Genomic DNA, 288,358 nt, shown 5'->3' on the forward strand with positions numbered 1-288,358 from the left:
TTTCAATGCAGCATATGATCAAGTTTTGGTTCCTTACTACCTTGATAATGTGAAAAACGGCATTTCATTGTAAATTAGTGAGTGTTTCTCTTTTCATGAGTGAGGTTTTATATCTTTCACATGTTTAAAAGCCACGTACATTCCCTTTTCTGTGAACCGAACTCTTCATTTTCAACTGGCTATCAATCTTTTCCTTATTGATTGGTGTGAGTCCTTTAAATATTAAAGGAAATGGATCTACATTATATAATAGGGTTAAGATCATTCAATAGATAAATTCAGCTGCTAAAACCAAAGTTTGAAAATCACTGCCTATGCTGCTTTTTAACATGGCCTTGCTAATAAAAACCTTCCCCTCATTCCCTTGGGAATCTTTGTCAGTTAGAGTCCCATCCAGTACCACTTGCCCTGTGGTTGAAACTCTAGGACAGACTTTCTCAACTGTGGCACTGCTGATGTTTTGGCTGGAAAATTCTTTGTTAGGGGCTGCCCTCTGCATCGCAGAATGTTGAGAAGTATGACTGGCCTCTATCTGCTGAATGTCAGTTGTACCTACCCTACGTCCCCCACTAAAAAATGTCTTCAGGGGTGCCTGGGTGGCTCGATTGGTTAGGCATCTGACTCTTGATTTCTGCTCAGGTCATAATCTCACGGTTCATGCATCTGGCTGCATCTGGCTCTGCACTGGCAGTGAGAAGCCTGCTTGGGTTTCTCTCTCTCCATTTCTCTCTGCTCCTTCCCAGCTCGTGCACACGTACTCACTCTCTCGCTCTCTCTTTTTCAAATAAATAAACAAGAAAAAAATGTCAAAAATCCTCTGGAGGGTAGGGGAGCAAAATTGCCCCAGTTGAGAACCACTGGTCTAGGACTTTATATAGCTGGTGGAAGGCAGGCCACATTATCAGCCTATCTATTTGCTTTAGTTTGGACATCCCACACATCTCCCCAAATGGTGTTTGATAATATGTAGAATACTAAGTTCTGTATGGAAGTACAACACTTGTATTATAAACTGATCAAAAAGACTAAATAATATACATGAAACCATAAAAGAATAACATCTGCTAAACTTGTGGTTATACCTTGGAAATTTAAAAAGAAGTAGTTTAAGACAGGCAAATCAGCTACCACCTAAGCCTCATAGGGTTGGAGGGGCTTGAGGAGACCCCAGAATCCAGATTCTAGCCCTCAGACTGTAGTTTCAAAAAATGGATCCTCTTTTCCTTTATGTATATATATGTGTATATATGTATATGTATGTATATATGTATATATATATATATATATACACACACACATATATATTCTCATTTTAATATATGAAATTTTAGCAAGAAACATTTATTGACGTGTCCCTAACCCTTGTATCTATGCCTACCTCCTCTATCAGGGATATTAAAATGTTAACATTTTGACATTAACTTTCCATACTTTTTCCAAGTCTCTACAGCCATATCTGTATAGAGGTTTGTATATACGTATTTAGGGGTCTTATTTTTTATTTATTTATTTTTTTAAGTAGCCTCCATGCCCAGCACAGAGCCCAAAATGGAACTTGAACTCATGACCCTAAGATCAAGACTTGAGCTGAGATCAAGAGTCAGATGCTTTACTGACTGAGCTACCCTGGCACCCCCTATAGGGATTTTAAAAATAATAAAAAAGTGGGTATTTGTTAAATAATAGAAAAGGTCATAGTATACACATTTTTGTGCAACTTGCTTTGTCACAGTACATCATAAACATTTTTTGAGATCAATTATAGATCATTTTAATGGCTGAATAATATGCCATAGTAAGTGTATAGCATAATTTGATCAACAGGTTTCCTACTGAAGACATCTGGATTGTTTCTTTTTTTTTCTTTTCCTTCAACATCAATACCATAATAAACATTCTTGCATTCATGGCCTTACATATTCATACTTTTATTTTGTTAAGATAAATGGAATTTTGGATTGAAAGGTATGTATATATTTATAGTTTTAATAAATATTCCAGATTACTTTCCAACACTATAATAGCAATGTATGAGAGTATTAGTTCCCCCATATCCTGGTAAGCAATAGATGGCAATAATAAAATTTGTTTTGTGTTTGCCTATGTAAGAAATGAAAAATGGGTACCTCATTGTTTTACTTGCATATCTGTGACTACTAATAAATTTGAGCATATTTTAAATTTTTATGTAGTCAAATATGCATTTTATTTTTTAACTTAATTTTTTTATTTAATTTAATTTTTTTGGTGGAGCATATGGGGAAATACAGATTTTATATGGCTCCTGTCCTGGGGTGCCTGGGTGGCTCAGTTGGTGAAGCATCTGACTTTTGATTTTGGCTCAGGTCATGATCTCACAGTTTGTGAGTTCAAGCCCCGCATCAAGCTCTGTGCTGACAGTGCACAGTGTGCTTGGGATTCTCTGTCTCCCTCTCCTCCTCACCCCCAGACCCCCCCAAAAATAAAGTTTTAAGACAAACAAACAAATAAATAAATGGCTCCTGTCCTAGTTAAGTTCTTTCTTCATACAGAATTATATGATATTCTTATTGTATTTTTTAATTTAGATCCTTGGCCCACTTAGAATTTATTTTTTTATCTACTTTGAGGTAGGAATCTATATTTTTCCACATTAGTAACTAGTTTTGTCAATACCATTTTTTTAAGAACACAAAGAGTTGGTACTAACTCCTCTAATAAATTGTAGTCATATGAGACTGATATTAAAGCTATAAAGTCAGTTTATTTGTTTATATAAATAGAACTGCAAAGTCAGCCAGAATATAAATGTTGACTCTTCAAACATTGTCTCCCCAATGGGAAATTCTATATGGAAACCAAATTACTGTTGAAGACTGCTTAGGGGACTTAGTACTAAAAAGCAAGTAAAAAATCTTAGTGACTAGTATCAGAAGTCTATGACAGGCTTTGATATAGTAAAAAATATTTTGTCTTTCTCCTCAGTTCCTGACACAGAACTCTGTAAAACCTTGGAATTTCCTGAGTGATAAGAGTGTTTTTTGGTTATTCATAATGAGCCCCTTTCCATCACTTCTGAGTTCATGCTAATGATGTAGTTCTTGAGTTGGGACCCTCAGATAGCCTCAAGATGGGGCTGGTCCCCAGAAAGATAAAGTGATTAGAGGGTGGGAACTTTCAGCCCACTCTAGACCTCCAAATACAGGGGCTGGGGTGTGCTGGAGATTGAGCTCTATGAAAACTCTTGAAGGGATGCCCATGTGGCTCACTCGGGTAAGCATCCAACTCTTGATTTTGGCTCAGGTCATGATCTCAGGTCATGGTTTGTGGGTTTGATCCCCGAGTCAGGTTCTGCTCTGACAGAGTGGAGCCTGCTTGGGATTCTCTCTCTCTCTCCTGTCTCTCTCTGCCCCTCCCCACCTTCTCAAAATAAGTAAATAAACTTAAAAAAAAAAAAAAAAAAACTCTTGAACAATAGAGAGATCTTCCAAATTGGTGAGCACACCCACATCCTGAGAGGGTGGTGCACTTCAACTCCATAGGGACAGAAGCTACTATGCTCAGGACCTTTCTGCACCCTGCCCTCAGTACCTCTTTTTTTATCTGGCTCTTCATTTGTATCCTTTGTAAGGATACAGAAGATATGTTTACTTTGTAAATGTAAGTAATGTGTCTTCCTGACTTCTGTGAGCTATTCTAGGAAATGATTGAATTTTAGGAGGGTATCATGGGAACACCCATTTTATAGATAGTCAGAAGTACAGGAGTTCTAGGACTTGTGACTGGCATCTGAACTAGGGGCAGTCCTGTAAGACTGAGCCCTTAAGCTGTAAGGTCTTTACTAACTCTGGGTAGTTAGTGTCAGGACTGAGTTGAATTATTGAACACCCATTTGGTGTCTGAAGAATCAGAGAACTGAAAAACACCTCATAGGTCAGTACACCTATGTTCATCTTGTCAAACAAGGTACCACCAATCTCATGTCATGTTTCACAGACTTTCTCACCTGAACTGTGCTGGGGACAAACTGAATTTCTTCCCTTGCTTCTTGCCTTTTTTCTTTTCTTTTTTAGACCCACACTGCCCATCATCCTTCATTCAATAATTCTTTTCCTATGTGGAAATATTAATTTAAATTCTTCATTTATTCTTTCATTCAATAAATATATGTGCCAGTTACTCTAATAAAAAGCTGATGATGGGGCACTTGGGTGGCTCAGTAGGTTGAGCGTCTGACTTCAGTTCTGTTCATGATCTCACTGTTTGTAGAGTTCAAGCCCTATTTCGGGCTCTGTGCTGACAGCTCAGAGCCTGAAGCCTACTTCGGATTCTGTGTCTCCCTCTCTCTCTGCCCCTTCTCCTCTCTCTCTCTCTTTCTCTCAAAAATAAACATTTAAAAAAAATTTTTAAAAAGGTAATGATACAGAGCTGAACCAGATGGACAAAATTCCTGCTCAAGTTGGAGGAGACCATCAATAAAACATAGAGAAAAATAAACTAACAAATAAGTAGGGGATAATGTATTGAATAAGGAATAGAGAAGATTGTTTTAGGGAAGGAGGCACAGGCAAAAAAGTATGACAAATATATGGCAGACATGTATGTGTTTAAGTGCTTTCAGAGTTATTTCCTACATATGTAAGCAAATACATATATATGGTCTCCCTTCCACACTCCTCCTTCTATTTTTTCACAAATAGCATTATATTATACACACTGTTCTACATCGTACACTGTGCAGCTTAGAGATCATCCCATATGAAAACTTAAAGAGCTTCCTCATTTAAAAAAAAATGGCCTCCTAAAATGATAAATTCAAGTTAAAGCATACTAATGCTAAAAATATTTATAAGAAGGTGAAGGCCAGATTCAGGTAACATTTGAAAAACTGAATGCAAACTTGCAAACTTTAAGGACTATGACTTGAATTTCAGGCAAGTAGTTCTCAACTACTGGTAGGCCAGAAGTCTAGTTGAAAGGGTTTTGTTTTGTTTTTAATACCACTTGTGTCTCATTTATCCTACCTGTCATGTATGCTGCTTTCTGATTTTTCAGCATAGTGGCAACCATATTGATCACATAGCATTTCATAAATATCAGCAAGTGTCTTTGATGTACAATATACATAAATGAATGATTGAATTAATAGGTAATGGATGTCCATAAGCTTACAAATGACTTTCTCACAAAAAGCTGACAATTTTCTCTCAAAACTTTTAATTTTTTTCATGTTTATCTATTTATTTTGAGAGAGAGAGGGAGAGCATGCACAGGGGAGGGTCAGAGAGAGGGAGAGAGAGAATTCCAAGCAGGCTCTACACTGTCAGTACAGAGCCAACACCAGGCTTGATCTCACAAACCATGAGATCATGCATGACCTGAGCTGAAATCAAGAGTTGGACACTTAACCGACTGAGCCACCCAGGTGCCCCTCAATTTTTAAAAAAATGTTTTTTAATGTTTGTTCATTTTTTTTGAGAGAGAGAGACAGAGTGTGAGTGGGAACGGGGCAGAGAGAGAGGGAGATAGAGAATCTGAAGCAGGCTCCAGGCTCTGGGTTGTCAGCACAGAGCCTGATGTGGAGCTCAAACTCTTAAATTCAAGAAGCTCGAGATCATGACCTGAGCCAGTCAGATGCTTAACCAACTGAGCCACCCAGGTGCCCCTCAAATTTTTTAAAAAGATAAACTGTTTTCCTTATTTTGTAGGTGTTTTTGTTTTGTTTTTAAGTGATCTCTACACCCAACGTAGGGCTAGAACTCACATCCCTGAGATTAAGAGTCACATGCTCTACTGACTGAGCCAGCCAGGCACCCCAATCTTTCTCTCAATTTTGATGGGATACTGACTCTCAACATTTCATATACTACATCTCAGCAGTGTGGTTGAGAATCAATTTATGAACTATTTTGCAGGTTAAGATGGAGAAAGTAGGGAGAGAGCAGGACCAAGAATGTCAGCCAGGAAGGGTGAGGTGCCTATGTAGTTAGGAATTGGAGAGAGTGTAGGAGGGAAGGGAAGGACAACAGGATTTGGTCACCGATTGGTTAGAGGGCATCAGTCTAAAGGAACACATCAAATATGATTCCTAGGCTTTAAGGACAAAAGAGATTACTTTCAGAAATGAAAAGTCAGTAGTTGTAGACAAAGTTTCTCAGTTTAATTTGAAGTGCAATGGCTTTTGGATTTAGATGGGGCCTTAGTGATACACTTACAACATTCTAATTTTTTTTTTTAAGGTTGAAGAAACAACTTAGGTTGTTTGCCTAAATAATTGGCCCAGTATAGGTAGGCCCCCATGGTAAACTTCAGGTATGATTTACTATAAACTTGGAGCAGTCCTTTAAGCAGTTCTAATGCCATACTGCAGGGGCAGATGCCCTACCAACTATTGGCTCCAGATCTGCCATGTATTATAGGAGTCATTAGTTAAGGCTAGATATGGAGGGACAGGCTCCTGGAATTTCAGGGAAGGTGGAAAGTAGAGGGGCTTCTTGTATGCAAAGAGCTACATTATTTGTTTGTGTAAGGAACTAATATTTTTGAGCCACTAGGTACTCCTCACTTTACATCTATCTTGTTCAATTCTCATAATCCTGCGAATCAGAAATTACCATACTAAAGATGAGAATATTGCGTTTACAAAGGCTAAATTGCTGAAGCTAGTAGGCAAGAATCGCAAATTCCAACCCAAATTCAGAAGTGTATGCGGGCCCAACTCATGCTCATTCTGCTCTTTCAATACGGCCCACTGGGCTTAATACACTCAGAGAAGGTAATTCACACTTTTGGAGCCAAGCTGGGGTCAGAAAGCAGACATGCTAACCTCCAACCCCCCCACCCCAAGTCAGAGGTTTTTCATGGGGGACATATGCCTTTAAGTATTTGACAATCTACACCACCGTATACTCGCGATGAAGAGAAGGGGGGAAGCAGTCAGCTAAACATTCTGTGTTTAGGAAGAAAAAGGAGTTAAGAGCAGCTATCGGAAGGGTGTGAAGAAAGTGCGGAGTGAACTGCGTCTTTTTCCCTCTACTTAACGCTGGTTAAAGAGACTATCCAGTGTAATTCACGAAGCCAAGCCTTGGCCAGCTTCATTCCTTATCGCCTCTCAGGAACGAAGTTTTAAACCTTTAGCTTAAATATAGAAAGACTAAGGCAAACAAGGTGTGCACTTCAGACTTAAGTGGAAACGCACAGGGTGAACCAAAACTAGGGCCACCCTTGATGCAGTGATTTGAGGACAGTTTTGAAAATAAGTTGGGAAACGGGAGAGTTTGGCTGCGAGAAGCGCTTGCCGCAGAGGGGTGGGGCCGAGTTTCCTCCCAGCCCACGCCGCCTCCGCCCGCCACGTGACCCGCCGTGTTGTGGTCCGGCCCGCGTGGGTGGCGGGAGCGGCGGGAGGGCGGGGGCGAAGAGGGCCGGGTCACGTGACGGGGTTTAAATCTCCCGCAGCCCGAGCCGCGGGGGCGCCAGTGCCGCGAGTCGAGCGGGAGCAGAGGAGGCGAGGGAGGAGGGCCAGAGAGGCAGTTGGAAGATGGCGGACGAGGCGGCGCTCGCCCTTCAGCCCGGCGGCTCCCCCTCGGCGGTGGTGGCCGAGAGGGAGGCCGCGTCGCCGCCCGCCGGAGAGCCACTCCGCAAGAGGCCGCGGAGAGACTGTCCAGGCCTGGGGCGGAGCCCGGGCGAGCCCGGTGGGGCGGCCCCCGAGCGTGAAGTGCCGGCGGCGACCGGGGGCTGCCCCGCGGCGGCCGCGGCGCTGTGGCGGGAGGCGGCAGCGGCGGGCGAGGAGCGGGAGGCCCAGGCGGCGACGGCCGGAGAAGGAGACAATGGGCCGGGCCTACAGGGCCTAACCCGGGAGCCGCCGCCGGCCGACGACTTCTACGACGACGACGACGACGACGACGACGAGGGCGAAGAGGAGGAAGAGGCGGCGGCGGCGGCGGCGGCGATTGGGTACCGAGGTGCGCAGGGCGCGGGCGGCTGGGACTGCGCATCCCCTCCTCCCTCTCTTGGGGCCCCTTCGGGTGTGGGGTGAGGAGGTTCTCTGGAGCGGGCCGGGGGCTCAGGGCTGGTTTTGCGGCGTCCCGCTCCCCATCGCGGGCCTCCTTAGCTGCGCGCCTTGGGGGCTGCTGGCCCGGCTGCGGGAGCGGCCCGAGTACTCCCCCCTCCTCTCCCTCTTTCCTTCCCTGCACGGCCCGCCTGGGCGGCCTTGCGCTTTGCGCAGCCGCCGGGCCGCCCAGCTCCCGCAGTTGGTTTTAAAGTAAGTTTCTCTATCCTCTTAACTCTTTTAGCATATTGCCTTTGTTAAACATCGTTCGCTTTTTCACACCCCTTCTCTCCACACTTAAATCTGCAACTTTTGTCTGTCCCTTGCATCGACCTTTTGCAGTTGTGTTTGCAAACTGACACACCTGTGCAGTTGGTAACTTTTTTTTTCCCTTGAAGGTTTTTATTTTTAAACTTGTTTTAAATTTTCAGGAGCAAAGCTTTTTTCTAAAGCCATAGCCTGCAAAATTTGAAAAGCAAAGGCTATTCTAAAGACATTACCATTCTGTGGTGCAATTAATGCTGGGTATGGAAGCATTATAGTACCTTGAGTACTTAACATAAATAGTACTTTTTTTCTGATTATGTGCTCATGTTTTTTAGAGTAGGTGTAATTGCGTGTGTGTGTGCGCGCGCGCGCGTATCTAACCCTGAAACACGAATTGACATTTTTCTGGCATGCTAAAGCAGATAGATGTGTTAGTTTTGTATGTCATGTCATCTTTGAGGGTTTCATTTTTTTGATCGGAGTTGTTTATGTCTTGGATGGATGTTTGTCTTTATCAATAAATCTTACCAGTGGACCATTTGGCCATACCTGAGCATTAAGGTCTGCATTAATAAAACGACCCCTGGGGGCGCCTGGGTGGCGCAGTCGGTTAAGCGTCCGACTTCAGCCAGGTCACGATCTCGCGGTCTGTGAGTTCGAGCCCCGCGTCAGGCTCTGGGCTGATGGCTCGGAGCCTGGAGCCTGTTTCCGATTCTGTGTCTCCCTCTCTCTCTGCCCCTCCCCCGTTCATGCTCTGTCTCTCTCTGTCCCAAAAATAAATAAAAAATAAAAAAAAAAATTTTTTAAAAAAATAAAAAAATAAAAAATAAAATAAAACGACCCCTGATTTCAGTAAATACAGTTCAATATGGGAAACTAATAATGATGCAAAGAAATCTTTGTGTCTGGTATTATATAAGAGAAGGGAAAATTATTGTGATTATATTTGAATCACTTGTTAAATTTTTGACAAGTTTCATGCATTCCCATTATTTGTGATCAATCAATTCAGTCCAACTAGATTGCTACTTTTTGTGTTTTGATTAAGTATAATTAACTTATTTCTAGATTTTGATGAACTGAAAGTTGTAGATAATGGGCAGAATCCCTAAAGATGAAGACATACTGTTCCTGTGAATGGTGCAAGCTGACCCAGTAGGCATTTTTTTTTTTTTTTTACATAGTCAGTATGAATGAATGTTCAGTGGTTTATTCAGTGAAAATCTTTACATAATAACTGTTACAGATCTGCATACATTTTAGATTCAGATTGTTTCAGCAGCCTTGCGTTACTTTGGTTTCTTTTGCAGATAACCTTCTGTTTGGTGATGAAATAATCACCAATGGTTTTCATTCCTGTGAAAGTGATGAAGATGATAGAGCCTCACATGCAAGTTCTAGCGACTGGACTCCAAGGCCACGTATAGGTATGATTTCAGATCTTTAATGAATAGTGTCTTTTTCTTTGTATATCTTTTTGTGCCAACTGAAAATATAGTTTTCTATACCCTTATAACCTAGTGATGAGGTTCTTAGGTGTTTTCTGAGATTTAGTATCAGCTTATGTTTTTAGGGAAAGTCTAGTGCTTTGTTTTTGTTTTTAAGCCTCTCAAGCCCATGGAAGCTGGCCTCTGGTGTTTTTCAATCAGGTCCTTCTCACACCTTCAATCCTTTTCACTTGTACCCCTCTGTGTGGAGTACTTTTTCTCCAGTTAGAGTATCTTGCTCTCCCTCAAGTCAAATCTGTCCTTTTTTTTTTTTTCTTCCCCCTCCTTAACACTTACCACTTCTTAACAAAGTCTGTATCTAACTTCTTTATTGTGTTAGTTGCTGTGCTAGAATATAAGCCCCATGGGGGCAGGGATTTTGACTGTTTGGTATAGTGTTTTGTCAGTGCCTAGCACACAGTTTGTGCTTAACAAATATTAAATATGTGGATGAAATGGGAAAGTAATCTGAAATAGAGAACACTATCAGATTTTTATACCAAAGTTATGAGCATCCTGAAAATCTTTCTCTTACTGTGCTCTCATTCTTTCAAAAGTGCCTTGTCTCTTTAAACTAGTGGTGATTAGTTCCTGTTTAGTGTCTGTAATGTTTACTCAAACTAGGAAACTGATGTAAGAAATTTCACAGTAAAAATTATGAATGGTCAAAATATCAATAATGTATGTATCATTTAAAAGATAGTAATTATATATAGATTTCCTGTGGGCTTTAGGGGCTGGTACCTTTACTTTATTGATTTTTAGAACTCTTTTGTACATAACTTCTGTTAATTACCGTGTATTTTTCTAGATCTTAGCTATAGAAATTTGATTTTGGTAGTTTTTTTTTTCTTTTTTGTTCTTACTGCTTTTATTCAGTTTTATCATGGAGGTTCTGGCTACTACAATAGACAAAAATAAAAGGAATCTACATTAGGAAGGCAGTTGGAAACCTGTTATTATTTGCAGAAGACATCATATTATCTAAGTAGAAATTTTATGGAAACGTCAAAAACTACTAGAGTTAAATGATTAGAAGAAAGTTGTAGGATATGTCATCATTATTAAAACTCAACTGTATCCCTATATATTAGCAACAGACAATCAGAATTTGAAACTTAGACCTTGATATCATTTGTTGGGGCGCCTGGGTGGCTCAGTCATTTGGGCTTCCACCTTCAGCTAAGGTCATGATCTCATGGTTCGTGGATTCTTTAGTTCCAGGTTCTTGCAGACCCTGCCTCAGATCCACTGTCTCCCTCTCTCTTGGCCCCTCCCCCACCACCTGCTGTCCCTCTCTCTCGAAAACAAAACATTAAAAAAAAAAAAAGTGGATATAATTTGTAATAGCATTAAAAATTGGTAGTTAATTAACTCCTAAAATACATACTTAGTATTTTATAGTTCAAGGGGATAACCTAACTCTTTTCTATTTATTCATAACTTAACATTTATCTTTCCTTTGGTTTTCATCAAATGATGGTGTTCAAAATGATTAAAAAGCATGAAAGAAATTGCAGAAGTAGAAACAATTGCTTTGGAAACTTATAAAGTTACTTAGAACATGAAATTTGGCATGCAGCTCTGGGTGTGCATTCTGGCTTTGCAACTTACTAAGTGGGTAATTTTGGGCAAACTATTTTACCTCTCACAGTGTTTGTTTTCTTTTTTTATTTTTAAATTTAAATTATTTTAAAAATTTATATCCAAGGTAGCATATAATGCAACAATGATTTCAGGAATAGATTCCTTAATGCTCCTTACCTATTTAACCCATCCCCCCCCTTCCTACAACCCCTCTGGTAACCCTCTGTCTGTTCTCCATATTTAAGAGTCTCATGTTTTGTCCCCTTCCCTGTTTTTATATTATTTTGCTTCCCTTCCCTTATGGTCATCTGTTTTGTATCTCAAAGTCCTCATGTGAGTGAAGTCATATGATATTTGTCTTTTTCTGAGTGACTAATTTAACTTAGCATAATGTCCTCTAGTTTCATTCACGTAGTTAAGAATGGCAAGATTTCATTCTTTTTGATTGCCAAGTAATACTCCATTGTGTATATATACCACATCTTTATCCATTCATCCATCCATGGACATTTGGGCTCTTTCCATACTTTGGCTATTGTTGATAGTGCTGCTATAAACATGGGGGTGCATGTGTCTCTTAGAAACAGCATACCTGTATCCCTTGGATAAATACCTAAATACCATTGCAGTTGTGATTTGTATTTCCCTGATGATGAGTGATGTTGAGCATTTTTTCATGTGTCGGTTGGCTATCTGAATATCTTTGGAGAAGTGTCTGTTCATGTCTTTTGCCCATTTCTTCACTGGATTATTTGTTGTTGGGTGTTGAGTTTGATAAGTTCTTCATAAATTTTGGACACTAACCCTTTGTCTGATATGTTGTTTGCAAATATCTTCTCCCATTCTGTCTGTTGCCTCTTAGTTTTGCTGATTGTTTCCTTCGCTGTGCAGAAGCTTTTTATTTTGATGAGGTCCCAATAGTTCATTTTTGCTTTTGTTTCCCTTGCCTTCAGAGACGTGTTGAGTAAGAAGTTGCTGTGGCCCAGGTCAAAGAGGTTTCTGCCTCAGTGTTTGTTTTCTTATCTGTTAAACCTCTTTCAGGGAAGATTTATGTGAATTAATAACTGACTGTTCTGACATTAAATACATATTCAGTAAATGAAGGTGATTATTATCAGCAGTTGAATAATTAATGTTGGTAGTCTTTTGATCCAGATCAAATTAACGTAGTAAATTTTTTTTTTTTAAGTCTAACATGACAAATATTTTTTTGAAAGAAAAAGTACTAAATGATCTGAAGAGTGAATTTTGGTTTTATTCTTAGAAACAGGAGAGATGAGGCTGGATTCAGGAACTCCAGGGGCAGGCCCAACTCTGGATTTGATCTCCCTGAGCACTAGCTCTAAAGAATGAAATACCTTTATATTGCATTTTCTGACTTTGCAAAAAAAACTTCAAAGTTTGATAATTCATTACTTGAAAATAAATGAGATTTTGAATTACTTGGAAGTGGATTAGATCTAATTCTTTTTTCTCTTGATACAGGTCCATATACTTTTGTTCAGCAGCATCTCATGATTGGCACAGATCCTCGAACAATTCTTAAAGATTTATTACCAGAAACAATTCCTCCACCTGAATTGGATGATATGACACTGTGGCAGATTGTTATTAATATCCTTTCAGAACCACCAAAAAGGAAAAAAAGAAAAGATATTAATACAATTGAAGATGCTGTGAAATTATTACAAGAGTGCAAAAAAATAATAGTTCTAACTGGAGCTGGGGTATGTAAGATGTATATAACATTGGTTAAAGGGGGAGGTGGTGTATGATACTTCTTAATTAAGTCTTTTCTAATTAAGAAACATTTTTCTTGTGTAGAAGAATTTATCCTGACATGATAATGGGCATTTGTGTTTGAAAACTACTAAAAAGGTGCAGTAGCAGTTGTTAAATTGGTTTAGTTCTTTAAAAACCTCTCTAACAACCTTAAATAAGATTTGTTTCTGTTTGTTAACCTCGTAACTAAGTGGAGTTAAGGCAACATTTTTCCTTACATTATACTACAGCTCCTAAAGGAGATGCAGGGAAGTCTATTTGCATAAAATGTGTCAGAGTTTGATGGAAAAATTGGGTATTTGTTCCATCTTTATGGGGAAACTGGGAACCTAATTGGTATTCACAAGTAAAATTACAGTGTTGGGAAGGCAACAGGTTCCTACCTCCCTTCCATTTTAGTTTAAGGTGATGTGATTGTGGTGGCTTGGCATTTTTCATTTGCCCTACTTTGGGTTCACACTTAACTAGCTACCTAAGGCTCTTATTGTGTGTTGAATACAGAATATGTTACAAGTAGTGACCTAGGGCAACTGTTGGAGTAAAATTCAGTCCTGCTTTTTGCCATTTTGAGTTAAGGCAGAGTGCTAGTTAATCATAAATGATTATCAAGTATCGTATTGCTTTGTTCCCAGATGTGATTTAGACTAGTTAGTTTTACTTTGAGGTCAAAATGGAGTCAACTCTGATAAAATTGTGAAACAAGAAGTTAACTTCTGAAATCCTTGTTTGAAGTGTCCGTTAAGAATTAAAATACTGAAGGGGCGCCTGTGTAGCTCAGTCAGTTTAAGTGTCCACTTCGGTTCGGGTCACGGTCTTGCGGTTTGTGAGTTGGAGCCTGCTTCAGATTCTGTGTCTCCCTCTCTCTCTCTCTGCCCCTCTCTCTCTGCCCCTCTCTCTCTCTCTGCCCCTTCCCCGTTTGTGCTCTGTCTCTCTCAAAAATAAACAAACATTTGGGGAGGGGCAGAGAGAAAGAGAGAATCTCAAGCAGGCTCCACACTAAGTGAGTAGCCTGACATGGGGCTTGATCCCATGACCCTAGAATCAGGACCTGTGCTGAAATCAAGAGTTGGATGCTCAACTGAACTATCCAGGTTCCCCTATGATAAGAGTTTTTAAAGAAAATACAGTAATTTAATATTCTTGAAGTAGAACCCTGACCAGATGACAGTTTTTTGGTTTTTGTTTTTGGAAATACTTGACTGTGATAGAAAATCTTGCCTGCTTTCTAGTTAAAATAATTTGAAATGGTTTACTCTGTTCTCAAATTGCAGTTGCTTTAATTTGTTGGTTAAATGCTTAAAGGTTTGAAATTAGCCTGAAAAGAAAAATAGCCTGACTTAAAATTCCTTACTCCACTATGAATGGAAAATGTGGTGGATTTTCATTATACTGGTTGTTTTGTTTTTATTTGAATTTGAAATTAGAGTAGGACAGTATTTTTGTTCCCCAAAACAAATTTTTTTTAATGTTGTAGAGAGAGAGTGTGTGGAGGGCAGGGGCAGAGGGAGAGAGAGAGAGAGAGCATGGAGCCCAGTGCAGGGCTCAATCCCAAGACCCTGGGATCATGACCTGAGCCAAAAACAAGTCGCATGCTTAACTGACTGAGCCACCCAGGCACCCCTCCCCCAAAATAAATTTTAAAGTAAAATATTTTTCAGTTCTTCCCTACTTATGTGATGAAAGAATTAGTAATTATAAATATAGAGGTAAAAGATTTAATTGTACAAATTATGCCATGCATATTTCAGGTTTCTGTTTCTTGTGGAATACCTGACTTCAGGTCAAGAGATGGTATTTATGCTCGCCTTGCAATAGACTTCCCAGACCTTCCAGACCCTCAAGCAATGTTTGATATTGAATATTTCAGAAAAGATCCAAGACCTTTCTTCAAGTTTGCAAAGGTACTATGAAGTCTTCTAGCTGTTCTTTGGTCTTTTTTTGTGAAAACAGATTTTATTCACATTTAGTGTTCTTAAGTTTATCATTCATTGTCTGCTATTTGGGCACTAGGACTGTGGTAGGATAAGATCACTGAAATAAAGTTATTTCAGTCAGAATTTCCTTCTTCCCAGAACGGGCTATCATTTAATTTTCATTTTAGGACTGGGCTTATGTTTAAAGAAGAAATTATTTCATATTTTTCAAATCTGCACTTTAGTAATGGCCTTTACATTACTCAGACTGTTTTAGAGTTAGTAAACCATATGAAAGTAACATCACTGTTTTGATTTTTAATATTTTTTATGGGTCATAAGCATTGTAATCTCTGTTTAGGTGTGTTTTATAGTAGTCAGGTTTTAACACATGAGGATTTGCCTAAAAAAATTGTGATTAGGGGTGAAGATTCTTAGGTTGCATTTTAGTCATTTGCTTTATTTTGCTCTAGAGTCTCTAGGGCTGCAATGTCTAGTTGAGAAGCCACTAGCCACAAATGGCTCTTGGTACTTAAGTGTATTGAAATGTGATGTAAGTGTGGAAGACATACCAGATTTTGGAAACGTAGTATGGAAAAAATAGAAAATATATCATAACAAATATTATGTGTGGAAGTAATCTTTTGATATATTGTGTCAAAAATTATAATTTCATGCTTTTTAATGTGATTACTAGAAAATTTTGAATTGTGTACATGGCTCACATATTTCTGTTGGGCAGTCCTCTTGTAGAGTATAAAGTTTGATAATTACATTATACCATGCCCAGGAGATTTGAGTCATTAAAAAACTTTTATTTTTTTATTCTATAGTCTTATGGAAAGAAATTGTAAAATTGTTAATCGCTAAACTTCATTATATTTGGTTAGGGTCTTCTGTATTATTGACTAGTTTTTCATAAATCTAGAAGTTAAAGGAACCTGTAGTTTAATTAAAGAGTGCTACTTTCAAACCATATGGTCTATTTATTATAACTTGGAAAAGCTCTCATGTTCCAGTGCTAGTGGTACTACTGCATGATTTTGAAGAACAATGAAATATCACTTAATTATAGGTTTCTTGAATTGGACCTAGGACACTCACGTTCTAATAGCTCTAGTTGGCAGAAATCAACACTTAGAGGGCCAGCAAGTAACTAGAAATTACTTTGATCTTATATTTGATGATAAAAGTTGATTCACTACTGCATTTATATAATGTTCACTAGACTTTAGCTTTAAATTCTATTCTGAGAGAAAACATGTTGCCCAAACTAACTGGTCAGCTTTTTTCCCTATCTTAAGTATATATTAAGTTGCCTAGTAAAGTAGTAACCTGACACATGGAAAATGTGGTAACTGAGAATAGAAATAGCAAGGGTAAGAAACCTTTGTTGTCTCATATACAGACTGGGTACTCAGTTGTAGCTTAAATTAGCTTTGATATATAAGAATCTGTAGAAATAATTAAGAATTACTCTGATAAAGATACATGGTAGGGACTTTCAAAAATACACTTAATAGAAATTTAGACCATGCATAAGAGAAAATAAGTGAGTTACAGTAAAAATGGCACACTGTTAATGTGTTATAATGTTTCTGTGTACATCTTTTGTGCCACCTGGGAGAAAGGTGTGGAGAGGCAGCATTTTTCACTTCTATAAAAGTTTTGAGAATTTGTGTGTATTAGTTAATACAGTGGAAAAAAAGCAATTGATGTAATGGTAAAAGACTGAGTTAATTTGGGTCTAAAAAATGAATAGGAAAAAGCTTAAGGGGAAATAAGTAGGGACAAAGAATGAAAAACATAAAAATGTGGGTGGGGAGGGTATGTAAATATTGCACAGTATTTTACTAGATTCTTAAAATACTACATAAATACTCTTAACATAAAATTGTTTACCAGTTTTTCTAACTTGGCAGAAAGTTCATAAAATCAGCTTATGATTTTTGTCAGTTATGAGAAAGTGAATTTAATATGAAGCCATGAAGAGAGGAAATATTACTGGTGAAATTTAGACATTGTGGAAGGAAAGAATTTCTACACATGTATGGAGGCATTGGTTGTATATAATTATTGAGAAGAAACATAGATTTCTTTTAGACAAGAAATTCCAAGTAAAAGAGAAGTGTGTTAAAGAGGTTACTGGCCCATTAGAGCAGTTTCTCAACTTATTGACATTTTGGGGTGGGTAATTCTTTGCTGTCAGCTTTCCTATGTATTGTAGGATATGGAGCATCATTCCTGGCCTCCTCCCACTAAATGCTATTAATAACACTCTCACTCCCAGTCTTGACAATCAAATGCCTCCAGACATTGCCAAATACCCCCTGTATAATTGCTCTGTGTTTGAGCACAGCTGTATTACAGTGTGTCTGTCTACCTGTGGTTATCTCTTTGAATTCTTGTATATAGGAATAATTAAGCCCAACGTTAAAGCTGTATAGCTATGTTCTGAACCATTACCCTCCTGCATAGTAAGGGTTTGGAATGATAATGAGTTGTCAAGGTTCTCAGGAGTCTAAAATAATTCACTGGTATGGTCAAAATGAATGGTTATATTAAGATTTAAGGTGAAACTGAGGATATGTAAATAACTTTTTGTTGCTAAAAAGGACTGTGTTCAGAGAGTATAGATGCTATCCTATATTGAATTCAGTGAATATTCTTTACCCTAAAGCACTTAAAAATCAAGAAAAAGTAGAGAAATATGAACTGAATTTTTATGAACTTAATTCCAAACTTGTGTCTTTATATTTATTCAATAAATTATCACTTTATTGATAATGTGCAAACATAAGAGATTCTGTAGTTATAAAGTTAAGGAATCTTAAAACTAGCTCATTATCTAAAAATAATAAAATGCAACCCCCCCAAAAAAAAGCCACAGCCCCATTTATCTGAAGACAATTTTAATACCTATGTGTATGTGGGTTGCCTGTGTATAAATGTAAATATAGTTTTATAGCTGAAATATATATTATATTTTTATTATAAAAATGGGTTATTTTATCCTTATATTTTCTATTTAATAAACTTTTTATCTATTAAACTGATATAATGGTCATAACGTTCATCAAGTGATGTACTGTAATTCCACAAGAGTACATTTTGAATCCTTCCTGCTTACTTTTGTTGTAAACAATGTTGCTCTGATTGCCCTTTTTGGTATGTTTCCAATGTTCTTAAGGATAAATTCCCGAACGTGAAATTGCTAAGGGTCTTGATATGTTTTGTCTCACTGCTACCTGGAAAGGTGGAATAAGATACACTCCTATCAGAAGGGTATTAGAAGGCTGATTTAGGGGGCACCTGGGTGGCTCAGTCGGTTAAACATCCGACCTTGGCTCAGGTCGTGATCTCACATTTTATGAGTTCAAGCCCTGCATCAGGCCCTGTGCTGACAGCTCAGAGCCTAGAACCTGCTTCAGATTCTGTGTCTCATTCTCTCTCTGCCCCTCCCCCACTTATGCTCTGTCTCTCAAAAATAAATAAATGTAAAAAAAAATTTTTTTTTTAAATAAAAAATAAAAAGGCTGATTTAAGCATGCCCCTGCTCCCTACCCACCCAAAAATCCTCCACGATACTTCATTAGCATTAAAATACTTTTCAAAAAGTGTGTGTGGGGGTGTGGGTTTGTTGTATTTAGGGTTTAAAAATTGCTTCTAACAGTAAAACACATATTTTAGTTGGCTTCCCCCTTCAGTCCTCTCTACCTCTCGTTCTTCAAAGGTTACCACCATCATAAGATGTATTCTTGGGTATCTTTCTAGGAAGAAGAATGAGTAAACTTGTTTTTATATATAGGAGAAGGGCATTATTGTAATTTTCCAACATTTTAAAAATAATTACCAACAGTCATGCACCCTTTTCTCTACCTTGCTTTTGTTTGTACTACTTAATATTGGAAATAGTTTCACAAAGGCACTTAACAGATATACCTCATTTTTAAGAAAAGTCTGCATAGTATTAATAGTTGTACCACAATATATTTAATTAGTTCTATTAGTCGTTATCTAGAGTTGTTTTTAAGGCATTTTAAACTATCTAATAGATAAAAATTAGCATCTTCTTATATTAATGTTTTGTTTTTGTTTATTAGTGTGGATAAATACTTTTTTTAAATTTTTTTTCATGTTCATTTATTTTTGAGAGAAAGCATGAGTGGGGGAGAGGTAGAGAGAGAGGGAGATACAGAATCTGAAGCAGGCTCCAGGCTCTGAGTTGTCAGCACAGAGCCTGATGTGGGGCTCGAACTCAAAAACTGTGAGATCATGGCCTGGGCAGAAGTTGGAAGCTTAACTAATTGAGCCACCCAGGCGCCCCTGGATGAATGCTTTTCACTACTGACCACGTGTATATCTTTGAATTGCCTGTTTGTTCTTAGCTGTTTTTTCCGATTGGGCTGCTTTTCTGCACTGGTTTGTGGAGAGATCATGGATTCTTGAAGAGTGTTTTTAAGTTAGAAGGTGATTGGAATTCCAGCTTGCTGTAATCCCAAAGTTGTGCAAAATGAAGTGTGTTTTTTTAATGTTTTTTTTATTTTTGAGAGAGTGGGGGAGGGGCAGAGAGGGAGACAGAGGGTCTGAAGCTGGCTCTGTGCTGACAGCAGCGAGCGCAATGTGGGGCTCAAATTCACGAATTGTGAGACCATGACCTGAACCGAAGTCAGATGCTCAACTGACTGAGCTGCCCAGGCACCCCGAAGTATATATACTTTCTAGGTTTATTTTTGAGACAGAGAGGGAGTGCATACACGCAGGGGAGGGGCAGAGAGAGAGGGAGAGACAGAATCCCAAGTAAGCTTGGCACTGTCAGCCCAGAGCCCAATGTAGGTCTCAAACTAATGAACTGTTAGATCATGACCTGAGCAGAAATCAAGAGTTGGACGCCTGACTGAGCCAACCAGGCACCCCAAATTGTATTTACTATTCTTACTAGACTAGCTTGGAATACCTAATAGCAGTGGTGCATATTAGCTTAAAAGAAGTAGGAAACGTGATGTCAAGAGATTGAAAATTAAAAAGGCAGTATGCATTATTGGTTAAGAGCCACACTTAGGTGTCAAAATTGGGTTTGAATGATAGCTCTGCTACGTACTGCCTCTTGTGACATTTGGCAAGTTATTTCTGTGCTTTAGATTTTTCATATGCAAAATGGGGATGTATATGTCTACAGTAGAGTCCACAAACCTATTCAGTATATGGCTGAGTAGTAAATGTGATTTTCTTTGTGGATGATACAGGAATGCTGTCATTTTTGGTTACCTTTCCAACCCATTAAAATGTAAAAACCCAGTCTTCAGCCTGGTCTGCAGCATTATAATAAATAGTGTGGAGCCTGCTTTAAAAAATAGAGGGAATAGGGGATGATAAGGCACAGGAAAGGTCAATCCAGGAAGGTCGAGTCTTAGTACTCTTGTTCCCCAGCATGTGCTGGAGGTAGTCATTTGTTTATATCATGAGTTTGGCATGCTGTTCTCACTGTCATTATTTTAGAGCCTATTTTGTTTGTAGCCTAGCATATTGTAGGATTTGTTGTAAAAACCTTTTTTTTTGTACAAATACTTTTAACAGCCATTTCCAGAGAGAGCTTAGTAAGCCACTATGATGTTTAATCCTTTAAATGTACTAAAACAAGGCATCATGGGGAGAAAACAGTGGTTAGTATAGCACAGTCCAGTGGTTCAAAGCATAATGTAGCTTTCGATTTTCTATGAAACATGGCTTTAATAAGCCCTTCACTTGATACTTCTTTCTATATGCATTGTCTGTTTCTTACATTGAAAAATTGTCCCTGAAATTCATGAGAAAATTTTGAATGCGAGGCAAAGTTTTTGGATTTTGTATAGTATTTTCAGTTGCTTATGGACATGTACATGGTAGTTTTTGTAATGAGATTTGCTTATTATTTTTATGTAAAAGGTATCCCTGTAGATGTTTTATTTGAAATGTTAAGTAGATTAACATTTAAAAAGTTCTTAAACTTTTGTATAATGTCAGAAGTTGAAAGTTTCCCCACCTCTATTTATAGCTTGTTTGTATTTTTCTTGATGTTTATATGAGCATATACATGTGCATATAAATACCGTTTTTGCTTAATAACAAAACAACAAAAACAAAACTATACACACTGGTGACTAACTTGCTTTTTTTCACATGTCATAGGACCATTTTCCAGGTCAGTACATCTAGACCTCTCACATTCATTTTAATGGCTGCATACTCCACTATTATGGATGTACTATATTTCTACAACCGGTCCCCTATTGACGGACATACGGTTGTGTCTGATTTTTTGCTAGCATTGTAATACGTTGGAGGCTGTAATGAATGGTAAGGAAGTAGGTAGCATTACTACTTTAAAGAAAAAAGTAGAGAAGAAACTTCCTTTGCCATAGTCACTTACTAAATGAAATTTAATAAAAACACTGTCAAAAGTTGAGAGGACCAAAATTGATACTTTTTCTCTGATCTTTTTGCCATGTGTATATCTGAATTCTTTGTTTTTAAAGAAGAAACAGCATTGAAGCATTATTTGGGGGGAAAAACACACACACAAAATCCAGCAACTCAGCATTCATGAGCAACTCTATACTATACCAGTATGTGCCTGTGCAGTGGAAGGAAAACAATTTTGGTAAGGAATTAAAACTTTAGCTTTAAACTTCCAACAGGTTGATATTTATAATGAATGATGAATAAACAACTTTTAATATTGTGTTGACAGTGCCTTTTTTAGTTTTTAAAAGAAGTCACCATACCTTTGATAACTTTAATTTCAACTTAAACTTTTCTTTTTCCTTAAAAAGAGGAAACAACAAAAAACAAACCTGAATTTGCAGCCAACAAAATTTAGATATATTCTCAGGTGTATATTTCTTCTTTTATTAAAATATCTATTAACATTTATTAGAGATGCTTATGGTTGACTTTTTCCTTCAAGGGGCCAAGTTCACTAATTGCTGAGTTTTATACATATTACAGCAGCAATCCTTTTATAGGTGTGTGTAGCAACCATCTAGATGCTTTGAGATGCTCATGTACTGTTTTTTAATTTATTTATACATGGGGGCTATCATGGTAGTTTTTGGTTAAACCTAAATGTGACATGTGTGTTATACTTATTTCTTTAATGTAATATTTTTTCTACCTTTTGCATTATGTAGGAAATATATCCTGGACAGTTCCAACCATCTCTCTGTCACAAATTCATAGCCTTGTCAGATAAGGAAGGAAAACTGCTTCGGAACTATACTCAGAACATAGATACACTGGAACAGGTTGCAGGAATCCAAAGGATAATTCAGTGTCATGGTTCGTAAACTTCAGAATTGCTTTCTGTTATTTAGTTAGTCTTAGAGGAAAAAATAGGATTAGAAAGTAGGCTACCATCCAGGAATGGAGATTTATTTAGTCATGTTAACTGATCAATAGTAGATAAATTTTAAAAAGTAGAATGCAAAAAAATGAAACCAGAAGTATTGGCCTTGATACTTAATTGTACAAAATACCAGATCAGTGTTCTATTGTGTTTCAAAAGGAGTAGCCGTTGTATTCCATTAAATTCTTCTAAATAACCATTTTTGGTTACAAAGTAATACTAGCTATGTAAGGAAAATATGACATCTTTAGGGTATGAAACTATAGGAACAGGGTAGTTAAGCTGTATAGAATTTTGAAATTTAGAAGACTTTTAAAACAAGTAGGAACAGACCATTTTCTTACAAATCTAAACTTTTTTTTTTTTTAATGTGTTTATTCTGAGAGAGAGGGAGAGAGAAAATCCCAAGCAGGCCCTGCACTGCCGGGGCAGAGCCCAACCTGGGGCAGAGCCCAACCTGGGGCGCAGTCCCATGAATCAGATCATGACCTGAGCCGAAATCCAAGAGTCAGACATGGGGCGCCTGGGTGACTCCGTCAGTCCGACTCTTGATTTCCGCTCAGGTCATGATCTTGCAGTTTGTGAGTTTGAGCCCTGCATCTGGCTCAGTGCTGACAGCTCGGATCCTGGAGTCTGCTTCAGATTCTGTGTCTCACTCTCTCTCTGCCCCTCCCCTGCTCATGCTCTGCCTCTCTCTGTCTGAAAAATAAATAAAACATTAAAAAAAAAAAAAAAAAAGTCAGACGTGTAACTTACTGAGCCACCCAGGTGCCCCTGAACTGTTTTTAATGTACAGCTATTCGGCTAAGGTCACATAATTGTCATCTTTCAATTCTGCAGAGTTTTAGTTCTGGGGGAGTTGGTTTATTTTATTAAAAAGAACAACTTTGGGGTGCTTGCCTGGCTCAGTAGAATGTGTAACTCTTGATCTTGGGGTTCTGAGTTTGAGCCCCATGTTGTGGCTAGAATTCACTTAAAACAACAAAAAAAAGAATAGCTTTAGGAAGTGTCACTATATCAACATCTCGATAATTGAGGATTGGATTCTGTCTGTATTTAATATATAAGTATTTTAATTATCCCTGAGATTCCCCTGTGGAGTCTTAATTCTCTTTTATACCTTTGTGGTATGTTTTAAGAAATGGAAATATTCCTTTAATAAAGCATGTGTGTATTGGTTGTTTTAGGTTCCTTTGCAACAGCCTCTTGCTTGATTTGTAAATACAAAGTAGACTGTGAAGCTGTACGAGGAGATATTTTTAATCAGGTAATTCATCACCTATACTTGAGGAATTGTGCTTGTTTTTGATCTGTTTCTTCTTTTGCCTCCAAATTCTTTTTTTTCTGAAAGTATCTGGGACAGAAAGATCCAGAAAGAGTGTTAACCACTGGGAATTCTGATGTGGAAATATACAAGAAACTTTTAGTCCCTTAAGTTGGAAACATTGCTCTATAATGTCTCTAAAATGATGAAATAGGCTCCTTAATATCTAAGTTAAAATAAAATATCTAAGTTAAAATAAAAATGCAAATCGTAAGTGGAGTCTTGCTCTATTAGAGTTTATCCTTACTCTTCCTTTTTAAAAGTGCCTGTTGGATTTTGAATTTTAAATTCTTGGTAATTCTTTAAAACATTAAAAAATTTATTGTAAAAGATGTTTCATGTATGATCACTGCCAAAAAAATGCAAGAAAATAATGGCAGAGAATAAAAACCATCCAGATATAAATTCTGTGTACTTAGCTGCATATATAGTTAATCATACATAGTGAGGGTATCATGTTATAATGTTATAATGGAATCATTTCTTACATTTTTTAAAGGATTAAGTTGTGTGTGTGTACATATATACAGATGCTGGTTTCTCTTAATCTGCAGTGGACTCTTAAATATCAAATGTAGGTCCACATGGATACTATAATACCTACATACACCAATAACAACACCATCTTATTTCACTGTATGTTAATAAAGTAATCGACAGTTGACATTGCCATTGAGGTTGTATCCAGTTTTCCCTACTATTTATCCACGGCTTTTCTGTTTTATTTGATTATTTTTTTTTCCCTCAGGACTTCTAGCATGTAGCTCTTTCCACAGGTTTCTATACTTCAGTTTGAAATTTTTTTTTTTTATGTGGGAATTCTAATTCTTTTTTTTTTTTTTTTAATTAACTTTGCTTTTAATTTTAATTCTGGTATAGTTAACATGTAGTGTTCTGTTAGTTTCAGGTGTACAACATAGTGATTCAACTTATCATTTTGAAATGCATTCTTAGTGTGTAAATGTTGACTATTTCTAACTTCAGCTTTCTTTTTTCCTCCCTATCTTAACCAAAATTTGGAACATGTAGGTGGTTCCTCGTTGTCCTAGGTGCCCAGCTGATGAACCACTTGCTATCATGAAACCAGAGATTGTCTTTTTTGGTGAAAATTTACCAGAGCAGTTTCATAGAGCCATGAAGTATGACAAAGATGAAGTTGATCTCCTTATTGTTATTGGGTCTTCCCTGAAAGTAAGACCAGTAGCACTAATTCCAAGTAAGTTGGTGATGATTTTTAGAGAATACTTCTATATATATTGCCATGGTTTGTGGGGTCTGTACATTGGATCCCAATGATCTTACTCTCTTCCTGGCTAAAGAGTGGTAGAGAGCCAGTTTTATTTTTTAGGTGACATTTTTGTTCACAAAGATTGGTTAATCTGATGCTTTGGTGCAGGGGTTGGGTGGAAGAGTTGTCAAAACAGAAGTAATGTCAAATTCCAACCAGGGAAACAGTTCAACTTTTCAGTGGAATGTGTTCTTAATATGACAAGAGTTAGCTTCAGCTGATTTACATATGTTCAGGAAACGTGTGATCTTAATCTGTGTGTTTTTAGTCTTAATTTGATTATAGTTGTCCATCTTTCAAATTTAGTTGATTTCAGGTACAGTAAGTTCAAATGTATATATAGCTAGATACAAGTGTAATATACTCACATTAGAGAATTTATTATGATTGGTCTGTTTTTATAAGAATAAGAGTCATGCCTTAGGATTACTATCCTGTGTGGATCAGCTTTGCCCATAAGGGTGTTTGTGTGTATGAAAATGCTCAAATATAATTTAAGTCCCTTTAACCCTCAGGAGTATTTAACATGTGCTCTCATACTATCTCTTTCCTCCCTCTAGCGAGGAAGCAAAAGGGAGAGGAAGATAGAGGGACTAATTCAGTAGCATCAGGTGTGCCCTAAAAGGCGAGGGAGAAAGAGAATATCAAACTCTTTAACCAGATAATTAAATTAGACCCTACTTCAGCAGTCATATAGTCACCCAGAGCAAACAGTTGGAAGAAACAAGAGTTCAGCTCTACAACTTTCTGCATCTTTTTCCTACTTAAATGTGGTGGCTTTAACTCAAATAGCTGTCAAAGTCTTTGAAAGCAGAATATAGGATAATTTGTAATGAAAACATGAAATTTAATGAATAAGTTCCTTTATTTTTGAGTTATTTTTTTCTCTTTAAAGATAAGGCAGAGAAATTCTTAAAAGCTTTCTGTGGGGCAGTATAATAGTGTATTGGTGATAGGCAAAGGTAATTTTTTAAAAATGTAACACACAGGTATATAATGGTGGAAAATTGAATTTTCACACTATACCAGGAGCTATTTCAGTAGAATAACTATCACTATATGCCAAAAACCCTTCTATGCATTTGACTTATATTCTCACTACAACCTTGTGAAAAAGTATTATTATCCCCGTTATATATAGACAAGGAAATTGAGGTACAAAGTAGAAAACTCTGAAAAGATTGCTCAGAGGTAATCAGGTGATGGGAAACAGGACCTGAAATTTTAAAAAGATGCTTAAATGCTCATCTGTTTATTTGACATCTTAATGAATGTGATGGGTTGGTTTAGTAGTGGTGGTGGGTTTCTTTTTTGGTATTGGGAGCATGTTAGATTTTTGCATTGCACATTTGTTGTGGCTTTAGTAACTTAGTGCCTTTCCCTTTTTCTAATGCATTTTTCACTTATTTTTAGGTTCCATACCCCATGAAGTGCCTCAGATACTAATAAATAGAGAACCTTTGCCTCATCTGCATTTTGATGTAGAGCTTCTTGGAGACTGTGATGTCATAATTAATGAATTATGTCATAGGTTAGGTGGTGAATATGCCAAACTTTGCTGCAACCCTGTAAAGCTTTCAGAAATTACTGAAAAACCTCCACGAACACAAAAAGAGTTGGCTCATTTGTCAGAGTTGCCACCCACACCTCTTAATATTTCAGAAGACTCAAGTTCACCAGAAAGAACTTCACCACCAGATTCTTCAGTGATTGTTACACTTTTAGACCAAGCAACTAAGAGCAATGTTAATGATTCTGAGGTGTCTGAACCAAGAGATCATATGGAAGAAAAATCACAGGAAGGACAGAATTCTAGGAACATTGGCAGTGTTACTGAACAGCTGGGAAGTCCGGATTCGAAGAATGTTGACTCTAATACTGGGGAAAAAAATGAAAGAACTTCAATTGCTGAAACAGTGAGGAAGTGCTGGCCAGCTAGACTTGCAAAGGAGCAGATTAGCAAACGGCTTGATGGTAAGGAAGCACTGTTGAACCGTTTTGAAGGTATAATTATTTTAACAAAATATTTGCAAGAAGTAAGCAATTTTGGCAGGTTAGGTGATAGTGTATAGCTTTATGTAACAGATGATTGTGTTTAGAGAAAATGTAAGGTTGAGAATTTAAGCCAGAGAAAGGATAAACAGTAGTATCTTACATACACTAGGGGAAGAAATAGTGTGTTTAAAGTATTCTCTGTACATCATTTTTCTCCAGGAAATGAGAAGGTAAGCATTGAATTGGTAAGAAAACTGAGAAATATATTGTGCTCTGCCATTGTCTGGTGAGCTTTAGCTGGTAGAAATGATGACAGATTTGGGTGGTTACTGTAGGGTAGCTGCTTTATTTATATACATTATCTGATTTTAATCTCATGAGGTAGGGACTATTACTACTTGTCTCCTGCTGGTGGGGAAACTGTGAGGCCCATAGAGGTTAAGTACCCTGTGTGAGGTTGATAATTAGGACATGGAAGAGCCAAATTGGATTCCAGGTCTATCCTCAGAGCATGTCCTCTTAACCAGTAGGCTGTGTTGTCTCAGAACGGGAAACATCTCTGATCCTTCTCCACAGAATATTAGGAATAGCATCTACCCTGTTTTTTGTTTTCATTGAAATATAGTTGGCACAGTATTAGTTTCAGGTGTACCACATAGTGATTATATACCTTATGAAATGCTTACCATGAGAAGTGTAGTACTGTCTGTCACCATACAAAGTTATTACAACACCCCACCCTCCCTTCCCTTCTGGCAATCACCAGTTGTTTTTATGAGTCTGTTTTGTTTTGTTTTTCAGATTCCATATATAAGTGAAACCATATGGTATTTGTTTTTCTCTTACTTTACTTTGCATAATACCCACTAGGTCCATTTGTGTTGCAAATGGCAAGATTTTATTCTTTTTTGTGGCGGAGTAATACTCCTTTGTACATATACAGAACAACGTTATCCTTTCATGTATAGATGGACATTTAGGTTGCTTCCATATCTTACTGTAAATAAATACTGCAGTGAACACAGGGGTACACATACCTTTTCAAATAGGTGTTTATGCTTTCTTAAGGAAGATACCCAGAAGTAGAATTGCCAGATTTATTTTTATTTCTGATTTTTCTATTTCTCACTTTTTGAGAAACCTCCATACTGTTTTCCATAGTGGCTGCACCAGTTTACATTCCTACCAGCACTTCATGAGGGTACTCTTTTCTCCAAATTTGTGGCAACACTTGTTATTTCTTGTCTTTTTGATAATTAGCCATTCTGACAGGTGTTAAGTGATCTCAGTGAAGTTTCAGTTTGCAGTTCTCTGGTTAGTGATGTTTAGCGTCTTCATGTGTCTGTTGGCCATCTGTATATCGTCTTTTGGAAAATGTCTATTTGGGGCCTATGCCCATATTTTTAAGATTTTATTTTTTAACTAATATCTACACCCAGTGTGGGGCTGAAACTCACAACCCTGAGATCAAGAGTTGCATGCTCCACTGACTGAACCAGCTAGGTGCCCCTATTCGTGGCCTCTGCCCATTTTTTAATTGGGTTGGGTGTTTTTGTTGTTGAGCTGTATGTTCTTTATATAATCTGGATATTAACCCCTTATTGGATACATCATTTGCAAGGATCTTCTCCCACTCAGGTTGCCTTTTTGTTTTGTTTCCTTTACTGTGCAAATTAATTTTTTTAGTTTGATGTAGTCCCAGTTCATTTTTAGATCTATAATCAGTTGTGTTTATTTTTGTATGTGGTATGAGAAAGTGGTGGAGTTTCATTCTTTTGCATGTAGCTGTCTTGTTTTCTTAACACCATTGATTGGCTAAACTTTTTCCCCATTGCATATTCTTGCCTTCTTTGTTATACATTAATTGGCCATTTAAGTCTGAGTTGATTTCTGGGCTCTCTATTCTATTCATAGATTTGTGTGTCTTATTTTTGTGGTAATACCATACTCTTCTGATTACTATAGCTCTGTAGTATACTTTGAAATCAGGGAGCATGATCCCCCTTCCAGTTTTTGTTCTTTCTTGAGATTGCTTTAGCTATTCAGGGTCTTTGTGGTTCCACACACATTTTACGATTATTTGTTCCAGTTCTGTGAAAAAGTGCTATTGGTATTTTGATAGGGATTGTATTGAATCTGTAGATTCTTATTGATAATATGGACATTTTAACAATATTAATTCCAATCCATTAACGTAGGAGGTCTTTAAATTTGTCTTCAGTTTCTTTTCATCAGTGTCTTCCAGTTTTCAGAGTACAGGTCTTTCACCTCCTTGGTTGAACTTATTTCTTAGTCGTTTAGTCTTTGACGCAGTTGTAAATGGGATTACTTAATTTCCCTTTCTGTTACTTCATTGTTAGCAAATAGTGTATAGAAATACCCTGTTTTGACTCATGGGAACTCTTTACCAAGTAGTAGGGTGAAACATCCTAATTTAATAAATGTAAATATACACACACACACACACTAACTTAGATGTAACAATCTTGTACAACTTAAAACATTAAGTCCCATGGGGTAAACTGACATTTTAGGCCAATGTATTGTGAGTTATAATCATTTACCATAAGTGAATTTTAGTTCAGTTGAATAGTAAGCCTTTGTACCTTTTCCATACCAGGCACACTGTAGTAAGTTCTGAATATCCAGTGATCAATGTATTGATGTTTGTGTATAATTATAAAAATAGCTGATTAAACAAAAGTAGGTGATATTAGGAAACATAGATGCTACTTGGAAGGAATTAGGTTATAGAAGGCTTTGCAAAAAACCTAATTTCTGACTTTGGTCTTGAATGGTATGTGGAGAGTTAAAAGTAAAGGACATATGCCAAGAGAAATTAGAAAAAGCATACAAGAATGCTTGTATTTACAAATGTGGCAAGAATCAGAAGTAGAAAAATTGTTCTGTTTAGTCAGGTAAATACTGGTATCATATACAAAGTCTGCTTATGTACTGGAAGACTTTTGCACTGGGGATTTTGAGTTTTTTTTTTTTTTTTTTTTTTTTTTTTTGAGAGCATGCACGAGACTGGGAGGAGGGAGAGACTCCCAAGCAGGCTCCACACTGTCAGCTCAGAGTTCTACACGGGGCTCGATCTCATGAACCCATCAGATCTGACCTGAGCCAAAATCAAGAGTTGGACACTTAATGTACTGAGCCACCCAGGCACCCCTTCTTTGAGTATCTTTTTGACAGATGGGTCAAATACAGAAAACTCTCTGCCCCAGGAAACAAAAATTAAACCTGGAGCAGTCTCTAGATTTTTCCCTACCAATTTAGGCCTTAAAAGGTACAGGCTTTGGTATCAGACCCAGTTGTCTCAGATTCACTGTGGGCAAAGTTATTTAACCTGTTTTTTTTCATTTGTAAAATAGGAATAAAATAGCATGCACGTTAACATTGTGAGGATTAAAAAAGATAACTGGTGTAGAGTGCAGCTGTTAAATTGCAGCTGTTAAAAAACAAATGACCACGCTAGTTTTTTTTTTTTAATTTATTTTATTTTGAGAGAGACAGCAAGCGGAGCAGGGGCAGAGGAAGAGGGAGGGAGAGAATCCCAAGCAGGCTCCGTGCTATCAGTGCAGAGCCCTATGCAGGGCTGGAGCTCATGAGATCATGACCTGAGCCAAAACCAAGAGTTGGGCTCCCATACCACACTAGAGTTAATTTATTTTTGTTTACCATGATTTCTGTTGGTGAGGTCAGATTGAAAAGGAGAAAGGAGGAGCATGTATGAAGCAAACTGAGTCTGTCTTGATGGTTCCCAAGAATAACAAAAACAGGTATAGGATTCTTGGGTTCAGAAATAATAGATTATTCTGTTCATCATGGGGGATAGAGCAGAATGAAACATTTTTAGAAGCATGGGCCAAAACTATGCACACCCTCGGGACCCCTTAGAAGACATATTAAGTGCCAAATGGGCTTTTCTGTTAGCTAGAATAAAGGTACTCCCTCCTCCAATCATGGAAATTAATACTAGTGGCTTAGAAAACTGACAAATACTTTCTCCCAAAACAGAGGGAAATAATTGGTTTTCACACTGCCAATTTGTGATGTTAGTGGACTGTGAAGTCAGTTTTGTGGGTTCAGATCAGAATTCTTATACACATACTAGGTTGTTTCAAAGTGAGAACTTGGGTCATGATGGGGTATAAAGTTTGAAAGCTGTTTTGAAGACAAACCTGGGTATGCTTGGCAGATGACATGTCACTTCAGCTATGTTAGTAGCCAGGTTTTTGTGAATTAGTCTGGGATGTGGTGCATTAAATAAATGACATTTATCATGTGTAGAAACAGACTTAAGTTCGAAGTTACTTGTTGTGAATTTAGTGGTAGAAAACATTTCATCATTAATGTTTAAGGTTCCCACCAAGAGGTGCTCTTAACCTGGGACCTATAGTAGGAAAAGGGAGGGAATTCTCCTTACCATCACAGGTCACAGCTTGTACTGTGAATGCAAATTTGGGAGGGAGTTGGAGAAGAAAGGTTAATGTCCAGTGCTAGATCAGCGTTTCTCATAATGTGTCTAGGACTCTGGTAAAAATAAATACTGGTTCAGTAGGTGAGTGGTGGGGCCTGAGAATTGAACTTCTAATAAACTCTAAGGTGATGCCATTGCCTGCAGACTACACTTTTGAATAGATGGTGAAGCTATTACTGAATTAAAACGTTTAATTTTAGGTTCATAATCTAAAGTTAAATGAAAATAATGCAAGTGCCTTGAAGGCATACATGCGTGCTTTAGAGAAGTTATATTCGGTGAACATGAATTGAGTAATGTAGGCTGGCCTGGATATTTAATATCATGAGATCTGTTCAAAGGAGTTTGATTAAGCTTTATTGAACATCGTCCTCTAAATTTATTCATACTTAGCTGATAGTGTTGTGAAAATCGCTTAATTTTCTAGATAAGGAAATTGAGGCATAGGCACAGAACTGCCTGAGTTCACAAAAGTGGTGGGTGGCAGAACTAAGATTTGCAGTTAAGACTGAGCTCTTAGCTTGTTTTTAAAGACCACTATTGTAGTAGCCTCTAGTAATGATACTCAGGTAAAGGCAGGGCTTGAACGTACAATCAGACCAAGTTAGTGTTAGAAAACTTGGAATCATTTATCATTTCTCTTTTATTACTATATTTCAGGTAATCAGTATCTGTTTTTACCACCAAATCGTTATATTTTCCATGGCGCTGAGGTATATTCAGACTCTGAAGATGACGTGTTATCCTCTAGTTCTTGTGGCAGTAACAGTGATAGTGGAACATGCCAGAGTCCAAGTTTAGAAGAACACTTGGAGGATGAAAGTGAGATTGAAGAATTTTACAACGGTTTGGAAGACGATGCTGATGTTAATGAGAGAGCTGGAGGAACTGGATTTGGAGTTGATGGAGGTGATCAAGAGGCAGTTAATGAAGCTATATCCATGAAACAGGAAGCAACAGACATTAACTATCCATCAAACAAATCATAATGTAATAGTTGTCCAGGTACAGGAATTGTTCCACCAGCATTAGGAACTTTTAGCATGTCAAAAGGAATGTTTACTTGTGAATTCAACAGAGCAAGGAAACCAGAAAGGTGTAATATTTATAGACTGGTAAAATAAGATTTTTTCTTCATGGGTAATTTTTAACTTCTTATTTCTGTACTTGTACACGCAACACTAACTTTTTTTAAAAGAAGGGTACTAAGTATCTTTAATCACCTGTTGGTCAAGACTTTTCTTTTAAAAGTTCATTTGTATGATACATCCGTTATGTATATATAATTTTGTTCTTGCCTAGTGAGTTTCAACATTTTAAAGTTTTCAAAAAGCCATTGGAATGTTAAATTAATGTAAAGGGAACAGCTTATCTAGACCAAAGAATGGTATTTTCACACTTTTATTTGTAACATTGAATAGTCTGAACTCCTCAAATGTCTGTTCTGCTAAACTTTTGATTCTTTATTAGCACAATTACCTATTTTTAAACACTGGCATTTTCCAAAACTTGTGGCAGCTAACTTTTTAAAAATCTCATAACATGCAGTGTGTGTAGAAGGAAGTCAACAATATGTGGGAGAGCACTCGGTTGTCTTTGCTTTTTAAAGTAAGACTTGGTGCTAAGAATTTCAGGAATATTGTATTGTTGAAATGAAGATGGCTTTTGTACTTCCTGTGGACATGTAGTAATGTCTATATTGGCTCCTAAAACTAATCTGAAAAACAAATAAATGCTTTGGAAATGTTTCAATTGCTTTAGAGACAATAGTGCCTGCCTGGGTACCCTTAGTTTCAAGAATATTTGCCATTGTTGTTTAAATACGTATCACTGTGGTAGAGCTTACATTGATTCTTTCCCACAAGTATTAAACTGCCAAGATGTGAATATGCAGAGCCCTTATGAATCTATAATAATGGTACTTCAACTGGGAAGAGTGTAATATTTTGGACTGCTGCTTTTCTTTTCCACTAATGAGAGCAACAGGCCCCTGATTACAGTTCCAAAGTACTAAGATGTTAATTATAACTCAGCCAGTAAGTACATGTCTCCTGTTGGGAGGATTTGGTGTAATAGACACCAAACTGCTAGCCTAGTATTATGAAGATGAACATGATGTAACTTGTAATAGCAGAATAGTTAATGAAGTTAGTTCCTGTAACATCTTTATTTAAAAGCTTAGCCTGCCTTAAAACTAGAGATCAAACTTTTCTCAGCTGCAGAAGCTTCTAGCCTTTCAAAAAATTCATACTTTATAAAATTGCACAGAGCAATTTATTTTCCAGACCTTCCCCCCCACATTATTCCCAAATATAAAGTATTCCTATGTTGCTTTAGTATTTATTACAGTTTTAAAAAAGGGTTTGAAATATAGCTGTTCTTTAAGCATAAAATACCCAGCTAGGACCATTACTGCCAGAGAGAGAAATTTTATTGAATGGCCATTTCCCTACCTAAAAGATGTTTCAGTCTGAATTTATTTGGCTACACTAAAGAATGCAGTATATTTAGTTTTCCATTTGCATGATGTGTGTTTGTGCTATAGATGATATTTTAAATTGAAAATTTTGTTTTAAATTATTTTTACAGTGAAGACTGTTTTCAGCTCTTTTTATATTGTACATAGTCTTTTATGTAATCTACTGGCATATGTTTTGTAGACTGTTGAATGACTGGATATCTTCCTCCAACTTTTGAAATACAAAACCAGTGTTTTATACTTGTACACTGTTTTAAAGTCTATTAAAATTGTCATTTGACTTTTTCCTGTTAACTTACATTGTTCAAGATATAAAGTTTGAAAATCTTACGGAGTTTGTATAGTTTTGAGGGCCATGTTAAGATGCTTTCTTATTTCTTCATTCAACTTACAAGAGTCTAACCAGAACGATACTGAAGCAAACACTGGTAGTGCTGGTTGTAGCAGCTGGTGCATCACCAACAAAAGTTTCACAACTAATATTTCAATTCTAGGCCCAGTAGCCTTTGTTAGGTCAAAGGTGGGAGAGAGGCAAGGCAGGGCCTAAGAAGAACTTGACCTATGATGAAAGACTTGACATAGGCTCAGGACTTTGGGATAGGGGGACAGCAGAGAATAGTGGAAATGTAGTGAACTCAAGAGTGTATGTGCTATAAAAGCCAGGTTTTCTGTGAAGCACAGGTAACACAAGTCTTAACATAGGAATGTGTGCACCAAAAATGACTGGAGACTAGTCCATTCAAGTTCTTGAGGGAAAAAGTACTAGTCAAGCCAGGAACATGCCTCCTAGAAAAATGTGATGAGTAAAGTCTTGACAGGCAGTTTCCTCCTCTCAGGTCTCCTGCCTTCCTCACCAGCAAACTTTCAAAGTGAATTTTAAAATAGTACTCTTCCCTGGATATGTCCTGTTTGCACTAGAAAAATTACCTGTAAAATCTCCTCAGATGTTATAAAAATATGGAAACAGCAACTTGATTCTACATATGCACAAAATGGGAAGGTAGTTCAGACCTTAAAAGGTGGTTGTGTGGTCATTTCAAGTACTTAAGCTAAGTGCAAGCTAATTTTAAGCCTTGTATTCAATAGTCTCCTTGGTTAATGTGGTATATATTTCACTGGTTGTAATACCCTAATTGACACATGATGGTTTAATTAGCATTGTTCTTCATGGTATCCGAAATAATGGTGTGCCTTCAATCAATGGTGTTTTATATCATCCACCTACTAAGCATTATTTGGGAAGTTTTATTTGAAAGCAGTCTTTAAGACTTGTAACCAGAAGGGGAGTGTGTGTATGCACACCATAACCTTTTCTCTCCTCAGAAATGAACAAAGTCTATAAATATTTAAGCTAGGATGCTAGCAGAAATAGGGAGAAATGGTCAAATGGCCTTTTAAGACACACACACACGTAACCTAACCTGGGCATCAGCTCTTAGAACATTTAATTGGCATAAGGAGACCTGTGTGCATAGTGTTATTTTTAAAAAGTACCCCCAGGTAGGGGCGCCTGGGTGGCGCAGTCGGTTAAGCGTCCGACTTCAGCCAGGTCACGATCTCGCGGTCCGTGAGTTCGAGCCCCGCGTCAGGCTCTGGGCTGATGGCTCGGAGCCTGGAGCCTGTTTCCGATTCTGTGTCTCCCTCTCTCTCTGCCCCTCCCCCGTTCATGCTCTGTCTCTCTCTGTCCCAAAAAAAAAAAAAAAAAAAAAAGTTGGAAAAAAAAAGTACCCCCAGGTAATTCAACAGTATAGCAAGGCTTGAGAAAGGAAAAATAGGGAAGTTCCCTTTTGCATGTAACACTCCATTCCAGGGGGGCTGGCCTCACAGGGAAGCAGGTAGACTTCTATGAAACAAGCAGACTATTCTCAATTTCTCTGGAGAGAGAGTTCACCAATTAGCAAATACTGGCAAGGATAAGGAGCTAATGAAATAGGGTGAATTCCTTAGTAAAGGAAACTACCATAAGGAACATGGATGGCTAAAGCGCCCAAGAGGCTGGGCAGTTGGGAACTGGCTGAGAACAGGAACATCTGCCCTTGCGCTCAACTAGCCACACACACTTCAGGGGAAGACTGCTCTGTTACACTTTGAGGACTTTTTGTTAAACTAAATGCAGTAAAAACCAACTGTAAGAAAGCCCAAAAGTGTGTTAGTAGAAATTAACCCTAATGAGTGGTTTTTACGAGCGGACCCTAAGAGAGTGCCAGGACTTAACTGAAGTCTCCAATTTCAAAAACTGCATTCTGGTTTTATTTCATGCATTGTGTGTCTCAGTTCTACTACCTCAGTCAGTCTGAACAATGGCGATTGGTTAAAATCACTATTGAATCCAGACAGGAGCTACAAACAATTGCTCTTACAAATAGATCTGTACGGAGGCCAAATATTTTCAAGTTTAGTCAACTCCATAATTATAATCCTTATAATTTAGTGAACTCAGTATTGGCCCACTTTCTAATCTACAAAGCTCATATTTTTTTAAAGGCAAATAGCAATTTGAAAAATTTTAAGTGGTACTTTAATTTTCTACCATTAATCTCCTTGCTGTTAATGCTATTTATGTCTGCAGCAACACAGGAAGGAAAAGAGTATCAGACTTACCCGAATTAAGCCTTGTACTGTTGTGCAGGTGCCTAGATAAGATGACAGCCAGGTCCTTATTAAAATATTGTTCAATGAAATCCATCCGTATTAGTCCAAAGTGGCCACTATTTCACAGATCAGCTACATAGCATAAAGGTTACTGAAGAAAAAAAATCACCTGACACATTTAGGTGTGTTCAATGTGAACACTCACTACCCACAAGAAATGGATGCACATTGGGGGTGGCCGGGTGGCTCAGTTAAGCACCTGACTTCGGTTCATGTCATTATCTCATGGTTTGTGAGTTCAAGCCCCCCCATCAGGATCTCTGCCGAAACCACTTTGGATCCTCTGTCCCCCTGTAGCTCTGCCCCTCCCTGGCTCACATTCTCTCTCTCAAAATAAATAAGAAAAAATAGAAATGGATGCCCAGGGAAATGGAAGAGTTTTCACAGGGAAGAGTGCTACTTTGAGCTAAATTATCATGTATGAGAATGCTGTTCAAGGGCTTCCATCTGTAAAAAGACACCTATGGCTCAACAGTAGACGTTTTTAAGTTAAACTGAAAAGTACAGGTCCACAATCCCTTCTCCAAAACCCTTGGACTCATTTGCATTTTGGAATTATGAATGTTAAAGAATTTTTTAAAGCACTCCACAGGGTCTGAGGCAGTACCTAACATCAAACACATTAAAATCAAACCTATTAACATCACCATAGTAAAATATACAGTCTCATTTAATACCATAAATAATAGCCTCAACAATTCAAATCCAGTTTTGCTGCAAAATGAGATATGTAATTTTTTTTCAGAGTTGTTTTGGGTTTTGGAGTTACAGCTAAGAAAATTGGAGACCTCTGTGAAATAGACAATTTTGTATGGGTATGGTAACAATCCAAAATTTAAGACTCTTCCCTGAGACATTTTGAATGTTATGAGAACCACTGAAAGGTTAAATATTAAACCAATAAATCTTTATTACTTAAACAATTTTCACGGCATTTTTTAAAATAAATTTAAAAAATAAATATTTGCATTAGAGCAGAAAGTCACATGTGTTGTTGCATCAACTCACTGTTACAGTTAATCACAGGAGATAACTAAGCATCAGCACCATAAAACTGTGTTAAGATCTGCTTCTAAAAATTCAAGGAGAGTTCTAAAGCACTGAAAATTCTGACTAAATACCAACCTGTAGCATCAAAAGTTCTGCAAGCTATAAGCCGGTGGTTGGTTCTCAAAGTAGCCAGGTTCTATTCCTGGCAACTGCAGGACAAAGTTCCTCCAATACTAAATACTTATTAAACTTCCTGATTAAGCTGCCCTTTATCAGTAGCATCTCCAGATTCACAAAAGGAAAGAACTACAAGTTATTTAGATAACTCCTATCTGTAATTTAGTTTTGCACAAGGACATTTATTCTAGTTAAAAAGCAAAGATTGTATTTCATCATGCTAATTTTTTGCTTTTATAGATCATCAGAATAAGATTTAATCATAATTGTTAATCCTTTTAAAAGTCAGCTCAGTTCAATTACAACCATAGAAACTGTACTGGTATCAGAACATAACTATTTTATTACAAAACTTAACATTATTTACAAAATGAAAAAATAATTGAATGACTATTGCAGGCCAAAGGTAAAGGTTTTTCACTCAGTGATTGAAGAAAAATTAAGCAACATACCCATGCACTCACACACCAGATCATTTGTGAAATATGCAAACCCTTAAAATTCATGTTAGTAAAACTTTGATGTATTCACAATACTTGTATGTTTATTGGAAGATGGCAAAAAAAAATCCATGGTTCTGTACAATAAGCTTAATATTAACAGTTTGTTCATATTCCTTTTAATATTTTTTTGGCTTTCATGAATACTCATAGCACTGAACATTTTGCAAGTAAGAATTATAATAGTACCTCTTGTCACCTTGTTGAACTCATCACCACAAGAAAAACACAAATAGTTTAATGCTTTTGCAATAAACTGATCAGTTCTATTTCCAAAGTTATATTAAACTGAAGCCTTCATTATGATCAATTGCTTGAATCAGTTTAGAGCGTAGAGTTTCCTTTTCTGTATATTTTGGAAGATCCAGAAGATTAAAACAGGTATGGGAAACTGGGAGATATTCCTCACCACCTCCTGTTGACTGGATGACTAGTTTTAGACTCTTCATACCAAGAATAGGAATGCGATCACTACCTGTCAAAAATACTACCAAGAAAAAAATCATTCAGCCAACCACTTTTATCAAAACTATAATATAGAGTACTAAGTTATTTGGTACAGTCACCATGCCAAACCTTTACATTAATTAACATTTGCTCTAACGTAGAAGCCTATCTCCAGAATTTATGATAGCATGATTTTTGAGACCTACGTATTACATATCCATACAATATTTTTTCTTTAAAAATGTAATCTTGGGGCACCTGGGTGGTGCAGTTAAGCATCTGACTTTGGCTCAGATCATGATCTCACGGTTCATCACTTTGAACCCCACGTCAGGTTCTCCGCTGTCAGTGCAGAGCCTGCTTTGGATCCTCTATCCCCCCCCCCCCCCCCCATCCCCGCTTGTGCATGCTCTCAAAAATAAATATTTTAAGAAAGAGTGTAATCTTGGGGCACCCTGGGTGGCTCAGTTGGTTAAGCGTCCTACTCTCGGTTTTGGCTCAGGTCAGGATCTCACGGTTTGTGAGTTCAAGCCCTGCATCATGCTTGGGATTCTCTCTCTCTCCCTCACTCTTTGTTCCTCCCCAACTTGTGTTCTCTCTAAATAAATAAACTTGAAACTCAAGTCACTTGAGAACAGCCTGTCATCCTTAAAATATACAAAATAATTTTACCAAGATTCTCATTACAACTATCAAAAAAGAGATTGACAAAATATTCCTGGCAATAGCAGGAGTATCAAAGGGAATACAAATTTCAATTAGAATAGAAATTTAACACATGTAAGACAGAGCTTAGGTATTAAAAAGTACTACATCCTGGCAAAGTTCTATTTTCTACAGAATTTCCAAAGTTTTGACGCATAAGCAAAAAAAAAAAGACTGAATGAAAAAAAAAAAGCTATCCTCTAGAAACCTTTTAGAAATTCTAAAAGGAATTACAGCCCCAGTTTACTGTAATTATTTATAGTTTTTTCATTTGAAAGAACTAATTCTATTTTGGAGGCAAACTGAATGTAGCTTTCAAAATAAGAAAAGACATGTAATGAAGAATGCAGGTCAAAAATTTACTCTAATTGAAAATTAAAAGCAGTACCCTGCAATACTACTAAAAGGAAAAACTTTATCCAACAAAGTCAATCAGTTAATCTATGAAAATGTTTGTGAATTCTATTTCCTATAAAACATAGGACTAGTTAGAAATACTTACACAGAAATTGTTTTTTCTTTTCCAACGGCAATTCATGAAATACTTCCCAAAATATTTTTATCGTTGGATGTTCTGCCCAATACTCCCCTTTGTATTCTGTATTCTAAAAACAACATAATCGTTCATTAATATTAAAGGATGTTAGTTTTGTCTTGAATCTAACAGACTGGCCTTCTTATTAGCACAAAAGCTAACACTGTCCAGGATTTTGAAACTCATGCAATTCAGCTGATTACCTACTATTTCCCGGGCATTTTGCAATTTGGAACTGTTAGTTTTAGGGAAAGGCAAGAAAATGTTCCAATCAGCAGAAATGTCTCCCCACCACTTCAAAGAATACAACAGGGTTGTATTATCTTCAAAAGTAAATATCTAAAGGATAAACTAGAATTACTAAAATGTTAATGCATTAAAGTTCAACAAAGAATTAGTTATCTGTGATAATTATAAAATTCTCTTCCTATATTCATGAACAGAAATCACTTACTTTACATTCTATCTTTACTTAAAAAAAAAAAAAAAAGTACTAAGGACAATAATTTTCTGTGGTAGTCAGTTTCCACGATGGCTCCCAATGATCTCTGTGCCTCCTGTTCTTCATGCGCTTGTGCAGTCCCCTCTCACAGTGTATGGGCCTGACTGTATAATCATTAGGATACTGCAGGTATGAGAAATACATGCCTTCTGAGGCTGGATCATAAACTCTGTGGCTGCAATCTCTGTTTGATCATTCACTGTGGGGAGAGCCAGGTGTCATGAGGATACTCAAAGAGCACCATGGAATGGTCTTCAGGGTGAGACACTAGGCTTTTAGCCAATGGTCTTATGAGTGCACCATCTTGGAAGGGAAACTATCCTTAATCAAGCCTTCAGATGACTAAAGCACCAATCAGTATCTTAACTGCATGAAAACCTCATGAGAGATGCCTAAGCTAAAACTATCTAGTTAAAGCCATTCTGAATTCCTGACCCACTGAAAATATGTGAGAAAATAAATGTTCACTGTTACTTTTAAGCCACTGAATTTTGGGGTCATTTGTACCAACAGAGCTAATACACTTCTCCTTAAAAAAAAATACTAGCACTGGAAACTCTGGGTGGCTTAAAGGACTGAGTGTCTGACTCTTGATTTAGACTCAGGTCATGATCTCACAGTTCATGGGATCAAGCCCTTCATCAGGCTCTGCAACTGACAAAGCAGAGCCTGCTTGGGACTCTCTCTTTTTCCCTCTCCCTCTGCCCCTCCCCTGCTAGTGTTTTCTATCTCTCTTTCACTCTCTCTCTCAAAAAAAAAAAAAAAAAAAAAAAAATACTAGCACTAACAGAAAAGGGGGTAGGGAGGGGAGAGGGAATATTACACTGTAAAGTGTTCTTTAAAATTCAGCCACAATTGGCCTTAACTTTTAGTTCTTAACAAGAATCTTCCAGCATCAGGGCCTTTGGACACACTGTTCCCTCAGCCTAGACCACTTAGACACATCCTCCTTTTTTTATTTGTTCATCAGGCTAATTTCTATTTATCCTTTAGGACTCAGATTAAATGTCACCAAATTCACTCAGTGATTCATTCAACATATAGAGAGAGTTTCAGTCAAAATTTGGAGTCTTGGGGAAACTGCAGTGAACCAAGTCCTTACTTACCTTGTAGAGTACCTTACTACCATCTACTGAGATGCTTTCCCAGATTTGTACAGCCTAGGTTAAGTTCCTCTTTATATACCATTCACTGAACTCTCTTCCTTAGTATTCAACAAAGTTAATGTCCACTTTCCTTATTATAGGGCAAAGACCATGTCTCAACCTTATTTACTGATATCTCCCTAATCTCTTGCATAGTATTAGGTATCCATAGGGGCTCAACAAGTATTTACTAATGGTCTTCTTAAATTTTGGGCTCTATTTGTAGCCATGGTTATCTCAATGACTGAACTCTTGACATCTACACAATACTTTCTATTTACTTATAAACAGGTCTGGAAAAAATGGCTGAAATTCTAGCAATCAATTAATGGATTGAGTATGAATTATAGACTATGAGCATGTTAGTGGGGAATGAAAGGAACATGGTTAAAGTTTTTTATCTTTCTTTTTAATTAAAAAACCTCTAAATGGTTCTGGGGAGCGTGTACACAGTCCTGATGAAGAAAGAGCATTTAAAGTCACAAATCCTAGTCACTGAAATTATAATGAATCAGGTATACAATGGAAGAAACCAAGCATATTAAGTACACTAAAATATACTAAAAAAAAAAAAAAAAAAAGCCATCTTACTAAATGATTATTTCTATCAATTATATCTTCAGACATGGTTTTAAGTATTTACTGAGTGCTCTTCTAGGCTCTGGGAATATAGCAGTGAAGAGAGAAACAAAAACCCTGCCTTCATGGTGCTTACATTGTTGTGGGGGAAAACAGCAACAGACAGTAAAGACCATTAAGGAAAATTTATATTGTCAAATTCAAAGAGAAAATAAAGCAGGGAAGGGTGACAGGGTGTGGGAGTGGGGGTGTGTGTGCACATATCCAATTTTAGGTAAGTTAGCCAGTAAAAGTCTCTGAGAAGGTATAAAGACATAAAGGAAGTAAGAGCAAGAAGCATTTGGAATGATCAAGGTGAAAAAGAGTTCCAGGCACAGGGAATAGCTAAATAGAAAGCCCTCAAGACTGGTTCAGCAAAGAGGCCATAAAAACTGAAGCAATGTGAGTGAGAGGAAGAACCATAGGAGATGGGCAAAAAGGACAAACTGTGTGGGATGCTAAGTGTGACTGGAGGCCATTACATCATTTTTATTTTAGGATGACTGGAGGTGGAGTTCATTTCTACTGGGGTCTCCTTAAAATCAGTACAGCTTTCTTCTCTTTAGCAGACCAATTTACCCCAAAAAATAAATTTTTTTTTAATTTTTTTTTTTAATGTTTATTTATTTTTGAGACAGAGAGAGACAGAGCATGAACGGGGGAGGGTCAGAGAGAGGGAGACACAGAATCTGAAATAGGCACCAGGCTCTGAGCTGTCAGCACAGAGCCCGACGCGGGGCTCGAACTCACAGACCGTGAGATCATGACCTGAGCCGAAGTTGGCCGCTTAACCGACTGAGCCACCCAGGAGCCCCAAAAAATAAATTTTTAATCTCTTTCCTGGAGGATATAAACTTGCCTACCAACTTTCCTCAGTTCCACCTGGTTTCCCAGATTCTGTGGTCTTCTCTAGACTTGTCTCCTGGGTAGGATAGAGAAGCTGAGGGGTCTACAATTCTTTAACTTAGCTTTGAAGTAACTCTATTGCTTTTAGCCTAACCACACAATCCGCCACTACAGCAAGACCATGTACCAATTCCTGAGCCTTTTAAAATTTCTATGGTGTGAAATGAGTTGTCTCTTAAAACCTCTGTCCCTCAGGAGGCTTACAATTCAAATTTCTTTGCTCTAGTCACTCATCAACTCATCCACATATTTTCCATCTTCCAAAATTATTTTCTCTTGTTCATGGTACTTTTATATTTTTTTCTGTCTGTGTATTCCTATTTTTATTCCTTTATTATTATTCTAGTGAGATTTTGGAAAGGAGCAAACGTGTTTACTGTAGTATGTTCAACCAGAAGTCCTAATTATTCTTTAAATTAAAAAATTTATTCCCTAAATTAATACACAGTAAAATTGACTTTTTTCCAGTGTGGATATAGTTCTATGGATAGACTTGTGTACCTACTGCCACAATCAGGATACTGAACACTTCCGTCACCCCAAGAACTCTCCTGCGCTACTCTCTACAGTCATATATCCAGTTCACTATAGTTTTGCCTTTTCAAAAATGTCACATGCATGGAATCATATGGTATGTAATCCTTGAGACTGGCTTCTTCACTCTGCATAAGGATCTAAGAGTCATCCCAGTTGTTGCACGTATCAGTAGTGCATCCCTTTTTATTGTTCAGTAGTACCCTACTGTATGGATGTACTCCAGGTTGCTTTATTCATTCACCCACTGAAGGACATCTGGGCTGTTTCTAGTTTTTGACATGTTTGCAGAGTTTTAAAAACATAATTAAACAAAATTGTGGTCAAATACCTATAAGAAAGTTTACCATCTTAACCCATTTTAAGTGCACAGTTTGGTGGTACTAAGTTCATTCATACGGCTACCCAACCATCACCACCATGCATCTCCAGAACTGTTCATTTTGCTAAGCTGAAACTCTGTACTCATTAAACAATTACATCCCATACCCTCTTATTTACAGATTTTGTGTGAATGTAACTTAATACCTTAGGGTAGAACTGCTAGGTGATGTAGTAAGTGCATATTTAACCCTGCAAGAAAATGCCAAACTCTTTCCAAAGTAGCTATACAATCTGTATTCCTACCAGCAATGCATGAAAGTTACCAATGCTTTGTATCCTTGTTAGACTTGTTAGCTAACTTAATGGGTACACAGTATTAAACTATTAATGCAAAAAACTGTATCAGAGTTGGATTACAAAGACGGAAAATTTTATAGGTCAAACTTGAATACATCTTTCTCAAAGCTGATCTAACCTAGCACTTTTTATTCAATGTTTATCTGAAGAAATATCTGAGAATGATTGGTATAGAGAAAGAAAAGAAAAAAGTTGTTTAAAAATTCCCAATCTTCTCCCCAAAGATCCCTTTATTGGCTAACACTAATAATGGAAATCATAAATATTATTTATTCTCTGCTAAAAAAATTTAGCATTGAGAGTAAGCAGGAAAAAAAATAAACAAAGGTGTTAAGTAATGTGAATGTTTTTCATAATGGTTTTATGATTGGGCAGAATGAAAACTCAGTTTTAGCTGGGACTTCTATCTGACCTCTGTCATAAATGACATTTTTCCATAAGAAAACTACCAATACCACAAATACAAAAATGGTATCTAATTTATATACAACTAAATTCATTCATTGTGGAATAGGATGTATATAGTACTTTCCTATAAATATGACTAATAAATAGTGTAAAATGGAAAACAATAAACAAGAGGGCAATTTTTCTATCAATAAACCACATTTTCCTTTTGCCTTTCCATTGAGACAATTTCATTGATTTGTTTTCCCTTACCTTTTCCAGTTCCTTCCAATCATAATTTGTATTTCCAATAACCATTGCTTGTAGTTCATTTGGCTGGAAGAGCTGAAGGACCTTTCCTCCACAGACCTTGTGAAAGCCCGCGTGAAAAGCATCAAACAAGGAAGCCACTGATTTATTGAATATGTAATCCACATAAGCATCAACAAACTCTTGCCTAGAAATGAAAAGGCACACATGGCACAGAATATAAAAATAATTTTTTATGGAGAACAGATATGCAGTCTTATTAAAAGTTTGATCTCGTGTACTTTTTGCTACTTAGCTATAAAACTGAGAAAGTATGAGCAGGATTCTAAGTGGACAAAGCCTTTTTTTTTTTTAATGTTTATTTTTGAGAGAGAGCGAGAGAGAGAGAGAGAGCGAGTGAGCGAGAGCATGAGCGGGGGAGGGGCAGAAAGCAAGAGGGAGACACAGAATCTGAAATCTGAAACAGATTCCAGGCTCGGAGCTGTCAGCATAGAGCCTGACACGGGGCTCAAACCCACGAACTACAAGATCATGACCTGAGCCGAAGTTGGACATTTAACCGACTGAGCCACCCAGGCACCCCTAAGTGGACAAAGTCTTTATAGAAAAATTTATTATTCTTTCTGTATAAAAATCCACTATTATCTAGGAGGCATGCAGACTTCATCTATCATTCATAGCCTAATTAGGTAGGCTATTCCAAGGTGAAATGTCATTTCCTAAAGGGACACAAATGTCTATCAAAATAATTTTTAAATATTCACAGATTATTGAGATTTATATGCACCACTTCAAATGCATCCCTAAAAAGAGTCATCTGTTAAAAATACCAGGTGATGAAAAAATGAGAGCTTTGAGATACAGACTATTTGACAGACAACAGTCTACCTGTTTTTCGTTGGGTTTCAAGGAATCTGAAAACACATTTTTATTTTTTTTTAAGTAGGCTCTATACCCAAAGTGGGGCTTGAACTCACAACTTTAAGATTAAGAGTCACATGGTCTACTGATGAAGCCAGCCAGGCACCCCAACAAAATTTATTTTAAAAACTAAGTATCTCAGGGACTCCTGGTGGCTCAGTCAGTGACTCTAGATTTTGGCTCAGGTCATGAGATCGGCTCTGCACTGGGCATGGAGCTTGGTTAAGATCCTCTCTCCCTCTGCCTCTCCCCCTGCTCACTGCATGCTCTCTCTCTTAGAAATAAATGAATGAATAAATACCTCAAAGGGTTATTAAGCACTTCATTAAAAGATTACAAGTGCCATTTCTGTTCAGAAGTATGTGCATATACATATAAGTACACACACATATATATAACAAACACTTCTGATGTCTTTTCCTGCCTGTTATGATACTAAAGTAAACTATAAACAAACAAACAAAAGTCCCTTTACCCAGGAATTAGCACTATAGTTTTATTCAATTTGTTCTGTTAGCCACAATTATTTTATGCAACTATTATCTGGTCAAACAAATTATGAGAATGGGTACCAGGGGTATTTCAATATTTTATATTCCAGTCCTCCAAATTCAAAAGGATAATTCTGGGATACTGGCAAATTTAGTTATCTATAGATAATCTTCTTAGCAATTATAAAATAATTTCAAAGTGAATTTATAAACAGAAAAAAGAAGGTTACAGGGGTCAATATAAAATTGGGTGGGCCTAAGGAAAAATCAGTAACATATGCTATTAGGTTCTGATGAAAAGAGGCAGATAATTTTGTAATGCATAATTTTATAATTCGTCTAATTAGAAAGTGAAATTTATCTGTATTAGAAATTTATCTGCTTTAAGCACAAAAGGCTAAATTGCTTTATGTGCTAATATTTTTATCTTCAACACTTTATCTAGCATTGGTAGTACAAAGATAAAAATTCTTTAAATTATTAACTAAATTAAAAAACTTAACATAATACTTTAATAGTAGGCTAAAAACCTTTCTAAATCACAGTTTTCAAAACCAAGATTTTTTTAAAGAAAGGATAATTATAAAGACCTAAATATTTTCACATTATTTTAAAAAAACAGTTTATTTTTATCAAAGTAAGACATACACACAGTTTTAAATGTCAAATAGTAATAATCCTAACAGCCAACATTTACTGAGCACGTACATGTGCTAGGCACTATTTTAAGCATCTTAAAATTATTGCCTCATTTAATCCTCAAAATAACTCCAAGAAATAGGTACAATCTATCATCCCATTTTACAGAAAAGGAGACTGAGGCATGGAGACATTGACTAATTTACCTACAGTTACACAGTTACTAAGTAGCAGAACCAGAATTAGAACCATTTGAATAAAGCTCCTGGCAACAGCCAATAAGCTAGCTTTGTCTAAAGAATTGTAACACCAAAGAAGAGAACAAAGCAGTTCTCTGTTTTGTTCCTTTCCATTAGAAATTCCTGATATCTGAAGGCAAATAAACTTAACTTTTCGCTATTACTTCTGATATTTACCTTCAAATTTCAACAACACAGTTATGTTATTCCTCAATTTTCAATTTTAAATATAATCTAATGAACTGAATACCTATTGTGGAAGGTGAGGATTTACCTTATTTTTAATTGCCCCTCTCTCACTTTGTTTCCCCTAAAGCTCCCATTATAACAATTTTTGGCTCACTGTTCACTGTTGACATTTTTATGATCATAAATATCGCTCACAATTAAGTTGGAATATTTTATTACCTGCCTTTCCTTAAAAAGAACTTTTGTTTGGGGCACCTGGGTGGCTCAGTCGGTTAAGCGTCTGACTTCGGCTCAGGTCATGATCTCATGGGTCCGTGGTTCAAGCCCCGCGTCAGACTCTGTGCTGACAGCTTAGAACCTGGAGCCTGTTTTTGCTTCTGTGTCTCCCTCTCTCTCTCTGCTCCCTCCCTCTTGCCTGTGTTTCTCTCTCTCAAATATAAACAAACATTAAAAAATTAAAAAAACAAACAAACCACAACTTTTGCTTCCCTTAATTTGCTACTTCATCCCTCACTTTAACAGAAATGTCAATCTCTTTAGATTCATTCAACTATGTAAGGGAGCAAAAGCTGCATTTTTCTCCTGGAGACAGCCCTCCTGGAGCCTCCATCCTCTTGATCTAACCCACATCGGCTGCTTTTTCCTAAACCTTCTGCACACTGCTGTTCCTGCAGAAGAAATCCTCTGCCTCTCTTCTAGATTGGATTGTATTTTTTTTTTGATCCCGTGTCTTTCTCTTTCTTGGTTTAATTCTTTGTTTTGGTAGAACACATCCTCCTGTAACTTCCTGAGAAAAATGCACTGGAAGTAGATTCTCTGAGACTCTGGATGCCTGGAGATGTTTTTATATACATGCACATATTTGACAGTTCTGATACAAAATTCTAAGTTAAAAAATCATCTTTCCCCAGAATTTTGATCTCCCAGCTTCAGTGTCATTCTTTAGAAAAGTTCGAGGTTATTCTGGTTCTTTTTTGTATATGGTCAGTATATTTTTTTTTCCTGGAAGGTTTTAGGAATCTTTATTCTCCTAGGATTTTGAAAATTCTCTTTTGCCTTAGTATGTCTTTTTTTTTTTTTTTTTTAAACTTTCCATGCTTTCAATTTTTAAAGGCATGTCTTTTAAGAAAGCATGTCATTCTGTTCTGGCAAGTTTTTTGGTACCATTTATTTGACAAATGTCTTTCAGTGATTTTTTTTTCAATTTTTAATTCAACTTTTTTGAATTTTAAGTCAGTGATTTTTAATCTATATCATTTTAAGAATACTGATTTCATTTTCTTTTGAAGTTTTCTTCTTCATCCTGCATTGTTTCTGTTTCCTTGGCATTCGACGGTTTTGGTTTTTCCTTAAACGTCCATCGATCTTTGGCTATCTATCTACTCATACTTAAAAGTGAGGCAGTTTACCCAAAGAATCCTCCAGCACACAGTGCCAAAGAGGGGGAACTGCAGACTCAATCTACTTGTTTTCAGCATGCCTCTTACCCTTGGTTGTGCCTAACTGTACTCAAATCTAAAGTATCCCTTTCCCCCAGCGCCTCCCCCGCCCTTCAAAATATCCAAAGTCCCTTTAGTTCAATCTCTCCAGAAGGTAAATTTCCAATCTTCTGCCTAGACCAGAAAGGGAAGTTGCCAGGCTATTGTAGTGCTAATGAAAATGGGTAAATGGGTTTTTAACTGCTTTTTATAACAGCAATCTTTCTATTTCCAGCATTCCCCTAAGCCCAATATACTTTCTAACATTTTTATTCTCAATGCCTGAGCCGCAGTTAAGCAATATAAAAACTGGCTGCCTTCTTGACTCCTTCCTATGTTGCAACTTTCTCTGGTTGACCAGTTAGTTAGTTACTCCTGTTCTCTAGCTTCCAAAAATGGGTTTCTGTTGTCTCCTTTCCCTTCTCTTTGTTTTGGTTATGATCTTTTATCTCTTTATTAATGTCTTAAAGAGATTTCAGGAACAAAAGGCAGTTACTTCCTTACTAACCATTCAAAAAGTAAGTTTTACCTGAGTAAAAACTTAAGACTGTGACAGGTTTCTATATACAGAAGAAAATGCCTACGGAAAGTTATTACTACCACTGATGCTGCTATAATTCACTTACCGATTTTGTTTGTTAACAGCTGTGTCTGCACCATTTAGAACCAGCTCTTTCACTTCTGTTGCACCAAAGTTTTCAACTGTGATCTATTAATTTAAATTTTTAAAAAAAGTCAATGTCAGACTCAAAACTTATTAGATTTTAATAACCTATTATTATAGTCTACCTTTCTCTCATTAAATATAAGAATAAAGCTGAGGTAAAATTCTGTGACTACCATAAGCTTATTTGTGAATTCTAAATAAAGCCACACTAGAAGTTTTCATCCTCCGTAGTAGTGTGAAATCCTACTGTGACTAACTACAAATTACCAAATGTTTGGTTAGTTAAGAACAGGAAATGGAGTATTTATTATGTGTAAGACTTTAGAACAATCACTACAGGAGTAAAATATCAGAAAGGATGTTTTCCTTGCACATATAACAGAATACAGGTGGTCCAGATGTATGCAGCCTAGACCTGCCATGCATTCTTCTCACTTGACAGCTCCTACTCTTATATTCCTGTCTTGTTTGCATTCTTGATCATACATGGTTTTTCCAGTATGCATGATTTGGTTTATAAAGATAGCTGGTTATTTTGAAACTTTTTATTTGCTTTACTAGTCTGCTAATTTTCCTATAAGTATTACCATTCCCACCTTTGTATCTTTTCTCCTTCTATTCCCTCTTTTTGGATTATCCTCTTCTATGAAAACATTTTTTTTTTAGTACCTGCTATCTATAAAACATTACGGTGGGGTTGAGATGATAAGAGATGAATAAATCCCTGCTGTGGAATTTACTATCTAGTTAAGGAGGAGAAATGTGTTATATAAGCAACTTCTTAAAATAAATGCTGAATAGAGACATGAACAAAATGCTATCGAACCACAGAGGAAAGAACACTCTCTAACTGGAGGAAGTATGAAAGACCTTGAGGAAGAAATATCCTTTGAAAAGCACCTAGAAGGATGAGTAGGGCCCTCAAAGATTGAGAGGGGATGGAATTTCTGACTGAGCATAGAGACTGGACAGGATACATATGACAGTAAATATCAAATTCTGAAAACATATGGCCCTAAAAAACAGGACGATAAGGTACATGAGAGAATACTGTGTGACATGATAAAACTTGCTATTAATGGAGGAATATAGTGTAAGTTACAAAGAAAGCCAGATTACAAATAAGACTCTGAAGCCCATTCTAAAGCTATTATTATGCAAGCAATAAAGACTCACTGAAAATTTCTGGAAAAAAAATGGCAGTGGGAAGTAATGTTTAAATTACCATAGTTCTTGAATATACTAAAGCATTCACAAACTTGGCATTGATAAATTAGAAATTATATTGCTTGGAACCCGAAGTTTCAGTCCATTGAGATAATCAAAAAAATTCAAAGATAATTGATTCTCTTATAAATGAAATTGAATTAAAGAATCAAACCACTTGGAAACCAACCATTCAACCATTATTTATTAAAATAAATTCACTTATTTCATTTTAGCCAAATTTTCTTAAAATTGTACTATGTGCCAATTCTTAAAATGATCAAGAAATGGGTAAACTTTTTTGACCGGGGCATATCATTTTTTTGGAAAATTGTGGGATAGGAGAATATAGTATCTGTCAGATTTGACCACAAGATCATAAAGGGGACTATTTGGGGGAAAAACAAATACACAAAGTTTTTAAAAACAAAAAGAAAGAAGACCAAAGGCTTTACCATTTTCACAAGAGTCTAATTAACAACACTTAAACCATTCCATTCTGGAGTGCTTTCTCACAATCCTTGCTGATTTTCTCATCTTTAATTGTCAACTGGTCTACTTCTGCCAGATCCTTGTTTGTCAAGGGCTTTGCATGTGGATGGATAAGTTATTCAACATCCCTTTCACTAAATTAACAAAATTCTGTATCTTTGGTAAGATTTGCAATTTCTTTTTCTAAATATCATTCCAACGTATTTGCATTTGCACTGTGGTATGTCATTCAACAGTAAGGTAAATAGGCAAGGACAAATATTAATGTAAGCAGAAAGGGATGTCTGAGTAGGAATTAATCTTTTAAGTGGTAAGTTCATTACTGAATTTTCTAATGTACAGTAACTTTTGCTTCTCTAAAGATTCTTGTAATTAACTGCAGACTCAAAAATGAATACTTGAATAAAGAGGTCTTCTTGTATTTGTAAAGATCTTTAACATAATGATAAAACACTAGGCTCTGAAGTCACAGACCTGGGTATAAATATTATTTCTGACATGTAATGACTGTTTTCAGTTTTCTTCATCCGTAAAATAAGGATAATAATACCAATCTCATAGGACTGTTATGAGGATTAAATGAAATAATGTATGTACTATGACTAGCAAACAGTCAATGCTCAATAAATGTTAGCTAAAGGGTTAAGAATTCCACTCGTCAACATAAAAAAACCAAAAACCATAAGGCAGGGATGAAGAATAATCAGGTTATTCTAGGTCTTTCCATCTTACCGTAAAATTAAGACAAAATGTTTCCTCGACATCATCTTCTGGATAATCCAGTAATTGTTGCATGCTTCTGCAAAACAATATACATTTTTCTTTGAGGTAAAACATTACTGAGTATTTTGACTATTTTGCTTATGGATAAATATATATTTCTCATTCATTCTTGATAAAATCCTTTTATGAATCTGTACTCTTGTATTTGTTTCAGAATGGTAGATGTGTAATGGCAAGCTAATGAACAATTTTGAAGGAACAAATAAATCACTCTAAGGTTTTTATCTCTTCTAAATACAAAGGCCATGTGTCCATTTTTAACATTTGTTCTTATTCATATACAATTTTTATTCCATTTTATGTAATAAATAAGAAACTTTACGTATTCCAGCTAGGAATGAAAGTAATCAGAAGTCCAAGTAAATCATTTAACTATTCTCAGGAAACATTGCCTTCCTAAGTTTATTATCTGATATTTGTAAAATATTGTTAAATTACTAAAAATTTAGGGAATGGTTTTATACACAGAAGTCTTTCAGTAGAAAATTTTGATCTGGGTAACACAATGAGTTCTCCAATATGAGAAGGGTTTTTGTTTATTTTGGAAATTCAACAAGCACAAAATACAATTATTCTTAAAAGGAAAGCTTTCTGTACATTTCTCATTCTCTATTACCTACACTCCATCCTTGTCACTTTTTACAACTAACCTCCCAACATCAGGCACTAGTTCCTTCAAATCATCCAAGGATGGCTTCTTTTTCAGCAGTTTCTTATACAAAGCCAAAGGAAAATGGAGGTCCACAATAGTAAAATTATAAATTGCTAATCCACAGATAACACCAATCAAATGGAACAAATCACTATCTTCAAATGTCTAAAAATAAAAGAAAAAAAAAGTAAAGACTATTTTCCAAGTTAAAATATTACATTATTTCTGATGACAAAAACATACACTCGTAGTAGAAAATTTTGAAGACACAGTGTAATGAGTAACAAGAAAAAGCTTATTCTCAAGCATATCTCCCTGGGATAATATCAGTGTTAGTATTTCTACATTATTTCCATCAATATATTTTCTAAGACAAAATTAAGACCTTGCTAAAATCACAAGTGGCTTTTTCTCCCAGAAATATGAGCATTTCTACATCATTAAATTAATAAATGAAATGATTACTAGAACACTTAATCTGACTTAAATAATTATACATATTCAAAATTTCAAAGATTTAAAAGGCAAAAAGAAAATAAATGCATGTAATCCAATCATTCACAATGATTAAAAAAATTTTTTTACATATTTTCATCAACTGTAAATTCAAAAAAATAATTTAAAAACATTATACTTAAGGTCTTCTCATTCTTCTAATTACAAGTATTTTATCATTAAATATTCTTCTAAAACATGATTTTTAATGGCTGCATATCACTCATATAAAAGTACCACGGTCTGCAAAGTTAGCTATTTTACTACAGTTGGATTTTATATTATTAAAACATCAAAAACAATGCTTATTTCCCCTCATCTTTAGAGAAGCAACATATAGTAGCAGAAAATTCTGTGAGCATGACAGTTAAAGAGAAAAACATTTTTTATCAGATTTGGGGCTCCACACCTGTTCATTCACTATCTGGCCTCAATGTTTTCAAAGACAAAAACAGTATTTATCTCATAAGGTTGTTGTGAGGATGAGATTAATGTATGTAAAATACTTGTAGCCCGGTTCCTGTAGCACACAGTAAAGGCACTATCAGTGTTAGTTATTCCAACTAGTTAGTGATATTCCAAATATGATGTGTATCATCTGCACAGTTTGGAATGTTTGTTTAGGAGAAATTCTAATTTGTAAGAAGAATTTCAAACTCAAATGATACTTAAGCATAACCCCAAACTGTTTTCCTCCATACCTATTCCAATTTACACTGACATTTGTAGTCCAAGAAAATGGCTATCTTTTCCCATTTTCATCTGTACACACACACAGACACATATTTCTATAGGAGTTAAAAAATGCAAACTTGTTTAGTATGTATTTTTGTCTACTAGTGATACTGAAAATTAGGGATTTGTGTGTGTTTGTGAAATGCCTCTTTGTATACTTGGCCCATTTACCTTTTGGAGCTAGTGTTTTCTTATATATTTGTATTTGAATTCTTCATATACTATGAGTATTATCCTATGTCATATCTGTTATATATATATCCCAGTCTGCTATATACTTCTTAATAATCGTTTTTATTATACATAAATGTCACAGTTTTTTCCAGTGGTCAAATCAGCCTTTTTCCTTTGTGATGTCCTATTCCGTGTTTAAGTTCAGAAAGTCCTTTTAGAACAGGACAGACTGAATAACATGTTAATATCTCTTCCTCCTGAAATCCCTCTAAACGTGAATAAAGGATTAAAATGGGCATAAACCCACAAGATAAAAGAGAATAGAAAAAACAGGGGAGGGTTTTAATATCACTAAAGAGATGATAATATTTCAAAATATGAAAAGTAGATGGTTAACTGTAGGCTGGTTAGTAGTAGGGTGGTTAACTGATTGAGGAAGCTTAAACTGAAACAGGAGCTTAAGAGAAAAGCCAATGAAAAACAAGCTAATTTGTGCTTCAGACTCAGGGAATGGAAGTAGCAAAAATACCTTTAAAGTCAAGTAGCCCTGCTAGCTCAGTTAGTAAAACATAAGACTCTGAAAGTCAGAGGTACTAACTACAGTAGTTGAAAACAGGATATGTGGTGAAAAGTCCCTTACCTTTCTGGAGACAATGAGCCAAAGTGGCTCTGGAATCTGAGACAGATGGTGCATTAAAAACAAAGGGATCAAAGGGTTCAAGGGGGTTAAGAGGTACAATCCTCCAATTATAAAATAAATAAGTCACACGGATATAAAGTAGAGCACAGGGAATGTAGTCAATAGTATTTTAACAGCTTTGTATGGTGACAGATGGTAACTACACTTTGAGCACTGTACATACACTATGTACACTATGTGTACTAATGAATCACTATGTTACACACCTGAAACTAATATATATTATATTGAATGTCAACTATACTTCAACTAAAAATGTAATTTAAAAAGTTAAAACAGGGGCTCCTGGGTGGCTCAGTTGGTTAAGCCTCTGACTTCAGCTCTGGTCATGATCTTGCAGTTCATGGGTTCAAGCCCTGCATTGGGCTCTGTGCTGACAGCTCAGAGCCTGCAGCCTGCTTCAGATTCTGTGTCTCCCTTTCTCTCTGCCCTTCCCCTGCTCATGCTCTGTTTCTAAGATAAGTAAACATTAAAAAAATTAAAAAACAAAACATAGAATACACATACAAAGAAACAAGTGGATCAAATGAAGGTATGCATAGTTAACAATGAGAAATCCCAGCTTCCATTTCCAGTGTTCAGAACACTACTAGAACACTGGCAGCCAAATTGTATATGTTGACAATTGATGGTTCTCTTTGAAACACCTCTACCTAATCACTCTATGAATGGTGACTGTAAATCATAAATGTATATACTCAAACTAGGTAGCTTTTCAGTGTCACATTCTTAAATGTGAATAAAAAGCCAAGGATCACAAGAAAAAGACAAAAGAAATAATTGTCTGGTATTCAAAAGTGTCCAGTATTCAACAAAAATTTATGAGACATGCAAAAAAAGAATATGGCCCATTCATAAGAAAAAAAAATTAAATATAAATTGTTGAGAAACACCCAGACACTGGATTTACTAGACGAAGACTTTTTAAATCAACTGTCTTAAATATGCTCAAATAGCTAAAGGAAACCATGGGGGGTGGGAAGTGGGGGGAGAGAACAGAAGAACAATGTCTCCTCAAATAGACAGTATCAGTAAAGAAAGAGAAATTATGGAAAAGAACTAAAAATTCTGGAGCTGAAAAGTGTAATAACTGAAACAAAAAATGCACTGCAGGGGTACAAGAGATTTGAGCAGGCAGAAAAAAGAATCCATGAACTTGAAGATAGGCCAATTGAGATTATCTACTTTGTGGAACAGCAGCAAGAAAAAGAATGAAGAAGTATGAACAGAGTCTAACAGATCTGTGGGATTCCATCAAGTGTACCATCATATAAACAGGAGAGTCCCACAAGGAAAGGAGAGAGTGGGGCAGAAAGAATATATGAAGAAATGGTTAAAAATTTCTTAAATTTGATAAAAGTCATAAATCTAACATCCAAGCAGCTCAACAAACTCAAAATCCACATCCAGACATATTTTAATCTAAGTGTTGAAAGTCAATTACAAAAACAGTGTTGAAAGCAGCAAAAGAGAAGCAACTCATCACAGCAGGGCTCCTCAATAAGATTAATAGCTGATTTCTAATCAGAAACCATGCATGTCAAAGACAGTGGAATGACACATTTAAAGAGCTGAAAGAAAAAACTGTCAAGCAAGAATTCTACATCCAGGAAATCTCAGATAAAGAAAAACTGAGGGAGTTTGTTGCTACTAGACCTTCCTTACAAGAAATGCTAAAGTTCAGTAGGCTGAAAGAAAAGGATGCCAGACAGTAACTCAAAGCCATACAAAGAAAAGAACTCTGTTAAAGGTAGCTACACAAGTACATATAAAAGTTAAAATTATTATATTTTTGACTCGCAACTCCCTTTTTTTCTATATATGGTTTAAAACTCAAACGTGTAAAGTAAGTATAAATCTACATTAATGGGCATACAACATATAAAGCTGGAGGGTGTGACAATAACAAAGAGGAAGGGACAGAGCTGTTTCAGGAGCAGAGTTTCTGCATAGTATGGAAGTTGGTATTAATTCAAACAAGACTGTTATAAATTTAAGGTGTTAATTGTAATCCTCAGAGCAACTACTCAGGGAAAGAAAATATGTATATATATATATATATATATATATATATAGAGAGAGAGAGAGAGAGAGAGAGAAAGGGAAATGAGAAAAGAATAAAAAAAACACACTAGACAAAACAATCAATTAAATTTTTAAAAAAGACAGTAATGGAGGCACTGAAGAGTAAGAGAGATATGACTTATAGGAAACAAACAGTAAAATGGCAGAAGTGCTTATCAGTAACAGCTTTAAATGTAAATGAATTAAATTCTGCAATCAAAAGGCAGAAACTAGCAGAACAGATTTTAAAAAACCATTATTCAACTGTAGCCAGTCCCTACTTTACAATGGTTCGACTTCCGATTTTTTTATTTTACAGTGGTGCAAAAGTGATACTCCACCAGTAGAAACCATTCTTCACATTTTAGATTTTGATCTTTTCCTGGGATAGCAATATGCACTATGTGCTGATCAGCGACAGTAAGCCACAGTTCCCAGTTAGCCATGCAATCATGAGGGTAAATGACCAATACACTTAAAACCATTGTGCCCATACAACCAGCCTATTTTTCATTTTCAGTTTACGATTCAATAAATTACGTGTGATATTCAATATTTGGTTATGAAAGAGGCTTAAGATGATTTTGCCCAACTATAGGCTGTTCTGAGCATGTTTAGTATAGGCTAGGCTAAACTCTAATGTTTGGTAGGTTAGGTGTAGTCAATGCATGTTTAACTTACAAAATTTCCAGTTTACAGTTTATTGAAACATAACTCCATAGTAAGTCTAGGAAGATGCTGTACATGCTGTCTACAAGCCTCACTTTAAATTCAAAGACACTAGATGGTGAAAGTTTGAGGGGTCCCCAGGTGGCTCAGCTGGCTGAGCATCAGACTTCAGCTTAGGTCATGATCGCGAGTTCGAGCCTCACATCAGGCTTGCTGTTGTCAGTGCAGAGCCTGCTTCAGATTCTCTGTCCCCCACTCTCTGCCCCTCCCTCGTTTGTACTCTCTCAAAAAAAAAAAAAAAAAAAAAAAAGTGAGAGTTTGAAAAAAATGATATGTCATGTAACTAGTAACCAAGAGAGAGATGAGTGGCTATACCAGTATCAGACAAAATAAACTTTAAATTAAAAATTATTACAAAAGATGAAGACATATTCTGATAAGCATCAATCCAAGAAGATGTAACATTTGTAAATATATACATACCTAACAATACAGCTTCAAAATACACACAAAACTGACACAATTGACAGGAGAAATGTGGTTCTAAAATAATAGTTGGAGGCTTAATATCCCAATATTCAATATATCAATAATGGATATAACAATCAGAAGATCAATAAGGAAATAGAGGACCTGAACAACACTACAGAATGACCAGACTGAACAGACAGCTTGGAACATTCCATTTAATAACAAGAGAATACATTATTCTCAAACGCAAATAGGATATTTTCCAGGAAAGACCATATGTTAGGTCAAAAATTAAGCCTCCAAAAATTTTAAGTTTATTCATTTATTTTTTAGGGGGGGGGGCAGGGAGGGAGGGAGACAGAAAATCCCAAGTAGGCTCCACACTGTTAGTGCAGAGTCTGATACAGGGTTTGAACCCACGTGAGATCATGACTTGAGATGCTTAAACGACTAAGCCACCCAGGCTCCCCTCCTTCTGCCTTGTTTTTTTTTAATAGATTTATTTTTAAGTAATCTATATACCCAAGTGGGGCTTGAACCCGGAGATCAAGAGTTGCAGCTCCACTGGACTGAGCCAGCCATGGACCCTCTATATTTCCTTCTGTTGTTGATTTCCAGTTTCATTCCACAGTAGTCAGAAAATTAATTTTTTATGATTTTAGTCTTTTTCAATTTATAGAGGCAATTTATAATTCCCAATCCGTAGGTAAATTTGTAGTTACAAACATATATATTAAAAAAGAAAATGGGTGGGGGGATGGGCTAAATGGGTAAAGGGCATTAAGGAAGACACTTGCTGGGAGTTATACATAGGGAATGAATCACTGGAATCTACTACTGAAATCACTACTGCACTATATGGTAACTAACTTGGATGTAAATTAAAAAATAAATTAAAAAAAAAAAGAAAAAATATCTCAAATCAATAATCAAACTTCATACCCTAAGGAACTATAAAAAGAAGAGCAAACTAAACCTGAAGCTAGTAGAGGGAGATAACAATAAAGATGAAAGTGGAGATAAATAAAATATAGGAGAGAAAAATACATAGAAGCAAAGTTGATTCTTTTAAAAAAGCAACAAAACTGACAAACCTTTAGTTAGAATGACCAAGAAAAAAAAAAGACTCACATTACTAAAATCAGGATTGAAAGTGGGGACATTACTATCATCCTTACAGAAATAAAAAGGATTGTAAGATAATACTATGAACAACCGTGTAACAAAATAGATAATCTAGATGAAATGGGCAAATTCCTAGGAACATACAAACAACCAAACTGACACCAGAAGAAAAAGAAAAAGAAACACAACCTGTAACAAGAAACTGAATCACTAATCAAAAACCTTCCAACAGGGGCACCTGGGTGGCTCAGTGGGTTAAGTGTCTGACTTTGGCTCAAGTTGTGGTCTCAGCGTTCTTGAGTTTGAGCCTCTGCCAGAGCCTAATTCTTGTTCTCTGTCTCCCTCTCTCTGACCCTCTCCTGTGTTTGCACTCTCTCACTCTCAAAAAATAAACATTAAATAAACAAAAAAACCTTCCAACAAAGAAAAGCCTATGACCAGATTCTACCAAACATTTAAAGAATAATTAACACCAATTTTTCCTCTTCCAAGAAATGGAAGAGGGAACATTTTCTAACTCATCTGTGAGGTCAAATACCATGACACCAAATACCGACAAAGGCATCACAAACACCAAAAAGAAATCTATAGACCAGTATTCTTAATAAATAAGGATAGAAAAATCATCAACAGAATATTAGCAAACTGAATCCAGCAGCATATTAAAGTATTATACACCATGACCAAGTGGGCTTTATCTCAAGAACACAAGGTGGTTCAACATAGGAAAACGCACCAATGTAATACATCACATTAAAGGAATGAAGGAAGGAAACCACATGATCATCTGGATGCACAAAAGCATCTGACAAAATACCGCTCTCTTTCATGATAAATATACTCAACAAACTAGGCATAAAAGAGAACTTCCTTAACGTTAAAAAGGAATTTATGAAAAATCTAACATCCCACCAGATCAGGAAAAACAAAAGCATGTGCACTCTTACCAACTTGTATTTGACAGTATACTGGAAGTTCTAGCCAGGGCAATTAGATGCAAAAAAAAGAAATAAAGGTATCTAAATTGGAAGGAAAGAAGTAAAATTAAATCTATTGCATTTGTGGATGCCATGATCTCGTATAAAGAAAATCCATCCACAAAACAATCTATTAGAGCTGATAAATGAATTTAGCAAAGTTGCATAATACAAGATTAAAACACAAAAAGTAGTTGTACTTCTTTTAGTATCTGTGCTGCCAAAGCGAGCATAATCAGTTGTATTTCTATACCTAGCAGTGAACAAACCAAATATAAAATTTATACAAAGCTACAGTAAACAAATAGTGCTGTACTGACATAAGGATGGATAGATAGATAGATAGATAGATAGATATATCTCACTAGAATAAAAAACTAAGAGTCCAGAAATAAATCCATATTTTTGTAGTCAATTAAATTTCAACAAGGGTACCAAAACCATTCAGTAAGGAAAGAACAGCCTTTTTAACAAATAATAGTAGGACAACTAGTTATTCACATGCAGAGAATGAAGCTGAACTCTTACCTCACACCATAGCCAAAAATTAACTCAAAATAGACCAAAGACCTATAACAGCTAAAACTGTAAAACTCTTAGAAGAAAATTCACAGGTTAATCTTCATGACTTTGCAATAGTCCATGGGTTCTTAGTTATGACACCAAAAGCACATGCAACAAAAGAAAAAAATAGATAAATAAGACTCCAACAAAATTTAAAACTTTTGTGTGCAAAAAGATATTATCAAGAAAGTGAAAAGGCAACCATAAAATGGGAGAGAATATTTGCAAATCACATATCTGATGAGTCCAGTATCCAGAATATACAAAGAACTCTTCAAACTCAACAAAATGACAATCTAATTTTAAAATGAGCAGAGGGCTTAAAAGACATTTTGCTAAAGAATGTGACAAATCAGGGGCGCCTGGGTGGCGCAGTCGGTTAAGCGTCCGACTTCAGCCAGGTCACGATCTCACGGTCCGTGAGTTCGAGCTCCGCGTCAGGCTCTGGGCTGATGGCTCGGAGCCTGGAGCCTGTTTCCGATTCTGTGTCTCCCTCTCTCTCTGCCCCTCCCCCGTTCATGCTCTGTCTCTCTCTGTCCCAAAAATAAATAAAAAACGTTGAAAAAAAAAAAAATTAAAAAAAAAAAAAAAAAGAATGTGACAAATCAAACACATCAACTAGCCATTAAGGAAATGCAATTTAGTACCCCAGCACTTCATACCCACTATACTAATAAGAAATATATATAAATAAAAAACATTTTTGAAATATAGAATTTAAAAAAAAGGAAAATAGCAAATGTTGCCCACGAAGTAGAGAAATTGGAATCCTCACATACTGCTGATGGGGAGGTAAACAGTTTGGTGGTTCCTTAAAAAGTCAAACTGAATTATAATATGACCTAGCAATTCCACTCCTAGGAATACACCCAAACTAATTGCAGTGTGCAAACAAAAACTTGCACATAAATGTTCATAGCAGCATTATTCAGAGCATTTTACCAAAAGAGGTAAATAGCCCAAATGTCTATTGACTGATGGATAAACAAAATGAGGTATATTCATACAAATGAATATTATTCAGTTAAATGGAACGAAGTACTGATATGTGGTACAGCATGGATGAACCTTAGAAGCATGCTAAGTGAAAGAAGCCAGCCACAAAACGCCACATATTGTACAACTTCATTTATAGCAAATATCAAGAAAAGACAAATCCACAGAGACAAACAATAGAGTAGTGGTTATCAGGGGCTGGAGGGAGAAGGAAATGAGGAATAACCGCTTAATATGTACAGGTTTCCTGTTGAGGTGATGAAATGTTCTGGAACTAGAAAGTGGTGCTGGTTGCACAACACTGTGAATATACTAAATGCCACTGAATTGTACATTAAAAAAACTCCTAAAATGGTGAATTTTGTTATGAATTTTACTTCATTAAAAAAAGTTTTTAAAAGAACATATAGCCTTCTGCCTTCTCCCTCTCCTGGTCAGGACTGAGGTTTAGGGTAATACACTTACTCTGAGGTAGTGGTCCAGTATGTCTAGGGCTGAGCTTTCAGCCAGTGTAGCAAGAAGAGCGACTACATACAGGGTAGATTAAGTAAGTATCTTGAAGATGATAGCTATGAAGTTTCTCACTGGTGATTTAAGTCACATAAAATGGACAAGAAGGCTAGAGTAAACTCTATGGTGTTTGCATAGTATAGAGATATCAGTATGATCTCACAGTTAGAAACCATACATATGTTGGAAATCATGAGATGTGTGCATATGTGTGTGCATACACTTAGTTCCTAACTCTGTCTGCTGAGAATCTGAAAGCAATGACTATCTGGTAGCAGTTGAGTACACTTAGCATTCAGAGCACGATTTCTGAATACTATTTCCATCTGAAGAAGCGAGGGCTTTTAAGGAAAAAAGGCTAATGCTAGAGCTGGGGTAAACACAAGAAGAGCCTGTAACATTTATTGTACCAAATGTAAAGAATAATTAAGGAAAAATTGGGACACATCAAAAGTACACAAAAGAGGAACCAGTTCAACAGGGCTCCCATTGGTGAAATCAAGATAAACTGAAAAGATCTCACAGAGATCCACAATAAAGCTTGTTAAGACTGCCCCACCCCTGGTCTCAAAACATTACCTCTCTGCAGAACTGAATGAAGTCCCACAGAACTCTCTGTGTTCCTAGCAGGACAGGCCTCCACCCCATATACCCTCTTAAATTCTATCTACCATACCATTAACAAACTACCCCACAAGACCAAGCCAAGAAGGAGACTGTAATTCAATCAGATTATCCACCTACCTCAAAGGTCATCAGGACTACTCCACCATGTCTTACATGTCTGTTTCTCAACATAGGAAGCCTCAAAATCACAGGTTATCCCTAATCCCATCTTATGTGGCACCATACAGGCCCTAAAATCTGACACAATCTTACAACTATCTTTGCTCCACTAAACGCTTTCACTGTTTGCCCTGGAACTCACAATCTATCATTTGGAAAATTGCCCATATCCTAAAATTCTATCCAAATTTTCCTTCCTCTTTTGTAAATGAAGAAGACTGTGTTCTGAGGACACTATTTCCCCTGTAGCTCTCATAAATGGTGTCTGTTTTCTCTTCCAACACTTCATACGATTCGGCATAGAAGTTAAGTCTCCTGGTCTTCACTCCTTCTAGGTCTCCTTCCATTTGCCTTCTTAAAACCCCCAGCTCCTCTAAAAAACAGGGCAACTGCATATAACCCTGCTAGTGCACTGCTCTCTATTATTTGTACAGCTCTCCTGGGAGTATACTCAAAGGACAAAAAAAAAAAAAAACAACAAAAAAACCCTGCAAAAACAAGTTAAAAAAAAAAAAAGAAACAACTATTTTCAGCTTTTATCATGATACTGGTGGTAATGTTGGTACTGTTAGGCAGCAAATGTAGAGTTTTGGAGTATTTTTTCATACCAAGTACACCAGATAGTAAGGAAGCTACGAAAGAGTAATAAAGTTGTATCAAAAGAACTCAGATGCCAACTTGCAGAGCTCTCCCTAGACAAAGATAATATGAGCATCAATAAAGATAATAATAACTATGATGGACTAAAAACATCAAATATGTTTAAATCCATGAAAAAAAAACTGAAAAAATAAATTGTCATCACTGGAATATGCCAATGAACAGATTTATTCTTTTGAAAAATTGTTAACTACAGAGAGAGAATCCATTCCCATATGAATTGTACTACTAAGGAACCAAATACTACATAGAGGGAAATTTCTCTGTATAGAAGTACCCAAGCCAATAAAATGAAAAAGAAATGTTAGAGTAGCACCATTTTGCAACCCCTAATAAATTAATGAGGCACTGATCATCAATGACTGCTAATATCACAAAGGATAGTCAGCCTCCTGAAATATGAATAAATAACACATCAAGGTTTTTAGAACCAATAGTAAAATATTCTATTCAAAATTCTTTCAACTCATTCTACAAACTGAACCATCCGTCATTTATACTCTCTAAATCAAGGGGCAGTGAACTTTCTGTAAGGGAAAAGATGGTAAATATTTCAGGCTTTGCTGATAATACAGTCTTTGTCTTAACTACTCAACTCTGCCTCTCCCAGCTGTAGCTAGAAAGCAGCCATGAACATGAGCAGGTAACAAAGTGGGCATGACTTTATTTACAAGAACATGTGCTGGAAAGAACTTAGTTTATGGACTGTAATTTGCTGCGTAGTTACCTCTGCCCTAAACGATAAGTTAGAAAAATCAATGATTGCTACTGATAAATTAATTCTTCCCAAAAGAGAAGTTAATCTGGTAATAATTATTCAATCCTAAATCTAAATCAGCGGAAAGAAAGGTCATCATTCTCAGGCTGACCATTCCTTTATTTTGCTAACTGGAAATGTGTGGGAAGCATTAATGTGTTCTGACGACTTTGAGTCCAAAAGTTTATAATTTTTCAAATTGTGGTAAAGCAGATCTCTGAATAAAATGTTAGGAATTCAGTAATAACTCTTATTTACTGAGTTAACTTGACACATGTAGGTATACATACATAGGTATATACATAGAAATAATTTAGATGGTTGGACTTCACCTTATCAGAAAACCAAATGAGCCTGGAATCTTCATAATACCTAAACATGCCATATTTAGGATCCAATAATTCCCTCATGATGAGCAAGAAAAATTCTTTGCGTACTCCTCCTGCATCAACAGCATCTTCTCCAACAAATATAACCTAAAATAGCATAATGCAAACACTGAATGTAAAGAAATGGAAGTATATTCTGGAGAGCCCATAACGTGTAATTTATCACAATAAATGCTCAGCAATTAACAGTTTAAAAAATTTTTTTAGGTTTTATATAGTTTTATTTATTAAGTTTCAAAGATACATTAAAAACAGAAAAACTTTAAACGTATTTTCTGAATAAAGTCCCAATTATATAATAGAAAATGTCAAATTACCTTGAGTGGCTTTTTGTAGTCTATATTCTTTGTTTTCCTAAGGACTTCCATTGCATCTCCTACAATATTTTCTCTGCGTACAACTAGAATTAAGCAGGGATTCACAGATTCAATCACCGGGAGAAAAAGAGAGGAGACATTCTGTCTATGGGCCTGGTCAATAGCCATCTAGAAAACAAAAGATTAAAATTTTAATACAATGCTATAAAGAAACTATAAAGGTGACTGGGTAAGCTAACTTCTACCTATTAATTATAATCCTATATTTATAATTCCTATAATAGTTCCTATGCTACTTAATTCACATAACACCTCACACAGTATCTAATAGAGCATAAGAGCTTAATAAACTGTATTCTCAGCATAATGAGTGTCCTATTGAATGTTTTTTTTTAATGTTTTAATTTTAGAGAGAGGGAGACAAAGAGAGAGGGACAGAGGATCAGAAGTGAACTTTGTGCTGACAGCAGAGAGCCCAATGCAGGGCTCGAATTCATGAACCGTGAGATCACGACCTGAGCCAAAGTCAGACGCTTAACCTACTGAGCCACCCAGGCGCCCCTTGAATACTTTTATACTAATGTATAGCTAATGATACCATTATGCAAGCATGGAACTATAATAATATGGTAAATCTAAACACTGCTATTTCTCAAAAGATAAGCGGGATGAAGAGTGAGGAGAAAAAAGAAAACAGCATTAAAACAACCTCAAATGAGAATAAGGAACAGCCTGGCTGAGGAGTTATAGAAATTCATTTAGTAGGGGCGCCAATGTGGCTCAGTCTGTTAAGCATCTGGCTTTTGATTTCGGCTCAGGTCATGATCTCACAGTTCGTGAGTTTGTGGGATGGAGCCCTGTGTCAGGGTCTGCACTGCCAGTACAGACCTTGCTTGGGATCTCTTCCTCTCCCTCTGCCCCTCCCCCCAGCTCGTTCTGTTCTCTCTCTCTCTCACAAATAAACATTAAAATAAATAAATAAATAAACATAAAAAAAAAAAAAGAAAGGAATTCATCTAGAAGAGTGATCACCATGTTCACAAACCAAGCATTTGGCTTTCACCATTTAAAGCCTTTGTTCATTTCTTATGGTTTTCCCAGTGTTCTTATCCTAAAATGGAATGTACTATGTATTAAAAGCATGTGGTGATTATTGTTTTAAGAAAGACCATCAAAAACTAGTTCACCAGTTGTTAGTATAAACCCTACAAAAATATTTCTCCTGGATATGCCTGGATAGCTCAGTCAGTTGAGAGACCAACTTTTTTTTTTTTCCTAATGTTTATTCATTTTTGAGAGAGAGACATAGCACGTGTGGGGGGGGGGGAGGGAGGGGGGCTGGTGTAGGGCAGAGAGAGGGGGAGACAGAATCCAAAGCAGGCTCCAAGATCTGAGCTATCAGCACAGAGCCCGATGTGGGGCTTGAACCCACAAACTGTGAGATCATGAACTGAGATGAAGTCAGATACCCAACCAACTGAGCCACCCAGGCGCCCCAGGAGACCAACTCTTGATTTCAGGTCAGGTCATTAAACCAGGGTGGTAGGATCAAGCCCTGCATTGGGATCCACACTGAGTGGTGAGCCTGCTTAAGATTCTCCCTCTTGGGGCATTTCTCAGTTTCAGCTCAGGTCACCATCTCACATTTCGTGAGTCTGAGCCCCAATCGGGCTCTAAGCTGACAGCACGGAGCCTGCTTGGGTTTCTCTCTCCCTCTCTCTGCCCCTCCCCCACTTGTGCTGTCTCTGTCTCTCTCAAAATAAGTAAATAAACTTAAAAAAAATTTATAAAAATTTTTTTAAAAATTAGCCTTAAAAAAGAAAAAAGATTCTCGCTCTCTCTCCCTTTGCCCCTCTTCCCTGCCTGCGTATACACGTGCTTACTCTCTCTAAAAATAAAATGTGTATTATTTCCTCTAATGATGAAAATGGATATAAGCACATATGTAAAATTCCCCCTAGTGTTTATTATTTAAATATCTAGAGGCATTTAAAATACCAAAGGCATTTATTTTAAAGGAATGAAAACAGCTATCAAAATTGTGGTGGGGTGCTGATAATTTTTTAAAGCATTTTTAGATTTTAAGAGCTCAAGCTTTCTTCTTACCCTTTTCTTAATCCTTAGCCTCTATAGTCTGATATTCTATACTAGAAAATAAAACTCAAAACCTTTTTAAATTTACAGGTTCAAAAGATACAGCACATCTACTATAGTTCTTAAAATGATAATGTAAGTTAGTTAAAAAAAAAAAACCCTCATTATAAATGAAAAAATGTTCAACATAAAACAGAGCAGAGGAGAAAGGAGATGGAAGAGCAGGAGACGACCAACCTCAGGAAAATGTCTTACTTATTACTAACACTTTCTTCAAGGAAACTTCATATCCTCCCCCTAACACGTGATCAAATACCTCTTACTTTAACATCACATCACCTCTGGTTACTTCCATCTTTTACCAAGTATATAAATATGGAATATATAATGAAGCAAGATTTGAAACAAACCCAAGTTTATCAAGTAAGCTAATAAAACTGTTTATAAAGATTACATATTTCTACAATGAAAGATGTTTATACCATTTTTTAGATATAAATGATTAAAAGCTAAACTATTCTATTTTCATTTAAATATATATAAGCCTTCGTAACAGTACACTTGTCACATGCAATTATAAGGTACCTTTGCAAAGGTACAGAATGTTCCCAAAGATTACAGATTATAGGCAAACTTCAAATATTTACTTTTTTTAAAAAAATGTTTTATTTATTTTTGAGAGAGAGAGAGAGAGAGAGAGAGAGAGAGAAAACGAGGGGGGAAGGGGCAAAGAGAGAGGGAGACACAGAATCCAAAGCAGGCTTCAGGCTCTGAGCTGTCAGCACAGAGTCTGATGTGGGGCTTGAACCCACAAAGTGCAAAATCATGACCTGAACAGAAGTCAGATGCTTAACCAACTGAGCCAACCAGGTGCCCCAACAAATATTTACTTTTTAAAAACATTACAGAAACAATTCCAAAACCATTCTCAAGTCAGTTAGTATTAAACTATATCTTACCTGCATCTGTAAGACTGCATCTGTTTGTAACAGAGTAGTTTTTGCTTGGGCATCAAATACAAATGGATATGTGCAGATTGTAACAGGAATATCTGCCAACTGGAAATAAAATTAACTTATTAGAACAAACTGATTTGTGATATATTTTTTGTAGGTACTGTCATTTCTTTTAAAGCTGATCATATTCTTGGTTTATTCACCTGTATGTTATCCAGGAATTATAAATATTGTGCTTCCTTTCAAATATGGAATTTTTACTGATTATCAGATGAGGCACTGGAATAACCCCCATTCTCAATAACCTCAATTTTAGGAAGGAATTATATACTTGAAAGTACATACAATTGTAAATTACAAGGATCTTTTGCTTAACATGTATTAACTTCAAGATTCAGTAAATTAGGAGGCAAATATATCTTAAAGTTGGGGGCTCCTATGTTAAATACATTACCCAGTTCTAGAGTACCCAAGGCTACTCTAGCAACCGAGGCCAATGATAAGCAATCTGCTTATTCATTCATTTAACAGTTATATACTGCATGCCGTTAGGGTACCAACACTATTGTAAGTCAACAATCTTTCATTCATTTAACCTACAAAATAAGTACCATGAAGTACCATTATTTCCTGTCAATCTTTAAAGCTGAGAAACCGGATTATTACCATTATCACACATTACCCACCTTACAGACAATTATTTAACCTAGCAAGTAATACAGTGATTGATTGCTAAGTATTTTAACAATGCAGAAAAATACAAAGATCTATGAACTTCTAGTCACAGATTCTTGCAGTCAAAGGAGGCCGTATTCCTACCATCTACCCAACAAGGCAATGTTTTTGTGTCAGCCCTGAAACGGAGACCCTGCTGTAAGGTTTCTAGTGAAGACTTTCAATACACCATGAAAAAATCCACTTCTTATGTGCTTAGGAAGTTCTTCTTATTAAGTCTGAATCTACATTTATAAACATCATTATGCATTACTTTGTTTTGTATTGCAATCTTCATTGCAGGGAAGCCTATATGGTTTAAAATATTTCAAGTGCCCATGCTCTCTCTAAATTGTCTTTTTTCCATAGTAAACATTCCCAGTTTTTCCAGCCATTCTGACAATACTATGGTTTCCAGCCCTTCTCCATCTCGACTGCCTTCTTTTAAATGTATTTTAATTTATATAAGTCTCTCTTAAAAACAAACAAAATAATCTAATAGGGCCCAATCAGTACAGTATACAATGAGACTATCAACTCTTTGTTGACAACATGTAAGACAGCATCGTGGGTTATATTAACCTTACAGTAAATTATCATTTTTCATTATTTTTCATATGACAATTTTTACCTTGATCCTGTATTTGTGTCACTACCTACTGATGGTAGAATGTCATTTCACAATTCTGAAATTTAAAACTACCAAAATGATTTCTCAGGTCCCTTTTGGTTTCAAAAGTCTATGATTTCATAATTTTATGTGCTATTTCTATGTGAAGATAAGGAAGCAAACAATATTAGGCCTATAATATAAAGTTAATTCTAAATGCTTCACTGGTTCAAGTCCTGGGAAAAATGCAAAACAAAACAAGAAAACCTGAAGTCTATAATGAAAGTATAAAAGAAGTATTAGAACAATTCCAAGTATTAAAAAGGTTATTCAGGTTTGTTGATAATATAAACCAAAGTGCTAAAACTTTATATGCTAAGACAGTATATTATACAAAGTGAGGAAGATGACCATACTGAGTTTATTTAACTTTATGATGATCATTTTGAGTATTAATTATTAGCTTAAAAATTGAAGATCATTTTAGTTCTATAAAATATTTTTTGCCTTACTGGGTAAGCATTTGTCAGATTTTAAAACTTTGCTTTTTTATATTACAAAGGACACGTGTTAATTTTATACTGGAAGACTTTAGGAGGGTAGACATTATTTTAAAGCAAATATTGTTGGGGTGCCTGGCTGGCTCAGTCAGTACAATATGCGACTCTTGATCTCAGGGTTGTGAGTTTGAGTCCCACATAGGGTGGAGAAAATAAAATCTTAATTAAAAATTATTTTTTTATTTTTAAAATAGAAATCTTTTTTTTTTTTTTTTTTTTTTTAAGAGAGAGAGAGAGTGGGGGAGAGGGGCAGAGGGAGACAGAGGGAAAGAATCCTAAGCAGGCTCCATGCTCAGAGCGGAGCCTGATGTGGGCCTCAATCCCACAACCCAGGGATCATGACCTGCACTGAAACCAAGAGTCAGACATTCAACCAACTGAGCCATCCAGGCAGCCCCAAAATAAAATTAAAAAATAATAATAAAGCAAATATTGTTGAAAGGCATCATACAAGTGTAATGATAACTAAAACAGAGGTTTTAATTTTCTTCAAAAAACTCCTTTGAAATGTTATATAGGACAACTCCTATATAGTCATTAAAAAATTTTATATATATGGATAGATAGCTATATCTACCTATCTATATATAAATTTATCAAACTAAATAGGAAACTTGCTCTCCTATTACTTAAGATAAAACAGAGTATATCTTACTCTGAACATGAGACTTTATTACACCAAACTTACCTCAGTTAATCCATGGTTGACATCCTAAGACAGCAGTGCAGAACGTAACAGTAATGAGGAAAGAGCAATGTTAGTGTCCAAATTTAACTATTTCTATTCAAAGTAGCATTTCATATATTTTGCTACAGAATACTGAATTAATGAAGTAGACCAAAATATACCTACAACAAAACTTACCCTTTTCATGTGCATCTTATATATCTATACCTATAAAACTAAGACCTTTCTTTCATGTATCTTGTGGTCATAAAATTATCAAGGCTTGAACATAATGAAATTTGACTTTAGCAACTAAGCACCCCAATTGTAGAATTCAGGTAAAATGTGGAAACTAATCCTAAGTCCTAAGCTTGGTCTTGAAGAAGTCATTTTATGTCTTAGTTTCTCCACCTGGAAAATGGAGAAAATATTCCCCAACTTCTCCCCAAGGACTTGGTTAAATCTTGACAAAATGCTTGAAAAGTATTTAGCATATTAAAATACTATATGAAAACAAAGTGAAGAAAATAAGCCATTAAATGTTTTTACTTGTCAGAAATAACGAACGAAAACTTAGGATATCTTACATTAAGGATTCTTTAACACTGAATTAGCTTAAAACTGAAAGTACAAAGGGGCGCCTGGGTGGCTCAGTCAGTTAAGCATCTGACTTCTGCTGAGGTCATGATCTCGCAGTCCATGAGTAGAGCCCTCCATCGGACTCTGGGCTAACAGCTCAGCTCAGAGCCCGGAGCCTGCTTCAGATTCTGTGTCTCCCTCTCTCATGCTCCTCCCCTGCGTGCACTGTCTCTCCCTCTCTCAAAAAATAAATCAACATTTAAAAAAAAAAATTTTGTTTTTAATTGAAAGTATATGACAGGGTTTAGGAGTTGGTAAACAGAAAGAAAAAATGAGGAGAGAAAGAGAGATTTACGAAGGGAATAATAATGGATATTATAATGAAAGCTTACTACTTCACTCAACGGAAAGATACACTTTCTTGCAGAATGCTTCTACATATACTCAGGGTACAGACTCATATAAAGTGTTAGAATTTCCAAAAACACGTCACTAAATTTGCAGATGGTACTTAGCATAATGAGGAATTAATCTTACCCAAAGAGAGGTCTGCTTTTGCCCTAAGCTGCTGGGGGTGATCTATGGGCAGCTGGAATGTCAAGCCTCATAGGAGTGTCTTTGTCTGAGAGCTCTGGACCATTTGGTTATCATTTCTGCCTTCAGAAGAAGTGGACGCTAAAGGTTATCGGCATAGGCAGTATGTAATCAAGCCTCAATAAAAACTCTGGGCCTCAAGGATCTGGTGAGCTTCTGTGGTTGCCAATATTCTGTGAGTATCACCACACAGAGATGCTAGGAAAGTAACTCATCCCTGACTCCACAGGGAGAAGAAAATAGAAGCTGTGCCTTTGGTACCTCTTCCAGAGTCCATTCTATGTGCTTTTCCCCCTAATTTCAATCTGTATGCTTTCCATACAATAAACTGTTAACATCACTGTAACAGTTTCCAGTGAGTTCTGTGAGAACTTGTAGCAAATTATTGAACCTCAGTGTGGTGTGAGGAACCCCTCAAACTTGGAATTCGCACCAGAAGTGAGTGCAGTCTTGTGCTGTCTATTCCTTATAAATTCATAGCTTGCTAAATGCTCGCACACTTTGGGGGTACCTTTGGAGACTTTAAGATCTGAGCAAAGATCTAGGGTTCTCTCGTTGTGCTAAACAAAGCCAAAGCAGTATAAAAATAAGCAAAATAAGACTCTATACAAATCCTACTTGGAGAAAGGTTATTTATTGATAGTAGTTTCTTCCAAAAAATTCAGAGTACCAAGTTATCACTACATCAGTGCCCCTACTAACAATGTTAACAAGAACATATTTAGAAGCTGTACTGCTGAAATGCCTTTTAGATTACACCAGTTTAATTTGAAACCAACTTCACAGGCACATGTGACATTCTTTTACAGTATATCTTGTGGGGACATTTTAAAAATGCTATTACTATCATGAAAGCTTGAATAAGCAAAGAAATACCTTTCAATATTTTCTGACTACCTATATAGCCTGCTTGACAACTATACTAGATACCAATATAGTTTATATCATGGGAGATTAAATTTATTCTTAAATAAATAATAAAATATATATGCACTATTTTTATTGCTACATGTAAACAGATAAAGGTGCTATGCATATCGTTATGCATTGGAGAAATCAATAAGATTGTTGGAATTTATAGTATGACTAAACCATACTAAAGCAGAACCTATTTGACTGTAGGATGATGTAAGCTGAAAGGAATATAGGAAATAATGGGATTTGTGGAAAGCTTGAGAAGCTTTTAGATATCAAGTGAAACTATTATCTAGGAGAGAGGCATCCAAGGGTGAAACAGATTAAGATCATTATTAGAAATTTCAACTTAAAGGTTAAGGATCTTAGACAAAAGCTCAAACATTTAAAACAATTTTTTAATGTTTATTTATTTATTTCTGAGAGGGAAAGAGAATGCAAGCTGGGGAGGGGCAGAGAGAGACAGAGAGAGAGAGAGACAGAGAGAGAGAGACAGAGAGAGAGAGACAGGGGCACAGAATCTGAAGGAGGCTCCAGGCTCCAGGCTGTCAGCACAGAGCCCAATGCGGGGCTTGAACTCACAAACCGTGAGATCATGACCTGAGCAGAAGTCAGATGCTTATAAACTGACTGAGCTACTCAGGCACCCCAAGAGCTCAAACATTTTTAAAAAGGTAAATGCAAAAAGGAAAAAAGGTAAATGCTTAAAAGAGCATGGATGAACTCTAGAGTTGCAATGTACTTGTTATATTATTTGCAAATCTGATTCAGTCAAAGTAGTATTTCCAAGGGAAATTTAAAAGGAAAACAAAGTCATGAGGGTTGGAGACAGGCTCTATCATAAAACATGTGAGGTTACTTAAAGGTTTATTGCTAAAAATTCAACATATCACTCAATGTGTGACCTACTATTGGCTCCAAATCCACATACTCAAGTAATAGTTGTTGGCTGTTTTTAGAGTGGAAGTCCTGAAACTGGGTCAAGGCATGCCTAATTTTAGTTGCTCAATGTCCCAGAAGCTGGAGTGAGAAAGGCTTTAAGGAATGTTCCAAAAGTCAGGTTCTCATGGTCTAAAGCAGACTTCACTAAAGATGCTTTTAACACCAATGGTTAATGATGGTTCCAGTTGGTTATAGACAAAAAGATGGAGCTCATTGGCACATTTTAGTTTCAACTAATTACTTATGGCAAAGCACTATACCACTGCTGGTGTCATTTTGACTTAATGATGTAACACAGGATTATTCTAAGGGGATACTCAAGTTAATGAAGTGATTCCAGTAAATATGAAAGGTCTTGGCGATTAAATGAAAATAAAAAGACAGCATCTAAAACATGAAGGAAATGGAAATACACAAATATAATTTGGTAATCCAATACATAATCAGTCTAAGAGTTTAGTCTGTAAAATATTAACGCCATTAAAAATGATTAGGGAGCTTTACAAAGCAAGGATGAACTTTTCTAGGAAATATTACAGCTGCAAAGGAGCACAAATGTACTTTAATTTCTTCTTTTTATTAAATGAAAACAAAACTCAAACCCAGAAAGTACTGGGGGATATTTCCAAGCTGGTCTCCCCAACTGTTATATCAGTCTATCCTTCTAGTTTGCTGGTGAACATGTCATGCTGCTAGCTCAGCACTGTTAAAGTGCAACTTAACTCCATAGAACAAAGATAGTGATGATTTATATACATAGCACAATTAATATCAAATAAATATGACTTACGACTTTAAAAAACATGTATGTAATACAACATGAAAGACTAAAAATTTCACCAATTTACCAAGTATCTTCATTAGTATCTACTTATATATGACATGCCTTCCATAGGTATACAGTTCTTGAAATAAATTGTATTTCAAGATATGTATTTTTTAAATTATATAATAAGAACCTTATAGTAATACAAACAAGCGGACCCAGCATAGACCATTCTATACTTCATTCTAAATTAGTCCATTTTTACTAAGTAAATATTGACGATATGTAGGATAGTAACTAAAAGTATAAGAGAAGGAAGAAAAAACAACAAAGTTTAGTAGCAACCACTAAAGTATTTTCAACTTAAATGCAAAGTTAAAAGAAGGTAAGGAAATATACAACTAAGAACAGTACTTAGAAAATGGAGAAAAATCAAATATCAGAAGAGAAAAAGAACCCATGTGCCATTTTATTTTGCCTAGAGATTACTGTGGAGGGAGAAAAACAGATAAAAAGCTGAAAAATCCAACTGAAAAAAGTTTCATACACCAAGATCAGAGTCTTGACGGGTGCCTGGCTGGTTCACTTGGTAGAGTGTGTGACTCCTGATTTCATGGTTGGGAGTTTGAGCCCCATGTTGGGTGTAGAGATTATATATATACATACTTATAACCAATCTTTAAAATGATCAGAGTCCTGATAAACAAAAAAACAGAGAAGCTTACAGTAACCAGCAAGAGTAGGAGGATCAAGCAAAACACTTTACAGAGTTAGGTTAAAAAGGATAGGAAAATGAAAGGGGATGAGGTGAAAAGTTAGAAGTCTCAGCAGTACAAAAAAGGATATTATAAGAAAAGCAAAGAACTTCACAGAATTAGTTTTTAATGTTTAGAGATCAGGGAAGTATATACGTGCTGGATTCTTAAAATCCTTGACTGGGAAAGAAAAGAAATGGAGGAAAAAAATTTTTAACAGATTATAGCATAAAGCAAATATAATAAAGGTAAACAATTTCCTTACAGTATTGAGAACAAGGTAAAGTTACATATATATGAATACATGTGTATATAAGTAAAACTTAAAGATGTATATTTCTTATAATTCATAGTAATTATGTTTTATCAAAGAATATTGTAAGCTTGCAATATTGTGAAGCAATGGAACTACTTTAAGATTATAACTTATTCAATAGTGTTACGTATGTGTATATATACACATATATATGCATTTACATACATGTATATACATATGTTAATGTGTATACAAACATACATACACCTCTGTATCATCACAAAACAGCATGTAAGTATATTTAGAATAGATTTTTTTAAATCTTAGAGTGTTAATGTGATGTTCAGCCTAGCATTAAGACTAGCAATACAAGCATGAATTTTATTAAAAAGCCTCAGGAAAAGAGTCTTTAGAGTTATGTGTAAACGTGAAATGTGGAATAAGCGCTTTTAACTCTCTCAAAGAAGGGAGCTTTGTGAAATCAAATGTCATAATATAAATTAATGAACTATATAAATAAGAGGTACACAAAGACCTTCAAAGTAAATGCCAGCTTTCTTTTCCCAGAGGTAGATTAGAAGAACCCAAATCACAGGTTCTGCATTCTGATTTCTAAGATTTGATATTAGGGGCACCCGATGGCTCAGTCGGTTAACTGTCCAACTTCAGCTCCGGTCATGCTCTCAGTTCAGTTAGTGGGTTTGAGCCCCGCGTCGGGCTCTGTGCAGACAGTTCAGAGCCTGGAGCCTGCTTCCAATTCTGTCTCCCCCTCTCCCTCTGCCCTTCCCCCATTTGTATTTTGACTCTCAAAGTAAGTAAACATAAAAAAAAAAAATTTAAGATTTGATATTAAACCCACTATCCAATTAAATAAAGAACAAGCTTTCACTGCTGCAGCCACCTATTCAATATCACTCTGTCTACAAATAAAGAGAAAGGAAAACCTTGAGGCACAAAGAGTAATGGAGGGCAATTATCAAGTATAATAAAGATATAATCTGGACAGAATGAGAAAGAGAAAAAACCTAGAAATAGGAAGGTAGTCCTCTATGGCTTCCCTGTCAACAGAAAACAGTAGCACTGAGATAGCAGCTCCTAAGGAAATTCAATTTGGTATCACCTCAGCTATATACCAAGAGGAGTCTGGATACAGGCCTGCCAAACTTAAAAGTAAACATTCAAACCATAGCTTTTCCACAAAGATTACTACAAACTAAAAAATTCTATGGGACTGGCATTTGTGTTACTTGTTATGAATACAAGTAGTTTATGACCTACATACTAGATACAAATTCATATCAAAGGGTACCTAATCTAATTCATAGTAATACAGGAAGATATGACTCTAAGATAATGTTTCTCAAACTAGGCTTACATCTCTGAGAAATATATTTATTTTTAAGGGTCTATGAGTGCTCTGGGAGAATTTATTTTAGTGTTTTTATACCAGAATTTTAAAAAATGACTTAAAAATCTAAAATTAGGATAATCCATTAATAAATCCAGTATCACCATGAAATTCCAAGAGTTGCAATGGTTGTGATTGTAATCAAACTGGCACCAAATAGGAAGGATCTCTATGTTTAGGATTTCGTACATAAATGATGTGCTTGATGAGTGAAGGCCAAATTACTATGACATCTCATTCTAAAAGGAAATGTTTCATTGTAGTTCAAATAGAGAAAGGTGAGAAAGGCAGCAAGATAACAGTGTTATTAGACACCTCAGAATAGAGGCTACTGCCAAACTTTAAAGCCTGTGTATAGGCAGTCAGCAATAATAACATCATTTTACCAAGACTTAACTATGTGCCAAGAACTGCCCTAAGCACTTTAGATGTATCATACCAATTAATCTCAATAACTATATAAGATAGGTACTATTATCCCTAATTTACAGAAAAAGAATTAAGTAATTTCCCCAATGACAGAGAGTGAGTAAATGCTGAGCTCAGATTTGAACCGAGATGCTTTTATGCTACCCTACTTTCTTATCATATTTAGGCTAGGAGGTAAGATTCCTGATCATCAAAACACAATTATCTTCCATACTAAATAGTAACTTGATTTTTGAATTTGTAGTGTTATTTATAATTAATTTATAAATTTGTTATGGTTTTAGAGTTCTTTAAAAATGTAAGTTTAGAACTTGTTTTAGTGTTTGTATATATTTAAATAATATAGTCAAAAATAATGTCAGTGAACACTGGACTTAAGAAATTGTTTTACTTTAAAAGGGGTCTATATATCAGTCCAATTTCAAAAACACTGCTCAAAAACCAGGATACCCTACGTGGTTGTGTCAAGTTTATATGCAGACTTAGGATTCCAACCTTCTAATGGCTTATCATAACACTTCAGATAAAATCCAAGTTCTTGATCCTAATTTATTAAACCCTCCATGATCTGGTGTCTATCCATTTCTCTGAACTCTCCACAATGCCATATTTTAGCCTTCCTGGCCTCTTCCTATCCTTCAATCATGTCAAGCTTGTTCTCACCTAAGGTCTTTTACTGGATGTTCATTTTTCTTGAACAGCCCATACTTCATCAGATAAGCTTTTTCTGATTATCCAATTGTAAGAAACCATCCAGTCTCTATTATATTCTCTTATTTTAATTCTCTATACTGTGTATATTATTAGCTAATTTTTTTTTGCTTTACTGGATTATTGTCCACCTTGCCCACTGGATTATAAGCTGTGTAAGAACATGGCTCTTATCTGTCTGGTTCATCACTATATTTGCAATACCTAAACTGATGCCAGTCACAGGAGTTTCTCAATATTCTCATTATTTGTTGAATGAGCAAATGAGTAGATCTAAGTCTGCAAAGCAGCTATAAATTTGACTGAAACTCCCAATGATTCTTGGGGGGAAAAAATGAACAAATCTCTCTCTTAACCAAATGCACATACCAGGGAAGGAAAAGATGTTCTAGAAGTGACCTGATTCCTACAGAAGAGACTATTTTAAAATTAGCATGCACTAAATCACAGTGACATTCAAAAACTACTGTATGTGTTTACTGCCACTACACATATGCCAGATACTATTAGAGGTGCTGGTGAATAAACTTATAGAGTGTGTATCCACCACAAAGAGTTTGCACCTGGTACCTAGCAAGCTCCTTATGGACAGGTTACTTAACCTTTCTACAACTGCTACATACATACTGCTTAAATTACCTACTTCGGGGGTAAAATAATTGGCCTCAAGTATCCTACAATGATTAGCAAGTAAGAGTTTTAAACCTGTTTTAGATCTGCTTACCCATTTCTATATTAAAATTTTGTGTGTCGAAATAAAGCTTTAGAAGACTGCTATTATTTTAATGGGGCATTAAGTGTCTAGTTACTAGAGACTTAGCCACATGGGAAGTATATACACATGTAGATGTATGTCAAAAATCTGAAATAAAAAGGGGGGAAAATGGAATTAATGGTCCTAGGACTCTCTTTTTATAATTCTGGGGCACTAATCTCACAATAGTACTATATTCTTAGAGTTCTACCAAGGACTCCAATATTCTCAACATAGAAGAATTAAAAGACAACCTCATGGAAAATAAGTGAGAGTTAAAAGTCCATGTCACATTTGCATTTTTCTTTAGTTTGGTTTGGCTTTGGTATAAGAGTGGAGTGTTTTCTTACAAATACTGCATAATAAGTAGCTGCTTCTTCCCAATGTGCTTTTATTTCAAAATAAGCTTTGAATAAAAGTTCTGAAAAAACCTTGGTGTTTCAAAAACAAGCAACAGTTTCTTTTCTGTGAGAATAAATGATACATAGAAATGAAATGATAAAATGCAAAAGGAAACATACCATTCCATAGGCCTGTTGTTGGACCCAGTTGATATAATCATTCCTTATGTCTATCAATTCTTGTACTTCATGTATATAAAATTTATCATATTGTATAATCTGTCCTGTTTTCTCATTTACCTACAAAAACAAATAAATGTGTAATTAACATTAGGTTTAACCCATACCTAATACAGAGATTGAAAAATGTTTAAACAGAAAAAGTTCTGAAATTTCTTAGCTAATTTTCTCTATTAAAAAAAATTTACTGAATGCCTACTATTTGCAAAATGCTAGTTAAGTGCTATGTGAAACACAAAAATATCTAAGATGGAATATCTGCATTCAGTACCTCAAAATCTAGTAAAAAAGAAAAATATTTCTATAACCACCACATAGTAAGAGATATGTACCATTAAAGTATATACAGTATATAAAAACTAGAATCTATAAGAACTTCTGTTTGGGGAATAGGAATTAAATAAGAATAGCTAATGCTTGTTAAGTGTCACTCTGTACTGGCATCTGAATAAAATGAAGAAGTGACATTTGGGTAGGACACAAAAAATGAAGAGAGTGCAAATTATCACCCTAGGAAGTACTTACTAATTACAAAGGTAAAAAATCTCTCCAGTGGAGAACACTAACTTAACTGAGTTATCAAACCAATCACCACCAATACAGAGACAAATATTATGTTCCTGGTAACGCAACAGGAAGTATAAGCATCATCTATGAAGCAGAAAAATGTTTAGCTTGAATCTAATCAAGTCTCTTGATCTAAATTCAAGTTTGTAGGAAATACAAGGGATAGAGAAAAAGTAAACATCACCGTAAGGAAAATAACAAATATTCTGATTGTTAGGATTTGCATAAGAAGACCGGCCAGGAGTCTCCAAACAGTTAAGGTAATGGGATAAAAAAGTGGGGGCTATTCTTTTTATTTTTTGATTTTTTTAATGTTTATTTTTGAGAGAGACAGTGAGTGAGCAGGGGAGGGGCAGAGAGAGAGGGAGACACAGAATCCAAAGCAGGCTCCAGGCTCTGAGTTGTCAGCATAGAGCCCGATGCAGGGCTCAAACTCATGGACTGCAAGACGTGAGCCAAAGTCGGATGCTTAATCAACTAAGCCACCCAGGCACCCTCCAAAACAGTGGGGCTATTCTAAATCAATAGAGACACAGAGGTGTTCTGGTATGGGATATAGCAGAGCTCCTTGCGTCAGACTAGCCTCCTGACAAAAACAATTATAAACTCTGGACAGTATATAAAAAAACTCAACAATTTGAAAACACTGGAGATCAACCCAAAGCAAGCAAGCAGAAACAAGAATGAACACAATCTTTGAAAGAAGAAAGCACGGGTGTGATACACATTTTTGCCCAAGGAAGTGCTTCCAAATCAGCATATGTAAGAGCTCAAGCACAAAGCAGCAGTTTTACCAGAAGAGTAAAAGACTCTTTACGGAAGAGTCATAGGTCACAAAGTAAGACAGCCAATGTGGCAGTGAGGAAGTAAAACTTCCAGAAAGGAATCTAGAGGGTGAAGCCACAAAACCAGTCAGCAAATTCCCCACACATCATTGGCTAACCTTTTTTTTTTTTTTTGAGGGGGGCGGGGCAGAGAAAAAGAAAGGATGCGAGTGAGGGGCAGAGAGAAAGAGAGAATCCCCTGAGAGGCAGACAGAAGGAGAAGTGAGGCTCACCTAGGCCTCATGCTCACTGACGCAGCGCATGAGCTCATCTGATGTGGGAATGGAACTCACAAACTGTGAGATCATGACCTGAGCCAAAGTGAGATGCTTAATGACTGAGCCACCCAGGTGCCCTGCTGGCTAACTTTTAAACCATTAGTGTATAGAGTGAGACACTGGGGGAAAAAAACACCCCAGCAGAAAGCAGCACCTGGGAGGTTCCTCTTAAGGTAGACTTCAAGACAAGTATTTCTGGAGAAAAAAGGACACATTTGGTAGGCATGATGATAAAAGGATTAATTTATCAAGAAGTTGTAACAATTCCAAATAACAATGCTTTGAAATATGCAAAGGGGGAATTGATAGAATTTGATGGAATTTTTAACACCCCTCTCTTGGTAACTGATAAAAAATTGACAAAAATAGCAAGAAAAGAACATGTGGACAATTTCAACTAACTTGAACTCACTATAATAGAACATACCACCCAATAATTGTATATAGAGTGTTCACTAAAATAAAATATCCTGGACCACAAAACAAGTCTTACTAAATACATTTAAAAGAATCCAAAGTACACCCAGTATGTTCTCTGACCACAATGGAAGTAAAGAGTTAGTAACTAAAAGACATTTGGAAAATCCTAGAACATTGTAATCATTTTAAATAAAACCCTTTTTTTTAGTTTATTTACTTTGAGAGAGAGTATGCATGTGCATGTGTGGGAGAGGAAGAGAGAGGAGGAGAAAAAGAAACCCAAGCAGGTTCTGTGCTGTTAGCATCTCAGGAACCATGAGATCAAGACCTGAGCAGAAATCAAAAGTCTGACGCTTAACTGACTGAACCACACAGGCACCCCTGAACAAAACACTTCCAAATTACCCAAAACTTCTCTTGAATCCATCAGAGAGCTAAAGCCATAAGATAACCAAGGAGCCTGAATCCCAAGGATCGACAGATACTTCCAAACAGAAACAGAATGCCAGAAATGGGTCACCTGTGGCAAAGCAAGAGGGAAGATACCACTGTCACACAAGCAGGGAAGAGGAAATCAGCTAAAATTTTAAGAAATTGCTTAAGACTGAGTATGGGATAACCTGACAGGGTTTTATAACCCCTAGGTGCCCCAGACAGTTTGCACTCACTCAGACTCTCTTCCACAGACCTCCACTGGGTGGTCTCTGGGATGACTGGAAACAGCAAAAGATCACAAGTCTCTCTCAGTGGTGCAAGGAATTGGCTTCCACTGTGAGAAAAAAAGAAGGCCTGCCATCCTGCCCATATCCTTTGCTTATACAGAGAGAGCAAAAGCCTTAAACTTACACTGAGAACGGTAAAGCAAATTCTATGCATTGTTGCTGGAGGAGGGGGAAACACCCTCACTTCAATAGCTGGGAGGAATGGGGGACAACAGTCCTGAGCCCAGAATCTTATATCAGTAGGACCAGAGGATCCCTAATGCTGATGGAGGGAATAGAAACTCTGAGTAAGTCCCACCCTGAGATCCAGGCATACATAATCACCTAAGACTAAGGCTAAGACAATAACATCAAAGAAAATTTTCTGTGTCCTCTCCTCTATTAATCCTGGAAAACACTGAGTAACAAGCAAGACCAGTTTACCACTGAGGAGGGGCAAGAGTGAGAAGGAAAAACCCTCTATCAAGCAGGCATACAAAGCAGAACACAGTGAGAAAAAAAACTTTTGACATTTCACTTCTGTCCAAAGCATCAGGCAACACTAAAGGAATCTGAGGCCTCTGGTATAAAGCCAATTCAGATAGTGGAGCAAGAAGAGGCTTTAGGAAAATATTGAATAAAAATTAAAAGTGTATCAAAATTTGAGGGATCCTACTCAAACAGAGAAAAGAAAAAGAAAACTCAGCATTAAATGATATTAGAAAAAAAGGTTTAAAATCAATGATCTAAGCCTCTGTTTTAAGGACCGAGAAAGAGATGACCAAATTAAGGACAAATCAAGTAGAGAAAAGGATATAAAGAGCAGATATTTCTGAAAGAGAAAACACTAGAGAAAAATCAAGAAAGCAAATGTGTTTTACGAAAATATTAGTAAAGTTGATAAGCCTCTGAGGAAAAGGGAGAAGACAAAGTACCACTAACGGGAATGAAAAAGGTGGCATCACCACACAGACACAGACATAAATATCACCACACAGACCTACCAAAATTGACTCAAGAAGAAACAGAAAATATAAACTACACTGTACTTACAGTAAAACTTTGGATTGTGAGTAATCTGTTCTGCAAGGGTTCTCCGTAAGACAAGCAAACATTTCTGATAAATTTTAACTTGATAAACGAGTGACATCTTGCAATACGAGCAGTATGTGGCACCGAACATCACATGATCACAAGTGAGCCAATGGTTCTTTAAATTCGCTTTGATTTGCAAGCACTTTGGATTATAAGCGTGTTCCCGGAATAAACTGTGCTCGCAAACCAAGGTTTTACTGTATTTATAAAATTTAATAGGAAATTTTAAATTTCCTAGAAGAAAACTACAGGCCAAGACGGTTTCACTGGTGAATTCTATCAAACATTTAGGGAAGAAATGAAATAATATCAATCTTAACTCAGAAAATAGAGAAAGAGGAATTATTTCTTAAAAAAAGTTGGTGACAATATGAGAAACAAAAATTATCAGATCAATATTCCTTATATAAGCATAAAACCTTCAATAAAATATTAGCAAATTAAACCCAATAATATATATAAAGTATAATACATAATGCCCAAGAAGAATTTATCCCAGGAATGCAAGGCTGGTGTAACATTCAAGTGTCAATGCATTTCAGTACATTTCAGAAAAAAAGGCAGGAAAAAAAAGGTTTGTTCATCTCTACAGATGCACAGAAAAGCATCTAACAAAATTCAACACCTCTTCATAAAAAACACTCTAAGCAAAATAGGAATACAAGGGGACTTCTTCAAAGAGATAAAGCCCATTTTACTGCAAGTCCATAAGAGTAGAAAATAACATGCTGTGTATATATATAAAAAAAAAAAACCCAAATGAATCTATAAGAGAATTACTGAAACTGATAAATTAATTTATCAAGGTCACAGGGTGCAAGATCAATACACAAAACACAACTAAATTTCTCCATACTAGCAACAAACAACTGGAAAAAAAAAACCTAAATTTCATTTACAATAGCAACAAAACCAAATATTTAGCAATATATTTAACAAAAGATGTATAAGGGGCGCCTGGGTGGCTCAGTCGGTTAAGCGTCCGACTTCGGCTCAGGTCACAATCTCGCGGTATGTGAGTTTGAGCCCCACGTCGGGCTCTGTGCTGACTGCTCAGAGCCTGGAGCCTGTTTCAGATTCTGTGTCTCTTTCTCTCTCTGACCCTCCCCCGTTCATGCTCTGTCTCTCTCTGTCTCAAAAATAAATAAACGTTAAAAAATAAAAAAAATTAAAAAAAAAAAGATGTATAAGACTTCAGAACTACAGGGGCACCTGGGTGGCTCAGTCGATTAAGCTGCCAACTCTTGATTTCGGTTCAGGTCATCATCTCACAAATGTGAGATTGAGCCTCAAGTCTGGTCTCCATGCTGGGTGTGGAGCCTGCTTGAGATCCTCTCTTTCCCTCTCTTTCTGCCCCTCCCCTACTTGTGCATACACATGCGTGCACTCTCACACGCTCTCTCTCTCTCAGAGGAAAAAAAAAGAAAAACAATAGTATTACTGTTAGGTAGGAAAATGCCCAAGAAGAGGAATGCTGAGGTAGTATCAGAATTTACTTTCAAATGACAAGAAAAAAATACATACATATATGTAAAAGCCAATGTGACAGCATGTTAACAATTACTAAATCTAGAATGGGAGGCATGTACATATCTACTTTGGGGCACGTAGCTGGCTCAGTTGGTAGAGCATGACTCTTGATCTCAAAGTTGTAAGTTCGAGCCCCATGTTGGGCACAGAGACTACTTAAAAATAATATAAAATCTTTAAAAAAAAATAGGGATTTATCTTTCAATGTTTCTGTATATGTGAAGATATTCAAAATAAAAACCAAAGAATAAAGTGAAAGAAAAGGACTTCAAAAAGAAAAGTCTGAGGAAGAAAAGTCTAGACAAAGATAAGGAGAATAGCATGAGCTAAAGGAGAAAAATTTCATAGGGAAATTGGGTTTTGAGAGTCAACAAATGATAGAATCAGAGTGATATTTTATGAAAGTTATTCTGGTGACAGTGTGAAGTATACTAAAAGTTAGTACAGAGGCTAGGAGTAGGGAAATAAATCAAGATATTAAAGATTGAAGATTCCTAGAAAATAAAAAAGAATGCAGAGCCTGTGGTAGCTAACTGATACAGAAAAGAGTCAGACCTAACTTCAAAATTTCAAGCAAGAGTAACTGGAAAACAAATGCTGGCAACACAAAGACATATGAGTCAAGAAAAGATGAGTTTTGATGGGAGAGGATGAGAGCTGGGAAGGATGAGAAATTTGGTATTAAATCTTTTTTAAATTTTAAAATGATGGCAAGACTGTCAAGTAGCTCAAGAGAAAGGCCTGCCTAAAACACATTAATTGAGAACATTTTCCTTAAAGGAGACAACTAAAGCTGTGACAGGAGGTGAGACAGTAGAAAGTAAAACAGAAAGGACAAAGTGCAGACCACTAAGAAATATGCCACATTTAGGAGAAGAAAATAAGCCATCGAAAGAAACAAATTCGATCTAACATACAAACTAAATAAAACTAGCTAAATTTCCTGTAAAAATAACAAAAATAATTGTTTATAATTTTCAAAAATCACTAAACCAACTAAGCAGCATTTGAAAAGGAACAAATGAAATCACCTAGTAGATGCATAAATCTATCAGACAGGTGCTTATGTCCAAACAGGTACTCTACGCCATGAGATGAATGAATGGGCAAAATGAGTAACACACACACACACACACACACACACACACACACACACACACAGTTCATGCTTCTAATGGCACTTTACATTTTCACTGAAATACAGATTTTACCTTAAAATTCACTCAGATGTTATGTTCCACTGATGAAATAATAGTAACTATCATTATGGACCAATTACTAAGTACATGTCATGTACATTATTTCATTTAATCTTTAAATCAACCCTATGAAATAGATACCATTGTTACCATCATATGGACAAATATACTAAGATATAGAGTTCAAGAAACTTAACTAAAGTCACACAGCTAACAGAGCCAGAAATCTTAACTCACTATATGGCCATCTACTTTTTGTTCCTTGATATATGTTCATATATATATGAGTATTTGCATAAAAGTATACAACACATAGTTAGAATGCTACTATATTTAGAACATATATACACATTTTTTTCTTTTTATGAACATGTAAAATTGCCATCAAAGGACACCTGGCTGGCTCAGTCAGAAGAGCATGCGACTCTTGATCTCAGGGTTTTAAATTTGAGCCCCATGTTGAGTGCAGAGATAACTTAAAAATAAATAAATAAGCCTAAAAAAATTTTTTTTAAATAAATAAAACCAATCACATACAGCCAATGTTTAATCTTGGGGCCCACTCTTAAGGGAATAAATAACCCAGTTTAAGAAGCGCATGTTAATCACACCGCTTTCATTTTCAAAGTTGACACTTTTAATCCCTCTATACACTGACACAAAGCACTATGAGCTCTTTTTTTTCCCACTGTTTGATTAATTTATATCAGTGGTCAGGATACACATTTAGGAAGAACTGACCAGAGTAAAACTGCTATTCCTGGCTTTCAAACAAAACTAAGATATCTAGTTTATATATCGAGATCAAAACCTTCATCCTAGAGCAAGGTCAATAAACTACAACCTGTCAGCAAAATCCTGCATACAGACTATTTTTGCAAATAAAGTTTTATTGGAAAACATCCATGCCCATCTGTTTACACACTGTCTGCAGTAAAGTTGAGAGTTGTGGGTTTTTTGTTTTGTTTTGTTTTTTTGAGTGCTGTTTCCATAGAAACCACACGGCTTGCAAAGTGTAAACTACTACCTGGTCTTTTACAGGTAAAGTGTGCAAACTCTTGCCCTAGTCTTGTCCAAACTCTTTCTATTAAAAAAGAAAACATACACAATAATTACACAAAAATCTCTTTGGCTTTTCCGTCTCCAATATTTATGTTTATAAATATACACACCAACCTTTTTTTAATATTTATTTTTGAGAGATAAAGCATAGGTGAGCAAGATGGGGGGCATGCAGAAAGAGGGGGAAGAGAGGATCTGAAGCTGGCTCCATGCTGACAGCAGAGAGCCAGATGCAGGGCTTGAACTCATGAACCCTGAGATCTTGACCTGAGCGGAAGTCGGATGCTTAACCAAATCACCCAGAAGCCGCTACACACCAACTTTTAATCATGAATGTACTCTAAAATTTAGCAAGTTCCATACGAAATGATTCACATCTCACTGACCTCTGAAATTTTTTTTTAAATATTTTATTTTTATTTTATTTTAAATATTTTAGATTTCATTTAAAAGAAAATGTTTTTTAATGTTTATTTTTGAGAGAGGGAAAGAGACAGAGTACAAGCAGGGGAGGGGCAAAGAGAGAAGGAAACACAGAATCCGAAGCAGGCTCCAGGCTCTAAGCTGTCAGCACAGAGCCCGACGTGGGGCTCAAACCAAGTATTTTAAAAGGTAAACTGCAGTTTCCTTCACCAACAGCAACCAATGTTTGCAGTTTGTATATCCTGCAATACATGTTTGTGAAAAGAAGTGCTATGTTAGAATAAAAATTAACAATTCAAAAACCAGGTTTGGTTTAGAAACAAATTTCAGTCAAATTTATACTTAGGAGGAAATTATGGTGGATAGTTAATTAGTCACAATGATTTAACAACTAAAGAGAAAATCAGTTAATACTGTTTTTAAAAACAGGGAAAGTAGACACTGAACAAGGAAGACTGATCCAAAAGACCTGCATATATATTAATGACTTACATATAAAATCAACAGTTTAAAAAATACATATAAAGATACAGGGACACCTGGGTGGCTCAGTCGGTTAAGAGTCCAACTCTTGATTTCAGCTCAAGTCATGAGCTCATAATTCAGGAGATCAAGCCCCATGCTGGGCTCCACACTAACAGCATGGAGTCTGCTTGGGATTTTGTCTGTCCCTTCCTTGCTTGCGCTCTTTCTTTCTCTCTCAAAGTAAGTAAACGTTAAAAGAAAAAAAAATACACACACACACACACACACACACACACACACGCACACACACACACACACACACACACATTTGTATGGTAGATAAGATGGACATTATTTTCTCCAGGAAACCTTCCTTAATTCTTCAGTATTACAAGCCCTCTTATGTGTTCTCATAGCACCCTTGATTTTCCTTAATCTAACACTTACCATGCTGTATCACAAATGTTTATTTACTGGTATGTATATAACTGTTCTACATTTAAAATCTAAACAAGGGCAGAAATCACATCTTTTCCTTATCATTGCATCCCTAATGTCTAATACAATGATAAGCACACAGTAGGCACTCAGTAAATATTCGCGAAATGAATACAAAAGAAAAAATCACATGGTAGAAGTTCAAAACCTATACATTCAGTATTATTGCCTTAAATATACAAAATAAAATCTAGATATGTTTGATCATAACATTTTTATTTCACATTTTCATTACAGTTTAGTATTCTGGTTTATAAGTCTCAGTCCAGAGGTGGTATATGTTAAGTATATACGTGTACCTTATCTGATTTAAGGGTTCCTTATTAAAAAAAGTTTGAAAATCACTGATCAGAAGATTAGCATGATATGTAGCAATTAGGCTAGAGAGAACAAGTCGGTCTCCGCTTTAGGCATATCAGTAGCTCTACATGTACTGTGTCAAAACCCAAAAACTACTAAATAACCAAATTACTTGCCAATAAACTCATTTATCTGGGAATATATGCACTTCTGACAGCAGGTACCAAAGCCATCTTTCTTATAATACCATTTGGAATACTGGGAATGATTTTTAACTTAAAAGTTTTTCAAAGGACATGACATAAGGGAGGAAAAAGTCATCCATATATCCTGAAATGATTAGTAAACACATAGTCCAGTTCTCTTCCTAATCCTGGTCCACTGTAGGTCAAGAAGGCAACCATTTGAGGAAACTTCTAATTCGCAACCGTGGAACAGAGAGCAGAGAAATATACAGTTGTCACACAGAAGGTGTCTTTGAAAAAACAAGTTTCTGATAAGTAATTTGGGTTTCACTAAAGATGAAAATGAATCATCCCTGACAGTTAATATCCACAAGGATCTATTTATGGCAGATTAAGACCAAGGAAAGTTTTCTCCAAAGTAAGGAGTAAAAGAAGGATAAGTGACTGCCCTAAGGATGCCCACTAAGAGATGCTTAAGACATTAATACCATTACCACCCTGGTTTTGAGTCTGTAAATAACTTCAAACAACCCAGTTTCCACATAACCCAATAAGTCAAATTGAAAGTAGCTGTTTCCCATCCAAAATTTGGTAGTGATAATAACAAAATCATTGCCTTATGAATGCAGATTTCATTATATATTGTATAATTTGAACAGTATATTCATCCTGGGAAACTACAGGCCAGTATTTTAATCCTTATTTTATAGAGAATTCTCCATTTGCATTATGATGAAGACAAAAGACCTGTTCAAAATCACACTGATAGGAAGCAGCAAAAATGGTCTCTTCATAACACAATGCTATCTGCAATTATAGAAGTATGAACCTCTAGATCTAGGGGCATAAAATAAAAGCAAGGGGCGCCTGGGTGGCTCAGTCAGTTGGGCATCTGACTTTGGCTCAGGTCATGATCTCACTGCTCATGAGTTTGAGCCCTGTGTCAGACTCTGTGCTGATGGCTCGGAGCCTGGAGCCTGCTTCAGATTCTGTCTCCATCTCTCTGCCCCTCCCCTGCTTGTGCTCGCTCTGTCTCTGTCTCTCAAATATAAAAAATAAAACATAAAAAAAATTTTTTAAATAAAAACAAACCCCTTCCAAATATATTACTATACCTGCTGATAGAGTAGTACATTAGAAACAGCAGGGAAAGAAAAACAGAAAGAAATAGGGAGGGAAAGAAAGAAATAAAAAGAAAAAGAAGAGAGAAGAGAGAAGACAGAAGACAGAAGAGAGAAGAGAGAAGGAAGAGAAGAGAAGAGAAGAGAAGAGAAAAGGAAAGAAAAGAAAAGAAAAGAAAAAAGAAAAGAAAGCAGAGACTTTGGAAGTAGATTTGGATTTGTATTTCAACTCTGCTACTTACTGGTTTATGATCTTTGACATTTAGGTTAAGGGGCAAAACATAAACTATACAGAGTTTAAAAAATTAAATGAAGAATATAGTAAAGTGTTCACATGAATTAACATACAAGGGAGGTTCTAATTCTAGCCACTGTTAAAATTATTTTCCCTTCCCTTTTAGCTGGCAAGAATGTAAGATCCTAGTATCTAGCATGGTTCCATCAAAAAGGTCTCTGGAGCCACCTAGGTGGCTCAGTTGGTTAAGCATCCAACTTCGGCTCAGGTCATCATCTCATGGTTTGTGGGTTTGAGCCCCGTGCCAACTCTGTGCCGACAGCTCAGAGTCTCAAGCCTGTTTTGGATTCTGTGTCTCCCTCTCTCTCATGGCCCTCCCCTGTTTCTCTCTCTCAAAAATAAATAAACATTAAAAAAAATTTAATTCAAAAAGGCCTTTGGAGATGGAGCCCTATAGTGTTCCTCCTCAGTACAAGTTGAGGACTCTGATCTAGGCAAAGAACTTAAGTTACTTGTGGGGCCTCCTGGGTGGTTCAGTTGGTTAAGCATCCAACTTCAGGTCAGGTCATGATCCTGGGGTTAGTGGGTTCGAGCCCCACTTCGGGCTCTGTGCTGACAGCTCAGAGTCTGGAGCCTGCTTTAGATTCTGTGTTTCCCTCTCTCTCTGCCCCTCCCCTGCTTGTGCTTTGTTTCTGTCTCTCAAAAATAAACGTAAAAAAAAAAAAATTTTTTTTTTAAAAGAACTTAAGTTACGTGCTTAAGTTCTGTCTTTATTTGCAAAAAACAAAAAGTTATATTTCGTCTCCTTCTTCCACCCTCCCTTTAACTTGTGGTAACAGACACAGCTAAGGAAAAAAATTATTTTTTGAAGAGGCAATAAAGATAAGCAGATAAAGACTGGAGACAGTGAATAACTATTTGGGAATAGGGTCCAGCTGATGGACAAAGGATGGTTCACTGAAGTAATAGGAAAAAGAAAAATCTAATTAATCTCTTAAATCCTAGACAAAAGACATACAGAAAAAGTATATTTATCCCATGAAGACAAAGGATCTTCTTTAATAGCAGTTTACTGCAGAATCCAATTAACCCTAAAATGTTAGAAGAAAGCCTTCTTCTGGGAAAGGCAAATGTAAGAATGACTTTCCCATGGAAAGAAATGACAATTATCTCTTCAACTATAATAAAAGACATGACTACTTTACTAGGAATCTTGAATGAACATACTAAATACAAAAGAAAAGAGTAAGTTCAAGAAGTTTAGCTGACGAAATACCCAGAACTTCACTAAAAGAATAAGGAAGAAAAGCAAATGGTCTACACAAGTTCTTTCTTACAGAGAACAGAAGGACTATCTCTTTTATCCCTTAACATTTACCTTAGTGCTAGGCAAGAGTTTGAAAATGCTACAGAAGAAAAAGAAACTAAAGATTAAAGTTCTTAAGGGTTTTTCAGTCATTTTAGAGATAAGAAATATGCTTCTCCCCTTAGGTCATGTCTCCCAAAACAGCTCCTCAAGAATACCAAATGGTGTAACAAAGATATACCTACCAGCTGTCAGGGATGTCTCAAATCCATCTTTAATGAAACAGCTGAGACTCTACTTCTTCATATAACTTTGAACTGCTACAAGTGTAAAGGGTACTATTTCTTACATTGGGAAGAAGGGCAGGAAAGAACAATAAGCAAATTAATGAATTATAGGTGGTTCCAATTTCAAGTTAGTCATTTATTTCAAAAGGAAATACTTTGATTGAAGCCATTAGTATCTAATAGCAAAAAACTTGAGTTTAAATGTTCATAATCATAACTAGGATGCAGTCTCATATGATAACCACCTATAAATAACAAAAATCATATTTAAACTAACAAATTATGTTCTTCACAAGAAAAGGTAAGAAGAATTCTAATTCATTAGTATGCTATTGTTCTGCCCAACTACAGAAAAAGCTATCTACAAATGCCTAACAAAGTCAAGTAAGACCAAAGCTCCAAAGTATGTATTAAAGAAACATTTAGGTAACTTTTCTAAATTTCTGTAATATACATCTCTTAGGCTAACCTAAATTTGTAATATTAATGTTAAAATAAATATCGATCTGTCAGTAGCAATGAGAAAAGAGGGGAAAAAAGGAACTGCTGAACATACCCTATGCAATATTTCTAAAACCTTTAATGCAGTATGAAGAAAACTGTTGAAAATTCTTCTTTCAGAAGGGGGAATGCCGATCTTGTAGAGTTTCAAAAGATGTACCACAACTTCCTTAAAAAGTTCTACAATCTTGAGGAACAGTGGAGGCTCAAGTACTGACCACCAGTTTTCTGTTAAAGGGTGAACACAAAAATAAAATGAATTTTTTAAAAAAATCACAGTTTTCAAAGGAATCATATGGGACTTTTCTTCTAAAAGCAGTGGCTCTTAGCCCTTTGAAAATCTCAGGAAGATTCATATAACAGTATTTTATTCTAGGATTTGGAGATACCATCCTACTCTTAAGTTAAAGAATACTGTTCTAAAAAGCTCTCAAAAGCAAAAATAAAGTAAGAATGGTTACTGAATTTATTTCTTGGCTTCCTAGATACTAAAAACTCATTACGATACCTAATATTAAAATCAGTTATTAAATAGTACTTTGGGTGGGGTTGGGGGGTGCTGGCTGGCTCAGTCAGAAAAGCATGCGACTCTTTCAGGATCATGAGTTCCAGCCCTATACTGGGTATAGAGATTACTAAAAAAATAAATACATAAACTTAAAAAAAAAAAAACCCACTAAACTTTTTTTTTTAAAAAGTGCTTTGTTAGAATTTTGATTTTTAAACATTCTAAAATCCCAACACTTTGGGATCTTTCCAAGTTTTATTTTTTAACTTAACAAAGTTGAAATACTGTGAAGCACCACCTTTAAAATGCAAGGTACTCCTGAAAATCAGATACTGAGAACAATGTAAAGTATAACATGTCTGTCCTTCACCACATTCACTATTTGCAGTTATTAACTACAAATACCATAATCCTATAAAGCAGACAGAAAGAATACAAACACTTTTGACAACATGGAAGCAATACTCTTGTGAGTCCCTGCTTCACTCTTATTCATGAATTCTCTCGGAATTCAGGATTCTACTCCTTGCTTGCTACTTTCTCTGCTCACTCTCAGCCTAAAACCTCTTGTATTGATTTTATTAGTTCTATATATCTCAGCTTCACAAACCGACAAATACTATCAGGAAGGAGAGTATCGGATTAAATGTAGCAAGCAAACTTTAATGGTCAGGAACAGAGATGAAATTTATACAATATGAAAAGTTAAGGTGAGAAAAGTTTAGGCCAAAAAACTAGAGTCTAGAGACAGAAAAATAAGATCAGATGAGCAGTAGAATCTCATCTACATGCAGAGAAATAAAATCAAACATGGGGAAATTACCAAGTAAGAGAAATGTAAGGCGAAGAGTTAACAGAGTTCAAAGAGGATTTACTAACCCATGTTTGTTCAGTTTTAATTGTTCCTCCTCCTTTACTTCTTTAATAGTTAAGACTGAGGGGATGAGAGAGGGGAATATGGAAAACAGTTTTTATCTTTCCTGATACTGTCTTTGCTGTGTTTGATTAAAATTTTAATATTTAACATGCTTTGCCTCTAAAAACTAGTGGACTAGTTTTTCAGAGGACTAAAAAAAGCAATAAAAGGAAAAATAGGTTTATTTTTCACTAAGTGTCAAATAAGCAGGACAGCAAAATTTCAGACAGCAAAAAAATTAAAAACTTATGAGGATTTTCATTTAAAGCGAAAAAATTACAAAAGGAAAAAATACTAAAATTCTTACCAAGTACTTTCAGTGGTGCCTTTTCTAGGTTCACAAGAGCTGTACCAAAGGGAATTGCTATTGTTGTGAAATTGTTGGAATCACTCATCAGGGGGCATTCTGGTAGAGTAAGATAAAACCTCAATGCTTCAACATCAGGTAAGGAGCTAGTCAGCTTAGGGATAAGATTCTTTTCCAAACTAGCTGCCACCTATATTTTGACAAAAAGTAAAACCTCCTTTATTTAAAATAAATGTACTTTCCAAAAAGAAGAAGAAAAATCTTACAATACAGCAAACATGAAATGGTATTTTACAAAAATGTAGCTTACAATTAATCACTGAATGTACTTTGAAGCACAATGAAAATTAATGCCTAAGAGCACTGCTAAGAAAATTTTAAAAATCTTGTGTGCAAGTCTAAAGACTTAACCAACAGCGTAATGTTAAGTAATTAAAGGTCCACTCAAACATCTGGAAAGCTTTACAAATACTTGATAAAATTGCAAATTTTTCAATTTACTTTGATAAATTTACTTGATAAATTAGAAATGTTTTAAAATAAAACCCTATTAATTCTTATATTAGTTTATATAATAAAATCACAGACAACACTTCATAATGAAGCATTTGAAACTGTAAAGTTAATTAGGCTATATACAAAGTAACATGGATTATAAAGTTCAACAGACTACATAACACAAATATAAAATACTTTAAGAACAAACCTGCTGAGATATTTGAGGATGATCAGGTTGTATAAGTTTGTGGAATAAAAGCCTAGCAGCATTCATATCAACTCCTGAAAATTTGGTGCCTGTTCTATAGTGATCATCATTGCTATAAAAGAAAAAACAAAAATAAAAGAGAGAGAAAGAAGGAAAATAATAAAACTGTAAAGTTATTTCACTTCTTTAATATATTACTTAATACAATAAATTTGAAAAATTCCACATACCAAAGAACTACCACTTACCTAACAGCCAGAAAACTTCCATTTAGACAACCAGAGGAAGAAAATGTTCCATCTATTTCGCTAGAAAGAAAGTTAAAAATCCACAAATCACAAAATGAGAAATGTACATGTTTTCCTTTTTTAAAAAAAATGTTTATTTTTATTTATTTTGAGAGAGAAAGAGAGTGAGCATGACTGGGGGAGGGACAGAGAAAGAGAGAGAATTCCAAGAATGCTCCACAAGGCTGTCAACACAGAGGCCAATGCACGGTTCAAACTCACCAACTGTTGAGATCATGACCTGAGCCAAGATCAAAAGTAGGATGCTTAACTGACTGAGCCACCCAGGCACCCCACTTTTTTCTTTTTTTTCTGAGAGAGACAGAGTGCGAGCAAGAGGGGCAGAGAGAGAAGGAGACACAGAATTGGAAGTAGGTTCCAGGCTCTGAGCTGTCAGCACAGAGCCTGATGGGGCTTGAACTCCCGAGCCATGAGATCATGACCTGAGCTGAAGTCGGATGCTTAAATGACTGAACCACCCAGGTGTACCCCACCCCTGCTTTTTTATTAATAACAATATTTAATTTAATATTTAATGCCACAGAGTACACCTCTAACCAATACTCAATTAGAAGTAGTTAGAGTTTTATAAATTACTAAAGATTAATTAATACTTGATAAAGGTTTACTGTTTACCCTAATCTCATCCTCTGATTCTTCAAACAAATCTGATGGTCTTATTTTGTTTTTTTGCTTGTTTGCTTGTTTGTTTGTTTTAGGCCTACTGTACCTGGCTATTCGCAGGAGGTCTCCTATCCAAGTACTAACCAGGCCCAACCTTACTTAGCTTCTGAAATCAAATTAAGATCAGGCACAGTCAGGGTGGTTATGACCATAGACTAAAAAACTGAAGTTCTTTAAAAAAATTTTTTTTTACATAAACATACACATTTAATTTTCTTAATTACACATGGTATTAAATCTAATCTGGGATGCTATATTTCTGAACTTCACTCTTTGGGCTTTTAAGAAAAATTTTAATTTGGGAAAACAATCTAGAATTCAAAAAAGATTATCAGATATAGCCCCATATCCCAAAACCCAATACCACCTGCAAAAAAACAAAAAAACTGTAAGTACTAAAACAAGTTCATCTATAAGCAAAATATTCAAGAAAGAAGTAATACTCAAATCTTTTATGGAATACAAAAGTTAAAAGACAGTGATCCTAGGATGCTAGAAGTAACATTATTTTAAACCCAATCCTAAAGTGGGTAAGTTTAGTACTTTAAGTTATCATTTAACATTACATACATGAAAGAATTACAACTTATATATAAATGACATCTCTTAAAATATCCATTATTATAGAAATTCTAGACATTTAAACTTATGTACATAAACCATTTGTGAAATACTTAAATAAAAACTTCTAAATACAGGATGCACTACCATGGAGGTAAGAGGTCATGTTTGTGTTTGTTTTGTGTCGGTAAAATGTTTTTCTTACTTGGCTATCTCCACAGGAAATCTTCCGGAGGGGTAGCTCAGCCATTTTTGAATTAGAGCTTCGTTCACAGTCCAGATCTGCTTTGAAGGATCCGGACATCTAAAGTCATCTGGTGGCCCACAGTTCTAAATTTAAAAAATAAGTAGATTAGTCAGAGGAAACAAATATATAACTTAAACCAAGACACGTTTCCACTATGCATATATCTCTACTGAGCACCTGAAACAATACTTACCAACTGGATCAGAAAAGTTTTATAGACTTGAGGGCAAAAAAATTTAAGGCAATTACTTTGTAACATACAAAGAACATTAATAATTACTAATTAATTAGTAATTTAGCTTCATAATTAGCTTCATAATTATTTATATGACTACTGTTACCTGAGGATTAGAGTAATGTGAAAAGCTTTGATCTCCACCTGAGAAAATTCTTTTCACACAGAAATATTCTTCAGAATCTGTAATAAAAATAAAATGCAAAGAAATTCAAGATTTACATGAAATTTTTCAGAGCATCAACTATGCTATTGGATTTTCTCTTAATCATCTAATTTAATTAGACCTACCATTCAGCATTCAATGATATAAAATGACTTGAAATATTCTTAGTAATTACTACGGAAATGAGATGGACCATCGAACAATTCCACAAGCATAAGCAGCACCTCAGAAGTTGGTAAGTTTTTCTTCTGCACAAAAAAGTGGTGTTATCTAGTCTGTATCTTTTTTATCCCAATATACTTTAGTTTAAACTGAAGATAATGTAAAAACTGAATGAAAGGTATAAAAGACAGCTCAGAAGAAATTAAAATTAAGAATATTCATTTTTTAAAAGAATGTCAACAAACAAGTAAATATTAAAACTTCTTCATACGTGGAATTTGAGAAACTTAACAGAAGACCATAGGGGAAGGGAAGGGGGAAAAAACAAACAAAAAGCAAAAAAACCCAACTTGTTACAGACAGGGAGGCAGACCAGAACAAACTGAGGGCTGGTGGGGGTAGGGTGTCAGGGGGACAGGAAAAATGGGTGATGGGCATTAAGGAGGGCACTTGTTGGGATGGGCGCTGGGTGTTGTACATAAGCAATGAATCACCGGAATCTATTCCCAAAAGCCAAGAGTACACTGTATACACACATGTATGTTAGCTAATTTGACAATCGATTATATTTTTTTAAAAAAGCTTCTTGAACAAACACTTGATAATGCAAAATTATTTTCTCTCAATATAGCTGTATAAAAGTAAGCTGACACAGCTCTTCATTGGCAACTGTTTGTCAATAAACCCAAATCCAGTCAAAAAAAATTAAAAATTAATAAGCAAATTTAGAAGCGAAGACAATAAAGTTCTTTTTCAAAAAGAGATTAAAAGGGGTGTGGGGTGTGGGGTGGGGGAAGGTGCCTCACTGACTCAGTCAGTAGAGCACATGACTCTTAATCTCAAGGTTGTGAATCCAAACCCCACATTGGGTGTGAAGCCTATTTAAAAAAAAAAAAAAAAAAAGATATTCAGGGGCGCCTGGGTGGCTCAGTCGGTTAAGCGTCTGCCTTCAGCTCAGGTCATGATCTCACAGTTCCTGAGTTCGAGGCCCATACTGGGCTCTCTGCTGTCAGTGTGGAGCCTGCTTCAGATCCTCTGTCTGCCAATCTCTCTGTCCCTGCCCTGCTTGCTGGCACACCTTCTCTCTCTCTCAAAAATAAACTTAAAAAAAAAAAAAAGACATTCAAAGTTCCTTCCTTTCTTCTCTTCTACTTCTCAAAATGGAAAGAGTATTATCAAAAGTACTACTGGGGGAAAAAAGTATTGCTGGGATAGTACTTAGGGTATTACATACCAAAACACCAAAGCTCAGTACTGTTAACTTAAGGCTAATTATTTCCAAATATAATACATTTCTGTCATCCTGCTGACCCCCACCACCCCTTAGATGACTAATTCTTCATTTTGTATTATTTTGACCGTGGCTGCTACAGAATTAAAAATGCTTAAGGAAGGAACCACATCTTAATTTCCTTATTCCCTACTACCAAGCATAATGTTTTATTTGCAAAAGAACTCGCTAGATATTTGTTAACATGAATATATAAAGTAATATTTATCTAGCTTAGAACATACTAATAGTAAGAAGTTCAGAGTTCAGAACATCAATATGACTAAATTTTCCACAAGTACCAAGAATGTTCTAAGGTCAAAACAACTTTTAAAAATAGATTAAAAGGGTAAATCTAAAATATTAAATAAATCAGTGATTCAACATAAAATCTTTTCTCTATATCATTTTAATAAATCTACATGAAATCCTTCGCTTTCTCAAAAGATTTAGCAAGATGTTATTCATTTATCCCCAAAATGTGATTTTGCTCTCTATAAATAATCAAGAAGTATAGTACATGAATGGGTTTCTGGGGGGTATGAGGAAGATGCCAAAAATTATTTTTCTTAATTTCCTTTTAATTACTACTCCAAAAAATTTATAAAACCTAGTCATTTGTGTTATACAGCTTCTTGCAGACTGAATTTTGCTGATGGTACCCCCAAAGTTTCTCTTCACATTTTTCTTGGTCTTTTGTACTTCCTGTAAATTGGTAGTTAGATCTAGACAGGCTTTAATTAAATAAGTTTGTTTGCTTCAACAAACAAAACTACTAGAAGGTGATACTGGGAATCATTCATCCATCAGGAAGCACATAATGTATGGTTGGATTCCTTTTTGCAATGTTAGGAACTACCGACGCTCAGTGCTAAGACTATTCACTGTGGGTTGAAAAATAATGATATGCTAACACTACTTCCTCATCTTGTAGCTGGCCCATTAGCTTCCTCCCATCTATACATAGTTTGTTACACTGAAATAGGAAAATACCAACTCTTGATCTTTTCCATTTACTTACTCTTCTCTTGCTTTTTGAATATGCATTTCTTCAATACTAAAGAGGGTAATAATTTTTGCATGGGTTTTTAGTAACACAAATTTCCTCTTTGGGAATTTTTATTAATTCCCTTTATTAAGCATCTTTTTTTGTTTGTTAATCTTTATTTTTGAGAGAGACAGAGAGAGAGACAGAGAGAGAGAGAGAAAACGTGCACACATGCAAGCGGGGGAGGGGCAGGCAGGAAAAGAGAGAATTCCAAGCATGCTCCATGCTGTCAGTGCAGAGCCCCAAGTGGGGCTCAATCTCACAAAATGTGAGATCAAGACTTGAGTTGAAATCAACAGTCGGACGCTTAGCCAAATGAGCCACCCAGGTGCCCCTATTTATTCTTATTAATGTTTGTCTTATTTATTTATTAGGTACCTTACTGTTTTCTTCACCAATATGTATAAACACTTTGGCTATTCAGGTTAATTAATCTTAGGGTGTATTTGCTACAGCCATTTTTCTTATTTAATTTTGACTCACAGATTTCTTTTTCCATTTAATCAAATGTATTTAAATCTCATCCTTTATGAAGACTTTCACTGCCATATGCTGAGAAAGCCTTCCCCATGTTCATGTGTTTTGTCTTTTTAAGTAATCTCTACACCCAACCTGGGATTTGAACTTACAACACCGATATCAAGAGTCACATGTTCTTCCAACTGAGGCAGCCAGGAGTCCCAAAGCTTTCCCATGTTCAAATCAGAGAATTATTTTCTTAAGAACTTTTAAACATTTAATTCTTGAATCCTTTTATGACTTATTTTAGTGGATACTCTTAGGATCTAAACTGACTTTTTCTCTCCAATTTTCATGTGTTGAGTAATTTTTCCCTCTTCATAGATTAGTGATGCCTTGTTTTAAAGTTGTGAAAAGGCACTGCCTCTTCCACCTACACCACAACTCTAAGCAATACTGACACTATTCTCTATCCCAAAAGTGTTCTCAAAGTCCTTCTCAGTATGTACCTCCAAGCACCAATACCAAGCAACCAGAGTTTGAAGTTGAAATAAAACCTATATACAATACCTATATGGGAATTTCTGCCACTCCCCCCGCCCCCGGACTTTCCATTAAGTAATAATGGAATGCCTGTATATACCAATAATCTGATCTGTTACAGTTTTACATAGCACATGTTATCATATCTAGGAGGGCTAGTTCATATTCTCCTTACTGTTTACAAAAGACTTTTTACATTGTCAGAGAAAATTGAGAAGACTTTGAAATAGGGCCCCCTGTCTCCCCCTACCCTTACACTAAGTCCTGATTAAAGCACCCTTCAGGAATATCTCCACCTAAAAGGAATCACTGAGCTACTTACAGTTCTATAAACTGTACTTCTATTTAGGAGCAGTACTGACAGAGATACAGCTATGCACATGCTTTTGACTTACAAGGAAAAGGAGTAGTTTTTGATATTCTCTGAACTCCTTTATACTTTTAGGACACTCAGGACCCTAAACAACTTCTCAGTACTTAAGGGGTTAAAAGCAGAGATTTTTAGTGGAGTAGAGTTTAAAATTAAGAAATATTTAAAATACTGATTCATTTAAAAATGAGCAATAAGAATGCACTACATCTTAGCAAAGATAACATCTTAGTATTAATATGAAAGTCATTTTGATTTCATGGACCCTCTTAAGACAACACGACCTATTCTGAAGCAAGTCAGTTTGTTCCAGAATACGAAAGAGCATAACCAAAGACAATGTGACAAGTGAATTTTATTTGCCTTGCTTACTCTGAAAGAAGCTATAAAATGTGTTAATGTCTTAGCAAATTGCACTCAATTTTAAAGTGTGTGCTCCCATGGTTTACTGATTGTCTTCCTTCACCTATAATATAAAATGTTATTCTTTACTTTTTGTGAATCTGCTAGACAGCAAAAATTCTTTGTCTTATTAGAATAGTTTGCAAGCACTGGGTGTTGTATGGAAACCAATTTAACAATAAATTTCATATACTGGAAAAAAAAAGAATAGTTTTCAATACTTTATGTTGCTTTTATTGTCTTTCATTATTTAAGGGGGAAAAAAATGTTCCTCAGTTTTGGAAGAGCTAATAAACATTTCCAATTTCATTACCCCCCCACAATTTACTCTGAAATCTTTGTCACTTTGAGTAACCAAGTATTGTTTCTAATATCAATAATTATATCTTAATAAAGTGTTCAAGTCCTCTCACAATTTCTTTGATTTTTGCCTTCTGTTATGGGTTCAATTATTTCCCTCAAAGTTCATATGTTGAAGTCCCAACCCTCAGTAACTCAGATATAGCTGTATTCAGAGAAAGGGTCTTTGAAGAAATGATCAAGGTAAAATGAGGCTGTTAGGGAAGGACCCTAATCCAATATATCTGAAGTCCTCAAAATAAAAAGAAGAGACATCAGTGATGCACACACACAGAGAAAAGGCCATTAAGGACACAGCAAAAAGGCAGACTTTGCTAGCCAAGGAGAGAGGCCTCAGAAGAAACCCAAAGTGCTGACATGATACCTTGATCATGGACTTCTAGCCTCCAAAACTGTTGAGAAAATAAATTTGTTGTCTAAGCCATCCAGTCTGTAGTATTTTTTATGGCAGCTCTTGCAAACTAATTCACAAAATCACATCCTCAACATAGAAAACTAAAACTTGCAAGATAACTTTTACATATTAGTGAAAATAACTTTGAGAATTCCCAGAGAGGCCTTGGAGAATCACAAAAGTTTGTTCTTTTATATAGAAGAGATGCTAGAAATAATTAGGTTTCTTTAAAGTGTTACTATTTAAGAAATTAGAAAAGACACCCAATCTTCCCTAAGTTAAATTTATATGGTAAGATGTAATTAAATATAAATATTTCAAAAGTTGTTTGTCTTATAAGAAGTCCCTGGAGATTTGTCAGTATCTTTGTTTTCCATATGTTTACATGGAAATATGTTTATATATGAAGGGCATCTGGGTGGTTCAGTCGGTTAAGCATCCAACTTCGGCTCAGGTCATGACCTCGTGGTTCAGGAATCCAAGCCATGAGTTGGGCTCTGTGTTGACAGCTCAGAGCCTAGAGCCCACTTCAGATTCTGTGTCTTTCTCTCTCTCTGCCCCTCCCCTGCTCACACTCTGTCTCTCTCTCTCAAAAATAAACATTAAAAACAAACAAACAAAAAAAAAACCCACAGATGTTTAAATATGAAGTAAAACACTATTCAAAACTCTTTTGAAATTGTTCCAGCTTTCCTGTATTTATCAAAGTTCAGGTGGTAAATCCTAATTTCAGTTATTATTTAACTGTTATTTTAAGTGTTTCATGGTATATTCTTACTGCTTTAATTCATATCTAGTATCATCTTGTTTGCAAATGGGATGTATTTCACTTATGCACAAATTTTACAAAATATACTGATGTCTAATCTTGATTCCTGACTTACTGAATCTCTTCACTTGACATTCTTTGTTATTCCTGGTAATTAGGTCTTAGGATTATCATGTTATATCTCAACATTTTTTTTTGAAAGAGAGAGTGCTTGAGGGCACATGTGCACTATTGGCAGAGGGGCAGAGAGAAGAGGGAGAGATAATGACCTTAGTCTAAATCAAGTTGGACACTTAACTGACTGAAGCACCCACCCAGACGCCCCTCAACATTTTTCTTCTGTAAGAAATTATAGTCTTCCACATTTATGAATCAGATGTTAAAGGAGTCACTGACTTCTTTGAGAACAAGCTTAATCGTCACCTTTAGAAACATTTTATTTAAAAAACTTCTTGGAATAATGTGTTTTGCATGTCACAGAAACAACCAAATATCCCTGTCAGCTATCTTATTCTTATAATGAACCCTCATCAGATCTTTCCATTTGACAACTATCAGCAATAAATTAGCAACACACATTTTAAGCTTCAGTCATCTATTGATAGTTTTTGTTTTACTCCGATGCTTGCCTGAAGTTTCTCCTATAAACTCTGACACGGCCAGAGTTTGTGTTTTCAAAAAAAGGACATCTCAGATACATGCGAAAAGAACTGTACCAGCTAGATGAAAGCACTTATATTTCAAAGAATAGACATTTAGATACAGGCTTCTGAGGAGACAGTTAACTTCACAACATACCAGCGGACTGTATTAGAATTACTCCTTTTTTTAAAAGTCTATAAGCAGTTTTATGAAACTGCAAATCCAAAATCCAACAGAACAAGAACACCTCTGGAAGGAGGAACTGATGAAGGAATGAACTGATGAAAAATTTATTGTGGTTATTTGTTTAGAATAATGTTTAATTTTGTTTTAATGTTCTGGGGTTTTTTTGATATATAAGGGAACTATTTGTCTTCCTAAAGTTATCTAATTCACAAGAATTTTGTAAATTGTGCTTTGTTAAGCTGAAATGAAACATTAAAAATGGTATTTCCTTCTGCCTCACTTCAGCTTGCCAGTATCTCCCAGAAAGGAGCTTGCATCCTCATGTGGTATCTCAGTTTTTGTGGCTGCAGCCCAGGGAACACCTCTCCGTCACCTGGCTCATGGGTCTCACAGGACTGTAATCAACACAGAAAGAGTTCTTAATCAGCTACCACCCCTAGGGCATAGCAAGAGGCAACAGATGGAGACTTCCAATCTTTCTGCAAGAGTCCTATTAGCTTATCTTTGTAGCTGTAGTCTGAGAGGCAGGCTTCTAATTAAGCATAAGTCTCAAGATTCTACTTGTAAGGATACTCTCCAGAGACCTCAGAGGGAAGGCCTTACCTCTGTGCTCTCCCTCTGCCACACTCCAGAGCACCAGTATCTCCCAGAGGGGAGCTATATACACATCAGTTGCTCTGATTTTTGTGGCTGCCGCCTAGTGGATGACCCTTGATTGTCTGGTTCTGGTTGATAGCGGGACTTGCATTCCTGGGAGAGGAGGTCCCATGGGCTGTAACAATCAAGAGACAGTTCTGGGCTGGCAACCCCCCCACTACCACCACCACCAGTGCACAGCACAAATAGCAGACTGAAATATATCTGTCTTTCTGTGAAGAAGGCTTATTTGCATGTCCTGGAGCTTCAACCTTAGGGGTAGGCTTCTGGTTTAGCATACATCTAGTGACCTACTGAGGTGACTGATCTCTGGGGACTGAGGCTAGTGGATGCCATCTTTGCCCTGTACCTCTGCATTACTTCAAGTCACTGTTCTTTCCTGGGAAGGAGCTTGTACCACTGTCTGGTGCCCTGATTTTCATGGTTGCTGCCCAGGGCGTCCCTCTAGGATCTAGTGGCTAGTGGGACTTACGCTTGTGATCCCCAAAGAATATACGTATTTGCATACTTTAAAGTCTGCTACCTGAAAGTCTGGTTTCCAATCAGCTTGAATCTAAGTGCTGACTGAGATCCTCCCATTTGGAACACCCACTGGCCTTCACACACCCTCAATTACTGGGAGCGATTAAAAATTAAAGACTGCTTGGACAATCACAAAGGTTTGAGAGACAACCAAGAGCTAGGCAGGGTTGAACTATTTTTACAAAGCTATCATAATCAAAACAGTATGGTATTAGCATAGAAACAGATACATAGATCAATGGAATAGTATAGAGAAGCCAGAAATAAATCCACACATATATGGTCAATTCATTTATGATAAAGGAGCCAAGAATATACAATGGGGAAAGGACAATCCTTCAATAAATGGTGTTGGAAAAACTGGACAGCCACATGCAAAAGAATGAAATTGGACAACTATCTTATACCATACACAAATACTAACTCAAAATGGATTAAAGACTTGAATAGAAGACCTGAAATCATAAAACTCCTGGAAGAAAACATAGGCAGTAGGCCCCTTGACATCAGTCTTAGAGATGATTTTTTGGGTTTGACACCAAAAGCAAAGACAATAAAAGCAAAAATAAACAAGTGAGACTACATCAAACCAAAAGCTTCTGCACAGCAAAGGAAACCATGAACAAAATGAAAAGGCAACCTATGGAAAGAAAATATTTGCAAATCACATATTTGATAAGGGGTTAATATCCAAAATGAATAAAGAACTCATAATCAATAGCTAAAAGACAAATAATCTGATTAAAAAATAAGCAGAGGATATGAACAGATTATTTCTCCAAGGAAGACAGATGACCAAAAAGTAAACAAAAAGGTGCTTGAATCACTAATCATCAGACAAAAGCAAATCAAAACCACACTGAGATATCACCTCATACCTGTTAGACTGGCTACTATCAAAAACATAAGAAATAACAAGCACTGGTGAGAATGTGGAGTAAAGGGAACCTTTGGGCACTGTTGGTTGGAATGTAAATTAGTGCAACCACTATAAAAAAAACTTTATGAAGGTCTCTCGAAAAAGTAGAAAATAGAGGGGTGCCTGGCTGGCTCAGTCAGCCTCGACTCTTGATCCCAAAGTCATGAGTTCAAGTCCCACAGTGGGTGCAGAGCCTACTTAAACAAACAAACAACTCAAAAAGTTAAAAATAGAACTACCATACGATCCAGTGTGGGGAAATAGGTTCAAGACTTCCTTCTGACATAAATGGGTCAGAAAAAAGCTTTGGGCGGAAAGCTGCCACCATGGGGCAAAACACCCAAAGTTAGCCAGTGAGATATTATAATGGGGTCACGAGTAACTTGTTATATCACCTCAGGAAATTAATTTCCATCTGGCACTAATATACTATTGTGCTTTGATCACAAACCCCACTTGCCCCCCAGATCCTTTGCTTCTTACACACACGTTAACAATTACCATCTGATTGTTTTCTTCATGTTCACCACGTGTGTAAGATCTTGAGAGCTCAATAAAAGAGACAAAACCCCTGCTTGGGGCTCTGGTCTCCTCCTGGACATTAGCCTCTCTCATATCCAATTCTGCATCTGCTCTCTTGCTGGACAAGAGAGAACTCCAGACTCATAGTCTGTGACAATCCAGCAATTCCAATTCTGTGTATTTATCCAAAGAAATGAAAAAACGAACTTGAGAAGATACATATGCCCCCATGTTCACTGCATTATTATTTATAATAGCCAAGACATGGAAGCAACCTAACTGCCCACTGATAGATGAATGAAGAAAATGTCTTTCTTTTTCTTTCTTCTTTCTTTCTTTCTTTCTTCCTTCCTTCCTTCCTTCCTTCCTTCCTTTCTCTCCCCCCCCACCCCACACACACAATGGAATATTATTCAGTCATAAAAAAGAAGGAAATCTTGACATTTGTTACAACAAGGATGAACCTTGAGGGTATTAGGCTAAGTGAAATAAGTCAGAGAAAGGCAAACACCCTATGATCTCACTTACTTCTATGTGGAGTCTTAAAAAAACAAAAAAGCTCATATATATAGGGAACAGATTGGTGGCTGCCAGAAGTAAGGGGGGTGGGAGGGTGGACAAAATGGGTGAAGTGCATCAAAAGATACAAATTTCCAGATATAAAATAAATAAGTCATGGAGATGTAATGTACAGCATGGTGACTATAATTAATAATAATCTATTACATATTTGAAAGTTGTTAAGAGAGTAAATCTTACAAGTTCTGATCATAAGGAAAATAATTTTGTAGCTATGGTGAGATTTTAATTACATTTTGCAATGTATACAATACTAAATCGTTATGTTTTATACCTGAAATTAATATATGTCAATTAAAAAAATTATTATCTGATTCTTGGGGTGCCTGGGTGGCTCAGGTGGTTAAATGTTCATGAGTTCAAGTCCTGCATCAGACTCCATGCTAACAGCACGGAGCATGTTTGGGATTCTCTCTCCCCCATTCTCTCTCTGCCCCTCCCCACTAGTGCACTCTCGCTTTCTCTCAAAATAAGATATATATATATAAATACATATATATATATAAATACATATATATTATATAAATATATATACATATAAATACATATTTATACATTTATATATATAAATATAAATACATATAAATACATATTTATTATATAAATACATATATAATGCATAAATATATAAATACATATATAATATACATGTATTTATTAAATTTTATATATTTTTAATATATACATATTATATAAATACATATATAATACATATAATACATACATATATATATGTATTTATACACACACACACACACACACACACACACACACACACACACTGACCCCCAGAATTCAATGAGAATTCAAACTCTTACTAGTTCTCCTTTGTTTTAATAGTAATAGGGCGTCCAGGTAGCTCAGTCGGTTAAGCATCTGACTTTGGCTCAGGTCATGATCTCACAGTTTATGAGTCAAGCCCTGCGTCCAGCTCTTTGCTGACAGCTCAGAGTCTGGAGCCTGCTTCGGAATCTGTGTCTCCCTCTATCTATGTCCCTCCCCTGATCATGCTCTCTCTCTCTCAAAAATAAAATAAACAGTAATACAGTTATTTATATAGGTTCGGTAAGAATCTGTTCCCCTTCTTATAGTTTGTACCTCTTTCATAATTGATTGAACAAATCAACTATGCAACCAAGTACTTATCTGAAGAACATATCTGAGAACTGGATTTTAGGTATGACAACTCATTTTAAGGAACAAAGGCTGGCTGCAGTTATGGAACCAAAGCCTATAATAAAGCCAGTGAAGTAAAAGATTAAAACTTCTCAGGTTTGGGATATTGTCATGGGTTGAATTTGTCTCCTCAAAATTCACGTTGAAGTCCTAAACCGATGCACCTCAGGATGTGACTTGTTCAGAAACAGGATCACTGCAGATGTAACAAGCTAAGTCAAGGTCATTCTATGTATGGTGAGCCCCTACTACAAAATGACTGATGTCCTTATAAAAGGGGAAAATTTGGACACAGATCCACATGGAGAGAGAACGCCATGTGAAGATGAAGGCAGGTATCTACTACTAGCCAAGAAATGCCAAAGATTGCAGCAAACCACCAGAAGTCAGGAGAGACACATGGAACACAGTCTCCTTCACAGCACTCAGAAGAAATTAACCCTGACAACATGTTTATCTTGGACTTCTAGCCTCCAGAACTGAGTCAATAAATTTTTGCTCAAGATATCCAGTTTGTGATATTTTGTTACAGCAGTCCTAGGAAACTAATGTAGTTGTCCAAACTATATACATTCTAAAGAAAGATCTTCCCTGGCCTATACCAAGTTCCAAGTCTGGAATATTCTGTTAACAATGTTGTTGTTTACCTGTGATCTTAAGGTCCCATTAGATAGTTTATGCTAACAATGTGATTTAGGTGGGGGCCATGGGCTTCACCTCTGGAGGGGCTGAGAAAATTAAATTCACATTTAACTAGTTTTTATCCTACACAACTTTAGTACATTACAAAATAATTATCAACCATTATATATATTATATACAATACATACATATAATTTGTGATAAAATGTACATCAAATTTACCATTTTAACTGTTTAAAATGTACAATTCAGTGGCATTAAATACATTCAAAAAGTGTAACTATCACCATTATTCATTTCCATAAAGTTTTTATCAACCCAAACAGGAACACTGCACTCATTAAACAACTCCTTGTTCTCCCCTCCCCCCAGTCCCTGGTAACCAGAATTCTACTTTCTATCTCTATACCTTTGACTGTTGTTGTAGGTACCTCATTTAAGAGGAGTCACTTGATATATTGTCCTTCTGTGTCTGGCTCTTTTGAGTGAGCATAATATTTGCAAGACTCTTCCATGTTGTAGCATGTATCAAAATTCCATTCCTTTTCATGGCTAATATTCAATTATATACATATACCACATTTTTTTCATCCATTCATCTGTTGATGGGACACCTGAGCTCTTTGTACCTTTTGTCTACGGTCAATCAACAATGTTTTGATGAAACGAAGTTGCAGCAAAACAAGTAATTTTAAAATTCCATTTCCTTTCCCATTTGAACGCAAATAATCTCAAGGTACACAGTTTCAAAGATAACAAAATGCATCCATAAGTGACTAAGCTTTACAAATACATGATTTCCTTACAATATCCATGCTGTTTTAAATTATATAATCTCTTTATTATGTTATTAACAGTGCCTTTTGGGTAAGAAACTGATATAATAAAACTAACATGCCACTAAGGACACAAGAACAGTATTACTAAAATAAATGTACGTCCTAAACCTAAGAGTAACTGGAAGAAAATGAAGCCATATACTAAATACAAAATCAAACAAAAACAAGAAAAAATAGTATGATATCCTGACCTTTGCTAAATGATAAAGTGTAACTGATAGTTACTTTACCTTTTAGTTACTAAAAAATAAATAAATAAAAAAGAATCTTTAAGGCCATTCATAAAAAGTTATGGACCTTTTCAAATATCAACCTTTATAGTATGCTCATCGCTGAATAAAATATTGAGAGACACAAGTCTTACAACTCTAAGAAAAATCCCAAAGAAAATCAGACACAGATAAAATGAACAGGAACAAAATTCTGAGAAACAGTTTAGGATAGTAAAGGAAATGTATCTATTTTAAAAAAGCACATTTTACGGGCACCTGGGTGGCTCAGTCGGTTAAGCATCCGACTTCAGCTCAGGTCATGATCTCGCAGTTCATGAGTTCCAGCCCCGCATCAGGCTCTGTGCTGACAGCTCAGAGCCTAGAGCCTGCTTCGAATTCTGTGTCTCCCTCTCTCTCTGTCCCTCCCTTGCTTGTGCTCGGTCTCTGTCTCTCTCTCTCTCTCAAAAATAAACATTAAAAAAAATTAATTCAAATATTTCAAACTCTTTAGCAAATAAATTAACACCAATGAAAAAATAACTAGGTCCACTAAAAAAATAATAGAAAATAAAAATAAATCAAAGACTTGGTTAAAGCCATAGGGATACAGAAGCAAATTTAAAAATCTTATATATATATTTTTTAACATTTATTCATTTTTGAGAGACAAGAGTGTGAGTGGGCGAGGGGCAGAGGGAGAGGGAGGCACAGAATGTGATGCAGGCTCCAGGCTCTGAGCTGTCAGCAACAGAACCCAACACAGGGCTTGAACTCACAGACCGCAAGATCATGACTTGAGCTGAAGACAGACATTTAACTGACTGAGACACCCAGGCACCCTGCAAATTTAAAAATTTTAATACTCTGAATAGGTAATATATTCATATGATCCAAATTTCAAAAAAACAGGAAATATTATATATTTTAAAGTCCAAAATAAATTGAAAGCAGAATCTTCAAGAGATATTTGTACACCCATGTTTACAGTGGCATGATTCACAATAGTAACAAAAGGCAGAAATAATCCAAGTGTCTATCAACAGATGAACAGATAAACAAAATGTGGTATATATGTACAATAAAATGTTATTCAGCCTTAAAAAGGAAGGAAATTCTGACACATGCTACAACATGGATAAACTTTAATGACATTATGCTAAGTTTATGAAATAGCCAGCCACAAAAAGACAAATAGTGTGATTCCACTTACATGATGTACCCAGAGTCAAGTCAAATACACAGAGACAAAATGCAGAACAGTGTCTGCCAGCTATCGGGGGGAGTAAATGCAGACTTGCTGTTTAATGAATACAGAGTTCTAATTTTGCAAGATGAAAAGAGTTCTGGAGATCGGTTGCACAACAATGTCAATGTACTGAACACTACTGAACTGTACATCTTAAATGGCTAAGTTCATAAATTTTGAATAATGTCTATTTTGCCACAATTAAAAATAAAAAAACACCCCTTCCCACCGGCATCTAGCCACCACCCAATTCCCATGTGCCTAGCCCTCTGAAACCACTTTTACTAATTTACCATGAGTTTCCTTATGCATACATAAGCAAGCATAAACAAACTAAGCAAATATGTGCACTGTTCTACATCTTGCTATTTTCATTAAACAATGTATCTTACAATTCTTTCATTCAAATGTAGAAAACTTCATCATTTAAGAGCAGCATTTTAACAAATAACTTTAATGTGTATAGCAAAGCTTTAAAATAACAGAACTTACCAATATCTGGTGGACACTGCCCATTATAAGGGAACCAATTTCCTTTCACAGTGAAAGGACTCTTCCTGTTGCTTGTTGAACCAGTTCCTAGCTGCCCGTTACCACCAAGTCCAAAAGAATAGATTCGTCCTGATGAAGGAACAAAAGCAGAAGTGTGCTGCCTAGAGTAAAATGATAGAAAATCTCAGACTTAATGTTACCTTCCAAACAATTTACATTTAGAAAAGCTTAACAAATATTAACTGATGATTTTTCTTTTTAAAAATACATTAACAAAACTATTATACTTCTTAAATTATCTGTACATAATATTAAAAGTCTTACTGTATATTCAATGAATTCTGTGCCACACATGTAGGCTGCATTAACATGACCCAGAAAATTTCCACAAATGTCCAAATTTAAAAAGGCCCAGATCTATACTAGAATCCCTTATAAAAGATGATTCAGCACAAGAGGTAGCATCTAACTAGGATGTCCAAGTTAAGTTCTCCCCTTCCCTTCCCTGTAACATTCTAGCCTGAAGCTTTTCTATGAGGGTCCACTACCAGGGCACCAATCAAAAATTTTACAATAAGAAACAGGCAAGTAATCCACTACCAATCTTCTGATTGGTGTGTGTGTGTCTGTGTGTGTGTCTGTGTGTGTGTCTGTGTAATAAAATAATAAAACAAAGTTTCCTTTCTCTTCTAAAGAAAGTGACCTTACATACATATGCACCCAGACTCCTTTGGAAGTGGCAGAGGGGAAGCAAACCTTGGAAACTGAAGATCTGATGCTGAAGAAAACCCACTACTCAGTGAACCTGATGTTTCACCACTGTGTATTAAGGAATGGGTTAAAGAGGATAATCCAGCTCAGGCCTTGTGTTCCTCAACTTGTTTTATGGCTTCCATCATTTCTGGCAAATTCTTAAGTATCTTTTCTATAAATATTGTTTGTCTCACATTTATTCAATTATTTTCTCCTTGATAGTGTTACATAAATGTTGCACCTTCCCAATATATCCTACCAGTCTCTTAATCTCTCTTTTATATCCATGCCCCTTGTGAGTAATTTCTCTGGATCTGTTTTTCAAATCTCTACTTTTCTCTTTAGCAGTGTGTCCAACCTGTTGTTTTAATTACTCACTGAATTTTAAGTTTCAATGACTACGTCTTATCTCATTTCTGAAGTTCCTTCCCCCTCCCAAATCTGCCAGCCTCTTATTTCACTTAAAAACTGTTATACATTGTGAAACTTAATACCTACACACCAACCCAGGACTACTTTGACAAGCCCCAAACCCACCTTATGGCAACCCTGTGATAACAAATTCTCAGAGGAGATTCAAATCAGAAATGAGACCAAGGACAGAAAAGTCTCCTTATGAGCAAGGGAATATTTCATTGTGAATTCTTTCCATGATGTGGTTTTATTGGGAGGACATGGTTTCTCAGGCCTCACTAAGGCCTCACTAATGCTTCTATCAGCTCTTAGGCCTCATCTCCTGTCCCAAACTCCTTTGCCCTCTATGGTATACTGTTTATCAAAAAAGCCGAAAGTATTCCTCTCCCTATACCCATTATGCTTATAATATGACTTCTGTGGCTATTCCCACCAAGATGGGGAATCTATTTCTCCATGTCTTAAATCTGTTATTATGCCTTACAAGTGGCTTTGAATTCTTTCTCCCTCTCTCTTTAGGAACCCTGTTCTACTATCAGGAGACTAACCCAAAATAAGTGTTTGAAGAATCACATACAACCTGGGGCAGAAACAAGCTGTCCCAGCTAAGGCCATGCCAACTACCCAAACCCTAGCCAGATAACCAGCTGATGAACTGAGTCCAGCTAAGATGAGAACTGGCCAGCTGAGCCTAACTGAAATTACTGAACCAAAGAACTATTAGCAAAATAAAAAACTGTTTTAAGCCACTGAGTTTTGGGGTGTTTTTTTTTTTTTTAGCAATATAAGCTAATTAATAATTACCTACATTTGCAAATTCTTTCAGGGCACCTCCAAAGTCAGTTCAAACAAACAGCTATGGTTTCTAGATTTGTTTTTGCCCTGTGGCATTCCCTTTAGTTCCTGGCAAACTAATCTATGTTATTTAAAAGGTTTTTTGATTCGAAAGGGCTTTCAAGTTATCTAGTCTATCATATTACTGAAAAACTAAGTAGAATCTAACAACCATTTTACCTTTGAGGCAAGGGCAATCAAAATTTTTTAATCAAGGATACTCTTTTAACAAATGAAATGTTAAATGGAATCCTAGCATATAAAATAGATTAACTGCTCCGGTCAAAGGGTTTCACATTGCCCAGTCTGCCTCTTTTAGGACTGTGACATCTCAAAAGAACATACAGCTTAAAAATTACTGCAATCCTGGTTCATTAAAGTCCTCCTCAAAATGGTCTACTAAAGTAGTGGTTCTTAAACCTAGCTGCATAATGGAATCACCTAGGGATTACGCTAGGCAACAATATACATTTCTTTCGGGGGGGGGGGGGGGAAAAGGGGGAAAGGGGGGCAGAGAGAGAGGGAGGGAGAGGGAGAGCGAGAGAAAATATCCCATGAGGGGCGGAGAGGGGGGTGGTTAGGAGAGAGAGAGAGAAGTGGGGCTTGAACTCAAGAACCATGAGATAGTAACCTGAGCTGAAGTCAGATGCTTACCCAACTGAGCCATCCAGGTGCCCCAACAATATACATTTCTAAAAACTCTCCAAAAGATAACAGCATGAAGTCAGAATTGAGAGTTACTAAATAAACATAATAATCCTAAATTCTAGATTTGATATAATAGCTCAAAAACATTATAATATTATACCACTGGAATTTGAACCTTTTGTTTTTGGATCATCTCCTTGATGGATTCACGTTTCTTATGTTTCTCATCTGCTTCCTTCAGGAGGCTTTTGACAATTATTCGATAAGGAAATTAATACATCTTATTGTACCAACTACCTGGAAGTCAAACTGGTCAGGATACCATATGCCTACCTACATTCCCCACATAGGTAAGTCTTTGTATCTCAATCAATATATAACTGAAAATTCTTCCCCAACACAATAAACATATTAAATTTCTAGAAAGAACTAAGTTCACAAAACTAAAAGTAACTATTCAAATAATCTTACCTGTTAACAATTACAAAATTAGATAACATTATTTTAAAATATTGTTTTATAGTCTTTTAATGGATTATGCATGAAGATAAACAAGAAGAGATGAACTCTCTAAACTTCAGGCAACATATATTCATGTGTAACTTCAGCAGTACAAATAAGGTTTGATAATAAGCACTCCTGGCTCATATATATGTTGAGTTTTGATTTACTTTTTATGATAAAGTCTAATTCATACATTGGAAAAGGAAAGGAAGGCTTTATCAAATCATTCCCATAATTTTTCAAATACATAACCAAGCACACAAAACTGGGCATACAAAGAAACAGGGCACCATGAACAAAATTTAACAGAAAAAAGAAACAGAAATAGATCCCAAAGATTTCAGACGTTGGAATTATCAAACACAAGAATCTAGAACAACCATGTTTAATAATTTTTTAGTGTCCAAGAAATAAAAGCCAAACTTGAAAACGGACAACTGGAAACACTAAAGAAAAAAAAATTCAGATTTTAAAAAGAACCTGTAAGAACTACTAGAACTAAAAAATCCAAAATAACTGAAATCAAGATCTTGAACGACAGATTTAATGAAAAATAGATACAGCATAAGAATGGGCTGAAATATAAATAATAAAAACAATCAGGAAAGCAGCAAAGAGGGTCAAAAATGTGGAAAATAAAGAATGAAGCTACAAGGCAGAGTATGAAGATTCAATATACATCCAATCAGAGTTCCATGAAGAAAGGAGAAGCTATGTCTAAACAGATAATAGCTTTGAATCCCCCATAATTGATCAAAGGTATTATTCCAGACTCAAGAAGCCCCATAGGAAAATGAGGAAATCAGACCCTGAAAAATGAAAGCAAAACTGGAAAAAGATTTAAAAAGAAACACAACAGGGGCTCCTGGGCGGCTCAGTTGGTTAAGCGTCCGACTTTGGCTCAGGTCATGATCTCACAGTTCATGAGTTCGAGCCCCGCATTGGGCTCTGTGCTGACAGCTCAGAGACTGGAGCCTGCTTTGGATTCTGTGTCTTCCTCTTTCTCTGCCCCTCCCCTACTCATGCTGTCTCTCCATCTCTCAAAAATAAATAAACATTTAAAATAAAAAAAAAAAAAGAAACATAATACCTTCAAAGGAGCAACATACTAATAGCTGGCTTCTCAATAAGCAAAGCCAAAAGACAATAGAATGTTATCTTCAAAGCACTGAAAGTAATTACCAAGCTAGAATTCCATCATAGCCAACATCATTAAAGAATTAAAGTGAAATATGGGAGGCCTGGGTGGCTCAGTCGGTTGAGTGTCTGACTTCGGCTCCAGTCATGATCTCACAGTTTGTGAGTTCAAGCCCTGCATTGGGCTCTGTGCTAACAGCTTGGAGACTGGAGCCTGCTTCAGATTCTGTGTCTCCCTCTCTCTCTGCCCCTCTCCCACTCACACTCTGTCTCTCTCTCTCTCTCTCTCAAAAATAAACAAACATTAAAAATAAAAAAATAAAAAGAATTAAAGTGAAATAAAACATTTTTAGATAGATAAAAGAGTGTGCAGATCTATTCAAAGAAAATTCCAGAGGATGTTCAGACCAAAGGAATTGGAAAATATGAAGAGCAGAAAAAAAAGGTAGTAAATATATAGGCATTTCTAAATGTACACTGACTATATGAAACAATGTTTTTGTGAAGTTTAAAATATAGAGAATGAAAACTTGGGAAAGGTAAATGAGAGGTCCTCATAATGCCAGAAAAAGAAAAAGTTATTTATTAATATAAATTAAAGATAAATGTTGTTTCCATTTATGTTTAAAGTAACAACTAAAAAAGAAGGTATAGTTTCCAAATAAGAAAAGGGAATTACACACACTTAAAAAACTATCAATCCAAAGAAAAGAAAATTAGAGAAGAAAAAAATAAAATATTTAAAGATAGATAGTAGGGCACATGAGTGGCTCAATTGGTTGAGTGTCCAACTCCTGATTTCAGCTAAGGTTATGATCCCAGGGTGGTGGGATTGAGTCCAGCACTGAGCTCCACATGGAGTGTGAAGCCTGTTTAGGATTCTCTCTCTCTCTCTCTCTCTCTCCCTCTGCCCCTCTCCCCTAATCATGAGCATTTGCTCTAATAATAAAACAAAACAAAAATAAATACAATACAACACATTATACAATAGATGACAAAGACAACATAAAATATTATGGCAGGATTAAATACAAATGTATTCGTAATTACAAAACTGACAAAATGGTCAATTTAAAGACAAAGATTGCCAGAGTGGATTCTTTTATTTAATTTGAATACAATTAACATTCAGTGTTATACTGAATGAGAAAATCCCAGGCAGGCTCTGTGCTGTCAGCACAGAGCCCAATGCAGGCCTCAATCCCATGAACAGTGAGATCATGACCTGAGCCAAAATCAGGAGTTGGGACACTTAACCAACTGAGCCACCCAGGCACCCCTTTTGTTTCTTAACATATGAGTGCAATCATATAATATTTGTTTTTCTCTGACTTATTTTACTTAGCATTATACCCTCTAGATCCATTCATGTTGTCGCAAATGGCAAAACTACCATACTAAATTTTTAAAGATCTAACTTAATGCTGTTTACATGATAGTCATCCAAAACCCGCAGAAAGACAAGGTAAAAGATTATGTATAAATGAAAAATATGTAAAGAATGAATATAACATACAATATAGGAAAAAAATATATAAGTAGGAGTAGCCCTATTAACATCAGATAAAAAGAGACCCAGGGGTGCCTGGGTGGCTCAGTCTGTTAAGCAACCTACTCTTGATATCTGCTCAAGTCATGATCAGGCCCCACGATGGGCTCAGAGCTAAGCATAGAGCTTACTTTGGATTCTCTCTCCTTCTCGAACTGCCCCTCCCCAACTTCTATCTATGTGCACTCTCTCTCAAAATAAATTTTAAAAAGTATCATTAAAAAGTGGTCTAGAGGTCACAATCACAATGATAAAAATTTCAATTCACCAAGAAGAGATAAAATTGGAATTTTATGCACTTAAGATGGACTCAAAAGCAAAAACTGTCAAACTTACAAGAAAAAATTAAAAACAGTCAAACAGTATAGAACACTGTAATATTTCTTCTTCAGTGACTAATTAAAAAATGGTCAAGCAAAACAAGCCAACAAACAAAAATGCCACACAGAAGATCTGAACATTGTTAGAAAAACTTTACATAATTGAGGCACCTGAGTGGTTCAGTCGGTTAAGCATCTGACTCTTGATTTCAGCTCAGGTCATGATCTCTCAGTTCATGAGTTCAAGCCCAGCGTCAGGCTCTGTACTGACAGAGCAGAGCCCACTTGGGATTCTCTCTCTCTCCCTCTCTTTCTGCCCCTCCCCTGCTCGCTCACTCTCTCTCAAAAATAAAAATTTTAAAAACTAAAAATAAAAACTATATAATGGGCATATACAGAACACTGCATCTCACCACTGAATGAACTAAAGACTGAAATGTATGAAATGAAAAATATACACAAAATATGGATCGTAAAGAAAAAAAGTGGGTTCTGTGAAAAGATTAATAAATTGATAAACCTCTAGAAATGGAGGTTTAAAAAAAAAGATCAGGAAAGAAAGGAAAATTTACCAACATCAAAACAGGAAAAAAACAAGAGATCACTATAGATCATACAAACATAAAAAAAATTTTTTAAGATAATACTGTAGTCTACTGAAAATATAATTCCACCTCTTTACTATCCTGTAGTATTAAACATGCACAGTCTTGTTACAACCTGATGGTAGATAAGCACCATGCATTCCCCCTACCTTAACCTTACTCTTGGTCATGTAATTTGTTTTTGGTCAACAGGATTTCTGAAGCAGAAGCTTGAGAAGTACACGTACAGGTGCTACTCCCAAAAAAAATAAAATACCCAGAGGTAGCCACTGTTCTCTGGCCTGAAATGAGACCCGTAACAAAGCCATCCCTGCTCAGCTGCAGACTGAGCGAAGTCTCCCTAATGGTCATACATCTTGAAACAGCTGTCCCAACTTGCAGCAAAAATAAGAGCCACTCCAGGTGACCCATAGCCTGAGAAAGAACCATCTCAGATGATCCATAGAGTAACAAATAAACATTTATTTTTATAGGTCACTGGCATGTTGTTTGTATAGCAATAGGCTAATATAGATACTGAAATTTTACATTCACATGTTTACAATTTAAACAAAAATGGAAAAATTCATAGAAAAATCTAAATTACAAATAATGGACAAGAAAAAATTTTAAAGCTACCTTATAAAGAAACTGAAGAATGTTTTTAAAATTCCAGAAAAGAAAATACCAAGCCCAGATGGCTTTAAATGACAAGGTCTACTAACTTCTAAAGTGGTTCTCTTTCAAATAAAGAGAAAACAAGGGTATAATCCCCAATATATATTATTAGACTAGCATAACCTTAATAATAAAACCTGGCAAAAATAACAACAAACGTGAACTACTGGGACTTCATCAAGATAAAAAGCTTCTGCACAGCAAACAATCAACAAAACTAAAAGGCAGCCTATGGAATGGGGGAAGATATTTACAAATGACATATTGGATAAAGGGTTAGTATTCAAAATCTATAAAGAACTTATCAAACTAAACAGCCAAAAACCAAATAGCCCAGTTAAGAAATGGGCAGAAGACATGAATAGATACTTTTCCAAAGAAGACATCCAGTTGACTAACACACATGAAAAGATGCTCAACACCATTCATCATCAGGAAAATAACAAAGTAAAACCACAATGAGATACCACATTGCACCTGTCAGAATGGCTAAAATTAACAACATGAGAAACAACAGGTGTTGGCGAGGATGCAGAGAAAAGAGAAACGTTCCTTTTGCACTGTTGGTGGGAATGAGAACTGGTGCAGCCACTCTGGAGAACAGTATGGAGGTTCCTCAAAACACTGAAAACAGAACTACCCTAAGATCTAGCAATTACACTATTCAGTATTTACCCCGAGGTACAAAAACACAAATTCAAAGGGATACATACACCCTGATATTTACAGCAGCATTATCAACAATAGCCAAACTGTGGAGAGAGCCCAAATGTCCATCAACTGATGAAAGGATAAAAAAGTTGTATATATACACAATGGAATATTACTCAGCCATCAAAAAGAATGAAATCTTGCCATTTGCAATGACATCAATGGAGCTAGAATGTATTATGCCAAGCAAAATAAGTCAGAGAAAGACAAATACCATATAATTTCATTCATATGTGGCATTTAAGAAACAGATAAACATATGAAAAGGGGGAGGGAAAAGGAGAGAGGGAAATAAACCACAAGAGACTCTTAACAATAGAGAACAAATTGAGGGTTGATAGAGGGAAGTGGGTGAGAGATGGGCTAGATGGGTGATGGGTATTAAGGAGGGCACTTGTGATGAGCACTGGGTATTGTATCTAAGTGATGAATCACTGAATTCTACTCCTGAAACCAATACTGCACCCTATGTTAACTAAATTAAAAAAAAAAAAAAAACCCACAAAACAAAAAATAACAGAAAATTACAAACCAAGCTCAGGGATAAACATAAATACAAGTAATATTTTTAAAATATTAGTAAACCAAATGCAGCACTATACAAAATGGTAACATAGATGATTAAACTGGAGCTACTACAGAAAAGTAAAGCTGTTTTTATTTACTAAAATCCATTCATATAGTTCACCAAATTAACAGATTAAAGGAGAAAAATCATAAATCATTTCAATAGATCCAGAAAGACCAACATCAAATACTTAACAGCCACTCATTAAAAATAAATAAATAATCCTTCTACACTACAAAAAAAGAAAAATTCCTTAATGTGATATAGGTTATCTACAGTAAACTTATGGCAAACATGATACTTAATTGTGAAATATTGAAGGTTTGCTCACAGACAGAACATAGGACAACATGCCTTGATCTTTAGCACTTCTAGTGAACATCAACCTGGTGTCCCAGACAGGACACTAGGACAAGAGATATGTTAAGCATAAGTATTAGAAATGAAGAAATAAAGCTAAACTGATTCACAGATGGTATGACTGTGACACACAGTATAAATAAGTTATGTTGTGAAATCAATAACTGAAAGGGGGTGGCAGTAGAGCCATACAGGAACAGAGTTTTTGTATGTTGTTGAAGTTAACCCAGTATCAATGTGAATTAGTGTTATAACTCCAGGATCTTAAATGTAATCACCATGGTAACCACAAAGAAAGTAGCTATAGAATATACAGAAAAGGACATGAGAAGAGAATTAAAACATTTCACTAAAACAACAACAACAACAAAAGAGACAGTAAATCCAGGAAATGAAGAACAAAAAAGTATAAGACATACAGAAAGAAAATAACAAAATGACAGAAGTCCCTACATCTCATAATTACCTTTAAATGTAAATGGGTTAAGTTGTGCACTCAAAACACAGAGACTGGCAGAATGGTATTAAAAAAAAAAAAAAAAAAAAAGACCAAAAAGTGAAAAGATGAAAAAAGATATTCCATGCCAATAACCAAAAGAGAGCAAAATGGCCATACAATTAGCAGACAAAACAGACTTTAAATCAAAAAGGGTTACAAGAGACAAAGGACATTATATTTCAACAAAAGGTTCAATACAGCAAAAGTAACAATTAAAATCATTTACACATCTAATAAAAGACCATCAAAATATATAAAACAAAAACTGAAAGAACTGAAGGGAGAAATTATTCTGCAATAATGGTTAGAGACTTTAATAACCTTACTCTCAAAAACAGAATAACCACACAGAAGTAAAGAAAAAGAGAATTTGAACAACACAGTAAGTCAACTAGATCTAATAGGGCACACTATTCAACAACAATAATAAACACATTCTTCTCAAATGACATGGACACTATCCACATTAGACCATATGGTAGGCCAGAAAGTAAGTCTCAATAGATTTTAAAAGACACCATATAAAGTATCTTCTCTGAACACAATGGGATAACATTAGAAATCAGTAACATTAGGAAATTACAAAATTCACAAATTTGTGGAAATTCAACAACACACTTTTAAATGACCTATGAATCAAAGAAATCACAGACAAATCAGAAAGACGTAAGAGATAAATGAAAATGAAAACACAATATATCAAAACAAGAAATGAAGGGAAAGTAGTGATAAGGGGGAAATTTACATTCAAAAACAAGAAAGATCTCATGTGAACAACCCAACTTTACAACTCTAAACACAAAGCTAGCAGAAGAAAAATTAGAGCTGAGATAAATGAAATAGAGAATACAAAAATAGCAAAAGTCAGTGGAACTAAAAGCTGGTTTTACAAAGATCAACAAAACTGACAGAAGTTTAACTTGACTAAGAAAAAAGAAAAGAAATTACTAAAATCAGAAGTAAAAGTAGGGGCCCTACTATTAATGCTGCCAAAATAAAAAGGATCATAAGAAGAGTATATAAGCAATTATTTGCCAAAAATTAGATGATTTAGATAACATACACAAAATCCTAGAAATACAAAATTTACTAGTACTACATCATGAAAAATAGGAAAACAGAAAAGATCTATAAACAGTAAAACGACTAAATTGATAAAAAAAAAATCTCCCAGCAAAGAAAAGCCCTACATTAAATAGTTTCATTGGTGACTTCTACCAAACATTAAAAGAACTAAATCCAATCCTATTCAGAGTTTTCCAAAAAACTTGAAGGGGTGTAACTTTCTAACTCATTCCACGAGGCCAACACTGTCCTGATATCAAAGTCAGACAAGGACTCTACAAGAAAACTACAGACCATTATCCCTTATGGACAGTGATGCAAAAATTCTCAATACAATATTAGCAAACAGAATCCAGTAGTATATTAAAAAACTGTACAGCAAAGGCACATGGGATTCGTTCCTGGAATGCAGGGATGGTTCAACATATGCAAACTGATCAAAGTAATTTATAATATTAAGGCAATGAAGAAAAAAACCCATTATTATCATTTCAACTGATACAGAAAAAAAATCAACAAAATTCAACACCCTTTTTTGAAATACTCAAAAACTAATAATAGAAGAACATTACTTCAACATAATAAAAGCCATCTATGAAAAACCCACAATAAACATCATACTCAATGGTGACAGACTGAAAGTTTCCTCTAAGATCAGGAACAAGGCAAGGATGTCTACTTTGAATACTATTCAACAAAGTACTGGAAGTTTTAGCAAGAAAAAGAAATAAAAGGCACCTAAATTGAGAAAGTAGTAAAATTATCTCTGTGTACAAATGATATGATCTTATATGTTGAAAACCTTAGAGATTCCACCAAAAATCTATCAGAACTAAAAAACAAAACAAAAAAAAAGAAACAAAAATCACCAAAACAGCAGGATACAAAACCAAAATGCAAAAATCAATTGTATTTCTATACATTAATAATGAACAATCGAAAAAGAAATTTAAAAAACAATGCCATTTACAATAGTATCAAAAAGAATAAGATATTTAGAAATTGAACAAAAAGATAAAAGATATAGGATGAAAACTACAAAACTTACTGAAAGAAATTAAAGACATAAATGGAAAGACATTTCATGTTCATGGATTGGAAAACTTAATGTTAAAATATCAATACTTCCCAAAGTGATCTACAGATTCAATCCAATCCATATCAAATCATGGAAATGCAAATTAAAGTCATGATGTTTTAAAAGATTTATTTATTTATTTTGTGAGAGAGAGAGAAAGCATGCGAGCAGGGGCCAAGAGAGAAAGAGAATCTCAAGCTGACTCTACTCTGTCTGCGCACAGCCCAATGCGTACCCATGAACCATGAGATCATGACCTGAGCCGAAATCGAGTCAGATGCTTAACTGACTATGCCACCCAGGCACCCCTAAAATCATGATTAAGTAACACTATATATCCAACAGATTAGCAAAAATTTCAAAGTCTGACAATGCCAAATGGGGACAAGGACACATAAATGTGGAATGTAAATTCTGGTAAACAGGGTGACATTAACCTGCAAAATTCAAGTTAAATATCTTCTATGACCCAGCAATCCCATTTTAGGTATATACTTAGAAATACAAAGGTTTATGTATATCATATAACAAATGTTCAAAGCAACATTATTTGTAATTGCCAAAAACTGGAAGCACACAAATAAATGCCTGTTAAAAAAAAAAAAAAGCTACCAAAGACTGCCTACAGTGTGATTTCATGTATTTGAAGTTAACAGTTGGCAAGACTGAACTATATTTTATATGGATATATACTATGAGGCAAAAATCAAGCTAAGCTACCAAAGACTACCTACAGTGTGATTTCATGTATTTGAAGTTAACAGCTGGCAAGACTGAACTATATTTTATATGGATATATACTATGAGGCAAAAATCAAGCTGAGTTAGTCAAACAAAGTATATTTTGCTTTTTGGGAGTCTACCTAATTTAATCCACCAAAGGTGAAGCTCAATTTCAAAGCTGTGACTCTTGTACTTACTCCCAAGAATTGGGAATCAGGAAATCAGTATTCCAATTCAACTTTCAGCAATAACTACTCTCAGGTGTTAATTAACTGCTCAATTTCCTCACTGTTTAAATTTAAAAAGGTGGAAAAGAAAAAGAAAAAAAAGATGACCTATACTTCACCCTCAAGTGTGATGCTACATACAATAAATACAATGTCACATATATATTATTAACATCTTGCCCCAGATAAATCTTTTTGAATAGAGAAAAGTAAAATAATAAGTATAAATGATGTTTCTCCTGTTACTATTACTCCTCACCAGCAAATCAGGCATTTAAGGAAGAATGTTTTTATCTTAGATTCCTAGAATGCTAAACAACTCATTAAAAAAAAAATACCTACTTTCAGCTAGGAACTGCCACCTTCTAGTAATTTGCAAAATGACCAACACAAAGGGAAAAAGGAGAGACACCCCTATATGTTCTCTAGGCCTTTTAGCAAACATGGAATTGGTACTTTGACCACACACACGCAAATCCACAAGAAAGGTTATACCATAGACATAGAGGGGATGGGCACTGTTCAAAAAGGAATGCCGGACAAATGTTACCAAGGCAAAACTGGAAGTCTATGATGATACCCAGCAGGCTGGTGGCATTGTTGTAAATAAACAAAGACAAGATTCTTCTTGCCTAGAAAATTATTGTGCATACTGAAAACATTAAGTACTCTGACAGCCAAGATAGAGCTTCCTCAAACATGTGAAGGGAAATGATCATTAAAAAAGGAAGCCAAAGAAAAAAGTACTTGAGTTCAACTGAAGTGCCAGCATGCTCCAACCACAGAAATACAGTTTGTGAGAACCAATGGAAAGAAGCTTCAGCTACTAGAACTCACTCCCTATAAATTCATGGCCAAGAAGGTGTAAAAAAACAAAAGACCTCTAGGGGTGCCTGGGTGGCTCAATTGGTTAAGTGTCACTCTTGACTTGTCCCAGGTCAGGAGATCATGCATTGACAGCACAGATCCTGTTTGGGATTCTCTCTCCCTCTCTCTGCCCATCCCCCCCACACGTTCCCCTTCCCTCTCCCCTTTCTCCCCCAAAATAAATAAATAAACATTAAAAAAATAAATAAATAAAAGACCTCTGGACTGTTAAAAAAAATTTTAAGTAACTGAATTATAGAGACTAAAATACTCGTATACGATAACTTACCTTCCACAAGCAATCTGAGTGACAATGCTTCCCATAAGTTCAAAAACTTTCCTTGGATTTATTTCATGACTGGTAGAGTTATGACCCAACTGACCATACCCTCCAGCTCCAAAAGTAAACACTCCACCTTCCTTAAAAAAAAAAAAAAAAAAAAAAAAAAAAAAAAAGACAAAACTCTTTATCATTAGAAAGCCTGATGAAAGAAAATAATTTAAGAAAATAAGTTAATCTTTAATACATGGGGTCAATTTTTCTCTTCTATTGTCTCCACAATTTAACAGATGACAGCTGACCTTTCAAGGTAAAATGTTTTAAAACTAAGTTCCAGGTTGAGGTTATTTTCACATATTTTAGAAGAACTTAATTGTGTTCTCATTATATTTAGTTGGAGCCACTATTAAAGAGATACTAATCATTTTTTGCATTGCCTTTCACTATCATTATATTTACTGAATCCCAAGTACATAACTATAAAATATCACAAAACCAAAAAATGGTATCATCTTCAGTTTTCAAACTGGTTATGCTTTTAACATAAAAGCTGAAAGAGTATAAGTAAACCAGAATGCACAAATATACCTATTTTTAACACATAGTTGCTACAATATACAGTTGACCCCTAAACAGTGCAGGGGTTAGGGATGTCAACACCTTCTGCAGTCAAAAATCCACATACAACTTTTGATTACCTAAAAATAGCCTATTTCTGACTCAAAGCCTTACTGATAACATAAACAATAACCACCTTTTTTTTTTTTTTTTGGCATAAAAGAAAGGCTACACAGTTTACCTGTGAGTTTTTTCAAATTGTCACAAATCTCCAAAAACTTTTCCAAAGTATTTGTTGAAATAACCTACTGAGCCACTCAGGCACCCTAAAAAGTACTGGAGTACTTTAAAGCAAACTGTGGTCATCAAATCATCTCACCTATAAATATGTATGTATCTTCAATGGCACAAACCTCTAACATATAAAAACATACAATACAGTAATACTATTATCGCATTTACAAAATTAGTATTAATTTCTTGATAGAAACAGCAAAAGTGTTTTTACTTCTTATGGTTTTTTGTAACTGGTATCATTTTCCCCAGTTTTATTTAGGTATAACTGAATTGCCAAATAAAATTGTATATAAAGTGTACAATGGGATTTGACATATACATACATTGTGAAATGACTACCACAAAGAAGTTAATTAACACATCAACACCTCACATACTTTTTCTTTTTGGTAAGAATGCTTCAGATCTACTCTCCTGGAAATTTCAGGTACAGAATACAGTATTGTTAACTACAGTCACAACGCCATACGTCAGATCTTTAAAACTTACTCATCTTATAACAGAAAGTTTATACCCTTGACCAATTTCCCATTTCTTTACACCCCACCAGCCCCTGGCAGACATTCTACTCTCCATTTCTACAAATTTGACTTTTTCTTTTTAAAGATTTTCCATATAAATGATACATAATATTTATCTTTGTTTGGCTTATTTCACTTAGCATAATGCCCTCCAGATTCATCTATGTTGTTGGAAATGATTTCCCTCTTTTTTTGTGGCTGAATATTATTCCAGTGTGTATGTGTATATACACATATATGTATAAATCTTCTTTATCCATCTACCTGGTAATGGACACTTAGGTTGTTTCTTGGCTATTGTGAAAAACTGCTACAATAAACATGGGAGTGCAGTTATCTCTTCAAGAACCCGTTTTTATTTCCTTCAGATATGCACCCAGAAGTGGAATTTGCTGGGGCATATAGTTCTATTTGTAATTTTTTTTTCTTTCCTGTTTTTTTTTTTTTTTCTTTTTTTAAAGTAGGCTTCATGCCCAGCAGAGTCCAATGTGGAGGTTGAACTCATGACCCTGAGATCAACACCCAAGTGGAGATCAAGGGTCAGACACCCAACCGACTGAGCCACCCAGGTGCCCCACAATTTGTAATTTTTTGAGGAACCTCCATACTGTTTTCCATTTGCACCAGTTTACATTCCCACCAGCAGTGGAAACAAGGGTTCCCCTTTCTTAACATCCTCACCAATACTTGTCCTTTGGTTTTTGATAAGAGTAACCCTAACAGGTGTGAGGTGTTATCTCATTGTGGTTTTGATTTGCATTTCTCTGATGATTGTGATGTTAACATTAAGCACCTTTTCTTGTACCTGTTTGGCTATTTGTGTGTATTTTTTTTTTAAGTTTATTTATTTTGAGACAAAGGAAAGAGCGTGTGCACGAGCAGGGGAAGGGCAGAGAAAGAGGGAAAGAGAGAGAATCCCATGCAGGCTCCACACTGTCAGCACAGAGCCAGACAAGGGACCCAATCCCACAAACTGTGAGATTTTTAACCTGAGCCGAAATCAAGAGCTGGCAGGTAAACCTACTGAACCATCCAGATATCCTTTGTATATATTTTTTGGAAAAGTATCTATTCAGCTCCTTTGTTCATTTTTAAAATAGACTATTTGTTTTTTAGCCATTGAGTTATAGGAGTTCCTTTTATATTTTGAATATTACCCCCTTGTCAGATAAATGGTCTGCTAATATTTTCTCTCATTTCATAGACTGCCTTTTCACTTCAGTGGTGTCCTCTGTGGAGCCGAAACTTTTTTAGTTTGTAGTCCCACCTATTTATTTTTGCTATTGTTGCTTGTGCTTTGACCAATGTCAAAGGGTTTTTCATCCCATGTTTTCTTTTACAAGTTTTAGTTTCAGGTCTTATTAGATCTTTAATCCACTTTGAGTTGTTTTATGAGTGGTAAAAACAGACGTCCAATTTCATTTTTTTACATATGGATAATTTTCCAGCACCATTTACTGAAGAAGCCAACCTGTCCCACTGTGTGTTGTTGGTCCCTTGTCAATGATTAGTTAACTATATATATGTGGTTTTATTTCTGGGCTATCTGTTTGATTGGTCTATGTGTCTGTTTTTATAAAGTTGTATACTGTTTTGATCACTACAGTTGAAATCAGGAAGCACAATGCTCGAGCTTTGCTGTTCTTTCTCCAGATTGCTTTGGCTATTCCTGGTCTTTTTTGGTCCCGTATGAATTTCAAGATTGCCTGCTCTATTTCTATGAAAAATGCCATTGGACTTTTGATAGGGGTTACTCTGAATCTGTAGGTCACTTTCAGTAGTTTGGACATTTTAACAATATTAATTCTTCTAATCTAAGAACATGTGGTATCTATTTATCTTAGGTCTTCAATTCTTTCACTCATGTCATATATAGTTTTCAGTATACAGGTCTTTCACTCTTTGGTTAAATTTATTCCTCCCCCCCCTTTTTTTTAATGTTTATTTTTGAGAGAGAGAGACAGAGAGACAGAGCACAAGTGGGAGAGGAGCAAAGGGAGAGGAAGACACAGAATCCAAAGTAGGTTCCAGGTTCCGAGCTGTCAGCACAAAGCCCGGCACAGGGCTTGAAGTCACAAACTGTGAGACCATGACTTGAGTTGAAGTTGGATGCTTTAACTGACTTAGCCACCCAGGGACCCCATATTCCAAAGTATTTTATTGTTTTTAATGATATTGTACATGGGAATGCTTTCTTAATTTTTCTTTCAGAGTTTGTTCTTAGCGTATAGAGATGCAATTATTTTTGTATGTTGACTTTGTTTCCTGCAACGTTACTGAATTCATGTATTAGTTCAAATAGACTTTTGGGGGGCGCCTGGGTGGCTCAGTCAGTTAAGCGTCCGACTTCAGCCCGGGTCACGATCTCGCGGTCCGTGAGTTCGAGCCCCACATCGGGCTCTGGGCTGATGGCTCAGAGCCTGGAGCCTGCTTCTGATTCTGTGTCTCCCTCTCTCTCTCTGCCCCTCCCCCGTTCATGTTCTGTCTCTCTCTGTCTCAAAAATAAATAAACGTTAAAAAAAAAAAATTTTTTTTCAAATAGACTTTTGGTAGAGTCTTTGGGGTTCTCTATATATATGTCATGTGCAGAGACAATTTTACTTTTTCCTCCCTAGTTTGAACACCTCATTTCTTTCTTTACTAAAACTGCTCTGGCTAGGATTCAGTACTAGAGTAGAAGTGACAAAGGTAGGCATCTTCCATCTTATTCTTGATCTTACAGGAAAAACTTTCACCTTTTCACCACTAAATATGTTTGCTGTGGGCTTGTCATTTATGGTCTTTATTATGTTGAGGTATATTCCTTCTATACTGAGAATTTTTATCATGAAAAGATGTTGAATTTTGCCAAATGATTTTCCTACATCAGGATGTTTATATGACTTTTAATCTTCATTCTATTAATGTGGCTTTGACTGATTTGCAGATGTTGAAACATTTTTGCATCCCAGGGATAAATCCCAGTTGATCATGGTATATGATCATTTTCATGTACTGTTAAATTTGGTTTGCTCATATTTTGTTGAGTTTTACACCTGTGTCTGTTAGGGATAAGTAGCCTGTAATTTTATTGTCTTATGTTGTCTTTGTGTGGCTTTGGTATTAAGATAATGGTGGCCTCATAAAATGCATTTAAAAATGTCTCCTATTTTTTCAAAGAGTTTGAGATGGACTGGCAGTAATTAATTACTAAATGGTAAAATTCACCAGTGAAGTCATCTAATCCTGGGTCTTTCTTTGTTGGGAGATTTCTGATTAATGATTCACTCCCCTTACCTGTTAAAAGTCTGTTTAGATTTTTCTATTTCTTCATGATTCACTCTTGGTAGTTTGAATGTTTCCAGGAATTTATCCATTTCATTTATGTTATCTAATTTGTTGGCATATAATTGTTCATAGTTTCTTATAGTCCTTTTATTTGTGAAGTATGGGTTGTAATGTCTCTTCATTTCTGATAGTGTTTAATCTATCTAAACATCTATCGATTATTTTTTTAACTTTTCAGGAAAAGAGTTCTTAGTTTTGGTTATCTTTACTGGTTTTTTTAGTCTTTATTTCTGCTCTGACCTGTTATTTTCTTCCTTCTGCTAACTTTGGTTTCCCTGCTCTCCCCCCAACCCCCACCAGTACCTTGAAGTATAAATGCTGCTTTTTTGAGATCTTTTTCTTAATGTAGCTGTTTATGTTATAAACACTTTACTGGATTTATGGTGACATAGCTTATTTTTATCTATCTCCCTCAGAGCTGTTTTTGCTGCATCCCATAAGTTTTGGTATGTTGTTTCCATTTTCACTTGTCTCAAGATATTTTACTTCCCTTTTATTTATTTTTCGACCTAGTGACTGTTCAGGAGTGTGCTTTCTAATTTCCACATACCTGCAAATGTTCTAGCTCTCGTCCCATTATTGACTCATACCATTTCATACCATTGTGGCTGAAAAAGATACTCGATATCGTTTCAATTCTTTTTAAATTTGTTAAGACTTGTTTTGTGATCTAACATACGATCTCTCCTGCGGAATATTCTATTGTGCACTTCAGAAGAATGTGTATTCTGCTGCTGTTGGATGGGGTGCTCTGTATGTTAGTGCATTTGGTATAAGTGTAATACAAGTCCAATATTTCCTTATTGATTTTCTGTATGGATGACCTACCTATTGTTGAAAGTAGAGTGTTAGAGTCCCCTACTATTACTACTGTTTATTTCTGCCTCTAGCTCTGTTAATATTTGCATAATATTATTTAGGTGCTTTTGTATTGGGTGCATACATAGGTACAGTTGTTATATCCTCTTCAAGAATTGACCTCTTCAATTTTAATTATTATCTGATACTGATGCCATGTTTAAATTTTCCTGATTATTTTATTTCATCACGACAAAGCACGTCTGGTTGATAATGTTAAAAATAAGCAAGTTAACAAGTTTCACAGCCTAATCCATCCACATTAAGTTTAATGTTTTGATCTGTCTCAATTAATTATTAGGGAGTATAAAATGGAAATTTTCTAATCTTATTATTTCTCTTAGATTAGTTGGAATTCTTCTATAGAGAACTTAATTCATCAACTATTAAGTTATTCTGAAATACAATCTGCAAATAGGAAGCAAGAAAAATGTTTCCTTCTTATTTATGAATTTTTAGAAAAATGAGTTGTCCTAGCAACTTTCAAAGATAAGCAATGATGTTTGCTTTATATTGATTTGAAGAAGAGTATTATAATGAAGTCATGAATTGTTACATATTTGGTATATTTCCATGTATTGCCATTGTTACTTCTTTTTGTGAAAAATTCCTTGATGTTGTCCCACAGACATGACCTTAGTAGTCTCCTTTTTTGTAACACATAATACCCAAAGCTATTCTCACACTTTTTTGTTTTGTTCTGTTTTGCCCCAGATATGAAATCAGACTCTTCTCTAAGAAGCTCCGGTTATTTTTCATATTGAGTCTACTAAATCAAGTGATGCTCACTGCTTCCACATTGTACATGGCTAATTACTTCTAGGACCATTCAGTGGTCATGGAAGAAAAAAAAATTTTTTTAGAAGAAAAAGAGTAAGACTTCCTACTAACACTTCTGATTAAAAGTAAAGATCACAATGGGTGCCTGGGTGGCTCAGTTGGTTAAGCATCCAACTCTAGATTTTGGCTCAGGTCATGATCTCAAGGTTTTGTGAGTTTGAGCCCTACGTCAGTCTCTGCACTGACCCTAAAGAGCCTGCTTGGGATTCTCTCTCGCTCTCTGTCTCTCTTTGCCCCTCCCCAGCTCATGCTCTCTCTCTCTCAAAATAAATAAACTGTAAAAAAAAAAAAAAAACTTATTAAAAATAAATAAAAGTAAAAATCAGGAGATTTTAATTTAATTCTTATTGTTTTATGTTTCTTTTGTCTTAAGCTGAAAACCATAGTTTCCAGTAACAGTAAAGTACTTATTTGCTTTTTCTTATCCTGTATGTAATATATTGAAAATAATACTATCAATTTTACTACTAACAGGAAGACTACAGAATGCAGTTTAAAATTTTTGTGGCAATTCGGTTTATATTCAGGCTATTTCCCACTAGTGATATACAACAAAACACTGCACTGTAAAAGGACTTAAAAGAATTCTCCTTTTGTAGTAGTGCCACTATTTTTTTTATTTTCAATTGTTAGCAATTGCTTAAAAACATATGTTTGCTTTTTAATTATATGTAACAGTTTCTAAGTTGTAAAGTCAAAATGATAAGGCAAGGTACATTTGATCTAGCTATTACATTTTTAAAAATATAAATAACATATAACATGTTCATCTTTTATCCCTGCTTATACAAAAGGCAATTATTCTGTACCTTCCTCTTTTTACTTAACAATACATGCTGAAGATATTCCACAGCATAATACAGAGATCTGCCTTATTCTATTTTACAAGTCATGTTTACATGTTTAAATGTTAAACACCTGTTTTACAAGTCTTGTGTGGTTACCACAGTTTATTCAACTAGGCTGCTACTGATAGACATCTGCATTCTTTCATTCTTTTGCTATTAAAATAAAGCCACAATTAATGACCTTGTGCATATATAATTTCCTATCTTTAGGACAGATTCTTAAAAGTAGGATTGCTAAGTCAAAAGATGTATGTATATGTGATTTGCATAATGAATTTGTTTTTTAAGCTTATTGATTTGAGCTTATTTTGAGAGAGAAAGTGCGGGTGGGGGAGGGGTGGGGAGAGAAGGAGAGAATCCCAAGTAGGCTCTGCACTGTCAGTGCAAAGCCCAATGTGGGGCTGGAACTCATGAACTATGAGATCATGACCTGAGCCAAAATCAGATGCTTAACCAGCTGAACCACCCAGGCACCCCTGATTTGCATAACGAATTGGTAAATTAACCTAAAAAAAGTTGACATCTTTATGATAGTGTGTTCATACCCATTAACATACCTTTCTTTACATTATTTATTCTGTTTTTAAAAGTCTGTTTAAATTTTTCCTGATGTTGTTTTCCTAATACAGGTTTTGCACAAGAAAACTGCTTTGTCCTAAATTAGTAATCCTAATTTATTTGCAAGAAATTCTTCCAGAAAAACAAAAGATATATGGATATGGAACTATATTCTAACTTAAATCAAGGGAAATAAAATATTTTCCTATTGGGATATTTAAAACTATCTGATTTTGTTAAAAATAATATTCTCCCAAAATTCCAGTGAACAAGTATCACCAGCTACTCTCTTGAGAGGAACACAGAAGACTGGGATTTAAAAAAAACTCAATAGCTATAAATAGTTACATATCCTAAGAAAATAAGATAAGTGGTTATTTGAAGGGCTGAATTTGATAAAACATTAACGTTGTGAGCCTTCCCACCACAAAGTTAACACCAAGGAATAATACACAAGATATTTTTTTACACTAGTATTTCAACATAGACTTATTTAAAAAAAACAAAAAAAACTAATAACATAGACTTATTTCTTCTAAATACCTATGACAGAAGAGAACAACTAGAATTTAGAACATGCCAACATGATTTAATAAGACTTTAGTGATTACATCTGTAACTTGATAAAAATCAATAAAATACAATAAGATTGGCAAATAAGTAAAATTTCCTTACTAAAAGGCAAGTACAGTAATATAAAAATTTTAAAAATCAATTTTTATAATTAGTCATATTTTTAAAAGTACTGAATATACTATACTTGAGAACTAAGAAAAATTCTTATCAAAAAAAAAAAAAAAAATCCCAATGTGGGTGTGTAGAATTTTGTGTGTGTAGAAGTCTGATTAGAAGTTAACTTTTTCTTGCAAATTTATGTACTATGCAAATTGAAGATAAAGCAAACACATTCACATCTAATTCAGCCAATAAAAAATGTGCCAATAATATTCCTGGTAAAGGTTAATCTAAGGTTTTTATTTTCATTTTCCTTCCAATCACTAGAGAACTACATAGTAATGATAATGTAATGGCACATACCCAAGAAAAGAAAGAGTTAAAACCATTAATGAGACTGTGATGAAAGCTCATTATAACTGCATAATTCCTGGCCTATGGATAATAGATTCATTCTCCTCTATTACTTGTTATATGGAATTTATAAGCCCAATGAGAGTTAAATTAAAATGAGACAGTTACACAATATAAACGGGATTGATACACATAGCATGACAAGTATGACAAACTAAAAGGGAACTTTTTCATTCAAAATATTCCTAAAGCAGTATTACACATGAACTTGAGAAATTCAACAAAATGTATTATCACATTTAACAGATCATAATTCACATTACATAACCTGAAACAAAGTTGAAAATTAAGGTAAATTGTTTTTGACAATAATTTAGTGCTTTTTTCAAGATTATTTTTTAGACATTAATTAATACTCAAGTTCTAAAGTAAATATCATGAAAACATTCACTAATTATAAAATAACTACCATGAATAATAATAAAGAAGTTTTATGGGAATACAATACCTTGGTTAGTGCAGCAGTATGATCTTCTCCACAACAAATATAAACTATTTTCTGAGTTCTTAGTGACTTTAGTAAATTAGGAACATACCTATCTGAAAATTCCAACAAGAAATGTTAATGGTATTCTTAAATTAAAACTCTTCTAAAATGTGTTTCCTTTACAGCTTCCCAAGCTCAGTAGACAATGGCAAATAATTTTTAACTGTAAGTCAATGATTTTGTAGTACAAGCCAAATTAACTGGGTTCCCAGATCTTTTTAAAGGAGGGTTTTAAAGAGTAATTTAAGTGTTAAAGTGCCCTAACACCAATCTACACAGAACTAGAAATCAAGGAATTTCAAAACTATCTGTTTCCAATACACACACATCATTCTTTATATTTACCTCATGATAATTAAGCTCACAGGATTCTATTTAAACGCATGAAAATTATACTTCCTGCTACTTTGTAGCAGAAAAAAAAATGTCCTAATCTGACATATTTTTCTTATGCACAATAAAATATTTTAAAATTCTGAGTGTTATTTGCTTATCATTACCAGTTGCTAGTTACTAGACCAACGACTCACTTTTGTCCACTTAAATCATGACAATTATGTTGAGCTTGATGAAATTAGTTTTTGTATTTCAAATATTGGCATTGAACTTATGCAGTTATGAAAAATCAGTTCCAAGATCCTAACTTGTTTCAAGTAATTATAATTTTTTAAAATTCAAATTGTTTATTTTCAAGACTCCAGAATCCATGTTAAAAGTGAAGCCCAAGATAAAGATTTAATGACTCAGATTATTTAAATACTTCCTTGAAAAACTCAAATAGATTAACACTCCATGTTACTTTCCAGAATAATTTTACAACTTCTTTCCACCAATGATGGCCAGTAATGTGATTTCCAATTTGCAGTAATGTTTTTCACAACTTTCTTTTAATGAACATCTAAAAACAAAGATTTTTATCCAGATACACTTTCTAGAGTTTATTTTGCAATAAGATGGTATTTTCTGGCCTTCCCACAATCCCTTAAAAAATATTACCAAATGGAATTTTTAAATAAATCTTTTATCCCCTTCTCCGTATCAGGAAAGATATGGGTACATTTCTTCCTGATATTAAGAATCACTGATCCATCTCAAAAGATCATCTCTTTTTAAGTACATTTATCTATAAATAATGAAAACCTACCATTTTCATCATTAAGACCTAGTTGACCAAATTTGTTGCGTCCCCATCCAAAAATAGCTCCAGAAAGGGTGAGTACAAAACTATGGGCTCCTCCTGCTGCCACTTGCATGAAAGGGATTCCAAGCAAAGACTTGATCAGCTGTGGTGAGGCTTGCTTTTTACAGTCAATGCCTAAACCCAATTGGCCATATTTATTTTGTCCCCAACAGAAGACTTCACTTGCTGTAAAACAGAAATTATAAAATTAACTATTTTTCACATACATACAAAATTTCATTTGAACATCATCAGTTATTTTGAGACATTCTTCCTCTCATCAAATAGAAATACATATTCCCCTTTTATATGGAAACATGTAAGAACATTCTGTATTGGTACACTTACAGTTTGACCAACTTTACTAATAAATGGGTAAGTCACATAACTGAGGGTAGTCTAGTCTCATTTCCTTACATTCCTTATGATAGAACCACCTCTTTTTAATATTCCTCAAGTCTCACTTTTATTCTTTGGTTTATCCCAAGAGGCACTCAACCAACTCTTCAGTTATTATATGCTGATCACATTCAAAATTTTATCACTAGACCAGACCTCTCTTATAAGCAATAAACCCATGTATCCAATGCTTATGTGGTATCTACACTTGGATATTACAAAGGCACCCCCAGCTCAGTGTGTTCCAAACAATTTATGACCCCCCTTCACCTCCCATATGTGGACCTATTCCCAGTGTTCTCCATCTCAGTATGTGATATTATAACTGAGTCAGTAACACAACCCATAAACATGGAGAGTCATCCTTAACTCTTCTCTTACCTTATACACAGATTGTTATCAATCTATCACATACCACCACAGTTTTCCTACTAAAGAAAAATATGGCACATAGATCCACTCCTCACCATCTCACCTGATTCTACTTGTCACTTTTGCTCCCCCAATTGCCACCCTGTTTTGCAACTTTAGACATCTTTTTATTTATTCTTATTAAGTGGCACTAATAATTGTTTTCAAAATTCACACGATAAAATAGTATACACTTAAAAATAAGTTTCCCTCTAAAAATTAGACCCCCAGGTCCTCTCCCAAGAGACAACCACTCTTACCAATTACTGGTATGTACTTCCAGAAATATACTATGCACATACTAGCAGACATGTGTATATATACATAGAGGTATTATTAAAATATAGATTTGATAATGTTGCTCACCTGAAAAAAATAGAGCAGTGCCTTCCCACTGGTACTGGGATAAGCACTTTTAACAACGTTAAAAGTAATGTTCTACATAATCTACCTGTTTCCAAGCTCCTTTCATATCAGTCTCTTCCCTCACTCACTCTACTCTAGTGACACTCGTCTTCCTTTACATTCTCCAATGCTCACTTCTCACACGCTTACAGTTCTCTCTGTGTAGACCTTCCCCTCATCTTTGTCTAGTTCACTTCTACTCTCTCCCAGAAGGAAGCAGGTTTCCCTGGTGGCCCATATTAAGTTTAGTCCCCTGCTACATGTTTTAAATAATCCTAAACTTTTTTCTTTACAGTCCCTTTTCACAGTACATAATTATATTGTAATTTATGTGAATATGACCGTACCATTAGGTACCAGCTAGTAGTGTACTGCTTACCCCTACACATTGTACACTCTAAAGTGCCTAGTTCATAATGAGTGATCAAAAAAAAAGAAAATCATTAAATGAGTAAAATACTGCTAAAGCCATGAAGCTGAACAAGGCAAAAGAATCCCTGTAAGTCAAGGCAGAACTGCCCTCCTCATCAGTAAAACCTTTGGGTTTAAATTTATTTGGGATCTACCTACCAAAATATCAAAAGAGCTGACAAAATAACAACAAAGAATACAGAGATGCCAGCTTCCCCACTGCCTATAGAAATGCAAATGCCTTAATACTGGCATTTAAGGCCTTTGTAACACATTACCTCAACTGAAGTATCAGTATGTCTCTCATGTTCTCACAATACCCACATAAAACTATATGCTGATACTCAAATACACAAAATACTTTTCCTGATTTTATGCCTGATTTTTTTCCTGATTTACTGGTACTACCTCTTTAACCAATCCTCAACACTTCCTCTAGCTACTTCTCAACATTTCTCTAATTCTGAATAAATTTTGTTCATCATTTAAGACTTGTATCAAATACCCAGTCTCTTATTGTTAACAAGTCTCTTATTGATTTGAACAAATTACACTTTTTTCTTCATTCACATAGCATTTTACTTCGACCTTGACCAAAATAGTACAGTTTTTTTCTGCCTCAAACTAGTTATTTATTTGTATATCTGCTCCCTCCACTACATGTCATGATCCCTAAAATAATTTGTTCTGGTCACTTTGGCTCCTCTCACTGCCACCCTATGCTGTCTGTAACTGTATTATCTTACCTGTATTTCCCCACAGCTCTAGCCTAGTGCTACATTCACAGTAGGCCTCACTAGACATTTGATGAATTAAATAATAATAATAATGAAGCCACTGGAACTTATGCTTTAAATGGTAAAGACCAACATAGTAACCCATGCCACAATCCTTAGCTGGCATATGAAGAAGTTAAATGAATAAGAAACAAATGCAAACAAAGCTAAGAGAATGCTTATAGCCTTCTTTGTTACTGTTCACAAAAAGTCTAAGATCCTAAATGAGACTGAGCAAGTTATAACCTTCCCCATCTATGAAGGCTTAGCATTTATTTAGCACACTATAGAACAATTAGACACAAAAATCAACTTCATGTCTATATACTAGCAACAACAATTTGGAAATGATACTGTTTACAATAAAAAAATGTCAAATATCTATGGAAAAATCTAATAGAAGATGTGTAAGACCTCTCCACAGAAAACAACAAAATACTATTGAGAAAAATTAAAAGGAGATTGAAATGAGGGACATAACATGTTCAAGAATTAAAAGATTCAATATTATAAGGATTTTCCTAAAACTGATTTACAGAAACAATTTAATCCCAGTCAAAATCCCAGAATATGTGTGCCTGTGAAGACTGGCAAGCTAATTCTAAATTGTATATGGATATGAAAAAGATCAAAAAGAACCAGGACAATCCTGAATAAGAACAAAGTTGGAGGACTTTCTGCTCAATTCAAGTACCATGTAATAAGACTGTAAAAGGGCAAGAAAATGAAAACAATACTTACCTTTAGAAAGTGCAAGTGAATGATAGTAACCACAAGCAACCTGTACTATCTGGATATCTGACAAACTTTTAATATTTCTAGAAAATAAAAAAAGAGATCAAAATCAGTTAATTCCATTTAATAAATGGATCCTGAATACTATTTATTAATGCCATTTACTGACAACCTACTAAGTGCAAGCAGTTTCCTACTGACCTAGTTATTTCATGGTATTTTTATACAAGTCAATTTACCCAACTATTTATGCGAACAACAGTAAACAAAATCTAGTGTGAAAAAATTAAGAGGTGTAATAAGAAAACACTTTGAAAAAAGTATTTAAGCAAAGTAAACTAAGCTCATGCCTCGAGTATTCCTCAGTGTTTTTATAATTCAGATGTTTTATCAAAATTAAAAAAAAATCTTTAGCTTAAAGTGTGAAACCTGGCAATACATTTGTGAAACAAATGTACGTGAACTAATTTGTCTAAAATTGGTGTTTGGCTTCATTTAATACATGTTGTCTATAAGGCTCCTTAAGAATCAACAGAGATTCCTATCATGTGGTGCTACCAATTCACAGATTATGAAACCTATTCCTTTTGAGCTATCCTTTACCTCTGCATCTAAATCAGTGATACTAAACAATTTTTTAGTAGAGAAATTTACTCATCACATTTATTATGATCACTGATACGTTCAGTCATATTTCTACCATCTTGCATTTTTTCCTTATATTTTTATAGTTTCTTCCCCCTGAGCCCAATTTTTGATTTTTCCTTAAATGTAACATAATCCTAAAGGCTAATTTTTAAAACATTACAAAAATCAAGCAACTTTTTGCATCAATCATCCCAGGTGTTTTTTATGCATTTCCCCTCCTCCTAGTCATTCTGTTTTTCCTGAATGAATGTTTTCAAGATAGAAAGGGGGAAGGAAACATAATATGTTTCTTATTTCCCTTTACCTGATACTGCCACCTGACCTGATTCTGCCATATGAGAGTCCGGAGCAAGTTCTGACCAGAGTGTCGATACCCATGATTTTCGGGAGGCAGCTTCAGCAAATCAAATTTTGAGCAGGAGAAAGGAGAGTTACTCTAATTCCATATTGTTGTACAAAAAATATTTTTATTTAGTGGATATATGTTCTTAACTACAAAACCTGAGGGCTGCACTGCTCTAAATTAGCAAAATCCAGTAGGTTAGCAGGATCCAATGCACCTTCAGATTTTCAAATGTAGCAAAATGCCATTTTTCTGCAATTAGCAAAATCAAACACTAGCAATGCAAAAACAGAAATAAAAAATAAATGGATTTGTGCAACTGTGCTGAAGTTATTGAACATTCACTTTTACTGTTTTTGAATATCAGGCACATGATACACTGACCAGTGAACTATATGAAGTATTTTTTAAAATGTATTAACTGTTTTTAAAAACCTGTTCCAGGTACCGAGTCCAAATAAAATATTTCAAATATTACACTCTCATAGCACCTTATGTTTTCTTCCTTCACAGCATTTATCACTGTTAAATACTAGTGTACTTATTCATTTAATTATTACTAGTGTACTCTGCTAAACAATAAGCTCTGTAAAGGCAAATTATGTGTCTTATATCCATAGAATTCCCAGCGCTTACCACAGTGCCTGGCAAAAAGTGTGTAATGAATACACTGATAAAGGATAAATGAGTTTGCAAAGTCTTTGAGGCTGTAGTAGTAAACCATTCATAAAGTCTGCCCCCAAACTTCTAAATTTGCATAGCAATTTATACTTGGTGACTTCCGCATTTCCAAAATTATTATAAGGTTTGGTATACAACATAAATGTTAATTTCTTTGGCCATGTCTGCAACAGTGACAAGGAAAGATACTGTACTGCACTGTACTGCGGCATTATTGTTTATGGGGTGCCTGGATGACTCAGTTAAGCATGCAATTTCAGCTCAGGTCATGATCTCAAGATTCGTGAGTTCGAGTCCCACATGGGGCTCTCTGCTGTCAGTGCAGGAGCCCACTTTGGATCCTCTGTCTCCCTCTCTCTCTCCTCCTCTCCTGCTCTCATGTACTCACTCTCTCAAAAATAAACATTAAAGGGGCGCCTGAGTGGCTCAGTCGGCTGAGCGCCCGACTTCAGCTCAGGTCATGATTTCACAGTTTGTGGGTTTGAGCCCCACATCAGGCTCTGTGCTGACCTCTTGTTCAGAGCCTGGAGCCTGCTGCAGATTCTGTGTCTCCTTCTCTCTCTGCCCCTGCCCCACTCACACTTTGTCTCACTCTGTTTCTCAAAAATAAATAAATGTAAAAAAAATTTTTTTTTTAAAAAGAAAAGAAACATTAAAAAAAAATTTACGCTAACAATCAACATAGCTCTACCATTAAAAAATACTTTTTCTGGGGCGCCTGGGTGGCTCAGTCGGTTAAGCGGCCGACTTCGGCTCAGGTCATGATCTCGCAGTCTCTGAGTTAGAGCCCCGTGTTGGGCTCTGTGCTGACAGCTCAGAGCCTAGAGCCTGTTTCAGATTCTGTGTCTCCCTCTCTCTGACCCTCCCCCATTCATGCTCTGTCTCTCTCTGTCTCAAAAATAAATAAACATTAAAAAAAATTCTTTTTAATCTAAAATTTAAATATGTTTAAAATTGAGTGAAATAAAGAAAATAAATTTTACTTTTGACCAAGCTGATAAGTCAAACATCTTTAATTAGTTTCTATAATCCAGAAACCGCTGTTTTCACAAGGATCATATTATACCACCCTGTCATACTTTTTATTGCGTATGTCCAAGAAACAGAACTTTTAAAAATACACTACAACTTTATGGCCTACAATTATGTTTCTAAAGGTTGTGTGGAAAAATATGTATTTCCACTCATACCAAACTAACAGATAGTAAAATCAGGCTTAAAACGTTTTTATAAAGGCAATAACATATGTCCTACATAAAAAAAAATAACTAGGCAGAAATCAGAGACCAGCATTGGTATTGAAGAATTTTAGTCTTTCCCCAAGAAGTAGTGATTTCAAAACAAAATAAAATTAGAAGTAGGAAAAGATCATTGAAGTCGTATAAATTCCAAATGTAATCTATTATTAATTTTACATTCTTTCATCTTAAAGTGTTGCTTTATTTAAATATTCTTATCTACTAGCATAAAAGTGGATTTTGTTCTCAAGGAAGTACAGCCTAATGTGAATCATCATTTTTCTGATCATTCTTATAAAAATTACAAACACTAATTTTGGGGGTGCCTGGGTGGCTTCAGTCGGTTAAGCGTCCGACTTCGGCTCAGGTCATGATCTAACGGTCCGTGAGTTCGAGCCCCGCATCAGGCACTGTGCTGACAGCTCAGGGCCTGGAGCCTGCTTCCAATTCTGTGTCTCCCTCTCTCTCTGACCCTCCCCCATTCATGCTCTCTCTGTCTCAAAAATAAATAAACATTAAACAAAATTTTTTTTAATTATAAACACTAATTTTTAAAAATCTATTTACATACAGTTTTCACCGATCTTCTATACGTTTTATTCAAGATGAATGAGAAATTTATGAAGCTGGCTGATACCTCTAAGCATACAGAAAAGGCCTTGCAGCTAAAAATGATTTGGCTCCCAGAAAAAATAAAATAAATAAAATAAAATAAAAATGATTTGGTATCAAAATTTAAAAAGAAAAAAAATCACTGGCAGTCTTTCACAAAAATGTATTTCTACTATGTCGTATATTGCTTTGATTTCAAACCTATTTATGACAAAAATGAAACTGTTCTTAAGAGTAAAGTTGTTGTGATATAAAGATGAAGTAAGTTGTGTCAGGATGTCATCATCTCATCTGCTCTGGATGAACTCAGTGGCTTAGCTGCTGAGAGGCCAGCCCCACTGGGGGCTTATCAAGAAAAACTATAGCAAGAGAACATTTAGACTATAAATACTGAGAGTTTGTGAGGATTATTGCAGAGTCTTAGGTCTTGGCAAGGCTACTCTTTGCTGATCTAAGCAGTTCTCCAAGGACCTTAGAGCAATTAGCTCCAGCCATAGTAAAGGAGACTTTCTTTTTAGTTTATTTATTTTGAGAGAGAGAGACCGAACATGAGCAGGGAGGGGCACTGAGAGAGGGAGGGAAAGAGAGGGAGAGAGAGAATCCCAAGCAGGCTCCATCCACACTGTCAGTGCAGAGCCCAATGCAGGCCTTGAACCCATGAACTGGGAGATCATGACCTGAGTTGAAACCAAGAGCCAGATGCTTAACTGACTGAGCCACCCAGGCGCCCCCATAGTAAAGGAGACTTTTTAAACCTCAGTGGTAAAAAAAAAAAACCAAGCAGCATCCCTGGGAAAAAGATCCCCTCACCCGTCAACACATGCTAGGTGCATCCTTCCCTAGCAAGGTGCTCTAAAACAGGACTTTTATATTTGTGCTGGCAGGAGGACATCAGCTCTCAGTTGGCTAAGCCATCTCTCCCTAGTACCAAGTCATACGAATGTATATCTCAGCTAAATTTGATCTTTATTACTATCATCTCCTCTTGCTTGAAACAATAGTGTGATTTACCTATCACTGGTTTGGAGTATGTTATTTATTTACTGGCTTAATAACAGACATTATCCCATATGCTACTGGCTTGTGAAATTCCTGCAGTAAACCTGTGATAAACAGATTGCTGGCAAAGACAAACTCAGCTTCTGAGCATGAATTGCCTCAAAACAAAATACTGCCCTTTCACACATGAAAATATCAGTAAAAATATGTATATATCATAACAAATCAGATCAGTCCGTTGAAAACTGAGTAGGTTGAACAGGAAAAATGCCTTAACACAGAGCTTAAAATTAATACACATATTTAGCAAATACAAAAACATAAAAGTTTAAACCAAAACGACTCACAAAAGATCTCTTTCAGGTCCCTATCCAGGTTCATAAAATAATAAAGTCACAAATACATAATTTATTATAGGGCATTGTTCAAATAAACTCATATAATAAACTATTCTATATTTAATTACCTTTCTTTCCATTTAATAAGAATCTACGGATTACTGACTGAAATCCCCTATACGAGAAGTGAACAGCAACAAAAATACAAGTATGATTTTAAGAAACCAGTAAACATAAAAGAGATTAGAAAGTTTGGACCTAAATCTTGGTTTTGAGAATACTGACTTAGACAATCAAACATGTAAGTCCCTTTTCAATCCTAAATACACACAACTTAAAATCTTAAGTTAAAAATCCCATTCTACAACAATTATTTATGGAGGGAATAAAAGCAGTAGAGGATATGACAAACGTGAGGTCACTATGTTTCTATGAATGCTTTGTATTATTACCTAGCCAATAGCCATTTGGTTGCAAATTACCATTTTCTGAAATAAATCTAAATTGAAATGACTAAAAGAATTCAATTTATTTAGCTTAAGAAAAAAAAAAAGCTTCTCCAAAGAGCACTATCATTAAGAGATATTAAAAGCATAATGAGGGGCGCCTGGGTGGCTCAGCCGGTTAAGCGTCCGACTTCAGCTCAGGTCGCGATCTCGCAGTCCGTGAGTTCGAGCCCCGCGTCAGGCTCTGGGCTGATGGCCCAGAGCCTGGAGCCTGCTTCCGATTCTGTGTCTCCCTCTCTCTCTGCCCCTCCCTCGTTCATGCTGTGTCTCTCTCTGTCTCAAAAATAAATAAAACGTTAAAAAAAAAAAAAAATTAAAAAAAAAAAAGAGTTTAAAAGCATAATGAAAGTTGTGTTTGTTATTTAATTGTTAAAACAGAAGAAATAAAGGGAGGAGCACCTGGGTAGCTCAGTTGGTCAAGCATGAGATTTCAGCTCAGGTCATGATCTCCCAATTTGTGGTTTGTGAGTTCGGGCCTTGTGTTGGCTCTGTGCTGACAGCTCAGAGCCTGGGGACTGCTTCAGATTCTGTGTCTCCCTCTCTCTCTGACCCTCCCCCCATCTCTCTCTCAAAAATAAACAAATACTAAAAGAAGAAGGAGAAGAAGACAAAGAAGAAGAATGAAAATAATAATAATAATAATAATAATAGGGAAGAAATTGGGGGAGTTTTATGGAATTTAGTTACAAGGTAAATCAAGAAAATATGTGAATATGATGTATCCAAAAGTCTCAAAGGACAGTTCACTACTAGAACAATTATAAAATGTTAAAGACCAAAAAATAAAAAAATTAAAAACCCACTTTTAATAAAGTAGAAGAAACCAAATATTTTCAATACTTTTAGGTTTTTCAATAAACATATACACATAAGGGATTATAGGCTTACTGAAGGAACTCGCTACCTTTCCTACTTAAAAAAAAAAAAACTCATTTCTAACAATAAGTTTCTGTTCTGAAATATATTAGTTCCCATGTTCCATTTTCTTATCCTAGTAAGTTATTTCTTACTTCTTAAACCAAAACAAACATTATCAATGTTAAATTCATAAACAAAATATCTAAATGTGTGTAAAATAATGCTACCTAGAATAAATCTAAAATTAGTTTAATACCTTGTTTCACTGGAGAGTTCTCTTTTGTCCCTATAACTATTACTAGGAAGAAAGAACAAGAGTTTAAGGAAGCAAGAATTTGTATAATTTAAAAACAAAGCGTGAGTTAATGTATTATTTATGTATTGAAAACAAATTGGATACTTTCTTTAAATCTCTGTATTTTTACCTAAACATGTTCATGCTCTTACAATGTTTAATATTAAAACAATGGCTATGCCCTATGTAAATCTCTAAGAATACAACATTATTGAGGCATTTATTTTTTAATTTTGAAATAATCCTATGATGAATTAGTGGTTAACATAAGTTGTAGCCACTGCTTTGTAAAAAAGTGGAAAGTGACTGAATTCTTTATACTAAGCATGTGGGACTTCTATATTCAATAAAAACAATAAAGACTAAAAAAACAGGACAAAGAAACATGCAACCAACCAATATTTAATAAATATTTCAATAGCTGAGGTACTCAAGATGGTACAATCAGCAGTTTAAATTAGCCTAAACCACTTAAAAATTTTAGAAAGTATTTATAATAAAGTACATATTCCCCATCTCTTTTCTTTACAAACATAAATAACTTAGGGGAAAATGATGTAAAAAAAATAGCACTTAGCCCAAATTTTAGGCAAGAACCTACCTAGTAAACTCCGTAAGAACTCAAAAGGGAGAAATAATTAGATGTCAACTCTTACAGGCCCTCAGTAAACAGAATAATTTAGATAACAAATTTATTATAAAAGATTGTTAAAGACCTCTTTTTGGTCACCTTTGTTACCTGGGTACTCTGATACATTCCTCTGATCCTAGCAGGCCAAGCTGTCCATCAGAATCGAGACCCCAAGCATACACCTGGCCTTTGTCATTTAGTGCTAATGTATGAGCTTCTCCACATGAAACAGCTACGATATTTTGGGCATCCAGGGCAACAACCTGCTCTACAGAAATCAAGAAGAGAAATATTACATTCTAGTTTTGAACTACCAATGAGAATAAAACAGTCTTCATCTTGTACAAAAAAGCTTAAGAAAATGATAAAATACAGACTAAGTGTAACACTAGTTATTCTGAAAAATTTACCAAGTATGTGCCACATAAAATTCTCATTGTGGTAAGTACAGATATACATCCTAGGGTATAAGCAATTCAAAATATTAAGTGACTTGAACATTTTGGGGAAGAAGTTTAAGGTTTATAAAACTACTGAGAAAGTTACTCTTCATTCAAAGCCATTGCCAGTAACAGCTGAAAAGGGAATCATTTAAATATCCTGGACTACTTAATAATAAAATCATAATTGACATACACTACTATGGAGTGATTCTGAAATTAATAAAATAATCTGAATTGGGAATTTCTGATAGAAAAGGACCCTCTTTACAGATCTCATAAATGATGCATCTACTAGATATTCTGAGGAGGGACTTGAAAGGCAATGTAACCATAACAAATAGGTTTCAGTTATTGACTGCCATTTAACATCAAATATATAAAAATCCATATGTGGTTAAAATGTGTTCAAGTTTTAAACTAAAAATTAATTTAAGCATTGGTCCTTCATAAGACTGTCAGTAGCCACTGACAAACCAGTAAAGAAAGTGAAATTGTTTCCTTAGTCTCCTTAGGATGCATAATGTCTACCAGTTTTTTACTAGTACTATTACATATGTTTTCAGGATGAACCTTTTTTTTTTTAGCTTAGTAATAAGAAAGATATAATTTTTGTCTTCAATAAACCTAAGCTTCATGTTGAAGAGTCGTTAACTGAACCAATCAGGGTTTCTTCTGAAGCACACTTTAGCTCAGTGTCCAAAGCAACTGTTCAATAAAGAAACTAACTGCATCAAGAACATTTAAATTCCTATCTTTAGAGAAATTCAAATGTTTAGGATTACTACCCTGCCATTTTGGAGTGGGAGATTATATAGCCTCTAGAATCTTTACAACTCTAATGATATGTTAAAGTACTTACCTTAAAGTACTGAGTTAATAACTCGTGAAGCTGGTGTATGTAGAAGTTTGTTATACTAACCTTTTGCTTTTTGTATATATTTTTGTGTATACGTTTTTATGAAATTATATTGTAGGAACATACAAAACAAGAAACAGAAAGAACAAGATATAACACACTGTCTCCTACCTCCCACAAAAAAAAAAAAAAAAAATCAAGAAAAGGGCTTATAGGTATGACATCATTTGTTTACATCAAAACATTATCACAAATCTTAATTATGAAGAAAGAAGTAAAATACTCAAAAGATCTGTTCTCTTTCAGAGGCCCCAGAAATAAGTCAATGTCTCTCCAAGACAATCCTCAAAGGAAGTACAATAAAGAGTAGAAAATGACAAGATGACAAGACAAATGAATAAGACCGGTTGGTTCAATAGCAAATGAAGAGTACTAAATAGACAGCAATGGCCGTAAAATCAAAGGCATAAAAACTCAAGAAACAAAGAAGAAACAATCATTCATACGAAACACTAGTATTTACTGTATACTTCTTATGCTCCAAACACTGGAGACACAAGGAGATTAAAACAGATTCCTAGCCCTCAAAGAATTTACAGTCTATAGAAAAACAGGTGAGATAAGGATTGTGATTAAATGCTAAGATAAAGATACACAAAAGGCACCATGGGAACATGAGATATTTATTAAAGCCTTAAAAGATACCAGGAAGAATTCTAGAAGACAGTAACACTTAACACTAAATCCTGAGCTGAGAAAAAGGAAGAGATTCCATGTAGCCATTTGAGAAAATTCTTACAGCAAGACAAACTAACTAAAAGCAAAGTGAAAAGACTAGTAAGGAAAACAGGGAAACACCTTATTCACACTTCAAAGAAATAATCTCCCCAATTTTTAAAGACTTAGTTGGGGGTGGGGGGGAAGACCAGTAATTCAGTGAAAAATGGACAAAAGATGTCAACTGATAGTTCACAAAAAAAGAAACAGAAATGGCCCTTAATCATATGAAAAGATGCTCACATTGGTAAGAGAAATGCAAATTTCTCAAAACTACATTGAGAAGCCAGTAATATCTTCACTTAGAAAATTTATAAAACCATACACTTCTAATTTTGTATTCTTCCACATGGGTTAACCTTCAAGCATAAATGTTTACATTCTCCCACAGAATGGGAGAAAATAATTGCAAAGAATACATCTAATAAAGGACTATTATCCAAAATATATAGAAGACTCTTAAAACTCAACAATAAGAAAAACAACCCAATTAAAAAATAGGCAAAAGAACTAAACAGATACCTCACCAAGGAAGATATACAGATAGCAAGTAAGCCTATGAAAGGATATTCCTACATTTTATGACATCAGGGAATTACAAATTAAAATGAGATACTACTATACATATAGTAAAATGGCCCAAATCCAAAACACTAACAATATCAAATGCTGGAGAGGATAGAGAGCAACACAACTTCTCATTAACTGCTGGTGGGCATGCAAAATGATACAGCAACTTTGGAAGACAGGTTGGCAATTTCTTACAAAGCATACTCTTACATGATCCAGCAATCACACTCCTTGATAGTCACCCTAAGGATTTAAAAACTTAGGTTAACAAAAAAATCCATACATAGATGTTTACAGCATCTTTATTTATAATTGCTAAAACTTGGAAGCAACCAAAAATGTCCTTTAATAGGTAAATAAACTGTGGTACATCCAGATAATAGAATATTATTCAGCAATACAAAGGAATAAGCTATCAAGTCATATACAGACATGGAGGAAACTTAAACACATATTACTAAGAAACCTATCTGAAAAGGCTACATACCGATTCCAAATACATGTATGATCCCAAATACATAACCTTCTGGAAAAGGCAAAACTTTGGAGACAGTAAAAAGTTTAGTGGTTGCTGCAGATTAGGGGGCAGGGAGAGATAAATAAGGAGAGCATAGAGTATTTTTAGGGCAGTAAATAAAGGTAGTGTGTATGATGACCATTACTATTCTATACAATACTATGTGTCATTATGCATTTGTCAAAACCCATAGATTGTCATACAACACAAAAAGTAAACTCTAATTAAACCATAGACTTCAGATGATGTCAACGTAGGTTTATTAATGGTGATAAATGTACCACTGTGGTACCATTGTGGATAGTGGAGGAGACTGGCTGTGTGGAGATGGTGTATATGGGAACTCTCTGTACTTTCTGCTCAATTTTGCTATGAACCTAAAACCACTCTAAAAGATAGTTTATTAATTTAAAAAATGTTTATAATAAAACTCAAAATGTTTCATAAAAATTCTAAAGTTTGATTAACAGTCTGCTGGGGAAAAAAAGCATTCTCATATATTGATAATAGAAGTACAAAAAGAACAACCTTTATGGAGATGAAATGAGGCAATACCTAACAAAACCTATGCATTTACCTTCTGGACCTAGAAATTCCATTTCCAGGAAATTACACCTAAGTACTGAAGGGTAACAGAATATGCTGCTTTGACACATGATTCTTTTGAGCTCAAGGACATGAAGAAGAAATACATACAAGAAAAGCTCTCTGCCCTCTCCCCATATGCCTAAAAGTAGGACATAAATTTGTAAAGGTACCCACCTCTTCCCTCTGTACCAGGAAGGACAGAAGTTAATCACCAGATACAACTCTAAACCCCTATCAGCTCAGAGATGGCACCAGGAAAACCTACATAACTACTAACTAACCCTTAACTTCCATTAGTGCACCCATCTATTTATCTTCCCACAATTTGCCACCCCAGAAACTCAGTCATTTTTGTTGTTACTTATCTAAAACTTTACTGTTCTTTTAAGATACTATGTAAGCCCATGTTCTATCAACCCTAAGTTACTCATCACTGAGTGCTCCCATATCTAAGAGTAATACATGTGTTAATAAACTTGTTTTGTTTTTCTCTTGTCAATCTGCCTTTTGTCTAGGCCCCAGCTGGAGAACCCAGGATGACAGAATACAAATACAAATACGTGTGTATATGTGTGCACGTGTGTGAACATGTATATTTATATGTATTTGCAGCACTGTATATAATAAGACTGGAAGTATTCCAAGTATCCATCAACAAAGGATTCCATCTACACACTGGAATACTATGCTCTACAAAAAAAAAAAAAGTAATAATAAGGAAACTACATACTGATATAGAAAGATCTCAAGGATATATGAGCAAAGAGTAAAAAATATCAAGTATGGAATACTATATGATTTGCTACTTTTTGTGTAAGAAGTAAGAATAAGAACATATATTCGTACTTGCTTATATCTACATAAAGAAAATCTGAAAAGATTAAAGAAACTAATAAACACATGTAGGTGATGCAGGTAGAGGGGAAATACAGCAGTCAGATGTAAGAGCAAAACTTCACAATGTGCATTTGTATTACCTTGATCTTTGAACCACGTAAATATATTGTCTATTCCAAACAAAAAATAAAATTTAACTTTAAAAATTAAATAGAACATTAAAGAAAATAGTTAAAGCCATGTATTGAAACCAATGTTTTCATTTTAAAACTGACCTACTTTAATTTTTTTCTACATACTAACAACTCAAGACAAATAATCTTGGTTCTTTCAGAAGTTTAGTGCCATCAAATTACTGAGATACTATTCTGAGAATGGATAACTGCTTCAGAAATACATTATTAAAGAAGCATAATAACACAGTTATACGTCCTGGGAATAGCATTAAATACAGGCTTCTCAGACAACAAATACACAAAACTATAGCTTCTCTGTATGAATTTTTTTAATTACTTAGTTTTTCTCAATGGCTCATCAAAATGAATAGCCTCAACCATACCCCCAACCCCTAGTCTGCTAGAAAGTCAGATCAATAGCATACTGAGACATTTTACATCTAATGAAATTAGATGGCTGAATGCTCAAAACGAGAGTCAATAAGCAAGACTGAAGGAAAAATAAATGAACCTAGCAAAACAACAACAAAAAATTCACTAGAAGCCTAACTCGATGCCCTGTGTGAGGGGGAAGAAAAAAAGAAGTCATATCAAACCCAACAGGTAACATTTATTGTTTACTATGTACCAGGTACTGTGCTACTTTTAATCACCAAGTTACATTTGGCTTTCAAGGCCAAATTAACACAGAAAAGGGAGGAGTAAGTGGGGATTAAATTCACTTCAACTAGAGTTAAGTATGAATATATAAGAAAGAGGACAGATGCAAAAACAACAACAACAACAACAAAAAAACAAAAAAAAAAAAATTTGCCAAGCAAGCCCATTAAACAGTTGATTCCTTTGACAAAGAAGGACTACAAGATGTTGGAATTATGAACATATGATGCTAAACTTGATGGAAGAGTTTTAATAACACCACATGACCATTATAGTCAATTATAGCCCAGAAAATGTTATCTCTTTAAAAATATGTAAAACAGATAAAACATGTGGTAAGTGTTGTTGGTCATTATGTTATTCTTTCCACCCTTTTTATGCTTCAAAATGTTCACATAAAATGTTTGAGAAAAGTAACACTGTTCATATCAGCATTGATGGCTCACGAGAACATTTAGTTTTGGGAGGCATCAAAGGGCAAAAAAAAAAAAACATAAGTGGTGGAGATTGCCTTGGGAAAGAAAAAATACACTTCTCAGAGACAGGAGCAAAAACAGAAAAGATAAAGAACTAGAGGCACGTAACATATCTATCTTGTAAATATTAACAGCAGATATATTCTAAATACATCCCTAATAGGTGCCAGGTCGTTATTACTTCTGGTTCTTCTTATACTTTACATTGTTAAAATGCAGTATTTTTGAAAACTAATGGTGCATTTTAGTAAGGAAGAAAAGGCCATTATCTTTGCTCCATACATACAAATATAGTCATTTTTAGACTTATGAAAACCAATTAAAATATTCAACCTAATGACAATTTTAATTTCTACATCACCTATTTCCTCCCAATTACCTCTGGATGTAGATCTGATTTCAGCATTTATTCATAAACAAACTGCATCAAATGAATTTTGTTGCAAATATTTTTTTTTCAATATATGAAGTTTATTGTCAAACTGGTTTCCATACAACACCCAGTGCTCATCCCAAAAGGTGCCCTCCTCAATACCCATCACCCACCCTCCCCTCCCTCCCACCCCATCAACCCTCAGTTTGTTCTCAGTTTGCAAATATTATAAAAGAAGAAAGAATAATGCTGCACAGCCTTTTAGCAATGTAGGATAGGTCCAGGTTCTTGATGCAAAATGTTATATGATAAAATCCTTCCTCTTGAAAAACTAACCTATTTCCTTTGGGACCTAAAAAATATACTCGCCAATTCTTGAGTTTGTGAAAATTCATGTAGAATATCATCTCCAGACTCACTGTTTAAGAGTTCACTTGTACAATTTCATTATCATCATACAGTGATGATACCTACATTCACCTTCTGATTTGTCTAATAATTGTGAAACATCTTTCTCTGTCAATTTTCTTTTGTCACTATGGATAGAAAATGAAAAATTCTGCATTCTCAATTTTATATTTGTAGTCAATGAAAGCTACAAAAAGAAAAATAAAAGCTACAAAGATGGGACTCCAGACTTCTTTTGTATCTTCTTTAAAGGCTGGTGCAAAATTCTGCACAATGTATGAAGAAAACGTATGTTAAATATTGAGGATTTCACTGCACCATCCTTCTAGGAAACTCCATAATTGTTCCACTTACCATCTTTGTCTGCTTATTTAGTCTACTTGAGAATATAATCAATTCTCATTATTGACAATAGTTATGTTCTATAAAGTTACCACAAATACTTGCTCAGCAAATACGAAACACTGCCCCTAGGGATAATACAGGATTAGGCTCCCAGAAAACTGATCACATTTTCATAAACTGATCAACACATAACCTTGTTTTATATGTGTTTCTGCTTAAAGACATCTTATATACTGTTGATTCACTAACACTGAATTCACAGCCAACAGCACCCTAACTCATGCCCCAATGTATTATCACAGCCTTCTTGTGCTTAGGAACACTAGACAGCACTTCAGTATTATGCTCAGAGGTCATTTTAAACAGTGAAATGACCAAGAAAAGTACAAAAACATAAAAAATGTGGTACAAAAGGATACTTGTTTACAGTATGAGAGCTGAAACAAGAAGGCAGAGCACTGCTTTGCTGAATGTCAGCTGGGAATGCACACGTCAGGAGACCCAACTATTTTGCAGCAATGCATATGTGCATGTCCAGGAATGACCATAAAAAGGCCTCATGGGTATTAACTGACTACAACCTAGGTTGATTTAATAACAGTACACATACACACTTCTTAGCAACCAATCACAGAATACACAAGATGGTCTATTAGGAGTCTTTGCTAACCAGGGTTTAAACCTGATACTAAGATATAATCATCAATAATATGTTCTGAGAATCTTGTAAACAAAAATAAACAGTAAAGAATATACGGTCTTCTCAAAAAAAAAAATGTATTGCTTTTTGGATTTAAAGGCAATAAATACTACAGAAACACCATTATAGTAACATATTCACAACTAGCATCTCTTAAAAACTACTTCTTATTCAAAATTCTAAAACATCTAATTTGAAGGAAAATATAAACATTATGTTACTCTGTATCCTCTTTCACCTACAAATATCAAAATCTTGTTGTTACAGGATAATTTGTGTTCTCCCCTAAATGCATATGTTTAAGTCCTAATCCCCAGTATCTCAGAACGTGACTTTACTTAGAAACAGGGTCATTGAAGATATAATTAGTTAAGATGAGGTCATACGGGGGAGGAGGGTAGGTCCCTAAATCTTCAAAAGGGAAAATGTGGTCACAATTACACAGGGAAAATACCATATGAAGGAATGCCTAAGACTGATAGCAAACCACCAGAAACTAGGAGAGAGGCCTTATAGAAGGAACCAACCTTGCTGACACCTTGATCTTGGATTTCTAGCCTCTAGACCTGTAAGATAATACATTTCTGTTACTTAAGCCACCTAGTTTGTCATACTTTGTATGGCAGCCCTAGCAAATGAATACACCTGGGTAAATATTTTTAGGTTCAAAACATTCCTGTCAACTTGGCCAAGTATTACCATCTCTATTTTCTAGGCAAACCAAAGAAAGAAATAATTTATTTTGAATAATTCAATCACAGGTAATTGATTTTAAAATTTGGAAGTTTCTAGTTTACAATTACATTATTTCCATGTCAAAAGATTAAAATAAATGGAAAAAAGTATTTAAAGAATTGGCGAAGGATAGTTCTCTAAACAATCTTCAAAATATAAGCCAAATAAAAGTTGGCAATATGTATTTTAATTTTTAACATACATGCCTCTGACCCAGAAACTTTCATTTTAGGGATTTACTATAAAATAATGTTTACTGAATTACATTTTGTACCTGGGGAAAAAACAACAACAGGAAATAACCTGATTTCCAATAACAGGTAGGTACATAAATTATGGAACATTCATGTAATACAAATTGATGCTCCTACACTGGGAGTTATATCTAAGTGACGAATCACTAAATTTGACTCCTGCAACCAATATATTACATATGTTAACTAGCTAGAATTTAAACAAAAATTTGGAAGAAAAAAATTGATGCTTCTATTAAAAAGAATGTATACTAACATGAAAAAAACAGAAATATACTAAATGAAAAAGCAAAACCACAAAACTTTTGTATATACAGAGAATTGCGTACTTTTATATAGGTATAAAAAATACAAAAATATAAACAAATAGTAGTAGTCAGCTTTAGAATGTCAGGGTAAAGTGGCTTCCACTTTTTAAATCATATATTTCTATAAAAAAAAAAAGATTACATGTATCATTTTGGTAATCAGAAAAAATAAAAGGCTTTTTTCCAAGTATAGCTAACCCTCAACTTATAAATGACCCTCAAAACTCTAAGGAAATAACTAACCTGAAGTAACAGAAGAAACAAGGTATAGTCAGGTACTGTTTACCTTTAAACCATGATCTATAGTTAAGTTAAATGCCCACATATATCTTTCTTAGGCTTTCTGGAACAGATAAAGTAAGAGAGCTAAACAAGCCATGAAGGGTAGAGATAAATTTTTGACATCCAAATTTAAAACTCAAATGAATTTTTCGACAGAAAATACTATAAAGGTCAATTAAATATAATTACTGATAGATTATTATAGTTAGAATTATTTTAAAGATTAGTTTGAAAATCTACTTATGATCTAGCAATATTTCTATAAGCAAAGAAAAACTTGGTTTTTAAAAACACCATTCATTCATAAATCAGGGACTATGTGGTATGAAAGTACAATTACAACTGATCCAAGTCCACAATTATCCTTTTTTTTTTTTTTTTAATGTTTATTTATTTTTGAGAGAGAGAGAGAGAGTACAAGCAGGTAGGGACAGAGAAAGAGGGAGACACAGAATCCAAAGCAGGCTCCAGACTCTGAGCTGTCAATACAGAGGCTGACACGGGGCTCAAACCCACAAACCGTGAGATCATGACCTGAGACGGAAGTCAGTTGCTTAACCAACTGAGCCACCCAGGCACTCCCACAATTATTAACTCTTAATGTGGTCAAGTTTAATGAAGTTCTACATATATTTAAAGGAAGGAAGGAAGGAAGGAAGGAAGGAAAAGGAAGGGAGGAAGGAAAAGGAAGGAAGAAAGAAAAAGAAAGAAAGAAAGAAAGAAAGAAAGAAAGAAAGAAAGAAAGAAAAAAAGAATTCCAACAAAGGCTGAACAACTATCAATGTTTTATACAGGGAACAAAAATCTTTGCTGATATTGTTCAAGTTATCAGGGTCTAAAAAACAATATTGTTATGAATAGCAACAAGCATAGCAATTTGATAACAATTTAAAACTGAGGTCCGAAGGAATATACATTGTTAAATAGCTAATTTCAAGAAGTACCATTTCAATTTCTTACTAAAAGTTTAATTCTATCAGAGCTTAAGTTTCAAAATCCTCTGTCCTACCATGCCTCATTAGTTGCTATAAATATAGGTTTCCTTTTCCCTTCTCTCCAAATAACTCAAAACTCTAACTAGAGCAAAAGAAAGTACACTAAAAAACTGACTCTAAAAATTTTAAGTTTGCAAGATACCACAAAATTTTAAAAGTATTATATAATTTCATTCTTATTTAAAAATATATCACACACAGCCCCAATGTATATGCAGAGAAAATACTGAAAAAATAAATACTAAATTGTCAATACTAGTTATCTACAAGTAGCTTTTACTTCTCTTATTATTTAAATAACTATACATGTAGTTGATGCATTTCATGATTTTGATTTTTAATTTTTTTAAATGTTTATTTATTTTTAAGAGAGCACAGGTGAGCAGAGAGAAAGTGAGACACAGAATCCGAAGAAGGCTCTAGGCTCTGAGCTGTCAGCATTGAGAGCCTGATGTGGGGCTTGAATCCACGAACTGTGAGCTGATGACCTGGGCCAAAGTCAGACACTTAACCAACTGAGCCACCCAGGCGCCCCTATGATCTTGACTTTTTAAAGATTAGGACATTAATCACTTGGGATTAGTGCACAGCACCAATAAATAATTTATAGTGTTTTTTTTTCTTTTTACATAATCATATTACTAATTTTGTTACAGAAATAATAACCACAAGGCTACTTCACTCAAGGCATATACTTCTCTCTTCTTAAAGTGAAATTATTGTTTATTGACACTTTGTAAAGGATTTGCAATATAATGCACATAACAATAAAATATAAAACAAATCAAGAATTAAAGAAATAAAACTAAATGTCTAAACTAAATAAAAACTGAAACTGAAAGTTAAATGAAAATGTTTATTCTCTAAAATTACTACCAATAGGAATTTGGAATGATACAACCTATAGTCACCAAAACATTTTAATGAGTTCCCAGATAAAATCTAAAGTTAACATAAAGTAATTTACATGTCTCAGTTGACAGCCCACAATAAAAAATATCATAAAATTAGAGTTATAACTAATTAGATTACAAAATTCTTTATGATGGATATGTTTACAAGTTCATAACTCTTTCATGCATTCTACTACCTACAGGTGTACAGTTAACATACATAAAGAGCTTATGTGCCTGGCACTATGTTAAATATGTAATCTCATTTAATCCTCATAACACCATGAGGCAGGTGTGTACCATCATCCCTACTTCACAGATAAAGGCACTAAATATAAACATTTCCCTATTTATTGAACTATTGTGCTTTTAACATTTAAATAACAAGGTATTAATGTTTTAATAATTTATTTTCAAAATTACTTAAAATTTTGTGAATACTTATGGCTTTACAACATTTTTCTTTAGAAAAGTCCTTTCTGGATGTCTGGAAACCACTGCAATTAATTGCTTTGAAGAGAAAAGAAGTTGAAATGTAAAGTCCCCAACATAAATATCAAACAGTTGCTTTAACTTTCTTTTTAAGACAAGCAAGAATGAACCCTCAATATATTACCAGAGTTTTTATTTTGTGTTTTCTTAGAGTCTTCATTGGTATAGATGGCACCTATTCATCACAGGGCCAATTACATTAACTATATTTTCTTGATTTCTGCATTCTTAACACTGACATTTGGGGAGCAAGAGACTTACAGACCCCAGAAGAGATGGCCATTCCCAGGACTAATTCCTAAAGATAACAACTTGCCTACCAGCACACTGTTCATATGCAAACCAACCAGTCCAGAGTTTATACTACCAACTATCTCCTTATCTAACTCTCACACACCAAGCCAGTACCTCCCTCACCCTAAATCACCCCAGGGCCAGGGACGAGGAAACTAAGAACCAACCCTTTTAGCCCAAAGCCTGGAGGAATTAACCAAACTAGCCAATCCAAACTGTTATTCTGCCCAGTCTTGCCTTTCCCAAGAAAACCCCAATAAAAGCCACAAACTAAGATGTCCCTATGCTCTTGTCTTCTGCTTCCTGACTACCCTAGTGTTCTCCCCTATGGCTTTGTGGCATCTGATCCTCTCTCTCTGGGACCTACTTGAATACGATAAACTTCTTCCAACCCTCATTCTTGTTTCCTCTTATGGCCACACTTTACCATATCATATGAAACATGTATATTCTTACAATTTTAAGTTTTCTAATTTTGGTTAAAACACAGCTGATGGCCATCAAGCTTATTCAAAGAACCTACAATTTTCTCTTCCTATGGTACATCCAATAAAATACACTGATCACGTGTTCATTCAACAACCCCCTGGGTTTCTTCTGTGTGTACCATAGTGTTGTCACTATAGTACTAAAGCTAAAGTGTTCAAGGTTTCTACCCTTTAAGAACTGACATGGTAGAGAAGATTTTTATCCAAATAATTCAATATAACAGGAAGACAATAATACAATTTAATTTACTGAATGCCACATAACTGTACTTGACACTGCACAAAATATTTGATCTGAGTTCTTACAAGAGTGACCACAATGATACAGGATCGTCCTTCAGCTGAGCAATATTCAAGAGACAGAAATGGAAATATGCCATAGAAAGAATAACCTGGAATTACCAAAAAGGATAGACCGGAGCAGGGATATCAGCAGAAAAGCTATTGCCATTGTTTTTGCACAGATAGTAATGGTCTAACTAGGAAAAAAAAAAAAAGAATTTTAGCTTGAGATAGGAGGAAGCTAAGGGTCTGAGAGTTTAAAATAACTAGCTCAAGGTCAAATAGCCTTTTGGCAAAAGGCTATTTGACAAAAAGAAAAAGGAAAAAGAAAAACAAAGAAAGGCAGACAGACAGACAGACAAGACAGAGAGTTACTAAAATATCAATCAGTAAGATTTGGCAACTGAGTCAATGTTGGTGTTCCAGACTAGGAAGCAGACCCTAAGATGAATCTAAGGTTTGAACCTAAGTGAATTCAAGAAACATTAATAAAGAAGAGTTGTTTTTGTAGTTTGTTTTGGAGAGATGGAGATGGATAACTTACAGTACAACTGTTTCCATTTAAATGTTCCTCTTTTCTCCACATCTTATAAGTTTTATAATTTCAGAAATATGTATATTTGTCTTCCTTGATTTTCTCTGTCTTGCAGTCATGGTGCCCTCATGAATGAGATTAGTGCCCTTTCCCAGAGAGCTCCCTCACCCATTCTGCCATTTGAAGGCAGTGAGAAAATGACCATTTATGAACCAAGAAGCAAGTCCTTCCCAGACACCAAATCTGCTAGCACCTTAATCTTAGAATGACTAGCCTAAAGAAACATGAGAAATACACATGTTATTTATTAAGCCCCTCACAATATACTAATTTTATGGCAGTGATCTGACTGGACTAAGACATCTTCTAATTATTCATCACTGAATTAACTTTTGAAAATAAATGATAAATCTAACCTCTACCATTTACGTACTTCTTACAGGAACAAAAAAAGCATCTATAATTCTTTTATTTTTCTGTATCATTACATCTTTAAGTCTAATGGTAAAGGAATCCAATTCATTTTATATTGTGCTCTAATATAGCATTACCTGTAAGTATCACAAACATAACATTTTTTTTGAAATTTTGGCCTAATTTTTAAATATGAGCTCCAACAAGGTAATAGAACACTAAACGTAAAGAAGTATTTTCATGCTTGATGCAATGTCTGTGACATTAGCTGGAAGGCACAATTGTTGAATAAATGCCTGAAGTTTTGTTATAAATGGAAAGATATGTATTGCCTACGTAAAGGCAAATATGGAAATAGCATATAACCCACTTCAGTGTAAGGCAGACCTAAAGTTAAATTCCCACTCTAATATTAAGGGTATTTCTCTTTTAAGAAACATTTAGAACACTCATGACATGCCAGGCATTGTTCTTTTCACTTTTATGTGTTATCTCACTTAATCCTTACAACCACCCTAGGAATTTGATATGATTATCCTAACAGAAAAGAATACTTAGGTGCAGAAAGGCTAAGCAATATGTGCAAGATAACATAGCTAAGAAATAAGAGTCAGAATTCAGAATTTGTATCTAAGCACTCTAATTCCAGAGCCTACCCTTTAAAAAATGAATTAAAGAATAATATAGATTTACATTGTTAAAAAAAAAAGGGGGGGGGGGTATGCAGTAGAAATCTAGGTCTACCATCCATGTCCTCCACCAACCTACTTACTTCTCAGCCCTTATCTTACCTCTGCACCAAGGTAACCACTGTTATTAGATATATGTATTCTTCCAGGGTTTATTTTAATGTATCTATATGCAAATACAAATGTACATTTTTTCACATTTTATCTAAAATATAGCTTTCTATACAATGTTCTATACCTTGCTCTTTTTACTTAATGTATTTTAGAAATCTTTACATATTAGTACACAGAAAATTCCTTTACTCTTTTCACAACTACACAGTATTACAACACATTGATTGAACAATTTATTTTACCAGTTCCCAACAGACAGTCACGAGACTGTTTCTAATCTTTTTCTATTATTAACAATGTTTCAGTAATATGTCAATGTGTCATTTTGTACAGGCACAAATGGAGTTATCAGAGCACAAGTTATATTCTTGCACTTCTTGGAGAAAAAGTATGTGCATTTGCAATTCTAACACATACTAGCAAAATACCCTCATAATGCTTATCAGTTTACACCAACAACCTATGAACACTTGTTTACTGACAGCCTCACCATATAGAGTATATAGCATTCCCCCCATCCTTATTCACGGGGGATATATTCTGAGACCCAATGGATGCCATTTTGAAACCATGGATAGTACTAAACCCTGAATATACCGTTTTTTCCTATAGATACTTAGGATAATGTTTAAGTTATAAATTAGACACAGTAAGAGATTAATAATAAAACAGAACAATTATAACATACTGCAATAAAAGTTATGTGGTCTCTCCCTCTTTCAAAACATCTTAATTGCAATGTACTCACCCTTCTGTGAAGATGTGAGATGATAAAATGCCTATCGATGAAATGAAATGAGGTGGATGATGTAGGCACATAACATTAGGCTACTACTGACCTTCTGACATCAGGAGGAACATCTGCTTCTGGACCTGCAGATGACCGTGGGTTACTGAAATCTCAGAAAGTGAAACCCTGGATGTGGGCTGGAGGGTCTACTATATTATCAAAGTTAAGGATTTTTGCTAACCTGATATGTAAAAAAAAATGGTACCTCAGTGTAGTATTCTGCATTTCTCTTAATGTGAATGAGATTGAAGAGTATTCATTTAAGAGTCATTTGTAAAATGTTTCCCTTTTTGTAAACTGCCTGTTCATATCCTGTGACAATGTTGCTACTGGATTGTTTTCATCTTATCAATTTCTAGGACTGTTTCATATCTGGGAAATTAGCATTCTTTATTGTAATGAGTCGTAAATATTTTCCCATTCATCTTTTAACTTGTTTACACGGTGATTTCTACCTAACAAAATTTTTTTCATGTAGTTTTACTTTTCTATACATCTTCACAGTTCAGTCAGAAAGGCTTTCCTTACTCCAAAATAATAAACAAAATTGTCCATGTTTTCTTTGAGCACATTTATCATCACAGTCTTTACATTTAACCTGATTCATTTGGAATTTACCCAAATATATACATGGCATGAGGCAGTAATCCAATTTTTTTTGTTCCCTAGATGATGTTCCTACTTATTCCAAGATTATTTACTGAATAGTCCCACTTGAATTTTTCCCCATTTGATTTGAGGTGATTTGGGTCTATGTCTGGGCTTTATGTTGTTTTCGTGGTTTGATACGTACTTGTGAGGCAGTTTTAACTATTAAGACTTTAAAAATAAAATGTTATTATCTAGTTACATATTTCTGTTCTTATTTTTCAGTTTTCCTGAGCTGCTTCATTTTTTCCATAAGACCAAGAAAATCCACTTATTTAGCTCTCCTCCCTCCCCCCCCCAACAAAAAACACTTGGTATTTTTATTACAATCACCTTAAATTGACTAATTTTAGAGAAAACTGACAGATTTGCTTAGGTTGAATATTCCTACCTACAAATGTGGTTTCCATTTGCTTAAAATTTTTGCATCCCTTAGAAATGCTTTCAGGTCTTCTTCAGTAGTCTTGCACATTTCTTAGGTTATTCCTGGGTCATTTTATCTTTCTCTTGCTATTATAAATGGTGTCTTTTCTTCCATTATTGGCATCTAATTGGTTCTTATTTTCATTGCATTTTAATTTTGACTTTGGACAAGTTATTTAGCGTCTTAAAGTTTTATTTACCCTCAACAGCAAGACTGTGCTAATATGTACCTGGCAGGGTGGTTTTAGGATTCTGGGATAACATATAAAGGATGTAACACAGTGCCTGGCACATAATGGTAGTTACCGTTATTATTTTTAAACATCAATATTCCATATCTAAATATATTCCAAATAATACTTCTCATTAAATTTCTCTCCAGTAATGAGGTTTGTATCTTTCTTCTCCCTTTACATTATCATACCAACTTCTAAAGTATTCCCTTCCCTCCACATTTCCAGTTGCAGAGACTTACTCAATTCCTCAACTCAGTGCAGAAATAGACCTATGTTCAGACAGAGGTAACACCAACCTGTCAGGCTTTTACCTAATTACTTCCAGAAGATAAGTGTAGGTCCATGAAGTCCATTTCTGTTAGAAAGCCTACTTACGCAATCTATAGGTAAGCAATCCCTGAATCAGAAATCACAAAGTATACATTTGCTAAGTGATAAATACTTGGGACCAATTATGGGAAGCAATCTAAGCTCTACTTGAGTTTCGTCCTGCCATTCTAAAACAAAACAAAACAAAACAAAACAAAACAAAGCCTTCAAATAACTCACAGGTAAAGCAGCTAAACTTTGCTCCAATTGTTTTCAGATGCTCCTAATTCTGCTTCTCTTTTAGCCTTAGACTGTTCCTGTCCCATTCCCATTTCCCTTTCACAGAAGCAACAAACAGCATCATCTCAGAGGACACATTTCTTAGGGACTCTTGCCTAAATGCCAGCACATTTACAATTTATAGTCACAATTATTTCATCAATTAGTGGAATCAAAAGCAACTTCTATGTGATTCCATCTTGTGATTTCAAAAACTTTGTTTCCAGTAAAACCTGGAAGGAAGTCATAAAGTCAGGCATAATTAATAGGTTTGTGTCAGTTAAGCAAAAATAAGTAAATTAACCAATTAATAAAATTCAAATGGTCCCTGGCAATAAAAAGTTTAATTTTACAAAGGTGTTACATCACCAGGTACTTCAGTCTCCCAAAAACACAAAATTATTGTTCACAGACTGTTAATTACTTGATAGGCTGGAATCAGCGAGAAATATATAGTTGGAATGTTAGCCTACTTTGAAGAGGAAATAAAACATCTCATTCCTTTAGCATTGATCTTTCTCCCCACTTGTAATACTGAATTTCTCACTTATCACTGAATACGGTTACCAAATTCAAAACAAAATTCACTTCACCAAATATTTTCTCGCTGCTGAAACAAAACAATTAACATTCCTCCCCTTCCTGGATTCCCTATTTATATTAATTACTGATTCAACCTAGGATCACACCTGGCTCTGCTCTTTACCCTTACTGTTCACTTCTATTTGGTTACCACAGCCTATCCATCCCTTCCGCTTCCCTAATTTCTCCTTGATCTAACTGCTCCCTTGCTGCTTTTTTCCTAATGTTTATTTATTTTTGAGAGAGAGAGCACTCAAGCAGAAAAGGGGCAGAGAGAGAGAAGAGGACAGAGGATCGGGAGCAGGCTCTGTGCTGACAGCAGAAAGCCCAAAACAGGGCTCAAACACAAGGAACTGTGAGATCAAGACCTGAGCTGAAGTTGGACACTTAACCCACTGAGCCACTCAAGCACCTCTCCCTTGTTGTTTTAAAGGGGCACCATTATAGCCTAACTGATTACTTTACCTCCAAATTCTCTCCCCTCCTTTATAAAAACCTGATAATTCCCATTACAAACGATCAGTGAATATACACCCAATTAAAACCCTAACTTGATTAATTCTATAACCTGACCTCAATTTTACCTTCTTTCTTGCTCTCTATTCTCAGACATTTTAGTTAACTGGACTACAATTCCCTTAATAGGTCTCCCATTTGTCTATTTCCATTTGAGCTAAGCTACCTATAAAGCCTCTTCATTCTTTCCTCCTTTAAATACTTATATCCTTCCAGGTCATATGCTATCTTCCCTATAAAAAGTCACCTACAATCCATTCCATTCCAAATAGCTACACTATTCCTCTGTACACAGTGTTCTGTTTATGCCTTTTATAACACTTAACACATTAGATGCATTTCTACTTATTTCTGCGCTTGTTTTATCTTCCTTTCTAGATCTTTAAATAATATTCATCAATTATATTCAAAAGCTTGTCAAATGAATACATTTTTAAAACTTTCATTAACAAATATCTTCTAGGCTTATCAATTTTGTAGGGTGAGGCACAACTAAGCTTACTTAAATTTTTAAAAATAAATTGGTTATTGTTTTATTCTAGATTTGCTAAAATTAAAGATGTTCTTTTTCGTAAAGAAATTAACAGAGATGCAAATAAAGACTAAACTGATATATATATTATGCATATATATTATATTATATATATATATCATATATATTATGTATCTCCGAAAAATAGGAGAACACAAATTTTGCTATATTTAAATGATGAAGTATTAAATTATCATTAACAATACCCCTAAACAATATTGTGAAACATGGGGAAATACTTATTATTCAATTGTTACTGAAAAAAACTGAGATATAAGAACATACTTCCAGTCTGCAATCACAAACATATGAGTATAGCAAAAGTGTTAAATGACCATAGTATTTATCTATGCATGATGGTATTATAGTTGATTTTTACTTTCCTGTATTTTTCAAATTCTCTACCAAGAATATGAAATACTTTTATAATTAGAAAAAACTAGACACTAAAAATGTGTTATTTCAGAATAGGAGGACGCCTAGCAAAGGAATAAAATGTAACTAAGCTTAAATATTAATAAAGAAATAATTAGGATCTTTCAAAATAATGTGAAAAACACATTAAAGAACCCTAGAACATTTTCTTTAAGGTGAAGAAAAGCTAAACTAAATTTCTGCCATCCTAGAACTGAAGAAAAAAGAATAATTACATGCAAATTAAATATTATGGTTTAAAGACTGAGCCACCAATATTCAAGAAACTTCCCAAACATTGAGAGAGAATGAGCTGGAGAGGGGCAGGGGGCAGAAGGGGAGGGAGAGGGGGAGGGAGAGGGGGAGGGAGAGGGGGAGGGAGAGGGGGAGGGAGAGGGACGGGAAAGGAGGGGGAGGGGCAGAGGGAGAGAGAGAGAGAACGAATATGAATCTTAAGCAGGCTCCATGCATAGCGTGGAACCGATAAGGGGCTTGAATTCACGCCCATGAGATCACGGACCTGAGCTGAAATTGAGAGTCAGGCACTTAACCAACTGAGTCACCCAGGTGCCCCGAAAATTCCCTTTTTAATAACAATAACTCCAATTGAATACATTTATATACAGCATAGGTTTTTCTTCCATGTAAAGTAACTATCACAATTCATTAAGATGATTATGTATCTGAATAAATAATTATTGTCTTAATTCCATCAGCATGAAAAGAACCCACAGAAGCTAAAAGGAGATAAATCTTGGGCTCTTCAATATGGTTTCTTCACTAACATTTCCCACTTTTCTACTCACTAACACAATCCTACCACAAAAAAGCCCTTGCAACAACATATGAATACATGTTCCTTATTAGATTTTCTTTAATAGTTACCTGATTAAAGATTATTCTTTAATTTGGGTATGATACATACCCAGGTACTTGATACGCTTTCTAGCCTAGGAAGACACTTATAAGTATCTATGAAGTGAGATTTATTTCTTCAAAGCAATTATAAATATACATATGTATCTGTGAGAAATGAGCTTTAATTTTTATGACACTGGGAACACAGAACCCTAAGAATACTTACTAAAGAGATGATGGAAACTAGACCACTTAAGCTTTCACCTGCTACAAGGATTCCTGCCCAAACCACGAAACTGAAATCTACAATACTCCTGTTTTTTCAAGGAAAGTAAATGGCTCACTCCCAATCAAGTAAAAACACCAGCATACCAAAAACAAAGAAAAAAAAATCATTTCTAAATCCTTTAAAGACGCCTCTATTTGTTAGACTGCTCAGATTAGGCATCTACTTCTATTATTGCTTTCTCCAGGGTTAAAGGTTTTATAAAGCATTCACCAAACCAATGCATCCTACTTAGAGATACATGGCAGACTTAACACAATATAACTAATCCAAGTTCCAATGTTGACACCAAATCAATCCCACCTGGCAGTTACTATGGATCTTGGATAGCACAGCATAGCATTAGACAACAAAGGGATATAGAATGAGATATATAAAAGAAGAAAGAGAAAAGACTGGGTTACCACAGTAGTTTGTTCAAATATTATTATTCATACCACACAAGGTTATAATGAAGTACCAAAGTGGTATCACAATGCAAGCATCTTGGTAAAATAATGATTTATTTCAAAAGGCCATCAAATAAAATGGCAAAGAAACAAATTAGTATTTGATCTGCCTCAAATAGAAGATATTATTGTAAATAATTCTAAACATAAGAACAATTTAGTGAATAAGGTAGGAGACTGGTAGACTTAATTTTTCAGATTCAATTTATAGATGTTCACCAGTCACCTGCTGTTTTGACAAGTTACTTACCAACTTGTGCTGCCATTTCTCCGTAAATTTATCCCCTAAGATGAGGATAATTCTTGCAAATTGTGTCACAAGCATTTTGAAAGGAACCATGAGTTATTGTGTAATGCTCTTGATATTCCTCAGATGTAGGGTCCTACACAAAGTAAAGTATTATTATACATCTCTCTAACAGTAGTCATCTGTTTGCATTATGATTTTTTTTTTCCCTACCCTTGACACTGTGTTCTTGGGCACTAACCTTCCTCAAAGTAAAGTGTCCAAAGCAAGCCTCCATTCCTGACCCAAGTAATTACTTTTTTTCAAGTCTTCAAATCATCCACATCTTTCTCATCCTTAGAAGGTATCATGAAAAGTAGGAGTTATAAAACATAATAAGCTTCTCTGGTATTATATGCTTTGGTTCAATAATATGTGGGATAATTTGGTATTTATAATCTGCTCTTAAGTGAATAATTTTATTTCACATATTTATACATTTTCGTATGTTACTTTTAAAATTTCAACTATATTTTAAGTAGTTCACTTATAGATTTATGTTTTATGAACAGAAAGAGCAAGTCAGAAAAATGAAGAAGCAAAAGGGCAAGCAAGTAATTACTGCTATGTGACCAAAATGCTTTCACTGGACTGACTCAACAGCAGAAATCACCATTTTGAGATACAATAAACAGAATCAATGCTCATGATTTTTACATCTTCTGTAGAAGAGTTGAGCATAGGCTACAACATATTTTATCATACTATTCAAAACTTTATCTGTTGCTGACTTTGCTAATCAAGTTAGTCTTCAGTTCAGAAAAAAAATACATATATGTGAATTTTTAGTTTGTGTTGGCACAATATTGTATCTTGAAAACAGAACTCTCAACCTTCTTATACAGTGCCTAAAATGGCTTATTTCTGAATTTATATATGGGAAGGGAGGAGATAATAAAACATGGTATCTTCATTGTACAACCTATAAAAGAGAAAATTTTTAAGGTTTTTTTTTTGTTTTTGTTTTTGTTTTTTTAACTCTCAGAATTACATTAAAATACTGATGGAAACTAGTTTCCTCCCAGGTTAATATTCTTTTATCTTCTAAATACGGCAGGGAAAACCTTTGTGGGATAAAGGTAAAACCACATGATTTAGCATGGTCCCTTAACATTTGCTAGCCTACTACTCGTTAGTCTCTTAATCTCATTTTACTTTAGTTACTTTATTTTACAAATGAGGACCATAACACCTGCCCTAGATACCATACAAGATCATTATGAGGATTAAATGAGATAATCTAACTAAAAGAACTCTGTAAACCACGAAAAGCTACCAAAACAGTGATTTTTAAAAAAAACTATATCACATTATTTACAAATTTATGATCGTATAATATATAGTACTGTTTCTAACATGAAACAAATGGAAATAGATGTGCAAAACATTAGGACCATGGTTACCAAATAATACCTATGATTGAATATACAGTGAATAAATGATCTTGTTAGGAAAAGTACACTTCCTATACTTTATCTTAAAATCTTCAGAAGTGAATTTGGAAGGAAATATAAATAAAACTATTTAGATGGACTGGTCTAGCCTTTTAAAGATCAAATATATTTACCTGTTACCTATGAATTAAGAGCAAATAGCTAAAAAAAAAGGTTTTAAAAAATTCTTATGAAGGAAAAATACACACATGAAAGTGAAATAGATGTTCACTTCTCTGGAAATAATCAGAGCTAGTAGTGATACCAAGGGATATACATATACAAGAGGACGGAAATGAACATGGACACAATCTATACTCTTGGTATAATAAAGGATATCAGTGAACCCTTCAGATGTGGTTCCTAAAATTTTCAGAATGGAAACCTCTCCCAACAGGCCACAGGTCAAATCTATTTACTACGCTATAAGGCTGAGTCCTCGGTAGGTTATAACTCTCAAGAATAGCTTATCCTTAATGAAGCCACCTGTTTCTCTTTCACATATATTACAGAATATTTAGTATGCTTATTTATAAGCCAGTCTCTACAAGCAAACAATTCCTAGCTCCCTCCTTTCTGTTTGCTTTCTTTCTGTCAGTTTAAAGCTCTGACAAAGTGAATTTTGTTTATTATGTGGTTCCAGAAATTCAATCAGACTCACTCAATTACCAAAAACTTTAAAACCAATTAAATAAGAACTCCTTACCTTTTAATTCAGTCCTCAAACTCACAAATTAAAAAAAAAAAAAAAAAAAGTTGGGCAAGGAGTACATTCAAAGCTATTAAAGAATTATTCCCAAGGGAAATAATTTTAGTTAAAAAACATTAATAGTTTCCACTCAAACACCATAAATCAAAACTAAGCTTAAAAGAAAAGTCCCTATCAAAGTAACTACCTCCTTTTGAACTTTTACTTTCTCCTACCTCTGTAACCCAGATATATATCAATGAATCACTGAATCTGGACACTTCTAGTAAAAAGCTTTTCTCAAGATAAGGATCCTCTCCTCTAAAACTAAACTACTTCAGCTCCAGATTTATTTTCTGCCTAGTTATGTGATCAATGGTTGAATTAAAATTAAGACTTCATTTTCTCCCAGAAATATTTAATTTATCCCACAATGACATTCCCCATCAATTAAATTTCCTAGTTTCAAGGTATATATCATATCATGTCAACTTTCAATTCTCTCCAGCTATTTCATTTTATGTATGCCTTAATTCCCAGCCCAGCCTCTAAATTTTTCAAAGACAAAGTTCATGCCTTTCATTTTTATATTCCATGAATGTACCCTGGACAATGAGGCAATCCTAAATAGGTAATGTAAATTAGGTTAAACCCACCCTCCCAATTTTATATTACCAAATAATGCTTTCAAGATGAATCAATACAGTGATATAAATGTCACAATGTAATCATCACAATGTCAACATGACCACAAAAAAACCTCTTCTGGCTAGTTAAGTTTCCCAGAATCTTACCTACAGAGTTAAAAGCTGTTAAAGACACAGACTACTACTGCAAAGGGTCTACCCTTGCCCTGGACACAAAGCAGATGCTTAATAACATTTAAAAACTTTAAACTTTAATAAACTTCAGTAACTATATTGGCAATTTCTATGTGCTGGCTTTGCACTTTTTATCTGCCCTACAACCTCTCAGAAATTACTAAAGCAATACAGAAATATATTCAATTATTTCTGTGGAGCATGTTAAGTATAAGAAAAGCAACAGCCCCAAAACCATGAAAATCTCAACTTGAGGCAGCATTCCAAGCTAAACAAAAAAGGTAAAGAATACATCTGCCTCTGAAGCAGTGATAACAAGTACATAACAATAAATTACCATTCATGTCTACACATGACAACCTCAAAACCTAAGATATGAAATTCTGATAAGATTCCAGAAAATATTCTTAGTGAGGTGGAATACAAGACAGCTGCCACTTTACCTTTAGAGTTCTGCAATAATTAAACCTACTGTGTTAAGGATTACTAGCATTCATCCAAAAGACTTAAATTACAAATTAAGCCACAAAGAAAAAGATTAAGACCCTACCAACAAAGAAAGGATGAAAACTATACAGTATTTACAAGTTAGAAAGGTGAGGTTTGGCATGGTGGTGAGATGACATGAAAGATGAATAACATGCCTTAATATTTAATATCTTACTATTTTATACCTACATTAACCTCTCAAAAGTAGACTAACAATAGCAATCACTTAAATAATGAAGTGGTAAAGAAGAATAATTGCCATAGAAAATGCTTAAGTGCCATTATTGTTGAAGTTAAAGAAGAATCTGTAAATCAGTACTGCTATGGTCTATCTTATCTGAATTTACCATCTTAAGAATTAACTTTTAGTAATCATAATGGAGTCTTCTTCAATTTCTTTCATAAGCTTTCCATAGTTTTCAGTGTAGAGACTGATCAAAATTGAGAGCAAAATTCACACAACAATAATTCCAAGTGTGGTAATACCTTATTTTAAAATACGTACGTATATTTAGGAAAAGAAAATGTGAAATGTGACCAAATTCCTCAAAATTCTCATTACACTAAAAATTATTTTACATTTGGCTTATATGACTCCTACAAAATCAGGACATATTATAGTCAGAAAACTTTTAATAGCTGATGCTACTACCTCAAAGTAGGAGATTAGAGGAATAAAACATATTTCAAACTAAGCCAAATAAAATTATGTATTTAAAATACTAGAGTAGGGACAACAATAGAAAAACTAGGATGTATGTCAGGCAAGCTTCCATCTTATTTATTTTTCTCTGATGTATAGAAAACAACACAGTAAATTATGCAATTGAAATCTGCCAAGGTGGCTGAATAGTACTTATTAAACAGGACCTACATTCTATATATGCTCTATACCTATATATTCTATACTAAAGAAAAAGTGTACCCACACTGCATGCTGGTTTTCTCAACTGTTTTATATCACCATAATTAGTTCTGAAACCAAAGCTTCATACAATAAGGGTTCACAACAATAATAGTTTAAAAAAACAGAAACCACAAAATAATTAAGTACTTAGAAGCATGCAAATGTAAAGGATATATTTAACTCCTAATTTGCTTTTAAAGCTTGATAAAAAAAATATGGGTTTAGGACTAGAGAAATTATTTGACATTTCAAGCTTATAAGATACAATTATTAGAAATAGTAAACAAAAAATTTTTCAACTTACCTGGTTTCTTTCTGGATTTTTCATGACCTAGCTGTCCTAGATCATTACATCCACACGTGTACACTGTTCCATCATCCAGAACAAATACAGTATGTCTGAGTCCACATCCCACATCTCGGACCTTTTTATTTATAAAAAAGTCACTTTTTCTGGGCTCTAGTACAATTTCTTCATCAATTCCACCTAACCCTAGCTGTCCAAAAGATGCATTTCCCCAGCACAACATGTTTGTAATTCTTTTGGTCTTCCAGTTTCAATACAAAATTTCCTCTGAAACACTGGAAAGTTGGAGGTATCCCTATGTCTGAGGAAATACAAAAAAAGTTAATATGACTTCAAAGGAAACATGTTTAATTGCTCTTTAAAGTGCTAGGCTACAATAATCACTATATAGTAAACATGGAATCTATTTTATAATATGCTACATTAAGGATTATCCAGTTTCAAAAACCAATCAGTTCTATTTTTAAAAGTATGTCATACATTAACATTTGCAGAAAATGGTTTACTCTCCATGATTCTTTGCAAAATTTAAAACATGTAGACTAGTTTTGACTTTTTGCTACCTTGTGATAGACTAACAAAAATATTAAGTACCTTAATGAAATTCATTTTAGCTTCACTTTAAATAATTTTATCCTGAGCAAGAAATAAAACCGGCAAAATCAAGTATATATACAGTGAAAAATTTTGCCAGTTACACAAACATAAAACCTTTCAATCTCCCTCAAAAAACCTTTTAATACCTACCTCTACATCAACAGACAACTTTAGTTCTTACTTGTAATCAAAATAAAACCAATTATGTAAACCTTAAATCCCCCAGAATTTAAATGATCTAATTACTGAAATAATAGGCCTTCCAGAAAAGTATGGTTCTCTCCCGTCAAACCTCAATCTTAAGACAATCGCCTGTGACCTCATCACTTAAATTTAAAACTAAATCCACGCACATAACCACATACAAAAGAAAATATGCAGTTTAAGTATAAAGATGGTCTCCCAAATTCAACATTTTCTATTATAAGTGGTAATCCTGATTGAAAAATATTTCCCCGGGGAAATCTGTATCTATCTATACACCTCTGAGACAAGTATTTGAAAATGGGGGGGAAAACTGCAAATAACCCTAGCACTGAAGATTTTTCAAGAACAGAAATGGGGGCTGGGACATTGATAGTCTGGTGGCGAAATCTGTAGAACTTTCCAGTACACTGGAAAAGACACGGATATCAAAGAGCCCACTTCATCTAAACCCACACAGATTTTTAAACACATCGCGTTACTAAATCACACAATTACAGGAAGTCAGCCTATTCCCGTTGTTGTCACCCACATTCCTTACACAGAACCTGAGAAGTTTCAAAACCCAACTTTCCTACGTTCGGGCTAGCAATTGCCAAAGCTGTCCATTCCATGACCTATCCATTCAGAGAAGTTTGATTTCATTCTTTTGGGACATCGGAACTCGATGGTTCCCGAGAGTTCTGCATTGTCTAACCGTATTTTTTTTTTTTTTAAGAATAGAGGACAGAAAAATACCTCCAAATTCAGCGCACAAGGTTTAACCATCCTTTTCTTTAAAAAAGGCAGAAGGAATGGAAAAGGCGTCCTCTCGCCAGCAACAGGTAGGGAAATGAGAAGCACTTTACTCCCATCATTCCCTGAACAGGCACTCAGCCTCAGCTCATGGGAACCAGGAGAGCGAAATCGACCGCACACACCCAACCCCGCGGGCCGACCATTCAACTACGGCAATCTCCCGCTCGCAGCAGCCGCAGAGGCCAGCCGACGAGGCTCCGCACTTGGGCGGCCCTCAGTCCGAGGGAGGCCCTAGCCCAGGGAGGTGCGACATTCCAGCCTCCCGGCCAGAGAGCACCGACACAGTCCTCGTCCCCCGCCCCCCACCCTAAGGAAGCGCTGAGAAAGCAGCCAGCGCCAGGCCGGCCTGTATCCGCCCAGCCCAGCCAGCCCCCTCCCTAACGCCGTCACACGCCCCCGAATCCACCGGGGCAACGACTCACCCAGCCCCTCAAGGCAGGGGAAGCCCAGGGCGACGGGGGGCGGCGCCACCCCAGAAAGCGAGGCAATCGCGGCAGCTAAGGCAGGTCTCCAGCTCCTGGACCCTCCTCCTTCAGCCAGCGGCTGCGAACACCAGAGCTCCTCCGGCGTCGGTACTGTCCGCTGCTCTCTTCCCCAGCTCCTGTGAAACTTTACCGGGTACCTCAGGGAAAAGCAGCAGCCACCGCTGTCCAGTTCAGAGACAGCCGTCAGCGACCCGGATGGAGCGGGCGGGGAAGGACAGGAGGCAAGCGGGGCGGAGAGCGCGAGGGGTGGGGAGAGTTGGGGAAGAGACTGGGGAGGAGAAGGGAGAGGGGGAAGGTAGCTCGCGGGGAGGGGGGAGGGGAGGGGCAGGCCGGAAGTGAGCCATGGAGCACGCGCGCAAGCCCTCACACTTCCCGGCCCGCGCGCCTGCGCTGGAATCCTCCCAGGGCACCTCGACCCTGGCGCTTGCGCAGTGTGCTGTTTTGCGTTGCTTTAAGAGGAAAATGCCAAATACAGAAGTTGGGAGTTTGGGAAGGCGAGTTGGGGTGATTGGAGTGTCTTGTAAGAACGCTTCTGCGCTCAGAAGGGCCTTTTAGTGAAGAAAATCTTTTCCTTTGTTGGTTTGGTTGTCTTTCTGCTCCTAGGTTCCAGTCTATTATTTCATTCTACCTTTTTTCCAAGGAGAATTTAAACTAATCGATAAACATCCCCTATACGAATATAAAGGCGGGTGAAGCCTTTTATTTTACCCTTACCCTCAACCGGAGCTAATCTGAGGATGCCAGGTATGTTCGCAGCTATGACTGAACCTACTGGCATTAAATATCAGCAACACCAGTTCGGTCTCCTAGGGAAGTGATGGCTGCACTTTTCTGCGCTCTCCCTGAAAGATAAACTTACAGAGAAGGGCTTCCATTCAGAGAAAATTCAGCAGTGCATGTGACCAGAGTCCCTACTTCATACAAACGAAGTTTGGCTTTCCTAGGGCAGTCTTCATAACAACCTCTTAAAAAGGAGGAAAACTTGAAACAAGGCACTCTTGAAATTTTGTTGGACTTTGCTAGACCTGTGAGTTTGGCGTGAATGTTGAGAACTCAGGAAGAATTCCACAATAAGCCACATTTCTTTATGTCATTGAAATATCTATTTTAGATTAGGAAATGCCTGTGCTAGAATATGTATGTGCGTTATTTTCTTAGGGCTGCCACAATAAAATATCAATTGGATGGCTTAAAACAACAAATTTATTGTCTCACAGTTACAGAGCCCAGAAGTTAGAAATTAGTGTGGCAGCAGGATTAGTTCTCCCTTGATGTCTCAAAGGAGAATGTTTTCCATACATTTTTAGCTTCTGGGGGTTGCTGACAATCCTTGGTATTTCTTGGTTTATAGATACATCACTCTAATGTCCATCTCCATCTCTGCCAACACCATGGTGTTCTTCCTGGTGTGTCTGTGTCCAAATTTCCCTCTTATAAGGACACCGTTCATTGGGTTAAGGCCCACCCTGATCCATTATGACCTATTTTTAACTGGATTACATCTGCAAAGACCCTCTTTCCAGATAAGGTCACATTTTCAGATACTGGAATTTAGGATTTAACCATATCTCTTTAGGGGATCCAGTTCAACCCAACATAGTATGTTATAGAAACAAGTATAAAAATGACAAGATACTCAAACATAATTTCAATATTGGGAGAGGTGGGGATACTAACAAAACATACTCTATTCTTATTTTATTATTCTCCTTTGCCCTTTTAGGACTTTTGTTGTCTTTTAACCTTAAGGACTTGATGTCTCAGTATATCATTAAAGGGGAAGTTATGGGATCTGGGATCTTTAAGATATGTACTTGACACTGCAACAAATAAACAGTAAAATTTGAGTGGCGTAGCATAATTGAAGTATATTTTATCTTTTAACAGTCCAAATGAGTGTTCCTAATGACTGATGAAACTGATTTTCCAGGAACAGTGAGAGATGGAGGCACAGAGAGCCTCTTAAAACGCTTGTCGGGGAGGTGCCACATACCACTTCGGCACCAACATTTGCAAGAACTACACACCTAGATGCAAGGAGACTGGGAAACAATAGCTGTCTAAGTTCCCAGGTACTTCTGTAAACCATGGAAGAGAAAGCATGAATTGGTAGACAGCTATCTCTGCCACATGGATGCATCTCTGTATGCAATATTTTTAAAGCTAGGTCTTGCTTGTTAGAAAGTGGAAGAACATTTCTAGATGTTTGTTTTAATCTTATAAATCTATGAAACTGTGGTGTAAGATCTTAGAAAACAATGTGTGATTATCTTTAAGGTAAGACAAGTATAGGTTCAGAGAGTTATTGGGATAATGTAAATTTGTTGTATAAAAGCATTAGATCAATGAGTATGGCCTGTAGTGCTGGTTTCTCTGGATTCATAGCCTGAAGCTACAGGCCATCTCATACTTCTATCCTTCTATCCTCCCAAAGACACCTCCAGACATTTATTAATGGTCTGTTTTACAGAAAATTACTTCTCAGTCACAATTTCTATAGATCGGGAATATTAATCATATCTCACTGGGTTGTTGTGAGGATTTAATAAGATAACATGTACTGTGCCTTGTACCTGGCAAGTGTTTTGAAAATACTAGCTTTTTATTTATTTATTTATTTATTTATTTATTTTATTTAAAAAAAATTTTTTTTTTAATGTTTTTATTTATTTTTGTGACAGAGAGAGACAGAACATGAGCAGGGGAGGGCCAGAGAGAGAGGGAGACACAGAATCAGAAGCAGGCTCCAGGCTCTGAGCTGTCAGCACAGAGCCCGATGCGCGGCTCGAACCCACAGACTGTGAGATCATGACCTGAGCCGAAGTTGGAAGCTTAACCGACGAGCCACCCAGGCGCCCCAATACTAGCTTTTTAAAAAAAATTTTTTTAGTGTTTATTTTTGAGAGAGAGGGAGACAGAGCCCAAGCAGGGAGGGGCAGAGAGAGAGAGACACACACAGAATCCAAAGCAGGTTCCAGGCTCTAAGCTGTCAGCACAGAGCCCGACGGGGGGCTCAAATCCACGAACTGTGAGATCATGACCTGAGCCGAAGTTGGATGTTTAACCGACTAGCCATCCAGGGGCCCCCGAAATATTAGCTTTTATTATTACTAATATTGTCTGTCCTGAACTACAAGGTGTAAAACAACATTTGAGAAAGCATTTCCTCTCACCAGTAATGATATAATTTTCATTTAGAAAGAAAGTAAAATACTTTTTATCTCTTATGTTCTTTTCATTAAAAAAATGATAATGCAGGGCACCTGGGTGGCTCAGTCGGCCCCCGCGTCCAGCCCCGTGTCGGGCTCTTGGCTGACAGCTGGGAACCTGGAGCCTGTTTCTGATCCTGTGTCTCCCTCTCTCTCTCTGCCCTTTCCCCCACTCTCACTTTGTCTCACTCTGTCTCTCAAAAATAAATAAGTGTAAAAAAAAATTTTTTTCTTTTTTAAATAATAATGCTCAGACTGTTGAGAGACCACTAAAAGGGTATTCGTTATGTCCCAGGCTATCCCTTGCTACTTTCCATCCAGCAATACTGCTTTTGCTGGAACTCACCTCACCTCCTTCATTCACGTCTCTACTCATCACCTCTCCACTCTTCCTTCACCACCCTATCCATAATACTACCCCAACACTCTCTAGAATCTTTTTCTGCTTTATTTCATTTCCGTTACCACTACCTGATATTTTATTGCATAATATATAAAAGTATAATATTATATTTATTATAGTACATGTTATTACATGTCATATACAGATAAATTTTAAAATCAATAACCGGGGCTCCTGGGTGGCTCAGTCGGTTAAGTGTCCGACTTCGGCTCAGGTCATGATCTTGCAGTTTGTGAGTTCGAGCCCTGCATCAGGCTCTGTGCTGACAGCTTGCTCAGAGCTGGAGCCTGCTTAAGATTCAGTCTCTCTTCTGTTAAAAACTGAGAACAAACTGAGGGTTGATGGGGGGTGGGAGGGAGGGGAGGGTGGGGGATGGGTATTGAGGAGGGCACCTTTTGGGATGAGCACTGGGTGTTGTATGGAAACCAATTTGACAATAAATTTCATATATTGGGAAAAAAAAAAGGATTCAGTCTCTCTTTCTCTCTGCCCCTCCCCCACTCACACTCTGTCTCTGTCTCTCTCAAAAATAAATAAACATTTAAAAAAAATTTTTAAATAGATAACCAGTTGTGTACAATCTAATATACAGCTTACCTTGAACAACACAGGTTTGAACTGCATGGGTCCACTTATATGAATTTTTTATAGTAAAATGCCATAAATGTATTTTCTTTATGACTTTTTAAATAGCATTTTCTTTTTTCTAGCTTACCTTTTGGTAAGAATACAATATATGATACCTATAACATACAAAATATATGTTAATCAGCTGTTGATATTATTGGTAAGGCTTCAGGTCAATAGCAGACTATTAGTAATGAAGTTTCAGGGAGTCAAAGTTATACACAGATTTTCAACTCTGCTGATAATCAGCATCCCTAACCCCTGCATTGTTCAAAGGTCAGCTATATTAAATAGATAGATATATAACTTCTGTCTTCTCCACTATAATGAAAACTACAAAGGCAGGGGTTTTGTCTGTTTTACTCAGTGCTGTATTCCAAATATCTTGAACAGTTCCTGGCCTATAGCATATACTCAAAAAAAATGTATTGAATTAATTAATTAATGGTGCTGGCAGCATTGTAAATTATCACAGCCTTTTTATAAATAAATTTGGCGATAATGTTTCACGAGCCAGTAAATTTTGGGGTGCCTGGGTGGCTCAGTCAGTTAAGCATCCAACTTCAGCTCAGGTCATGCTCTCATGGTTCATGGGTTCCAGCCCTGCATCGGGCTCTGTGCTGACAGCTTGGAGCCCAGAGTTTGCTTCCGATTCTGTATCTCCCTCTCTCTCTGCCTCTCCCTCGTTCACACTCTGTCTCTCTCTCTAAAATAAATAAATATTTTAAAAAATTTTAATAAAATTTTTTTAAAAAAGAGCCAATAAATTTCACTCAACAAAAGTTAACAATATTTGTTATGAGACATTGCACTATTTACCTGAATTATTTCACTCCTGGATTCTGGCCTAAGGACATACAAGATGCATTCAACAAATCTTTATTTAGCACCTACTAAATTCTAATAGGAGAAATAGATAAAAACAAAGAGGCAGCAAATAGAATTGTGAACAAAGATTTTTAGTGTAATGTGATTTCTAATAGCAGAAATTAAAAACAACCTAAGTTCCAAAATTGGAGAAATGGAATGTGTGGCAAGATTAATCTTTTTATTGTTAACATTGGAAGAATTTGTCACCAATAACCACCAAGTCATAGATTGATTCTGCCTTGAGTGGACAACTGGAAAAGCCTCCTCCAGTCATTTTACCCCCTCCTGCATTCCAAGTTTAGAGTCTTCAATCAAGTAGTTGTCTGCCCACGTTTACTTGAGTCCCTCGGTGAATCCCTTCTTCTGGAGAGTTCTGCCCTTTCATCCCCTGTCTTATGGGCTCAATAGTTATCTCTTCTCCTTGGTCTTTGATCTAGCATTATGGCTCCAGCCTGAAATGTAAACAAGGCAGCCAAATCTTCTGTACAATTCTTCAACAGATCTTTACTGAATACCTACTCTGTGCTGCCTTCCCACTTCTAGTTATATATATAGTTATATACTATATATATATATATATACTATATATACTATATATATGTACTATACTATATATATACTATATATATGTATATAACTATGTATATATATGTATATACGCATATATATATATATTATATATATACACACACATACATACAATTAGGGGCGCCTGGGTAACTCAGTCAGTTAAGCATCCTACTTCGGCTCAGGTCATGATCTCACAGTTCATGAGTTCGAGCCCTGCATCGGGCTTTCTGCTGTCAGCACAAAGCCCACTTAAGGTTCTCTGGGTCCCGTTCTCTCTGCCTCTTCCCTGTTCTCTCTCTCTCTCTCTCTCTCTCTCTCTCTCTCTCTCTCTCAAAAATAAAATAAACATTTTAAAAAAATCTTAACAACAAAAAAACAATTAAGTCAGGGTACCTGCTTGGCCCCGTTAGTTAAGCATCCAATTCTTGATTTTGGCTCAGGTCATGATCCCAAGATCATGAGATTGAGCCCCACATCCAGCTCCACACTGGGTGTGGAGTGTGCTTAAGATTCTCACTCTTTCTCTCTCTCCCCCCTCCCTCCCTCACTCCCTCTTCCTCTCCCTCTGCCCCTACCCCCCATCTCTCAAAACAAACAAAAAAGTTAGGCACCAAATAAAAGTATTTCAAACTGTAATAAATACTAAGGAAAGAAACAAGAAGTAGAAATGGAGAATAGAGTAAGCCATTGAAATAGAATAGACAATGAAGGTCTCAGTGGAGGAGTTGCTATTAAAACTGAAAACAGGAGGCTCCTGGGTGGCTCAGTAGATTAAGTGTCTGACTTCATCTCAGGTCATGATCTCACAGTTCGTGAGTTCAAGTTCCGTGTCGGGCTCTGTGCTGACAGCTCAGAACCTGGAGCCTGCTTCAGATTCTGTCTCCATCTCTCTGCCCTTCCCCTGCTTGTGCTCTCTCTCTCTCTCTCTCTCTCTCTCTCTCTCTCTCAAATATAAAATAAAACATTTAAAAAAAATTTTTTTAACTGAAAACGAGTGCCTGGATGGCTCAGTTCGTTAAGTGTCTGACTCTTGGTTTTGGCTCAGGTCATGATCTCATAGTTCGTGAGATCAAGCCCTAAGTCGGGCTCCACACTGACAGAACACTCAGCACAGAGCCTGCTTGAGATTCTCTCTCTCTCTCTCTCTCTCTCTCTCTCCCTCCCTCCCTCTCTCTCTCTCTCTCTCTTCCAAAAATAAATTTAAATAAATAAGTAAGTGTGAAAACAGAGAAGGATCAAGCCTTGTGAAGAGAGGAGCAAAGTGGAGCCCTTGAGGCAGGAAAGAACTTGGCATTTTCCAGAAATTGAATGAAAATTAGTGTAGATGGAGCTCAGGAACCCAGCTAGGTGTTTGGTGATAAGCAGTCAGAGGCTAGATCAAGTAGGTCATATTAAGGAGTTTTAGTGCAATTACTGCACTAAGGGTTTAAGGCAGGAGAAGGGGCATCAATTATAAGTGTTAAAAAGATTCCTTTGCTGCTGGACTGAACAGGATTGCTGAAGTAGAGGAGGGTAAAATGGAGGAAGTTATTTAGGAGGCTTTTGCAATAATCCAAATGAGAGATAATAGTGGTGGGGACTAAGGTAGTTGTGATGGAGATAAAGTGAAGAAGACAGTTTCAAAACATACTTTGGAGATAGGACTAACAGGGTTGTGATGGATGGTTTGTAGGGGATCACAGAATGGGAGGAATGGTGGGCTGCTCACTGGTAGTTTTCTGACTTGAGGACATTTACAAATGAGAACGACTGGTGAGCGAAGAGGGAAGACACACTTTAACTAGGAGAAATTAAGTGTTCTGACCTTAAGTTTGAAAAACCAAGAGTGTGTTTCTGTATTCATTTGGTAGGGTTGCCGTAACAAAATATCACAGACTGGTGGCATAAACAACAGAAAATTATTTTCTCTAAATTCTGGAGGCTAGAAGTTAGACATCAAGGTGTTGGCAGGTTTGGTTACTTCTGAAAGGCCTGTCTCCTTGTTTTGCAGATTGCCCCCTTCTCCCTGGGTGATCACATGGCCATTCCTTGGTCCATGTGTTCTCTGTGTCTTAGTCTCCTTATAAAGACACTGGTCATATTGGGTTGGGGCTCACCCACTTAACCTCAGTTTACTTTAATTACTTCTTTAAGCCGTATCTCCAAATATAGTCATATTCTGAGGTACTGGGGGTTAGGACTTCATATGAATTTGGGGGAACATAATTCATCCCATAACAGTTTTTTTTTCTTTTGAATTGCATTGTAAAAAGTCCTTCTGTTGGGGCACCTGGGTGTCTCAGTTGGTTAAGCACCCAACTCTTGATCTCAGCTCAGGTCATGATCTCACAGGTCGTGGAATCGAGCCCCACATTAGGCTCTGCCCTGACAAAGTGGAGCCTACTTGGGATTCTCTTTCTCCTCCTCTCTCTGCCCCTCCTCTCCTCAAAATAAATAAATAAACTTAAAAAAAAAAAGTCCTTCTGTTATCCTAGGTGTTTATTGGCCTAGCCCAAAGTGAGTGAGATAGAAAAACTCTCTTCTGCCACATAAATGAGAAATCACAGAAGAAAATTTGGCCTTCCTTTTTAATACATGCAAGCAAAACAATTTAATTGATAATATTATATGTAATGATATATGCCATTTAATCTATAACATAAAGAATAATTTTGAATATTTATTATAGAATCTTTCTCAACTGTCCTCACAATTATGCTAACATCCTTTCCTTCTCCAAATGTACATTCTGGCTTGAATTTCTTTTTTTTTTTTTTCAATGTTTATTTATTTTTCAGAGAGACAGAGCATGAGTGGGGGAAGGGCAGAGAGAGAGGGAGACACAGAATCTGAAGCAGTCTCCAGGCTCTGAGCTGTCAGCACAGAGCCCGACGCGGGGCTCAAACTCATGAACTGTGAGGTCATGACTCGAGCCGAAATCAGATGCTTAGCTGACTGAGCCACTGAGGCATCCCATTCTTTAATTTCTTTCACAGTGTTGCAGTGTCAAATGATAGTAATGTTCCTATTATGAATATCTGAAACATTTTTAAATGCTTTCTTTTTGTAACTCCCTATAATTTCTTTGTGTTTGCTTCCCATCCCCCAATTACAGGAATTCAGCTGACATTCAAATAGGCATAAGCCTGAAAAAATCACATGTAATGTGGTCCTTGACCAGTATGTGGGGATGTGTCCATGCCTTTGAAATTACAGTGTAAGTGCTCCAGTTACCACACTTTCTAAACAGAGAAAGTGCTCAAAACACCGTGGAGTTTTATTTTGTGTGTCTGTGACAGCAAAGAATAAAAACTGTTAAACAAAATCTTAACTGTGTGATAAACTATATGCTTTAAAATTAATTTTATCCCACAGCAATCATGAGATGAGGATACTCTCAGTCCAATTAATAATGAACACTACCAAAGCAATATAATATGAAGTATGGGATCTATACTTATATGAATTTTTTAAGTCTGTGTTTTCTTTAAAAAAAAAAAAAAAAAACTATTGGAGCACCTGTGTGTCTCCTTCAGTTAGGTGTCTGACTTTGGCTCAGGTCATGATCACAGTTCATGGGTTTCAGCCCCATGCCAGGCTCTCTACTGACAGCTCAGAGCCTAGAGCCTGCTTCCAATTCTATGTCTCCCTGTCTCTTTGCCCTCCCCTGCTTGTACTCTGTCTCTCAAAAAAAAAAAAAAGAAAAAAAAAGTAGCAATAAAGAGAAGAATCTCAACTCAGCTTAACAGTCAAACTTTTGGGTAGCAAATAGAATTATTTTGTTGCTACTGATTTCAGAGACTGTTATAAAGATATTGGAGGCTGGAAAGTTCTAATTTAGCTGTTAGAAATATGAAATCTTGGAAATTTGCTTTATTTTGTTCCTTGTCCTAGGTCCCACACCACCTAAATCATTAATATAACCATCAAGTCAAAGGGCAATTTTATATATATATATATATATATATATATATATATATATATATACACACACACGTATGGATACATACATATATACATAACTATGCATATATATTTTTTATAAGTATATATATTTTTTTCAACGTTTTTTATTTATTTTTGGGACAGAGAGAGACAGAGCATGAACGGGGGAGGGGCAGAGAGAGAGGGAGACACAGAATCGGAAACAGGCTCCAGGCTCCGAGCCATCAGCCCAGAGCCTGACGCGGGGCTCGAACTCACGGACCGCGAGATCGTGACCTGGCTGAAGTCGGACGCTTAACCGACTGCGCCACCCAGGCGCCCCTATAAGTATATATTTTTAAGTGACATGTCTTACTGCCCTCAAACAGGATCAGAGCTAAAATTAATTATACCTACAGGTCTTTGTCAAATTAACAGTACTACTTCTTTGAACAGAAATTAGCTACCGCATCATTATCTTCATCTATTGAATCTTTTATTAATAACTTTCAAAGTAATGGTATAAAAGAAACAGCCTTGCTATGTATCTTAATCGATTTTCACTTTTTATAAGGGGAACTGATAACATATTTCAGATTCTTAATTAAGCATTAGAAATCTTCTGAAGGCAGCACAGAGGACTGCAAAATTAAGGAGATGGAAAAAGCTTTTTAAACTCCCTCTCAAAAAAACAAAGATAGATGATTGATAGATAGATAGATAGATAGATAGATAGATAAACTCCCTCTCAACACACACATACAACTCATATACTCTAGAACCAACTGATGGTTGCCTTCAACATACTGTAATTTTTATACTTATTGACTGCAAATTTTTTTTAAAATGTGTAGTGCTATTCATGCTTTCTCTTTGGAAAAATAAAAAGATTGTCATATAGCTGGGATCAGAAATAAATAAAACAGACATTTTTATGGACAGATTTTCATTAGGGTTTGAAAATGTTATTATTATAGTCTCAATGTAAGATCTTACAGCCTGAAGGAACAGTTGAGCAGTAGTGACAAGGAAGGACAGAGTGTTCCTAGAAGACAAATTATAGTTGCCACCTCCACATTGCCTAAATACAGTTTAACCACATTAAAATGACAGAAATGTTTGTCCAAGAAGAATGTCATGCAGTTCAAGCTGCTGTTTTACTTTTAAAAAAAGAAAGAAATTACCCTTTGTAAACACAGGGATATTAAAAGTTGAAGTGTTGTGTGCTGTTCACTTTTAGCAAATAACAACCTCATCTGTTCAGTTTCAAACTGCTCCCATTCTCAAGTTCTGATTGTGTTGACAATAAAATAGAAATTCTGTGGAATGGTGAATGTTAAAATTGTTCTTAATGTGGAAAACATCTTTTTTAAAATTTAATGGGGCACCTGGGTAGCTCAGTCAGTTAAGCATCTGACTCTTGATTTGAGCTCAGGTTATGATCCCAGGGTCATGGAGATCAAGCCCTGTGTCAGGCACCACACTGAGTGTGGAGCCTGCTTAAGATTCTCTGTCTCTCCCTCAGCTCCTTTCCCCCACTCTCTCTCCAAAAAAATAATAAAATTTAAGGTACTGCATCATCAGAGAATCTACTTGCACACTAAATTAATCTATGGTAAGGGTGAAATATTTTACCATCCTTCTCTAACTTAGTTACAAATAGACTGGGTAAAATGGTTTATTTTATTTAACCTAAAAACTTTTCTGTTTATAATTTAAATTTGTTTAGTATGAAAAATTCTCATAAAATAGGTTTATTTTAAAATATTAATGCTTATTGTTAATAATTCAAACAAGTAAGGTAAAAAGAATAATCATCAGAAATACCACCTTAGGAGATACACGTGGCTAACATTTTATCAAACATTATTCTGATATTCTTCCCTACTCCAAAGTATATTGTACACTCACAGAGGTCAGTGTAAGTTTATTTAATGGATCTTGGAGCTTTGTAACCTATTTTTACTTACCAGGGTGCTAAGGACCTCTTTCCAAGTATTGGGGAGCTTAAAGTTCACATAGAAGACATACCCAGATCATGAAACTACAGGGTGAACTATCCACAAATGTGAATAAATAATAGGTATGTTCAGTCTTCTTCTGTTCAAACTGAATAAAAAATTTTTTTCCAGTGTTATTAAAATAGAATTGGCATATAACATTGTGTAAGTTTAAGGTGTACAATGTGATGATTTGATATACATGTGTATTGTGAAATGATTACCACAATAAGATTAATTAACACCTCTGTTACCTCAAAACATCTTGCCAACTTGAATGTATTCAGATATGTTGTTATACTAATAGTCATCATATGTGTTTTGACCACCTAGAATTAGCTTCTCCAGGTTCTTCAACCCTTCTGGCTCCATAGAATAGCAAAATGTTTTGTGGGGTATAAAGGAGAGCCTTGAGATACTGCTTAGCATATCCATCCTGTCTACTACACTTGCCTGTTTATATTCTTTATGTTAATATGCAATTTGTTTGATTATACCAATAAATACAAAGACATAGTTGCCTTGTGGCCATAATTATTTAAACTTTCATCCCTCCTACCAGCATCTCAGTTCCAACTATCCAGCCTAGACTTGGACTTCTGCCATAGACTGTGGGCTCTTTGGCCCATCCACACAACCACTGGCGTGGTATTTCTAAAATGCAGATTTGATCATATCTCCTTAAAATTTTTTATCATCTAGGTATTTAACATCTTATATAATCTTAACCTCCTCTGCAACCTCATCCCAACCACATCCTCCAAATCATACCTTATCTTTATTTTACGAGCTCTGAAAAATTCTCTCTTGGGGTGCCTGGTGGCTCAGGCAGTTAAGCGTCCAACTCGATTTCAGCTCAGGTCATGATCTCGAGGTTCGTGAGTTCAAGTCTCACGTCCCTGCTTGGGATTCTCTCTATCTCTCCCTTTCTCTCTCTCTCTGCCCCACCCCTGCTCGCGCTCTCTCTCTCTCTCTCTGTCTCAAAATAAATAAGTTCTTTCTCATACCATCCCACATTTTCATGTTATTTCTTTAACCTAGTGATATTAACATTTTTCAAGACTCAGCTCAAGCAGTACTTTCCTTGTGAAGACTTGCCCTGTCTGTGACAGTTGGGAGAACCCCATCCTCTCTGATGCCATCCTGTGTTATAGAACTTGCCACTTAACAGCATTATCAATTGCCTGCCTTCTCCCTCACTAGACTGCTAGCTCACAAGGTCAGGAACTTGGATCTTTTCATCTTTGTATTCTGAAGAATAAATGAATATAAATTGTTTCATATTTGTCAGAAGCTCTAATTGGCATAATTTTTATCTTTGAATAATAAAATATGAGAAATAAATTGTTAGAAAAACGTTGTTCTACAAAATCTTTCAAAACTGTGTCTCCAGGGAAGAAAGATATTTAAGAAACCCTCAGTGGAGAAGATAGAACATGTATATAATAAATATCCATTAAATATTTGTTAATTGAGCAGTTGTTCCTTGTTTAGATTATAATCTTTCTAAGGGAGGGAACTGCATTGTACTTTATTTATATTTCTTCCAGTGCCTAGCAGAGTAGTATATTCATAGAATAATCTGAAGTCCAGTTTTACTGATTAACTGAATGAGTGAAACCATTGATTGCATCAAAACAAGTCTCAACAGGAATTTATAAGCCCTGCCTCTTTGAATCTTTATGTGTATTGAAATATCTTGTAAGTTATTTGAAGACAGGGGCTCTATCTTATCAATTTTTGTATTCCTAGGCCTTAACAGCACAGAATACAGTAGAAGTTTGATAAGTCTCTGTTATCAAGATTACGTTAGTGAAATACACATCTGCTTTGGCTTATTGTATCTCTATGATCTAGGGCAATAATAATACATTTTAATAATTTAATAATTTTTTAATAATTACATTTTTTAATAATTACATTTTAATAATTTTTAATAATTTTAATAATTATTTTTTAATAATTACATTTAAAATTTTTTAATTCCAGTACAATATACAGTGTTATATTAGTTTCAGATGTGACTCAATAGTTCTATACATTACTCTGTGCTCATCAAGGTAAGTGTACCCTTTTTTTTTAATACATTTTTTTAAAGTTGATTTTTGAGAGAGACAGAGCATGAGAGGGGGAGGGGCAGAGAGAGAGGGAGACACAGAATCTGAAGCAGGCTCCAGGCTCTGAGCTGTCAGCACAGAGCCCGACATGGGGCTCAAACCCACAAACCACAGGATCATGACTTAAGCCGAATTTGGATGTTTAATGGACTGAGCCACCCAGGTGCCCCAAAGTGAATGCACTCTTAATCCCCTTCACCTGTTTCACCCATCCCTAATGCAACATCTTATCCACAGTAAAAACTCAGGAAATATTTTTTATATAAAAAGGATTTCGTATCTGGCTACTGGAAGGTACAATTAATCCAATATAAAAAAGTTTTCCTTGTTCCCTTGGATTCAGAAATAAATTCAGATTAAAGTAAGCATAATTCTGAAAGATGTCTTATTTATTACTATGAAATAGCTCAACTTCACGGAGGTGGAAAGGTGGAGAAGAAGGAAGAGAAGTTGGAAACAAACAAGTGAGGCTCATAGAAGAAAATAGCTTCTCCAAGGGGAGCCACATGCTCTGATACCCATGGCAGCCGCATGAGGAAGCAGCCTAAAATTAGCAGAATGGGCAAGCCCAGGAAGGGAAAGCCACAGCAGCTTTCCCTGCCCTCAATAAGTGAAGTGAAGGGCCGGGAGCCCTGGGGGAACCCTCCTTAGCCCATGGAGCTCCACTGCAGTTTGTGTGAGGTAAGGCCCTCCTTTGGAACTCACCTTGGGAGGTAAAGCAAGAGACTTCCTAAAGGGGATATCCAGTCAATTGAAAGCTTTAATATTGCCTAGTAAAGAGGTGCCTCCAGGAATCTAATGATTAATAGAACAATAAGAGTATTCTTATATCCATCCTCACATGAGGTATTCAACTGAACCACCCCTTTTTACCTTGTTGAATTGAGGCTCTCTAGGGTATGTAGATGCTGTTCTGTGTTTTGTTTTGTTTTGTTTTGTTTTGTTTTGTTTTTAGGTGTTGGAGTAAAGGGAGGAGTCTGTCCTAAAAAAAATTGTAAAACCATGTGGAAGAGGAGTAAGGAAAAGGTACCCCCAAGTGGCATAAAAAATGGATGAGATACTATAGAACCAAAAAAGGAAAGATCAGAGATAACACAAATAGGACTCAGTGAGCAACAGTGTGCATTTTTCATAGATGAAGCACAGAGTGGTTGAGCTGGCTGAGGGCAGACAACAGAATCCTGGAGGGAGGCCAGGATTTTCTCAGTGTTATTATTTCATAAGAGATCAGTGATTTATTTTATGATGCACATATGTTATTCCCAGTGGGGGTATTCATCTATCATTCTCCATGGTTTCTGTGAGTTCCTGTTTTCTGGAGATTTCATTTTTATATTTACCTACTGCTTTTTGAAGTTACAATCATTAATGGTAAAAATTCCTATGCTATTAAAAGGGTGTCTCACAGGGTTGATCTGAAAGGATTGAATGCAATTGGACAGCAGAAATTCAGAACTACTGAAAAATTACAACTGTATTGAAATATAATTCACATACCACACAATGAACCTATTTAAAGTGTACAGTTTAGTCATCTTCAGATTATTTACAGAATTTTACAATCATTGCCACAGTTTTAGAACATTTCATCACCCCCTGCCACAAAAACAAAAACAAAAACAAACTCATACCCCAAAACAGCCACTCCTTTTTTCATCCAACACTTGCCTCTGCCACAGCTCTAGGCAACCATGGATCTACTTTCTGTTTCTATAGAGTTGCCTGTTCTGGACATTTCATTTAAATGTAATCATACAGTATGTAATCTTCTGTAAGCTTTTTGGGAGGGTCAGGGGTAAAGTTTAAATGTGTAGCTACAAAGAAGAGAACTCTTTTCCACTGGGAGTATTAACCACTGGTTCATCCTAAAGGAGAACTGTCATTGCCTCCAGCCTCCATTGAGAGTGAGCGTTTATAGCCCATTACTCTAAGATTATTCAGTTATAATGGCACTTCAGTGCTGTATGTAATTATGTGATTAATAAATGCTTTTCAGTAAGGATCATTTTTATTTCAAGATAATCTTGGATATGACCTGATGGGGTGAAGCGCAACACTTCAAGATATCATTAGATGGTGCACATCTAAATAATAAATAATAGTAAATAATAAATGAAGTAAGATGTAGTGTGTCTAGAACACTGCCTGGCAGGTATTAGATTCTTAGTAAATAGCCATATTTTCCTCTACCCTACTTTCAATGTCAAACATTTGCTCATACTATAAAACATACAGAGCAGATTTGAAGAAAATCTTAACCTAGCAGAGTGCTTTAAACATACTAGTTACTCAATAAATGCTTCTTAAAACAAAGAAGAAAGATACAGTCATGGATGTGAGCATTTTACAGCTATGATATTATTTCACAAAGGCTGTGGAAAACAGTTTCATATGCTGGACTAGGAGGCACCAATTATAATTCCAAGTTCAGGCTGATATCAACTTCAGTCTTGGATAACTGACTTACTTTCTCTGATTCTCAATTTATCTACGACTCCAGACTGAGAATGATATGTTGGATCACAGCTAAAATGCCATCCCCATTGTTCATACTGTGGAAATATCTTATGGCAAGGTCTCCAAGACACTCTGCCCTGTATTTATTTCATGCTAAAGGTCACACACTGAATTATAAGATTGCTTCTTAGGGAAGTCCATTTAGTTGTCCTAAGATCTTATGGCTTGTAATTACCTTGATAAAATCACTAGGTTCTATTACCTGGCCTTCAACTGTCCAAACTCAGAAACCTAATTTGTTTTTCAAAATTTCTTACAGCGATCCAGTCCTTTAGCAAAGTACTTACATTAACCAAACTCCCACAAAAGTAATGCATCCAACATTCCAATTTGTTAATTTACAACAAGAAAGATGGCTTTAGAGCAAACCAAATGTTATATTCTCCTATCAACTTTTTTCTCTAGAAGGAAATCTATTAGGGGCGCCTGGGTGGCTCGGTCGGCTAAGTGTTCGACTTCGGCTCAGGTCATGATCTCACGGTCCATGGGTTCAAGCCCCTCATAGGGCTCTGTGCTGACCGCTTGCTCAGAACCTGGAGCCTCCCCTGCTCACTCTCTGTCTCATTCTGTCTCTCAAAAATAAATAAATGTTAAAAAAAATTAAAAAATTAAAGACGGAAATCTATTTTAAAAAAAAAAACTAAATTGAAATCAGAATGCTGCTGCAGGAGCATGGATTGGAACAAAGCAGGTAATTTGGCCACAGCATCTGGCAGCTTTGGCCTGGGGCTCCCAGCACCGCTGTCAAGAACAGACAGGGCTCTCTCTTGACTGAACACTGCTGATTGTTTCTTCTTTGATTTCCCTTTCTTACTTGTCACTCTGATCACTTCCTCAGATATAGATATAGATGTAGGTGTAAATACAGATAAAATGTAGACATGTATTTATATTTATATTCACACATATTTTTGATAGATACATAACATCAATTAGGCTATAGCCAAATTTTGCTCTTTTTTTCTTCTGGTGTCCTTGGAATTTTTTTTTTTTGTTTTTGTTCCTGGTGTTTTGTTTTGTTTTGGGTTTTTTTGTTTGTTTTTTTTGTTTGTTTGTTTTTTTGCCTTTAAGGGATACTTTTACTATTTTTCCCTTTATAAATATAACACATTCTTATTAGAAGTATTTAAAAAATACAGCTGAGAAAAAATAGGAGAGAAAAACCTCCCATAATTCCACTACCTAAATATAACCATTTAACATTTTGGAATATTTTACTTCAGAATTTTACAAAATAAGAGTCATATTATAAACACTGTTTTGAAGACTGCTTTTTTTGTTACATTTTACATATCATAATTATCTTTCTATGTTAAAAAATGTATGCTTTGGGGGCACCTGGCTGGCTCAGTAGGTTAAATATCCAACTTCAGCTCAGGTTATGATCTAGCAGTTCACCAGTTCAAGCCCCACATCAGGCTCTGTGCTAACAAACAGTTCAAAACCTGGAGCCTGCTTCCAATTCTGTGTGTGTCTCTGGCTCTCTGCCCCTCCCCTACTCACTCCCTGTCTCTCTCAAAAATAAATAAAAACATTTTAAGAAGTATGCTGCCTTTAATTTTTTTGCTGTTACAAACAGTTCTTTATGAACATCCTTAGACCTATATTGGAATGATAGTTGTTCTTAAAGTGTCTAAATTTACATGCATTAGTCATTGTATGCTGATTTTCTATTTTAATTTTTGGAGTGTTTGAGGTGCTCTGCTGATACCTCCATGTATTTCCTGTAATATAAAATCTATCATATTTATATATCACTTTCAAAGGTTTTTGTTTTTATCTCACATTTAGAATGTAAATACATGTATATTTGTAAACTCCTGAAATAAACAAAACATCTTCTTCACTTTTCAGTAACTGAAAAGATGAATTAACTGAAGCCTATAGAATGATTTGCTCAAGGTCATATAGCTAGAGAGAGAGAGATGGAGTTAGAACCCGCTTTTTTTCTTAGGTCAGTGATTTCCAGCCTGTGGTTAAGACCCCCAGACAGCCATGGAGCAATTATAAATGGTCCACAAATCCATGTGTACATTTGTACATTCTGTCTGAAAACAGAATAAACATATAATTTACTAGATAGTATTACAATTAATAAAACATAAATTTGTTGGAAATAAGTATTAAATTAATGGTTGCTTCTTGATATGTATTGTCTAAATCAATACATTAAAAATTACATTTTTTATCACTCGAGAGATCCACAACATTTTTTAAATTAAATTTACATTGGATTGAAAGTGGGAGATATGAGACTTTTCTTTAGGTTTATTTACTTATTTTGAGAGAGAGAGAGGGAGCGTGCACGTGCGTGTACCAGCCTGGGAGGGGCAAAGAAAACCCCAAGCAGGCTTTCCGCTATGAGCACAGAGCCCCATGTGGGGCTTGATCCCAAGAACCCTGAGATCATGACCTGAGCCGAAATCAAAGGTAGGACACTTAACTGACTGAGCCACCCAGGTGTCCTCACAATACTTTTTAATTCCTCCTTGTATTTAAAAGAATTAGGAAACTGCTTTTAGCTTTGCTGTAGTTCACTGTGTTTGCTCTCACATATTATAAAGTGCCTTTCAACTCTTGACAAAACCATGCTATAAAAATATAGCCAGCAGTATTTTATCACAAATAAAAATCCCCTTGTGATATGTAAATTGTGCTGCCCTGAAATAATCTTACTGGGTCTTGTTCTTTAGAACTTTCAAAGAAAACAAACAAACAAACCAAATAAGTGGTTACAACTGTGTAAAGATGAAAGGAGGTGAGACATGAAAGGCATGCCAATGACTCTTTCTTGCCATAGTTTGCAGAATTGTCCTGGGCACTGGCAAGGTAGAAGATCCAATCATAAATCACATCACAGCCTGGAGGCCCCTGTCTCCTATCCGAAGTACAAGCCATTTCACAACTCTACAAACTCAGACTACCTAGAACTAGCCTACTGTAGACCCTCAAGGCAGAATCCTTACACTTCAGAGACTGATGAGAAATGAACAATTTAAGAAAATTTCCCCTAAACTTTCTTTAAAAACGCAAAAAGATTTTTGCGTGTTCATAATAGGTTACCTGGAACCTATTTTGGGTTCCAGGTGATGAATCTTTTCTTAAATTTGACTCATGTGCATCATTATTCTGAGTTTAAGGTACTTAAAGATATTGATTTTAGAATTACTTTTCTGCTCATCTATTTTTTCATTGTTTGAGCTAACATCATGAGATCAAGCCCCATGTCAGTCTCTCTCTCTCTCTCTCTCTTTCTCTCTCTCTCTCTCAAAAATAAATAAACGTTACAAAATTATTAAAAAATATATCTAAATCTGATTTATCTTATTATGCATGATCTTTCTATGCATTCAACATTAGTCTATTAGATAATTCAGAATCATGGAAAAACTCAGATATTCCTTACTTCCCTACCTTCCTCCTGTCTAAATCACTTAGCCTTAATAATTCTTTTGTTAGCCTAAGTTGAATACCAATATTATGCTGACATCCTTTTTTACATGAGATGAGAAATAAGATATTTACCAATACCCTCAATTATTATTTTCTTGTCATAAAGCACATACCATAGAGTGGATATACTGCTCTGATATTTGTCACCACTCTACTTATTTGGCTAAAGAAGGCTCGTTTGATACCTGGGTTGTCAGATCAAATTATAATTTAAATCCTTTAGCTATGTTTAGCCCATTGGCAGTGGGTGAGTTGAGAATTTAGAATTCAGAAGCAGATGGTTTAGGAACACGGTAACTAGATCTGAAGCATTTTACCTCTATGTCATTGGTTTGAATCTGAACTTGGTTGATCACTATTGGTGTTCTATACAACATGTAAGTGATCTGATTTGAATCCCTAAGGCACAGCACCCCATGTTACAAAAACTCATCACTCTTGGCACTAATTGGCATTCTTGTTGTCAGCGTCAGGAGAGAAGCCAAGGACTGAATCAGTCTGGAAACCTGAACTGCTGTGTCTGAGTCATCAGTCTAGGAGGCTCATTCAGCCTTTGGCCTTTCCTTTGGGTTCACAGCTTAGCACAACCATGTCTACTTCACTCCCTGTGACTTCACAAAGCTAGATTAACAGATAAATACTTAAAATATATCTTTTTGTAATGAAAATGTGAGTCATGGTGGTTAACATTTATTGGCCACTTGCTAGAAGCTAGGCACTGCTCTAAGAGTACTAACTCAATTCTCACAGCAGTCCAATGATGTAGATACTATTATTTCCTCCATTTTTTAGAGATGAGGAAACAGATTAAATAATTTGCCTAATGATTCTCAGATAATGAGTGATGTAGTTGGAAGCCAACTCTCAATACAATTATTCTCTGCCTAATTATCACATTTATTTGATTTTTTTTACCATTTTACTGTACCACAATATATTGTTTTTAATTCTGTGTGCAAACCAAGAAGCATATATTAATGTCTCAACTTTAAAATTATTCATCTCTCTGTACTAGTTATTATTTGTTTCTGAGAGAGGTGATGAATCTTTTTTTAAATTTGACTCATGTGCATCATTATTCTGAGTTTAAGGTACTTAAAGATATTGATTTTAGAATTACTTTTCTGCTCATCTATTTTTTCATTGTTTGAGCTAAACATTACCTTAACTTGGAAACATTCTCTCACCTTATCTTTCTAAATTAATAGAGGAGAGATAATCAAATAAAATAAAACCCTGTCAATCACTCTATCCCAATGTAAATATAGTAAATGATCACCCAAATCTCACAGTTGCTATTCATGCCAGATAAGATGGCAGATAAGAATATTTTTGAAAATCTGGTCTCTATTTTATGAGATTTCCCAGTAGTTAAGGAGAAAGTTTTTAGTACATTGAAATGAATGACCTTTAAAATAAAGTTCATGAGCAAATAGATCGTTTTAATGAATAACATAAAATCATTGGTTCTCACGAATACTCTCCTAAGACTCAGTAATTTTGCTATAACTACTGTCTAGAAATAGAAAATTATCTATAATTACTTTTTATGTTTCTTTAAGTTGCCATCTATACTCAGTTACTCAAAGCATGTTGTCTCATTTGGCGTATACTTATTGTTCCAATTTTGCCAACAGATAAAGCTTGGGGTGTCCCCCCAAATAACTCTTATTGAATTAAATTAATAATGTAGACTTGGCAATCGGGGTTTTACTGCTAACACATATCTACATGTAGTATGGGAATTCTAGTGCTTAATTTTCTTCTGTACAAAATAATTGTAATAAAGACTTCAAGGGCAGTACTGTTGGTTTGGTTTCATATTTGTTGTTGTTTTTATTAAAGCCTGATTACCAATATGTGATGGTAAATAACCTCAAAAAGATGAAAGGCTAAGCATATGCCTACTTAAAATATAGTAACCATATGGTCTCTCGTGTCTAATTTCACTACATCTTGTAATTTGCAGATAGAGATGCACAGAGGGACTTGTCATTTATTTATTTATCGCTTCAATACCTTTAAGTTGTTTCTTTGGTCAAAGATCGTGAACCATCCAAATTTCCAAGGACTCAGAAGGACTCAGAAGCACTTTGTAGGAAATCAACATAACCCCAGTATCACTGGAGATCTCCTTCTTGTTATTCTATATCTTCTGAGTTGTTTTGTTTTGTTTTGTTTTGTTTTGTTTTGTTTTGTTTCAAATTGATTCCTAAAGGCATTACTAATAGCGTCAATTCCTCTAAAAGGTAGTGTGGTGTAGTAGAGAAGAGCTTGGACTTTGGCGTCATGTAGAGCTGGGTGTGAATCACAGCTCTGAGTGGCCTTGTGCAAATTTTTTCTCTGATCTTCAGTTTCCTCCTCCATAAAAATAGTATAATAATATAGTATACCTTGGACAATCTCAAGATGTGCTTCCTGAGACTTTTTCAGATCCCTGAATTTGCAAAACCACAGTACTATATAATCTTTTCAGTTTCATCCTCCATAAAATGGGGATAATGACCCATACTTCCTGGGCTGTCAAATTAAATTATGTATTAAATATGAACAACAAAGCTTGGTTGATGTGGACACTGGGCTGGGTCAGCTAGCATCATTCAGAGAGCTAAGTAATTCATTCTGATTTTTCTGCCTTTTCTGCCTTTCAGGACGTCCAATTTGGAGTCAGTCACAAACAGATGAACTCTTAATCTAAATTAGAGACTATTATGTGTATTTTAAGTGTACTGCTTATTTCTGGGAAAATAGGGAGCTCAGTCTGTGACTTGACCCTTAAAACCAGAGCATGAGAGTAGACAGAACTGCCCCTCAGCATTGGGCAGTAGGGTCCTGAAGACCCAAACTCAAAGAAGCAGTCTATGGAAGCAAAAAAGAGTTTGATTTTATGGAGTAAACAGAAGACAAGGACCTGATGAAAAGCAAAAGTTATGCAAAGGTTAAAGGTGGGGGAGGGGGGGTGCAGCAAAAATAGTAGTAAGCCAGTTCAAGAGGATGCAAAGGAATGAAAGTGCCTCTTTGGAACACCTACGGAAGAACTCTTAAGCAAGCTTGGGCAAACTCCAAACCTTTTCCAAAAGCAAGGGTCTGGCATATCAATTATCTTAGGAACTGTGAGCATCCATTGAGCCAAAGCACATATAGTTCTTCATTTGATGACTGGTGCACAATGAGCATCCAATAATGTTTAGCTCCCTTCCTCAACTGAACTGATGCTTAATAGTATTTCTGTGTTAAACTAATATCATAACCACCAATGACAAATCAGTTAATGGTGCTGAGACTTTAGGTCATTTAATCTTTCCTGAACCAATAAATGTTCAGTAAATATTTGTAGAATTGAGTGAATAATTTAGAACAACTCAACAATTAATGCATCGTTTCATGGCATGCTATGGAGAAATATTTATTAAGTGCTTACTTTGTGCCATGCCATGAGACCAGAAATCTGTAGCCCTTAGAGAAATTTTTTTATGGCTCTAATTCTCAAGGAGTTGATCTAGTTAAATAGATAAACATAAATACATACATGAAAAAATTAGTTTAACTCAGTAATATGAGTAATATTACAGCTACTAGTTGTTTACTTACATAAAAATTTGAAGAAACAATGAACAAAGGCAGAAAGGAAAGAAAAGGCCAGGAAATATTGGTGAAACTTTTTGGAGACCATATTTGTGTAGAAGAAGGACAGGTAAAACCAGAAAGGTTGTTTATATTTTATGGGATTGAGATGATCACATTTCTGTTTATACTAAGCCTTTCTTATTCTTGGTTGAAATTTGCACAAAACTGTCAGGCAAGTGGACTATGTACAAATAGATTTATCCCCAGCTCAGTTTACACCATGGTAAATTTTTGTGTTTAATTTCTCTGTGACATTATATATGTACTTATCCCTTTTACTGACATTATCATCCACATTTTAAATTAAAGCTATTATCTAGGCTAGAAATAAAAGGAAAGTAGGTCTCAGATATTAACAGACTCGGTTTTAACAATTCATTCTCAGTTTGGAATGAAGAGCAATTGGATGATGAGCAGAATGAATGAAAAGGCAAAACAAGAAAAGATTTTTCAGGTCTTCCTGCATTTAAGTATGCTGTCTTTATTTGATAGGAAAACTAAAGCAAGAAACACCAAATGGATAGATCCACATGCAAATAAAAATGTAAATTTGGTTAAGGATATAAAATACAAACTCCTTCTGAGTTTTTCATGGTTTATATTCTCCAAACTCTTCTTCTGTACTCTTCCCTCCTTGCCAACAAGTTGCTTCCATTTAACATTTACTCATTTGATGGTTTGCTCAATTCAGATTTTGGATAATAAGATAACTACTCAGGAATGTGTATTGGCCCTTGTTATTTCAGTTAACCAATTTTATTAAATCTTCTTTGAGAACGTAGCCCTAGACATAGTCATATGCTATTTTTCTGTGTTCTGGCTTCTGTTAGAGAAATGCCAAATTTCCAAAATCAAAGTCATAGCTTTAATAACCCTTTGCCCATCAATACATATAAAAATAATGGTGACTTTCCTTCTTTGGGTGATTTCTGATTTTTGAACTAACCTGCATAATTGTTCTTCATGAAAATGCAGTGAGAGCCAATTGAAAGATAATTTGTTTTAAACTAAAGCACCTATGTTTGAATTCACTCAGCTGTGCAGCTTTCTGGTTGGGTGACTTGGGGAAAACTAAATTTCTTTAACCTTCATTTCCTCCTTATAACTCACAAGTAACATACCTTGTAGGGTTGCTCCGAGTATCGCTCCCAGCTTAGAGTACACTTGGAAGAAATGTTAATTCCCATTTCCTTTCCTTCATATCGTTAGTGTTAATGTGATTATTTGGGTCATGTGTAAGAACACTGAACTTTGTTTTTGGCTTGCTGAGCTATCAGTGCTGCCCAAAAATAGAATCTGAGTGGAATCACCCAGAGCCTGGCATACTGGCATTTAAGATATTCAGTGCTAATGTTATTAAGAGAGAATATTTCAACTGTTGTTTCCTATCCCTAACTTGCAAAATATTTATTGACCCATATCACTGTGCTGAGAAGTAACACCAGAGCACTTAAATTTACTTTCAGAAGAGCAAAGCTTTTAAAAGGTCTCAGCAAGATGACTATCATAAACAGAAACAAAAAAATAATAAGTCTGTCAAAGCATTCAGACTGTCTTCCAATGCCCTACCTTTCAGCATTAATACCCAATGCTTCATTCTTTATAACAATTCATGTTCTCAGCTAAAATATCTCAGATAGAGTCTGTCTGAGAGCATTTGCCTTTTTCCTTCTATATTTTCTCCTCTTTTTGTTCACTTATTTAGTCATACAAAAAAACTTCAGAGGTTGTTTCAGTCAGAAAAATTATAAACTTAAAATTCTATATAGCATTCTTCTAAAATGCTGACTAAAAGAGAGTATGTTGTTTGTTCATTTTTATCCCTAATTTTTTTTCACAAGTACACTAGAAATGTGAGTATTTAAATATTTGCAGTGGCTATGAACATAGACTTATAGTTGGCCTTATGTTTAATCCTGGCTCAGTTACTCATTTGTGTGACATTGGGCAAATTTTTAACCTCTAAGTTTCAGGTTCTGATCTGTAAATTAAGAATTATAACAGTATCTACTTCATTGACTGTTGGAGGAATACATGAAATAAAGCACAATGTCCATAAAGAGGTTAGCCTAGTAACCAGCACAGAGCTAAGAAATGTTAACTTGTTTCTACTGAGATGATATGTTTATTTGCATGCTATTATAATCATATTAATGTGGTAAGAAGTGGGAATCAACTGTATACTCGGGATTACATACATGATACTAATTTTTTTAAATTTCTTCAGTAACTTAGTGTTAATCACAGATGCTCTTTTTAAAAATTCTGGGAAGCAGATTTTTTTTTAAGTTTATTCTGAGAGAGAGAAAGAACGCACATGCGTGCATGGGAGAAGAGCAGAGAGAGGGAGAGAGAGAGAATTCCAAGCAGGTTCTGCACTGTCAGTCAGGCTCAAATCCACAAACCCGTGAGATCAAGTATTGAGCTGAAACTAAGAGCTGGATGTTTAACCCACGGAGCCCTGGGATGCAAATTTTCTTATTGGAAAAATAAATTTTTTCTAAAAAGTGTAAACGTTGAGGGGGCGCCTGGATGGCTCAGTCAGTTAAGCGTCTGATTTCAGCACAGATCATTATCTCATGGTTTGTGGGTTTGAGCCTTGCCTCGGGCTCTCTGCTAACAACTCAGAGCCTGGAGCCTGCTTCAAATTCTGTGTCTCCTTCCCTCTCTCTCCCTCTGCCCCACCCCTGCTCACACTCTGTCTCTTGCTCTCTCAAAAATCAATAAACATTAAAAAAAATTTTTTGTTTAAAGTGTAGATGTTGATGTGTTCTCTGTATCAAAAGCACAAGGAAGTCCTATTGTGTTTTCGTGGAAACCACATAGTAAAGCTATAATCTAATTACTCTAAAATTGGAGGCACACACATTAAGTATTATAATAATTGTTTTCCCATATTTACTTTAATAAATGTATTAACCATATTCTTAGTTTTATATCAAAAAAGGGTATTTACACATGTCATATGCATCCTGTGTATGGATATTTTGTCCATTCTTATGCTTCATTCTTTAAAATTCCATCATTACTATCCTTTTCATCTAATCTAATGAAAGATCAAGAAAGTCTATTTCCTTAGTCATCTTAGTCATTATCCACCCCCACCATCCCTCCAGGATAAGAACATCGTGCAGACTGAGTTATTAAAGTTGATCTCAAAGAGCAATCTGTTCTAAACGACTGTCCCCTGGATCTGCCACGGAACCCTGTAAATACCCTTCATTACTCTGTTGGGGTGGTATCACATTTCCTTCATGATACTTCTGTGGCTGACACAGTTAGGCAGTAAGATTTGGACTTTGGATGATCCTGGTTGATTGATATCGGAATGGCGCTTCTCCTCCAGGTAAACACAGATTTACTTTTCAGGATAACATTTTAAAATAGGTGTTCTGTTTATAGTTTTAAAAAATGTTTTTAGTTTTAAAAACTAAAAAGATTTTCAGCTTATAGCTTTTTTTTAATGTTTTTGATTTTAGTTTTGGGCCAGCATTTTCAATACCGTTTAGACGAAAAATAAGTTTTGCAAGGATTTAACTGTATTTCTCAATTACATTGTATCAGGGGGTTTGTATAAGACTCTCTATAATCCACCATACATACATCTTTTTGGATGGACAAGAACTTGTCTTTGGCATATTATTCTAATTAACAAAGGTTAGGAGATACATACATGTCTCTGTCCTTTAAAAATAAGACATAGAGGGTTTTTTTCTTTTTGTCTGATATGAGAGGGGGGTAAATCAATGTAAATATATTAACTTTAAGCAAAACTTATTGAAAGTTTGGTATATGTGAGCAATTTCTTCTAAAGTATTAAAATCCATAGCAATATGGGAAAATAAGAAATATAAAATTTCACACAAATCTACTAGCACGGACATTTTCGGATGCTTATCCTCCAAGTGAAGACTTCCTCTGTCATAGATCTCCCAGATTCCTTGGTATTGCTGTGGATCATCCCAATGTGAGTAAATTGTTTCTGTAGCTGAGTGACTGAATTAAGAAAACAGCTGAAGGCAAGCACCGGATCATTTTCAAACCACAATAAACACATGTGTTGGACAGGCCACTCAACTTTCTGAGGAAGGCTTAGGGCATGTAACCTCGTGTTTACTTGTCACTTATGAAATTTCTTTTTAACTCTGTTGGAATTTTTTTTTAAGTTTTAAAAATTATTCTTTGTATCAGTAAACTCTGGTAAAATCTGAGTAGGTTTGTGGTACAATGTTTATATAAGTACTATGATGATACCCAGGTTAGAGGCTGTGTTACTTGGGAGAAAAACTAATTTTAAAAAACTAGAATCTAGAATACAAGTTTGATGCATTGTAAGCAAAATGTCCACAGTTGCCAAGTAATATTTATTTTAAATATTTACATCCAGTTTTTTTTTCAAAGAGTTCAGAAAATTGTGTACACTATCTTCTCATGGCATAGTTTGTACGGAAGTAGAAATGTGTTTACTTACAGTGTGTGCATGCATTTCCTTTTAGAAAATCAAATCGTAGGACATTTATGTATTATCTGAAATAGAGGTGCCACTTTCCTGCATCCCTAACAAAGACCTAGCAGCAGTTATATTGATTAGGCCTCAAGATCTGAGTGGGATAGAGGGTGAAGATCTTATCTTTAAATAAAAAGATACTGTTGGAGCCGTATAAATAGAAATATATGCAGAAACACAATTAAGTAGCCTTGAGGTTGGTATCAGCACAGGATTAGGTAAGAGAAAAAAGGAATCTGTCATTAGAGAACTGGATTACTATGGTAATAAAAACAACCTATCCACAAAATCCAGTTCTTTTTGTACCATTTTCCCTCCCCAGTAATAGTACTTTTAACTTGTATTACTGAAAAGTTGTCCTGAATTTTTTTTCACTTTGCCTGTGTAAATACAAAGCTCCATAAAAAAGTAGTGAAACCTCTGATGTTTCACAATAAACAAAGAAATTTTACATTTAGTCAGTATACAATAGGGATTCTCAAGATGACTGAAAAGAGTAAAGAGATCTCATAGTAAATTCCATAAGGTCAAGAATTTCGGTTTATTTTGTGCACATACCCAGCACCTGGTACATAATAGGCATTAGGTAAATTTTTGTTGAATAAATGAATGGGAAGAATTCCTATAAACCGCTGGGTGATTTAATTAAGAAGCTAGCTGTAAGCCAATGTATTTTAGGCTAGCCAAATCTAAGGATGATCCTTTTAAAAAATAACCAATGACATCTGAATTTTCAAAACCCAGGCTGCTGCCAAGATTAATGATGTTATAGCATACTTAATCTGTACTAAGCAATGGGGTTAACTTCTTTTTCCTCAAATTTCTATTCTGAAAATGTATGAAATTAATATCAAAAAAAACTATACTTTGACAAAGTAGGTTTTGAGCAGATGTTGGTTTGGTTAAGCATTATTTTTATTGATTGGCAATGCTTGTGAAAAAAGACATATGGCATAGACTTTTTCAAAATAATATACAATATGTTATTCTAGATACTAATACAAGAATAGGAATTGTAATCTATTACATTACATAGTAGTTTTGACTTTTAAACAGTATCTGATTAGTTTTTCTGATGAAGTTTGTTCAAACTAATTTGTTACTGGGTTTATTCTCAGGCAGATGTTTCTTTCTACTTCTTCTTTTTTTTTTTTTTTTTTTTTTTTTTTTGATGATCTCTAACAACTTTTAATGTTCGTTATGTTCTCTGCTTTTGCTTAGCTTTTGGACAAACAGTTCAAAAACTCTCCACTTTAAGAAGTTAGGCCTCAGCTTTATATTGGCTTTTCATAGCCTAATTTCCTAAAATGTATCAGTGGTTAAATGACAATAAATTTCCCATTAAAATTAAAGTTCCTAAAAATTAAGAATTTTGGTGTATTTCAAAAATAATGCCAATTTCTTTGACAGGTGGAACTGGTGTCAGGAATTTAGCATTAATTCCAAACATAAAGCAATAAACAACTTGGGCCTCTAGCTAAAAGTGAAATTCTATAGGTAGAAAAACTGATTGACCCCTACCACGCATAGGTGCTGTCCTGCTATGGAATCCCTTTGCTCAGTTTTCTCCTGTCCAATCAGGTGGAATGTTTCACAGGCACATGGTTTATACAGCTCAAAATAACTTGGGACCTGTGAGCTGACAAATGCTCTGGCTCCGGTGGTGACAGGTTGTCCAGCTTCTTACAGCCATCTTCACTGAAACTAAGGTTAACTCCTCGCTCTCTATGGACGGCTACTCTCGATTTCCAAGGGCGTGAAGAATTTTCTTTTTCTCCTGTGCTTTCATCTAAAAGTTCTCCTTGGATAATTATCATCACGGTGGATTGCCTGGGTTGGACATCCTCATCTGGGTCAACTAAAAAAAAGAAAGGTAATATCCAGATTTAAGTTCTCAAGTGTGTTTTGAAAACAGGCACTGACAATGGGAAAAGGGACATTTCAGAGACCTAATTACTGTTGTTTAGAGTGAAACCTAGGACGGCTTCCTAATGATGTATGATAGGACACAAAATTTTGTGAAAAGTAAAGTTTTCTACATGTAAAGATTTTGGAGGGGATTGATGAAATTCACGGAGATCACAACCTGCTTGGGTCCTAAGGGAAAATATCTCAACAGAGGAAGTTGTGGCATGTTACATACATCACTGGCATTTCCACATATTCACTTATTAAAATAATGGTATTTGTATACAGAATATGTGTGCAATGCCTATTTCCTTTTTAAAGGAACTCAAATCTAAAATAATATGACTCTATAGTTGAAGACTTTCATTTAAAATTTTTTTTATCATGTAAAAGGATACGCTTGCTATATTTAGTGTTGGGAGATCTGCTCCCTGGATTAATGTACACAACAGCTGCAGAAAGTCTTGCTCAAAGGACATTGCTCTTTCTTTCTCCTTTCTCTCTCTCTCTCTCTCTCTCTCTCTCTCTCTGTCTCTCTCTCTCTTCAACTGCATCAAAAAGACACTTGACAGTCAGTGGCAAGTGTTTGGCCTGGTAGATTGCACTATTAGCAGTAATTAGATGCACATCTTGAATTATATTTAAAAAAACATACAAGCGAAGAAAAAGAGAACATGAATTAATCTATATTACCATTCCCAAAAAGCGAACATTACAGTAATGGTGTTAAGAAATGTTATTATTTTATCAACAGATTTTTACTCATACTTGTTAAAGACACTAGAATCAATCAGTTGGAAAGAAACAAAACATCTACCCAGTTTTCTTTCTCAAAAAATTATGGTTCAATTACTTTCACATTGGTAATGATGACATGAATTCTACAAAGTCTAAATAAAGAATCTGCCACAAATTCTTAGTGTCTCTTAATAATAACTCTTAGGTGCACATAAAATCCATAATCCCTTTGTAGGATATTGAGAATGTCTATACCTACAGCTATAACAAACATATTTTTAAACAAAAATTAAGATATCCTGTCTGACACAGGATTTGACAACAAACAAAATATTTAAATTCAAGACCATTCCAGGAGATCTGAAATATATACACATTAGACTTCCTTTGTAGGAGGCAAAATTATAGACATTACAGAATCTTACAATAATGGACTATGAAACAAACAGTTGGACACTGTCCAAATTCTAGAAGTTTGTCTCCATTCCCACTTATAGAATATGGCTAATGCTACTGGAACTCATAATAATGTGTTAAAGCTCCTGTTCCATATATCTGTAATTTAGAATACAGGCTCTATTTCATGTTTCTATTACAGTATGCTTACAAAGGCACATATTCAAAAGAATGGACTCAGAACCGCAATTCACAGACACCAAAAATTGAATGAGTTTTTACTCGAGACTGGGTTTTGGAATTCATAGAGATAGTTTTTCCAACTTACTTTTGAAGAAATAGTGCAGCACATAAATCAGGTTTCATTGTGAAAGGGCTTTAACGAACTAAAGTGACAACTAAATTTTTCAACAGTTAATTCCTTATATGTAATAGAGGTAATGAACTCAGCTTGCTAACCTGAAAATACAAGACGAATGATACTGCTAACCCCAGAATAATTACAGTAGTTTCCTTCATTGACATCGAGATATGACAAAGGCATTCTTGTTGCATTGTGTCATTGCCCATAAGACAAAAAAATGGAAAAAAAGTATCTTTTTTCCTCTCTTAAGAGATATAAAAGAATCAAGCACCATGGAGATATTTTCTAGAAGGTCTATGTGCTTCATAGTTGACAAAGAGCTCTTAAAACTGCTAGGGAATTATGCTTTGGCTTAAATGGGACAACCCAAGTACAGACACAATAGTCTTTTTTTTTTTTTTTTTTAATTTTTTTTTTAACGTTTTATTTATTTTTGAGACAGGGAGAGAGAGAGCATGAACAGGGGAGGGTCAGAGAGAGGGAGACACAGAATCTGAAACAGGCTCCAGGCTCTGAGCTGTCAGCACAGAGCCTGACGCGGGGCTTGAACTCACGGACCGCGAGATCATGACCTGAGCTGAAGTCAGACGCTTAACTGACTGAGCCACCCAGGCGCCCCAGACACAATAGTCTTTAAAAATTTAAGAGCTTATACTCAACAGATACATTTTTGGTGGACACAAACGTTTGTATGACTATTTACCTGCAGTCAGCAGAGAGTTTGCAGAGCTCATGTATAACCAGAGTCACCTTGACAAGCTCAGGCTGCGTGCTATATACACCTTCATCTGGAGTCACAATGCACTACATCCTCTGGGAGGGCCCCTGCAGAGTCTTCCCACCAAGCTCTTGAACTAAAACTAGATCTTGAGATCCCAAGCCTCTTTGGGGCACCTGCTCCTCTCCCAATCTAGCAAGCATGTTATGTCCATGTAATTGGGGGAGCTATCTTTTTCAAACCCTTCATCACTTAAAGAAACTGACACAAATAAGAAGAGGCTGTAGAGGATGAAAATGTTCTATTTTTTTCTTATTTTTCTTATTTAAAATGGATTAACATTTACTCATTCTTTTATGTCTTGTGTACAAGCTAAGTTCACCACAAATGGTGAATTCTCAAGGGTGATATAAAACCTCATTTTTGTGACTGCCACCAAACCCTTTCCTGATCCTATGCCTGAAGCCTTCTCGCTTGCCTTTAATTAGTCTTCCCTCAGGTCGCAGAGTTTACTTTTACACAATTTCTTTGCTCTCTGTCAAAGTTTGACAAAGCCCAAAGTTTGACAAAGCCCAAAATTTAACTTTATTGTAGTACTTTCCTACACGTTTATCCTCTTCTGTACATACAAAAGTATGTTTCACAGAAGCCAATCTCTTTTCTCCCCCTCAGACTAAATCTTTACTTTCTTTCCTACCTTCCTGCCATTACCAATTCAATTAAAACAATAATAAGAGAATGGTTTACTCACCCTTGGCCTCTTATCTAAAAACCATTTCCTTCCTTTAACCCCTGCCCTTTAAGCAATGTCCCTAATTAAACAGATTCCCACTGTTTCTTCTGTGTATTAGCTCTGCTGTCTCTTTAGCTCAACAGTCTCTTCTAATGTACACATTTGTCTGTATTTGTTTTTATCTGCTGTTTTTCCTCTTTCAAATGGAAAGAGGAATTAAGAGACAATGGTGCACAGACTATTTCTGTATTGCTACTGACATATTTCCCTATATTTCATGTCCTTATTTTAATAATGCAACATATACTAACTTATTAAATTACTAATGTCACTCACACCAAAAATAGATTAGAAATAAAATTAAGTTGGAGGTGATCACTGTCATAGGGGATGGAAACCATAACAATGAAGAAAGATTTGCCTCAAAGTGCATCCCATCTGCAGCCAAATTTTAAAAGATGATCTGTACTCAACTCTCCAGGACTAGTTCCTATGTAATGGGATTTGGTTCTTGGCCCAGCAAGTTTCTCCAAAACAACTGAGTTAGATACTTCTATTGTGTGGGACATGATGGGAAAGAGAAGGCAAGACAAACAGGTCAATACCAGCATTAAAGAGAGGGAGCAAAGCCTAATTTTGTTGATGATTCTTCCCCAAAAGAACATTCTAGGTATAATAATTACACATCAGCAGAAAATGATTACCTTAAATTTGCATTGTATTCTACATTTTTTTAAATGTTTATTTATTTTTGAGAGAGACAGAGTGCAAGTGGGGCAGGGGCAGAGAGAGAGAGAGAGGGAGACACAGAAGCTGAAGCAGGATCAAGGCTTTGAGCTGTCAGCACAAAGACCCACACAGGGCTCGAAGGCAAAAGCTGTGAGATCATGACCTGAGCCAAAGTCAGATGCTTAACAGACTGAGTCACTCAGGCACCCCAACATTTTTGAAGTGCTTTCACAAACAAACCTATGATGTAAGTGGGGTAGTTCTGCTCATCCTCACTCTAGAGGTGAGTTAAAGTTGTCTTATCTTGTCCTATTCCAGCTCTGTATGTAAATAATTATTAAATATCAAGATATTTTTGTGTTTACCTAGAAACCAGCTTTATTTTCTCATTTAGATATCTGATGATATTGTAGGGGTGCCTGGCTGGCTCAGTCATTAGAGCATATGACTCGATCTTAGGATCATGAGTTCAAGCCCCACATTGGGTGTGGATCCCACTTAAAATACAATACAATACAATAGATACCTAATGATACTTAATAGCCAGAAAATTTCAGTATTTATGTTTGAGTCCAAGTTACATCTTTTTTTTTAAAGGTGTGAACAATTTTAATTCTCATAATACATATTGCCAAACTGCTTTTTTTTAATGTTTATTTATTTTTGAGAGAGTGCAAGCAGGGGAGGAGCAGGCAGATGGGGACAGAGGATCTGAAGCCAGCTGTGCCTTGACAACAGTGAGCTTGAACCCACTAACTGCAAGATCATGACCTGAGCCGAAGTCAGTCACTCAACCAACTGAGTCACCCAGGTGTTCCCCAAGTTACTTCATATTAGGCTTTGCCAATTCTCTGGTCAATGTCCCAGTTTAAATATTCATATAACCAAAAGATGGGTGTATACCATATGATATTTCCAAAAAGTTCTTTTTAGAGCCTACAAAAGAGTAGTGCTGAGTTAACATGAGTTGAAAAATATGCCCAAAGGTACCAGCATCAAGTTTTGTTATTATGAACCAGACCTTTACATTTTCAGCGAGTTCTCAGGGCAGATGGTCTCTTCAAAAGAAATCCTAGGGCGGGGGGTGGGGGGGGGGTGAAATAGAGGTATTTAGCTAAGTGAAGAACATTCAATAAGCCTTCTATGTCACTAAATTAATTTATATGATTTACTAAAGTCTATCTTGATTATTTTGTTTAAAGTTTATTTATTTTGAGAGAGAGAAAGAGAAAGAGAGGGAGAGGGAGGGAGGGAGGGAGGGAGGAAGGGAGAGAGAGAGAGAGATAGAGAGAGAGAGAGAGAGAGAGAGAGAGAGAATGAATCTCAGGCAGGCTCCACTCTGTCAGCATAGAGTCCAATGTGAGGCTCAAACTCAAGAACCGTGAGATCATGACCTAAGCCGAAATCAAGAGTGGATTGCTTAACCAACCGAGTCACCAAGGCACCCCGTCTTGATTATTTATGCCACATTAACTGTTTCATTTCCAACCTAGGGCAATTTAACCTTAACCATGATCTGTTTTCAAAGGCAATGCTCATTCTTATTTTGAAAGTGGCGTTAAATGTTTCAATTTTGTAAGAAGCAGAAAGAAGGAAACAAAGTCCAATGTCACTCTGAACATCTCAGATGAAATGTCTAGGAGAATTCTTAATTTCCTTTCCTGAAACCTGCTCATCCAAGTAAATGATTCCACCACTCACCTTGTTGCTGAGGTCCTAAATATTGGAGTCACCCTTGACTCTGCCCTTTCTCTCGTATCTTTCAGTCCATTAACAAATTATACGGACTCTACTTTGAAAAGATACCTCAAATCTGATCATTTCTCACCATCTCCCACTGATACCATTCATTGATCCAAGCCACCATCATCTTTTGATTAGCATACTGCAGTACACCCCTGACCCATCTGTTCATTTCTGCACTTGCTCCCTTCAACTTGATTCTTTGCATAGCAGCCATGATTAACTTTTTTCAAATCCATGTCATCTGCTTCTCAAGACTTTAAAATGCTTCCCCATTCATACATGTACTAGGATTCAAAGACCTTCCCATGGTCTGCAAGGCCTCACATGATCTAACTTTATACTTTTCTGACTTCTTTTTCTTCTACTCTTCTTTTTCATTCACCTCCTGGCACATTGGGCTTGACTCAAACACAGCAAACATTCACCTCCCTTCACATTGACACGTTGAGTTAAAAATTCTCATCCCCCCACCCACACGATGGTCACATGGCTGACTTCCCCACTGTATTAGTAGCTATGCCTGATCTTAGCTAAAATAGCATACCTTTCTCTCTCCCCCTTCATTCTCTATTCCCTTGTCTTATTTTTCTTCTTAACAGTTATGTCTTCTCCACTAGAATATCAACTCCATGAGGGTAAGGACTTTGTCATTTGTTCACTGCTGAATCCATAGTGCCTGGAATGGTGCCTGGCATATAGTGGATGCTCAAGAGATGTATACTGGATGAATAAATGAAAGCTACATTGTCCATAATATCTTTTTTTTTTATTATTCTCAAGTTAGTTAACATACAGTGTAGTCTGGGCTTCAGGAGTAGAACCCAGTGATTCATCTCTTACATATGACACCCAGTGCTCATCCGGAAAAGTGCCCTTCTTAATGCTCATCACCCATTTAAGCCCCCACCCCCGTCAACCCCCAGTTTGTTCTCTGTATTTAAGGGTCTCTTATGATTTGCCTCCCTCTCTACTTTTATCTTACTTTTCCTTCCCTTCCCCTATGTTCATCTGTTAAGTTTCTCAAATTCTGCATGTGAGTGAAATGATATGGTATTTGTCTTTCTCTGACTGACCTAAAAGGAGGCCGGTTCCCTGGAGTGCTGTGAGAAAAGACAAAGGCTTTTTCACCGGGCCTTCGGGTGAGGGCTGCGTCAGTCCACAGTAGGAGAAGGGATCCTCCCTGAAATGCTGTGGCGCAGACAAAGCCAGCCCGGACCACATATTGCATAATAGCTTTTTAAAAGTATTTGGGCTCTTTAATAGTGTAAATTTTGTAACAAATAGTTTAAAATTAATGCTTGAAAGAGAAAAATGATGCATTTCTTATTTCTTATTGTAGAGAATATTTATCAGCTTAACAATTTATACATGCATTTTCATTTGAGAAGCTTCTGAAATGGAATTGTTATTATTCCATTTGAAAGATGGGAATAATTGAGATTAAGTTACCTTAAATGACATGCTCAGTATAACACAGTTATTTAGTATTGGTGTTGGGATTTAAACCCAGGTTTCTGATTATAATCAGATGTTCTTGATATTTCTGGTATGAAAAGAAAGCAAAACTCCACTTATTTTACCCACCATAAATAAACTTTCATTTGGAAGTCACCCTGAAGTTATTACTGCCTTTACCAGTTTATATTTTTCTTTGTGTCTGGAAGTTTTCTTTGTAAATATGATTTCGTAAATAGAAATATTACTTCATCCTGCAACTAAAATAAAAGATAAGCAACAATAGATTTAGCAGGAAATTCTAATGAACAAAAGAATTCAACAGATATTTACTGATCACCTTCTATGTGCTGTGTGTGCACAGAGATAATGGTGTACAAAAAATGAAGTAGACAGAAAAGTAAATAGGCAAATTTAATATGTTGTGATAAGTGTTGTGTTTGGGGATAAAGACAGAAAACTTTGGGAGTACATTGCACAGGTACCCAACACCAAACAAAGAAGAAATCCCAGAGCAATGTCTCAGCTAAGAACTGAAGACCAGTAACTTGGCCCAGTAAGGTAGTGAAGGGAAGTGAGGGCAGGGAGCGGCCTACGCAAAGAAAATATACACAAAGATCTGAAGGCAGCACAGTTCACTCATGAGACTACATGTGTTTCAATAGAATATAAATAGTGCTGAATTAGCTACACGTGTGGAATTCAGTTTCTCTTCAAAGTTTGTCCTTGGGTCAATCACTTCACTAGTTCTACTTCCATTTCTTATCATGGTATGTCACTATAGTTGTTTTATAATAGCAATAATAATAATAATAATAATAATTACCATTTATTGAACATTTACTAAATGCCAAACACATTTAATCATCACTTCGACCTATGAGATGACTACTGTTATTATCCCTGTTTTGTAGATGTGGCAGCTGAAGCTTATAGAGGTTAAGTGCCTTTGTTGAGTTTATACAACCAGAAAGTGTCAGAACTGGGATTTGAATCACATCTAACCTCAAAGTTTTCTTGTTTTTTTGTTTTTTTTTTTAATATATGAAATTTATTGTCAAATTGGTTTCCATACAACACCCAGTGCTCATCCCAAAAGATGCCCTCTTCAATGCCCATCTAACCTCAAAGTTTTAAGTAATAAATACTACATTAAAGAACATTAAAGAAATTAATTAAACATTTATTAAATTAGACCGTTAAAGCAACTCTTTATTTTGAATACTTGAAGGTTTTGTTATTATAATAATTTCTTATGACCATAAGCATCAGAGCAGGCACACATTCACACCTCAATTAACTTTTCTTTCAAAAAGAAAAAAAAATGGTTACAAAGAGCAGTGAATACCATTTATGAGTATTTTCTTTCCTATTTTCACCAAAAATATAAAAATTTTAACATTTTTTCAACATTAACATCACCTTTACCTAAGTATTTTACTAACATGGTTTTGAGTGTCCATTATAGGGATTAGCCCTGTTTTAAGGGTTTGCATTCATAATGTTATTGATCCTCACTCTCTTTGAAAATAGACATCATCCATGTTTTACAGATGAGAAATCCAAAGCTCAAAGAAGTGATTTACTCAAAGTCACACAACTCCTAAGAGTTCATGAACCCAGAATTTGAAAACCAATCTGATTCCAAAACCAATGCTCATTCCATGTTGCCTCGAGATAAAAGCCATCTTAGAATACAGAGTTAGAGATGAAGTTACATAAATGCAATATACAATAATGTTCACCTAATAGGAGGCCATTCTTATTTATAAATTATTTCATTTTCCCTTTACATTTAAATACAGTTGCCCTTGAACAACATGGGTTTGAATTGTATATGTGTCCACTTATACACAGGTTATTTTAGATTTTTTAAAAATACAGTACAGTGCTATAAAAACATTTTCTCTTCCTTATGCTTTTCTTAATAATATTTTCTTTTTTTTTAGCTTACCTTATGGTGAGAATACAGTATATAATACATATATAATACAAAATATGTGTTAATTGACTGTGTTATTGGCAAGGCTTCTGGTCAACAGTAGGTTATTAACAGTTAAATTTTGGAGGAATTAAAAGTTATACGTGGATTTTTTATTATAAGGGTTGGTGCTTCTAAAACCCACACTGTTCAAGGATCTGATCAAGGTTTCTGTATGTGCAGAAATTCACACAAGACTATGAAATAGTTGATTTACAAATGAGAAGGATTTTGAATTAGTACTTCAATTGCATTTCAAATAGCATTTTGCACTTTATTTCACATATCTTTCTTTAAGTCTTCTAGGGACGCCTGTGTGGCTCAGTCAGTTAGGCAGCCAACTTCAGCTCATGTTCTCACGGTTCATGAGTTTGAGCCCCACATCAGGCTCTCTGCTGTCAGTCAGCACAGAGCCTGCTTCAGACCCTCCGTTCCCCCCTCTCTGCCCCTCCCCCTTTCCCTTCCCTTTCAGAGCTCTTACTCAATCTCTCTCAAAAATAAACATTAAAAAAAAAAAAACCCTCTTCTGGGGCACCTGGGTGGCTCAGTCAGTTAAGCATCCGACTTCATTCAGGTCATTATCTCGCGATCTGTGAGTTCAGGTCATTATCTCGCGATCTGTGAGTTCAAGCCCCTCGTAGGGCTCTGTGCTGACAGCTCAGAGCCTGGAGCCTGCTTTGGATTCTGTGTCTCCCTCCTTCTCTGCTCCTTCCCGGCTCGTGCTCTGTCTCTCTCTCTCAAAAATAAATAAACGTTAAAAAAGGAAAAAAAAAAAAAAACCTCTTCTTTTATAAAGTTAGTGCACAAATGGGACACATTTTCAATTGGGATATCAATTATACTTTCATATACTATTTTGTATATCATTTCGTTTTGTAACAAATTAAAAATGGTAGATAGTTCTATTTAATGAGTATATCATAATTTAATTAACTAATTGCTTATTGAACATGGTTCAATTTTTTAATATTATCATCTATACTGTGATGAATATCTTTGTAGATAAATCTTTGCACCCATCCAACACCTTTGCATTTTCAGTTCATCTTTTTTTAAGGCACAATAGACTTCACCCAAACAAATGACTCCAGTAGAGGCAATTTTAGGCAGTAACAAGTATGTGGGAAAATATTTTGCTGTTGGTGATCTCTTTAGCCATCTCTAATTGCCCTCTCAAGGTGACTGCTTACTTTGCCAATTTAGAGGTTAGTTTGGGACAGCACTCTAAAAGTTTGAGAATTAGAACAGTTCCTAGGAAGCCTTCTTTGTGATGTAAAGTGAGGCTATCATGTAAGGGAAAGGAGTGAACCAAAACAAGTTTTGTGATAGAATCATAAAGCCTAAGAGGAAAGATTACTTTCCTTTCCATCTTCCCAGCATAAGGCCTAGAACATAGTAGCCAAGAATGGCAAACAACCTTCAGCTCTATTACCATCTCTGATTGATTAGTGGTGGCTGAAGAAGTGGAGTGTTAAGACAGTCAAGATCAATGGGAAGAGCACTGTAATCTGTTAGCTGTATCATTTAAGGAAAGAAAGAGGAGTAACAGTCTACGGGTCACAAGTTTGCCATCCCTCTAGCAAATGTGTGAATAAATAAATGATAAAAGGTTAATAATATAAAATTGCTTTGCATTACCAAACTCTCTAGTCCAGGGGGCTTTGAACTAAAGTTATGGTAGTATTTTCTTAATATTTTAAAAATTATTTATTTTTTGAATCAGTAATATCCTCATATAATTAAAACTCAAAAGTGAGGAAAGGGTATACAGTGAAATGTAGTATAGGTTGTCCTGTCTTGCACTTCATTTCCCTGTCTCCTATAACCCCTCTTCACCAATGTTAATATGAGAGACTTTTTTTAAACCTAGGCTCTAACTCCTATCTTTGTAGAAATTAAATTAATTATACCTTATCTGAAAAGGCTAAATCATTATACTTTTCAAGAGCAGATTGAACCTATAAACAATATTGAACTTAAACAACTTGTCTCTAGTCAAAAAACAAAAACATTATTTATATTCACGAACTATGTCAAATTTATATCTTCGGTAAGTAAATAAGATTATGTTGTCAGTATCTTTTTTTTCCATTTCAAAGAAGAATTTATTCACTAAACATTTATTGGGATCAAATTCCTTATGTTGGTGGACATTACATTCTAGTAGTAAAAGGAAAATGACAAGCTGCTAAAAAAATGTGCCTGCAGAGAGGCTCCTGGGAGGCTCAGTTGGTTAAGCTTCTGACTCGTGATTTCAGCTCAGCTCATGATCTCATGGTTTGTGAGATTGAGCCCCAAGTTGGGCTCTGAACTGACAACATGGAGCCTGTTTGGGATTCTCTCTCCCTCCCCCTCTGCTTGCGTTCTCTCTCTCAAAATAAATAAATAAACATTTTAAAAAATGTGCGCATAAGATTTCTCATAGAGTTAGCTGGTACTGAGAAAACTAAACTGGGTAAAAAGTATAGGCTAGAAGGAGATTGCCACTTTATGTTGAGTCATAAAGAAGGAATCACGGAGGAGAGAATAGATGACCAGGTAATTTAAGGAAGTGAGAAATGAGTCATGTAACATTGTCAGAAAGAGCATTCCAGGTATAAGTGACAGCAAGTACAAATGCTCTGAGGCATTTCAGATGTGACTTTAGAATATTTAAGAAATGATAAGAAACCAGTGTGGGTGAAGCTGAATGAAAAAGTCTTGAAGCAATAGGAGATAATATCAGTTTATGTAGGGTTTTTTCTGAATTAAATGAAAAACTTTTTCATTTTTATTATTTTATTACATTCAAGGTAAAGGAGCAAATCTCTGTGTATGAAAGGTCTTTATAACTACAAGCCCTTTACAGATGGTATCAAAATTATGCTTAGAGATTGCATTTAATCTCACTATAGTTACATTATAGCTTTCACAACTGAACTTGTGTTAAAGAATTTAATTCAGTGCTTATCACCCATGCTTTTATTTTATATTACAGGGAAATCTCATTCAGTTCTTCTTCATATTACAATTTGAGGTTAATCTTTAAGTCTTCAATGGAAATTTTGTAGAAGTATCAAAATTAGGCAATTTTTAATTTCAAACTTTAAGTTCTTAAGAATCCATCATGCTCTAATAAACATAGACTTGTTATTCTTTAGAAATGACTGAAACTTCTGTTCTTGTTATTATTTGTAACAGCATGCAAGACGACAGCGTAGAAGCTTCTACTTCCATATCTCAGCTTCTAAGAGAGAGTTATTTAGCAGAAACTAGACACCGGGGAAACAATGAAAGGAGTCGAGCAGAACCTTCCTCCAACCCTTTCCATTTTGGCAATCCTTCTGGAGCTGCTGAAGGAGGAGGAGGCCAAGATGACCTTCCAGATCTTTCAGCCTTCCTGAGCCAAGAGGAATTAGATGAAAGTGTCAATCTGGCAAGATTGGCCATCAATCATGACCCTTTGGAGAAAGCAGATGATGCTCAAGCTAGAAAACGCCTTTCATCTGATCAAATGAAACACTCACCTAAATCAAGTTTTGACCCCAACTGCTGTCAGGATAACTCTCAAGGTTCTACTAGCTCTAGAGAGAGCTCCCAGGAGGCAAAAAGGCCACAGTATAGTTCTGAAACCCAGTCCAAAAAAGTATTCTTAAATAAGGCTGCCGATTTCATTGAAGAGCTGTCTTCCCTTTTCAAAGCCCATAGCTCCAAAAGGATTAGACCTCGTGCCTGCAAAAACCACAAGAGTAAATTGGAATCTCAAAACAAACTTATGCAGGAAAATAGCTCCAGTTTATCAGATATCTCAGAAAGAAGAGAAAGATCTTCTGTTCCCATCCCTATCCCTGCAGATACTAGGGATAATGAAGTGAATCACGCCCTTGAACGGCAGGAAGCTAAGAGGCGCGAAGCTGAGCTGGCTGCCAGTGAGGCAGCTGGTGGAGACACCACCCCTGGGTCTTCACCTTCATCTTTGTACTATGAAGAACCTCTGGGGCAACCTCCCCGGTTCACTCAAAAGTTACGGAGCAGAGAAGTTCCAGAAGGAACCAGAGTACAGTTGGATTGCATAGTGGTAGGAATTCCACCACCTCAAGTAAGGTAAAAATGTCCCATTAGTAATGCTTGGTAATTGCTTTCCATCCACCTGGATCCTTCTACGTCTATCTTTTAAGTATGTGGTTTCAAAAATTATACACTCCTTTTGAGAAAAAGAGTCTGACGTAGCACTCTCCAATAGAAATATATCAGCCATATGTGCAATTTAAAACTTTCTGGTAGCCAGATTTCCAAAAAATAAAACGAACCAGGTGGAATTAACTTTATAATTATGTATTATTTAACCACCATATTAAAATATTATGATTTCAACAGGTAATCAATATAAAAATTATTAATACAATATTTCACCTTATTTTTGGCATACTAGAGTTTTAAATCCAGTGTGAGTTCTACACTTATAAACAGCACATCTCAATTTGACTGCTAAATTTTCCTAGGAAATACTTAATCTGCATCTGGATTTCGTAACACTTATAGTTGAAAAAGTAGCTTGACATACCCAAGTTTTTCCAAACATAGTTCAAAATTTCCTAACAGTGGAATTCAGTATCAGTTTTTAAATTTAATTAAAATTAAATATAATTTGAAATTCAGGCTTGGTTGCACCAGCCACATTTCAAGTGCCCAATACTACATGTGGCCAGTGACTATGGTATTGGATAGCGCAGGTCTATAGCCTGAAGCTTAAAAAAAGAAAGTATTTAAGATCTATACTCAATGAATACCTGTGGCATTTTTTTAACTTTAAAGAAAGCCAAATAATAGAAAAGATTAGTAAAATAAAGATAGAATAAGGCTTTGGCCTAGTAAGATCAATTGAAAGATTCATTTTACATGTATTGTATTTATTATAAACTTTTTGATATCAGCTTAATGAACACTATTCTCCTTAAAGTCCAAGTCTTTCCCTAATATGACTGATGAGTAGAGAGGATATTAATCTTTTATGTGCCTACCAGTTAGCTTTTCTTTGAAGCAAATGAAGCTTAAGCTTCAGAGCTCCTCATTCGCATAAGCGTTTCCTAACTTTGTGGTCTAATTTTATTTTATTTTTTAAGGGGATCTTCCACATTTATGAGCTTCAGGCCCCACAGAACCCAGGGTGATATTTGCAAACCCTAATATTATAATGTAATAATATATGAATAAACTGCTTTATGTGTATTGCTTTTGTAGAGAATTACTGGTATTTAGAATCCTGTAACAGTCACTTTGCCTTCCTAACCATTTATTTACTAGTAGAATACGACTTAATTACTATTTAACATTTAGTCTAGGTGTGTAAACAGGGCCTTGTCTTTTTCTTACACAGTATTCATATTATAGGTATTATGGGACAGTAATAGTATTAATAATAATAGTTTTATTCGTATTTGCATATTGATTCAAGAGATTCTAGTCCAAAGATGTGTTCATATACTGAATTTTGCTTTTCAAAGGCAACATAAGGCAATATTAAATATTATTTCTACAATGGTGTATACACTACTATCCAGTTATCCAAATGACCTCCTTGAGGGCAGTGGTTCTTCTGTGTATCTTGAGCACCAAGCACAGTTTCAGACCCTTAGTAGTCACTGAGAAATTTTAAGTAAACTAATGCATAAAGAAACAGGAAAACAAGAAACTAAATTTAGATTTAAATCAGGAGTGAATCATTTGACCTAAGATACGGCAAAGGGTTGAAATTGTACCACACAGAGCAGTATCTACCTTTCTACCCTAAGCATGCCTGATGACACTCTCTAGGATTCTGGTTGGTAATGCTGGTCAGATGTCATCACAGCACCATGATAGAAACTACTCAGTGACATCTGGTTGGCCTAAGTAAGCTGGGGAGCATTCAAGTTAGAGTACATGTACAACTTACTTTTCTGTTAAACCCACTACTTTTTGAACATGGGTTGGACCAAAAAAAAAAAAAAACCAAAAAAACTAGACCAGATCATTCAGAACTGATTCTCCCTCTTTCTTGACCATGACAATCTCAGATACAAAAAAAAGAATTCAGTGCTCCCGTGAGAAAAATCAGCCAGGAAGAATTATAAGATACCCATTCCCCAAAAAACAAAGTTATCTGGCAGTCACTCAAAAACTACTTAACCAATTACAAATTTACAAACTTAAAAGTGAAAAAAAATGTACACAGTTTCTATGTAGCAATACTAGTTTTACCTGGAAGAATTTTCTTACTGATTGAATTCATGCCTGTATCTCAACCACTGGTTTGGTGCCGGGAAATTCCTAGGTATTCACTAAATAGTTTCCGAATGAATTAGCACTTCATTGTATGACTGCAATTATATTGAAAAAAGTTTAGAATTTTCCAGGTTAACTATTAGCAATCATTATTTTCCTAAGTCCACAATTTATATAACTGTAATTGGAAAAATATATATTTAGCTTTTACTATGTGCTCCGCACTGTGTTCACTGCAATGACAGAGACAATATAAGATTTGTCCCTGCCCTCAAGGAGCTTGTGATTCAGTTTTAAAAGATCATCCAAATGTTTACAGTAAGAAACCATAAGAACTATCAGGCTTCAGAGAAGGGATGGAAGACTAGAAAGATCAAAGAAGGCTTCAGACATCTAAGGTGAGAAGGAGCGAGAGGATTTAGGAAGAAATCTACTCATTTATTCATTCATTCAACAAATACCTATTGAATTACTAAAGTGACTCACTGGGAGTACAAAACAACTGTGAGCTATGGGAGGTCAAGGACCTTGTTTTGAAACCAAGTCTAAAACTATTCTGAGAGGGTAGCTCACAATCTAAAAGAGCAATCGGGCAACCATGTAATCAAAACATTGCAATATTGTGTGATAAAGTCTATGACAGAAGTATGTGTAGAATGCCATAGAGGCTTCAAGGAAGATGTGATTATTTTGCCTGGAGTGCAGGATAAAGGAAGCATTCACACAGGAGGTGTCTCTTTAGTTTGAGGAGACCATCAGTGGAGGAGGAAGCAAGTGCAAAGGCCTAGAGACAAGTGTTTTCAAGGAACTGCAAGTACTTGACTATGTGAAGAACATGGGTAACAGATGAGCAAAGATGAGAGGAAGATCGAAGAAGTAGGCAGAGGGATGGGTCCTTTTAGACCAGGTCAACTTACATGTTTACATAAAGGCACCGATGCTGGAGTAGTAATATTTTTATATGACAGGGAGGAGACTGACCTAATTTGAAAAGAGAGTAGAGCCAGATGATTTTGCAGAACCTTGAAAGCAAAGCAGAATAGTTCAGACTTGGTTTCAAAACCGCCTGGAAATGATTTAATGTTATGTATAGGGAAGTACCAAGATGAAAGGGGGCATTTAAGTAGCATTAGTCTGGAAGAATGAGTTAGACTTGAAAAGAATGGAGTCAAGAGGCCAATTAGGAAGCTGAGGAAGGTAGCCCAGGCATCAGATGCTCTGATCAGATTTGAATGGGGGCAATGGGAAAGCAGAGAAAAATGCAAGCGAGCAAGATTTAGAAGAAAAGAAATAAAACCAAACTTGGTGACTACTGGATAGGAAGGATGAGTAAAAAATGCTACTCCACGTGCTTGAAGACGGGTACCTGAGATTATAATGGGGTCATTGGCAAGGGCTAAGAAAATGGAAGAGGTGGCTGATTTATGGCGGAGGTTAATAATTTGAGTATGAGGAGACTGAGAGATGATATCCAAATAGGCAGCTGGAAATGCAGGACTGAAGGTCAAATGGGAGGGTAGTGGAACTGGAGACATTCCAAGGAATGACCTGGACACTGGGAAATCTGGACACAATATCTCTGTAATTACAAAGGGACTATATATAAGCAGGTAACACTTGGAACTAACTTCCACTAGTGCCAGACTGGAGTAGTGTTTTCCAATCTTCTAGCAGTAACTCCTCCTCCCACTTTTCTCCCCACAATGAATCTGTTACATGTTATTCCAACACACACACACACACACACACACACACACACACACGCAAACACATATTTTAAAAAATTTGGGTGGCGGGGGGGAGCCTGGGTGACTCAGTCGGTTAAGCGTCTGACTTTGCTCAGGTCATGATCTCACGGTTTCTGGGTTTGAGCCCCACATCGAGCTCTGTGCTGACAGCTCAGAGCCTGGAGCCTGCTGGGGATTTTGTGTCTCTCCGCCTCTCTGCCCCTCCCCCACTCGTGTTCTGTCTCTGTTAAAATTTTTTTTTAACTTTTATTTATTTTTGAGAGAGAGAGAGACAGAGAGACAGAGTGTGAGTGGGGTTGGGGCAGAGAGAGATGGAGGCACAGAATCCAAAGCAGCTCCAGGCTCTGAGCTGTCAGCACAGAGCCCAACACGGGGCTCGAACCCACAAGCCCTGAGATCATGCCCTGAGCCAAAGTTGGAGGCTTAACCTACTGAGCCACCCAGGTGCCCCTACAAACACATATTTTTGAAAGATAAAATTAGAGCTTTTGAAATTGAAAAGCATTGGGATGGAAGAAGCCTGGAACTCCTGAGTCGTCTACACAGAATCCAGGGGCACAGATTTTGATCCAGAGAATTCCTTAAAAATGCATTTAAATAATAATGAGACATTTCAGTTTACCATATGGGAATATGACAGTCAAGGAGAATAATATCCTTTTCATTTTTGCAAGAAAATGTTCAAGTATATCTGGCAACTGAGGTCTAACCTTGTATCTGTGTAATCAGCATTTTTTCCATGTTCTTATAACTCTGGTTTAGCAAATTGAAAAATCATCTTTGGTATATTTGTTGATTTCCAAGTTAATTGGGCAGAAATTATCTTGTTCTGTAGAGGTGAGATCCTATATCACTGAAGGTAGTGTTTTTGAAAGCTTAATTTTGGACATAGCTTCATTGGAGGAGTTGTCTTAGAAAATGAAATACATTCATACATTACACACAGATGAAAGAGTCTGCAGGAATTCACAGCAAATGGCCATGATCCCTTTTTGTATCCTGACTTCAAATTCTTTTCCCAGGAATGTACAGCTGCATCACACTAAGTATGGTTGCTTGTACACAACCTTCTGAAGCAACACAAATTTACCCTTTATAGATGTCAGTGCCTGCTTTGGCTGTTTCATTTTCCTATTGCTACTTCTGGACCTTGGCCTGCAAGTGATGTGCTCAGAAAATAAATTAGTTATAAAGACAAAGGATATTTTAAATGATTCAGGGGAAATACAAAAATATTATTAGAAATAATTATATATGATACATAGTGAAAAAATATAAAAATATTTTGAAATATTACATTATTTAGGGGCTTTTTCGTAATTCTACCTTTTGGGAAAATCTAGATGCCTTCGTTCACTCATTTATCCAACCAATACTAAATGCCATATACTGTTATACAAACAATAAACAAAAATTCACCAAAATTATTATATAATTACAATTATGATAAATGTTATAAAGCATGGTGCATATAGTGAAGGCACAAAACCTTATGGGTAGGCTGTGAAAGGTTTTCTTAAAAGGTGATATTTAAGCTCAGAAATAAAAGATCCCTGGGAGTTAGCTCAGCAAAGTGGGGTTTGGGGAAAGTGTTTCAGGGTGAGGGAATAGCAAATTTGGAGGCCTTGAGTTTGTAAGACCGTTGTTGACTTTAATGAATTAAAAGAACTGGTATCCCTAGAACATAAAGAGAGAAGAGGAAATGGTTTGGGATAAGTCCAGAGAAGGGCAGAGGTGACATTTTGAGAGCCTCCTAGAACACTTTGGGTCAGCATGATCTGAGACCTCAGTGAATATGCAAATTCGCAGATTCCACCTTATACCTACTGAATCAGGATCTCCGAAAGTGAGGCCTAGACATCTGTGTTTTAACAAACTGCTGTTTGTCTCCGTGCTGAGAATTTTTGCAATTTCTTCAGAGGCATCCTTACTAGGAGGGACCTTCCCCATGTTGCATTCTTTGGTAACACTTTAGCACCTGCTTCTCAGTTCTTATTCCAACAGCACACTCCTCACAGACTTCTATTGTAGTCACCTCACCTTAGTTGGTGGTGCTTTGAGGCAAGATCTGTTCTGAGGTGGAAAACCAGGCTAATTTCTGTGGTGTCCACTTGGCCCATGGGAAGACATCTTTGCCCTTGTAAACTTTGGAAATTTAGGCTCCTTCCACTGAAGTCCTCTCTCCTTGTCCTTCCTTCTTGGGCAATACTAAATATCCTTTCACCTTAAATGTTTTTGAGGCAAGAGTTTGGTATAAATTCTCTATCCCCACAAACTCCAGAAACTCTCCAAGTCCTTGCTACTTGCCTACCAACTTTCTTTAATCAGTCTCTTGACTTCATATACACTCCCAGAGTGGACAAAGATCACCAGACTGAATTGTCTGAATTGTTTTCTAAAGTATATTTTGAATAGATACTGAAGAATATTTACATACATATATGTGCATAATATAAGAATAATAGCATAGATGTCTATGTGTCCACATATCCATTATTTTTAAGACCACTGTCTTCCTAATGCTGTCCCTTCCTCCCATCTCAGAATAACCATGAGATCCAATCTTGTGTTTTCTCTTTAGATTTTTCCTTTTTTTAATGTTTATTTATTTATTTTTGAGAGAGAGAGAGAAAGAGAGAGAGCGAGCTGGGGAGGAGCAGAGATAGAGAGACAGAGAATCGCAAGCAGGCTCTGCGCTGTCAGTGCAGAGCCTGATGTGGGGCTCGATCCCACAAACCATGAGATCATGACCTGAGCCAAAATCAAGAGTCAGATGCTTAACTGACTAAGCCACCCAGGCACCCCTCTCTTTAAATTTTTCTTAATGGTTTTTCTTCGTAGTTTACAACATATCTTTATGTCTCTATATAATATTGATATGGAAGTATTTACAGGTGAATGGCACAAAATCCTAGACTTCCATTAAAATAATTCAAGGCGGAAAAAAATGGAGAATATAAAAGAAACACATTTGCCGTTTGTTGATAATTTGTTGAAGCTAAGTGATATGTGTATGGTGGTTCATTATACAGCGTCTCTACTTGTGTTGTTCGAAAATTTCTATAATAAACAGCTTTAAAAAGTAATCTTAGTGAAATTCACATGTATTTTTTATGTAAGTGGAATTGTAACATACATATTCTTCTGCTGTTTGAATCTTTTCTCTAAAAACTATATCCATGACATTGCATGTAACTCTAATTCACTCATTTTCATCACTATATAGCATTTTACTGTAAGGCTAGAAGATTGTATTATTGATGTACAATTTTTCCTGATATGAACAATGTTATTATAAACACTCTAATATATTCTCCTGGTGCATGAGTGTGTCTAGGCATGGAATTGCTGGTGGAATATGTACAACAACTTCATAGTAATACCAAATTTTTTTCAAAAGAATTGTTTCAACTTACATTCCCACCAACATCGCATAACAGTTCTGGTTGTCCTATATCATTGACAATATGCGTATTATCAGACTTAAATTTTTGCCAGTCGGATAGGTATGAAATGGTATATTGTAATTTTCATTTTCATTTCCACAGGTTTTAATGAAGTTGAGATTTTTAAAAGCATGTCTATTGACCATTCAGTGTTCACCTCTACGAAGGGCCTCTTTATATCTTTCATGTTTCTATCAATTTGTTTGTTTGTTTTTTCTTATTGACTTGTAAGACTTTTAAAAAATCTGATTAAGATACTAATCATATGTCATATGTGTTATGAAAACATCCTCTCTGGGTTTGATTGGCCTTTATCTTTTCTCTATGGTATCTTTCATAATTAGATATTTTTAACTTTAGTATAAAATTAATTACATTTCTTATGGTTTTCTAATGTTTATTTTTGAAAGAGAGAGAGAGAACAGGGGAGGGGTGGAGAGAGAGAGAAAAAAGAGAATCTGAAGCAGGCTCCATACTGTCAGCACAAAGCCAACTCAGGGCTTGAAGCCACTGACTGTGAGATCATGACCTGAGCCAACGTCAGACACTCAATCAACTGAGCCACCTAGGTGCCCCTGTGGCTTTGGTTTTTATAGTATGCTAGCTTAAGAAATTTTTCCTAAGTGGCGCATGGGTGACTCAGTTGGTTAAGCGTCCAACTTCAGCCTAGGTCATGATCTCGCTATTCCTGAGTTGGAGCCCCTCATTGGGCTCTGTGCTGACAGCTCAGAGCCTAAAGTCTGTTTCAGATTCTGTGTCTCTCTCCCTCTCTCTCTCTGCCTCTCTCCCATTCACTCTCTGTCTGTCTGTCTCTCTCTCAAAAATAAACATTAAAATATTAAAAAAAATTTTTTTTCTAACCTCAAAGTAAGATATTCTTGTATATTGTCTTCTAAAAGTTTTATAATCATGTATTTCACATTTAAGTTTTTAATCCATTTAAAGGTGATTTTGTGTATGGTATGAAGCAGAGAATCCATTTCAGATTATTTTTAGGTTATTTTTATTAATTATTTTTATTTTTAGATTGGATAACCAACTGTTTAATCTCTAGTTTATTGAAAAGTATATCGTCCCCCCACTAATCTATAATGCCAGCTCCATCGTAGGTCAAAATTCCATAAACATGTGGAGCTAGCTCAGGGCTTTCTATTCTTTTTCTGTGGTTTATTTACTGCATTGCAATAGAGTTTTCATCATTTTTATTTCCAGCCTTTTCATTTTAAGAATTTTTAGCTCTTCTTGACCTTTTGCTCTACAATATAAATTTTAGAATCATCTTTTCAAATTCCATAAGAATTTTTTTAATTTATTAAGATTTTGGGGATTGCATTGAATCTGGAGACCAATTTAGGAAGAATTTGACACCTTTAAAATATTGAGGCTTCATATTCAGGATCATAGTATAGTATATTTCTCCATCTATTTAGGTTACCTAATATTAAGCCTGAATAATTTTTTCTCTGAGTCTTACAAATCCTTGGCTAGATTTATTGATAAGTACCTCATTTTCATGATGTATAAGTGATAGGTTTTTAAAAAACTAGATTCTATATTTGTTATATATAGATATGCAATCGACTTTGTACATTGGTTTTCTAACCAATGTAAACTTGCTACATTCTAGAGATTTTCTATAAATTTTGGGGGGAGAGGGTATTCTTCCTTTCCAATCTTGTGTCTTATATTTCATTTTCTTGACTTATGGAACTAGCTAAGCCCTTCTCTACAATGTTAAAAAGAAATGGTGACACTGGGTATTCTAGTCTTATTTATAATCTTAAAGGGAATACTTTCCATTTTTCACCACTACATAAGATTTTGTTTTAAGTTTCTTTTGTTTAGGAAAATTAAGATTTTTTTAAATCATGAATGGATGTTGGATTTTATAAAACATTTTTCTGCATCTATTGAGATCATTATCTGACTTTTCCCCTTTATTCTTTTGATATAGTGAAGAATAGTGATTTCATAATGTTAAGCCAAACTTGAATTCTTAGGATAAACAAAATCAACACCATCAGAGTGGTCCCAAATTCAACAAATAGAAGAATTTCTTCTGAACAAAATTTTAGCATAGTCAACAGAAGAAAGGGGAAAAAAAATGATACTTTAAAATATATAACAGTAGAAAGATTCAAGTACCTTGCATCAACAGAACTAGAAAATTCAATATGTTCATTTGTTCATTCATTCAATAAAAATCCATTCAGCACTCACTATACATCAGGAACTATTCCAGGCAGTTGAAATTCATTAGTAAATAAAACAAAGTTTCCTGCCAAATTCTATTCTACTTGACATGAGGGATATAGACGATAAACAGTAAATTCAATAAATAAGTAAATTGTATAGTAATGTAGTAATAAGTACTATGAGAGAAAGAAAAGGTAAGAATTCTAGAAGCAGACAATAAAAAGTCTCTAGTCAGCCCTGTCCAAAGTAATGTCCTTTAAAAAATTATTTTAGGGTTTGTGTTCATTTTCACTTTATTAATCCTCACTTTTATTTTTTCTAATTTTTTAAATATTTATTTATTTCTGAGAGAGAGAGAGAGAGAGATAGAGCATGAGCAGGGGAGGGGCATAGAGAGAGGGAGACACAGAATCTGAAGCAGGCTCCAGGCTCTGAGCTGTCTGCACAGAGCCTGACGTGGGGCTTGAACTCAGGAACTGCGAGATCATGACCTGAGCCAAAGTTGGTCGCCCAGCCAACTGAGCCACCCAGGCACCCCAATCCTCACTTTTATTATTAAAATTGGTTATGTGGTAAGAAGTGGTCTTGATATCTTGATGTTAATCAACTGCTTATTTACGTTTTTCTTAAGTTACCAAGAATTTTCCACCTGGAAGAACTTAATAAATTTTAATAAAATTTCAAGCATAAACATATCCTCCCCTTGTACTCCCAATGACTGAAATACAGCCATTGGTCATAAACACTTAAATTTGTTAACTCAGTAGCAAACAGGACATACAAAACATCAGTTTGTGTCACAAAATCCAACAAAACTTGGAGTTTTGTTAGGAAACGTCTACAATTATCTTATTGTCCCATATATTCCAGAGTCCAATGCAGTCTGTCTAGGGAAGAGTCACTCTGATGCATGGAGAGAGCTGAGGATGTCATGAAGTAAACATACTACCTATTGTCTATTTTAGGCCCTGTACATTTCACATAAGCGATCAGGCATTGTTAGGCAAAGCTGGTTTAAGGCAATTCAAAGAAAGTTATTTTCTAGCCCCCAAGCCTTCTTGAAAAATGAAAACAAAACAGACTTGAGGCTATAATAATCCTAATTTGAATTTATTCATTTAACATCCATACAGCAAACATTTTTTTGGAATAGCTGTGATGTGCCATACACTGTGCTAGGAACCAGATAAACAAATGATAAACAAAACAAACATGACTATCTCTGCCCTATGGTGTTTACCATAGTAAGGTAGAGCAGTAAGGGAGAGCAATATTAAACAAACAAACCTACAAATCAATGTATAATTATAAGTAAAGGAAACAAACATGAAAAGGGAATTATAGGAGGTAGGACAGGGACATTGGAAGGGCTGGGGCAGGGCTAAAGAAATGTTCTGAGTAATCATTCTTTTAATGAGCATTATTGCTGGTGAGTCAGAATAACACATGCAAATTACGTTTCAAAGTCATTAATGTGCTAAAGCAATGAGTCATAACATTTATCCAAGCCATATTTTTGATAAAATAGTAACCTAACAGCAGTAACCAAAAATCCAGTTAAATCTGAAAACGTGTCTCTTCAGCGTTTTCATTCCGAGGCTTGGTAGCTAGCCAAATTAGCAGATCTGGCAAGCTACGCTTAGTGCTTTAAAACTGGGTCCTTCTTTTTCATTTGGACCTGCCTTATTTTCCCAGATAACTGACTCATTTCTGTTAAGCCATGAATCACGTCTGGCACTCCTGTCCTCCTGTAAGTGTCATGAGGATTTGGCATTCTAAAACGTGCACCTTGGGCAGGGCATTTCTGTGAAAACATTCCCTAACATGGATAGATGTTGGAAGATCGTGTGTTTCCTTCTTACCCTCAGAAGTCTTCAGGATAGCCAAGTAAATTTTAATACTTTTTTGAAGGCATCCTGACCGGCACATTATTTCTGAGTGGGTCATGGTATTAAAGTCAGAGTGACGGTTACTGATTGTTCTGTGGGACTGGCTGAAGCTATCCTGCCATCTGAGTAAGAACAAAAACGTTTCTGACAGGGAGTTTGGGTATTTGAATCATTTCACTTATTGACTTCTGGCTGTCCAATTGCTCTAGATGTTTCCACTCTCATTTTGGTAAGGAAGAACAACATTAACTAAAGAAATGAGATAACCTTATAATGTTTATATAAGGGAAGATATTTGTTTATTTGTTTTGAATAGTTATTTCTGTTTGCTTTGTCAAATTAATACAGGTACATTGCTTAAAAAGTCAAACAATATTAAAGAATAGAACCATTTCAACTCGCTTTGCAGTTTCCTATTTATTTACCTCTAGATTTCTAAATTAAATGCCAGTAGTTTTCAATTTTTTTGTTCTCAGGACCCCTTTACAATCTTCAAAGTTATTGAGGCCCAAAAGAGGTTTTGTGTTTATAAGTTACATCTATATTTATCATATTAGAAATAAAACAGAAAATTTTTAAATAGTTGTTTCTTATTCATTTTTAAATAACAATAATGAACATGTAAACGTAAGTAATTTTGAGGGGTGCCTGGGTGGCTCAGTCGGTCAAGCGTCCAACTCTTGATTTCGGCTCAGGTCATGATTTCACAGTCATGAGATCCAGCCCCGCATCAGCACAGAGCCTGCTTGGGATCCTCTGTCTCCCTCTCTCTCTGCCCCTCATTCCCTTCTCAGAAATAAAAAATCACAATAATTTTATGAAAAATAACTTTCCAAAAAATTTTTTAGTGAGAAGAGTGACATTGTTGTTCATTTTTTGCAAATCTCTTTAATGTCTGGCTTAATAGAAGACAGCTAGAGTCTCATATTTGCATCTGCATTCAGTTTGTTGTAATATGTTGTTTGGGTTGAAGTAAACTTTTAAAATCTGGTCTTACAGAGATATGTGATTGGAAACAGGAGGAATATTTCAATAGCCTTTCAGGTAACATGGATATTCCTATTTGGTACTACATCAAAATTCAGTTAGCAGTAGTTTCTTAAAGCATAGTTGCAGTGTGAAATCTGAAACCACACCAGTGAACTTTTGTGTTGGTGTTTTTTGGGTTTTTTTAACCAATGAACTTTTGTACTCCGCTTTACTAAAACCCTTTGTCCATCCTGAAGTTTGAACAGATAATACCATGCATTGGTAATTTGGAAAATGAGTAATGCCGATCTTCTGAATGTTGACACATTTTATTATCTAATATTAAAAAAACACACCTGTTAATATCATCATTTGATTTCATCAAAAAGCCTTTATATATTGGGAAGCCCTAAATTTATGACGAGAGATACAAGTTTTCAAAACTTTAATTTTTCCTTGAAAGCTCCAATATTTTTTTTCATTGGCAACAAGGGTATTGGTTATCTTTTCACCGCAAACAACAGGCTTATTTCATTCATTTGTGAGAAAACATTTGCCAGATACCCAGGTCTGAATAATCATAATTTGCCAGTTGTTTCAAGTTCAACTATTGTTTCATGCATTTAATGCTCAGTTCAACTCAAAAAAATCACACCAGTGCTCTTCCATATCCAGTAGTAATGCTTTCTGCTATTTCCCATTTCGCCACCTACAATGTTGAAAAGATGTAAACTCAAGGTTGAGATTTAATAAAGGGCATGATTTGTACTGCTTCAACAAGGACATTTGTAAGTGAAACTGAATTTTTTTTTAACTGCAAGTGTGGGACTGAGAAACACAGTGACCACAAGTCAACTTTTGGCAGTGCCTTAACTTGCGCCTGCACCAGCAATTCTACTCACTGTGGCTTTTGCACCATCAGTGTAAATGTCAACACAGTGAAAAGGCAAACAATATTTTAGTATTATATAAACGTAGCTTTGTCCTCGCAGAAAGTGAACTATACTTTGAGAACCACTGTAATATGCTTGCACCACTCTTGTCTGGTCTTTACTAACCCAGCACCTTTTCCCCCTCGTTGTCTCTATATAATCATATCACACTGTTGTTTTTAAAAAATATTTCATGTTTACCTTGTTGTTACTAGGTAAGTATTATTCACTGACAATACAAGTAGGGTAAAATGGATGTCTCCTTGCTTGTACAACCTTTTTCTTTTTTTGAAGCTGGAGTGGATTACTGTCTTGTTGTTGCTGTTGTTGTTGCTGTTGTTGTTGTTGTTGTTGTTGTTGTTATGTGCTTAGTTCAGCAGTCCTATCACAAATTTGTCTCAATTCTCCAATATATTTGTAAAATGTCTCCTAAATATTCTGTTTCATTCAGTTGAGCCACAAGGCCTATTTGTTTCTCTGTAGAGAAATCTCTCCAGAATCCCTTCTCCTTGTTCCAATATGAAGCAGGTGCTTATGCAGCCAGTGACTCAGTCGTCACCCCTGGGCATCCCCTTACTGCTCAGAATAGAGGATGTGACCTGCCATGGGGATCTCAATGCTTATTTCCCAAACTTGAAATCAGTCACCCTATTTTAAGCTCTGTGTCTTTTCCCCATTATTAGGCTGTTTCCACACTCCAAAGTTGTATTTCCAAATTCTGAAACTTGGTAGGGGTTCTGCAGCAAAAATTGGCTTCTTTCATTGACATCCCCAAACAGGCACTTGATTTTCAGATTTTTCAACTCTCTCGGCTCCTCAATTTGCTTTCCACCTTCCAGAAATTTGTGGGGTCTCAGGTCTGCTCTTGTCTCCCTTCTCATTCTTTTGGTTCTTGTACTTTTATACCTTTTAAAAATTCCTTTATCCTCATTTTAGGGGCATTTCAAGAGGGGAGTAAAGATAAACACATGTGCTTAATACGTCTAGTTTGACTGGATGCTCACTGTTTGTATTTAAACTACGCATGCTCTGAGGATCAGTTCATACAAGCTCCTCAGGGTATTACTGAGATCGATGGCTTGGGAGATTTATGGACCCATTTCAGCAACGACATATACTGCTACTGTCACAAGAGATCAAAAACTGGCATAGAATTGATGAAGCTAGTAATAAAATTCTTATAAAATATTAACTATCAATCCTTTCCATCATTTGGTCTTTCAACAAATCCAACAGTTATTTTCTGAATACCTACCATGCACCAGGGCATTGGTGAATAAGACTAATAAGGTCCTGTCATGGACTTTACAGTGGAGCAAACAATGGCAAAGTGAACAAGTATATAAGACAGTTTCAGATAATAAGTACTGTAAAGATAACAAAATAGTATAGCATGATAGAGTATCTGAGGTTAAGGTGGCTACATTAGGAAGAGGGTCAGGAAAGGCCTCTCTAAGGTTAAGATAACACTTGAGCTGAGGCCTCAATGGATGAGAAGGACCTATCTTTGTAGAGATCTTGGGAAGAGGATTTCAGAAAGAACAAAATTTCTAACATGGAGAATAGTTTAATATGTTCACAGAGTAGAAAAAAAAAACACAGTGTGGTTGGAACATAGTGAAGGGAGAGTGGCAGGAGAAGGTATCTAGAAGTCAGAGCTGGGAAAAGCACATTGGAGGTGATTAATTGAAACTATGGGATGAGATAAGATGGCCAAAGGAGAGAACACAGAAAACTTTATATTCTCTGTGCATGCTGCAAGAGCATATAAAGCACTGTACTTACCTTCAAAGAATTGCCAATCCAGTGACATTTGTGGGACAAGACAAATCCCCAGAATAGAGAATAATAAAAGACAGTGTATAATCAAGCCTTGCATGACATAGTACAGGTTTTTTTAAGTGAAGTTAGAAAAAATAACAATCATTGAGAATCAATGGTAAAACGTTTTCTGTAAAGGAGGTGATATCTGAGCCAAACTGAGAGATGAGGTATATGTGCAGTAGCTGAAAAGCAGAAAAAGAGAATCTCAGATAGGAAAACATGAGCAGAGACTTGAATGTTGAGGTAAATATGACATATTTATGGAAGAGTAGAGAAAATCTTGACTGTTGAGAAGTAGTTGAATGGGCAAATTTGATTTGGAATTGCTTTATTCATGGTTGGAGGGAGGGATTAAAACACTGAATGGTTAGAATTACAGTCTAGATTAGCAATTGCTTGGACTCCTTTAATTTCTGAATAATGGTAACACCTCTCCACCTAACTACTTTTTATTATGATGTTAATTAATAATTATTTCAAAAAATGAAAACAATATAAAAAGGGGTACACTGAGATATCTCACTCCTATCTGTCTTCATCCACCTTATTTCCCCTCATTCTCAATAGGGAACCACTTTAGATTTTCATTTCAATCTTTCCAGTTTTCTTTATGTAAATGCAAACAACATGACTACATCTTATTTTTGCCCCCTGTGTTAGTTTCCTCGGGCCACTGTAACAAAGTTCCACAAACTGGATGAAATAAACTCTCACAGTTCTAGAGGTTAGAAGTCCAAAACCAAAGTGTCACCAGGGCCATGCTCTCTTTGAGACTCTGGGCAGAGTCCTTTCTTGTCTCTTCCAGCTTATGGAGGTGGCTGTCAATCCCTGGCATTCCTTGACCTGCAGCTGCATCATACCAATCCCTGCCTCTGCCATCACATGCCATTCTCTCTGTGTGTCTCTGCCTTCTCATAGGGTTTTCCTCTTCTTAAAGAACCTCCTTCATGCTAGATTACTTCCTAACCTAGTAATTTCATTGTAACTTGATTATGTCTGCAAAGACTCTATTTGCAAATAAGGTCATTTTCCCAAATACTGGTGCTTAGGACTTCAACACAGCCTTTGGGGGAAAATAATTCAACCCATAACAACCCACATTTTTTACATAAACACTCCATATTCACTATTCTGTAGCTTCTTGTTAAAATTTTAACTATATATCTTGGAATTCTTTCCATATCAATGCATAGTGATCTTTCTCCAACTCTTTCTACAGCTGCATAGTGTTCCATTATGTGGCTGTACCATAGTTTATTTCGTGAGTCTCCTAAGTGTGAGGATGGACACTTAGATGGTTTCCAATCTTTCACAATTAAAAAAAATTTTTTTTAATGTTTATTTATTTTTGAAGGAGAGAGACAGAGCGTGAGTGGGGGAGAGGCAGCGAGAGAGGAAGACACAGAATCCGAAGCAGGCTCCAGGCTCTGAACTGTCAGCACAGAGCCCAACGCGGGGCTCTAACTCACAAACCACAAGATCATGACCTGAGCTGAAGTTGGACACTCAACCGACTGAGCCACCCAGGCGCTCTTTTCACAATTTTTTTAAATGTTTATTTATTTTGAAAGAGAGAGAGAGCAAGCAGGGAAGGGGTAGAGAGAGAGGGAGACAGAGAATCCCAAGCAGACTCCACACTGTCATTGTGGAGCCCAGTGTGAGGCTCGAGCTCACAAACCGTGAGATCATGACCTGAGCTGAAACCAAGAGTCAGATGCTTAACTGACTGAACCACTCAGGTGCCCCAATCTTTCACTATTTAAATTAGTAACCTGAATGTTTGTCATTTTGTATGCATGCAAGTGTATCTGTATGATAGATTCCCACAAGTGGGATTGTTGGGTCAAAAGATAAATGCATCTGTAATTTTGGCAGATATTGCTGTATTGATTTCATAAGGGCTGCACCATTTTACGTTCCTAACAATGGATGAGTCATCAAACGTTTAGACTTTTGCCAACGTGTTACATGAGATATTGTATTTCTGTGTAGTTGTGTTTTTTTTTTTTAATTTTAAAGAGAGAAAGTGAGAACAGGGGAGAGGGGCAGAGGGAGACAGAGAGAATCACAAACAGCACAGAGCCTAACGCAGGGCTTGATCCTACAACCCTGGGATCATGACCTGACCCCAAATCAAGAGTCGGACACTCAACTGACTGCACCACTCAGGCCTACCTATTTGTGTAGTTTTGATGTCTTTTTCTCTTACTATGTACCTCCACATTTTAAACATTATTTTATGTATTATTTTATGTAAACTTTTAGCCAAAAAAACTATAATAAAAATTTCTAACTTCAAATATATAGAATCAAAATAAAATATCATAACCTATAAAAACTTACTTAGGTCATTTGTCAAAATTGGACCACTACTGAAGAATGTGACCCATCCTCTTTACTCCGATGATTCAAGTAACTGAACTAAATAATTTTCATTTAGCTAATTTAGATGCAATTTCATAGTAGGGAATGAGTACACTCAACCTCATGAACTTTTTAAAAATTTTTGTTTATTTGTTTTTAATTTTTTTAATGTTTATTTATTTATTCTGAGAGAGAGCGCGTGCAGAAACAGAGGAGGGATGGGGTGGGGCGAGGAGAGAAAAAGAATTTGAAGCAGGCTCTGTGCTGTCAACATAGAGCCCAACATGAGGCTCGAACTCACTAACTATGAGATCATGACCTGAACTGAAATCAAGAGTCAGATGCTTAACCAACTGAGCCACTCAGACATGCCAATGTCATGATCTTTTAGTATCTTAGATTCTCTCCAAATAAACAAAGTAGCACTTACTTAATGCATAGTATAGAAAGCTATACATCTTTTTAGGAGAAGCCAAGCTCCACATCAAAGACTCTGCTCCTTGTGGTTGGCTATATTTGCTTTCTAATCCATCTTCTCTCAGTTGTGTAATTCTTAATAGGAGCCATTTTCTAAATACCATTTAATGTTCTGATTCTAAATTGTCGCAGTTTTCTTCTTAGGGAACATCTGAAGCATCTATGCAATTTCACACTTCAGTCATGTGTAATATTCCCTTCCTCACAGGTGGTACTGTGAAGGCAAGGAGCTTGAAAATTCGCCAGACATTCATATCGCCCAGGCAGGAAATCTGCATTCACTGACCATTGCTGAAGCCTTTGAGGAAGACACAGGACGCTATTCCTGCTTTGCTTCTAACATCTATGGGACAGATTCAACCTCTGCTGAGATTTATATAGAAGGTAAAACAAAATGCTCTTAGAGTATGGCCCTTACTAGTAAGACATATATTTATAATAAATAGTTATCGAGGGCCTACCGTACCACACACTCTTCTAGGCAGTGGGGACAATAGTAGTGAACCAAATAGACAACGGTTCTTGGATGGATGGAATTTACACTCTAGTGGAAGAGACAAAAAAATAGATGAGATAAATGAATAAAGTATGTAATATGATATGTTTATGAAATTGTTCTGATAATAAATTCCAACATGTGTGTAGTGTGCGGGGTTAAGTGTCCTACAATTTAACTCAGTTCTAACACCATTTACCTGGATATAGTGTCAGATTCAACAGGTTAAGAGCTTAGTCCTACAAGATTACTCCTACCTCACTTCAGATGCCAGTTACAAGTATGAGGTCCCCAGGCTACTCACAACTTCTGTCTCATTTGATTACAAATCAGAGGTTTCCACAATCCCCTCCTTGGGTTCAATTAATTTGCTAGAGTGGCTTATAGAATTCAGGGGAACACTTTCATTCACCAGTCTATTAAAGGATATGAGAAAGGATACAATGAACAGCCAGATGAAGAGATACAAAGGGTGGGGTCTGAGAAGGTCCAGAGTGCACGAGCTTCTGTCCCTATAGAGTTGGGGTGTGTCACTCTCCCAGTGTGGATGTATTTGCCAACCTGGAAGCTCTTTGTACCACTGGAATTTTTATGGAGGCTTCTCCATGTAGGCATGATCAATTATTATCTCCATTTCCTGCCCTCTTCCTCCTCAGGAGGATGGGGGGCAGGGATGAAAATTCCAAGCTTCTAATCATGGCTTAGTCTTTCTGGTGACCAGCCCCCATTTAGGAGCCATCCAGAGTCACCTCATTAGAACAAAAAATGCTCTTGCACTCTAATCACTTAGGAATTTATAAGACTTTAGGATCCCTGTGGGGGTCAAAGACAGATATTAGAACAAGAAATGCTCATAACTTAGGAAATTACAAGTGTTAGCAGCTCCATGCTGAGAACTGGGAGCAGAGACCAACAGATATATTTTCTGTATCTCACAGTATATATAAGCCCTATGGAAAAAACAGAAAGCACGAAGATAGGAAGTATGCATATGTATATTTGTGTGAATACACACATGCATGGGTATGTGTATGGGTATGTCTGTGTGTATATGGGTGTGTGTGTGTGTGTGTGTGTGTGTGTGTGTGTGTGTGTAGGCTTCAGCTCTACAGATAGGGTGGTCAGGGAAGACCTCACTAACCAGATGACATATGAGTGAAGACCTGGGGGAAATGAGGGAGTGAACCACAAGGATAGTCAAGGGAAAACCACTCTAGGCAGAGAAATCAATAAGTACACTAACCCTGAGGAGGGAGTGAGTCTGTGTATAGATATAGAGATGAGCCAATATGGCCAAAATGGAGGAAACATAGAAGAAAGTAACAGATGAAGTCAGAAGTTCCAGATGGGTAGAGGTGGGAGGAGGCAGGTGAGAAGATTGTATAGGCCTTTGTAGGTCATTATAAGGCCTTTGGCTTTTACTTTGAGGGAGATGGGAAGCTGTAGAGGATTCTGAGCAGAAATGTGACATAATCTGACTTAGCTTTTAATGGAATCACTCTGGTTCCTCGTTGAGAATATTCCTCAGAGAGTCAAGGGTAGAAGCAGGAAGACCATTTGGGAGCATTAGAGAAGCATTTACGTCCACGCCAAACTTACATGACTAATTTTAGGGGAGAAATAAATTTGTCTTCTTTATATATCTACCAAATTTTTGTTCCATTTTATCTCATCTCTGGGTTTTTTCTGAGGACCATTCTTTAGCACTTTTATCATCTATAATACCTTATGTATGCCTTGGTTTTAACACTTAAACATTGTATTATTTTGGTGTAAGTGCTCATTCACCAACCAGATTGTAAAACTGGGACTGTCTCATTCTTTTTTATATCTGTAATACTTTATGTAGTACCAAGTACATAGTGGATATTTGATAAACATTTATTGAATAGATGCATGAATAATGATAAAAATGAATAATGCATGGTAGAAATGTGTTGTATGTTTTTATCCTCAAATTTTTGGAATACAATAAATACCTCCAGATTTAGCTCAGTTATATCTTACTGGAATTCACTATCTTGAAAAGGAAATCTGAGATCAAAGCTTTGCTAACAGTGCTGAGATTGGACTACTGATTTTTTTAATTTGTGGCAACAGAACTTCAAACACCCCCACTCCCAAATGAAGTATGCCTTGTTAATATTAGGGGTGGACGGAAGAGTATCCACCTACACCTACAATGTTTAGAATCCAGTGTAATCCCTCCTTTTATTTAATCCGTGTAGGCCAAGAGCAAGAGGATTTACAGACAGCATAAAACGTCTGCTCTGTTAAAGACATCAGCAGGTGTTTAATACACAAGAGCACTTGGCATTTGGACCAGTTAATTTGAACTCTGTCACTAACTAGCCATGTGACCTTGAGCAAGTCCTTCAACTACTTAGGGTCTGTTTCTCATCTATAAAATTGGGTGTTAGTGTAGGAAATCCCTGAGTTCTTTTCTAGGTCTAAAATCCTATAGGTCTTCAAATGCCTAGGAACTAGTTTAAGAAATTATCATCTTAAACATTTCATGTCTTGTTTTTACTTTTCCAGGGGTTTCTTCTTCTGACTCAGAAGGGGACCCTAACAAGGAAGAGATGAATCGGTAATTCTAATTTTCTATCTTATAGCTTTAGCTATTTTCTATCTTATAGCTTTCTCAGATTCTGAGAAAGCTACTAATTGGTTTAGTAGAACTTGAAGAGGGTGGCTCCAGGATATTACCTCCAAAAATATATATTGGGTAGATTTTGAGAGCTTTAAATCTTGCCTAGTAGATGAATTTTAATATTCCCAATATTTTAAAAATGAGATATCACCTATGAAATATCATTGTACTTATATCTACAGAGTAAAAAACAAATAGTGCAACACTTCAAAAAATTCATGTTTTCTGACTAAATAATAGTATTCACAAGGACACAAAACCTGGTTATCCTAATTTATACAAGTGAGTGATCTGAGTAAGTCATAACCTTTTTGCTAAACAATTATACTGAGTCCTGAACAAAGTTACATCCATCCATTCTTTACTTTCCCCAACTATCAACTAAGCACCTACTCTACACCAAGGACTTTATTAGACATAATGGGTAATAAGAAAAACCAGATGCTTCCTACCTTTAAGAAGCTCACTGTGTACTAAAGAGAAATACATGGTAAATATAGCAAGAGATGTATACCAAGCATATAGACAGTAGGGTAATAAAGTATAATAGACTATGATATAACCATGGGCAGGATTGTTAGGACTTGGCACAAAGGACTATTAATTCATTGGGGATGGAAAGAGAGATCAGGAAAGACTTCACAGAGTTGGTGACCTTCAGCTGAGTCTTAAAATAACAGTTGGTGGACACCCCCAAACAAGGAAGGAAAGAGCATTTTTAGGCAGAGGAAGCTTTGGGCAGAAGGCATGGGACCTGAAAACAGATGCAACAGCCATTCCCTGAGATTACTCGAAACGAAGGGTGACATTTGGAAGGCTGGTTACAGTTGTTAACTATGTTTGTAAATTCTGTCCTCCCCTACAGAGGGGAAGTTCCTTAACGACATTTCTGACCTTAGAAATCATGCCTTATTCTTTGAAATCCTTTGTGTGTGCTTACCTTGGAATAATACTTTGCTTTTAGCTTTTGTGTAGATATGACAATTCATAACCAGATTGAATGATTTCTCTCCTTTAACTGTCTTCCTTTTCGTTCTTGTGGTTCAATTCCTCCTTCTTTCCTGACTCTTTATGCCAGTTACCTCATTACAGTTGCTCCAGCCCTTTTCTTTCTTTTATGGTCTCCAAACTACAACCAGTTATTCTCTAAAAGATAATTCTGATCGTATCACTTTCTTGACTAACAAAAAATTATCATGGGGGTGCCTGGGTGGCTCAGTCGGTTAAGCGTCTGACTTCGTCTCAGGTCATGATCTCATGGTCCGTGAGTTCGAGCCCCGCGTCGGGCTCTGTGCTGACAGCTCGGAGCCTGGAGCCTGCTTCGGATTCTGTGTCTCCCTCTCTCTCTGACCCTCCCCTGTTCATGCTCTGTCTCTCTCTGTCTCAAAAATAAATAAACATTAAAAAAAATTATCTATGGGAAAATAAAACCAAGCACAAAATGAACAATATTAAAAAAAAATTTAACATGACATACAAAGCCTGATTCAGTAGAGTATCAACCAGGCTTTCCTGCCCCCTCCTCCTCCATTCTGTCACCTCAGGCTATTCATATTGCTCTCATTTCACTCAAACAATGTACAGTTTATTTTCACCCCTTTGTTCAAGCTGTTCACTTTGCTAGGAATGCCCTGTCTCCTCTGCCTAGAAAACTCCTATGTACCCTTCAAGACCCAGTTAAGTTCACTCATAAACTCCTCCTCCATTGCACATTCATCACTTCTTCCTCAAGGCTCTCATAACATGGTATACAAGGCTAATAGGGAAGAATTTTGATATACAAATTTAAATAAGCAAGGAATATCTCATTTGATTATTTTCTTTAAATCTACTTTTAGTAGTTAGGATTTAGCTTACATTTCTGTGTAAGAATAACAGTAACTTCAATAAGACAGATATTTATTTCCCATTTACATAAACATATGGATTTGGCTGATAGAATGGCTCCACATTTCACTGGGTTCCAGTTGGTTTCCAACTTCATCTCATTCTGAGGAGTAGCCTTATCTTAGTCTCAGATTGGAAGGAGTAAAAGGCATTCCCTGCCCCCTCCCTTTTAAGGTCATCTCTCTTAGATCACATACATCACTATCCTTCATATCCTATAACCAAAGAGTAGTCATGTGGCCACATGTGGCTTAATGAACGTTTGGAAATTCAGTCTTTATTTGGAATAGCCATGTAAAGAAATAAGGAATTCTATTATTGTAGAAGAAGAAAACAGATGCTTAGGGGACACTGATAGCCTATGTATCACTACATAATTCTGCTTCTGCGACCCCATCCTTCCTGGCTGGAAAAAAAAGTTCAATCAGTCATTATTGGGCATCTGTTTCTCCCTCCATGGCTGTACAAAGATGATAGATATAGACATAGACACATAGTATTTGACATTAAACACTTTTCTAAGTGCCTTACATGAATTACCTTATTTAATTCTTACAAAAACCCTCTGAAGTAAGAATTATTATTTCCCCCCTTTTTTTAATTTATTTTAGAGACAGAGAGTGTGTGAGCAGGGGAGGGGCAGAGGGAGTGAGAGAGAATGAAAGAGACAGAGAGAGAGAGAGAAAGAGAGAGAGAGAGAGAGAGAGAGAGAGAGAGAGGGAGAGAGAGAATCTTAAGCAGGCTCCATATCCAGCCCCAGCATGGAGTCCTACTCAGGGCTCAATCTCATGAACCTGAGATCATGACCTGAGCCAAAACCAAGAGTCAGAGGCTTAATCAACTGAGACACCCAGGTGCCCTTTATTTCGCCATTTTAGAGATAAGGCAGAGAGAAGTAACATCTGGACAAAAGGGAAGCCCATATTGTCATTGGTCATCTATCCCTACAGGATATGGGAGGGAGGCCTATGTCCCAGACCTCAAGATCCTTTCAAGTCCAGCATTTGTTTGCTTTCTGACATGCTTGGGTACTGATATCTTTAGTAAGAGTGGGATCCCTTTAACCAGAGGGGTTGCCCTCCCCTCTGGACTCTGGTTCTCCCTCTTGTCAGGCTCTCTGGCAATATCCTCAGACTTCCCCCTTTCCACAGCAAGACTAAAATAATCTCCCCTCCACAGTCTTCTCATGAATACTTCTTGCCCTTCAAATAAGCTCTTTAATTTAATTTATGTAAACTTGAAGAGCTTGTTGACTCAGGCTATTTCTGCTTTCTGCCACGCCAAAATTCCAGAATCAAAGGTTTATAAAGCCTGGCCTCTTACTTGGAATGGAAGGGGGAGGGAAAACACAGAGGACAACAACAACAAAAATCTCAAAAAAATTATCTTCTGCACATGCTCTGTCATAGCACTTGTCTTGAATCTCAGTTAGTTATGAATATACTTGAGTCCCCAGCTAAGAATAACTAACTCAAGGACAGGAGTGGCATTTTATCATCTTCCTGCTTGCATTGTCTATCAAATTATGTAGAAAAGAAGTGTTTTTGTGGAATACTGTTAAACAAAGATTTTTATTATATCTAACTGTAAGAAATGATGACATTACTAGCTTTTCTGAAAGAATTTTCACAGTGATAGGTCTGTTTTAAAATCTATATTTTAATCATTTCTCAGAATCCAGAAGCCAAAAGAAGTATCATCTACTCCCACTACTTCTGCAACCATTCCTTCAGCAGCACCCCAAGCCCAGCATGTGGTGGCCCAGCCCAGTGTGTCAACCATCCAACAGGTACAAGAGTCCAAGTGAAACACAAGTGCCATGGACTTATGGGCAGGCACTGTGACCATGCCTATCTTGCAAGGCATGATTGTGTTCTCCTCTGTTGCAACTTCATAATGACTTTGGCAACATGCTTCCATGGTCATGATAATCGCTTCGTACCTCTGATGTAGGATATCAGCACTTGATATTGTTTTGGGAACATATTCTCTAGCTTCATAGGCAAATTTCACAGAAAAAAAAAAACTCTTTATAAATTAGTCTGATATTCCAGCTTAATGAAGGGCATTGATTACATATACAAAGAGCTGCCAGCTCTCACAGTGGCCCAGGCAGGACACTATATCATGAAACTCAGTTTCATGGAGCTGCAAATAATTCTACTTTCTAAGATAGAACAAGTATGAAATGATTTTTTAGAAAGCATTAAATGCTCTCATCCTTCAAGTTGATGATAATGATGATGATGATTGTTTATTATAAAAACATTGAAAAGATACAGATATTCAATAAAAACATTGTAAAGGTACAGTATATTCAATAAAAACCTTGGTCAAAGTACTACCTCCATGCCCCCACTCCTCAGAGGTAACTCTGCCAATAATTTCTAGCATATAGTTCTAGACATTTTCTATGCATGTATATGAATATATATAATATTTTAACAATATGAAATCATACTAATCTAAACATATTTGTAACATGTTTTTGATATATTTATGTGTAAGTAAACATATTGATCTACAACTTAAAAAAATTAAACAGTTTCTTATTTAACCCATTTAGTAATGCAGACAGGTTACATTTTAGTTCTAATCCAGCTATGATCTGGGGAGACTCAGGTTTTATGGAACTTCCTCAGGGGTTTAGGACTAATTACATTGTTCTATATGTTGAAGAGGTGGGGATGGGCAGCACATATTTCCAACCACCATGACCTAGAAAGAATACAATCAATTCAATATAAAATTTGAAGTCTCTGATTCATAGATTTAGAAAAAGTCAGTTTTTTGGTTTTACATTAATTGTATACATCAAATTCTGTAGGTTTGTTCTATCATTATCTAGGTAGTAATCATAGTGACGATGAATCTTTTGTTGGTTCCCTTCTAATAGTGTCAGAGCCCTACCAACTATCTACAAGGATTGGATGGAAAACCTATCATTGCAGCTCCTGTGTTTACAAAGGTAATCAAAATATTACTTCTTTCTGTCATGACTTTAAACATACCCCAGTACCCACACAAAATTGTAGGATCCAAGATTTACTGATGTAGCTCAGGATTTTGGTCTTTTATGAGTACAGGATAGGGTTTAGATTTTTTTTCTAGTTGTTACCATATCATTTGAAGTCCTAGATATCTAATAACAGCTTGCATAATAAGAAGAATGTCTTCCCCATGCACCACATTGATCTCTATGGCCATCCTATTGCTGTTAAATGCAGCCATCATCACACATAGGGGTCAGGCGATAAGTTTTTAGCCACTTACTACTCCAAAGGTTTCTCTGGACTTACAGAAGAATCAAATTGCAGGTACATGTCTTTAGTGTTCAAGGAGTTGGAGATAAATGCTCTTAGGAGGCTTAACATAAAGAATCACACCGGGACAAAGAGTTTTCTTTTTCTATTCCATGGTATCAACTATTGAGGCGGCATCAAATTCTGATCTTATAGTCTTTGTATCTAGAACTGGAAAATTTACCCAGGCACCTTGATTTCCAAATGAAAACACAAGGAAGGGCCAGAGACATTCAGTAGTTTATCTGTGGTCACGAAACTAGTTAGTGGCAGAATCCAAACTAGAAACAAGTTCTCCTAATACTCAGTCTATTATTCCTTCCTTTATGTAATATAGACTTTATTGCCAAGGCAATAAATTTAAAGGTGAAAATTTAGTCACATTTGATTTTTTTTTTGTATTATGAAGGCCACATGGATGAAATCTATGCCTGGATTTATAGTTCATTGTTTGTATGAATGCCAAACTTAGGCCCAAAGAGATTTTGTCCTCTTAGAGGTATGCTTTAGTTTGGAGCAGTCAGGGTTCCTTACCCCGCAAAGTACATTTGCAATATTTATAGACACTGTTGGTTGTCACTGGGAGACTGTGCTGTTGGCATCCAGAGATGCTGCTGAACATCTTACAATGCGTAGAATGACAGCCCCCCATGGGGTGTCCTGATCAGGTGGGGGTACCTGCTGGGTGGTGAAAGAATTCATCCAAGGCAGAACAAAGAAGATAGAAGTATATTGAATACACCACAAGGGAGCTGCAGGTCAAACAACAAAGGAAGACTGTCTGCAATGAGGCCAAGGTGAGGGGCTTTAGCTCTAGGACAGGGTAAGGGTGTATGGGGACATACGGAATTTTCCCTTTTTTGGTAATTCTTAGGAACTGTGCCTGGTGGTAAGTAGCCCATTGGCCAGTTAGGGGCTATGTCTTAATGGGTCTGTTTGAATTAAGCTTGGTGCTTGCCATGGGCCTTTTTGCCTTGCTCAAGTTTCCATTGCTCAGGCCTATTGCCTAAAAGCAGCCTCTACACCACGCGTAGCAAGGAATTATCCAGCCCAAATTATCAGTAGTCCTGAGACTGAGAAATCATGGTTGAGGGCAAAATGGCAAAAATGGCATATTTTCCAATGAGTATTGATCCTAAAGGAAGAGCTAAATGTGCAACTTCCACAGAAACATCAGTTTTAGGAGAGTTCCATCCTATTAACTCATCCAAGATGGTTTCCCAAAATCCAACAGAGTCAAGAGTGAGACATGTTTATCCATATTTATATCAGTTGAGTAGACATTCTTATGTGAAGCAAGATCTCTCTCAATTTTTCAGATTCTTTTCTTGTAATCTGCTTTTGGAATTTTAGCCTTGCTATATTCAAAGATGAGGTAGGAAAGCAATGTGTTTGTGACTTGGAGGATACAACTCTGATGAAGAATTATAAGTGGACGTGTGTGTGTGTGTGTGTGTGTGTGTGTGTGTGATACAGCCAATACAGCTACCTCTAATTGTCTCTTACTTCACTACCAATTCACCCAGCCTTAAAACAGCTTAAGTGCCCCAGAATCAGGATGTTTTAATTTTTGAAGCCCTGTTGTGACATCCTAGAGACAGTGCTGACTCTTCAAAAGCAACTACCCACAGAATAATTTATACCCAGTCTCAGCTGAAGTCTCCTCTCTTCTCGCCACCACCTGCCCAGCCAGACACCAGATAGGTGTCCTGGTCTCCTTCCACTCACTTTCAAATCTTCCCAGGTGCTCTGTCTTTCCTTCATCTTATCACCTGGTGCATACCTCTGGTACAACATTTAGCACAATAATAAAGCTGTTTGCTTTTCTGTCTCTCCCAAGCACCTTGAAGGCTATCTCTAATATCTAAATAGGAGTCCATAAAGGAAATAAGCTATTTTTATTTTTATTATAGCAAGCCAAATAGGACTTTAACACTTATCCTTTACATTTAATTTTCATGGACTGGTTAAAGCCAACAGGTTTAACTGCTTTTGTGTGGTGACTCCGATGCCTCTTTACAATTAGATTCTCTAATTGGCAGATTCATATTTGCCTTTGACAAATACAAATGGGAAAATGAATTAATCATTAGTTACATCCCGATAAACCCATTATAACTTGAAAATATCAGAGGTCAAAAATGCATTTAATATGTCTAACCTACCAAACACCATAGCTTAGCCTAGCCTACATTAAATGTGCTCAGAACACTTACATCAGCCTACAGTTGGGCAAAATCATCTAATCATCTAATACTATAAAAGAAGCTTCTTTTCTAATAGAATGTTGAATATCTCATACAATTTGAATACTGTACTGAAGTTGAAAACCAGAAAGGTTGTATATGGGTATAGAATGGTGTTATGGGTCGTTTGCCCTCACAACTACATGGCTGACTGGAAGCTGAGCCTCACCGAACCTGTCCAGAATCAGAAGAGAGGATCATACCACATGTTGCTAGGCCAGGAAAAGATCAAAATTCAAAATCTGAAGTATGATTTCTACTGAGTGTGTACCACTTTCACACCATCATAAAGTTGAAAAATCATAAGTCAAAGCACTGTAAGTCAGGGACCATCTGTGTAAGCTGTTTCTTAGATAAATCTCCAAAAACATTAGGTCCCAAATATGGTGGGAAACCAGTCCTTAGCACAAAGACCCAAATTCTGAATAGGCTTTCTTAGCCCTCAGGATGTGTGCTCTTGCCTCCATAAATGGGATCGGGATTGTTCAGACATAGGGCACAAGGATAGGCTGTGGCTCAGATTCCAGAGAGACTTATCAGCAACAGTGTGCTTGCGTTAGTTTCCACCAGTGAGGGCAGAATTGAGGTCATAGTCATTGCCAGTGTCAGAAAATTTCTGAGTCAGAGCCACTGATGATGGTAATCACATGGCATGCATCATGATAACCGATCATATGCATATATTTGTTTGGGTTATTCCTGCTCTATTTACTTCTTTAATGACTTCTGGCTTTCCAGCCCCTAGGATTCATTTTCTATACCACCCAACAAAGCATTTCTTTGCCAGTAATGGCAAGAAGCCACTAAAAAACAAAAATTAGAGAGCAGAGTTTTATTTAACTCTTTGTGCCTCCTTTTGTGATAGGGAAGTACTGGTATTAGTTTCTTTTTAAAGAAGGTTAAAATGAAAAGGAGGGTTGCCCAGCAAAACAGTGGTAGAGGAGACTGGGGTCCCTATGCTAGTTCACTGCTCTACTCCTAGGAGATATCTATATTTTAAAATATTTTATGGAGCTAGACTACCCTCCATCTTCTATACAGTATCAAAACCACTCTATATATGGGGGAGAGAACCGCTCACCCTTTTTTAGTGCAAAGGGAGGTAGATGATCAAATTAGAATCTTACTGCTGTGTTGCTCACACTCCAACAGCAGCTGCCCTGGCAGGCTTTCAAGGCTGCAGCAGCCCTGGCTCCAGCTGCTTCAGCAGTAATTTGAAGAGTGCAAGGGGGCAGGGGAAGTGAGAATTTGAAGAAGAGCACTTCATTATATAATAGCAGAAGCAGGAAAACCCTGAAATAACTGAGCCAGTGGCTGGATCCAGGTTTCGGAAGATTACATGGGCCACCCCCCCTCCCCAGCCCAACAATTCCAGGAACTTTTCTGACTCAACTGTTGCTCTGGGCACCTGTGCCAATCAAGGGGTAAGAGTGTCCTCAGTCAAATCTTTATCCATAAAAACTCCTTTGATCCAAATCCAGCCTAAAGCACTATACACATTCACTTGCAACTTCTCTCTCCCAAGGTACACAAATATCAAGGTGCACTGGATTAAAAAAGGAATAAAATGACAGTATGAACCTTATCACTGATATCTTTTCACCAATAAGGGAGATGTCCTTTCTTTTTTTTTTTTTTTTTTAATTTTTTTTTCAACGTTTTTTATTTATTTTTGGGACAGAGAGAGACAGAGCATGAACGGGGGAGGGGCAGAGAGAGAGGGAGACACAGAATCGGAAACAGACTCCAGGCTCCGAGCCATCAGCCCAGAGCCTGACGCGGGGCTCGAACTCACGGACCGCGAGATCGTGACCTGGCTGAAGTCGGACGCTTAACCGACTGCGCCACCCAGGCGCCCCGGGAGATGTCCTTTCTTAAGGATGTCCCTGTATTATATTTGTGGGTATAAATCTACTAAGCAGAAACTATGTCCTCTCGACTCACATTTAAAGCACCTGGTACAGTGCTAGGTACAAAGCAGTCACATGGTAATATTTATTCTGTAGTGAATAATTTCTATTTCCGCTAAATAAGCAATTATTGTTTTCATTGCATTGTGGCTTCCGAGTATCTTTAGGAGGAATGAGTATCTTTAGGAGTATCAAATGACTGTGGAAGAAATGCTTCTCGAGGTTCTGATTTGTCAAGTCACCCTACAAAGAATGTCTTCCAAGATGATCAGTATGGTGATGACACACAAGACAGATTTGCACTTTGAATACTGTTTACCTCAGGAGGTTATAGACCCTTAGTTCTAGTGACTTTAGTCCAAATCCATAATTCCTAGTTAAGACTAACTTAATCTTTGCTAGTTAGGGAATGTCTCATTTGTCTTATTTATCTTCAGTGAAGTCAAGATGAATATGATCAGGCCTGTAGACATTTTGCCATTAGTAACTGCCTAAGACTTACTCCTGTGTTAAACATGGCACCATCGGCACGATGTTCAAATGGTGTAATTGGTTTGGACCCTGATATGAATCAGTTCCTTCTCATGATATTTTTGTAGAAAAGCACAGTTTTCATCAATAATAACTATCATCATCCTTCAAACTATGACTTTCAACAGCTTCTTCTAAGTGACTTGTAAGATGACCCTTGGCACTTCTCTTACTGAGTATTGATGATGTATCAGCTGGAATGAGGTTCCATCTCATATCACAGACACTTAACAGGCATATTACATACACTGTAGTATCTAGGGTATCTTGGCTGGCCTCTTAAATAGAACACAAGTCTTGACCTTCAATGTCAGGTGAATAATTATAGCCAATTAATGTTGTCCTCAATTGTGAGCAACGTATTTTCTCAAGGCTATCCTTTTGCAAGCAGGGCTTTGGTGTAATCTCTACTGATTGAGAATTGGCTGATGTATCTGAACTGAACTGCAAGCCATGTAAGAACATTCTTCTTACTTTCATTTAAAAAGTATGCCATATTTTGGGTCTCCCGGGTGGCTCAGTCCGTTGAGCTTCCAACTTGGGCTCAGGTCATGATCTCACGGTTTGTGTATTTGAGCCCTGCATCGGGTTCGCTATTGTCAGTGCAGAGCCCGCTTGGGATCCTCTGTTTCCTTCTCTTTCTGCCCCTCCCCCGATCACACTCTCTCTCTCTCTCTCTCTCAAAAATAAATAAACATTAAAAAAAAAAAACGGGATGTCATATTTAATTTATTCAGTCCCTTCTGCCACCACTACCTTTTTTTTCTTGGTTTGGTTTTCTAATTTGTTTGTCTCAAGAAATGAAACTATTTTATATGAATCCCATGGAGATATCCAACTGCCATTAGAGTTTTCAATAGGCCTCAAAGCTGCCACGTTAGCCCAGAATTTGCTCAGATGTCAGGGTCGAGAGCATATCCTCCAGCTTGCCAGGAGCACCCAAGACTCCTTGATGTTCCCTGCTTATTAAGAATATTTCTTTCTTGTCACTAGAAGATATTGTTGAGGGTATACAAAGAATAATGAGGGTTTTTTTTTTTAATCAAATAGTTCCTCATTAATTCAGAGACCCCTCTGTGCAAATCTCATCTTGAATAAAGAACAAAACACTAATGTTGATCTACAGCGCCCCCTGGCTTCCAAAATATCAACTTACACACCTTTAAGGTAAAAGTCATCTACTATATATAGCTAAGGTTGTGTGGTTATCCCCACCCCTAGATTCCTTAGACAAATGCCATAAATATGATGGGACCACGTCATGTACAAAATATCATAAATTTTACATAAAATAGCTACAAATAATCACAGAATATTTATAATAGTGAATGGCAAAAGCAAAAATAAATAAATAAAACACCAGCTTTCCCCTTCTCTGATGCAGGAGCCAGTATTTCCTTAATACAGACCCCCAAAATGTAATAATAGAAAGCCTTGCAGCATTTGTTACTAATAGAGCTTGTGGAGGAAGTTAATCATAACCTTTCCATGTTTATAATGTTTGGGCTAACATTAGAAACAAAAATATGCCACACACACGCCAAAGAATTTCATAATCAAATGAAGTACCAGCTACACAAATGAATGTGTGACTTTAAGCTCACAAATCACAACTGAAAGGCTGGTTATGAATGGAAAATGTGAGTTCCATTCTCCCAGAGAGTCTATTATAGAATATATTGATATGTTATCATTCAAAGTGGTTTTGTAAACCTTTTTTCATGGATGTGTGGAAGAGCATTTAACAATGCCTTCACAAAATTACAACATATTTTATTATGACATAAGACTCCACTTGTGACTATGATTTTAAAGAGATTGTCATTGTTTATATCCCTCAATAGATCGTTGAAACTGTACTGTAAAGAACACATAAGGAAAACAAGATAACAAAATGAAAGACAATTTCCGGGACTACAGTATGTAAACAAGGCAAAGCCAGGCAAATAGAGTCAGTTACTTGAGCTACAGAGATGTCCCACCTCATGAGCAGTGACATTTTTGTGTGGAAAAATACATTACCACCATGTTGACTGCACCTAATAAGATATTCCTGCAGATTTCTTAAATTGTCATTATTTCTGGAAAACAAACTCCACTTGGGCATTTAAGAACAGAGGTATTTTACCAAAAATCAGCATTTTTGCAAACCCTCAAAATGTTTCACTTAGTATTTAATAAAGTTGTCTGGTACAACAACAGAGAGGAAAAGGAAGAGGATAATGAGGGTAAAGCTTCACATGGGCTCAGTTGATTGATTCTATCTTCCAAAATAGACTCAATGAATATCCACAGAATTGGAGCTGCTGGAGATGTAGAAGATTTGGAGAAAAACCAAATGTGAAGGCGACAGTATCTTTTTCTAAAATTCAGCACTGGAACTAGATTCCAAAAATGTATACTCTTTGGTTTTAACAATATTCTTTTCATTATAGATGTTACAAAATTTATCAGCCTCTGAAGGTCAGCTGGTTGTCTTTGAATGCAGAGTCAAAGGAGCTCCATCTCCTAAAGTTGAGTGGTATAGAGAAGGGACCTTAATAGAAGATTCTCCAGATTTTAGAATTTTACAGAAAAGTAAGTTGATACTTTCAAATTATTTTTCAGATAATTTTAATGAATTTATTGTGTTCATTTATTTCTATAACTTTTTAACAATTAATTGAAATATAAGTAAAAGAATAAAAGAAAAATTACTTGTAATCATAATCCTCTGAACTAAACCCAATTAATATTTTGTTGTATATTCCCCCCAAATTTCTCCATGCATATGTTTTTTAAAAATAAAAAAATCATACTTTTTTGTAAATTGATTTTTTACTCAACATTTCATGAACATCCTTTCATGTTAATAAATATACTTTCTTTTAAAAACAACTCAGTACAAAAATAAATAAAATAAATCAGTACAATCAATTTATATTATTTAATCTCCTGTTGAACATTTAGATTGTTCAAAAATTTTTAATTTTATAGACTGCTTAAATGCATGTAACAGAAAATATTTGTGAGTATCTACAGAATAAAGAGAACTAGAATTGCTAGTATAAATTCACCTCTTTTAGGCTTTCAATGTATATTGCCAAAATGCCATGCCAAAAGGTTGAACCAAATTGAGGATAATCACATAATAGATCGTCCAGTCTGGGACACCTTGGAAGTGAAAGAGGGGCACCTGGCTTAGTCAGTGGAGCATGCAACTCTTAATATCAGGGTTGTGAGTTCGAGCCCCACACTGGGTGTAGAAATAACTTAAAAATAAGATCTTTAATTAAAAAAAAAAAAAGTGAAAGATACTGCTCTTAGTTACACAGAGATTCCAGGAATAAAACAGGCCTATCCCAAATGTACTGGGACATGTGTTGTCCAAGCCGTATTTATTCTATACAACCAGCACTATATGGGAATGCCATTTGTCTCATGCCTTCACTAACAATGGATATTAAACATTTTTTTAATATTCACTAATTTTATAGGCCCAAAATGGGAACAATTGCTTTAATCTATACTTCACTAATTAGATGTGAAGTGGAACTTTTTCTCATGTTTATTGGGTCTTTATATTTCTTTATTTTTAAATTACCTGTTATATCCTTTGCTTATTTTCATATTGAAGTTCTGTTCTTTTTTATAGTAAGAATTATTTATATATTCAAGTGGTTAGTTCTTCTTTTTCTTATCATGTGGTGCTTTCACCTTGACCCATTTTGGTCATAAAATACACTGAAATTTATTTGCTTTTCTGTTAATTTGTTTCTGCCTATCACTGATGTATGAATCAAACTGCTGTCAAGTTTAACAGCAGTAGCAACAACGATAATGTAATCTGAATACCATTTAAACTGAGAAAAAAAAACTTGAATAGTTGTATCAGTGTAGAAGGTCATAACTAAGTTTAACAACTGTTACTGAATACCTGTAATTAAACACCATGGTATTCAGTACCATGCTGGCACTTTCAGGAATGTCAAAGAATTCTAAGACAAAGACCCTGCCCTCTTGTTATTTATCCTGAGGCTCTTAATATTAGAAACCTTAGAGCAGGAGGTACAGTCTATGTTTCATTAGGATGTGAGAACCCAAAGCCAAGAATGAGCTCTCAGTCTTCACAAATTTGAAACTTGTGTTTCAGATGAGGCTGAATGGGTACCAATAAAAGCAAGTCATTCCTAAAACCCTAACTCAGTAACTTCTCCTCACCTATGGCTTTATGTGTCCCAAGTGAAAACCAGGTATGTCCCGAAATACAGCAACATCATGTTGTTAGCAGCTCTCTTGTGGCCCTGCTGTGACAGCTGCCCTGGCCCTGTGGAGGTCATTGGTGCTTAGGTCATTGTACTTTCACATTTACAAATTAACCTTATCAGATCACTCATGAATATACAAGAGACTGAAGTTCTATAGGAAGCTTCTGATGAAAATATAGACTCTTAGTAAAATAAATGCTTAGAATCTTTTCATTTTTCTTTTCTTTTAGAACCGCGATCCATGGCAGAACCAGGTAAAGATCATTTTAATTTGTTAGCGTATGATCTGTGGTTTTACATACATATAAATATATACACATAAATCAGTGATTTTATATATATTATATAAATAATAAAACATTGGAGTTACACCGGTGTCAAGAAAAAAATGAAAAATAAGGTTTTAGAAAAAAGATTCCAACCAACTCTAGCTATTACTGAAGGAGAAGGAAAGGAGGGGAGCATATGCAAATTTGAAGTTTATATCGAATACTGAATATGAATGCAGTTAGTTCTTGGTTATTGAGGGATGTTTCTTGGGAATATTTTCCCTCTTTGGCTCCTACACGTGACCTCCCGAAACTGGGCAGAGCAATTTCCATGACGCTAGATCAATTCCAACTTCACAGCTTATGTGGCTCAAAACTCACCCACCAGATTTTGAAATTTGCAGAAGCAACCTATTCATGATGTTATTAGATTTGGTTGGGAAGATACCAAAATGACATGGGAGTGACAGTAGGTGAAGTTTTACTTCTAGAAAATACAAGTTACTCACAAACCACAGCAGAAATATCTGAAAGTCTTCTCTGTAATTACCCTGGAGAATTAGATTGTATTTGTACCCCTGGGTAAGAATGATGGTTTGGGATTTTATTATTATAGTTCTCTCTTGTGAAAAATGAATGAAAGGTATTCCAGAAGTAGACCTTGAACATCCATGTTGCACAGCCCTACAGTAGGTCCTTAGGGATACATAGCAAAGACCAGAGCAGCCTTACTGTTGCATTGCTTGTACTGAAGTGGTATTTTTCCCCTTGAAAATATGCCACGTTTTTGGGACACCTGGTTGGCTCAGTTGGTTAAGTGTCTGACTCTTGATTTCAGCTCAGGTCATGATCTCAGGGTTCATGAGATGGAGCCCCAAGCTGGACTCTGTGCTGGGCATGGAGCCTGTTTAAGATTCTCTCTTTTCCTTTCTCTCTGCCCGTTGCACACATCCCCAATCTCTCTCTTAGATAGATAGATAGATAGATAGATAGATAGATAGATAGATAAAAGAAAATATTTCAGGTTTTGACACTTTCATTCAGAGTGGAGCAGACTTTTCCACTAGGCAATCTCATACACAAAATCATTTCAGAGTCACCCCAAAAGGGTCCCTTCCCAAAATAAGTCCCACCTTTCCCAGATCCATGGTCTACATTTCATAGCCAGAGACCTCTTGTCCATCTTATATATGCAAATACCCTTTGGACACAAAATACTTTATTTTATCAGGCACATACAGTGTAGTGTGAATAAACTTATCAGATCATTTTCTGAAAGTGATCCCTGAAAGCTGAGAGTATAAATGTTTGGGAAGGGGAACAGAGAGAAGAAAGCATAGGCCGAGGACTCAGAAAAAGGACAGAGAGACACCAAAACTAAACTTTGCCTCTCCATCATTTAGGATTCTTGAGCAGCGATGAAGAAGACCTAACTAAAAGTGGCTTAAGCATTAAGAAAAATGTATTTTCTCACATAGCAAGGTGCCCTGAGAAATGGCAGTCTTGAGATTGGATGATTTAGCATCTCTAAGGCCATCATGGCCCATTTCCCATTCCACTAGCTTCAGGTTTAGGCTTGTTTTACTCATCTACCCAAGACAGCTGCCACAGTTTTTGGGTATTGCATGCAGATGACCCACTGCACAGGCAAAAATAGGGAACAATGCTCTCTTTTGTTCTCTTTAAAGAGCAGGAAAACTTTCCTATAAACTCACCAAGAGATTTTCTTCCTGTTTTACTGACTGTAATTGTGTGGTGCATGATATCACTTAGCAAGGATAGAGTTAATATGACTGGCTTAGCATGACCAATCATGATTCACCACCTGAGACTGGCAGAGGCCAAGTTGCCCTGAAGCACATGACCACTTCAAAGAGGGTGGACAAAGCCAGAATTCTATTAGTCAGGAGGAAGATGAAGAGCTATGGAGCAGGTACTCAACACTGTCTGCTGCGACCTCCTGTCCCTCCTAATACAACCATGCTTTGTTAGTTTTGTTTTCAGTGGTAATCGATGGTTTATGGTACCATCTTATACCTCTCTTCATTAGCTGTCAAGGATTATCTAACCATAATAATTTTAGGCTATAATCACATGGTTCATTGTGGGAATCACTTTTGTAGTTATTCAAAGGGAGTCCATGCTGTATATTAAAGTAATCCATAAGAATTGCCATAGCATTGCAAAGGGGAAAAAATGCATTGTGCTCTTCTTTCACCCAGAATTTCAAACTACTTCATCAGCTAATTACTATTAGCTCAGCAAAATATTTCTTGTCCAAAGTTGTGGTCTTCATTTAAAATTACCTCAGTGCAAAATTCCCCACAGACATAATGAGAGTCCTAGATTTAAAAATGTTTTATTAATTGTTTTACTTCACACAAATCTCCTTCTGCTTTAACTCCTAACTTGTTCTTGTAATTTTTAAGTTTATTGTTTCTCAGTTCTATTTTTGTCATCTGGACTGATGACAAAAAATAGAAAATAACCTGAGAATTGACAACATATTAAGATATCGTATTATCATAAAATCCTCTTGCCAATAGTCTATGTGAAGTTTTTTGTTCTACATCCTTGGGTTCACTTTAGCCTGCTCATCAGTCAATTCAATCAGGTAATTGGACTAATTATTTTCAAACAATTAATAGAATCTACTTCTTACATTGACTTCTGTAGAATGATCACTTGATATCAGTAAATTTTGTAATTCCATTTCTATAATTGAGTGAGTAACCATTCTGTTTTACTGGCATTTAGAGGAGATATGTACTTTGGTCATTGCTGAGGTGTTTGCAGAAGACTCTGGGTGCTTCACCTGTACGGCGAGCAACAAATATGGCACAGTGTCAAGCATCGCACAACTCGACGTAAGAGGTAAGGGCCCTTGAAATGCCAGAACAATTTAGACCATGACTTTGAATATGAGTAGGGAGTGTTTGCATTATCCTTCTTTACTGGTTTTCTTATGAAGCTAGCTTGGTTCTCCTAAAAGAAATTTGAATTGTCAAGGAAAATGTTCTTAAACGACTTCCAATTTTTTCAATTTCTTATTGCACTTATGACCACCACCACTATCCATTATCCTACTGCTATCTATTCTGTTCCCTAAGAAAACATCTCCTTGGTCTTATATAAACTTTGAATATTCTTTCCAAAATGGTACTTAGATTTTTAGTTCAGTTTTTTCCTGTATCTGCACCATTTTTTAATGCCCCAGATTATGGTCATTGTTTTTGACAAGCCTTCTCCCATTAGCATACTCATCTGGTTTGGACACATGCCCCCAGCTCACAGTTATAATCTTATCTCAGTCTTATTGAGTGAGGCTAACAGCTCAGGTCCTGTTGTTGTCCTTTCAGGAAATGAAGACCTCAGAAATAATGGGTCTCTTCACCCAGCCAACTCCACCACCAACCTGGCTGTTATTGAGCAACAGCCATCCCCACCCAACCCAGAGCCTCCTTCTGTGGAACAACCCCCTAAACCCAAACTTGAAGGGGTTCTAGTAAACCATAATGAGCCCCGGTCCAGCTCGAGGATTGGGCTCCGTGTGCACTTCAACCTGCCTGAAGATGACAAAGGAAGTGAAGCATCTTCTGAGGGTGGCGTGGTGACCACCAACCAGACAAGGCCTGATTCTTTCCCAGAGAGATTCAATGGACAGGCAGCAAAAATCCCTGAGCCTTCTTCGCCTGTCAAAGAACCCCCTCCAGTTCTGGCCAAACCCAAACTGTAAGTAAGAAGTAGAATGGATGACCCAGGGTGCCTGTGAGCTTCTCTGAATGTGCCCTTAAAAATAATGGTGCTGAAAAAGGGAATTATGAAATGAGAAAATACACTTTATTTTTTTTTATGTTTATTTATTTCTGAGAGAGAGAGAAACAGAACACAAGCAGGGGAGGGGCAGAGAGAGAGAGGGAGACACAGAATCTGAAGCAGGCTCCAGGCTCTGGGCTGTCAGCACAGAGACCAACGGGGCTCTAACCCACCAGCCTGAGATCATGACCTGAGCTGAAGACAGCTTAACAGACTGAGCCACCCAGACACCCTGAGAAAATACACTTTAAATGCTTTGCAAACCATAAATCCTTACATCAATGTTAGTGTACTATCACCACCATCCTTACTGTCAAATATTCTACCTTTGAGAAATGTTACACCTAATGTTACCCTTAAACTAGCTGATAAAGATGTTTGTCTAATGTTAGAGGGCTCCAGCTGAAGCACTTCTACACTCTTTTTATAAACCCTTTCTTGCATCTAATATTCCTTATAGTCTGTAATTTTATTCTTACCTTTCCCATTTCTGCTTCAACTAAAGCGTTTGTAGTCACTATGGAAAACATATTTAGTACTTGTTCTTTGCTATGGCTGGATATGCTGTAGTGACCACAGTAGGTTTTGTATAAATATAATGGGGATGAAAGAATGGAGGAGTCATGATCTTCAGACTCCCATTGGGGACTGATACGCTGTCGCCCTAACCCCCGAGAGAGCCTCCAGTGAAGCCATGCTGCAATGTTTAATGCTTATCCATTATAAAGCAAACACAGAACATGATACTACTCCTATGTTCTGTTTGATCCACACGTCAAAATTATAAAAATTATATTTATAATTACATAATCCTTTAAATGTCAACATTAAAACTTATACTAACAGTGCTCCCCTCATGAGTTTCTCTGTGCAAAACACAAGATGTTCATTGGAAGCAGGTCATGTTTAGTTTTATATTCTTCTCACTACCACATAAGGCAAAATTCTGAGCATGAAATTAAATGTTATGAAACATGCCTCTTGGAAAATCACATCCAAAAATGTCTCTGTCCCCTGAAAGTTCTACTGGTCACAGGAAATAGGAATCCACTGAAACAAAAAGAGGGAATGGGTTATTGTAGAGAAATAGGCAAGAATGGGAAACAAAAGGCAGCCTGGAGAATCCCTGCCTGGAGAAGGATAACCCAAGCCTCTGTCCACCACTCATTCTCTGTCTTTAGCACCTCCTTGCTTCTTTGCATATCCTCTCCAATCCTCTCTTTGGAGACTCATCAATTCATACCTGGCCCATCATGGCATGTCCCATTCTACAATTTATGTCAAGTTCTACTGCTAATTAAATTGTTCATAGCAGTTCAATTCCAAATACCAGCTGATCCAGCCTAATCAGGTGCAAAGGATTTATGTTTGGAGAAAAGAAGAGTCAAATGGATGGAATCAGAACTGTGAAGGGCAGCAGGGTGGGGAGTGGGGGAATTTTTCAGAAAAGGGAGTTTTGGGAACAGGTAACCCAAAACAATTTCCTTGGGGATTGCCTTTTTTGTAGGATCTGCTCTTACCCGGAGACTGTTCAGGGGCTATTAGGTATGTCAGTTAGGACTAGGTGTAGGTTCATGTTGCAGAAACCCCAAATAAATGGTGGGTTACATACATGAGGGTTTTTCTCTTAAATTTTTTTTAAATTTTTTAAAATGTTTTATTTTTGACAGAAAGAGAGAGAGAGAGAGACAGAGCATGAGCGGGGGAAGGGCAGAGAGAGAGGGAGACACAGAATCTGAAGCAGGCTCCAGGCTCCGAGCTGTCAGCACAGAGCCTGATGCGGGGCTGGAACTCATGAACTGCGAGATCATGACCTGAGCTGAAGTCGGACGCTCAACTGACTGAGCCACCCAGGCACCCCGAGGGTTTTTCTCTTAAATAAAGGAATTAGATGAACAGTCTAGGGCTGTTACAGTGGTTCCATAGTCATTGATAACCCAGTCTCCTGTCTTCTGCTCTGCCACCTTCAGCACTGGCTTCTTCTCCAGATCCCTTCATGGTCCAGGGTGGCTGATAGTGTAGTCATCACATCTGATTTCAAGCTGCAAGAAGGGCAAATGGGTGAAGTCCTGATGTCAAACTTCTTTTAAGGAACCTTCTTAGGTCTTACCCAAAATCTTGTGCTTGCATCTCATTGGCCAGAACTCAGTCACATCGTGTACTAGCTGAAAAAGAGACTAGGAAGTGTAGTCCTTGGCTGCATATATTGCCTCCTTGAATAAAATCAAGCTCTTTTACAAAGGGAAGAATTAAGTAGTCAGTCAGCAGTATCTGCCACATGAGACTTTCAATAAATATAATAATTCTTTCTACTAAGTTATGTAGTAACACCCTCTATAAATCAAGTCCTGAGGGCTATATAATTCTTTAATCTTTTTTGCCTTCCTTAAGTTTTCTCTTAATTGTGTGTGAGGCTTGTATTCGTAGAGGTATGAATATATATGTTCATGTGCACCTGTGTCTACAATATTTTCTTACTGGTTTTGACTTCTTTGGTTTTAATCTTTTAGGTTTTGCAATAAAATGTATCGACTCTCTGAATAATCTTGAGGATACAATTTTCTGTTTGTTCCTTCAATTTGCCATCATACAGGAAATAGACATAATTCCTACAGATATTAAAACTGGAAAATAAAGAGAAACTGTCATTTTTAAACACTGTATCTTCAAAGCCTAAATAACTCAGACTTTGAAATTTTCGACTTGAATTCAAGCTGTCTAGAGCAGTGATTCTTCATGCTGGCTACACTCTAGATAAAACGTGGAGCTTTTAAAAAATATTTATGCCTTCCATCCCGACTAAATCAGAATACCTCCACAGACTATTTTAATGTTCAGCCAGTTTGGAAACTACTGACCCAAAGTTGGAGAGTCTGAGTTACAACCCTTTATCCTTCCACCCCACCCCATACACACATCCCACCACACTCAGGAAACAACAATAATTAACATTTAAAGTGAGTAAAATGTCAGACAAATATCAGAATGTACTGGAAAAGCCTATGTTTGGAAGACAAGTGTTTTTTTAAAGCAGTGGTTCTCAGCCCCGGTTGCATATAAGAACCACCTAGAGCCTTGCTATTCACAGCACTGGCATCACCTGGGAGCTTGATAGAAATGCAGACTCTCAGGTCCCTCTCCAGCCTTGAATCAGAAGCTGGGTGTGGGGGCAAGGAGGGCAGAATCTGTGTTTCAACAAGCCCTCCAGAGGCTTCTGAGGCTCACTAAAGTTTAAGATAAGAACAACTGACCTACATTTAAAAAGATAATAATAACTAGGCCTGGATCTTTTCCCCGGCCAATTGACCCTCTGAGCAATGGTGTCTAAATCATTGAGGTTTGTTTGTCTCTTGGTGATTCTCTTGGTGATTCTCCCAGCTTGGTTGCCACTGGTAAAAATACAGCTAAAAGCCAGTTGCAGAGACATATTTACTCAGAATTAGTTATCCTAATCAGTGATGTGCTGGCAAATGTTTTAACAACGGATGGAGACGGGAAAGCCCTGATTTCTAGCGTTTGCCAATTCTCTCCCACCATGTTCTATTTCAGGCTGCTAAAGCAAGGTCATTGAACTGGGAATTGGAATGAGATGTGCACGATCTGCTCTCCAGAACAATCGAGAGCCAGCTCCGTCCAGCACACACTGCCTGAAATTTTTGTTTCCAAAATTGCTTTCAAAAGTACTTGATACAGTATCCCAAGTTTTTTGTTGTTGTTGTTTAGTCATTAAGCCTTTTTATCTCAGCAGTTCAAAACCCCTAAGAAATTCTTTTGTATCCCAGAAACCACAACATGAAGCATTCTTACATATCTGAAACTCTAATCTTCATTCTTAGGCATCTTGAAATTGATACATATAGTTCAGAAACTAAAGAATAGCCATCATTTATTGGTTACTTCTATGTTTTAGGTGCTTTATCAATTCTCACAACAATGTTGAGATATTACTTATTCCTGTTTTATTTATAAGGGAATCGGGGTCAGAAAAAATGTAGAAACTCCCCAAAGCCACACAGATAATGAGTGGCAGAGCCAGGATTAGGACCTAAGTCTGTCTGTCTGCAGAAACCATATTCTTGAGCATTGTGTTTAAATTATTTTGTGGCAAAGAGAAGATATTTACAGGTAACCCAAGAGAGCTGATAGATCTGCTTGGGTACAAGAAAGCTTGATGTCAGCTTGAAAGCTAATAAAAGAAAGCTTGGGTTTAAACCTGACTTCAAAAATCCTCATTAGCAACAACAAAAGAGCAGCTGAGCATATAGCAATTACGACAGGTTGTTACTCTGAATTAGAGATGTTACTCAGGATTTTAGAACTAGTAGCCATTGTAATTAATTTTCCCTTCCTTTATTCTTTCATTGAACTTTGTACCTTCATTATTAAAGCAGTAGGTAAGTTCCACATGTTATCTGTAAATAACCAGTGGTTATTTATGTTATATGTATGTAGAGTAGGATTTTTGAGCCCTGAATAGCTCATACTATCTTGGGCATATTTATATCTCCTAAAGTGCCTAGCAAAGTAAACACAGAAAATTCAATAAACATTCATTGAATAATGGAATTGACACCTGATGTAATGAATAAGCTAATCCAAATAGCTGTTTTAAATCCCTTCTGAAACAAGACCTTAAATAAAATGAGAAAAAGAAACGCCGTTCAAACAAAAAGAGGCATTATTCTCAAATGAATTCTTCCCAAAACGTAGATAATCAAAACAATTTGACAGTGTATCTCACATATCATTATGTTTAAGGTTTGTGGCCCTCTATAACCCAATATACTGAATTGAATGATAAAGGCTAACATGCCATTGGAAATCTTATTTAAAGTGAAAAGCTGGGGGAACCTGGGTGGCCAAGTTGGTTAAGCATCTGACTTCAGCTCAGGTCATGATCTCATAGCTCGTGGGTTCGAGACCCACCTTGGGCTCTGCACTGACAGCTCAGAGCCCCAAGCCCGCTTTGGATCCTATGTCTGCCCCTCTCCTGATCATGCTCCATCTCTCAACAATAAATAAATGTTAAAAAAATTTTTTTTAGTAAATAAAGTGAAAATCTGGTTCTTAGTTTTTATTCAATGGGAACAAAAAGAAAATAAGAATCAATCAATACCAAATGCCATCCTGCCCCTTTTTATCATCATCATCTTTCTAAGATTACTTACTTGTCAGATACTACTTTTTCTATTTCTGTAACCACAATAAAATATTTCTGCAATATCATAAGGCTAAAATCTACTTAGACTACTCTATGCAGAGATGTCCTGAAAACCATATAGCATTATCTTCAGACTATAGCAATCACAGAATGTGACCTGACAAATATGATATCTATTAAAAATGTAAAGATTTTTGTATTTTCATGCCATTGGGAAAATTAACACTAACAGAAACAATATTAATTGTATATATTTTATATTTTCTAAGGATAATCTAACAAAGATATTTCTGCTTCTCTTGATTGCCTGAATCATCTATGATGAAACGGAAAGGTTTAATTAATTTTTAATTATATTGCTTTATTCTCTCAGCTTATATACTCACTTCTAAAAAGGAGAGAGAGAAGTTACTGTGCCAAGTGGCTAATGCTTCTGCATTCTTAGTTTAACTCAAAACAAGAATTTTCATAGATGAACAAAGGATTTCACAGTATGTAGCATCTAACAGCAGATGGGACTCTGTTTTGTGAAGTTACTTCTCCATATATCATGTATCAGAAGTGTTAATGAAAAGAAGGAAAAAGGTCTTAAACTCCAATAATTAAAAAAAAAAAAAAAAAAGGTTTGGAGAACCTCCTGGTTCAACTTTATTGCTGTTGGTATTGACTTTCCTCACGGTAGGAAAATACAGGACCTTTCATTTTTAATAGATCTCATGTTCAGCAGATCACCTTCTATGTTCCAGAACATAGAACATAAAATCCGAAGAACATAAAATCATGGTGGACTTGGGACACCAAAGTCTCCTTTGTGGATCTTCCTATGGTTACTCGCTCGAGAGTCAATTCTTCTAACCAGCAGTTTAGCAGTCCTGATGGCTCTATGCATATACAATTTTTAGAGATTTTCATTTTCCGTTTTTTTCTTAAAAAATAATTAACCATTTTGTTAAGATAGACTAAGGGGAATTCTTCCATTTGGTCATTTTGGATAGTCCCTGGAGTGGTGAGGACCTGCAGGGCACTTCCTCTGTGCTGTGGTGTATAACTGGAGTTGGTGGGCGGAAGATAGACTAAATAGACTGTGAGACCTAAGTCAAATCATATAATGTTTCTGTGACTCAGCTTCCTATAAAAGAAGAAAGTACTCCCGGCTTGATCTTCTTTGTCCTCTTAGGAACAAGAAAAGGCTAAGGCAATGTTTATTTTTAGGGTGGCCATATAATCTACTGTTAAAACCATGCTATTTTTGAGAGTAAAAGAGCACGATTAATGATTATGCCAGAAAAACAGGCATAAACCAAGGTTGCCCAGGATGTATCGGGTCATATGGTCACCTTATCTATGATGCTTTGTTGTCAAGAGAGGATGAGAAACACCAAGACACATCCTGTGGCTTTATTAAGGTTTGTTTTAAAATGAGGCAAAATGAAGAATACAACACATTCAGTTACTTACATCAGTGTGTAGCTCACTGTCTTCTGTCCCAAAGCTGAGATACAGCCTGCTCCTATCAGAAGTTTAGGCACTCCTAACAGAGGACCATTGTTTCTATTTCTTTTTTCTGATTTGTAAGCATTCTAAAATTGGGCTGCTATGTTGCAGGGTCACAACACAGAGATTACAATGTGAATGAAGCCTTTTGGAGTTGTGCATTGTAGTGGTTCTTTCCCTTCTTAGAACAAAACAGATTTAGAAAGGAGAAACAACTCGCAAGGAATTGATTAGCTTATTTCTGGCAACTCTGGTTCTGAATCAGCATAAAGTTGTAAACAGCCTGTCTATGCATTTTCTGATGGGTGAAGCCGATGGTGACAGATTTCCCTTGTCTTTCCCTATTCTTGTGTGCAGTGATTCCAGCCAGCTACAACAGCTTCACAACCAAGTCTTACTGGAACAACAGCAGTTGCAAAACCCATCTCCTTCATCTCCTAAGGAGTTTCCTTTCAACATGAGTGTTTTGAACTCCACTGCTTCCCCGGCGGTGACAATGTCCAGCAAGCAGGTGAAGCCCCCTTCATCACAGACTTTCAGCTTGGCCCGGCCAAAGCATTTCTTCCCCTCTACAAATACCACCGCAGCAACTGTGTCCCCTTCCAGCTCTCCAGTGTTCACCCTGAGCAGCACTCCTCAAACCATTCAGAGGACAGTGAGCAAAGAAAGCCTCTTAGTTTCTCACCCCTCCGTGCAAACCAAATCTCTAGGAGGAGTTTCCATCCAAAACGAGCCACCCCCTCCAGCTCCAATAGAGCCAGCACAACCGCCACTCACATTTGCCATCTCCAGTGGAAACCAGTTTCAGCCCCGCTGTGTTTCCCCAGCTCCCGTCTCTCCCACCAGCCGGATTCAGAACCCAGTGGCTTTCCTCAGCTCCGTTCTGCCTTCTCTCCCTGCCATCCCACCCACCAATGCCATGGGGCTGCCTAGAAGTGCACCATCCGTGTAAGTGTCATTAAGGTTTCTGATGTAAACGATGTCACTAAAGAAAGGATTTATGTATACAATAGCTTGGTCTGGGACAGGACTCTCATTTAGTGGATTCCCAGATAATCCTATCTCTTAGACACTAAATGGATACTGAACACCTTAGAACAAAGGGCACGATTACTTTAAATAATTTTTAACAATTTAAGTATTGAAAACACCTCTACAAACACAGATTCTCTGTGCAGTGCTCAACTTTTGTACACAAGATGCCCTCCATAAGTGCCTGATGACTCCTAGTGTCTGATTGCCATTTCAGCCACTCTGATTTCTAGGCTTTTGGACACAGGCCAGGGTTTTTCATGGGTATGTCTGGTGTGAATTTATTTTACAGGCCATCGCAGGGACTAATGAAGAAAAATACAAAGTCTCCCCAACCACTGAATGATGATTACATTCGTGAAACTAAGAATGCAGTGATTCTTGACTTGGGGAAAAAAATGAATTTCAATGATGCCAGATCACACCAGCAGGTAAGATTGCCGGGCTCAAATGGTTTATTGGAATTTCATCATAAGAAATATAATTTCACTTAATTCAGTCCTTGGATGGTCAGGTCACCAAACCTCAGTGAGGCTGACCCTGCAGTCTTAGAAGGTAGAGCATCAGTTAACCAATGGTCATATAGGAAAGTCATCCACATAGATCTATAGTTCTTGATTACCCCAGTAGTTAACTCAGTTTAACTGTTTATATGTGTTTATGTAGAATGGAATATGTCAAAGAAGGAGAGAGACTAGATAGTCTGTTGGCCATGCCAGCAATCCTTAGCTCAGTATTGGCAAATACCATCACATCTTTGAAATATTTCAATATATAAGATGATCTAGACTTAAAAGAGCTCTGGCACTTCATGGTGTCCTTTATCGGACTCCTACAGTCTAACGTGCTAGAGGTCTGCTCACCCGTTCCCCTCATTCTTCACATTAGGTTGAATCATGTGAAATAGACATTAGTCAATATCCTGTAGTTCAACCCATACAACTCCTTGCTTACTAGTAAGTGCTCACACTGGAGGAGCAAAAGGAAAGCCATAGGTGAGCATCAGATAAAAGAACAATAGACTATTTTGTTACCTGAGCCATTTATTTTTACATTTTATATCATGGTTAATTTTTAAATGTAGGTTTATATTTTAATAACCTAATTCTTGGTTTATTTCCCAAGGTGGGAACTAATCAAATCTATTTTGAAATATAACATAAGATTTCAGTCAAAACTATATGCCAAATATTGTGGAATTTGTGGCATAAGTGATCCCTGGAAACAAGGCTCCAGATTTCCCTGACCATATGCTGTTTTCTTTAGTGTTTCTGTCTGTTACCTCTAGTGGAGCCATGGATATACAGTATTTTACAATTGTGCTATATGTTGGGCAATTTTTACTAAGTAGATTCTCTTGAAAATGTACTGCTTAAAATCCTTTTAAAATTGACTTTAAACTATTGAATTGAAGACGAATATTTAAGTTTGTTATAATTGAGTATGCTTCTCACATATTATTCCACCGAACTACATATGTTTCTGGGAGGCAACTATTCTTCTCTTCCATCTTCTAGATGGAGAAACGGAGGCACAGTTGTCAAATTGTCAGTGGCAGAACTAGAACTAGAGCCCTAGTCTCCAGGACACGTCACATTTTCCCTGAAACTCTGCAACCTTTTTCAGTTTTATGACAATTACCTTTAAGTCTCATAAATGTTGCTCTGACACAGATTTGCTTTCCTATAATACTGTCATCACATTTGGGTTGTTAATCCTTCAAAGTGTCACTGAAATCAGAGCTGTGTTCAGCCTATGTCTTTTACAACTCAGAGAGGGAGCAATTAGAACCCTGTAAAAATGATAACAGGCCAGCACACAATCTTTTTGATTTTACTTTTTTAGTTACTCTGTAGGTAGATCCATGCTAATCCACCACCCAACTCATGGCAAAGTAGGTTTTTCTCCTAATTACCTGAAATGTAAGTAACGTGTAAATACAAACTTCTACGAGTTGAGTGTCATAAACCCAACAGAACTCATTATTAAACTTCCATCATGAAATAACCTCAGGGCTAATAGCAGAAACGGTTTCAAAAAGCATCTTACTACTGAATATCTGTGACATGCATCAGTGTTCTTCTGAGAATCATTACTCTGAGAATTGCTTTGGTGGTTTAGTTACAGAATTGGTCCTAGACTGAGTTCTATGCCATGGATAAGAAAACCAAGCTGCATAAATGCAATTCAGGAAACTAAGGTTCTAAGATGGAAAGCTTGCATTAGGTTGGTAGATTTTGATTCACAGCAAGTTTTGGGGAATAAAATGACGACCACTTTATAATACTGTCATTGTTGCGATGGTGAAGATGTGAATATTGTCTGCAATGTACCGTGGCCTGCTGGCTAGGGTTAAGAAAATATGCTTAGGAAGGTGGAAACCAATCATAAAGAAACACTTGCATATTGATAGCCATCTATATCCACAGTCTGGGGACCCGTAATCAAAATGATCAGTTTTTCTCCTTCCCATATTAGCCTACATATGTGAGGGGGGGAAGCAAATGATTTCTTCTGAAGCATATGCGTTTGTTTTATTTTGCTTTGAAAACTTTTAGGTCCAGAAATCTGGACTCTCAGGCCCTACTTTATTCCTAGCAAATGAAGAATAGCAAGTATTTGTGTGGTCTAGAATTATCACGTTAGGCTGAGCATGAAAATAAATCTTAAGTCCTATACAATGTATACTGACTACAATTTCTTCCCCAGAACACGAACTTCTAAATTAATGTTTTAGAAAATGGGTTTTATTTGACATATCCATGACTTTGTATTTTTCTTTGTAATATTTCAGTATTTACCTTCTTACTCATTTTATATAACACTTGTAAATACCAATTAACATTTGCTGGTTGATTCCTAGAACATTGCATGATACAAAGGTGTCATCCTTTCCGATGTTCATATTTATTAAAATATTTAGCTTTCTAAACTGACAGTGAATTTTCTTTGAGTTGAGGGTAATCCAAGAAAGGTGCCCAAGTACTAGATTTTAGGCTGCATCATTCCTTACTTTGAAGAGTGTCATTCACCACCAGTGGATCTTCAGTGGACATCAATAAAGCTTAAACGGTTTAGGTTAGCAAGGTGAATCTGAGAGGTCAAAGGAACCCAGGATCACAAAATGTAATAATGAAAGTTTCATGACCTTAATTCACACATGACTTAACATGATTTTATGCACCCAGTAAATATTTGGTGATTGTTAATTTCTAAACACACACTCGTGCACGCGTGCGCACACACACGCACACAAACACTCTCTCTCTCTCTCTCTCTCTCTCTCTCTCTCTTTCTCTCAATGTCTTATTTCAACTTTCCTCCTTGACCTCATTCTGTGGAAACCTTCCCATCTCTTTTTTCTGCTCCTTTCTCTTTAAAACTGTCTGTGGTTGCCAGATCCTGCAATGTATGACAAAAGAAAAAATAAGTTCCTAATTCTTGCTATGCTTTTTGTTCATCTAATCTCCTTCTTCTCTAAGCTGCTTAGTCATTTCTTCTATTTAAACCATACCTCTTTCATCTCTTTCTATGAATTCTTTATGAAAATCCCTATTTTGTGACTCTTGCTATCCATTCCTTTTCTAATAAGAATTCCACACAGCCATTGACCTCAGGTTGCTTACCTTGAGCATAATAGGACCCTAGGCTAGTGAAGTGTCCGTGGTCATCTGCCAAGGACCCATCCAGGATGCACCAGTCACAGTCTCCCTGGGAGCTGGGGTTCGTAGATGTCTTAATCATTGCTGCATCCCTGTTATGTCTGGCACAGACATAGTTATAGGATTTACATTAGTTTCAGATAAGATAATGAAACTTTTGACCATATAGAAAATTTTGGATTTGTTGCCTATCCATGGAAAGTAATTCACTTGACTGTATAGATTCTGATTATGCCTAATTGTGGATACTGCCCTATGATAATAATCCATGTCAATCAATGGATTAAAAAGATGAAACAGTGGTGCCTGGGTGGTTCAGTCAGTTGGGCATCTGACTTCAGCACAGGTCATGATCTCACAGTTTGCGGGTTCGAGCCCCTCGTCGGGCTCTGTGCTGACAGCTCAGAGCCCGGAGCCTGCTTCAGATTCTGTGTCTCCCTCTCTCTCTGCCCCTCCCCTGCTCATTCTCTGTCTCTCTCTCTCTCTCTCTCTCTCTCTCTCTCTCCCTCAAAAATAAACATTAAAAACTTTAGTAAAAAAGATGAAAACACACTGAAATTAAACTCTGGTGTTAACTGAATGTTAGCTTCACACAAAAAAAAATTCTCTCCTTTAAGCACAGACATAACTTACAAGCAGCTAATGCAGAAACTGCTGCTTTTACTCACAAAGAGAAAACTCAAGAGAAAATGGAGAAGGCAACATAAATGCAGCCCTGGAAATTCGAAGCCTGCATCTACCAGCAGTACAGTCTTTGTGCAGACAGTGCAGGAAGTACCTAAATGTAACTAAAACATATTGCTTTTGTTTGCAAATATCTTTTTTTTTTAATGTTTATTTATTTTTGAGAGAGAGAGAGAGAGAGAGCATGAGCAGGGGAGGGTCAGAGAAAGAGGGAGACACAGAATGGGAAGCAGTCTCCAGGCTCCGAGCTGTCAGCACAGAGCCCGACGCGGGGCTCAAATTCACGAGCTGTGAGATCACGACCTGAGCTGAAGTCGGACGCTCAACCGACTGAGCCACTCAGGCGCCCCTGTTTACAAATTTCTTTACAAAATCTGAGTCCCGTCAGTCATAACGTGGAATGACAACCTTGATTTATGTGTGATAGGGGTAGTTGGGATACCAATTCTTGGTTGCAAAGCACTACAAACAGACGTCAATTTCTGCTTTGGGGGTGGTATTCTTTGATACCATTTCAGATGTAAAGATTCAGTGCTTTAGCAACAAGCCACTTACCCCTGCCACACAGCTGCATGGTTTCCTTATTCCTGTTTCTGATTTCCCAAATATTTCATGAAATCTTTCATGGAAACCCCTGACCTACAGTATTCTTAGTTTGTTGCTCATTGTTAATTTATACATTTTATACCTGGTACATTAAGCAAATATGTCTAAAAAGAATTTTTTTTTTCTCCCAGTATCCCTTTACATTTATTCAATGGGACGGACTATTTCTTCTGCTCCTGGCAATCTCAAATATAAGGCAATCTCAAAAACAGTTTTGACTACATTTAGTTCCTATAAGCTTCTATGGTTACTTTGTTGCAAAATACAATCTTGATCTAGTAGTACAATATTCCCAGCCTATAGTAACTACTCCAATCCTTATTCAAAAATTAGAACCCACGCACAAACACCCCCATCCATACCCCACACCCAGGGACTATTACAAATGGTGAATCCAAAGACAGAAAGGGAAGTGTGGCCAACTTCTTCTCTTTTTTGCTCTCTCTTCCCCCACTTTACCAACTGCTGTCCCTGACTCCTTTACCCAGCCATGGAGAGACAAAAGTTGACCCCACAGTGGCTTTGTCTTGTATGTGGCCCACGCGTGCGTGACGGGAACCATCACAGGTCCTCCGCCCTGACACAATGCAGGAGTGAAGGTTACTCAGCCTTCAGCTTGCCTACTGACAAAAAGCTGCCTCACTCCTCACTCTGGCGCTTTTAGGCAGGAGTCAGATACTAACCCACTGTAAAAAACAACAACAACAACAACAACAACAACAACAACAAAGCAAGCTCTCCAAATGGGTCCATTTAGCCTCCCTCGCTGAGCTTGAAATGAAGGCAGGAACCCTTGGGCTGGAGGTGGGGGTAGGAGATGCAGAGACAGCCCTCTCCAAAGACCTCTCCCTGGATCTTCTCCCTCCTCACTCCTTTGTATCTCCATGGTGGTGAAGAGTTTCAGTCATCTAACCTGTCTGTAAGCACCTGCTTTGAAATTTCTGGAGAATAGTTTGTCTGCCAATCCACTTGTTTTCTGACATCTAGCCCATCTTAGTGTCTCAATAAAAACTTCCAGTTAAGATCTGGTTGCGACAGTATCCTCAGTACCTAATTATGAGTAGTATTTTTTAAGTAACTCATTGAGTGTTGTTTTCATGACCTCCCAATTAGCAGTGTTGACGAAATAATAAATACATAACCAATGTGAATACATTTATAGTAAAACAAAATATGCATATTTTAGTCATATTGCCTCTGTAGTTCCTTGGATCAAATCCATTCAAACACTTGTAAATTCCACAAAATCAGGCCCCAACTTGGTAAAATCAAGTTTGGAATACATAGAGACAATGTGTTATTTATATTCTCAGTCAGACACTTAGGCCTCATATATACCATCCATTGTGTTCCTGAATGTTAGGTATAATCATAACTTACCACCATGTACAATAACACTTCTTTGGGAAAATTACTTCATACTTTCAAAATAGAATTTCAAGAATTCATCTCTCCCCATAGTAAATAACTCTGACAGTATATTTAGCCAGGAAGTTACCAGCCCTTACAGCTCAGGCAGTAGAGGCTTCAGAGAAGGTTCTTTAGCTTAGAGCAAGGACTTCATTAAAACAATGGCTAGGGGCACCTGGGTGGCTCAGTTGGTTAAGTGTCCAACTCTTGATCGTAGCTCAGGTCTTGATCTCAGGGTGGTGAGTTCACACCCTGTGTTGGACTCCACGCTGGGCATAGGGAAAGAAAAAAAGAAAGAAAGAAAAAGTAGCTAGAGGTGATATGGAATGGACTGGGAATTTGGGGACTTAAGTGAAATAAGATGAGAAGCCTTAGAAGGTTAAGACCTTCTTTAATAAAAGAACATGAAGTCTTGCCACCTTCACAAAAACTCTAGGGTTTTCTGAACCCTAGCATCTGTGTGTGTATGAGGTTTGAGATCTGTTTAAATGTAATTTTTAAAATAATAAAGTTCAGGACACCTGGTTGGGTCAGTCAGTTAAGTGTCTGACTCGATTTTGGCTCTGTTCATGATCTCTCGGTTCTTGAGATCAAGCCCAGTGTCAGGCTCTGCATTGACAGTGCAGAGCCAACTTGGGATTCTCTCTCCATCTCTTTCTACCCCTCCCCATTCATGCACACATTCACACTCACTATCTTTTTCAAAATAAGTAAATAAAACATTTTAAAAAAAAATTTTTTTTAACGTTTATTTATTTTTGAGACAGAGAGAGACAGAGCATGAACAGGGGAGGAGCAGAGAGAGAGGGAGACACAGAATCTGAAACAGGCTCCAGGCTCTGAGCTGTTAGCACAGAGCCCGATGCGGGGCTCGAACTCATGGACCGTGAGATCGTGACCTGAGCCGGAGTCAGACGTTTAACCGACCAAGCCACCCAGGCGCCCCGTAAATAAAACTTTTTTTTAAAAAATAAATAAAATAATAAAAAGCTTCTGTTTAACACCTCACTTTACCTCATATAGTAATCGAATAAAATGAGTCATTGGTTTTAGTCCTAAATATCCTAGAAAATAAACAGATTTACTAAAAAGAAAAATAACATATATTTGGAAGCATAAATGCAATTCAACGAAGAAGAAATACGTATTCTTCATGTGATTTTTAAATTGGCAAGACTAAGAAATATTTCAAATTTGGGGGATCACTTAATATATTTATGGAAAATATAGTCATTGTGAAGTATTAGGTTGAATCATATAAAATTCTACATGTTGACCTACAAAAATGTCAGTTTCATATAGTTCAACCTAATAGATAGTTGGAAGCTTTAATTACTAACTTTCTAAAAGCTCCTATAATGTAGAAAATAGTCTAATGCTGTTAAACCAGGTTTCTTAATACTTTTAAACTAGGGTTCAAGTAAATAGAAGTGAGCAATTTTTTACTTTAACTGGTTTGAACTATCTGATTGAAAATTAATAAGCTTAACTGGAGATTAATCATTTTCTCTATCTTGAAAGAGCTGTGGATTTGTTTTGCTTACTCAGGGTGAGATGTGGCTGAGAGAGGATTTAAAATTTGTTTCAAGAAATTGAAACCAAGAAACATTTGATTCTGTGTTTTTCCTAAGTTCCAATTCTACACAAATTCAGGTGATAATATGTATAAGACAATAATAAAAGAACATGAGTAATGTGATTTAATAGCTTAAGAATACACCTTATGGGTCCTGAACTCAATTACTCTAACACTAAGGACAGATGTACATCAGCCATGTGCTTCCATATTCTATTTCAGGAGCATCCTACTGCCATCTCCAAGGAGCTCACCTAAATTACAAAATTATGGTTAATTAGAGTCATGAGCTTAACAAAAGGTCTCACTTTCAACACAAGCCCTGGCTCTGGATTCCTCAAAGATGCATAAATGGAACAAGCGATTGCCCTCCTCCCATGTCATTCACGTATTCACTCATTCTTCATATACTATCATTGAGCACATGCCATGAGGCAGACCACTATTCCAGGTGCTGCTGATACAGTGAGAAGCAAGATAAACAAGATCTCTGCTCTTGTGGGGCTAACATTCTAATCCTTAGAGATATTTAATCACTCAATCAACAAACAAACAAGAAATATACTAGATAGCAACCAGTACTGTGTAGAGAATTAGAATGGGGAGTTAATTTAGATGAAGTGGACTGGGAAGGCTGCTTTAGGGAAGTGACATTTAAGCTTCATCGAATAAGGCAGAGAGAGGGAGTGACAGGAATTCAGGACAAGTCCTAGATTTAGGATTTAACTTGGTACACTCAAAATATAGTCTGAGGACCCATGACAGTCTGCAAGCTATCACCTCTCCACCTTAACATAAGAACAGGAACTGAGTGTAACCATCAAGAAATTTTTATAGTGGGCGCCTGGGCGGCTCGGTTGAGCACCCAACTCTTGATTTTGGCTCAAGTCATGATCTCATAGTTCGTGAGTTTGAGCCCTGCATTGGGAAGGAGTCAGCGCTGACACTGTCAGTGCAGAACCTGCTTGGGATTCTCTCTCTCTCTGTCTCTCTCTCTCTGTCCCTCACCCACTCATGCTCTCTTTCTCAAAATAAATAAATAAACTTTTAAAAAATTTGTAGGGGCGCCTGGGTGTCTCAGTCGGTTGGGCGTCCGACTTCCATTCAGGTCATGATCTTATGGTCCGTGGGTTCGAGCCCCTCGTCGGGCTCTGTGCTGAGAGCTCAGAGCCTAGAGCCTGCTTTGGATTCTGCGTCTCCCTCTCTCTCTGCCCCTCCCCCGCTCAAGCTCTGTCTCTGTCTCTCTCAAAAGTAAATAAACATTAAAAAAATTTTTTTTTAATTTAAAGGAAATTTTTATAGCAATTTGGAAGAGAAATTTTATACCTATTGAATATAATAATTTTGTACACGTCTTAAATTTCATTTTGCTAGTAATTCATTTTTATTTTACTTTATAAAACTACACATCGGAAATTTTTAAAAACCTGACTTTCACCAAAGACAGTGTGAGAAACACTGTTTAACTACTTAACTAAATAGATTAACAGTGGCACCATTTCCTGAGATGGGGAAGAGTAGGGTAGGTGCATCTCTGGGAGACAGAAATCAAGTGTCTGGATCATGCTCAGTTTGAGATGCCCATTGGGCACCCAAGCCATGATATAGAATCAATCACTGGGTGTATGACTCTCATGATGTAGAGCAGATCATCGGGTATATGAGTTCTGGGGAAAGACCAGACTTAAAGATATGGATTTGAAGTCATCAGCATACAGAAGGTATCTGAAGCTGTGAGATAAGATGAAACCACCTACCTAGGATTAGGAGCTAGCAAAAAGACTGATAAGGAGCAGCTAAAGAAAGAGAAGAGAAACCAATATGATGTTGTGAAAACAAACAGAAGAAAATGTTTCAAAAAGGAGAAAGTAGCCATCTTTGTCTAATGCTGCTGAGAGATCAGGTAAGGTAAGAACAGATAAGTGACAACTGGATTTTGCAAATTTGGAGACCCTGACAATAGTAATCTCAGTGGAACAATGAGAACATAAACCTAATTGGAGTACATTAGCAAAAGAGTGGGTGACAAGGAAATGATCCCGTAACAATAGAAAATTATTTCAAGTAGTTTTGTTGTGGTGGGAGTAGAGAGATGCAATGAAGATGGATATGGTGTCAAGGGAGATTTATTCAAGACAGGTTTCAGGAAGTATGCAGATGGGAATGTCCAGTAGAGATAGGAAGTTGGTGATGCAGGCGTACATCAGAATGCAATTCAGAATAGTTTTGCCATATTATCAAATAGGAAGTTCTACATATTGAAATAGACATTAATAGTAGTAATGGAAATTACATTCCATCTTCATTTCTCTACAGGATGCTACTGGGGCTCCATACTCAAGGTGAGGAATCAGGATTCACTCAGGCAGTTTGGGATTATAGTAGAGACATTGGCATCTCCTTTAGTGCTCCATGGTGAGGAACCGGAAATGGAACATGCCCGGTTTATTGGGTTTCCATGATATAAATCTGAATCTTAAAAAGTTCCATCCGTAAATTATACTGATAAATACCTTCTTTCTCACCCATAGAACTTAAATTTAAACATATTTGCCATTTTGACAGGAGTACAAAATTTCAAGCTTTGAGCAGAGGCTGATGAATGAAATAGAGTTTCGCTTGGAACGTACCCCTGTTGATGAATCAGATGATGAAATCCAACATGATGAGATCCCCACGGGCAAGTGTATAGCTCCCATCTTTGACAAAAGACTCAAGCATTTCCGTGTTACAGAAGGCTCTCCAGTGACATTCACCTGCAAAATTGTTGGGATACCTGTTCCAAAGGTAGGGGAAGATGATCAGCCAGTTGGCCAACAAACAGCACACAACTGTAGACAGTGCCTTTGAGAAAATCCTATCAGATTCTAGGGATGTATCTACAGACGGAATAAAAATCAATATCAGAAAATTAACAAGGCCCAGATAATTTAACTAAAAAGAGATAGTCATGGATAAGATCGTTAAATAATTAGGCCAAAAATAAATCTGATTTATAAGTAAGTTAGAATTTTAATAAAAGTTTAAAATAAACTTCTTAGTCATAATCCTCCATTTTGGGTTATTGATTCCCTCAACCACCAAACTCACCAAATTGATGTTTTTCTTTTTTTTCTTTCTTTCTTTTTTTTTTTTTTTTAGCATTTATCTAATACCCACAAAGTGCCTGTTGTTGCACAAAGTGAACTATATTTGTATCATTACTATTAGGTGGGTAAATGCTGAAAATGTCATATCGTTATCACTGGCTGCTGAAAAATCTTATGAGTCACCAGATTTTTTTGGCAATCATCTGAAAGAAGGATTTACACCCGGTGTGGCTGTGGTAGGGGATCTCTCCACTCTACTTTCACAAACATTAGCATGCTGTTATCATGTATGGTTAGGTAACCAGGAAATGTAGAGGAGAACAGCTGCAATCAGTACTTTAACCCTCCTGTCTTTGAGAGATCTCCTTGATACATGCAGAACCCAACATGAAAAAGATACTTATTTAAATTTTAGCCAGATGAGAAATTTCACAAGTGAATCCTGGCCTCATTCCACTTGGTATGATAAACCATACTAACCTTTCAAGTAAGGTAAGCTACTGTAGACCCTGAGATCTGAAACTGCAGACTTGAGCTTGTAAATAGGACAATGGGGAAAAATTCAGCCTCCTGGTTTTCATTCTTTTGCCCCTGGAGACATGTCTGGTCCTTGGGGTGGCTTTTTAAGCAATTATGAAATACGATAAAAAGAGCCAAAAGCTTGATCTCAATCCTAAGTTATACAGAATTTTGACCTAAGCGCTGTATATGTACAAATTCAGCAGTATATTATACAGTCATTTGAATATATTTTATAATTTTTTTCTAAGTGCTTTATAAGAGATGGGTCACTTGTAGAGATGGCAATCTGACCTTGCCTCACCCTACTTCCTACTTTAAAAGATGTACAGAACAGTGTAGATTCTCCTTGATTATCTTTCATTGCAGGTTTACTGGTTCAAAGATGGGAAGCAGATTTCAAAGAGAAATGAGCACTGCAAAATGAGGCGAGAAGGAGATGGCACCTGCTCTCTGCACATTGACTCCACCACCAGTGACGACGATGGCAACTACACTATCATGGCTGCCAACCCCCAGGTGCAGAAGCAGGGTCCTGCGCTGTGCCGCACTCTGAGGGAGGAGCAGTTGATGTCATTGAGAAGTGCGAGTTACTAAGCATTGCTGAGGAAAATGAATAGAAGCATTGTGATTGTGTGTAACTAGAGCACAGTATCACAGCTTAAAATGACCATTGATGGGTCATTCAACCCTTCAGACTTTGTCAAAGGACATTAGTAGTATCTGTTCGCTGTGTCCCAGATGTATCAGGCTAAATCTTGTGCTTATCAACTCATTGATTCTCTTGAAAAGTCTCTAAATCATTCTATCAAAAGATTTGTTTTGTTCTTTAGAGAACAAGCAAATTACTCCAAAAAGGCTTGTAAATATTCCTCAAATCCATAATGTCTTTTTTTTTTTTTTTGGTAAAAGTTGGAAAGCCATAATCTTTCACTTTCCTTTTCTGAATGAGATCAAGGATCAAGACTTAAAATTCCCTTAAGAGATATGGCAGAATAAATATCTTCAACTACTATTAGAACAGAAAATATACAACTATAATTTCTACTCTCACCCACTCTTCTTATTAAAATGTTAGTTTTGAGGATAATCTCTATTGAGAAAAGTATAATATACTTGTCCAGGGTCTCTGCATGTTGCTGCAGATAATGTTAAGTGCACAAGAATTCAATTTTTTTTACATCTGTGCTCTGTTCATTTCCAAGCTCAAAATGAAAGTCATCACAATATTCTTAAAAATCCCCCCTGAAATATTAACAGTGATCTAACGAGTCATATTTTATTATTTTCATTCCCACCCCCAAGTTTTCTTTCTCCTAATAGTTTGCCAAAACGTTCATAATGTTCTGGCACAGAAAAATTTATATAAACTGAAAAAAATGTGGAAGTCTTCTTATTTTTAATCTTGTTCATTTTTGTTTCTCAGGGGAGAATCAGCTGTTCTGGCCACTTGATGGTACAAGGTTTGCCCATTCGTAGTCGACTAACATCTGGTGGTCAGTCTCACAGGTAAAGACAGTAAGAATCTCCCTTCTCTAGCCCTTCCCAAGCATCCACCCACCACAATGAGCATCTAAGTGTTGGATCCACAAATTGTTACCTAAAATGTAGCCCCTCGCCTGCAGCATCAGCACCCCTTGGGAACTTGTTGCAAATGTGGAATCACAAGCCCACCCTAGACCTACAGAGTCATAATGTACATTTTAATAAGATCCCGAAGTGATTTAGAAGCACATTATATTTGAGAAGCACTGGTCCGTGGCACACTTTTTTTTTTTAATTTTTTTTTTAATGTTTATTTATTTTTGAGACAGAGAGAGACAGAGCATGAATGGGGGAGGGGCAGAGAGAGAGGGAGACACAGAATCGGAAGCAGGCTCCAGGCTCTGAGCCGTCAGCCCAGAGCCTGATGCGGGGCTCGAACTCACGAACTGTGAGATCGTGACCTGAGCTGAAGTCGGACGCTCAACCGACTGAGCCACCCAGGCGCCCCTGTGGCACACTTTTAATGGCTCAAAATTTGTAACCATTAGTAGTAGCAGTACAGGTAATATGTAAAACCAGTCTTTGAATTAAATTGCCATATTTTCCTTAATAATATATAAACTGTTAATGATTATATGCATATAGATTGATTAGTCTTGTTGTTGTTGTCCCCAATATAACAGTTGCCTCTAACATAGCAACTGGCTTTCTTCCTCCATGATTTTACTAACCACTAAGAATTAAGAGCCTGGCTTCCCCTTGAGTCTTATGGTGCCACTAAGTCTTAGCAGAGCATTCCACAGTTGCTGACATGGATGAATTATATTTGACTTACCAAAGGAGCAAAAATAGTGACCCACGTTTCAGATACAGTATTTCATCACCACTGCAACTATACCTTCTTCTTCATTTTTTTTTTCTTCAAGAACAGCTGTTACTGTGAGTCCGTCTTAACCAGTTTAAGTTCATGATCATCTTTAATAGTCTGCCATAATTTATAGCCAGGTTAAATTTTATTACTTAGAGACACAGGGATTGCAGCTGCCTTGTTCTGGGTAATAAACAGGACTTGTTTTTTGGCTCTCATTTGAGATTCAGCTTGAATACTGATTTATTTGTTTATTTTGAAACTTTTGAACAACTGGTCAAAGCCAAGGCAAGAAGAGCTGAGCCACTTAACCCAGGATGACTTCAAAGAGAAAGAAGCTAAAGCCTGTTTATTTGATTACAGATCTCACAAGATAATCCTACGTGTATGAAATGCTTACCACTTTGTTTTTTACCTCAGCTCCACACTATTATTTGTTATTTATTATTTGTTTACGGTAGAGCGACCTCCTTCCCCACCCCACCCCCCCAAAAAAAAATCTGTTCTCTAGGCTCTATAGCCCAGCCTAAATGCCTGCTGTCATAAGTTTATAAATTGGTTTCTATGTTTAATGCCTGAACATGCTTGTTTTTATAGAGGAAGGTCCCGAGTACAAGAAAGAGACAAAGAGCCCCTACAGGAACGCTTTTTCCGGCCACATTTCCTGCAGGCTCCTGGGGATATGGTAGCTCACGAGGGGCGCCTGTGTCGACTGGACTGTAAGGTAGACTCTAATAGCCATCCTTGGTTCCAGATCTGTTCACATTTTGCATTTGTTCATTTGCACTTACTTTTGTTTGTATTTGTTTTGTGTTTATTTTTTGTTTTGGGTTGGTTTTTGTTTTGTTTTGGGAAAGGGGGACTGGGGAAGGGAGATAGATCACTTCTTTTCTCAAAAGGCTTTTACAGAGCATTTAATACCAGACAAAAGAATTTCATGAAATTTTTAAATCTTTACATCTTAATAAGATTTCATTGGGAAAAAATTACATTGGTATTGTATCAAGTTAACTCTGAATTTGTAAAAGACAACCAAAGAGGTGATTGATTGCTATAATTTAGACATTTTCCATGTGGTGCCCGGAAAGTCTTTATTACTATAAAGCCAAAACTGTGATTTTTGTATCCTTGAGGTGAATTGCTGTGATATATAGACTTTGAAAAAAATTATAGTCATGAAAAGATGGCTCCAAGGTGGTTTATGAAAATCAAAGCCGGTTTCTCATACTAATCAACAGCCACCACCTTTAACTATTCTACATTCTAATTCTTCAACCAGAAACTATATTCAGTCGAGCAACATGGAGATCTCTCAGTATGAAGAGAAACTTAAGTCACCTCTTTCACCCCAAAGATCAGAATGCTGTGGAAATTTTAGATGCAAATTAGTAAAGGCTTGAGGTTAAGCATTCATGGAATCCACTTCTCCAGGTGGTTCTTGCTCTGCCAATGTCTGCCTAAATAATATTCGGGATTGATTGTTACTTCTTCCATGCTAAACCCTAAAAGGTACCCATTCCAGCTCCCGTCCCCAGAGATTCTGACTTGATATAGTAAATGGGCATTAAGATTTTCAAATGCTCCCCACTTGATCATAATACACGGCAAGGTTTGAGAACTCTAGTTTAAGGTCTGCCCTTTTCTTGGCTGCCTCTTGCTTGTTAGTATGTAAGCAATATACCATCTGTGAAACTGACGTGGCAGGCCTATTTTACCTATTTATTTAATTTTTTATTTCTTATTTATTCTAATCTAGAATATAATCATGACCTGATTTGGGGTCAAAATACTATACAGTTTAAATTAATGCAGTCATCCATCCAGACCCCTCTTGTCCTGATGCCCCTGTAGAAAACACACCCATTTATTTTCTCACTATCTATTTGGTGCCAGACAAGGATAAAGAATTCAGCCACCAAATAAATCTGCCTGTCATCGGTCTGCCATTTGCCTCAGCTGTCCTGTTCTTTATTAGGTGAGTGGCTTACCGCCCCCAGAGCTGACGTGGCTGCTCAATGGCCAACCTGTGCTACCAGACGCCTCCCACAAGATGTTGGTCAGGGAGACTGGAGTCCACTCTCTGCTCATTGACCCACTCACTCAACGTGATGCGGGGACGTATACATGCATTGCTACCAACAAAACTGGACAGAATTCCTTTAGTCTGGAGCTCACTGTAGTAGGTAAGGTTTGCTGCTGGGGCCCCTAAACATAACTCCCTTCAAAGTTGCTGCCCAAATATGCACAGCCTCTGACAGAATTCCTTAGTCCTTTGCCCCACCAAACCTCATTTCAATTTCTCCTTCATGTAGTAAGGGCCATTATTTCCTACATTGCTTTCAAAGACATATCAGTAAGCTAAAACACATAATGTGGTACCTTGTGTGGGAGTCATTGTAATAGTTAATCAATCAATCAATTCATTAGTTAATTGACTATCACTAAATCTAAGTCACTTGCCCTATGTTCATCACTCCTGGAACACACCAGAATCTTGGCCCTACCCCAAGCTTCCATGTCTTTGCTTCAGTGATCCTTCTACCAGGAATGCCCTTCATTGCCTAGGAACCACCTCCTCATTGTCAAAGGCTTAATTCAAACATTACCACCAAGGCACATCCTCCTCTGTTTCCACAGCACTTGGAAAAGGAGGGGCTCAGGGCATCTGGGTGGCTCAGTCAGTCGGTTAAGTGTCCGACTGCAGCTCAGGTCATGATCTCACGGTTCATGGGTTCAAGCCTTGTGTTGGGCTCTGTGTTGTCAGCTCAGAGCCTAGAGTCTGCTTCATATTCTGTCTCTCTCTTTTCCTCTCTCTCTCTCTGCCCCTCCCCAGCTCGCATTTGCTCTCTCTCTCAAAATAAGCATTAAAAAGAAGTTGTTTTTTTTTTAAAGAAAAGGAGGGGCTCTTCAGAGCACTTATAGCCTTCTATGTAACTGTTTTGCCTTCCTGAAGAGACTGTAAGCTTCGAAAGTCAGACATTCTGACTTTTTTGGTGTATCTCGAGTGTCTGACTCAGTGTCTAGAACATGAACGGTGCTCACCAAATGTTGAGTTGATAACTAAGCAAATGAACCTTTACCTTATGAGATGATATGAACAAAATACTGTAATGCCTACAAATAATGACTAGTCATCATCACTTGGTTGATACCAGCCCTTAGGGCAGGAGTCTAGCCAAAACTAGACTTCAGAATACATGAATTCTAGTGCTGAGCTTTCTCCCATGTGTGGCCCCTACCAGAAACAAGGATGGCTTCGGCATGCTATCCTGTCTATAGGTTAGTGGCTGCTTGCCCCATATATCTTTTTCTTTTTCTCACTCTTAATTTTTTCCTCCCAACAAAGTAGGAAAAGCTCATTCTACAAGGACATATTAACTGTAAGCTTTCATTTTTCCCCCCACTATTTTGCAAATATTGACTCTGGAATCCTGAAATATGAGGTATCTTTGCCCAAAAAAGGCCTCCTTAGGAAGCATAATGTGTGTGTGTGTGTGTGTGTGTGTGTGTGTGTGTGTGTGTGTGTAAGTAGTGTACCTCTCGGGGTGCCTGGGTGGCTCAGTCGGTTAAGTGTACAACTTTGGCTCTGGTCATGATCTTGCAATTCATGGGTTTAAGCCCCACATCAGGCTTTCTGCTGTCAGCCCAGAGCCGACTTTGGATCCTCTGTCTTCCTCTCTCTCTGCCCCTCTCCCGCTTGCACTCTTTCTCTCTCTCTCAAAAACAATAAATAAACATTTTTCAAATATTTGTAAAATGTAGTGTACTTCTTTTCTGTAGCTATAAACTTCTTCAAAATAATAGTTGAGGGAAAATTAATATGCCTTCCACAAAATAAACTCCTCTAGAAAAGAGAAAGGATATATTTAGTATTTAAAGTCTGTTGTTTCTCAAAATTTACTGCTGAGAATAAAAGAAACTCTTTAAATTCCACACCCACTATTTGCATCCCCCATGTGCAGCACAGGCCCTTGAGTGTTGTCTCTCATACAAAGTGAAAGTTTCATTATTTCTTTTTAAATCATTTCTGGAGCTTTTATCAAGACAGCGATCTTCACTTAGAGAGGTAAAAAGTGTTCTGAAGAGAAGGTAAAGTCGGGGAGGGGGGTGCCTACTCTGCTAAATTCTTTAACTGTAATGAGTTTGAAGCATGAACCCCAAGGCACTTACTATTCAAACAAGAATGGCCCTTCTTCTCATTCAGCCAAAGAGGTGAAGAAAGCACCTGTGATCCTGGAGAAACTGCAGAACAGCGGCGTTCCCGAAGGCCACCCAGTGAGGCTGGAGTGCCGTGTGATAGGCATGCCGCCACCCGTGTTCTACTGGAAGAAGGACAACGAAACCATCCCTTTCACCAGAGAGAGGATCAGGTACAGCGTGCTTCCACATTCAAAGGGACTTCCAAACTTAGTGGGGCTTCCTGGGCACCCAAATAAGTCTGTTGTCTTTTGAATCTGTCTGTCACCCAATATGATGCATTTGAATTTCATCCACATCATTGTACGTATCAAGAATTTCTTTTTGTTCCTGAAGGACAGTCCATAATACAGATGTTCCACAGTTTCAAAACCTTAATTTTTTTCCAGATTAATTAGTGGGTTTTTAAAAATGTTAAATTCAGTATAGCTAACATACAGCGTTATATTAGTTTCAGGTGGACAATATAGTGACTCAACAATTCTATACATTACTCAATGCTTATCAAGATAAGTGTACTTTTTAATCCCTTTCCTTTATTCCCCCATCCTCCCACCAACCTCCCCTCTGAAACCATCAGTTTGTTCTCTATAGTTAAGAGTCTGTTTTTTGGTTTGTTTCTTTTTTCCCTTTGTTCCTTTGGGGTTTTTTTAATTATTTTTTAATGTTTATTTATTTTTGAGAGGGAGAGAGACAGAGTGCCAGCAAGGGAAGAGCAGAGAGAGAGGGAGACACAGAATCCAAAGCAGGCTCCAGGCTCTGTGCTGACAGCGCAGAACCCTATGCAGAGCTCAAACTCATGAACCTCAAGATCGTGACCTGAGCCAAAGTCGGACATTTAACCGACAGAGCCACCAGAGCACCTCTATTCCTTTGTTTTTTATTAAATTCCACGTATGAGCGAAATAATATGGTATTTGTCTTTCTCTGACTGACTTATTTCATTTAGCATTATACTCTCTAGATCCATCCATGTTATTGCAAATGGTAAGATTTCATTCTTTTTTATGGTTAAGTAATATTCCTGTGTGTGTGTGTGTGTGTGTGTGTGTGTGCGCGCGCGCGCACACACACATGCAAGCGCGTGTGTGTGTGTGTGTGTGTGTGTGTATACACACATATCACATCTTTATCCATTCATCTATCAATGGACACTTGGGTTGCTTCCATATTTTGGCTATTGTAAATAATGCTGCAATAAACATACAGTTCATACATCTTTTCAAATTAGTATTTTTGTTTCTTTGCATAAAAATCCAGTAGTGGAATTACTGAATCATATGGTGATTCTACTTTTAATTTTTTGAAGAGCCTCCATACAGAGGCTGCACCAGTTTGCATTCTCACCAACAGTGCACAAGGGTTCCTTTTTTCTCCACAACCTCATCAACACTTGTTGGTTCTTGTGTTGATTTTAGCCATTCTGACAGGTGTGAGGTGATATCTCATTGTGGTTTTGATTTGCATTTCCCTGATGATGAGTGATGTTGAGCATCTTTGATGTGTCTGTTGGCTATCTGCATTTCTTTGAGAAAATGTCTGTTCATGTATTCTGCCCATTTTTTAATTGGATTATTTGGGTTTTTTGGTGTTGAGTTGTATTAAGTTCTTTATATATTTTGTATACTAACCCTTTATCAGATAAGTCGTAGGCAAATATCTTCTCCCACTCAGTAGGTTGTCTTTTAGTTTTGCTGATTGTATACTTTGCTATGCAGAAGTTTTTATTTTGATGTAGTCACAATAGTTTATTTTTGCTTTTGTTTCCCTTCCCTCGAGAGACACACTTAGAAAAATGCTGTTATGACTGATGTCAGAGAAGTTACTGCCTATGCTCTTTCCTAGGATTTTTATGGTTTCAGTTCTCACATAGAGCCTTGACCCATTTTGAGTTTATTTTTGTGTATGGTGTAAGAAAGTAATCCAGTTTCACTCTTTTGCATGTAGCTGTCCAGTTTTCCCAACACCATCTGTTGAAGAGACTGTCTTTTTCCCTTGCATATTCTTGCCTCCTGTGTCAAAGATTAATTACCATATAATCATGGGTTTATTTCTGGGCTCTCTATTCTGTTCCATTGATCTATTGGTCTATTTTTGTGCCAGTATCATACTGTTTTGATTACTACAGGTTTGTAGTACAACTTTAAATCTGGGATTGTGATACCTTCAGTTTTGTTTTTCTTTTCAAGATTGCTTTGGCTATTTGGGGTCTTTTGTGGTTCCATATAAATTTTAGGATCAGTTGTTCTGGTTCTGTGAAAAATGCTATTGGTATTTTGATAAGGATTGCATCTAACTGTAGATTGCTTTGGGTAGTATGAGTATTTTAACAATATTTGTTCTTTCAATCCATGAGCATGGAATATTTTTTCATTTGTTTGTGTCGTCTTCAATTTCTTTCATCTATGTTTTATAGTTTTCAAAGTACAGGTCTCTCACCTCCTAGGTTAAGTTTATTCCTAGGGTTTCTTTTGTTTTTGTTTTTGTTTTGGTGCACCTATAAGTTGGATTGTTTTCTTAATTTCCCTCTCTGCTATTTAATTATTAGTATATATAAATGCAATGCAGGGGGTGCCTGGCTGACTCAGTTGGTGATCTTGGGGTTGTGAGTTTAAGCCCCACATTGGATGTAGAGCTTACTTTAAAAAGTGTTTTTAAAAAATGCAGTGGATCTCTGTATATTGATTTTGAATCCTGCAACCTTACTGACTTAATTTAACAGTTCCGGTAGTTTCTTAGTGGAGTCTTTAGGATTTTTTTTTTAATGTTTATTTATTTTTGAGAGAGAGAGAGAGAAACAGAGTGCAAGCAGGGGAGGGGCAGATAGAGAGGAAGACACAAAGAATACAAAGCAGGCTCCAGGCTCTGAGCTGTCAGCAGAGAGCCTATTGTGGGGCTCAAACCCATGAACCATGAGATCATGACCTGAGCCAAAGTCAGACACCAAACTGACTGAGCCACCCTGGCACCCCTAGAGTCTTTTATATATAGTATCATGTCACCTGCAAATAGTGAAGACTGTACTTCCTCACCAATTTGGATGCCTTTTATTCCTTTTTCTTATTTGATTGCTGTGGCCAGGACTTCCAGTTCTGTGTTGAATAAAAGTGGTGAGAGTGGACATCCTTGTCTTGCTACTAACCTTAGGGGAAAACCTCTCGGTTTTTCACCGATGAGTATGATGTTAGCGGTGGATTTTTCATGTAAGGCCTTCATTATGTTGAGGTATGTTCCCTCTAAACCTATTTATGAATGGATGTTGTACTTTGTAAAATGCATTTTCTGCATCTATTGAAATGATCATATGGTTTTTATCCATCTCTTGTTTATGTGATATATCACATTGATTGATTTGTGAATATTGAACCACCCTTGCAAGCCAGGAATAAATTCCACTTGATCGTGGAATCACGATCATAATATATATTGTTGAATTCAGTTTGCTATTATTTTGTTGAGGATTTTTGCATCTATGTTCATCAGAGATATTAGCCTGCAGTTCTTTTTTTTAATGTTTATTTATTTTTGAGAAACAGAGAGATACAGCATGAGCTGGGGAAGGGAAGAGAGAGGGAGACACAGAATCTGAAGCAGGCTCCAGGCTCCAAGCTGTCAGCACAGAGTCCGACGCAGGGCTTGAATTCACAAACCGTGAGATCGTGACCTGAGCTGAAGTCGGATGCCCAACCGACTCAGCCACCCAGGCGCCCCTAGTTCTCTTTTTTTGTAGTATTTTTATCTAATTTTGGTTCAGGGTAATGCTGACCTCAGCAAATGAAGTTGGGAGCCTACCTTCCTTCTTGCTAGATTTCATCTAACCAACCTTTTTTTTTTTGGAATAGTTTGAGAAGAGGTACTGACTCTTCTTCAAATGTTTGGTAGAATCCACCTGTGAAGCCATCTTATCCTCGACTTTTGTTTCTTGGGAGTTTTTTTGATTACTAATTCAATTTCATTGCTGGTGATTGGTCTGTACAAATTTTCTATGTCTTCCTGATTCAGTATTGGGAGGTTATATATTTCTAAGAATTTATTCATTTCTTTTAGATTGTCCAATTTGTTGGCATGCAATTTTTTATAATATTTCCTTATAATCCTTTGTATTCCTGTGGGCTTGGTTGTTATTTCTCCTCTTTAATTTCTGATTTTGTTAAAAACTTTAAGTTTTAAGTTTAAAAATGTACACAGAATAAATGAAGACCTTGCATTTTTTTGTCATGTGTCTTCAGTCATATTAGTACACAGAAAACCCCTTTGATAGTAAAATGCTAAAATAAGATAAAGCAAAACAAAACATTAAGGCAGTAACTCCTTCTCTATCCATCACTACATGGTTATTTTTAAAGTAACTAAGGGGGTGCCTGGGTGGCTCAGTAGGTTAAGCGTCCAACTCTTGATCTCAGCTCAGGTCTTGATCTCAGGGTTATGAGTTCAAGCCCCACGTTGGGCTCCATCCTGGGCATGAAGCCTACTTAGGAAGGAAGGAAGGAAGGAAGGAAGGAAGGAAGGAAGGAAGAAAGAGAGGGAGGAAAAGGAAAGAAACTAAGGATCCAGTTACCAAAAGTGGGTATCTTGCTACATTTCCTCTAACCAACCTTATCTGTGCCATTTTGGTTTTACTCCATGAGGGGCAAGCACACAAAGGCAGCTTGTGTACAAAAGTTTCTACTGAGAATTATTTTTTCACAATAAACTGAATTTGTCCCAGAGGATGTTGTAACTGTCAAGCTTTACAGAATTTTGGCATCTAAGAAGTCTACATAGGTCAAGATTTTTCTCTGGTAAAACTTTAGCAAGCACAGAAAATGTTCTTGATTTAACATTTCAGTCTATGTTAATGCAACCTAGCTAGCTCAATCAGTACAACATGTGACTCTTGATCTTGGGGTCGTGAGTTCAAGCCCACATTGGGCATAAAGTTTAAATAATTAATTAATTAATCAATTAATATAACTCATTAATATAACATGCTAAACCCAGCCTGAAATATTAGCGTAATTATCCAGGATTGCAATATGCAGCCAAGGTTGAGAACTACTGATATCAAGGAAACATAAGGGAACTACATGCTGATTTGCTCCTTTGTATTAAGCTAACTGCTGCACATGCTCAGTTGGTTACATTAAGAAATAACCCCTCCATACTAACAGTATATCAATCCCTGGACTCCCATCTTGGTCTACTTTCCCATAGCTTCTTAGCAAAGTTCTTGTTGAAATGTCCAATCAGGTTGGGAAAAGAGATTTTTCTGGACTTTGGTTGTGACAAGTGGGGGCACCTCCTCTGGGGGGGAGTATAACTCCAGGAGAGGTGGAACAGTGGGAAGGGCAAGAACAGGTCTCAGCCTGGGCTGTCAACCTTCATCTGGGCCTCACCGGGTTAACTGCTGCTCTTTTGTGATTCCTTTCCACTTTTCAGTTTGCCTTTGATAACTGCTTTAAGCTGAGTCTCCCTTGCCTCTCTGGAGGGTCAGGGAGGAGGGTAGCGCTGCCCTGCTGGATCTGCCCTGAGAGTTTCCCTGAGCCCTGAATTCCCTAAGGCCTTTTCTGCCCCTGGATGCAATTGCAGATATGTTCTCTCTTTTCTCTAGTATGCACCAGGACGCAACAGGGTATGTCTGCCTCCTCATTCAGCCAGCCAAGAAATCTGACGCTGGATGGTACACGTTGTCAGCCAAGAATGAAGCTGGCATCGTGTCGTGCACTGCCAGGTTGGATATATACGGTAGGTGTAACGTCCTCAGTTGAACATCTGTGTATGATAGGCAGCTTGAAAAAAATGTTTTAAGGATAGGCGTAGTATGTGTCCATAATTGAATTGGTTAGATTATATTTTAGTGCTTAAACGATGGATTTTTAAAATCATTTCACCCTAGTCGCCTCAATGCTTTTGTATATTTTTGTATACTTTTGTACACTTTTGCACACTTTTGCATTTAAATGAGCTTAAGTTTCTTCCCAAAAAAGACCTATATTACTAGGAATTACAGCTATTTCAGAGTTTAACCATGCTTGTGCTTCCGATCATCTAGCATCTCATGCTGTCTCCTTCATGCCATGGGCCACCCACTGGAACTCCCTCCCCACTGCCTGTCATTTCCCCCACACATACCTCCACCCAGCAGAATTGTCCTGTCCTCATTCACCTGTTAATGCATTCCATAAATATTTATTGTGCCAATCCCACAACCAGACTAATAATAGCTGTCCTAATAATAATATCAAATGATATTTGTATAATGACTTGTAATTTACAAAATGGTACCCTTAGGACCTTCCAATTATTGCAATTGTTGTCACCCTCATTTATTTATTTTTAATTTTTTTTTAACATTTATTTATTTGAGACAGAGAGAGACAGAGCATGAACGGGGGAGGGGCAGAGAGAGAGGGAGACACAGAATCGGAAGCAGGCTCCAGGCTCTGAGCCGTCAGCCCAGAGCTCGACGCGGGACTCGAACTCACGGACCGTGAGATGGTGACCTGAGCCGAAGTCAGACGCTTAACCGACTGAGCCACCCAGGGGCCCCTGTTGTCACCCTCAT

At 36.3% G+C, this 288,358-nt stretch overlaps 3 protein-coding genes and 2 long non-coding RNA genes across 15 annotated transcripts in view; 4 read left to right on the forward strand and 1 right to left on the reverse strand.

The window, feature by feature from the left end:
* The first annotated feature begins 7,281 nt into the window (after positions 1-7,281).
* SIRT1 (sirtuin 1) lies at positions 7,282-34,312 on the forward strand. Of its 3 annotated transcripts, none has more exons than XM_049645123.1 (9): positions 7,282-7,940; positions 9,604-9,720; positions 12,853-13,094; positions 14,898-15,050; positions 22,232-22,379; positions 23,634-23,713; positions 24,800-24,986; positions 26,472-27,032; positions 32,200-34,312. In XM_049645123.1, the coding sequence occupies exons 1-9, from the start codon at positions 7,517-7,519 to the stop codon at positions 32,526-32,528; spliced, it is 2,241 nt and encodes a 746-aa protein (XP_049501080.1). In that variant the 5' UTR covers positions 7,282-7,516; the 3' UTR covers positions 32,529-34,312. The 3 variants fall into 3 exon arrangements, with proteins under 3 accessions (XP_049501080.1, XP_049501081.1, XP_049501082.1); XM_049645124.1 differs by lacking the exon at positions 7,282-7,940 and adding an exon at positions 7,991-8,239; XM_049645125.1 differs by lacking the exons at positions 7,282-7,940; positions 9,604-9,720; positions 12,853-13,094; positions 14,898-15,050 and adding an exon at positions 19,147-21,702.
* A 68-nt stretch (positions 34,313-34,380) lies between these two features.
* Positions 34,381-36,121, forward strand: LOC125932671 (uncharacterized). The gene is made up of 2 exons (XR_007460721.1): positions 34,381-35,518; positions 35,753-36,121. It is a non-coding gene; the product is annotated as an uncharacterized LOC125932671 (long non-coding RNA).
* A 2,036-nt stretch (positions 36,122-38,157) lies between these two features.
* Positions 38,158-174,267, reverse strand: HERC4 (HECT and RLD domain containing E3 ubiquitin protein ligase 4). Of its 9 annotated transcripts, none has more exons than XM_049645114.1 (27): positions 173,953-174,267; positions 171,929-172,232; positions 146,286-146,445; positions 145,508-145,549; positions 139,999-140,070; positions 139,035-139,111; positions 135,856-136,077; positions 134,673-134,764; positions 125,338-125,468; positions 111,530-111,690; positions 97,059-97,135; positions 96,676-96,800; positions 95,187-95,246; positions 94,939-95,050; positions 94,233-94,422; positions 92,557-92,729; positions 79,445-79,564; positions 70,836-70,859; positions 68,267-68,365; positions 65,214-65,381; positions 64,840-64,983; positions 52,823-52,989; positions 52,122-52,188; positions 49,651-49,733; positions 45,071-45,254; positions 39,992-40,094; positions 38,158-38,824 (listed from the first exon to the last, which is right to left on the reverse strand). In XM_049645114.1, the coding sequence occupies exons 2-27, from the start codon at positions 172,152-172,154 to the stop codon at positions 38,616-38,618; spliced, it is 3,288 nt and encodes a 1,095-aa protein (XP_049501071.1). In that variant the 5' UTR covers positions 172,155-172,232; positions 173,953-174,267; the 3' UTR covers positions 38,158-38,615. The 9 variants fall into 9 exon arrangements, with proteins under 9 accessions (XP_049501071.1, XP_049501072.1, XP_049501079.1 ...); XM_049645115.1 differs by lacking the exon at positions 173,953-174,267 and adding an exon at positions 173,471-173,933; XM_049645122.1 differs by lacking the exons at positions 171,929-172,232; positions 173,953-174,267 and adding exons at positions 167,251-167,383; positions 167,489-171,916.
* A 101-nt stretch (positions 174,268-174,368) lies between these two features.
* On the forward strand, positions 174,369-186,101 carry LOC125932670 (uncharacterized). Its single transcript, XR_007460720.1, has 3 exons — positions 174,369-176,087; positions 182,789-182,890; positions 185,571-186,101. It is a non-coding gene; the product is annotated as an uncharacterized LOC125932670 (long non-coding RNA).
* A 16,918-nt stretch (positions 186,102-203,019) lies between these two features.
* The window catches only part of MYPN (myopalladin), an 88,386-nt gene continuing 3,047 nt past the window's right edge, over positions 203,020-288,358 (forward strand). The window contains exons 1-19 of the mRNA XM_049645127.1: positions 203,020-203,691; positions 215,767-216,669; positions 234,883-235,058; positions 237,709-237,760; positions 241,385-241,499; positions 242,607-242,678; positions 250,135-250,276; positions 252,177-252,200; positions 254,973-255,089; positions 255,575-255,947; positions 263,044-263,634; positions 264,011-264,149; positions 274,222-274,443; positions 275,634-275,783; positions 276,691-276,773; positions 278,215-278,341; positions 279,593-279,800; positions 281,822-281,987; positions 287,405-287,538. Coding sequence (XP_049501084.1) covers positions 215,768-216,669; positions 234,883-235,058; positions 237,709-237,760; positions 241,385-241,499; positions 242,607-242,678; positions 250,135-250,276; positions 252,177-252,200; positions 254,973-255,089; positions 255,575-255,947; positions 263,044-263,634; positions 264,011-264,149; positions 274,222-274,443; positions 275,634-275,783; positions 276,691-276,773; positions 278,215-278,341; positions 279,593-279,800; positions 281,822-281,987; positions 287,405-287,538 — 3,793 coding nt within the window. The 5' untranslated portion in view covers positions 203,020-203,691; position 215,767. The remainder of the gene's footprint in view (positions 203,692-215,766; positions 216,670-234,882; positions 235,059-237,708; positions 237,761-241,384; positions 241,500-242,606; positions 242,679-250,134; positions 250,277-252,176; positions 252,201-254,972; positions 255,090-255,574; positions 255,948-263,043; positions 263,635-264,010; positions 264,150-274,221; positions 274,444-275,633; positions 275,784-276,690; positions 276,774-278,214; positions 278,342-279,592; positions 279,801-281,821; positions 281,988-287,404; positions 287,539-288,358) is intronic.

This window comes from Panthera uncia, chromosome D2, assembly GCF_023721935.1.
Source record: "Panthera uncia isolate 11264 chromosome D2, Puncia_PCG_1.0, whole genome shotgun sequence".
Taxonomy (NCBI): domain Eukaryota; kingdom Metazoa; phylum Chordata; class Mammalia; order Carnivora; family Felidae; genus Panthera; species Panthera uncia.

Excerpts from the sequence above, each read along its gene's own strand:
- SIRT1 (XM_049645123.1), top strand. The coding sequence starts at position 7,517 with ATGGCGGACGAGGCGGCGCTCGCCCTTCAGCCCGGCGGCTCCCCCTCG. Across the intron at positions 9,721-12,852 it reads GACTCCAAGGCCACGTATAG|GTCCATATACTTTTGTTCAG; the intron begins GTATGATTTCAG and ends CTCTTGATACAG. Across the intron at positions 24,987-26,471 it reads ACCAGTAGCACTAATTCCAA|GTTCCATACCCCATGAAGTG; the intron begins GTAAGTTGGTGA and ends ACTTATTTTTAG.
- HERC4 (XM_049645114.1), bottom strand. The coding sequence starts at position 172,154 with ATGTTGTGCTGGGGAAATGCATCTTTTGGACAGCTAGGGTTAGGTGGA. Across the intron at positions 70,860-79,444 it reads AACAACAGGCCTATGGAATG|GATGTCAACCATGGATTAAC; the intron begins GTATGTTTCCTT and ends CTGCTGTCTTAG. Across the intron at positions 52,189-52,822 it reads CTAGTGCCTGATGTTGGGAG|AAGCATGCAACAATTACTGG; the intron begins GTTAGTTGTAAA and ends ATTGTTTTGCAG.